Source organism: Natator depressus, chromosome 9 (assembly GCF_965152275.1).
Source record: "Natator depressus isolate rNatDep1 chromosome 9, rNatDep2.hap1, whole genome shotgun sequence".
NCBI lineage: Eukaryota > Metazoa > Chordata > Testudines > Cheloniidae > Natator > Natator depressus.
The window spans coordinates 96602465-96890822 of NC_134242.1; the positions used below are offsets into that span (position 1 = coordinate 96602465).

Below are 288358 nucleotides of genomic sequence, written 5' to 3' on the forward strand. Positions count from 1 at the left end.
GGGGCTGAGAGGCGCTGTGGCCGGGAGGGGGCGGGGCTGAGGGGCTCTGAGGCGGGGCGGGAGCTGGGTGGGCGGGGCCGTGGCGGGAGCTCGCGGGAAGGGGGCTGCGGGGCGGAGAGGCGTTGTGGCGGGGCTGGGGGGGCGGGGCGGAGAGGCGCTGTGGCCGGGAGGGGGCGGGGCGGGGCGGGGCGGGGCGCTGAGGAGCGGAGCGGAGGAGCCGGCTGCGGGCGCTATTCCTTCCCTCGCGGCAGCGCTGCCGGGCGCGAGTGGCCCGGCGCCTGCGCACTGCGCCTCCCGCTCTTCCGAGGCTGTGCCGGCAGCGGCTCCTTCACTAGGCTGAAGATGGCGGAGGGTGGCGGCTCGTCGCTGAAGGGGCTGCGGGAGCAGATGGGTGAGAGCTGGCAGGGCGCCTCGCGACCCGGGGCTCTGGCTGTAGCCGGGGAGAGGGGAGCGGGGCCCCGGGCCCCCTGTGCAGCCGGCGCCGCGGGGAGGAGAGGAAGTCCCCTCTGATGCTGTGGGGCTGCCCTGAGAGCAGGCCAGGGACGCGGCCCTCAGGCGGGCTCCTGGGCCTCGGGGAGATCGTGAGTGCCCCCCCTCTTCCGCTCATTGGCCTGAGCCCTGCGCCCTGTCTCAGCCCAACTCCCTTTCTCCCACCTACCCACACCATGATCCTCTTGTGTCTTCCCCACGCCCCCCTATTTGTCTGTGCTGCCCCCCACCTTGCCTCTGATTTCCCCCTGACCTCCTCCTTACTCTGTGCTGCAGGGCTGGCTTTGCAATGGAAAAGGGGTTCTGCGGAGTCTCTCACAGCTTTAAAATCCCAGGCCTTCCTACGTCTGGGTTTTAACTTAAAAATATTTCCTGAGTGGAATATGAAACACAAGTCTCTTCACCTCCCCTCTTCCCTCCAATGCATAGATGTTGCATTAATATGCAGGGTCTGATTTACATAAAAAAAAACCCCTACATTCACCCTGATTTGCCTATAAAACTGCAGCACGTAATTTTCCTACAAGTCTTGAGCTGCTGATTTGAGATGTCCACAATACATAGACAGGAATGAGTGCCACTTGAGGACTTCATCTTAAAATGAATTGTCTGCCTTTTGTGATCCCTTGAAAGTCCAAACTGTTATATTTCTTTAATGAGTCTTGTCTCAATTTTCTAGATTTTTGCAGACCACTCATCAGTTGTCATGCCCAGTGTCTGCTGCAATATCTTGCAAAGGATGACGTACGTGACAGTCTGAATTCTGAAATGTTGCTTCCTTATCAAACTCTTAATGAGGCTTTAACACTTTTTTGGAATTAAGATACAAGTAAAGGCAAAATATATTTAAATTTAGTTTGTTAGAAACTGCTTTGATTCTTTCCTGTTTGAGACTTTGTTATGTATATTGAGCTCCTTGTTAATCCATTTTGTGTTCTGTGTAGAGTGAGTGTTATGTTTGTCATGGTGCATGTGTGCACACAATAGATTTGTGGGTGAGTCAGTGCAGATGAAAACATTTTGATTATTCCAGACTAAGCGTAATGAACGGACTAAAGGAAAGAAAGAGTTATGATCTCTGGTTTGATGTAAAATTAACTAACCTAGACTGTGTGCAAACTTACTTTGTCAGTGTTTAAAGTTATCAGTCTGTTTCTGTGACTGTGATTTCTTTATGTACCAATGCAATTACTGATGTAAGAGTTCTGGTGACTCTTACAAATTGGTCTTAAGGTCTTGAGTCTTCAGCTCAGATCTGGAAGTCTTTCTTCCTCCTTTGATACAGAAGTCCGATATGGACTCTGTGTGTTGATTCCCCTTTCCAGTTTTTTAAGATTAATTTAGTGATTTGTGAAAGATAATTATTTGACCCAGGACATCAGACTCAAGATCTATTTGTCCACAGACTAGAGAGAGCACAGGTAATAGCAACACAGCTTCACCAGCATAACTCAGTCCTGACCTGAAGGGACCATAACTAAGAGTGAAAGGGTCATTTATTTTATGAGCCCACTTTGTTCTTGTTCTCTCTGCTGAAATTACTAATTTGTATCACGTTTTGTGAGATGGATGCCTATCTGATGGAAACTAGACTGGAGACTATCAAATCCTTCCAGAGACCACCAAGCAGATGGCATCCACTCTTGTTAACAGCTGTCTTGGACTAGATGCAGGTAACCAGAAGGGAAGGGTTCCTAGAGCCATCCAGCCCGACCTCCCTTTCTAAAGTGAAGATCTTCTTTTAAAAAACAAAATTAAAATAAAAAGTGACACTAAAAATGACAGGGCTTGAAAAATCCTCTTCCTTTCTTTCCCCATAGGAAGTGAAAATTGATGGAGCAGAATCTGAACTTTAACGAAAACATATTTTATTACTTTGGCTACAAAGATAGCTAACATGAATTAATGTAGTGCTGTGTTTTTGAGTCTGCAAACAGACAATTCCAATATGGTGTTTTCCAAGTGGCCAGAGAGTGATACTGCCGAGGGTCAGTTCCAGAGCCTATATCCAGGACCCTGTGGGAAGCAGTGAAATTGGCAAGAATCATGACACTTTTTATTTCTGCTGTTTAGCAAAGTTGTGAGTGGCAACCAAGTCACACACACAAGCTATTTGCAGATGAGGACTGAAAAAAAGGAAACTAGGAGGCTGTAGGAGCAACAGAGTAATGAAAACCCTTTTACCCTACCCCCATTGCCAGTGCCAGCATTTGTACAGCAACAAAGAGGACCTCAAGAGGCTTGTCGATTTTTGCGGGGGGTGTGTGTGTGTGTGTGCGCGCGCGTGCAGGAATATAACTTTCTGCCTTCCAACAGACAAAGGGTGAGGGGAGCTACAGACTTATCAAATACCTGGTAGCCAGATGCTAATATGCAGTATGGACAGCAACCTGCCAAGAAACCAAAGACCCTCCTCTTTCCTAGTAGCTGGGATGGAGTCTGGGTTTCTTTGCAGAACATTTACACTGGACCTTTCTGGCTTCCTCTTCCATGCCTCCAGTCTTTCATAGCAACCTCTGGATGTAGGTTTAGTCTTCTGGCTGGGAGAAGTCTGGTCACTGTTTCAAGCTCTGAAAATTGGCATTGTGGGGTTCTGCTCTTCTTATTTCTCAATAGCTTCCTTTTCACATTTGCTAACTTTAAAGTAAAGAGATGGGGTTTTCTGCATTCTCAACCATGCCTACTCAATCTAAGGGAAAGTGTGCTTTTTCTTCATGCATCACCTGTAATAAAGAGGTTATGCAGGCCAAATCATGCCATTAATGGCAGTTCTGCAATTCCATTGTGTTAAGTTCTTTCATCTGTCCAACCTTATTGCCTTCAGCCAGACAGCATGAGAGCAGAATTTGGTTCTGCAAATAGAATTTGGTTAACACTTCCGTGAATGATGCATGCCCAGGAAATGTATTAAACCTAGATCTAAAATATGATAAACAGCTACATATAAAAGGCACCATCTAACTCCATTGAAAATATCCAGAGATCAGATCAAAGTTATATTCTCTTATTATGGGGACAAAAGGGGGTTTACTCATATTTCAATTCTGTAAACACTGTTGAGCCCATACAGATTTGAGAGAGGGTGTTAGACTGTTGCTTTCTGTGGTTTGCTCAGTTAGAAGGCATTTACTTCTTGAGTAATATAATCAGATATTAATATTTGAAATTATTTTAAGTTAGAATAGGCTGCTTTTGCCTTTTTAGTCTATTAGAGTCACGAAATGCTTTATCTTGACTGTTGTGATCTTGTTGGCAACTGGCTGTTACGTTGCAGGAACTTAGCTCCATTCACTTCTGTTTCATTGGGAGATATCGCTCCGTGATGTATATCGGATCATTGTGTGAATGGGTATTAAGTTGTTGTTGTTGTTTAAGTGTCAAATCCTACTTTTTTCAGAGATGTGTATGCTCAAGTTGGAAATCTTTGCAAATTTAAGTTAGGACAGCAGCATGGTGCCTCCTTCCTGTGAATATATTTTGACAGATCTGATGTGGGCATAGTTTCTATCTCCTGGCTAGTCAAGACCTATATGGTCAGAGCTTATATCCATTAAAAAAATTAGTAAATTCATTCAATATCTAACCCATAAATTTGCTCCATGTGGATCTCTAATAAAATGTGATGTTCTAATCAGAAAAGTGACTGAATAAAAATAGCGCATTATTTAACAGATATGCTCCATTTGTGTATTCAGTTATCTCTTTGTTAGTGACACAAAAATAAAGTTTGTTTATTTTTCCCCCTCCAATTACCACTGCAGAATCAGCACAGGTGGAGAATGAACTGGCTTCTGTTGCTTCTCACCTATCAATAGAATTGCTAACCAGGGGCCTGATCCTGCAGGTTGTTCTACATGAATGGATCCTCTATAGAAGTCAGTGGAATTCTATGTGGGCGAAGGAAGAGGTATACCAGCATGGAACAATTTACAGGCTTGGGGCCTGTGTTCAAATTGCAAGGTCAAATTATCTGTCCAGCCCCACTGAAGGGAATTAGTTATACCTTTGCAGCTCCACTTAACTAGCACATTTTTGGTACTATTGCAGATGTGTGAGAAGGAAAGAGACCCCATCTTGACTTTGATCTTAGGTTTAGTTTGCAATATGGCTAGTTTTAAAAAAAATGCTTTGAACAAATTTGCTTAGGAATCACTGACATAAATATTTAGCTTCACAATGTCACTTTCACATAATCCTTTTTCATAGTAGAACTGTACTTCAGAAGCACAGAAGGATGGTTTTGTGTCTACCATGTGCCTGGTTTTGTCTGTCTACATCAGAACAAATATCCTAGTAACTTCTTCAGTAGTTATAGTGCAGATAATTATAACTGTGTTTTGCACTGTCTGAAGGATGTATAACTAGTCTTAAAACTGCAGTGCTCAGATAGGTAGTCCAGAACACACAAGGCTACCAAATTCATTATTTTGACTCCAATTCTCATATCTTATTTATGATTTCCAGTTGGGTTTGAAAAATTTACTGGCGTGGAAACAAGTCAGAGGTATATACAAAAGAGAGAGAGATACTGGTGAATTCCAAGGGCAGTGTTCTGGTGAGCTGTTCAAGTACTGCAAATGAAAAATGGAAGGATGATGGGATTTGTACCTGGGTTCTGTGTTAGGCTCTGGGCTCTATTTTATGGATCAATCTCTGGCTATTAGGTGTGTGATAAATTAATCTCCACATAGTTTGCTGCGACTTGAAGAGGGAAGGAGCTATTTCTGTTTTGTATTGTCCAGAGCCTGCTGGCTTCTGCAAAGCAATAAGGAGCAGTCTCCAAAACTTTCTCTGTGCCCCTCTCCCAGATCTCCTCTAGCACACCCCTCTGTCAGTTTCCTGCTGGTGATACTCAAGCCTCCATTTTTTTGGGGGTGGCCTTCCTCTGACTAACTCCAGTGCCTGTCTCTGCATCTTGTGTCCTCTGAAAGTTACATAAAATGGAAACTATGGGATCAAGATTTGATCCATCTCTGATTAAAAAGGTAACATCTGTAGACCACTGTGTTAGATTTTTAGACCACTAGTCTTGCATGTCATGTGGTAAAAGCACAGGACTGGAAATTACTACCCGTGTGTCCTATTCTTACTTCTCCTACTCTGGTAATGTGACTTTAGGTAGGTCACTTATCCTCTTTCTTAGCGCACCCATCTTTGAAATACAAATTATAATACCTGCAACAGAGTGAGAGCAAATGTTCATGAATGGGATCTGAGAACTTGGATGATAAGTTCTAGGATATATATTGTATAGTAATATCCCTTTGCAGTCAATATTAAAGTGATATCCCTGATTGCTTAATTTTTTTAAATGTGTATTTGATTAACCAGAAAGGCATTTAAAACACATGTGGCACAAATCCTGTTGGGTAAAATACTGAGAATGCAGTTCAAATACAGATTGTTCCATCTAGGTCAAATTTTTTAAAGTATGCCCTCAGAATTAGGTCCAAAAAGACTTGGAAAAGTTTGAGTAAATTTAATCGATTTCAGGTTTTTCTATAATTTAGCACATCTGTCACCACAGTATCTATTGATGGCCAGCTTCTGCCATTGATTTCAGTAGGAGCTGCACGCAGAATTAACTTGTCTAGCTAAATCTGCGCCTTACAGGCCATACTTCACCCACTTTTGTAAGAGTATTAGTAGATTGCTGATTTGGAGATCTGTACTTCTTGGAGGTAGGGAAAACACCAACAGCTTGCAAACTGTGCATGGATTGCTGTAAGCCCATCAATTGCTTAATTGAGTACAAGTTTCAGAAATGCACAGAGTAGAATTTATCAATGTCTACCCAGAGCTTAGATCACTTACCTGTCTTTTAAATAGGGCTTATTTAAATAGCAAATAGAAAGTTTTTCCCTCAATTGCTCCAAATTATGAAAGGCTGTTTATTTTGCCTGACCGAAAAATAGTTTCAAAGTGACAGAATTCATAACATTGTACCACAGCTGACTATAAATAAAAATAAAGGCTTAAAATAGCTCTTCAGTGACAAGTGAAAATATTAACAATGTTTAAATCTTAATTTTGTTTTTCTTTAACTGATCTTCTCAAAACCACTCTGCCTTCACATTAAGGCTTCAGCTGTACTAGAATTTTCAGATCCATAATTTCCAGTGGCTCTCTTGGTGATAGTACTAGATGAAGCAGTAATGTAGAAGAGACTCTGGTCTCATCTTGTCTAAACTATACATTGTGCTGGTGCTGTCATTATTGGATCTCTGCCTCTGTTGGTACTGGGAATTGTGGATCCAAAATAGTCTAGAGTAAATAAGACCTAAATTGATTGTGTGTTCCAGTGTTTTCATCTGCTTCTCATGCCTATCATTTACTATCTAAAAACCTCACAACATTTGGGAGGCATTTTATCCTCCCAGTTTATTGCATTTCTGTTTAAGAATTTAAAAGCTGCTGCAGTTGTGAGGAAAAATACCATAGAAAGCTGTGCTGGATACCATTTAAAAATATCTGGTTTTATTCCAATTGCAAATCTGTTGGGGTGCTACCCTTTACTAAACAAAATCATGGAATTTAACTGCCTGTCTACGTCTAATTTAAAGTTAAGAGGGAAGTGGTAGTGAAGCACTGTTCAAGTTGTCTTTTGAGTCAATAGTTTTACACACTTCAAAACCTCATGTGAAGGTTAGTTGCCAGGTTGTTCTCAGTACGTCCTGGACTCTGATGTGTTCACTTCGTTAATGTTTTTATTGTAAACATTTAATTAGAACTTTATAATTTTTGTAACCAGTTATTTATGATGTTTACATAATGGTCAGAAGATGCCATAGTTATCACACAGCTATTGTTTTTTAACCTGTTTACTTGTAGCATCAATATTTATGCAGTAGCTAATGATACCCATGTAAGTAAACTAGTGTTTGTATTGTACATTGCCAGGCGGTTGGGTTTGTGAAGTGCAATAGTGAGATCTTGTTTTCCTGAAGTAATTACCTAAAATGAGTAAATACTACTACCCTGTCAGACTTTCAGAAACCATAAGTTAAATTGTAAAAAAGTCCCTTTTATGTCTTCATAGTACAGTTCAAATGTGAAGTATAAAAAAAAAAGTTTTTAGAATATGATGGCATGTTTCATTTGGGTTGTTTTTACTACATTCTTCAGGAAGTCTAAACATAAAGTAGATGCATACATTTCAGTTTCCCAGTTTACCACAACTAAAATATAAGGTTCAGTAATACTTCAAACCGGATACCAGAGATAACTTCTTAGTTTGTGATTAGCTTTTGGTGGGTGTACACATGACCATCCAATAACACAGACCTTTGTAGTAATATCAGGTCTATAAGTGAGAGCAGTAGTGTTGAGTCTGAGCACAGGCAGCCAATTATACATAAAGAAAAGGAAAATCATAGTTATCACTTGGTGTATTTTTATTTGAAAGTTGTAGTAATTTAGTTGGCATTGGAAATACAGTACCTGTAATAATGCCCTCGTTATCCACGATAAATGTCAATGTGGTATATATGTGTGTAATTTATGATATACAATACATTTTGTTGTTTTTCTGTTTAAAGCAAGTTAGCCTTCTATTTGCATGGCATCTACTTTTCTACTTAAAGAATATTTGAAAAATAAAATTGAGCTGTTAGTATCCAAGAGAGGGATCCACAGAGAGTTACCTTTGCAAATAGTTTACCACTAGAAGATGCCTCATCTCCAATTTATAGCTCCTCCACCTTTCTTCCTTCATAGTTTGGGGAGAATTTTGAAAATATTTTTCTCCTAGTACTTTTTACTGGGCTTTAATGTGAGCATACCACACTATGCTATTGAAATGAGCTGCCTTGGGAATTCAGGGGGATGGCATAGGTATTGAAGTAGCCATAGAACTACATTCTCTAACTAAGGTGTCTCAGAGGCTCTGCAATCTAAAACAGTGTGAGCCCCTGACTTATTTTGCACTGGAATCACACCCAAGAGTAGGAATCTACAGAGATGTATATCTGTAGATACCAGGAATTAAACAGATTTCCTGTTATAGTTGAAAGTTTTCAGCTTTCATTAGCTTGTTTGAAAGAAATGTAATGCTGTGACTTAAATAACAGATTATTGGTCCGTATTACATTCTAGATATGATAGGCCTTGCTCATCAGTCCTCTGACCAAACTGGCAGACATCACCAATTTTCCTCCTCAAGACTCACCTCTTCCATTTGACAATGGCTAGGCAAGGTAAACTGAGACTTTGATTTATTATGCAAAACATACTCTTTTTAAGTGTTACCTTGACCTCTTCTCCTGCCTTTACTCTGCTTGTTTTCATTTTCCTGTCGTCTTTTCACACATTCAGATTATAAACTCTCTGGGGTGGAGACCATCTCTTTATTACATGTTTGGGGTCTGTAAACTGAACCTTAACAAAGATTTTAGGGTGCAGTGATTTTCAGTTTTAATAAATGTTGGAGTTTAATTCTTTAAATTTCATACCTGCAGAAGGCAATGAAAAGCAAATGTTTTATTCTGGTGTTGTAAAAGGACAATCTAAACTATAAGAAGGTAACAGATCAGCACTGAAGATGTACTGATGCATGACTGGGTTTAAGCCCGTGGGTACTGCATGCATGGAGATCAATGTTGGCATCTGGCCTCTTCCTGTACATCTCTGATGCACTGCTTGTGTAGCACCTCATGCTTACTTGCTGAGAAGCAGAAATAACTTTAACAAGTAGTGTAGTTACTCTAATAAGGAAGGAGAAGAAGGGATAAAGGTTAAAAATGCACTAGCAGTAGTTTTCACTTATATCACATAGTGGAGCCATTATTTTCTCTTTAAAGAGAGCTCAAAGTTGGGCTTTCACAGAATTTGACTTGAATCACTTGTGATTTGCGGTCCTAGGCTCTGTTGTACAGATGGCTGCTTGTTTGAGTTCTGATGTATTAAACAATAGCTAGCATGCAAATGAGGACAAACATTTAGAGGGGATGCTCAGAACAAGAGAGGAGAAACTAGACATGATGGAAAGGGAAAAGGTGGGAAGCTAACCCATTTCCCTGTGCTGAAGATAATGCTATGAGGGAGAAAAATGTAAATGGCTGTTACAAAGGAAAAATAGATATGAAAGGGAGGTTGTCATGGGGGTTGTCTTCACTGCACTGTTAGCTCTGGGTATAACTTGAGTGTTTCCCCAGTCTGACTTGCAGCTGTATGTAAATCTCGTGCATGAGTTAAGTGGTGCTTTAAACTGGAGCTAGCTGACTTTTTGGGGGGTGGGTTGAGTGCTGCTGACACTTGCGCTAGTAATGCAGTTGGGATTCAGGCTACTCTTTGCTGCTAATCCAATCATTCTGTGTGGCTCGGGTGTTGTTTTGCACTGTGACTGCTCTCGCTTGGCTTAACTCAAGTTAATTTGAGTGTAAATAACTTGCGCTAATGCTGCACTGAAGACAAGCTCGTACTGTGAGAAATACGCAAAAGAAATAGTGTTGAAAAGAGAATAGAATTAGGAGCCTGAAACATCTGTGTTGGTAATAAGTGAATCTGAGTGCATACGCAACCCCCAAAAATATTAAAAATTCCACACTCAGAGTTGAGGTTTAAACCTCTGCAGTTTAACTTTCTGCTCCTCCTTCCACTTGTTAAATTGGTGTCCTGTAGTGTCAAAGTATTGAGGGGTCTGATCCGCTTCTGTGGGTACATTGCCCTTAAAGTTATTGTACTGTAAGGTATAACTTTTCATCTTTTATTTTTAAAGCAATTTGAAATAGTGTAATAACATAGTGGATAAACTGTTTTCACACTAATTGATGAACTAGGGCATTTTAGAGTTTGCCTATTTTTGTATGTAAATGACATAAATAGTTGAAATCAAGATGTATCCCAACTGAATTTAACTTTGTTGTGCAAGGATAATACTGTTGGAATCTGATATCTTGTTTTAAAAAGACATGTTTTAAACATCTGTAAGGTGACTATTTGGTTTGTTTATTTTAGAGGGAGGTGGAAGTGGCTTTTGGTGGGAGCTTTCTAGCTGGCAAGAGGCTTCTGTGGTTTTTGGCCCATGGAAACTGTGTGGGACAACATCCTCTTTGGATCAAGTGTTTTTTTGGTATGTTCTAGTGAAGAATCTCATGTAGAGTACAAATGTTTCTTGATGAATCACTCTTTCACAAAGAAGCATAATGAACAATTTCAGCTTCTTTGAGTGCTGTCCCTGTGGGTGCTCCACTCTAGGTGTCGGTGCGTCCCGCCACTGTTGATCAGACATTTTCAGTAGCAGTGCCTGGTCGGGACGCAGGCGCTCAGTTGGTATCTCCCGTCTCGTTGGAATCTTCCTGAGTGCCTGCGTCCCGCACCCCCTCAGTTCCTTCTCAGCTGTCCCCAGCTGAAGACGGGACTCGGGGCAGTGCTGCTTCTCTTCGCTGGTCTCTGTAAGAAAAAAGTAATAAAGACTATAGAAATAGTTATTAGTTACATCCTAGTTGTTTCCGTTCCTTTAGTATAGTTACATAGTTAGTTAGTTAGTTACTTAGTTAAAAAAACAAAAACACAAAACCTTTTCGCTTCAGGCTTGTCTCTCGCTGAGACACTCTCCCCTGCCCTTTCTAATTCACAATGCCAGGGGCTTCAGGATTCAAAAAGTGTGTTTCCTGTCCGGATTCCATGCCACAGTCAGATGGGCACTCACATTGCGTGAAGTGCCTCAGGGAAACCCACATCCCTGCAAAGTGTCTCCACTGTATGAGCCTCAAGTCAAGGGCTTGGTGCGACAGGGACCTGCGGCTTAAAATGCTTCTGATGGAAAAATCCCTGTAGCTGCTTTCGGAGACGGGGAAAGTTAAACCTGCTCCTACACGCTCCCCGGCCAGATCCGAACCAGTTGGGAGCGTTGCTTCACCCTCTCTGGAGCAGAGGCAAGAAGCACAGCAGTCTCACAGGAGAGACTCCGACAAGGGTAAAGGGTCTCCTGCGAGATCCTTACCCTCTGTGCTGACAGCACCACAGGCAGGCGCCTCAGCTCTTTCTAAAGCCTCAGCCGCGGCTCCCGCAGACCGTGGAGACAGGAACCCGACCTCCCGTACAGGGAAGGTTTCCACGGCACCGAGTGCCTCAGCGCTAAAAATAGCCACGGTGCCAGCTGTGCGCTATGCCCCGGTGCCAGGAAGAACGTTGGCACCAAGCCTGCCTCCTGCCCCGGTACCAGCAGCGGACCCCTTCAGGGCACTTCCCACAGACCCTTGGCACCACTGACACTTTCACTTGCTAATGCGCTAGAGCACAGTCCAGGCTCAGCGCAGACCAGGGAGCAGGAGCAACAGTTCCTCACTCAATGTGACCTCTCAGTGCCACATTAGCCTAACTCTCCGCTCCTGGGTACAGAGGGCTCACTCTTCGAACAGCCACTCTCACCAACTGAACTGGCTACCTTCACTGACAGCGAACCCAATATACAGCAGCAGGCGGAGTTCTCCCCACCTGCCTCTCCACTCGAACCTCTTCCATCTCAGGCTACGGTCCACAGCCACCAGCCTCAGTTTCCCAACTTTGCCCCCCCTGTGGACAGCACCTGAGTTCTCCTACCCTATGCCTTGGCCTCAGTGGTACCCTTGGCCACATCCTCCTACCACTCATCCTCGGACCTCTTCCACAAAACCACTACCTGCTTCTGTGCCTCAATCTCCAGCTTCGTCCACTTCTAGAGTACCCTAACCCCCTCCTGAGAACATGAGCTATGAACCATATCCTGACTCGCCGTACCCGAATTCTCCATCTGCTCCAGACGGAGCCCTCTCCCCGCCCCCACAGAACGTGGATGACTGTAAACAATTTCAAGAGCTTTTCAAGAGGGTAGCACTCAGTCAAGACATCCCCCTAGAAGAGGTTCAGGAGACACAACACAAACTCCTCAGAATCCTTCAACCCTCTGCACCCTCAAAGATCGCGCTCCCTATAAATGAAGCACTCTGGAACCAGCTGACACACTCTGGCAAACTCCAGCTTCTTTGTTACCAACCTGCAGAAGGGCTGAAAGTAAATACTATGTTCCTGCTAAGGATGCTGACTTCCTATTTTCTCACCCACAGCCGAATTCTCTTGTCATGGATGCAGTCGCACAAAGGACGAAACAGCCACAATATCAGCCCACCCTGCAAGACAAGGACCTTAAACGCCTTGACGTGTTGGGTCGCAAGGTTTACACGTCCTCCACTCTACAATTCATGATTGCAAACTACTCTGCACTCCTCGCCAGCTACGACTTTGATAACTACAATAAACTTCTTGAATTTGCCTCCAACATTCCAGAGGATAGGAGAGCGGACTTTAAATCAATTCTGAGCGAGGGCCACTTGTTTTCCAGAACAAGCGTCTTTAGACACGGCGGACACAGCAGCCTGTACTACTGCAACTTCCGTGGTTATGCACAGATCTTCGTGGCTTTCTGCATCTGGCATCCTAAAGATCTGCAGACCAAAGTGGAGGACCTCCCCTTTGGAAAACATACAACTGTTTTCAAAAAAAAAACTGATGAACTACTTCACACCATGAAAGATTCTAGAACGACACTGCGCACCCTGGGCATTCACCCATCTCTTCCCAGGAGACGGTACCAACCCTACCAAAGAGTGTGCACACAACAATATTATTGGCCTCAACCCAAACCATACGACATAAATAGGAATCACGCTAAACCCCCTAAGTGCAGACAAAGTCAAGCTCAAGCAACCACCTCCCACCCATCTGGGAATAAACAACAATTTTGAAACGTTGGTCGAGGGTCTGCGCTGCCACCCCTTGATTCCACAGCCTACGTGCCCATTTGGCCACCACCTCCAGAGTTTCCAACATGCCTTGCAGCGTATTACACAGGACCACTGGGTCCTCGAAATAATCCAGTCTGGTTACTCTATCCTATTCATATCTTATCCTTCTACCCTTCCCCCTTCCCCGTCCCTCTTCAGGGACCCCTCTCACAAGCACCTACTTCGCGTAGAAGTGGCTCACCTTCTCCACCTAGGTGCATTGGAACCTGTGCTGACGCAACATCAAGGGAAAGGGTTCTACTCCCATTACTTCCTGACCCAGAAAAAGACCAGGGGATGTAGGCCTATACTAGATCTACGCCGACTGAACAAATTTGTGAGGATACAAAAATTCAAGATGGTCACACTGGGCACAATAAGTCCTGCACTGGATCAAGGGGACTGGTTTATACCCCTCGACCTACAGGACACTTATTTTCATATATCAATTCATCCAGCTCACAATCGGTCACAACCATTTTCAGTTCAGAGTTCTTCCTTTCAGCCTCTCCACAGTGCCGAGAATCTTTTCCAAAACTCTAGCCGTGGTCGTGGCTCACCTCCACAAACATGGGATCGCGCTTTTCCCCTACCTGGACGATTGCCTCATCAAGGGCCACTCTTATGGCGAGACACTTCAAGCTACCCATTTCGCCATCTTCCTCTTTCACAGCCTAGGCCTCCAAATAAACATCCAGAAATCCACCTTGACACCTACACAACAGATCGAGTTGAACAGAGTATTCTTTTGTGGGCAATACTTCAATTATGGCAGAAGGCTGGTGCATAAATAAATATGTTTGTAAACAGAATGCAATAAACAACTTAATAAAAATTGCCAAAGTGGGGGGGGAGGAATTAATGACTTATTTTAAATCTTATAAAGGATTGGGGAATATGTATGTGTGGATTTGGAGAGGAAGACGCCCTCTTCAAAATGCTTTATTGTATATTTTATTTATTATATACATTATCATATCAAAATACCTTAGAAAACCCCAGTGCTTTCTAAATCAAATCTGATTAAGACACTTGGACTAACGTCAGAATATAGAAAAACTGAAATACATTTCAAATGCAGTATTAGAGGCAAAACCTCAGTGTTAAATTTGGGAAATGGGGTAGGGTAGATGAGGCAGCAGTAGAGAAACTGGATGGGCTGAAGCAGAGGCAAGAAGGAAATTGGGAACAACTGGAAAAGCGTCTTCTGCAATTCCACTTCATGCAGATGGTTGCAACAATTTGCCTGAGAACCATAGTTAGTGTAGACAGAGTGCCCTTCAGTGGCTTCATATTCATATTTTGGAGAGTTTCCCCAAATATAGCTTGTTCAATTACCCTTGTGGGTTCTAGCCTGTTGCCTCATTGTTCAGTGTTTATATGGGGTTCCTAAGTGGGTTAGTAAGGAAGCATGGAATTCTGGTAATTGCAGCAGATTTGGTGGCACCTACCCCTCTCTCTGTCTTGGCCCAGCCAGTGCTGGGAAATGGTTTACTTATTGTTTGGTAGAGAGGAAAGTATGCCTGAGGGCTAGCTGATGCGTAATTTGAGTAAAACCGAAGTTCTGCTGGTAGGATGGAGGAGGGAATTAGAAGACTGGGCAAGGATTATATATGCTCCTTTAATTCAGAATGTTTTTCTACCATTTGTAACTAATGTCCAACCTGGAAGTGATGTTGAATCCACAGCTTCTGTTAGACCAGTAGTTCTCAAACTTTTTTGTATTGGTAATCCCTTTCACAAAGCAAGCCTTTGAGTGCAACTCCCCCATTATAAATTAAAGACACTTTTTAAAAAAAAATATTTAACACTATTATAAATGCTGGAGGTGAAGCAAGGTTTGGGCGTGGAGGCTGACAGCTTGTGGCCCCCCACATAATAACATTGCGACCCCCAGTTTGAGAACCCCTGTGTTAGACAATCATAGCAGCATTGACCAGGATGACGTTTTTGCCACGGTTTCGTTCAGATGCAAACCTTGATGCATCGATTCTTGCTGTTATCTCAGATTAAGTTTAGATTATTGCACACTTCCCAATGGGAAAAGCAGCCCTTTTGCAAGAGACTCGCTACCACTCCACTGATACTAAATGGCAACATGGTTGGCAACATGGTTGACAACTTTGCTGAGATGGTTCGAAGCTGAATGGGTATGAAGTGATGGCTCCAGATCATGATTGGGAGACATATTGGTGGGGTAGTGTAAGGAAATTTGTGTGGAATAGAGGGCTTTATTCCCCAGGTACCTTCACCAGCACTAAATTAAAATACATGTTTCTAAAAGCATGTGACTTAAAAAGTTGAAATTTTAGAAATACTTTGGGAGTGTTGATAGAGTTTTGGAGCTACTTGTTTGTTTAGCACTAAGAAAAACTTGTCAAGACTGTCCTTAAGAGGAATTTGTACTTGTGAGAGAGAAGAATTAATCATAGAATAGAATATCAGGGTTGGAAGGAACCTCAGGAGGTCATCTAGTCCAACTCCCTGCTCAAAGCAGGACCAATCCCCAACTAAATCATCCCAGCCAGGGCTTTGTCAATCCTGACCTTAAGGTAACCCATTCCACTATCAATGCATATCATGTAACTGAAGCGGAATCGCATAGTCTCTCTCTCTCTCTCTCTCTCTCAAATTCCCCAAAACATGAATTTTAACTCTCAAAGTGCCTACTTGCCACTAGTATACATAGGTCCATCATCTTATGTTCATGCTCTCCTTCAGACTAATGCATTTGCAATTACAGCCTTAAGAGTGGGACACAGAAGGTGGGAATAGAATGTGACAGTCCTTTGGGTGAAGAGGAGCTAAATTGAGGCTGATTTTAGCCCATTTCTATACCTCAGCAGTGCAGCCACCCACATTAGACATGCTGAAGAAAGGGGCTTCTGGAGAAGACACCAACTGTTTTTCCATGCACTATCTCAGATACATGTCAGCACAAGATAAGGAAGTAAATAGGACAATCCAGTTGAAAAGAGCTGTGTGTGTAACAGAACAGTTGGGAATACCATTGGTGAATCAATTTGTGGAGTCACTGTAAAGGACTTACCTCAGAAATAAACCAGTTCCTTATGGTTCGAGTGTGGTGACTGGTTTATGGAAGCTATTTTCTTGTACAAAGAGAATTAGTCATGTCCACAACACCACAGAGGCAGCTACTGTTCTGACTTTAGGCATCCAAACTATTCCCCAGCCTCACATCACAACTCCAGTCTCACTGCTTCGGTGCCACACTGAGAAAATTGTCTCTAGTTCCTTCATTATTAGGGAGTTTTGTCCTGAAATGCCTTTCATATGTGGGGGGGAGGATAATCTTGGGTAGTAGTTTGCCATGGCTAAAATATGCTTAGAATACTGGTGATAGGTGCCATGGAAAAATAATAGGATAATAAATGTAAAATTAAACAATTAAGTGTTTATTTAAAAATGACCATGTAGGGAATACATTTAATTGGATTTTTATATAAGAATAAAAGTGCTTATCCTATGTTCTGTGTGCCCTAGTCAAACATGCCTAGAAATACATGCCAGGCTGTCTCCCAAATGTAGCAGCCTGGCTCCGGCCACTTAACTAGTGTTAACTAACTAGAAGAAATTAATCTAAAAGAAAATGCACAAAAATACCAGTGATCAATAACCACGTTTCCTCACATCATCCCCCCCACCCCACCCCCGCCCATGCAAATAAATTGGTAAAGTGGATAGGATCTTAAATGTGCACATTGGAAACTTATGAATGTGGTATTACTGTGGCTAGGACCCAAATATTCCTCTTTAAAAGTTAAAACAGTATTTCTTGTGTGTCATGTGGAGAGATACACAAATACCATCTCAAGAGATTTTTGACACAGTTCACGTTAAAAATGCAAATATGTTATAGAAGGTAGAACTAATGACTTTGTGATACTTATGTAGTCCTATTTTTACAAGCTTTTCTCGCATGTTAATTTCAGCTTCATAAAAGTTAAATTGAGTATATGAATAGATTTTATGGAAAATACTTAACATTAAAACATTTAAGATGTATCTTTAATGAGGTTTTGAAACCAGAGGCAACAGTTAAAGTCATGACTTAATTTCATTTGCATAGTAAATCAACAAGTACTAAAAGTACTGCAGTATTTGCATATAGGTAATTCCATCCTAAAAATTTTATTCCAGTTTATATTACAGCTCGCTTAATGCAAGAAGCATTCTGTTACAAAACACAGCAGAATGATTGTTTAAAATATATTTTGGAGTGTTGAGGTAAAAATGTCAGTCTTGGTGTAAGTAATCTGGCGAGAATGAAGTCATAGGATGTTTAACCTGTTTGTTCCAGGGTTGAATTTGGTCTGCAGTGTTCATTTCCCACCTGTACTAGTTTGAATTCTCTTGATCTACCTCTTACAAATCATCATACCCCCTCGTCTTTGTCTCTGTGAGAGATGAGGATATATAGCTTGGTATCATTATCAAAAGGCTTTTCAATTTTATTCTTCAGTTGTGTTGTAAGATTGGTCATATTCTAGTCTTCTATTCATTGAAGGCTTTTTTGATCATTTTCACTGGTGCAGTAAGTGCTGCATCTCTGCCTGTATTCAGATATGCCTGCTGTATCCTGTACTGTGTTATGCCTGTTTCTCATGTTAGCCCTTGTGTGGTTGGAAAAATTGTGGCATTTGTTGTGCAGACAATATTAATCCAACTCAAAGCAGTGAACAGAGAACACAATGTACAAAATGTGCTTTTTGGTTTTTAAATCTTTCGTATACTTAGTAAAATTGCAATGTACCCATTTTTATACTTTGCCAAATGGTCAGAATATCATATTCCAATATGTGATATCGCTTATTTATCTGAAAAAACCCTCAAAGATGTAATAGAATACACCTCTACCTTGATATAACGCAACCCGATATAACACGAATTCAGATATAACACAGTAAAGCAGCTCTCTGAGGGGCGGGGCTGCGCGCTCCGGCAGATCAGCGTGTCTGGCTCTGACATGCCGCTCTGAGTGTCGTGTTAAGGGTGCCAGGCTGGAGCCAAGGGGTTAGATAAGGGGCAGAGAGTCTCAGGGGGCGGTCAGGGGACAGGGAGCGGGGGGGGGTTGGATGGTTCGGAGGTTCTGGGGGTGGGGCGGTCAGGGGATGGGGAACTAGGGCAATGGATAGGGAGTGGGAGTCCCGGGGGGCCTGTCAGGGGGCAGAGGTGTGGATGGGGGCGGGGCAGTCAGGGGACAGGGAGCGGGGCGAGTTGGATGGGTCGGGGATTCTGAGGGGTCAGTCGGGGTGGGAAGTGACTATTAATAACGGAAATGCTTGAGGCCAAAGCAAGTTCGATATAACACAGTTTCACCTATAACGCGGTAAGATTTTTTGGCTCGTGAGGACCACGTTATATCGGGGTAGAGGTGTACATAGGTAGGATTGAAGAAGGCTTTTGTTAGGTGCTGCAGTGAGGTATTCAAGACCTGGCAACAGCTGTGGGTGACAATTTAGAGTTGCTGAATAGGTGGTGTACTTAACATTTATCATTGATATCACATGGGATTACACACTTTGAGGTGAATGTTCCTGGGCACAGCCTTAGGAAGGATTATTATCATGACAGAACTAGTTGTCATGGAGAAGAGAAATGTTCTTCCTTCCTTCGCATTTTATACTACCCAATTAAAGGAAGACCATTGACAATGCTGTTTCTTTCAGGAAAAATACCAAATTTAATAATTATCCATCCTCAACTATAAACTTTAAATCATTTGACTAGGATAACTTTTGCTACAGATAGGTCTAGATTTTTTTAATATTTTAGTAATATAAAGTCTTATGTTTGTGTCTGGTTTCTTGGTGGTGGTTCTTGAGATTGTCTTCTGTTGATTCCTAAAAGAATCCAAATGGTCTTCTAGCTCTATGTTCATTACGTTGGCTACAGGGGTTTACATGGAGGGAAGATTGGGAGTATTGTGCACATCACTCATGAAAGGGGTGTCTCCGTCTTAATTGTGTGCGGAGATATGGGGATAGGTTGTTTTGTTCTTAACCTTGAATATTTCTCCCCTTGCATTTACTTTCCCATTCACAGTTGCTTCATTCTAGCGGGAAGAAGAGGGTGACTAGTTTAAGTGTAAGATGGCACCATAGTTAACAGGAAATCCATGCAAAATGATGAGAAGGGAAACCTGACCAGACATTTCAGGAATAAAATAAATAAATGAGCCCTGTTGATGACAATCTTATTGGTAGTAATTGTCTCTTTAAACTGTTTTTTACAGTTGCTGCAGCCCAAGCAATAGCAGAAGAACGAAGAAACCAAAGTGGTATTAGCCCTGTTCCAGTCCAAACTGCAATAAACATAAAGGCAGCCACAAAACCAGGTGTAATCTCTGACTATTATTGATCTTGAAAGTTTCGCTGATTTGCCAGTGGGAGTTGACAGGGTTGGATAGAACTGTTCTGAAGTGCCTTTGCTTTCTCCCTTTAGAGAACTCAGAGTTGGGTAGCTGGCCTCATAACTTTAGGACATCACTCAGGCTTCCACTCTTGCTCTTCCCAGGATTCAGTTAGTGCAGCTTGCCCACCCTGAATAGGGCAGAACAGTGAAGACAAATGAATTTGTCTGCTCTATACTCTGCTCTTGTTGCCAATTCACTTCCAGGTGCAATTAAGGGTTTTGGTACTGTCTATAAAGACCCAGATGGTCTGGGCTCCACTTAACTGAAATACCATTCTCCCTTTGGCTCTTCACAACATGTGTTTTTATAACTGTAGCACTTCAGCTAATTGTATCTGTGGTAATCTTTGTGGGAGCTAGAGACATGTCATTCTTGGTCACAGCCTCTCACCTCTGGAATTTACACCTGCCAGAAATATGGGCTGTGGTTAGAGCATAATGCAGGGCCCACCTCCTTTGTTTAGGCTTTCTATTAATTTTATGGCTTGAGCCATTTAATCTTATGTCTGGTATTTGCTGGTCCTCTTAAGATTGTTGGATTGGTTATTGGGGGGGAAGGAAGGAGGACTGGAGGACAAGCTTGCTAGTACTCTTCTAACCTGTGTAAAGTACATGATACCATGGTGAATAGGTGCCTTTCTCAGAATGGGTTCAATAATCATTTCAATAATCTATATTTAAAACAGCTTGTTTCTTTTTAAATCTGTGTTCTAAATGACTGACAATGACAATTCCTTTTTTTTGACAGTGATAGATGGCTCCACTCTGAGAACAGAAGAAAGACAAAGACTAGCCCGGGAGCGAAGAGAAGAGCGGGAAAAGCAAAATGGTATATTCACGTTTAACCATATTTAAAATAATATGTATTAATGCTTGTAGTATAAGTTACATACAATGCCACACATTATTTCTTTCCCAAAGTCTTCTTGGCTTTGTGAACCTGGCGCTCTTCTTAAACTTCCACTTCCAGCTTTTGTGGGGTAGATTACATAGTGGTAAAATGTTAGTGGCCAATCTTTGGAAGCATCCAGTCCAGCAATGCTGCAGTATTGGTAAGTGTGAAATTTTGAGAAAAGTATCCGGATAGACAAAAGACCCTTGACAGATTTCTGAGTTTATATTGTGTATAGAATACCATTCAGACAATATTATTAATGATCCAAAAATGTTTGGCCATCTGAACTGCTTGATTGCCTTCAACATTATCTCTTTTTTAAGATTCTAGAAAGAATAAAAGACTCCTGGATTGAGTCCTTATCAAATAAATTTATATTGCACTTCATTTTAGATATGAATCCATGATCTCATCCAGGAAAAACTGTATAAATGTGGGCCATGCATCTACATGTGTGGTAAAGCTCAGAGACGGTCTGCGTACTAGTACAGTGACTTACCCATTTAGTTAACATCTTCCTGCTGGCCTCAGGCTTTTCTGCCATTGTGTTCAATTTCGGGTTCATTTATTTTATTATTTGTGGGCTTGCCCTTAAACTGTTCAGTAATTTCCAGAAGTACGTTGTGGAAGATTCTGAACTTTTGAGAAAGTACTTGTAGTCTGAGCTCTGTGTTAACTTCCATGTTTTCTTATTCAGTGATTTAGGGATTTTTTTATTGCATATAAATGGGTGTTAAATGTGACACAGAAGTCCATGTTAAGTTTTCCTCTCTGATGTCCAGCTTCCTAGTGAGGCTTTAATACTAAGAACAGCCATACTGGGTCAGACCAAAGGTCCATCTAGCCCAGTATCCTGTCTTCCAATAGTGAATAATGCCAGGTGCCCCAGAGGGAATGAACAGAACAGGTGATCCATTCCCTGTTGCTCATTCCCAGCTTCTGGCAAACAGAGGCTAGGGACACCATCCCTGCCCATCCTGGCTAGTAGCCATTGATGAACCTATTCTCCATGAATTTATCTAGTTCTTTTATAAACCCTGTTTATAGTCTTGGCCTTCATAATGTCCTCTGGCAGAGATCCACAGGTTGACTGTGCGTTGTTTGAAGAAATACTTCCTTTTGTTTGTTTTAAACCTGCTGCCTATTAATTTTATCTGGTGACCCCTAGTTCTTGTGTTTTGAGAGAGTAAATAACACTTCCTTATTTACTTTCTCCACACCAGTCATGATTTTATAGACCTCTATAATATCCCCCCTTAGTCGTGCCTTTTCCAATCTGAAAAGTCTCAATGTTATTAATCTCTACTCAGACGGAAGCTGTTCCATACCCGTAATAATTTTTGTTACCCTTTTCTGAACCTTTTCCCATTCCAATATATCTTTTTTTTTTTTTTGAGATGGGGCGACCACATCTACACGCAATACTCAAGATGTGGGCATACCATGGATTTATATAGAGGCAATATAATATTTTCTGTCTTATTATCTATCCCTTTCTTAATGAGTCCCAACATTCTGTTCGCTTTTTTGACTGCCGCTGCACACTGAGTGGATGTTTTCAGAGAACTATTCACAATGACTCAGTGATGTTTTTCTTGAGTGGTAACAGCTAATTTAGACCCCATCATTTTATGTGTGTCGGTGGGATTATGTTTTCCAATGTGCATTATTTTGCATTTATTAACACTGAATTTCATTATGACAGCACCGCAGATGCATACATAGCGTAAGGCACGTTCTCTGTGAACTTACATACAGATCATAAAGTGTAAAACTTCAGAAAAAGTTCCAGTCTGTTCCCAAAGCTGGGGACAAAATGGAATAGAAGGTTAGGTCACATGTAACATTATTTGATTAAGATGTAAGATTAACTATACATCAGAATTAGATCGGCTAGAGTGTTATGTTGTAGAGGTGGACTAGTATGCTTTTCACCTTTGTCAATTGTAGTGTTTGTGAGTACTTTTTAAAGTTTGATTTAAGTTTACTTATTTAAATTTTTTTAACATGTGTAGCTGCCAAAGAAACACAGATATTTGAAAAGGAAAAAAAAGCAAAACTCCAGTATGAAAAACAGATGGAAGAAAAGCAGAGAAAATTGAAAGAACAGAAACAGAAAGAAGAACAAAGAAGAGCTGCAGTAGAAGAAAAAAGAAAACAAAAAATAGAGGCGGAAAAGGTACTGTTCATGGCTATTACCTAACATTGTGAAAAAAGTCTAAATTATATCCTTATTATGAAATAGATTAGTTAAGGATAGTATAAGTACATCGATCAGTTGTTCTTTTAAAAGTAGTTGCAATTCCTACTCTAGTATTCAAAGCACACGTGTTACTTTTTGCAATGGTGGTCCATTATTTAAACTCTCAGTTAATTCCAGTCAGTCCTAGCTGTCCCTGTACCAAAGGGAACGTTAGCTAGTTATCTTAATTTGGTCTTAATAATTTTTAACATAGAGTGTGAAAATATCCCTGACATTTTAACTTTCATTTTGTAGACAAGTTTTGCTGTGTTTCTAGTAAACTAACATGGTTTCCTAACTTGATATGTATTCCACTGGGTTCTGGCTGGCTCCCACTGCCTCAGTTCTCCTATGTTACTACTCATGGTGCCTTTTATGCTGCTGATCACAGACTACTCTTTCTGCCTTATCTAGTTATACTTTGCTACTTTGAACTCTGTTTTGGCCATCCTTTTATGACTGTCACTTTGTTCTCCGTCTGCCCTAATATGGGCATTTTGCACTCTTAGAAGCATCATCCTACACTGGTTGCGCTTACATTTTGTGCCATTTTCAGTTGCCCGATGTTCCTCTTGTGCATGTTTTGTGTGCAACTCTTTCACTTGAATGCTGTTATGCTCATGTTGTTTGAGATAATTAAGTCCCAGGTGTTTCAATTTAGCAGCTAAAGAAATAATCTACGTTGATGAAAAACAAGCAAAAATGTTTGTCCTGTTCTGTTGATGATTCAGGATGGAATTGCAGTCTAATGGAACTACATCTCTTGGAACACAAAAGGGCTGTTTTTAGCTTCAGATTTTCTCCAGAGAAACCATTAAAACCAGTTGAAACCATTTATTTGATTATCAGGGAAACAATCCCTGACAAATCAGTCTCTGACTGATATTAACCTGAGCTTTACCAGATTCTCTCCTTAGAAGAGGATCAGACGCAGACATTTACACACACAGAACCTAGCACCTCAAAGAGTATCTTCTAGTTTTGCCTAATGAGGAGAGTCTAACCCATACAAACTGTGTTCAACCAGGAAGTGAAGGCAGGGGCTGGATAATGAGAGATATGACCAGAAAATACTTTACTTTAAAATAAACTGTTCGATATTTACCTATAAGAACAGCCATACTGGGTCAGACCAAAGATCCATCTAGCCCAGTATTCTGTCTTCCGACAGTGGCCAATGCCAGGTGCCCCAGAGGGAATGGAATGAACAGAACAGGTAATCATCAAATAATCCATCCCCTGTCGCCCATTCCCAGGTTCTGGCAAACAAAGGCGAGGGACACCATCCCTGTCCATCCTGGCTAATATCCTCCATGAACTTATCTAGTTCTTTTTTGAACTCTGTTATAGTCTTGGCCTTCACAACATCGTCTGACAAGGAGTTGCACAGGTTGACTGTGCATTGTGTGACGAAATACTTCCTTTTGTTTGTTTTGAAATCTGCTGCCTATTGATTTCATTTGGTGACCCCTAGTTTTTGTGTTATGAGGAGTAAATAACACTTCCTTATGTACTTTCTCCACACCAGTCATGATTTTATAGACCTCTATCATATCCCCCCTTAGTCGTCTCTTTTCCAATCTGAAAAGTCCCATTTTTATTAATCTCGCCTCACATGGCAGCTGTTCCATACCCGTAATAATTTTTGTTGCACTTTTCTGAACCTTTTCCAATTCCAATATATCTTTTTTGAGATGGGGCGACCACATCTGCAGGCAGTATTCAAGATGTGGGCGTACCATGGATTTATATAGAGGCAATATGATATTTTCTGTCTTATTAGCTATCCCTTTCTTAATGATTCCCAACATTCTGTTCGCTTTTTTGACTGCCGCTGCACATTGAGTGATGTTTTCAGAGAACTGTCCACAATGACTCAGCGATCTTTTTCGTGAGTGGTAACAGCTAATTTAGATCCCATCATTTTATATGTGTTGGTGGGATTATGTTTTCCGATGTGCATTCCTTTGCATTTATCAACACTAAATTTCATCTGCCATTTTGTTGCCCAGTCACCCTGTTTTGAGAAACCCTTTTGTAGCTCTTTGCGGTCTGCCTGGCACTTAGCTATCTTGAGTAGTTTTAGATCATCTGCAAATTTTGCCACCTCACGGTTTACCCCTTTTTCCAGATCGTTTGACAAAAATCATTTAAGACGTCTTCCTTCACGCCAACATTTACCAAGCACAATGGATGGTAAAGGACATAGCAAACCATATTTTTTCATTTTTTGTTTCATGTTTCAGTCAAATCATTTCTGGTTAGTCACCTCCCAAAGGTAACTTAAAAAAGCAATCACCATAGTGAAAACAGGTAGAAGAATTAGTTGCCACCTGCCTGAGACTAATCATGAAAGCCTCATTACTAAGATTAAAAAACATTATTCTGTTTAATGACAATAATTAAGACTCAAGTGCATTGTTACTAGCTATGCAAAATATATAGGTCGTGTGTGCAACAATACTTAGATTGTAATCTTTTTGAGATACTGTCATTATGTTGGTGCAGTAGGGCCCTGATCCCTGATTGGAACCTTTAAATTCTGCTGCAATAAAAATAATTAAAAGAATCCCAGTAGCAGTGTGTTCTATAGATCCTTGTCTAGATACTTTGGTCATTAATACCTTAGAGTTCTGTCCACATGGATGTGCTTACAGGATAAGAGTCCAAGACTGTATCAAAAGTCAGTAAAATAAACCAGATTGGAGTTGGTGTCTTGTCTTTCTTTAGAGATAGATAATCTGCTGTCCAAAGAATATTTTTCTGGGAAGCTTTGCATGGCAAACAATACCTCCTGTTTCTTCAGAGCTTGGGGGATTTTTAGCCTTTCCTTCCAAGTTTTTTGTCACTGAAGAAACCCTAAAGTGATGCAAAGACTTTTTAGTCTGTGTTGTTATGAAATTCATGTTAAGGGAGAATAGAAGCCTTCTGTCCCCAGGAGAGAGAATTGTTTGGATAACTGGTCCCTTGGTATCTTGTAGCGTGTTGGTGATAAATACTGACTAAGGAGTTCTCAATCATTGCTATTCCAGGATATGACCCTGTTGTTTATCTTCATAGCCAGGCAGTGCCATATGCTTTTAAACCTTGAGGATGGTGAAGAGGAGGTCTGTTTAAAAGTGAACTGTGTAACCCTTTTTGTATGATAGGACTAGAGTTCAGTGTTCTGGGGTTTGTTTTCCTTCTCCAGCAATTGATATGAACACCTGAATGGGGGGAGAGCTGTACTCCAGTGCTGTTCCAGATGTTAGTCGTGTCAGCAATTATTGCTGAAGTCCAGAGTTTACAAGTAAAAACAGACTTTCAGCTTGTCATAAAATTTCCTTTTAAGTTTTACCTTCTTTTGGGTCCCATCCTGCTTCCATTGAAGTTGATGTCAAAATTCCTTCATGTTTAGAGAGATGAGCTGATCTTTGTATAGTACTTTGAAAAGGTAGTGTCCTTAATATTTGTTAATATTAGACAGTTTTTTTTAAAGAATGTACTTTATTTAGGTATTTCATTAAGCAATAGTATTTTCTGTCAGCAGCTGTGCTTTGGAGTTCATGAGTTCTCTTCTTACAAGAGAATTATTTTTCTTTTTAAAAAAAAAAATCTTCTAGCCAACATTCTAAGTTTTTTTTAAAGCCCAGTGGGATGTTAATTAAAGGTCTTCTTTCACAGAGAAAGATCTCTACTAGTTTACTTCAAATAGTTTTAAGATTGTTTAATATAGGAACAGTAGAAAAAATTTATAATCTATTTCAGGAGAATTCTGGAGTTTCATATCCTAATGGCTGCTTGGTTAGAAAACTAGAATTGACAGTTTAAACACTTGAGATTTTATTATCCTTCCTCCCACTTTATATTTATTTATAAGTCTCTGATAATCAAGACATCTGTAGATAAGTGTTCTGTATAATATATCTGAACTGATACATAGTCGCTACAGCAGATTCTTGATCAAATGCACTTTGAATGTGTTAACCCTAAAAGTCTAATTTCACTTCAGTGTAGTACATCTCTTTGTGAAATATTAGAGGAATATTTGTGCATTATATTAAAATGATTGGTGTCTTCAGTCTTTTAGCACGTCACATTTGTTTTAGAATTAGTTATGGTCACATGGTGAAGGTAAAACAGATGTTTTTGATTTCACGCTCTTCAGGGAAGAAAGATTGTTTTGTGTTGAACATAGTTGTGCTTAATAATGGTTTATATAGCCTTATATAGAGATATTATTTGGTAATAGGAGCGATATGAAGCAGTTGTGCATCGTACCTTGGAGCGGAGCCAACGTCTGGAAACACGACAGAAGAGGTGGTCATGGGGAGGGTCTGTAACTTCAAATTCAGACAGCAAGACTGGTAAGGGTTGCTAAAATTGAGTGCATTATGTTGATTTATAGTGTTGTTGCATTTATAATTCAGATACCTTGAAGACTAATTCAAAAGTAGTATTTATAATGTTTTAAAGATTTCTGTTTAATACTGTTATTGTTTAATATAATGAATATGCAGCTATGACCTGGAAAATGCATCCTTTAATAGACTTGCTTTGAATACTAATTGATGATGCTCTGTGTTTTAAATAGAGGTTAAATGGGTAAGATGGCACAGGGGCTCAAGCTTTTCAGCTCTGGAGTCCGTGTTGAATCCCATCTGAGGTTACACATTTTAAATGTACTTGGTCTCAAACAGGTTCTTATTAAACCATCATGTATTTTGATGTAATAAGCAATTTTTGCTTATCAGAAGCCCAACATTAGAATAGTAGAACAGGATGACCTGCCTCCTTAATCACTTATCTATAATTTATAGGAAAAAACTGCATGATCGTGGGGGACTTGAGTCTGAATGACATATGCTGAAGGTCTCATGCTGGCAGTACTAAAACATCCTTGGAATTTCTAATCTTTATAGATGAAGATTTCCTAACTCAAAAAGCGTTGTGGCCAACACATTGGGAATTCTTTTAGACCTTGTCCTAGCAGATAGAGATGAACTGATCATAGAACTAAATATTAATGGCAGTTTAGGTACAAGTGTTCATGATTAGATCACATTTATAATGTACAAGCAACATTAAGTCCAGAGCAGTACTATGTATACTTGGTCCCTTATTAGGGCAAGTTTCACAAAGCTTGAAAATAATTATGAGCCAGATCAGCTGGGAGGAAGACTTTGATCTAGAAACTGTGAATGATAACGGGGAATCATTTAAGAACACAAAACCCCACAATCCCATAATTGAGGAAGATGGCTGTGCTGGTTAACCAATCCGCTTTAGAAGGGAAATGAAGACAGCTATTAAAAAAAATTAAAATAATAATATTTAACAAATGGAAGAAAGGTGAGATTGATAGTAGTGCATATAAATCAGAAGCTAGGAATTGTAGAAAATTGATAAGGGGAGCAGAGGGACACAGAGAAATCTATGTCCAGCAGAGTTAAGGATAATAAGGAGTTGTTTAAGTATATTAGGAACAAAAAGAATCCTGACAAAGGAACTGGTAAACTTATCAATAATATTGCAGAAAAGGCAGAAGTGTTCAATAAATATTTCTGTTCTATACTTGGGGGAGTGATAAATAATGAAGAGGACAGGTCACTGATTCAGAGGAATCTGAATTGCTTGGTAAGTTAGATGTAAGCAAACAATACATGTTTTAATATGGTTAAATGTATACATTTAGAAACAAAGAATATAGGCAATTCCCGTGGGATAGGGGAGCTAGCAAACAATGACTCTGAAAAAGATTTGGGGGTCATGGTGGATAATCAGCTGAACAAGAGCTCCTAGTATGATGTGTGCTAAAGAGCTAATGCGATCCTGGGATGCGTAAACAGGAACCTCAAGTAGGTGTAGAGAGGTTATTGTACCTCTGTATTTGACGACTGTTGCTGGAATACTGTGTCCAGTTCTGGTGCCCACAATTCAAGAAGGATATTGATAAATTGAAGAGGGTTCAGAGAGGACGCATGAGAATGATTCAAGGGCTAGAAAACAAGCCTTATAGCGACAGGCTCAAGAAGCTTGGTCTGTTTTGCTCAATAAAGAGAGGCTAAAGGTTGACTTGATTGGTCTAAGTTCTACATGGGAATCAAATATTTAATAATGGGCTCGTCAATCTGACTGAGCAAGGTGTAACACGATTCAATGGCTGGAAGTTAAAACGAGACGAATTCAGACTGAAAATAAGGCATACATTTTACAGTGAGGATGGTTAACCACTGAAATAATTTACCAAAGATTGTGGTCAATTCTCCATCACTGAGTGTTTTTAATTCAGGATTGGATGTTTGTCTGAAAGAGCTGCTCAGGAATTCTTTTGGGGCAGTCCTATGGCCAGTGTTACGGAGGATGTCAGACTAAATGATCACAGTGGTCCCTTCTGGCCTTGGAATCTATGACTGAAATGAATTGAAAATAATGGGAACTGAAAGGAGGGCTTCACAATGCATGGCACTAAACATGATCAGGCCCTCACTTTCCTGAGCAATAAAAATATTTTAAGGGAAAATCAAACTTGGTATAGTGAGCTATTAATAATAACTTCTCAATTTCCAGTTGAAGAGAGGGAGGTTGTAAGGACAGTGATACATGCAAGTCCATGGGAATTTTAAAAGTAACTGCAGAAATAAAAAAACATACCTGAGCTCACTTTTGTTTTCTGCTCTAGTGTTGGAATTGTGTCAAAAATACTCAAGGTGGAATTAATTGTGGTGTTGACTGTCAGGCTGTGTCTAGAGCTTAAGGCCTAAAAAGTGTTTGTTGAAATAATAATTACCGCAATTATAAGTATTATTTCCACTTTCCCCATTTCTCTGTTGTTCTATTAAGTGCTGTCCAGCCTTGTGATTTATCTTACAAATCTTGTTCTTCTACAGAGCCACAGACTGCAGATGAAGGTGGAGCTGGTAGTATTAATTTCTAAAATGGCCGCCTGCTATTACTTTATTCTAACAGCTAACCTTTTGAACTGGAATTCTCACTTTCACTGATTGGAGTTAAGGGGAGTTACTTTTACATAGTTGGATCTGGGCCAGCAGGGCTGAGAGCACTGCAGAAGCAGCACACTTGGTCCTCTGTGTAGAGCATGCACTGTATCTTTAACAATCCCTCCCAGCCAATTTAGGTGGGCCTTTCCATTGGTGAGATCATAAGGGAGTCTGAGACAGGGTATTATCTGCAGTTTAGTGCCTCAAGGATGAGGATATAAAGCATGGGGAACAATGGGAGATCTTTCTGGTTCTGGGTATATGCTGAATGTATATTAATATGGTACTCTGTAAACCAGAATTTTGTAAACAATGATTTGGTACTTTGCAAACTGTTTAAACAATAGCTGGAGAAACTCTCCTGTGCACAAATTTGGTACATTTCACAAATGGTACATTTTCATGATATAGTACAAACAGATATGTAGGGGAGCCTTTTCCTTTAACTATGTTTAATTTCTGTGGAAGGAGATTGCAAAAACAATGAGTGACAGTTATTCCAATGAGTGACAGTGATTCCAAACTTTTAAAATTCATTTTCCATTGACTTTCTAGCACCTTCCATGGAAGAGGTTGAGAGACACTCATAGACTAATTTATAAACAATTCAAATGGTTTCTAAGGCCAAGTCTACACTTGAAGGGCTTTGGTGGTATATTATACTGGCAAAAGCACTTTCAGTGTGGACACCATTTATACCAGCCAAACTTTTTTGCTGGTATAATTTATTCCAGCAAAATAATTGCCTGGTAGAACTGCATCTACACTAGACACTCTTGCCGGCACAGCCACATCCGTCAGGGATTATGCATCTTCACGCCCCTGAGTGACATAGCTACGCTGGCAAAGGCTTGTGGTGTAGATCTGGCCTATGTGTAATCAAGGACATTTAATTTTTGTAACTGAGGGCTAAAATGACAGCCCCCTCATGTGAGACCCAGCTAAGTCTATGAGCACTGAAAAAATCTGTGCATGCTTGTAGCTGCACTAATCTAGTCCAGTTGTCTCATAATACTGACAATATGAGGCTTGAAAACTCAGTGAAAGTGTAACTGAGCATGATTTAACTGCCCCATCTTATTCTGGCAGCCATAGCACATTTTCCCCTTTTCTTCTGCTCCCCTCAGCATGGACTGGCATTTTTCTCCAAAAATTAACCAGTTTGACTGGATCGGTTCGCCTCTATTAAACATGTGATCCTGAGATACATGTATGTATTCCAGTTGTTTTCTACTATCCAGTCTAATTTCTCTTGAAAGCCAAATTAGAGCATCAAGTTTTGTCCTATTTCTGAAAGTCATATTTGTCTCTGCTCTTTTTTGTTTTCCCCTTTTCTAAATGACAGCAAAAACAAAATGTGCTCTTTATTGCTCATCATTAAAGACAGCCACTAAAAATAAGCCTTTACTTTCATCTTGTTCCTGAAGGACATAAGTCTTGAATGTATTTCTCCTCTCGTTCTTGATGTCACTATCCAGGTCCATCAGAAATTACCAGAGTCTTCCAACAAAAATATCAGGCCTCGTATTTCTGTTGTAAAACAACAAGACTTGATGTGTGTTTACATCATCAATTAGCAATAAGGGGCACGTGCCCCCTCTTTGTTTTGCAGTTCACCCTTATGGGTTTTGCATAAGGTCTGTTTTGTCTGTTCATCAGTCTAAACAGTCTTAATCTGAAATCTCTCTAATCTCATTTTTTGGGATTTTTTTGGTTGGTTGCTTTTGTTTTGGTTAAAATGTCTTGTCTTGTCCAAGAAACAGCAAGAGGTAAAGGTAAAGCAGACATTACAGGCACTGGAACATTCAGTTTACACTGAGACGCAGAATCGAGCAGTCACATATCTGCTATCAGAGCCCTGGCTGGGATGATTTAGTTGGTGTTGGTCCTGCTTTGAGCAGAGGATTGGACTAGATGACCTCCTGAGGTCCCTTCCAACCCTGATATTCTATAATTCTATCTAGTTTTAACTCTGTGAAGTTAAAATTCTGTGTTGGATTAATTTTTAAGATCTCTTGAGAAATTGAAACAAATTACTGCACCCTTGTCATGTTCATTACTTTGTGGGTCTTCCTGTGCCTAGTGAGCAAGAAAAGTGCAGGTTTTCCCTGCTTCTACTATGCTGAGATCAGTTAATAGTAACCTTCACATCAGAACTCTACATTTACATGTAGAGAGAAGTAGATAATGAATGCTTATGCAGAATGGTGTGCAATCACACGTTTTTGTATCCATAAACTAATCTTTAGATTGTTTTCAGATGTACAGCCACCTCACCCAAGCAATAGTGTATAAAATCAACCCTTGAATCAATTTCCTCCTTTTTCCCCTATCTCAAAGATTGCCAGTAGCCTCTAACTTCAGGCTCTAATATAGCTAGCTAGTATAAACAATGCCCCCCCTTTACTCTGCTACCTACACTAAATCCAATTGATTTGTATAAAAATCTTTTTGTTCCCCTTTCTCTGACATCTGTGTACCTGGTCAGTCCTTAGAATCCATGGGGATGGGGACCATCCCTTTTCCGGTGTCTGAAAAATGCCTAACATTGTGGTTGCTATAGCATTATCACATTATTGATTAATAATGTTTCAGTTTCTCTAACATCATCATTAGAAGAGAGTTACAGAATATTTGCAATATTGTCTTCTGACTGTCTGTTCATGCGGCATATTCAGAGATAGGTTGGTCAGCTTTTAAATATGCTGGGAGACCAAAGCTATTCCAGATACTGCAGAAAAGTCTTCCATGTTTAGTAATTCATGATCCAAGAAAATGTAGCCCCAACAATCTTCCTTTCCAGGCACATTCTGTCATGATCAGAACCAGTTTCATGTGAATATAAATATTTATAACTCTTGACCAAGCAAGGTAAATATCTGGCTGAGATAGCAGTAGATTCACAAGTGTACTGAAAAGTAAACCATACGTAATCGGACATTTCAAGAACATCCGGAAGATCAAACCCTATATACGGGGAAAATATTGGACATCGATATAATGCGCATGATTCAGGATTACTCCCCATTGATGGTTAGGAATTAATAAAAAATAAAAACCCACAATCGAGCATTTTACAGTTAAAGTTGTTTTATCCGGCATGTTCAGGGAATGGGGGGTGCAGGTAAATGAAAAATGGTGGTTTACTAAGAGGGAGGGAGTTTGGGTGTGGGAGGGGGGGGCGGGGCGGGGTGGGGGTGTATGTGCTCTGGGAGGGAGTTTGGGTGCGGGAGGGGACTCGTGGTGCCGGATCCAGGGGCCCACTCACCTCAGGCAGCTCCTCATAAGAGGCAACCTGTCCCGGCTGCTCCCAGGCAGAGGTGCGGCAGGCAGCTCTGCAAGCTACCCTCACCCTGCCCTGGATGCCGGCTCCGTAGCTCCCGTTGGCCAGGAACCACAGCCAATGGGAGCTGTGGGGGTGGAGCCTGTAGGCAGAGGTGGCACACAGAGCTGCCTGCAGTGCCTCTATCTAGGACTAGCTAGGACAGGTTGCTGCTTGCGGGGAGCCGCCTGAGGTGAGTGGCCCCCAGATCCGGCACCCCATACCCCTTCCCAAACCCCCTCCTGCGTCCCAGCCCCCCACCGGCCTTGTGCCAACCGGACTATAAACAGGAATTACAATGAAGGTCAGAAATGCCGGTTTATAGAGCTTTCCACTTGGTGAAGTGCCGGATAAAACAGCTTTTACTGTACCATGGTATTAAGAGAGAAGTGGTTCATGCTAACAAATGCAGTTAGATTCTGTTAAGAAGCCTGGGAGAAATGGCAACATTGCATAATAAAAATACATAGTCCTTGACAGCAAAATCCCAGCAATTGCGGAAAGTTCCCTATCACAAAACTAGATGATGAAGTGCCTGAGAGACAAAGGTGCATGCCATTAGAGAATATGATGGTCATCAGACATGAAGTTTAACACCACACTCCAGTACCCATGTAGGCAGTGTATGCACATTGAAAAATTACCCTGGCATTATGTTGCATGCTTGCTCCAATTCTTGCAATTTTTTATATATAAATGATTTATAACTTTCTTTTTCCAAAAAAAAATCCTACAAACACAGAACGAAGTCACCAATAATTAAGAAACCATTGATTTGATGCAATGAAAATTTTTGTCAGATAATTCCCTAGGACTTCAGAAACCATTCTTCCTGCTAATGGCCAGACTAAAGGAATAATTGAAGCCATCTTATCAAGTTATTAAAATTGTGTTGGCCAGACAGGTTAGAGTTCATTAAGTTACATCCATCATTTAGGATTCCAAAGCTTTCTTGCAAATGGAAATGCAAATACCATGTACATATCTCTTGTTTCTAATAAGGTTTAGTTTTACAATGTTATATACCACTCATACTTGGAGTCACTTGACTTTTTGATAGCTGAAGTTCATGTGAATAGTCAGGCATTGCTACATGTTTTTGAAAATCCCACCCCTAGCGCATATCCTATATTTAAATAAATAAATTAAATAAATAAGGAAAGGGAAATAGCAAGGAAGTGATGGAAAATAACTAAAAGTGGATGTAATTTCCCTTAGAAAATTCCTGAAGTTCATCTAAAAACTCCAAAATCTGTTGCAGCTATCTCAGTTCTCTTGCATCTTCCCTTATAAAATAACCTTTGTGTTTGCCTTAGAAAAAGTGTCCCAAACTTAAATCTTCTTTTCTGGCATTTACTATTCAGGTGCTGTACAATAGATCTTTCAAATCATGCTGTGGGAGTGGAATGCCCTAAAAAAGGAAGCTTCTCTTCTTTCTCAGTCTGCTCTTACTTGCTGTCCTTTCACACCTCCTTAAAACAGTTTCTTGTGGTATCAGGGAGGGTAGTAATTCCGGGGTTTGTACACTCATTCACATACATACATGCAGGCCAGTCCAGTCAAATTCTCATATTGGCTGCTTCTAGAGGAAACTGCCATAGCATGTTGGGGAGCCTTTTGAAAAGGGAAAAGAAGCTTCTTCCACAGTAACCCTATTTTCCCTTTAGTATGGATTTATTTGCTAATAATTTAACCAGCTTTGCCATTAACATTTGATATGCATGCAACATAATGTGCAGAATTTTAGGGTTTTATCATGCTGGTTTGTGCTACTTTTAGCATGCACTACCAGGAAATACTTACCTACCTCAAAGGGATTTGTGATTTATGAATTGTTTGTAAAGTGCTTTGAGATCCTTGAGTGGGAAGTACTGTGTAAAAGAATCAGAGCAGAACTGGAAATGGCTTTTGGGAAGTAATACTTACACTTCCAAATTTATTCCCAGAGAAATATGTTAAAGGACACTTTCTGACTGAAGATAAATGCTAAAATAAACATTTCTTTCTGCAGCCAACAAACGTTCCACATCCACAGCAAACCTCAAACAAACAGAAGCTGTCATCAACAAACGTTTGTCATCTTCTGCAGCGCTTCTAAATTCTCCTGATCGGAGTAAGTGTTTTGGGTCTTTTGGAGGGAGTTTCTTGGCAAGTAGATGAGTTTACTGTTCCGCCAACCTACTTGTTAATTCATGTCTCATGTGATCTCAAATGCATTTTACCCCATTTCTTAATCCAGCAGACTGCGGGTCTTTGAACCAATCCTTGGTTGTGATCTCTGTGTTAGAGCAGAAGAGTAATGGTAAAGATCACTTTTCATATTTCTAGGATAGTTTTATTAAAGCCAAATCTTGGTGAACAATTTATGAATTAACCATTTCACACCAACTCTAAGGGTTTAAATCACAGACTTAATTTTAGATAATACTAAACATAGTAATTGGGGTTTTGGGGTGTTTGGGTTTTTGTTTTTTTTTTTGGTAAATTGCACAGACGACAACTATTTTCCTGAATGAAATAGATTCAGATCTTTGGTTGCATATTCACAACAGAAATAAATGTTCATCTTGGCATTAAAAATCTGTAGCATGGCCCTGAACTTATGCTCTACATATTGAAGCGCCCTGATTCCTTATAAGATGAAGAATTGTATCATAACATGGGCAAAAAAAGTGAAAATTCTGCTGTTCCCTTTTTCACATTGACCTTGGGCATTGCGGTTTCATGGGATGTATCTTCATATTAGCCATGCAGAATGCCTATACCATTAGTTCCAATGTATTAAACCAGTGGTTTTCACTCTTTTTTTCATTTGGAGACCCCTAAAAATTTTTGAATGAAGGTGTGGACCCCTTTGGAAATCTTAGACATAGTCTGCGGACCGCCAGGGGTCTGCAGACCACAGGTTGAAAACCACTGTATTAAACTATTGCACCTTACGAACTCTATAATGATGTACGTAAGTTTTTTGTTTGTTTTTTTCCCCCAGAATGGAGCATTGTTTGTTTTCTTGGTTATCTCTGTTCTCTCCAAAACACTGGGGTAAACACTGCTGAGTCTACTACTGCTGAAGGACGTAATCAACCTGAAATCCAGTCAGTTTTTAAAAATGAGTTGCTGATATAACACTTACTCCAGTGTCTCCCTGTCAATTTTTGTGGTTTTATGAGTCGTATTTTATATTTTTAGAAGTTTTCTCCTGTTGTGTAATCATACTAATAGGGGAAATACTATCAAATGCATAAAGTAAACAAATTGGGGAAACTGAATTATTTTTCTCCTTTTTTTCATTACAGGGAACATAAGTGTTACATGTAGCATTAAGTATGTTTTCAGACAGAAGTGATTTATTTAAAAAAACAAAAAACTGAACAAGCCCCAGTAAACATTACCAGTAATGCTATAGTTCTATGTCTCACTGCAGTTCCTCTTATGAAGTACATGTCCTAATGCCTTTTCCAGACCGAAAAGTTGATAGTAACACTAGGAAGGTGGCTAATCTGCTTTTAGAGGAGAAACTTAAAAATGAATTCCATCACCACAAATAACTTCCTTTTTCTTTGATGATCTCAAGGCTAAGAGAGATCTCTCTGAACCCTCTGGAATGCTATGCTAACTCGTTTAGAGGGCAGTCATGGTGGACTGCTTCCCTCCTTCCAGAAATTACTATCCCTTATTGTTACAAAAATCATGCATAAATTGAGGAGAAAGGATAACTTTTTTTTCTGAAGCCTAACATGGAGACAGATTAAGGGCCCAATCCTGCAAACAGGTATACATGTGGGTAACTTTACATGTGTGATTATCCCTGTTGAAGTCTGGGTCTACTCATAATTAGAATTATTTATATATATCTGTGTTTGCAGGATTAGGCTCTAGCTACGAACCAGAAACAAAAAGGTTTATAAAATTATGGTTTATATGCACACTAGCGCACACAGGAAAAAATACTTAATAAATTATCAGCCAAAAGGGATTGCTACTAAACCTACTGCTGTTCTATAACAGAAACTGACAGAGCAACTTCCTTCAGTATTTTTGGGAAACCCTATTATATTAAGTGGCTTAAGAGAAATGCAAGAAATCATACAATCCTAGAAATGGGCTGGAAGTCCTCAATTCCAGCTCTGTGGCAGGACCAAGTAAGCCTAGGCCATCTCTGACAGGTGTTTGTCTAACCTGTTCTTAAAAACCTCCAGTGATGGGGACTCCACAACCTCCTTTGGAGGCCTATTCCAGAGCTTAACTACCCTGAGAGTTGGAAAGTTCTTCCTAGTATCTAACCTAAATCTCCCTTGCTGCAGACAAAGCCCATTACTTCTTGTCCTACCTACAGTGCACATGGAGAACAATTGATCACCATCCTCTTTATAACCACCCTTAACATACTGGAAGACTTTTATAAGGTCGCCCCTTGGTCTTCTTTTCTCAAGACTAAACATGCCCAGTTTTTTTCAATCTTTCCTTATAGATCAGGTTTTCTAAACCTTTCATTATTTTTGTTGCTGTTCTCTGAACTCTTTCCAATTTGTACACATCTTTCCTAAACTCTGGTGCTCAGAATTGGACACAGTACTCCAGCTGGGGTAGAGTGCTGAGTAGAGTGGAATGATTACCTCCTCTGTCTGTCTGACAACACTCCTGTTAATACACCCCAGAATCATATTTGCCTTTTTTTGCAGCTGCATCACATTAATGACTCCTATTCAGTTTGTAGTCCACTATAACCCCCAGATACTTTGCAGCAGTACTACCATCTAGACAGTTATTCCCTATTTTGTAGTTGTGCATTTGATTTTTTCCTTCCCAAATGAAGTACCACAGCTGTTCCGGAAAATGAAAACAGTACGGGATAATTATGGCAAATCACTCAGGTTATAACACTTCCAGAGAGGTATCATTTCCTATGGAGGCTTGCATAGTCTGGTTCAGACAGGATTCTCCCAATATCACCAGACAAAGATAGGACTTTTAGATAAATAGCCGGTGCTTGAACTGATTCGGGGCCTTCTTTTTGGTTCTGGATCTAAGATGGATGAACTTGTAACCACAGGGAAAACCCAGTTGTGGGTTTTGAGGGACTAAAACCTACCAAAGCCCTAGGTTGTAGTTGGGGGTGACCTCTGTTAAAGTTTTTTTACATGCATGAAGGTTTTTTATTGTTTTCTCTGTAATGCTTTTACCTTAAGAATAAATGTGCTTTCCTAGAAGGAGCTGTGTGTTACCAATGTATTGCCGGCAATTATAAGATAATAGCCATCTGAGAGAAAAGGAAAGCACAGATGCTGGCCTTTTAGGGAGTCTGGCTTGCTGGGGATGTCACAGTGTAAGGCAAGGAACTGTGTAGCGGGTCTCTGCCCAAAAGAGATGAAGGCTAAGAACTGGAAATCTTAAGTGAGTGTCCTTGGTGGAGCACAGAGTAGGAATAGAGGTTCAATTGCCATGAAACAATGTGAATATTCAGTCTCTTTGGGGAAAATGTCCAGTGCTCACCTTTATTTTCTCTAACAACAAAGATTTAGATCAAGACTCCAAGATTTTGTTCATACCAGCCCAACAGGTCAGAGCAATTATACACTCTTGATCTGGCTTCCAGAGAGCAGCTAGTCTTTAGGTGAATGATGCATGGAATGCGCACAACTCTTCAGGTTCTGCAGCAGCTCTTCTGTGTCCCATCACAGCTTCATAGAGGTGCCCAGCTGGTATGGTTGTAATTTGTGTGCTGGGTCCAGCCTGACACATTGTCATCTGAGGTGCTGTTTTGTTTTGTTTTTTTAAAAAGTTTAATCTGATCAAACATTTTTTCTTTATTAGCCACTTGAACTGTACTTATGTAGGGAGAATATGAAATTTCAAGTTCCTCCCACCACTAGAACCCAGCTATCAAAATATAACAACCATTTTGCACACTGGGATGTGCTTCAAAGCGGTTTTGTTCTATGTAATAGATAATTCAGATTAATCTTGTTTTATGCCTTTAAGACCTATATATCTTTATGTAGAACTTCTGTTTTAAGCACTCTTTGTATTCCTGATAATACTGGCCAGATAGATATTTTTATACTCTTAAACTGAACTGATTTAAAAACAAGTTAATCAAACATATTTTTCTTCAGTTCATCTAGAGCCTTATCATACACTTCTTTATTTAATCTTGATTGATTCGTGTCTCTCTTTTTTTCCCTCTTGTTAACAGAAATTTGTGGTATAGATTAGAAATTTAAGAATTCAGAATGATTTGTACTCTCAAATTATTTGAGGATGCACTTTTTATTTCTTGCCACAAGGTGGTTCTGTAGGGTTCATAAATCAATCAGATTTGATTACACTGCTATGACTTATACTGTATATAGAAAAGAGGGGTAGGTGGTTAAAGGAACGCTTTAGGATTCTATATAAAATGTAATCACGTAATTTGCACTTTCATTTACAGGTACCACAAAGAGAAGTGCTTCATTAAACAGGCTGAGTAACAAAGTTTCTCTGCAGTCTGAGCAGCCACCACCAAAAGGTTCACAGGTGGAACAGAAAGGTGCAGGAAACATCTTTTTTTTTAAATAGGAGATAACAAATTGAATATTTCTTAAATTTAAATTGTGTTTAAACTGAAATGTCCAAACTTTGTTTAGAAATAATTCCACTCTGAACGGTGTAGACTATTGTGCATATAATATGACCATTTGGACTTTGGTATCATTACGCACATTCTAGCAATATCAAACGTTGTATCCAGAATTCTGCTGTTTCTATATGCAAGTGGGTTTTCTCTGAAGCTGTACTTGGGGTGGGTGAGAAGTAAACCAATACGTACAACTTGTGTGACCAAAGCGTTGCATAATGATTAACAATTCTGGTTTATAGGTATTCTTGGCAAAATATTTTTTTTTAAAGAAAGGGAGTGGGCAATTCAGAAAATCAATTATGCAAATCTCTTGTTAAAAATAATATTCCTTTGCACTTGTTCTCTAGGAGGAACAGAAAAGAAGAGGAGCATGTCTTTGAATAGAATAAGTAGTAAACCTCATTCTTCTCCTGAACTAGAGAAAGTGAAAAAGGAAGAAAGACCAGGTGGTTAGCTATTTATAAAACTAAATCCTAATCTTGCTATTTAAAAGCAATGCACAGTAAAATTGGATAGGATTATGTGACTTGAGTAGTTTCTTCTGATTCCTCTATATCTGGAAACTTAGTGAGAATTCTAATTATTTAGTAGTAAAGATTAAACTCTTTTTTTGTCTCTGACAAAAAATCCTGTCAGGGTTTTTGTGAATTATACTTAATCATGCTAGAAGTAGGTGAGCAAAACAATAATATATACAAGGCAAAGAGCTAAGACTTGGAAAGATAATCTTTATAAATTTAAGATAAAGAAATAATTTCACTTTAAACGTTAATATTTTTTCCTGTATCTTATTCTGTTTGGCTTTAAAAGCTCTGTTAGTTTTTCAGTTTACAAGCAACTTCTTTGTTCCTGCGGCTGGACTGTGTGCCCACAAGTTAAGGGGGAAATCTGTTCTCATTTGTGTCTCTGCTTTTCTTTACATCCATCCTTAAAGTACAAGACACCTCCTTATTAAGAACTTCTTTCTAATAACTATTTTCTACTTGAAGCTAATGGATGCAAGCTTCTTTAACAAACATCTCCCTTTCAATTAGCACATTTGAAATTTTCCTTTTTAGCAGCTCTTTCCCTGGTAAAAAACTACGGTAGAATGCTTGGACCCCCTTTTCATATTGAGTTGACAATGATTACTATATATGTGAGCTTGTGTGTGCAAATAAGACTTAACAATAGCTAACAACTGTTGGCAATAATTTGCAAGGTTTTTCTCTGGTTTGTGCCACCAGTCTGTTGTAATATCCTCTGTTGCATCCTAACTTCCAATGAAGATAACCTCTGCAAAGCTGAATCGAAAGCTGTCCATGTTTTGACTTATTTCAGCACTCCATCTGTGTTTTATGTTTGTTTACATATCATTCTCTGCACATAACAATTAGTAGTAAGTCAAGGACAACAAATGCAATCCTATTTGATTGCAATGTTTAATCCTGCTATACTATTACTATGTATTTCCCTCTTCATTACTTTAATAGTTTCTTCTGAAAATGTTATGATTTGCAACAATACTCCCAAAGCTCCTTTTCTCTTTGATGCTTGCTTTCTTCATTATATTACTTCATGTTGAATCCTTTTTGATTTGTTCCCATCATTCAGCTCGTCGCTCCCAGATCAGTCCTCTGGAGAGTAATGTAATCAGTCGCCTCCTCGCCCCCACACAGGCCTCCTTAGCTAGGAGTAAAAGTGCTGCTACATTATCGGCTGATGGACAAGATTCCTCAGGTAACAGGAGTGCAGTAAAAGCCTGAAAGTGATAGCAGTTGCTTTCAAAGCAAGCGTTGATTTGACAGTTGCTAACTATGTTACCTTTCAGCACAATTCAAACATTTAGTTAACGCATCACTATATATAATACTTCACTAACGTTTACTTTGGTAAAATAAATGCAATCCATATTTTATGTTGCATGTTTATTTTGCAGTTTCATAGAATAGTATTAGCTTTTAAGCTACAATACCAGTTCATTCATTCTGCAGAGAATTGTATACTGGTATTTATTTTTGCACTGAGCTGTCTGAGATCTGCATTTGAATTTAAGTGACGGCTTAGGAGGATGAAGTGGAAACCCTAATAACATTTCAAAGGAGGCCTAAGAGACTAATAACCATGGGGCACAAATTGACTTATCTGAGGGGGAGCAAATTTTTCAGCTCAAAAGTTGCTGGAACAAGACGACTAGGTTACCTTTGACTTTTATTGAATCTAAGAAAGTTCCAGTGAAAGTACTATGTTCAATGTAAAGTCAATGTAATGCACACCAAGTTGGAGTTCATTCCCCCTGTTTTTTTTTTAATCTTTCAATGTGCAATCAACATTTTTTTGTCTTTTTTCCCTTTCAAATGCATTCCTCCATCTTTATTTTTTTAGTATAATTTAAACCAATTAACAGTCCTCACTAACAGTGACGAAACTTCTACACTGCTGACCTGACTGTAATCAATCCTTGCCTTTGCTGATCCATAATTTATGTTCCTGTTTTTGCACAGCTATTTGTATGCATTTTATTTTTCCACAAAATGTTTTACTTCACTTCATATGAGGGAAATCTTATCTTGTACTGATAGCTAGGATGTGGCTCTGACTCAGTGTTATTCAAACAAAGGTTCAGGACTTTTGCTTCAACTGTCAGCAAGTTTATGGTACTTTCAATAGTGTTAACACTTAATTTCAGTAATAATTTCTTTGCTCTATTCTAATTCAAATTATTGGTCATAACAGTGCAGTTCTCTCTACAAGAATGCTGTAGATACTAAAATAAAATGTTTTATCCATAAGAGTACAGTGATTAGGAGCTGGCGTCTGTCATTAGATTTTTGTATCCCTAGATATTCTAAAATCTTAGATATGCTAGTTTTTAATCTGTTTGCAAATATCTCAATTTACATTACTATATACACTTCATAGATGAGTTGTATATTATATATGCACTACTGTGTTTAGTGTACGATCCAATACAGTGATCATATTTTCTCATCACATCTTAATATATGTGAAGAGGCTGACAGTTTTGGAGGTGGTAAAGTAATTACAATTGATTATTAACCCTTTACATTTCTAGTTTCTTTACATACTTAAATCTTGTTTTGTTAATGTGGATAAAGTGTGTGGTTTGGGGAGAAAAGTAAAAATATGCAGTACTGTTAAATGGCAGCAGATAGAATAAGGAAATGCATAAAACAAGATTAAAATAATTAATATGGTAACTGCAGTTTGTCACATGTTTTATGAAAAATCATTCCATGTGGGCTGGATGAAACAAAACATTTTATAACTAACACGGCATTATCTACGAATTGTGATACATTTCTGAGATATGCCTCTTTGCCCTATGCAAGGGTTTAGCAGAACTCTGATGGTCAGTCTAGAAGTAATCATGACAAGATACAGTTTGACTAAATTGGAAACTACATTTAGGTATTGAAAGTTTAATGTAGACATTGTTTGGAAAAGCACTTTATTTTTTTATCTACACTTGACTGCTGCTTTTGGAATGGTTTCATTCTTGGTGCTGTGGCTTCCATACTCCTGATCGTGAGGTGATGGTGTCTTGCGTCCATGACCTGTTGCAATGTGCACTTCCAGTGTTGTTTTCTCTGTATGGGTTCTAACACACACAATCTTTCTTTCTTTCTCTTTCTCTCGCTCTCTCTCTCTGTCCTTTTTTCCTGTTCTGATGCTGTGCACTTGGTTCTCTGTTTTGTCTTGTCAAATTCCTAACTTTATAGAATCTCACCTCTGTCCTCGTTCAGCTTCAGCCAGTTCCATCAGTTCTCCAATCCAAACTCCTAAAGTGCCTGTGCGCAGCCGTAGCATTGACAGATTGAAGACCACTGTATCTTCGTCTGACACCAGGTCTCCAGAATCTGCACAGGTCTGTTGAAAAGTTCCTTTTACAAAAGGCTTGGTTTTTCTTTTTTTGGACGGGTCAGGTTAGGGGCGTGTTATAACTGTTTGCAATCCTAGTCAGCTGCGCTCTTTATTGCATCAGAACAATTAAATGTTAGTGAAAATTCTTTATTTTACATTGTAAATAAACATTGTTGGATAATGTCACAAAATACTATTGTAATGAGAAGAACAAGTTGATGATTCTTTTTAAAGTTTTAATAATCTTTGGTTACTAATTACGCAAGTTAGTAAAAATAATTCCAAATGGAAAAATAGGTATACTGAAGAGTCACTTCTTTTCTTAAAAAAGAGAGCTTTATTTTAGAGTGTCTCCAAACCAAAATTTCAAACACACCAGAATTTCAGGGTGTTTAAAGCCAAACCTAAATCAGCCTGGATCTAGACTGTGCATTTCTTTATAATCTATTTATCCAAATCCCCAGATTCAAACATCCTGAGACTTTGGGATGTTTGAAATCTGGATATGAATTTTGTGGAATGAGCTCTTCTTTATTTCCAGGGGATGCTGTTGATTATAAATCCTAAAGCCTCATTAATATAACATAACTAGAGCCATGTTCAGAAAGATAAAGGAAAATCCAAGGGTATCTTAATGTGACTAGTGAATATTGTGATGGCATCACTTCTGCATTTCTCTGGTGTCTTCAACATATTCTGGAAGGTGTATATTACCACTGTTTGTGTATCTGATCAGAAATTGGAGACAGAAAAGCAGTCCCCAAGTCCTGCTGGGAGGCGCCCTCCGTCGCCATCTATATCAGCTCGTAGAAGATCTCCATCCCCTGCTAATTTGGCAAAACGTCCTTCATCTCCCTCTGCAGCTAGGTATGTTTAAACCTGTGTTCATCCTAAACCACGTTCAGAACAAAATGAGCACTACTTCCTGTGCCACAGGTTTGGTGTCCTGATACTGTCCAGTATGAATGTAGAAGGTGCATATTTTTGCTATGTGTATAAAATCAGTTACATTCTCCAGGCTTTCAGTGAAGCCTTCATAGGTGTTCCTTTCTCTGCAGACAAAATCAAAAAGCCCGTCCACCTTCACCTAGTGTATTGAAACAAAGACCATCATCCCCCACTACAGTCTCCAAACCAGCACCTATTCAACGCCTGCCTCTCACACCAAGTGTTATGAATATTACCAAAAAGAAACCTGAAATGGAGTGCAAACCAAAGGACAAGTGTGAAGAAGGAGCAGGACAAGAGCATGGCACTTCTCCAACCTCTGAGAGGGAAACTGTCGCAATTTCTGCAAAGACCAAAGAAGGTAGGAGCCTTTAAGTGATCCACTTGTCTATTCCATTTATCTTTATGGTCCACTACAGTTTGAAGTTTAATGGTGGTAATTACCTATAAATAGTGTTAGAGAGTGAGAGCTTTGTAAGTACGCAAAAAATTTTAAAGCAATCCAGAAGAAACTTAAATCTTTCTTAATGGACACAAATTATGTTCCTGACTGCTCATAGACACGAAAGATGACTTGACAATTCCTGAAAAAGTCCTAGCCAAGTTCTGTCTCCTTCCTAAATTTCCCCTGCATCTCTGGTTTGATACAGTATTTTTTAAAGTGAGGAAGGGATCTCTTTATGGTTGAATAATAGCCCTTGGTGTCAGTATATCTGGTTCTATTTCTGATCTTTCCACCAAATTCTTGTGTGATCTTGCTTTATGCCTTTCTATCTGGAACTTCTCTGTGCCTTGACTTTTACATGTGTAAAATGGAGATTCATGAATATTTGTAAAATATTTAGAACTTCTTGGAGGGAAGGCACTATAGAAGTGAAAAGTATTAATATTCAGTTCCTGTAGTTTCACTGAATACAACTGAATGGTGGTGCATTCTACCCAAGAATTGACAGCATTTCAGTGATGAGTGAAACAATCCCTTTATACTGTAGTTTGTAAAACAATTGTGTTGGGGATTTGGGGATGCTTCAGGTTAAAAGATGTTGTTTGCAAATTGTTAATTATACAGTAGCTTTATAAATTGCTGGATTATACCATATGTAGTAGTCAGTTCGTTTGAATAGAGAGCTAAAGGTATTGACTTTTAGTCTTGTTTACAATGTAACTTCTAAACTAAATCCTATTCCACTTTGAACATTATAAATACTGGATTAGATTCTCAAATCCAAGACACACATGCAAAGTGGTTTCAAATAGCAGGAAATGCATACAAATTAAAGCACACGCCTTTGAAACCTTGTTCTGTAAACTAGATACCTATGAAATTGAGCCAGCTATCACTTTAAAAATTGCATGCATATGCCTTAGCCTGGAGGAAAAATCAACTGCTCATTCATCATAGCATACATGAGACCTAGCTTCCAAATGGTTAGAGGCCTGCCTAAATTTTGATTCCAATGTATGTGGAGTCGCCACAGCATCAAGAGACAATGGGCAACACTGCCACACACAGGAGAATGAAAGAGACATACTTCTCCCAGGTTGGAAATAAATCTCCTGACCCCATTCATTGTGCCACATGAGCACATCCTCTACCCTTCCAACCAGGAAGAACACCCTCTACAATCTCCAGAAAAGAATCTGGGAAAGACTTCTGATGAGGTATCTCATGCACTTCTCTGTGGAGAAGGTCATAGGGGAAACTTAACAGAAAAAGGAGTTTGAACAGGCAACTGGTGGCGATACTGAGGGTGAATATCCTTCAAATACCATGGGTAAGTGGGATCATATGCCTGATGCATGTCACTGCATGTAAAGATACTTATGTGTATTCCTGAATGTGTGTAAGCTTGAGGGAATGTCTGAAAATTTCCCTGTGTTAACACTTTAAACTGGGTGTGAAATATTGCCAAAAATTGTTTGGGGTCTCATGTGTTATACTGTGCTTTGCACACATACATTCTTGTGGAAAGATAGCTAGATGTCGTAGTCTAATTGTCAGTGTCGTATGGAGTTGTACATCAATCTTAAAACAGTGTTCCTTGCTCCTGATTGTAATAAATGTGTCTCTTAGACCTGTCTAGAGCATGAGAAATAGATCAGTAATCCACATCACTGATATTTGATCCCTGCTGTCTGTCCTATTCACAGGTATCTACCAGTTACTTTTTGGCTTCAGTCATGCATGTCTTCCTTTACAGAGTCATCCTTGTCCTTCACAAACCCACCTGCTACATCCTTAGCTACCTCTGGGTCTCTCATCTTCTGAAGCTTTACCTTCTCATTGCCAGGACTTTGACCTGCCTCCACTGCTGCCTCTTCTAAACTGTGTTTGGAACTCAGCCCCGTATCCCATGTTGCCACTTCTGCTCGTTACTTATGCCTCTTCTCTCTCTCTCTTTCCCAGGCTAACTTCTAGACCTGTATTTACATCTCCTTCCATCTTGCTCTGCTGCTAACCAGATGATCACTTTCTTTGTAGTTGACAGTAGGAAGCTGGGAGTAGTTCTCTGCCTAACTCTCTGTGGCATTTATAAGGCAAGGAGGCAGTATGGAAGTGGATCAACACAGAGGTGTTGGTTTAACTTTTCCCTATGAGTATGTGGTGTCCACTCCTGGCCAGATATTCCCCTACATGCCCTACCTGTGAACATGGAGGCAGATCCCTCTGTTCTGGAAAAGTTGTTTCACATTTTCAAAATCATGTGCTGTGGAGTTGACATCAGAGGGCAAAAACTGAGGGCAGTGAGTGGCCATCTAGCCAGGCTACCTCACTGCTTTGGCACCGTACCATACCCCAACCAGCTCCTGAGGCTTCCACCCAAAGACACTGGCTTTTACCACTGAGTCATCCCGTGGCACCTGAGTTTCTATCAAGTCCTGGGCTCAGTCTTAATTTAAGGGTAGCTTTAAGTGTACTTAGTGTCATGGTGTCTGGGCTAGCTGCACCATTGTCCCTTCTTGGGGGGGGGTCTCACTGAGTGTACCTCTCACAAATGTCAGACCTCAAGCCTTTATCTCTGCTGGGGTAGAGTTCTGCAATTCACCCGCTTTTAGACTAGGACCTGGATTACAGCCCCTTAGTTACCAGTTGTGACTACTTCAGCAGATCCAACTGAGGTTTAGACGCTGGTATTGACTTCTCTCCAGCAGCTGTGACTAGCAGTTACACTCAAACAGTATTGTTTAACATAACTGTACAACAGAACATTCAGAGACATGCAATAAAAATAACAAAAAAGGAGACCTCACCAAATGGACCTTATCTAGCCTTTTACCTGCTCCTGGCTCAGATGTTTAGGCCCTGCTTAAGGTGAGACTTCCTACCCTGCAGCTCCTACCTCTCTCCCAGTTTGTGTCAGCCCCGTGGCCTGCTGATCACTTTCTCTCTCCCTTTCTGCCAGTGGAACCTTTTAAAACTTTTGATCTTTATGATCGCCTTGGCAAAACAAGTCCTGTTAACTTTGATGGCACCTGGAAGTGGCATCTCCCAGTAAAAGCCTCCATTGAACACTTAACTTGGCTTGAAGGTGTGTACCTGAGGGGCTGTCTTAGTTCTTAGTCCTTGTTTTGTTTCCTGCCTCAGCCAACTCCCAGCTCCAGTTGGGCTTAAGCTTTGGAGTTCAAGTAAACAGCCATCCAAAAGTGAACAGGGAAACATACAATAGTCATTACAATAATGCAGGTATCTCCCAGTTGGTCACACTTGGATCTTCATGTCGCTTTTCCCCCTATGGTGGACTTGATTGCCTGTCAACACATCTTGTCTTGTTTTCCTTTTGTGTCTACATTGGTAGGTAGTTAAAATATGTTGTTATGCAATAAAACACATCTTATTTTTCAGCGACTTGGAGCAGTCTTACACAGCTTCTCTTCATGAGTTAAAAGGCTTGTTTCAACTTAAAAACATATGTGCTCATTCATATGAGTTGTCAACTTGTGTGTTATGATGGGTAATAAACTTGAATGTGATAATTATATGTCTGGGTTGTTGAGGAGTCAGAGGGTATAAGGATAAAACAAATAGCCCACACTGAGGTATGGGTGATAACTTTCTGTCTAATGCCACACATCACACTGTTTCAACACAGGTATACATTATCTTAGTGGCTAAGTAAAAAACCACATTGCAGTGAGGAGATGGCAGGCTCCTCCTTAGATACCTGTAATGTGGAACATTCTTCAATCCATCATACAGGAAACTGTAGCTTCACTAGACCTAGGGAAGAGGGTAAACCATCATCAATTCTTCAAAAGGCAACAGTTCCACAGGCCTACTTAACACACTCCTTCCACCCCCTTAACCCAGACACGTCAAGTAGTGCTGACAGTGAATCCTCAGAGAAGGAGTTGGTTGAAGGAACTCTACACACATAATGGGGCTAGAAGTGTCACAATTTCTGCTTCCTTTCAAGGAGTGCTTCTCATAATCCACAAGCTGACAGTGCGTGACACCAAACACCAACAACTGAACAGCAGTCCTGTTGGGTTACTTTTAAATCATGAGCAGCTTGTTTTAAAAAGTACAGAAAAGGAATGAGACAATACTGAGAAATGAAAGATCATCAGGAATATCACTGTAATGCACAAAGCTACAATGGGAGAACATTGCTAATGCATGTGTTCGTACTGGGGGGCCTGTTCTGTAACGACTAAATCTGTCTGAAATCCTGGCTTTGGGTAGATGGATTATGTGACATAGGAGCATAAAAAGTGCATCATCTTCCATCTCCACTGATGCAAAGATAGAGGAGGATTATACAGGCCCTCTGAAGAAGCACTTTCCTGAGTTGGAAGATGACCTCTTTTGCTCTACAGATGCAAGGAGCTCCAAGTAGCGCAGATGGAGGAATTGAGCAAGACAAAGATCATGGAAGACTTAAATTTGTGCCCCAAAACTGACCACATACAATTCAGGTACCCACATGTCTGCATACTTTACTTGTGCACCAAATGATGTTGGTACATGCATATCTGAGACTTTGGATATTCCAAAGCTTGTACACTCACTACTACATGTCCAGAAATTTGTGCTCCTAATCTTGAGTGCACAGAGTTAGTCTGTGCTGAAATCCTTATGGAAAACTATGATCCACCTTCAAGAGGGAAAATATGCATCTTCCGCAAATTGCCTCTCTCACCCTGCTGGCTTCCCATCTTCTTCCTATTTCCTCCCCCATCCTGACTGTCCCAGTAATCTGTTATTTCGAACATTACTGTGACTGGTTTTCTTTCTTTTTTATATTGCATACTCAGACTGTATTTTATGTGGTGGCGTACAGCTTGTAATCTTAAAATGGTATTGCCTCAGGTAGAGATTTTACACTGAGGGCCTGCGTTCTTCATGGGAATATATAGTCAGGCTCAGTTTTGCTATAAGTTTGCCCAAGTTTAGTGATTGATTATCGATGGCATCACTGTTTTATTGACTTGGCTTTGGCTATGTGTATAAACAGAGCAGGTGTAAGAATCCTGTTGGCTTAGCAATAGCTGCTGCTATTGTTTATATTATAGTAGTGCCTAGATCAGGGCCAGTTGTGCTCATTGCTGTACGGACTTGTAGTAAGAGACAGTACCTTCCCCAGACAGCTTATAAATTCTACAGATGAGGCAGATCAAGGGTGGCAGGGGAACAGGCACAGAGTTGAAATGACTTGTCTGATGTCACACAGCAAGCTAGTGATAGAGCTGCGATCAGCACCTGTCTTGACTCCCAGTCCAGTGTCCTATACGTTAGCCCACAGTAGCAGCCAGACTTCATGACCAGAAGTGAACAACCCCCTCCCTCTGTATGTTGGCCTTCCCAGGTCCATTTCAAAAACGTCAATGTCTGATGCAAGCAATAGCTTCTCTGAGGTTTAGTAAGCTAACTCTTTGCACATACATGATGTGCTCTGTGTATTATCAACTTAAGTTTTTTCTTTCCCATATTTTCATACAACAAATAGCTTAAGAATGTTTGAAGGAAAAGACAGGTTTCAGAGTAACAGCCGTGTTAGTCTGTATTTGCAAAAAGAAAAGGAGTACTTGTGACACCTTAGAGACTAACCAATTTATTTGAGCATAAGCTTTCGTGAGCTACAGCTCACTTCATCGGATGCATACTGTGGAAACTGCAGAAGACATTATATACACAGAGACCATGAAACAATACCTCCTCCCACCCCACTCTCCTGCTGGTAATAGCTTATCTAAAGTGATCACTCTCCTTACAATGTGTATGATAATCAAGTTGGGCCATTTCCAGCACAAATCCAGGTTTTCTCACCCCCCCCACCTCTTTTTTCCCAAAAACCACACACACAAACTCACTAACTCTCTCTCCTGCTGGTAATAGCTTATTCAAAGTGACCACTCTCCTTACAATGTGTATGAAAATCAAGGTGGGCCATTTCCAGCACAAATCCAGGTTTTCTCACCCCACCCCCCACCCCCAAAAAACACACACACACACAAACTCACTCTCCTGCTGGTAATAGCTTATCCAAAGTGACCACTCTCCCTACAATGGTCACTTGGATAAGCTATTACAGCAGGAGAGTGAGTTTGTGTGTGTGTGTTTTGGGGGGGGGGGGGTGTGTGAGAGAACCTGGATTTGTGCTGGAAATGGCCCACCTTGATTTTCATATACATTGTAAGGAGAGTGGTCACTTTGGATAAGCTATTACCAGCAGGAGAGTGAGTTAGTGAGTTTGTGTGTGTGGTTTTTGGGAAAAAAGGGGTGGGGGGGGGGGAGAAATGGCCCAACTTGATTATCATACACATTGTAAGGAGAGTGATCACTTCAGGTAAGCTATTACCAGCAGGAGAGTGGGGTGGGAGGAGGTATTGTTTCATGGTCTCTGTGTATATAATGTCTTCTGCAGTTTCCACAGTATGCATCCGATGAAGTGAGCTGTAGCTCACGAAAGCTCATGCTCAAATAAATTGGTTAGTCTCTAAGGTGCCACAAGTACTCCTTTTCTTTTCGAAGGAAAAGACTTTCCCTTAGTATTGTTTTTAATGGAGTCAATCTTCCTGCTATGCATACAAAGCTTTTATTTGAGGAGGTAGATGATTGGTACCAGAACCAGTCTTTGCACCTGTCCTGACTGCTCTCCTGTGCAATTTGGGAGGTAGGTATGTGCAGGGGGATGGTCTGTGTGGTTTGGTGTTGCTTGGGGAGGTTGGGTATTTCAGTATTCTTTGGACTGGCTTGTTTCTGGGTTTGGCGATGATACAGTTTTATTCTTGCTTGTACTAGTATGATTGCATTTCTTAAGTCAAAGGTGGTAAAAGCCCTGGAGAGGCGCCGGAGATTGTATAAATCTTAAATACATAGAAAAAAACTCTCCAGCAGTGCTAGTTAGGAAATTGGAATCCTGTGTACACACTTACACCCCCTCAGTTCTGCAAGCACAATTTGTGTGCACAAAACTTTGTCTTGACTCCACAGCTGTATACATGCAGTTGATGCTTTCACTCTACAGTTAGTGGACAATGACTTCACAGTCCATACCCAACTCTTGAGAAATCTTTCCCACTGTGCTGTCTTAAACTTATAAATAGTGTCTGAATTTCACATAAATTAGCATATTATATTGAAGTAATTTTTTTTTCAGGCTAGAAGCAAAATACTTTTGTCAGTGTGTTGATTTTGCTGCTTATTGAAATGTCGAATTTTTTTTGTCATTTGAAGAATTTTCCAAATATTAATCATTTGGACTTGTAGGATTTATCAGTGTTACACCAGCAGTTATCTACCCATCTGTAAGGATGTTAATTTTTTTTTTAAGGGAAGAATCTCAGCTAGTATTAATTGGCATAGGCATATTGCTTTCAGTGGAACTATGCTGATTTACAGCAACTGAAAATCAGGCCCTAAATGTTCTAAAGATCAGGCATCAGTTACATTAAAACCAGTTAAACTTCAAGAAGATGGGGATACTTCCTAAAAACAAGGGGTTTGTTTACAGTATAAATTAGTCAAGTGGCTTTTCAGAATATTTTTATGAACATGTTTCTTGTACTCAGACCCCAGGGCAGTGTGGGTGTGGGGGCGGGGGCGTGTATAAAAGAGAGTTTGGTTGTGCCCTTGTAATATATTATCTTCAGATATTATATAAAAAGGGCAGTTAGAGATGTTGTTTTGATCTCCATGTAAAATAAGAATGTAGCAATGTCACTATGTGGATATGATTTAAGATCGTAGTTTGTTTTCCTCTAGTTGAATTTTACTGATAAAACACAGGCATAGTTGTTGTTGTTCTAAAAATATTGCTAATTTTGGAAAATGGATTTTTAAAATTGATGCTTCCTCTTTTGGTCCAGAATATGTTTGTCCTGTTTATTATAAGGAAGACTAACAAGCTTATTGCTCGTACAATAATATTTCTCCAGATTTTTTAAAAAGCACTAATAGAACAGTCTTTGAAGGTTACACAATTATTTGTTTTTGGAAATATTCTTTTTTCATTGTTATGATTATTACAGTGTTATTTGTAGCAGAGATGCATGTAGTATTTGGGAATGGTTGCTTATGAGGTGTGGCTCCCTTAAGAAACCAGGAGTGAAAGAGAAGACACCGCAGTGGGGATCATGAGGAAGAGAAACCTAGCGGGGTGCCAGTAAGACCCCAGGAATAAAGTTTGTTCTTGTTTGCATTTAAACCTGAGTGGTCTTCAAATTATTGGAATACCACAATGCACTTTCAGTAGTAACATCTGAAAACAACCAAAGGTGTATTGCTGGAATGAGTTAGTGTAGTATGTCTGCAGTGTAAATAAGGTACTGGGATCCTATTGTTGCTTTCTTTCAACTGTTTAGGACTTTCTTCCAGTCTCCCTATGTGTTGAATACAGAGTGCTTTGAATAACTGGTTGAGTACTTACGTTAATAATGGTAGGGCAGTTGGACAAAGCAGTGTTACTTGCCTCTCATATCACAGTGGTGAAGGCATGTTTTGAAGTGGATGATACTATATAACAGCACCTTCTTTCAAATTACAGAATCTAGTAGCAAAACTATTCCAGGAACCACAACAGCCGAAGAAGCCGCTAAAATCTTAGCAGAGAAACGACGTCTTGCCCGGGAGCAAAGAGAGCGTGAAGACCAGGAAAGAATTCAGAGAGAAGAGGAGGAAAGGTAACTTGTAAATACTGGAAAACAATATTTTCTGTGGTGCAAATTTGATTGGCATGTAAACCTGACTGGCATGTATTTTAGCTACACATACGAGAATCTGCAGAGAGGCAGGTACATATGGCAGAGTTTGCTGGAAATACATATCCTTGTGAATGTCAGAAGTCTGTGTGAAATTGGGATGTCACTTTCTAGGCAGACTGCTTCCCTTCCTTTCAAGTCTCCAGTGATTCTACTACTTAAAATATAGGATATACTTCTTATTCCAGTTACATTTAATTTTCTTTATAAGATATTAAAATCCTCTTCAAACTATGGTAGAACCTCCGTTACGAACACCTCAGGAATGGAGGTTGTTCGTAACTCTGAACAAAACGTTATGGTTGTTCTTTCAAAAGTTTATAGCTGAATATTGACTTAATACAGCTTTGAAACTTTACTCTTCAGAAGAAAAATGCTGCTTTTAATCAGCTTAATTTAAATGAAACAAGCACAGTTAGTTTCTTAACTTGTCAAACCTTTTTTAAACTTTCCCTTTATTTTTTTAGTAGTTTACCTTTAACACAGTACTGTCCTGTACAGTATTTGCTTTTTTGGGTCTCTGCTGCTTGATTGTGTACTTCCGCTTTCAAATGAGGATGTGGTTGACCGGTCAGTTCGTAACTCTTGGGGTCTGATGTATTCCTCTTAAACTCTTCTTTGGCAAACTTGGGAGACCTGTTGACTTCTAGGTTCCCAGTTTAAATTCATCCCAGGTTGATGATGACGGAGATGCCACGTGATAGATGGCAGGTAGCGTACGTGCAATGCATTTCTCTTATTAGTCCAATTCTCAGTGGACAAGTGTCCATATCGCCAGAACAACTGGCACCCTTCTTGACAGTATCATAGAAATGTAGGACTGGAAGGGACTTAGGTCATGTCGTCCTGCCTCAGTACAGAGAGCTGGACTACAAGTATTATCTGTTATCGGTAGTGTCCAAAGAATTAACTGTCCAGGAAGGATGAATTACCTTTCTGTACACAGATCCTTTCTGTTCCTCCAGCTCACAGTTGAAAGAGAGACTGATGGAATGGCGGTGTTAGTAAACTTTTACTGTTTGCTGCTTTGTTTATCTGTTCTATGGCTAGACACAGTGGATGCCCTTACTAACAACCCTGATATTAACAACTTCTGGTTAATAGCAACATTTTGCCGGGAACCAATCCTGTCCTGTTGACTTTAATGTTAATGAGATTCAGATATTGGCAACAGCATGCCACTTATTGAAAACTTTTTTTGGAAGAAAGGCCCTGGCTGCCAGCAAGGAAGCACTGGGACGTGCCTTCCCTGCCCGTAGCCCTGAAAACCTGCCTGCAGCTGGACCTCAGCCCCATCCCAGCGCTTCCTTCCTTGGCTACAGTCCCACAAACCTATGTGCAACCCTGGACCACACAGGAGATAAGAGGCTGGGGCCTCTGCATCTCCATCCAACAGGGTAACCTCTGCTAGAGTCCCAGTTCTGTTTGCTGGGAGGGGGCTGTGGCAGGGCAACGTGGGGTGGCTGCAGCCTGGATGCCAGGGCTTTCCATGGGGAGCAGCGATGTTGGGGGTTCATGGAGCTTCATGGTACCTCTCCCGCTGCTGCCCTGCCCACAGCTTCCCCTCCCCATGTAAAGCCATGGCTTTTGGGCTGCAACCCCCCTCCTGGCTGCTGCTCTGCTCACAACCAGGTTGGCAAGATGCGTCCCAGTATTTCCTTCCCTAGCTGCAGCCCCACAAACCTGCCTTCAGCTTATTGGCAACTTTTTTGCTGGCAACTCCTTGGTGGTTGGTAATAAGTGGAATCAACTATAGCTGACTTTGGTCTTCAGAACTGTGAGTTTGGGTATGTGTACACTGCAGCTGGGAGCGTGCCTCCGAACCCAGGTAAACAGACATGCTCTAGCTCCACTCAAAGTAGTGTGCTAAAAATAGCAGCATGGACGTTGTGGCTCTGATAGCTGCCCAAGAGCAAGCCCGCCTGGATCCAAGCTTGTGTGACTAGCCCTGTGGCAACGTCCACGCTGCTATGTATAGCATGCTCCCAGCTGTAGTGTAGACTTACCCTTTGGCATCTTTCACAAGCTTTAAACTTTCTTTCTCACACTTTAAATAATATCCAGTCTGTAATCCATTTCTTGGAAATACTAGGAGCAGAGAAGAAGAAATGGTAAAGAAAATGATTGAAGATAAAGTACAAAGAGAGGAGGCGCTCCAGAGACTGGAGGAAGAAAAAAGACTTGATGATGAAGAACAGCAAAGACAAGCTGAAGAGAGAGTTCGCAAAGAACAGGAGGAGCAGGAAAAACTAGTAGGTTTAACAGGTTTACTTGCTAGATGTAGAACATGACTCTGTTCCTTGGAAAAGCTGTTAAGTCATCCTTTTTAGATCCTGGATCAGTTCATGTTGGAAAATAACCAATCCATAAAGGGACGTAGGATACCATAGATAAAACTATTGAAATCTTCCTAAATTGTGTGGCTTTTGGGTCTGGGAAAGAAGCAGATATTTCATAACCATTTTAATCATGTTCAGTGCCCTGGTGGCCGAAAGCTGTTTGGTAGGTAAATGCAAGGAACTCTGTAAAAGCCAAAGTATAATAGCGCTTCTTCATAATCTTATTGGGGCCACTTACAGAGCTTCCCGTTTTAAAAGATCAGAGAGGAGTCTGGGGCACCTTGTGTGATCTAACTTCTCTATAAAAGGTAATGTTACAGCAGATTTTAAAATACTTATTAGCATATGTGCAACGTGCCTCAGGTGGCACATGACCAGGATTCATCACCGAATTTGGTCCACTGGTTGGATCATTAGTTTGCCCGGGCTGGGTGCTGGCGCACAGTGTGACATGAATGCTGATCCATGGCCCCCCAATTACTATGAATGAAAATATTACTAATCCCTAGATATAGCCTTTCATGGCTAATTGTCTGTATAACCTGGAAAAGGAATCCTTCCGAATGAATGAATGAAATTATATTTTTCAGGCTATATGAACCTTGTTCAATGTATGATGAATTTCTAACAGCCATTTGTATCTCTGGTATATATTGTCTTTATAACTGTCGTATAAACTTTTCATTCTCAGTCTCTATCATACTTTACTGTTCTGAACAATTGTTATATAAATAAGCTAGTGTTAAGAATGCTCTTATCTCCCCATCAAGGCTTGCAATCATAGTGAACAACAGATTCCGTTATAGTGGGAACACTAAGATATTCATTGCCAGTTATCTTAAATACAAATATCTGACTGCAAAGGTTTTAAATTAATGTTGCTGTATTTGCAATTTAACTGCTTTCCTCATGGTTTCTAAAGTATCTTCCTTAAATGGACCTTCATTCTAAAGTACAGGTTTAACTATTCAGATAGCTCTGGGGACATCTAAAGAACTTGGATAATCATTTAACTAAATATTTTTTATGTGAATTTCAGAATCAGGTGGCAAATCTGTAATTCAGATTTTCAGGATTAGGATAATAGGTATTTACATGTACTGCACACCGGATGCTTAAGTGGTGGTATGAACCATTTCTCACATCTACAAAATAACTAATGATAAAATAGCTCTTTTGACACCTTAAAATTGAATTATGTATTGCATTCCATATTCTCTGCCTTAATTTTAGAGAGAGGAAGCTGAAGCAAAAGCCCAAGAAGAAGCTGAAAGACAAAGGCAGGAGCGAGAGAGAATTATGCAGCAAAATATGCAGGAGAGACTTGAAAGGAAAAAGGTGCATAGTTCTTACTTTCAAGCCTTTAAGTGAGCCTTTAACAGAGAGTGTTGAGACTCTTACGTTAAAGCAATTTGGTGAATAAAGTTAAACAAACCCTCTGCGCTGGGAACAGTCATATGTTTGTGAATAAATCAAATTGCATTTTTAAAGGTATATTTTGGTTTCTATTCTAAAAAATGAAGATTTATAATGGTAAATAGAGTAAATAATTTTTAAATTCTTTAAATACAAAAGTTGATAAAAGAAGCCAAATGATCAAAGTTCAGCCTTTTCCATGTTGTGACAAATTCACTGTTGTTTGCTTTAACAGAGAATTGAAGAAATAATGAAAAGAACTCGGAAGTCAGATCAGAATGAAGCCAAGGTACTTGTTTGTTTGTGACATTATATAGATTCAAGGAGTTCTCATGTTTTACTTTCAGAACCTTTCCATTAAATGCTTCACTTTCAGAAGAATAACAAGCATCTTTATGTTCTGTTCGACTGAAATGAAATGGCTTCCAGTCATAGCACAAGGATCCTGTGCAATGACCGATAGTAACTCTCAGTATACTCAAGGCAATTCTTAAATACTCCTGAGGGTCTCTGCAGCATGAAAGCTGGATGTATATCCTTTAAAATGTATTGAATCATGGCCTGTGTGATAATATGTGAATGGTTCGCGATAAATATTGTGTGTTGTTGTGTTACTTAGAACAGTTTAAGTTAGCAGTAATACAGATTTCTGTTACAGAATGAAGAGAAGTCTGCTAATGAGGGGGAAGAGGAAGAGGATGCAGAAGAAGAGGGAGAGTTGGGCCTTGAAAAAACATATCAACCAGGTAAACAGTGTTTGGTAAATGAGGTCCAAAATGGTTAAAATCGCTTATATTCTAAAGTGGGGTAGTCATTGTCTCAATGGGATCTGGACTCCCTAATAAACAAATAATTTTGTTTCTTCACTTATCCTCTGAAAGGCCTTACTCGATTTTCAGCAATTGGCAATATTTACTGTAAGTTAATTTTCATGCTGATGTATGATGATTTAAGTACACCATTTCCACAATTGCCATGGAAGCAGTCTGTATAAAAATGAGAATAGATTATTTATTCCATAGTGTGGAAGACAGGCAAAATTGTTAACTAAAAATGTATGATTTGAGAATGACTGACTGTACAATAATAATGTTTTAGATTTGTTTTGGCACTGTAAAAATACATGTTGTTGTTCAATATCATTATAGCCAATTTCCCATTAGAGATGTTCGTTTTATGAGACTGTATGTTCAGAACATTCCAGCTAGGGGAGAGACCAGTTAGGCATTTATTGGTGTGGTGTTAATTTGGAATCGCAACCCTAATATATTGCAGCTCTCTGTCTTTCAGAAAAGATAAATGGTGTTGATCTGTCTCAAGAAATCAAGGTGCAGACACAATGTAGTTCTGAGTTTGCATGTGGTTTGACTTCTACGGAATCTTCAATGCAAGATATGTCAAAAATGGAGGCTGATGAAGTACTTATGAATGGAGATGAGCAAGACATTTATCAGAAGGAGACTAATGAAAGGTCTTTGCATGTTACGCAGCTAAAGGGTTATAGGTGAGCCTGTGTGATGGTGTCCTAATGTAAAGGTTGCATCTGATTGTAATTTACACAAGAAATCTTTAAATACACTTCATATAGTTTGTTTAGTACTGATCATAGGTTGCCAAAAATTTAGTTTGAGACTGTCGAGGTTTGTTGTAGTTGTCAGGAAACACCTGATTTACTCTAGGTAAAACTTCAAGTTAGTATTTTTAAAATGATATATGCCACTTTAAATATATAAAACAATGTAACATCAAATTATAAAATAAAATATAAATTATTATTCCTTCTTGTATAATTATACATTGTTGTATTTTGGAGCTGATCGTGATTCCTCTCAATCTAACGTGAGTCTGGAGTAACAGTAGTGAAGTCAGTGGAGATATACCTCAGTGTAAATCTGGTGTGAAATTGAACAGGCCCACATCTGATCAGTTGATTTAATGTACAGAAACTAAATCCAGAGATTTTGTTAGTTTGCTTCAGAATTTACTTGGTAAATTCTGAAGGAAAGCATTGGTATCTTGGTAAAGCATTGGTATCTTGATAAAGAAAAATATCAGTTTAAAACTTTCTATTATGAAGCAGTGCCCACTGCCTCAAGTGTATTACATGATCAAACTGTCAGTTTGCTATTTAATACATAAGCTGCTTGTTTTTGATAATGCCATGTCAATAACAGTGGTGGTGGTGGTAAGTGGACTGAGATGTTGCAAAACAAACAGAAACATGTCTAACTTACTTGTAAACAAAGGCAACAACCTGAACAGTTTTCCTTGGGGCTGGATGACAGTTTGTTACTAAATCTCCAAACAAGAGAGTAGAGAGAAAGGAGAGTATCTACAGGATTCTCTAAGACACCTTCAACTTAGCTAAAACAATGTTAAAAACCTCACTTGGTGGGAATTTTAGTATTAGTTTTTAATAATACATTTCTCATTTTCAGAGAGAGAATTTCCATCCAGTCCTTGGAAAAATCTCTAGATTCATGGGCAATTCTGTTTGCTTGTCCAAATCCTAATGATGCTTTAGAATTTGCACTGAAAATTCTCTGATATTAAATTAAAAAATTTGTGTTCTTGTCACATGTGTCTAGTGACGGAATATAAAGTGTAAATGTTTCATACTTCTTCAAAAATTAATTGAAACTGATGGTTTGAATATAACACTTTTACAGAGTAGTTTGTGAATCAGTAAATGCATGTGTTTATCAAAAATGAATCTGAAAACAAAGCAGAAACACAGACTATTAAAGCAGGGACATGGATCCTGTGACTTTCTTTTTATACCAATTCTGTGGAGTTGTGCTCTTATCTGATGGTTATTGGTGCAGAAGTGACTGACTGGATGTTGCTGCAGTTGTTCCTTCTGATCTGACTCCTATAACAATCGCATGGCAGGCAGGGCAGTTTATCCCGAAAAATATTCATTGAGGAGAATATAGGGGTTTTTAATTGGCTGACCCCCTTTTCTGTTGGTAAATAAGGGTCAGGTGTCCAGCACTCTTAACAAATGTGTTTTGTTCTTTCTCCAGTCCTTCAGCAAAAGAAATGGTTATCCAGAATTCAGAAATATTGCACGTTAATGAAACTGATCATACGATTGGACTTATACAGAATCTCAATGGAAAATCTAATGCATGGACTTTTGAAGAAATTATTGATCTTGGAGTACATTCCAAGTCAACCAAACTGAGTTCAGACAGCATCACTGCTGATAACTGTAATGAAAACTTGAATGATGCTGCTACAGTTCCCTCTAGTCCGAAATTAGCATTTGAGGATGATGGCATGGTGAATTCCTTGACCAAACCTATAGAGACTGCATCAGGTAATGTATGCTGACTTCCCTTCTACCGCCTGCTCCCACTAAATTAAGGTAGCTTTGTTAAATATTTACTGTATATTTGTGCTTTCTTTTTTTCTTTCTTTCTTTTTGAGAATCTCTCATATTCTCTAAACTAGCAACAGGCTCTTACTGTTGTGCTTATTATTTTCCTTTTGTCAGAGGAGTAACTAGTTGATGACTTTTGAAGGGACTTAACTATTACAGCTAGATAACACACCCGCTGAGAGCTCTTCCAAAAGAACAGCTCAATCACAATGAAGCTTCTGTACCTCTCCCTAGGACTAAAACTTTTTTTAATTTTTTTTATTTTTTGTTGTTCTTAAATCTCTTACATGGTTACTGTGATTTTTTTAAAATGTTAATTTTTAAAGTGCTGCTGGTTACTATTAAAACCCTTCATGAGCTAGACCTCTCTGACTTAAGCCCTTCCACTTAAGTATATTCTTGCACTTTGCTGGGGCTGAGATGTTTTGAGTCTTAAAATTACCACTTCAAAGTCTGTAGGGCTTTTAGTTACTCGGCACTTGTCAAGAGGAAGATTGTTCTGCAACACCTGTTTTTTTTTTTTGTTTTTTTTTACTGTAAAATATTAATTCTTCATGTTGTGTGAGCTTGACTAGACATGACAACAGGCATACTCTTAGTGCTAGTGCTGAATGAAAGACGTTCCATTAATATGGGGATAAAATGAATAATAGATGTTTGTTTCTAGAGCAAATGATTATTTAATTAATATTGTGCACTTGATGCATTTCATTTAGGAATAGCCTCATACACCTCTGAGGTAGATGTGCTGATTTTACAGATGAGTCGACAGAAGTTGAGACTTGTCCGTGGCCACACTGTGAATTAGTGATAGAGGTGGGAAAAGAACCCAAGAGTCCTGACTACCAGTCCTCCCCTCTAAACACTAGACAATAAGCAGTAGGGAGGAAGTGTTAACTGTGTTACACTTCGCTGGAAAGGAACTGTGATTTCTTTCTGGTAAACTCAGTACAGAATACATTAATTTTTAAAAGCTGTTTGTTAGAGATCTGTAATGCAGAAAACAGTATATCAAACCTGTGTTGCATCCCAAGCAAAACTTCTGAGGTTATGGAAATAAAATCTGAATTGCACAAACAGGTTTATAAAAAGCAAACGAGTCTACAGACCTCAAGCTGATAGGCCTGAGTGTGAAGTGTGGAGGAGAGAAGAATTACCAGTCTAATAGTGGGAATCCTCCAAAAGTTGTTGCCTTATCAAATCATTTGTAGTTATCCATGTCCATGACTGATCATTAGGGTGGTGGGTCAGAGATTTGAGTGAAACTAGCTGGTATAGGACTGGACTTTTTTTTTCTTCTTCTTTTTCTTTTTTTTTCATTGGAAGTTAGGATCTCCAACACACCAGTTCAAAAACATGCTCATAACAAGAGATCTCCACCCACTTGACAAGGACTCATGTGGACAGGTGTCCTAAATGGAAAAGCTATTTAGTGGAAATGGAATGGTTACACCACCCGAGTCATCTCTTCAGACATGACACACCAAAATTAGAGCATTTAACATTTCCAAACTCCTGACAGCTGTCTTCTCTGTCCAGTTTCCAGAGGATAGATGTCCATGTTTGTGTGTTTCATGTACTTGTCACATATATTCCATTGCAGTATGCACCCTTGTTACCACTTAGGTGAGAGGCCAAAGATTGTGACTGGGCCATGGAAATGGAGCGAAGGGCTTGCTCCTGCTGTGGTCCCTCCAGATTGGAGTTCAGATACAGTAGCTAGGTACACAGTGCCAGTGCTATATTGCTTCTGTGGGTACTTGGAGGACTTCAGGTTTGGATGCTTTCACACCTCCTTCCATAAACACCAGTGAGGTTTGAAATGTTCACCCCAGATTCTTACTGCATTTTGAAAGTTAATCTAAATAGAATGACAGTATTTTGAGCCTGCTAATAACTAATGCAGTTAAGCAGAAGACGAGTGTATTTAATTAGAGAAACCATGGTCTCTAGGCTGGGCTTTGGGCCTTGTTCAGCTAGATATGTTTTGAGGTAGTGTGATGTAGCAGGTATGTACATAATTTTACAAACTAATATATTTACACACTTATATCAGGAAAAATTTACTGCATTTGTTATATTTGATTATGCATGTGCAAGTGTGGACTAACCAGCTGTTGTCCCGAGACAGAAACCACTGTTCTGACAGTTAATGAAATAGGTAAGCTGCAGATCTGCTGCTGGTTATGTTAGACGTGGCCCCTGACACAGATAGCAGATGTACTTGTATACAGTCCATACTGCACAGCATGAGAACATTAACCACCTCTTCTTTGCTCTTTGGACAGAACTGTGAACACTAGAGTCCTGGAAATAACCTGATTGCACTTCAGTAATCCAGTGTTTTATCAAGTACCGAAGGCCTTGTTTTGAAAAGCTGCTTGTTAACCTTTACCTGTCTTCAAGCTTGCAAAAAAGACCAGCAGGGAAGGGATAATAAACTTCTAAATTTGCACCTTGAAAACTTTCAGGGAGACTTCCTTGCTGTTGTTCCTTTTCCATTTGTTTAGTGGACTGTTTGACAGGCTTTCCTTGTTAAATATCACTTGTTCTCCTTTTACAAAATCTCCACTAACCTGTCTCCGGGTCCTTTTATTTTCATATTAGTCTGATGTACCATCCCCGTGTGCCATTGGAAATTTACCAGCTGGCCACTGACAAATATTTTTGCATGTTTCTGAAGTGGCAGTTTGCAAATTTAAAATAAAAATTATGCATTCTGTGCATATAAAAACCAAATCCCATTTATTTTATTTTCCATGTAACATCTCTGTACAGTTGGTGATACTAATAGGATATTTAAGAAAAGCTAAATTGGTCAGTTATCTCTTTGATCCAACACTGGGTTAAACTGTTTTGGATTATTTCTAATATGAAAATATTAGTAGCTTCAAAATACAGAACTGTACAATCATTAATACATTTTAATGTTACTGGAATGTCCTAAAATTTTACAATATACACGAGTATATATGCACTAATATACTGCGGAAATGTTGAGTACCTAAACGTGTTTGTTATAGTGCAGTTTAACATTTGTCATGCTTTTTAAAATGTTTTCATTTGAATTACATATTTAAGTTTATCTACACTCATGTAAGTATTATGTTGTGTACATAGCAGTATTAGGCCATTCAAGTCCTGTTTTTTGTTCATGTTAATTATTCTACATGTTCCTGCGCTAGCTTTATAACAGTGACTGCAAATAGCACGTGTATTCCCCTTCCTAAAGGCTGCATTGGCACTTGCTTTCTACAGCATGAAGAGATTAACTGTCTTTTACAAATGGCTGCTACAAAAAGTGTGAGTGCAGTCCCGTTCTTATGCCTTTGTAAGAGATACGGGATAATGATTTCTTTAAAGAATTGCTTTCTCAAACCCTGCTTAAATCTTAGCTGACACTTCAGTACCAATTAATCATCTGAATGGCAGCTGTGTTTTCAGTGTTAAAATGCAAATGTTCTTGCTGGAACTAAATGTGTTCCTTTCTCGACATCACAGTTAAAACAGGAAACCCTCATTCTTCCTACTTTCTCAACCCGTTGCTATTCCAATTATAGTAGAACTGTTTTAGACTTAGAGCAGTGCCTTAGGTAAAAAGAAAAAAATGTATTTTTGTATAATAGCTGTTTCTGGCAGAGACAATCATTCTAACAAACAAGATGCTGATATTTTTTTCTGTGCAGATGTTATTTGTTGAATGCTCTGTTACAGCTGTTTGTAAATATGTGTGCGCTGTTAAATAAACTTTGCAGTTGAACAGTGTGTTGGTTTTTGCAGTACTGAACATTAGGTTACTAGAGCTCTCAAAACGTTTCCCCAGCTGCTTTGCCTGGAGATGCAGTCAAATGTTGACCAAAACAACCACTCTAATATACAATAGACTCCATAAACTAATTTTTGCTATTAAAATAAAATTTGAATGGTTAGACGTATTTGTATTGTGGTAGTCTTAGTGGGCCTCTTGGGCTAAGTGCTGTAAAAGCACATGTACAAAACTATTGATTCTTAAAGAAGAAAATAAGTTCACTGAAGCCAGTGAGTTACGTTCTGACTTCCTTTTTTGCAGCACTTTATACTCAGTACAGGAAAGCCATGACTGCTGGGAGCATTACTGGACAATACATCTTGCTTTTCCAAGTAGCTGTTTCTGGTGGATTTAGGCGCTGTATGTACATAGTGGTTCGAGTAGCCTCAGTTTGTTAAATGTCTTTTGTATTGCATCAAATCCACAGTCCTCATCTTGTTATACTCCCTGATCTAAAATACACTTCTAATCCTGATACCTTTTTAGTATATTAGTTATAGTTGGTATCTACTCCATAAGGCAGAGGTCCCGAAAGTGTGTGGGGTGGGATAAGGCTGGGGCCTAGGCCAGCCCCCATAGGGGCCGGGGAGGGAGCACCACCCAGCTCCACTCCTGGGCCTGGCCTCGGCTCTGCTCCCGGTCCCTCCTGTAGCTGTGGTCCCAGCCTCGATCCCCTGCTCCTGGCCCTGTCTCCGGGGGTGGGTGGAGGTGAAGGGGTTGCCAGGTAAAGTTTGGGGACCACTGCCAGAAGGAAGAAGCAAAGAACTTGCAAAAGGGACTGTTTCAATTAGCATTGTAGTTTCTTCAACAGTCTATAAGAATTTTTAGTTTGTAAGAGGATTGGAAGATGTGAGGCCCTAATGCTAATTATACTTTCACATGCTTCCTGTTAATGCACTCGGCTCAAGCGTGTTTTTTCACATGAATCAATAGGGAAAAGCAGTTATTGGAACTGAATATTTCATGGTTCTTGTGACTTCCAGTACTGGTGGCTGGAGCTATTCTTACGCAATGTAGAATTAAAATATACAAAGGGATAGTCCTGCAATTAAGTTTTTCTGCCATTTTAAGTAGAAACCAACATTGACAGACTAGAAATCTCATAGGTAAGTGATTATCAGCAACTCCCTTGCCCTAAACTATTACTAGTGATGAAGTAGGTTCTAGCCCACGAAAGCTTATGCCCAAATAAATGTTAGTCTCTAAGATGCAACAAGGACTCCTCATTGTTTTTGAGGTCCATTGATCATTAGTGGCATGTTACAAATTAACACCAGTTTAATTACCAAGAGGATAAATTATTTCCTTTTAATGAAGTGCCAAAGGACAGGATTTGGAGAAGATAAGTTAGTACCTTGTTACTGTTAAACTTGACACTCTTTCCTTTCTCCAAATATAAATCCTCTCACAAAAACCAATCTTTAATATTGTTTAGAGTCACTTTGTAGTACAACACAGCTTATATTTTCTTTTTATTAGACTGTTAAATTCTGGCCTCCAAATTAATCTGGTAAATTCTGAGGTTTACTCTATGAAAGACAAAGTTCAGTGAGCATTATCGCTGCTGTGAAATTGAAAAAAGTTTCAAGAAATTGAGTATTTCAGGGCCATAGGTCTTTCATTTTGTTCAAAGATCAAAGGTGCCATAGAACGGCTCTCTAATTTCCATGTTTTTGGAGGTCTGAAGAAACTGTAATTGTGCTCTGGTTTAATACCTTGCCTTTGCTAACATTGATTATGCTGCTCAATAAAGGCAATGGTTTGAGCTTTGAATAAGGTCCTGTAGAAGAGCATAGAGAATAACAAAGTATCCTTTTGGACTCTAGCAGAGCAGGGAATCGTCATACCCCATCCCTGTGTGTCTGAGGTACTGCTCAGCTGCCTCCCATGTCCCCACTATAGCGGTCATCCTCAAAACCTTGTGTGTGTTGTATGACCTCCTTCTATCCCCCTGTCCCTGCCCTGAATCACAAGGGGCACTCAGGGAGTTGAGATGGCTTAATGTTGCTCAGGCTGCGCTGTTATATTTTAAAATAGATTACATCTGGAAGAGGGATTTCAGAGGAACAGACACCAATTTTAGGTTAATTTTCCCATAACTATACAGTATGTTGGCCACAGGCACATTTAAATATGCTCTTGGCAGTGTAGGGGTTGGCACTCAGTGTTAACTGCAATGGGGGAAGGAGGGGTCCTCAAAACAAGTACACTTGTGCAGTGTAAAGGGGGAGGGTCTTAGTGACTTTGACACACCTTGATATTTGTTTCCTACAGAAACTAGTGAAGAGACACAATCGTCCAGACTTCATGAATCCAAACAAGCATTAATCCAATTTTTATTAGATCTTAAAATAATGTGTTGTCATGGTAGGAGAGCTATCCTACAATGTTTTTAAAATGCATATACATTCTTTGTATGTTATGCTTCAAAGAATAACTTCATGAAGGTGGTGAATTAGTAAACCAGGTGTAGACAGCATAATTAAAGTAAAAAAGCTGGTAAGCAAAACCCTCTGACAAGCCAATTTAAAATCAGGATTAAACCTTAAGTTAAAATTGCCATAAATCTGTTTTAGCATTTTCCCTAGCTAAACCACAGTAGCAAAACATAAACAAAGCCATACCATATACTTGCTGTAACTTGCTTTATATGGTAGTATAAGCAAAGGCATTAATGTTTAGTTGCTACTAACTGCATGTCTGTATATAAAGTACTCATGAATGTATAATTGCGAAGCACCATATCTATGATCCTGGGTGTGGTCTTTGCATCTTCTTACCGATGGGTTTTTTTGGGGGGGTTTCAGTGGGTGCAAAGATTTGTATGTTCCTTGTCAAAAACCACTTCATTAAGTGTCAAACTTCAACTTAAGTTACAAAATCAGTGTTTGTTTTACTTTGTGCTAATCATCATGCAGAAGAGGTGATATTTAAGGACCTAAAATTCTGGCACCTCAAGCTTCTGTGTTAATTGTCATGAAAGCAAAGTTAGTTTTGCAGTTGAGTAAGTTTTGTTACTGCAGAACCTTAAAATCTAAAGTCAAACAAGCTGAAATATGCTGGGGCAGGAGGTCTGAACCATTCTGTAAAATGGAAGAAGATAGGGTTTAATGTGCAAGCTCCTTTAGTAGACCCTTCTGAAGCAGCTCAGATACAAGAGCAAGGCTCCAATCCATTTTACAGCAAAGGCTCAGGCTGCTCCTTACAGTCTATGGGGACAGTCAGCGCAGTAAATTTTCTCATTATGATAGACAAAGCGCCTGTTAGCCAAAGGACGGGAACACTTGGTACACTTGAAACAATAATCATGCCAGGATTGGCCTTCATGGCTGACCACAGTGGATCCTTTTCCAAATCCTATTTAGAAAGATAGAAGGAGTTATTACAGAAGGTAATTAATAACATTCCTTTCAACAGAAAGTAACTTGTTCTTTGTTAATGTCTATTGGCTTATAGAAAGGATAGAGTAGTTGGTTGCTTTCCTAGAAAGAACAATGTTCCCGCACCTGTATAAAATCCGCCAGACCTATCAAGAGCTGAACTTGGTCCCAGATGCCCTGCTCTGCTCTGCTCTGTCTACCACACAAACCATTTCAAACTCTGCTGGTAAAGGACTGGTGAAAACCCCAGCAGTTGGAATGCAGCTCTTTTGGTGCAATCAGGCCCCTTTAAGTTTCAGCAGCACCTCTCTGCCCACATTGTCTTGACAACTTCCATTTTTAAACCTGGTTTGTTTCAAAACTAAAAAAAAAAAAAAAAAAATCATTTTCTCCCAGAGGGGTTTCCCAGACCACTTAGAGCCTCCTAGGAATGCCCTTGAAGCAAGATCAGAATCAGACCCTAAGTGGCTTAGTCCTGTCTCCTGTCCACAGTTTTGCCAATCCTGCAGTGAAAAGCCTTTTCTTCTGTGGGTCCTGCCCTCTAAACCCAGCCTTCCTCCAGCTCTTTTCAATCTCCCTGTAAAACAGCTTTTAATACGTGTGCTACTCCTGCAGGAATTCTTCACAAAAAAATAAAAATTCTACACACATTTTTAAATTCTGCATATTTTTTGTCAAAATGTAATATAATCAAGCTCGTTTCAATTATTTTGGTAATTTATTTAAACTATAATATAATGGATAGAGAATGGGAGTGGGGAGCACTGGAGGAAATCACCAAACCCCCTTTGTCTAATAGTAATGTAGCTAGTATTGACCCTCTACTTCTAGTTATTAGTCAACAAATATATGTAGCCATATGCTCAGTGTTACATTATAGGCAACTGAAAAGCAAGTGATGGCTGGGGTCTTAAACTCACAGTTTATAGTGGCTACTGACCATCTCCAAAAAGGTCAGTAGCAAATAGTTCATGGAGAACATTTTCATAGGAAATTTTTTCAGTCCAAAAATTTAGACCAGTTCTAATCACTAAAGCACCAATAAGCATTTATAAGGCCACACTGTCCTTTTACAATAAGGCTCCTTTACACCACTCTGGCAATGTAAAGGAGCCTTAACATTTTTACAACTGTTTTATATGTCTGGGGGAATTCACTAAACAGGCAGGCTGCTACGCTTTGCTCTGCCTGAGGGAACAGAGCCTGCCCCATACCTATGTCTTCAGAAACACCCCAAAGCCCTGCCCCTCCACGCCAAATATGTCTTCAGAAACACCCCAAAGCCCTGCCCCTCCACGCCAAGCGTGCCACGCTAGCAAGCAAGAGGGACAGAGTGTCTGTCTTGCATGCATGACTGCCCAGCCCTGCCCCCGCTGGTAATTTACATTTCTACCGGCTGCTCTGGGTGCTCAAACCAACCTCCCTTTACTGCCAGTGAGTGGGCACATGACTGCTCTTGCGATTTCCCTGTCAGAAGTCATTTTTCTGCGGGGAAGCAAAGAAATCTGTGCAAGTGCAATGACGTGCACAGTGATGCAGAATTCCCCCAGGAGTAATGTGCATACATACTGCCCCTTGCTTAATTTAAACTTAAGGAATTTGGAGACCTTAACTGTGATCCCCCTCAGCTGACTTAGTATTTAACACACCTTCCCAAACTCAGGCTTCAATTATACTGCTAACTGAGGCTGCTGGGAGCTCAGACAATAGAATTGCAGCTTAATTTACACAGTTCTAATACTCTGACTTATGTCCTGCTTATGAACAAGTCTTAAGGCCTCCATCACGCTAGGTGCTGTACAATGTATTCAAGACATTCCCTGCCCCAGAGTTTGCAAGTGGATAAGGCAAACAAGCAGGTGCAGTGAGGGAGATGGTAAAACCATAACAGGATGGGATCATAGCTACTGCCTGGCTAAAAATGTACATGGCTTGCTCCCTGGGTTGCCATTCTCAGGCTGCGGTTTTGTACATGCCCTGTGGGAGAGGGGAGCTGAAGAGGGATTTGGAGGATAAGGTGGTGGCTTTAGGGAAATAGTTATTTTCTACTAAGTTCTATTCCTTTCTATGGATTTTTTTAGATCTATGAACTAGCAAATCCTATGCCTGCTGTAAGAATGCTCCAAAAGCCATTCATGTCTTAGAATCATGAATGGGTTTTAGAATCATGTCTATACAATGTTTCTGTGAGGGTTTTTGGAGTTAATGGAAATCATCCCCTGCTTTCCACTTCATTCCTATATCCAATTAGGCAGAAGGAAGCAAACTAGCATCATGTTCCAGTTCTGCAGGTGTAGGTCACTAGTTGTTACTTAAAACAGGTGTTACAATGTGTGTGATGTAGAACATCAGCAAGAAACCAAACTGTATCCACGTACCTGCCTTCTGTTTTCTTACTATAATTTATTACACCACTTTTAGCCCAAATGAAGGCCACCTCCTTCTGTCTATTTTAAGCCTATTCTTCAGGAGACTGCTCTGGGGGTGGTCAGAGTGAAGGGGTGAGAAAGTGCTAGGACAAATCCGTAAGAGGGAGGAAGGGCTGGATAAAACAACGCTGCCTTTGCTGAGTCTCAGTATGCACTAATTGACCAACTTACCTGTAATGGGGTTCTTGCAGCCAGCACACTTCTTGGCAACTTTTGTCTTGTAGCACTCAACACAGTAGAACTGATCCTCCACAGCAGTGAAGTGTTTCCCACCAATCTGCTTTGAGCAGCCAGTACAGATGAAGCACTCTGAATGCCAAGGCTGCTCCTGGTAAGTGAGTCCTCCAGAAGTGATGGCCTAGGGCAGAAATGAACATAAGGGAAGCGTTATGCTGTAACCATCACTGCAAATCCTTACAGGTAAGATAACTGGGGTGAAGGAGCTTGCTATGGTTAGGTCTCGTGTGGGTTTGGGTTCCCGTCTTCAAACAGCGACAGAAGGATTTCCCTTCTTTTGAGAGGTTTTTGCCTAAAAGACACCAGCACAAAGCTGGCTGAGTTTCTCTGTGCTGAACTCTGATCGGCGAGGAACTTTCAGGAAAATTTCTCAGCCATTAGTGTTACAGATATTGTGCAGCATTGGTTGTTTACAGTACCAGCTTTGCACTAATGATTCCAGTATTATCAGCAAGCAACAGCTGTCAGCTTTTTAGCAGTGGAAGTGAGGATGTTGTTTGCTTTACTTTACTTCGTTATGCAGGGAAGCTTTCCTTTTGATGAAGGAGTAAAGAGACTAAGCCCAAATTCCTTTGGTTAAATACTGGTGTCTGGAAAAACTATGACAACTACAGTGAAATCTTTGCTCAATCTGATGATTTTCTCAATTTAAAAAAAAGGTTAAGATTAGTCCAGCTTGTTCTTCTGCTCCTCTGCTCAACTCAATGCTCCCATAGACAAAGGGCCCCTTCCCAACCCAAGAACTGCATGGTGACTTACATTCTTGCACTTAACACACAGCTTGGCAAACTTATGTTCATGGCAAGAGACACAGTAGATATCCTCTCCTTTGGGGAAGAAGCTGCCTGTTCCTATCACTTGCTTGCACTGGCTGCAGGTGAAGCATTCCTTGTGCCAGAATGACTTCTTGTATTCAACATTTTGGTCTCCTGCAACAGAAAGCAACAGGTTGCTGGTACAGGAATTTGTGCAGCCCACACGGGTCACTATTAATGCTTTCAGGGCCATTGCTGCATGAACACTCACGCAGCTAACAGAATGTTGGGAATCATTAGGAAAGGAATAGATAAGACAGAAAATATCATATTGCCTCTATACATATCCATGGTATGCCCACATCTTGAATACTGCCTGCAGATGTGGTTGCCCCATCTCAAAAAAGATACATTGGAATTGGAAAAGGTTCACCAAAGGAGAACAAAAATTATTAGGGGCATGGAACAGCTTGCATATGAGGGGAGATTAATAAGACTGGGACTTTTCAGCTTGGACAAGAGATGACTAAGGGGCAATACAGTAAAGGTCTATAAAATCATGACTGGTGTGGAGGAAGTAAATAAGGAAGTGGTATTTATTCATAACACAAGAACTAGGGGTCACCAAATGAAATTAATAGGCAGCAGGTTTAAAACAAAGGGAAATATTTCTTCACACAATGCCAGAGGATGTGAAAGCCAAAACTATAACAGTGTTCAAAAAAAGAACTAGATAAACTCATGGAGGATAGATCCATCAGTGGCTATTAGCCAGGATGGGCAGGGATGCAGAACCATGCTTTAAAGCAGGGGTTGGCAACTTTCGTCACGTGGCCCATCAGGGTAATCCGCTGGCGGGCCGTGGGACATTTTGTTTACATTGACTGTCCGCAGGCACGGCTCCCAGTGGCCACAGTTTGCTGTTCCCAGCCAATGGGAGGTGCAGGAAGCGGCGGGGGCGGGCCGCCACAATGCGGATTGGGACACACATGGCCAGCAAAGTTCGGCATCGACCAGGCTGAGCTCTTGAAACTGTGGGCTCTGGTTCTGCTGCCTAAATGGAAGCTGAGCGTGTGCCAAAATCCTGGCTCTCGTGCTCTCCTCCAGGGAGCTGTTTTTGTTTTTCAAGGACCAGGGTTAAAAACCAAGTGCGAGGGTACAGTATAAGCACAAGGCTAAATCACAGACAGAAAAAGGCAAGGGCTTATTTTTAATGAGACCGTGTAAAGCTGGAACTAGCTAGGCAAGTGCCAGTCACCCTGCCCCTTGAGCACTGGCTTGCCTAGCTCCTGACTGTGGGGCAGTGGCGTAGCTGGGGGGGACAGGGGGAGCGATCCGAAAAAAAGGCACCGCCCGCTGGGGCGCTTTTACTCACCCGGTGGCACTTTTTATATCGCTCCCCTGTTCCCTCCACCTGGCTACGCGGCTGCTGTGGGGTTAGGCCACGGCATGGTTCTAGAAGTTTTCAGGAGCAGGTCCATCTTCCTGAGCAGGTCAGCCTGGTGCACGGCCATTAGCTGCTGACTACCATGGTTTGGCAAGACCCTGGTAGTTTGTGCTGGCTAGGACCCCAAGTCAGCAGTCAGAGTTAGATAAGGGAACCAGCTAACAAGTGTCAAAATTGGGATAGGAGGTGGGGGTAATAGGTGCCCGTATAAGACAAAGTCCCAACGATCAGGACTGTCCCTACAAAGATCAGGACATCTGTTTACCCTAGATTTGGACTATCCACCGAGCTGGGTAACCAGCAGCCGTACCTGCAACAATAGCTTTGAAGCAGCCTTTGCATTTGTTTGCACCCTCAGTGGCACTACAGCTGCTGCACCAAACTTTATTGTTTTCCTTTAGCATGAAGGGCTCGTTAACCAGAGACGTGTAGCACTTAAAACAGCGGAAGCAGTTATCGTGCCAGTAACGGTTTTTGAAATGCAGCTCCTAGGAACAACAAGAACAAAAATGCATCGTTGTACAGTGCCATAACCCCCCGCATCTCCGAAAGCACAAATGACAAGATTTCACAATACTGTAGCACCTTTTCTCTCCAAATATGTTCCCGCTTTATCTACCAAGACACACACGTGTCTAGCAGGACTCAATGCAGCCAGCTCGGGTGGAGGACAGCAGCCAAACAGCCACCAAACAGCACATCAGTGGAAGAACAGGAAATATTGGTCATGGACACCAGGATAATATTGGATTCTTTAATGGCAATCATAATATATAGGCACTTGGTTTTTAAGATCTCATTTGAAAGGTCCACAGAGGGTAGACTGCACGGTACTTAATCTATTTCTCTCTGAAGCACTGACTTGGGCCTGGCACACTTTGAAGCTAGGTTCCAGTGAGGGAAGGTGTTTCAAACCCAGTGCAATATACACCCCATTGAGAGTGCGTGGTCTCGGGTTCCTTGGGCCTTTGCCGTCGCCAGGCTCCCTGCAGTCAGAATGCAGTCGGAAGGGAGCTGGACTTCCACTCCCAGTAAAATTCTAAATGAGGCCTAAATCACAAAAAAGCATTTGATTTACTGGTGCTGCCTTAAAAAGGAATGTGGGCTGCTCAGCTTCCTTGCTAACACAAGGTTATTCTGTGCAAACCCCAGAAACAGTTGTTGTTGGGCAAATGGTGACATTTTGCCGGGGCTAAATACGGGGAAAGTGTCTGCTGTGCCGTTTTGCCCTTTTTCACCGCACACACTTGCCGACGAAACAGTTACATTTAGCCCATGCCCATCTTACTAGAACCTTGGAGTTCCCAGAAAGCTTCCCCAAATGGCAGCAGAAGGCCAGAGCTGATTGACACAAGCTGAACACATGGCCCATAACAGCTTTTCAAATAAAAGTTTCAGGAAACTACAGCTGAAAGCTGTGTGTGGGGAATGGACTTTCAGCCTGATGTTAACAGATCTTCTAGCCCTTGGTCATCTATCGCCACCTACGCTGTCCCTCCAGAAGCCTGAGCCTCTTTCTCCAGGTCCACTCACGTTACATGCCTTGTACCTAGCCTCTCTTCCCCACTCTGTCCAAAAGGATGTAACAAGCCTGCTCCACCAACTCGCCTCCCTCCTCCCCATGCTGTGCCCTTTGCCCACTCCCAGGCTGGTCCCTTCATTTCAAATCACCCCTTGCACTGGAAACAGCCTCCCAGGTATTGTTCTCCAAGTACCTTCCATCACTCTAGTACTAATCCTCTGACGGCATTCCTGCGCCACACCGTGATGTCTGCACCGCCAGCCCCGTTCCTCCTGCCAACAGCACTGACCCCCTTCCACGCCTGGGCTGCCAACCCCCCACCCCCACTTTATTTTAAAAGGTCAGAAAGAGTGAAAAGAAGTCAAAGGGGGGCAATCAAACTGCCTACCAGCTGTCCCCAGGACAGTGACCGCCTCATACCACAATCCAGTGGGAAGCCACTGGCCACTACTTTGCGAATGTACTGCCATAGGGATCATGTGGGCAGCAGCCCATTGTACCTTGGAGTCAGCGCCAATGGGCTTCTTGCACTCGATGCAGGTGTTGGCACAGAATTTTTCAAAGCACTTCACACAGCAGTGGCGGCCCTCCTTCTGCACGTACTTCTTCCCGTGCAGCGGGTCGCGGCAGTAGTGGCAATCAAAGCGCTCCGACATGGTGCCCACGGTGTAACTGCTGGGCCCTGCAGGGGGACAGGAGGGTAAATTGTACTCAAAGAGCCATTCCAACACACGGCTGACGCTCCTGCCATAGTGCTGGACTTTGGCTGCCCGCCTCTACGTGACAACCCCTCATGTGACAGCAGGGCTTGTGGTGCCAGGGGCACGCATGCCAGCAAGGCTAAATGTGATATGACAGCAATTTCACCACAAGCAAAGTTCTTCAAGGGCATTTTTATGGCAGGTGGGGCAGAGCTGTACATGTCGGGGGCCAGCTGCTCTGAATGAACAGTGACCTAGACAGCACAAAATAGCCAGGTCTACCCATATTTTGGGAGCGTCTTCAATCAGCAGTGGTTCATGGTTGGGCATCGCCAAGCAGCTGGCTCATGGCAAGCATGGCAGGTCCTCGTGCCTGGCTCTCAGCCTCTTCCCACAACTGCCCTCCTCACCGTTTTACAGGCAATGGGCCGTCAGGATTGCACAGTGCCTAGTGCCTTATACTCAACAGTTACTTAAACCACACCCAAATATTTCTTACGCACCCATCATCACGAGCAAATGCTTCTGTGAGCCGCGCAGCCAGCAGTAACGCAGCGCGCACAGTCAGCCACAGACGTCGTATGTAAAAGAAAATGTTCGTTATGTTCTAAACAGGGTTTCTAACAAACAGCAATGATTGCTGCAAAGGCTGCACACGCCCTTCACAGCGGCAGGACATTGCATACTCCCAGGTGCCTCTAGCTCTTCACTGCTTTTCCCTTGCCTGGCCCTTTGGGCCACAGCCATGACATCAATGGCCTCCCTGGTGATGGCGTGTGGGTGTGTGCACGTGTATTTATGCAGTCATGGTAAGGTCTTGAGCCCCCGGAACATCTGTCTCTTTCACACACCCACACCTCACCTCAGGGCAATCTTTAGTCCTATCACAGCTACAGTGTTCTTGAGGGCACATTGGCACACTTACCCTCTGTTGCCACCAGAGGGCAGCTCATACCATGCCTATGAGAGGCGTGATACCGTCACAAGCAGGCCAGTGTGCCCTACTGTGTCAAGGAGCTACTGAGCCCCCGTATTGTTAATGATGGGCTTGCACATGGGGCGGATTAAGATTTCCTGGGGCACTGGGCCAGAGCAAGTGGGGGCTCCTTCCACCTGCGGTTCCCCCCCCCCGTTCCGCCCCTGCCACCTGTGGCCCCCACCCACAGCTCCACCCTTTTCTGCCTCTTCACCAGGGCCTGGTCCCTGTTCTATGCAGGGTTCTCCCCCATTCTGCCCACCCCACAACCCGTTTGCGCCTTTCTACACTCCGCCCACCCACTGCGGCCCCCACGACTGGAAACGCTCTGTCCCTGCATCACAGCCCCAGGTTGCAGCAGGGAGTGAGAGCTCCTCCAGTCCTAGGACACAGCAGGGGTCCGGGTGCTGGGGCTGCCCCTGCAACCCCCGCACATTTGCAGGGCACCAGGGTCGGGGGGAGGGGTGCTCTGCGGGGGCTTCCCCATCCCCCGGCTTCTGCCGGGGACGGGGTCAGGGGGTATGGGGGCTTCCTCGGCCCGCACCGGCCCAGCAGCAGAAACCAGGCCTCCCCCCACCCCCAGTTGGCCAGGGCCCCTGTGCACTACCCTGTGGCTAATCTGCCAGTGTTTGCATCTGCTCCAAAATTTGAATTTTTGTCAGTGGCAGCAGAATCCCCAAACTGTGTTTAAACTTCAGATTTATATTTGAGCTTTGGGGGGGCGAGGGGGGGGGCAGGGGCTGGACTAAGTTTAAGCCAATAAAAGAAAGGTCAGTGCCAGCTTTGCCTGCCCAGCAGTCCTTGCACACAAGAGTACGTCACTCACAGTAACCTGAATTTACACATATTGAGTCCTACAGATTGTACCTGGTAATTTAAGAATTAAAGGAGTTCTTCACAATTTAACAATGAAAAGTGAGCGAAAAAAACACTTTGATCAGCCCCCTCCTACATTTTAGATCACCCTCCAAGAGTTGGATGGGATGTGTGAGAGGTAGGATGGCCTGGCATTAAGACACAGGAGCGGGCGTCAGGAGAGCTGAGTTAATTCCTGGCTCTGTCATTATTTCAATGAGGACTTGAGCAAGGGGTGCATGTACAGAGACTGGAAATCCTGTAATTGCAATGCAGAGACAGCATCAATATTTGCACTTGCATCAATAATACAAGAGCACAAAACTTGGGCCCACAAATGGGGACAGCAGCCAGGCCTGAGTCCAGACACAAATGGAAACCTTTGTGTCGCTACACCTCAGTTTGTCCATCTGTAAAATGAGATTAATACAGACTGGTAAAAGTCTCCGCACGCCATTTCTCAGGGAAAGCAATTCTTTGATGAGTCCAACATCAGTTTTTCCCTTATCATCATGATAAAAGGAGGGCGAGTAGATTTTTTTTTTTTTCGCATGAGCAAGTATAGTTTCATCTCAAGATGGGGTAATTAGACTTAATCACCTTACCGGCTGAATTAATTTCTGGTTGCAAAGCACCCTTGGATGGAAGGTGACATAGAGGGACCTCCCTCTAGCTAATCAAAATCCAAGCAAAACAGAGAATTTGACGCTTTCATATGATTACGGCCTGCATCTGTGCTGTCAGGGACTTCTGTGCTGGGTACCTGAGTATGTTTCCAACTGCACCCTGCATTGGTCTTAGGTTTAACATGAAGAAAAAATGAGAGAGAAATTGCTCTAAATTAAAGGAAACTTCCTGCCAACATGGCTCTGCTAACATGTGACTGCTTCCTCTCTGTCTTTTCAGGGGTCCAGCAATAGAAATCTGGCTGCTAGCTTACATTTTGAACCTGGCCCCAACCTTTCAGGAGGCAGATGTGATGCTCTCATAACTCTGTAGACTTTTCCACCGGAAGTAATGTTTGCCAGCTGAGCTGCACCTTAGCTGGAAGTCAGGGATCGCCCGCCATGGACATCCAACCCTGCCTGGCAGGGTCCCTGCTCAGTACCCCAAGGACAACTTCTGTTCCCGTTCCCTATACTTATCCACAGATAGGAGCCAGGGAAGGTTCCTGTCACCATGGCATATAAGCATCTGCACTGAGACACAATTCCCTGTAGTCATGTGTCCAGGGTCAGCAGGGGTGTATGTGAAAATTCCTCCCAAAACAATTGGTCTTCTGGCCGTGCGGATGTAAAACGGTCTTTGCTAATTTATCCTGACGGACTGCTTCCCTCAGTTACACTCAGTGCATTTTTCAGTTTACTGTAATGAAAGTAAACAAGAATTTTCCTCCTTGGCAATAGCTGGACAGAGAGATGAGGCTGAGTCCTGTCAACAGAAAACGCCAAGAGGAAATTCAATTATTGGCTCTTGATAGCCCTAAAGCAGGGGACAGCAAGGAAACAGAATTAGATTCGACATGGTAAATGATACTTGCTTCCTGTTTTTGCTGTTGACCGAAGTCTGTTCTCTCTGCCTCTTCAGCTCCCCACAGGCTGGCTTTCCAGGGGCCATGAAGAGCATGTCACAGGGGGGAAATACTCAGAGAGAGAGAAAAACGCTGCACCCAAGCACTTGGCACTAACCCCCCCGCCGCAGAGTTCAGCCACATTACTCGGGATGGGGCTCCAGAAGCCCTTTGGGGGTAAGGGTGGCCCAGGGGCTAGGTCACTAGCCTGGGACTCTGGTGCAATGCCCAGCTCAACCACAGCTTCCCTGCTTGCCCTCGGGGAAGTTCCCGTCTCGCTGTGCTTTGGTTCCCCATCTGTACCACGGGAGGGACAGCACTGCCCCACCTCACAGGACAAACAGACCAAAGGCTGTGAAGTGCTTAGACAGTATGGAAGTGGGGGCCGTACCAGTACCTGAGCGCGTGCACAAGGGACGTTCTAGCCATCACCGGCCAAACAGAGCTGTGCCCCTTGTGGGTGATGACAGCTAGTGAAGAACAGCTGTCAGCGCCTCTGTCAGAGAAACAAACCTTCCAAACTCCAGCAGCCCGCCTCTTCTCGAAGAGCAGCAGCCACGGGGGCAAAGAACCTCTCCGCAAAACACCTGTCTCTAACCTGCCACTGCGGCAGCCTCGCTCCCCCGTGGAACAGGGATGTCTGCAAACATGCACAGCCTGGGGCCGGCCCTAGCGGGACTAAGCAACGCCCTTCTCTGGGCAATGGATGGAGGCATGGGCTGCTCACACTGCTTGAGCTTGCTGCAGAGTTCCACACAGTCGTGGTACTTCTGGCATGGACCAATGGACAGGGCACCGGGCTGGTGCTCAGGAGACCTGTGTTCTGTGCCTGGCTCTGACAATGATTTGCTGTGCGATATCAAGCAAGTCACTTCACCTCTCTGTGCCTGTGTCCCCTCCCGTCATTTGTCTGTTTAGACCGGAAGCTCTTTGGGGTAGGGACTTGCTATTTGTTTATACGGTGCCTAGGACAATGGGGCCCTGACCTCAGTTCGGACCTCTATATAATATAGAGATCAACACCCTCACTGGGGCAGAAGAGGGAGCATCATCCCTCTGCAACACAGCCCAGCAAAGGGCAATGGGTTTCTGTGCCTTTCCCCCAAAGAAAGGCGCCTTCTGCTGAGTCTCAAGGGACCTGTCTTATTCCCACTCTACTATCCACCAGTCCACACAGACAGCCAGCTGCCTGGGCTCCACTGCCAACAATGTGCCAGCTACACCCAGCTCTATCTCGCCCTTCCACAGTTGCCACCGACCATCACAAGGATGTCGTGACGCCTGCCAGAGCCCAGCCTCTGGGTGAAGATCACGCGGCTCAAATGAAACCCAAACAAGCCCCCTGTGATCTAGCTGCAAGAGGGAACACTTCAAAGAACGAGCTGGGACGCGGCATCATTTCCTCCCCCGCTTCCATCAAAGGCAGCTGCCACTCATCGCCCTTGTGGTGCAAAGCCTTGGGGGCCTGCTCAGTTCTTGGCTGGGGACTTGATCCTGCAGCGTGCTGCTCACTCTGGCCACGATTCAGCAAAGCGTTCTGGCACATGCTACACCCGAGGTTAAGGCAAGGGCTCTGCTGGATCAGGGCTACGGTGCTGAGCATCTGCAGGACTGAGCCCTAAACCGTGAAGGCTAGGTAGTGTAAACGGTGCACAAATGGTCTTCCATCTCCAGCTTCCTCGGAAACTGCCCCTTCCTGCCAGGCAAGAACCTGGCCACTGCGGGGCATATGTTCATCACGTCCAGGGCTCACGGCACCTGGGAGCTGAATGTGGATGCAACACCCAGGCTCCAGCTAGTGCAAAATGTGGCTGCTTGCCTCCTCCATGGGAAAAGCCACCAGGAGCATATTACACTTGTACTGCAACCCCTCTGGTGGTGGTTCCCATCCTGTTTGTGTTGTCAGGTCAAGGCACTTTCTCAGGCATCACAGCCAGGACATCCGTCACTGCAGCACCATCCGTGCCCATGGGGACAGTGCCTCTTTCAAAGGTCCCAGGAGACACGTGCGGGCCAGACACAGTGTTCTTGGTGGTGGGAGGACAGAGGAAGTTGGACTGATTCAGAATCTGAGCAGGTTTAGGGCATGTGGCGACATCCCCTTCTTTGAGAAAGCCCTCCCACCATCCCTCAGAAAGACAGCAGAGGGAAAAGGGAAATGATGGATGTATAACCCAAGTGGCGCCTCCTTGTAAATATGCCCTGACATTGGTCAGAGCCTAAATTAAAGACCTAAACTGAGCCCTAACCTGGGAGGCAGAGGCTTCCTCTGAGCACTTGGGCCCTGCTGGAGACAGGAGACTGGATTAGATGGCCCCCAGGTCTGATCCAGCCTGGGTGTTCCTAAGTTCTTACCAGGGAAGAGAGACTCCATGAAGTCCATTAGAGAATGTCTACACTGCAGCTAGGAGCAAGCCTCCCAGGCCGGGTCCTCAGACTGGTGCTAGCAGGACTCACACTCGCACACTAAAAATCGCTCAGCAGATGCTATGGCTTGGGTTGGAGCTTGGGCTCTCAGGTCTGGGTGGGGGGCTTGACAGCCCGAGCTCAGCCCAAGCCACAATGTCAAGGCAACATCTACAGCACACTAGCATGACCTCTGCTAGCACACGTCCCTGAACCTGGGCTGGGAGGCTGGCTCCCATATGCAGTGTAGACAGACCCTTAGGGACCCCACTATGCAGCTCTCCTTTGCCCAGGAAGCCCTTACATAGGATGGTGATGGGCACCCTAGTAACCCTTAAGAGATTCAAGCTTTGATCCTGCTAATTTACCATACTCTGAAATTACCTCTTTGAAGAAAAAGGCACCCGATACTAGAAGTTTACATTCGCGCTCCCAGTGCCAATTCTGCCACAGATCATCTACTGAACCAATTCCAGTAGGATAGGGTTACATAATGTGCATAGGTTTCAGAGTAACAGCCGTGTTAGTCTGTATTCGCAAAAAGAAAAGGAGTACTTGTGGCACCTTAGAGACTAACCAATTTATTTGAGCATGAGCTTTCGTGAGCGTGAGCTGTAGCTCACGAAAGCTCATGCTCAAATAAATTGGTTAGTCTCTAAGGTGCCACAAGTACTCCTTTTCATAATGTGCATAAATTCAAAGAAACGGCAACAGTGCCAGGCAAATGCATTGGCTGCTATTACTGTGGTGAGCTCTGCAGCCTTCTATTCCTGCAGTGTAGTGTCAGACCTTCTTAGCCTGAGTTACCCTTTGAAAAACAGCGATTGGGCTTTTGATTGATGTTTTTGGTTGCCCAGCCTGCCTTAACCCTTTGTCTCATGAAATTCAATGCCATGTGCAGGAACTGGGACAGACTCGGCTTCCCTTATGGCTTCTTTGCTCCTATTCTGGGTCACAGACTGGGCCCACAGGGCTAGGTAGGTGCAGAAGAGGTAGGCAAACTTCTCAGATTGGTGCAAGCCTTCAAGGCTGTGGGGTTTCCATGGCAATCAGGCAGCAGGAGTCCCTTTGACCCTGGCTATTTATTTCTGAAGTGCTCTGATGGCAGCAGACGACAGTGCTTTGACAGCTAGAGGACTTGTTTTCTGCTCCTTTCTCTTTAGCCACTCGCCAGTCCCAAGCAACTGGTAAGTTTCCACTAATAGCACTATCAGAAATTACAAGCTAAGGGCCTGAATCCTGGTCTACTGAGGTCAATGGGGGCATTGCCTTTGGTTTCAGTGGGAGCAGGTGCAGGCCCTAGCCATCAACATCAAGTTAACACCAGCAGGTTGGTTTCATAGAATCATAGAATATCAGGGTTGGAAGGGACCTCAGGAGGTCATCTAGTCCAACCCCCTACTCAAAGCAGGACCAATCCCCAATTTTTGCCCCAGATCCCTAAATGGCCCCCTACAAGGATTGAACTCACAACCCTGGGTTTAGCAGGCCAATGCTCAAACCACTGAGCTACCCCTCCCCCCTCTGTTGTGTCTCATTAACTATGAACCAATGGGCAGCAAAAATTACTTTCCTCACCAAAGGAGACAAAGCAGAGTTGAAAGGAGTTGGCTGCCAAGCTCCGGAGGGGCTCTGTGGAGGTGAACCTGTTGTTTCCTTCATCCTCACCTGATGCTCCCTGCTTGGGCTCAGTGACTTGCCATGAGCCGGACGTTTGTGTAGGTGACCATCGGGTCACCCTGGATTCAGTTTCTTCTGATGTTATTAACATGGAAGGGGAAAGGAGGGGGGACTCGCACCCACTGGTGCTGCCTCGGTTTTCAAGAGGAAGAAACCTCCTTTTTGTCTCCTGTTTGGTTTCTGGGCTCCTCCAGCTTTGGGTAACATGCTGCTCCCAGTCACACCTGCGCAACCCCACTGACCAATCTAGAACACACATGACCCAGGTGCGCGCTCCACGTATTCCCATCAGACAGCCCCTCCTGTGAGAGAGAGAGGGGAGGTGAGCGGGCGCCCAGCGAGAGATGGGCGTGGCACAGTGAGTCAGTGGCAGAGATTAGAAGACAGCGTCCACCGTCTCTGTTCTCTTTCCATTTTAATAAAATAAAGCCCAAGCAGCTGGGCGAACAGATTTCTTTTGGGACCCAGGCCAGTTTTCCTGTCTGGAAACACTGCCTTGCCAAGGTCAGAGGGACAACGCTTTCTTGTTGACAATGCAGCATCGAGCCCATGCACATCCTGGAACTGAGCCAAGAGCCACATGTGTATCATTTCTGAAACATGCAAACTGATGAGAAATATGGGAACTATGTGGACAATGGCCAAATATGTACAGCTTTGTCAGCCGAACAGGATTTATTTGAAAGAAATTGAATTAAGCGCAGTCCAGGGCAGGCAGCATTGGAACATTTCTTCATCTTAGTTTTATGATCCCCTTGAGCAAGACGACATCACTACAAACCTATGGCCCTTCCTTGCAACCGCGTCGCTGCACCTGAATGCATCACATGCAAACAACAGACAACAATGCTACCGTCCCAGCTTTAGTGTCTGCAAAAGATAAATACAGCACCAAAAGCAAAGGAGCCAGCACACAACTCCTGCCAGATTCTAGCTACCAGAGGGTTCAATTTTTTGTAAATAGAGGGACTAATTATGGCCTGGAGCATTCCCAGTCTGCATATGGCGCACATCCCCTGTGCACACACACGCACGCACACACAGAAGCCCAGCCACTTCTGCAGAGCCATCCCTTCCCCTCCCAAACCCCTCACAGACCTCTCCGTGGAGGCCAAGTACACTCCAAGGGGATGGAGTGAAAGCTAGAGGGGTCCAGAGGGGAAAATACACTGTCCACCTGCTATTCCTGCAAAGGGAAGGCGACGGCAGGGTTCAGCAGGAGAGGGGGGTGCTGCCATGGAGCCAGCCATCCCCCCTCTCTGTGTGGAACTGGGCCGATCCTGAGGCCGTATGACCTTTTCCACAGAGTCCCCAGCTCCCTAGGGACCACTGTGGGCCGAGGGAGTCCCCAGCAGCATAGCTCCAAGGCTGTCACGGAGCTGGTGGGCTCAGGGAGGAGGCACAGTGCCACAGCATGGATGACCTGACACCCCGCCTCTACCCCGCCCCTTACTCAACTGGAGACTTGGCAGCAGCCGCAGCAGTTCATTATTTTGGAGAAGAGAGATTTGCAGCCCCTTCGTCACTTGCCCCTATTACAATCCCTACCACTGAACTTGCCCAAACTTCCAGGTACTTCAACCCTGACATGGCCCTGTTGTCTGGAAAGTAATCCCATGTCATCAATGGCAAACCCAGCACTGGATATATGGAAATATCAGGATTCCCCCTCTCTCCTGGGCTCTGTCTTCCTTCACCTGGCTTTATTTCAGCATGCAGCTTTACACAGTTGCATTACACAAGTTGCTCAGCAGCTCTCCAGCGTACAGTATGGACCAGTGCCAGGGCAACCTGCATTCTACAGCAACGCAAAGCACCTCTCCACACGTCGAAGCAAGCACTAACCAAGGGATACAATAACGTGACAGGTGCAGCACGTCCTTCAAGAGCAAGACAGTGTGGTGCACATGTTCGAGCTTGAAATAACCCTGAACGTGTCTTCTTTGGACGTAACTGTTCTACAAGCTAATTTTTTCCTGACCAGGGTGTCTGGACAAAGGGAGTTTGAGCAGCATTGTTTAACTTCAGAAGTATCACACATGCATCATCAGAACATATTGTGATCCATATTTTCCTTCAGCTTTACATATAAACCAGTCACTGAGGGAAGAAACTCTGAAGAAACAGGCACAAGCAACAACCAGACTTGAATGACTTTCCCGCCTGGGCTGATCTCCATGAGGTGCGGGATAAGCTAAGTGTAGGTGTTGGGCGTGTGAACTGCCAGAGGAGGATTTACTGCATTACGTGCCAACTCCTCGAACTCCCTTGAGAGCCTCAAGTAATAACAAGAGTCCAAGATATCCCATGACATTTGTAATCCTCTTTTTGTTACTCTTCCAAGAGCGCAGACTTCACTGGGAGCAGCAGCACCAATTTTCCTAAAGCAGCTCCAGAAACTAACTCCATCTTAAGCAAGGGATTGAGTTCCCAGCAGCTCTGGCAATGCAATGCCTTGACCTCACTCCCTGGTGAGCTGGGCTACCGCTGCAGGGCAGCAGGCCACACCAATGACCTTATCCCATGTCAGCAAACTTATGTGAAAACAAGTTACAATTCAGCTGTAAATCTATCTGACCAAAAAGGTGTCAATTAGCTGATTATGCAAAAAGAGCTTCTGCTCCTTTTCCAAAGCCGTCCCTCAGTTCACACACACCCATCCTTTTCACCCTCTAGAATGTCTTAGGGTATGTCTACACTATGAAATTAGGACGAATTTATAGAAGTCAGTTTTTTAGAAATCGGTTTTATATATTCGAGTGTGTGTGTCCCCACAGAAAATGCTCCAAGTGCATTAACTCAGTGGAGTGCTTCCACAGTACCGAGGCTAGAGTCGACTTCCGGAGTGTTGCACTGTGGGTAGCTATCTCATAGTTCCCGCAGTCTCCGCTGCCCATTGGAATTCTGGGTTGAGATCCCAATGCCTGATGGGGCTAAAACATTGTCGCAGGTGGTTCTGGGTACATGTCGTCAGGCCCCCCTTCCCTCCCTCCCTCCGTGAAAGCAAGGGTAGACAATCGTTTCGCGCCTTTTTTCCTGAGTTACCTGTGCAGACGCCATACCACGGCAAGCATGGAGCCCGCTCAGCTCACTGTCACCGTATGTCTCCTGGGTGCTGGCAGACGTGGTACTGCATTGCTACACAGCAGCAGCAACCCATTGCCTTGTGGCAGCAGACGATGCAATAGGACTGACAGCCGTCATCGTCATGTCCGAGGTGCTCCTGGTCGCCTGTGTGAGGTCGATCAGGAGCGCCTGGGCAGACATGGGCGCAGGGACTAAATTTGGAGTGACCTGATCAAGTCATTCTCTTTAGTCCTGCAGTCAGTCCTATTGAACCATCTTACGGTGAGCAGGCAGGTGATACGGATTGCTAGCAGTCCTATTGCATCATCTTCTGCCGGGCAGGCAAGAGATGAGGATGGCTAGCAGTCCTATTGTACCATCTTCTGCCGAGCAGCCATGAGATGTGGATGGCTTGCAGTCCTTCTGCACCGTCTGCTGCCAGCCAAAGATGTAAAAGATAGATGGAGTGTATCAAAACAAGAAATAGACCAGATTTGTTTTGTACTCATTTGCAAACCCCCCCGCCCCCCGTCTAGGGGACTCATTCCTCTAGGTCACACTGCAGTCACTCACAGAGAAGATGCAGCGAGGTAAATCTAGCCATGTATCAATCAGAGGCCAGACTAACCTCCTTGTTCCAATAAGAACAATAACTTAGGTGCACCATTTCTTATTGGAACCCTCCGTGAAGTCCTGCCTGAAATACTCCTTGATGTAAAGCCACTCCCTTTGTTGATTTTAGCTCCCTGTAAGCCAACCCTGTAAGCCGTGTCGTCAGTCGCCCCTCCCTGCGTCAGAGCAACGGCAAACAATTGTGCATCTGAGTTGAGAGTGCTGTCCAGAGCAGTCCCAATGGAGCACTCTGGGATAGCTCCCGGAGGCCAATACCGTCGAATTGTGTCCACAGTACCCCAAATTCGACCCAGCAAGGCCGATTTAAGCACTAATCCACTTGTCAGGGGTGGAGTAAGGAAATCGATTTTAAGAGCCCTTTAAGTCGAAATAAAGGGCTTCATCGTGTGGACGGGTGCAGGTTTTCATCGATTTAACGCTGCTAAATTCGACCTAAAGTCCTAGTGTAGACCAGGGCTTAGGCACTGTGCTAAGCATGCCACAATTTCCAGGGTGAGCTTTCTGTTTGGCTTTATGGTCAGTAATAATTCTACAATCTGGTAAACAACTCTCTATTTCTTAATATGTTCTCTCCAAAGGACACAAAGCCAAAAAGCACTACTTACAACGTCGCTTGAAATTGGATGCAAGGACGATTTCATTCATGCAAATAAACACTGCTTAGAATGACACGCTTGATCCAGCTCTATCTGCGAGCAATACACAGGGCTGAATAATCAACTTCTCTCTGTGAACATTAATTTCTAAACAAATCTGCGAGGCCGTCCCTCTCCCCCCAAATGTAAGAACACTCGTTTTCTTGACTTTTGTGGCCTCCAGCTTGATTACCTGGAATTCAGTCGGGCTATATAAAGCAACACATCATAGCAATGATTTGCAGAACACATTTAACAAATGAAACTTAAGCATAACCGATAAGCAGAGCACTTCGCATAGGCTGTGTGTTAATGTCTCCAGGGAGCATGTACAAATGCAATAAAGCTTTATACAGGAACTCAAAGGCTGGGCTGTAAAAGTGAATAGGGAAACTGTGCTTAAACTTTATTAACCTGTTTGCCACTTAGGAAGGAAGATGAGACCTTAACCTACTAACCTTCTATTAGTACGTTGATACATTACAGACATAGTTTCAGTTCTTTTACTGCCAACTTCTGTTGATGGAAGAGACAAGCTTTCAAGCTTCACAGAGCTCTTCAGGAACAGCAGCCAAGCTCACCAGGGAGCACTGCCAGAGCTGCTGGGAACTGAATCCCTAGCTCAAGAGGGAGTTCGTTTCTGGAGCTGCTTTAGGAAAATAGGTGCTGCTGCTCCCAGTGAAGACTGAGCTCTTGGAAGAGTAACAAAAAGGGGATTACAGGTGTCACTGGATATCTTGAACTCCTGTTATAACTTGAGGCTCTCAAAGGAGGCTGAAGAAGAGCTCTGTGAAACTCGAAAGCTTCCACCAACAGCAGTTGGTCCAACAAAGGCTATTACCTCACCTGCCTTGTGTCTCTAATATCCTGGGACCAACACAGCTATAACAACACTGTGAACAGTATTCTCAGGTAGATGAGGGTGTTTTCTTTCGATGCTAGTGTAAATCAGTGCAGCTTCAGTGACCGCAATGGAGCGAGGCTGATGTATGGCAGCTGAGGATCTGGCCCCAGGTGTGGGATCTCAGTCACTGTACTCTGAATCCCTTCATGCAATGCCATCTGGTCTGCTCTAAACCGCAAAGGTGCCAAATGACTACACTTAAAAAGAAGGACCCTTCCCTTCATCAGTCATGAGGCATGAAGTTAATAGCACCTCTTGTAAAAGGGGATTGCAGGCTGGTGGTGCGTACCCCTGGCAAACCGGAAAGAGAGAGAAAAGGTTAAGGTTCATTTGTGCAAGGAGATTAGCCAAGAGCAGCGTTCTTCTATTGCAAAGCTTTAGTGTGTGTGCTCTCACCCAGCACAATCTACAAGCTACTATGTTGATATATGAGAAGTGCTTTTATTAAGACATGGGCTACTGCAAGTTCCTGACACATTTTGCAGTATCTATGCAGCCCCATCACCACAGCATCTGAGCACCTCACAGGTATAACAATGGACCCTCACAGCACCTCTCTGGGGTAGAAAGAAAAGGAGTACTTGTGGCACCTTAGAGACTAACCAATTTATCTGAGCATAAGCTTTCGTGAGCTACAGCTCACTTCATCGGATGCATACTGTGGAAAGTGTAGAAGATCTTTTTATACACACAAAGCATGAAAAAATACCTCCCCCCACCCCACTCTCCTGCTGGTAATAGCTTATCTAAAGTGATCACTCTCCTTACAATGTGTATGATAATCAAGTTGGGCCATTTCCAGCACAAATCCAGGTTTTCTCACGCCCCCGCCCCCCCCACACACACACACAAACCCACTCTCCTGCTGGTAATAGCTTATCTAAAGTGACCACTCTCCTTACAATGTGTATGATAATCAAGGTGGGCCATTTCCAGCACAAATCCAGGGTTTAACAAGAACGTCTGAGGAGGAGGGCGGGGGGATTTGTGCTGGAAATGGCCCAACTTGATTATCATACACATTGTAAGGAGAGTGATCACTTTAGATAAGCTATTACCAGCAGGAGAGTGGGGTGGGGGGAGGTATTTTTTCATGCTTTGTGTGTATAAAAAGATCTTCTACACTTTCCACAGTATGCATCCGATGAAGTGAGCTGTAGTTCACGAAAGCTAATGCTCAAATAAATTGGTTAGTCTCTAAGGTGCCACAAGTACTCCTTTTCTTTTTGCGAATACAGACTAACGGCTGTTACTCTGAAACATCTCTGGGGTAGGGAAGTGCTAGTACCCCAGGTTTACAGATGCGGATCTGAGGCAGAGTGATTGAGGCCATAATCCTGCAAACTCTTAACTTTCGACATGTGAGAAGCCCCACTGAAGTTAATGGGGCTCCTGAGATGCACAAGCACTTACAGGATTAGGGTCTAAGCTGCTTGCTCACAGTCACGCAGGGAATCTGTGGCAGAGCAGAAAACTGAAGCCAGATCTCTTGAGTCCCACACCAGTTTCTCTTGTCCACAAGACCAGTAAGAAGAACCTACCGTATGGTAACACGTGGCATTCTTGGAGCCGTATTCACTATTGAGGGTGTGTTTTAATAATAAATTGCTAGTTAACAAAATATGAACGTCTTGATAAGATCTAAATGAAACGTGTGGCTCTATTAACTCAGAGGTGCTTCAAGTGACGCCACCTACATTAATTTTTACTGTAATGAAAAAAGATTAGAAGGACCAATACTCCGTTCTGCAGGAATATTGTACACATATTACACAAAAGACACCTGAGAATCTGGGCATGGATAGGGCTACATTCCATACCTTTCCCCTCTAATTTTGAAAGGATCTTTTATTCTCATTAAATTAACTCTCAAGGGCTGTGAACTCCACTTGTTCCATGTGTGCAGTTCAGATTGGTGTCAGCAGGACCTGGGCTACAAACTGAGAATACAATATATTCTCAGAGCAGAGCAACTTGCGATGAGAGTCAGAATGGTAAAAGCAGTTGTCATCTTTAGTCTGTGGAGGTAACAAGGCATTGGACTGTTAAAAAAAATCAGTTAACTTGAGGAAATTGACCAAATTATTAAAATGTCTAACCATCCATCAAAATCCCAAACAGTCGGTTTATGTAGGGCATTTTCAGTGACCTCCTCACATCAGACCATAAGCCATGAAATAGGTGTATGCTAAGGGGTACACACTAAACATGCTTGCTTAATTCCCATCAATGTACATGGGAGAGAGAACCCTATTCTTTCTTGCTAATGCAGAGGGTCCCTCTGTTTGATCAAGGAGGCTACCACTAACACAGAGAAGAAATGCATAGTAACCACAATCCTTCCCCTAAAGTGTAGCAACCCATCTATGGTTATATTTTCTACCTCCCTCCTTTCTCCGCTGCTGTACATTTCCCCTACTACCAATGATAATGACAAAGCCAGCACATTCCATAGTAAATATCCACAAGCCATTCCCCACCCTCCCGCCCCAAATCTGAGGATCATTTGATAGCTTTACTAAAATCACAGTCGAACCACAGGCTTCCCACTGCACTGTATAACAAAGCATTTACTATTTAAAACCATTTCAAAAGAGCTTAATCAACAATATCTTTGGCTACACCGTGTAATAACTTCTATTGCTGCAATCCCAAATGGTTATCATTAATTACAGCTTGCCAATCGTTCAAACCACTAAGAATGTACTAAATAAAGAATTGCTTCTATGATACAATATCCTGCTACCAAAGCAAGTTGCACAATATAAAGGTATTTTAAACACAAGACTGGCACTTATTAAATAGTCTATGATATTTCCATTTTACCTGAATGTCTGTGGTAAGCCATTATTACGGGAACAAATTCACAGGCAGCCCCTTAGACAACTCAGTTCAGAGTTTCTCGGCTGATAAGAATGTGTCTCGTTTGATAACATACATTTAAGGGGAGGCTATTAATACAGAAAGACCCACCCGCAGTTGTCCCCTCCCCAGAGATCACAGATTAATCCCAGTCAAAAATTCTTACCATTTTAGGTGATCCAAGGGAGAAGAATAGGATCTGGTGAAAGTACCATAAACAACATATAAATACCTGCACAACTACTTCAGCATCCAAATTAGTTTTAAAGGCAGAGAAGCACCATAGGAACTTGACCTCTCTGCTAACGTACAATTTGGCCTTGGCTTGAAAACTAGCTTACAACTGTTACAACACGTTAACCTCATGTATAGACCCAAATGGTTTGGGACAGTGCTGTCTCAGTTATACTAATTCTGAGCTGTTCTTTATTTAAAAAAAAAGGGCTGACTGCAAAATATTTAGGGTCCAGCTAAAAAAACGGAATGAGTTAAAAATGCCATTCTTAGACCCCCATCAGCTCTGCTAGGTCAAGGGGAAAACCACAGTTTGGCATGCCAGAACCCAAGGCCCCTTAACAGTGAGTAGGGCACAAATAGGGGGAATTCACATGCACTGAAGATTTACTTCTGGTATTTAAAATCCTGCATAACTTAATGCAATTAGTTTTCACAATCACAGCTGAGGCTGGCCTCCTACTGTCTTTATAATAAGCCCCGTTTCTCAAGTATTACCCACTAGTTTACAGTGTGAAGTGGCAGGAAGCTATGTTAGCAGCTTCCCTAGCACCACAGGAACAGCTGTTTGTTTCCAGGCATGGCAGACAGACAGGGTGATCGGTGGTCTGAGCTCACGGCTGGAAGCCAGGAACTCCTGAATTCTAATCCTGTTTACGACACTGACTGACTGCGGGGCCGTGGGAAAGTCTGTTAACCTCTCGAGCTCAACTTTCCGCTCTCACCTACTCAGAGGGAGTTGTGAGTATCAGGGAGCTAATGTTGCAATTCTTTTCAACAAGGCCCATCTCTGTGGCCCCTGCACTTTGCACAGCAATTGGAATAGAAAGTTCTAAGTATCAGTGTCGGTATTGATGTCAGGTATGCTGCAAATATCTGGAAAGTCACCTATTTTAACTACAGGAAGGTTGGCCAAGTACCACAACAATGCATATAATAGTCACACCAGTCAGCTCTCCTCTGCCCGGGAGCTTCCACACTGCAAAGATACAGTAATAACCAGCCTCCTTCACAACTGTCATTTACATCTAAAAGTTTCGTAAGATGCCTTGAAACGACCATGTTTGAAAACATTCATTTCCAGAATGGCAAAAAGAGTGAATCCACTTATTGTTGATCCAGCAGATTGTTCAGAAGAAACTAAAATGCTCTGGCTAAGAAAATTCTCCCACGCAAAGTATCAAACTCTAGCAAACTGTTCTCATGGTTCACAAGGCCGCAGGAATCAGAACTGGCATTTTTAACTGAGCCAGTCTCCTTTTATATAAACAGTATACATAGCAGATCGTTTTGGCAAGGTGTGTGGTGTTCACATGGATAACCATTCTTGTTACTGTAACTCTCTGGCATACCACTCCCCCTAGGGTATGTGAGTGCTGATGGTTCTCGCCACATTCCAGCTTGAGTAATTACAGCCTCCCTAAAATATCCTCTGTAATTTCAAACAGATTTGGTATTCTTCACTTCCTGGCCTAAAGAGCTGTGTAACATTCTTGTGCAATGTTTAAACAGCTATCACGTTCCACCCCAGAGATGGCTGCATTTCAATGGGAGTGAAGAGATTCATGAATGGGAAGGGACAAGCATTACGTACACACGGAAGCGTTCTGCGGGTATACTAGAGAGACTGTGAGGGTGTATTTTGCACCCAGACACACAAAATGGAGAGGGAGAAGAGGACAAATAGGGAGAAAGGGACAGGCAGAGGTTCGGAGAACAGAATGGGTGGAATCCTGGCCCCACTGAAGTCGATAGGAGTTTTGCCATTCACTTCAGCAGGCCATAGGATTTCATCCCAGGAGTGTAGTTTTCAACACTGTATAATAGTAAGCCCATAAATTTCAAGTTATCACCATGTGGCACAGAGACGACCCATGCCTACCGATACGGGGGGGGGGGGGGAGCATGCTCAATACAAGCCAAGCAGCAAATCTTGGGGGGGGGGAGGAGATATGTGACCCCACATGACCCCCTCCCACGATATGTCGCCTCTTATGTGGCACAATACAGGATAACATGGTCTGGAGCACAGCTCCCTCACTCCAGAGGTGGTGGCCCAGCTGGTTTCCTGGTTGGTAGTCCTAGCATAACTGGGCAATAGACAACAAAATGAAATTCAACAAAGACAAATGTCAGGTGCTACACTGAGGGAAGAAAAACCAAATACAGAATGGGGGAGAACTGGCTCGGCAGCAGCACGGCTGAGAAGGAGCTGTTGTGTGGGATCACTCAACATGGGTCAGCAATGCGATGCTGTTGCAAAAAAAAGCAAATGCAATTTTAGGTTGCCTTCACAGAGGCAGAGCATGCAAATCACAGGGAGGTGACAGTACTGCTCTATTCGGTGCTGGTCAGGCCTAACCTGGAGTGCTGTGTCTAATTTTGGTCACCAATGTATAGAAAGGATGTGGAGACACGGGCCAGAGGCGACTGACAAAGATGATGAAAGGGATGGACTGCAAGCCATATGAGCAATGGCTGAAGGAACTGGATATGGTTAGCTGGAAAAGAGGAGGTTGAGGGGGAAAATGATTGCGATTTTCAAATACTTGAAAGGCTGCCATTAAAAAAGATGGAGAAAAGTTGTTCTCTCTTACCACAGAGGGCAGGACAAGGGTTCAAATGACAGCAAAGCAGATACAGATTAAATCTCAGGGAAAACTTCCAAACTGTAAGAACAGCAGGACAATGGAACAGACGCCTCGGGAGATTGTGGAAGCTCCTTTACTGGAAGTTTCCAAAAGGAGGCTGGAGAGCCCCCTGTCTTGGGTGGTTTAGACACAGTCAATCCTGCATCTTAGCAGGGGGTTAGAGCAGATGATCCCTGAGGTCTCTTCCAACTCTCTGATTCTATGGCCTTAGGCAGCTTCACACTTCACTCCAGACCAGTGTTTCGCCCCAGTGATCACCGAGACCCCTTTCCACCTCATGTACTGCTATTCGGGTACTTTCTGGTAGTAGCCGCAGTAGTATTGTTATTGTTCTGTATATTATCATCGAGCCCAGAAGGCCACATTGTACTAAGCTCCAGGGAGACACCGGAGTTTACACTGAAAGTGGAGCAGCCAGCCCAACCTGAGTTCCCTATCAATTCTGCCAGGAGAATCAAGTACCAGCAGAATTTCGAAGGGCAGTGGACGCAGGTTTTTACATCCCAAAGCAATCAGGAGCCGGAATTCACAGTACAGGAGTTCTGAGTTCACCTCCAGCCCCAGGCACTTCTTTCTCCTTCTGTGTATTGATCCTGTCTTGCTGAATTCAGGAAGCGTTGAAACCTGTAGCACTAGGCACTGGTCTGCTGGCCAGGATGAGGACTGAGGATGAGGATCTGAGCTGCGCTACCATTTCTAACATTGGTAGTTTAGTCCTAGATTTCTTTATTTTTTCAGCTAATACAGGAATTACACAAAGAGACAGTCCCCCAAAGTGAACGTTTTATCAGCATGGTGGCTGTTGAGCAGGCAGCATGATGAAGGGATCGTGTCATGTACCTGAATAAAGAGTGATTCAACATTGTGTTTTCCAGAGTATTTTCTTGACCTGAATCATCCTGCCAGAAAAGGCCCGAGCAGCTTCAGGCTTCTCACATGTCCATCTGTCACTTGACAAGACAGAAACAGCCACTTAAAGAGGAGATAGCCAGGCATTGATGAACTATTAGTCACCATCATCAGAGACAACTGAGCAGCAATAAATATAGAGAGGTGGCAGGACATCATGCCTACATTTCAGAGTAACATTTTACTTTAAAGCTCCATGTATGTTGACTGCGCTACACACAGTACTGTGAAGTGACTGATAAACAAAGAAGGATACACCGATGACTTGGACTCCTGGACAAATTCAGCCTCCTCCCATCGCATACTACCCCATAATCGTTTCACTTCCCTCCAGCTAGTTTTTGGAATTCTGCCCCCTGATTTGGAATCATCTGTGACAGCAGAGGGCAGGTGCAGTAAAGGTGCCTGAGGGTTGTCATTCCAGGCAGTGAACATTTAAGAGAGAGTTTGCACAGTGCTTGGTGGCTCCCAAAATGTACTCACAGAATTGAAACAAAAAATGTTTCGATTCAATGTTTTTATTCAAATTGCCAATGCCACAAAGGCCAATTTATTCTCGCCCACAAGAGAAAACACACCTTTCAGCCAAAGATCTCATGGGAAACATCCCTTCAGTTTTCAGTCCTCCCCTCACATCCCTTTTACAGCTGCAGTGAAAGATGAATGCTGCAGCATGCCTGGAAGGTGAAGGGACAAGGGTTCCGGAAGAGGGAAGGGTTTTCAGGGTCATGGAGCCCTCATGGGTATCGCCCTGCCAGCAGCTCCCCCTCACTTGAATGGAAGAAGCTCCAGCTAGGGCATCTCTGCTAATCTCAGCTGCATCAGTGGGGTACCTCCAGTCACTGGGCCCCAAACCAGTCTAGGATGTATAAGATAGGCCCCTTGAACTCCACCCAAAAGGTGACGGGAGCAGCACAGTTCTCGCAGCCAGCCCACCCTCGCCCGTTCTGCAAGGCCATCAAACGCTGGGTGATTCCTTCCACGGCCCCAGCCAGTTTGGATGTGATGGAAACACTGACTTGCATCAGTATGTTGAGCTCACTGCTAGCCAGGGGTCCTGACTGACTCTCCCTATGGCCTTGAGCAGGAGGAGAAGGGACAAAACCAACCTCTGCTGTGCCCTGCACGAACTTCCAGAGTGGAGGAAAAATTGCCCCAAACTTCCTTTTGGTCACTCCCAGAAAGGGCTGAACAGAACCACTCAAGAGTAACTTACCCAGCCCTACCAGGAACTGCAAGCATCCCAACAAAACCTCATGGTCAGCAGATTCAAAGGAGGCTGACCAATCCCACAGAATCAGCAGTGACGCCTTCCCTGTTCTTATCCAGTGCTAGGAGATCATCAACCCCAGCAGCCAATGCGGTGCCTACCCCCAACCGCAGTCTGAACCCACATAACCAGGATGACTCGGAAACTGTCAGTGGTGATCTACCACCACCTTCTCAATGACCTTCCCCAAAAACGACATGAGTGAGGCAGCTCAGTAACGGGTAAAACAGACAGTGTCAAGTGGTGGTTCCTTAACCAGAGTCGTACAAGAGCTACTCCACAGCCAGTGGGCACACAGCCCAATCCCAGGAGGAAGCCATGAGCAAACCCACCAGAAGAGAAGCCAGCACCTCCCCGCTGGCCTTCCCCAGCCAGGAGAACATGTACGCAACCTCCCCGCTGGCCTTCCCCAGCCAGGAGAACATGTACCCAACTCTAAAGGGTGTGGCACAAAACACCCCTAGCACTTCTGGAGCCTCAGCGAACAGACTGACAGAGGCTCAAGCACAAGAACTAGCCTTGTCCTGTCGTGGACACACAATGGTGGTGTCTCCAGGGAAGAAGCCAGATCAATCCAGCTCTGAGTGGTGTTAGCCACAAAGCATCATGAAAACTCTTCCCGAGAATGAGGACTGGACTCCGTAACAGACCAGAGGCAGCGCAGACTCACCAGGCAAAAACCACCCAGTCCAAGTCCTGCTGCAGGAGACCTTGTGGATGATACAGCAAAGGCAAACCTGCATTTCTTTGCCTCCTCCACAGCCACAGTGCACTATAAAACTTATATATGCTGCACTCAATCCGATTCAATCCTAGCTATCCACCCCAGGGCACCCCAGCCATCTGCGTTCATCTGTAGAAAGCCATACATAAGCCATGGTGACACATGGGAGCAAAGCCAGTTGCTGTACAGATGTTTGTACAGCTGTAGTAAACCACAAATAGCAGTCTGTGGGTTAGACTACATTCTTCCTCTGAGCCATCTGGAATTCCTCAGGCTCCAGCCAGCTAGGGAGGGCCTCCCTACACTACAGCTCCTTCACATCTGCGGGACAGGTGTGCTCCACCTTCCATCGCAGAAGGCAATGATCAGCCCATGACACTTCCCTGACCTCCAATCCCACCCCGAGCACTAGATCCAGAGTGTGGCCGACTGTGTGAAGAGAGTCAGAAGGCACCCAAGACAGATACATGGGATGCTTTTAGAACCAGATATGGGGGAGGTACAGGAAGACTGGGAATAAGTTCATTAATGTATATATGGCTTGAAGACACTATATGGTCAGATGCCATCTAAGAACCTAGATATGAATGTGGGAGACTCAGTGCTTAAAGGGGATAGTGTGGGAGGGGCTGCAAGGAGCCAGCAAAATAAATAAGTAAGTAAAAGTTGAGCCAGACTGCTGAGGGATGCACTTTAAGAACTGTTTCACCAACAATCTGCTACTTCCAGATTATGGTAGACCTCCTCTCTACTTTTCCAGACCACTTGAAGCACTGGGGTGAGGGGAGAGTAAAAACATAAGAACAAAGAAAAAGGGAGGAAAGCCGAACAGGGATGGGAAGTGACTAGAATTAAGGATGGAATGGGCCAGCGGGACACTGGAAGTAAAGAGGGTGAAAAGTGGAAAAATAGCAGACATGGAAAGAGGGGGACCTGTAAGCGCCTATCCATCTGCCTTACTCCACGGGAATATTGTCAGGACTCTGCCCCCAGCCAGCAGAGATAGTCCCATTTTACTTCCATGCCACCACCTGCTCTGCTCCCAAACCCCTTCCAAGCATGCTTTCACTCCACCTGTTGTGGAGATTGTAAACCTTTGACTGGTTGCTGATAGCCGACTGACACGGAGATTTGAGTGGGGGCTATAAATCAGATGCTGCTTTGTGCATCCAAGTTTTTGTTCAAATCCTCTTTTCTATTTCGGGCTTGGAGAAGAGAACCAAAGCCAGGAAAGCTTCCTGCCAAATAAAGCAGAGCATGTAGATGAAGGGAAAGCAGTGGACGTGTTGTTCCTTGACTTTAACAAAGCTTTTGACACGGTCCCCCACAGTATTCTTGCCAGCAAGTAAAGAAGTATGGGCTGGATGAATGGACTATAAGGTGGATAGAAAGCTGGCTAGATTGTTGGGCTCAATGGGTAGTGATCAATGGCTCCATGTCTAGCTGGCAGCCGGTATCAAGTGGAGTGCCCCAAGGGTCGGTCCTGGGGCCGGTTTTGTTCAATATCTTCATAAATGATCTGGAGGATGGTGTGGATTACACCCTCAGCAAGTTTGCAGATGACACTAAACTGGGAGGAGAGGTAGATACGCTGGAGGGTAGGGATAGGATACAGAGGGACCTAGACAAATTGGAGGATTGGGCCAAAAGAAATCTGATGAGGTTCAACAAGGACAAGTGCAGAGTCCTGCACTTAGGACGGACGAATCCAACGCACCGCTACAGACTAGGGCCCGAATGGCTCGGCAGCAGTTCTGCAGAAAAGGACCTAGGGGTTACAGTGGACGAGAAGCTGGATATGAGTCAACAGTGCACCCTTGTTGCCAAGAAGGCCAATGGCATTTTGGGATGTATAAGTAGGGGCACTGCCAGCAGATCGAGAGACGTGATCGTTCCCCTCTATTCGACACTGGCGAGGCCTCATCTGGAGTTCTGTGTCCTGTTTTGGGCCCCACACTACAAGAAGGATGTGGAAAAATTGGAAAGAGTCCAGCGGAGGGCAACAAAAATGATTAGGGGACTAGAACACATGACTTATGAGGAGAGGCTGAGGGAACTGGGGATGTTTAGTCTGCGGAAGAGAAGAATGAGGGGGGATTTGATAGCTGCTTTCAACTACCTGAAAGGGGGTTCCAAAGAGGATGGCTCGAGACTGTTCTCAGTGGTAGCAGATGACAGAACAAGGAGTAATGGTCTCAAGTTGCAGTGGGGGAGATTTAGGTTGGATATTAGGAAAAACTTTTTCACTGGGAGGGTGGTGAAACACTGGAATGCATTACCTAGGGAGGTGGTGGAATCTCCTTCCTAAGAAGTTTTTAAGGTCAGGCTTGACAAAGCCCTGGCTGGGATGATTTAATTGGGGATCAGTCCTGCCTTGAGCAGGGGGTTAGAATAGATGACCCCCTGCGGTCCCTTCCAACCCTGATATTCTATGATTCTATTCTATGATTCTATGTGTGGGGCAGAGGGAAGCACTACCCTGCAAACCCACCCTAAATCAAGAGATTTCTAGTTACTGAGAACACTCATGTAAGACAGTGCATTTGACACCTGTTAATTTGTATTACAGTTACTTTTCTCCCCTAAGAATTCTCCTCATGGTAGCAGGTGGACTGTCCATCCCTGTGACCACACACAACCCACCCCACTGCTCTAGGCCTACATAAGACAAAGCCCAGAAAGAGCATTAAGATTTTCCTTTTAGTTGATCATCTTGATATTTTTGTCATTGTTTCCTTCCACTCAAGGATCTCGAACTGAACTGCTTGAATTGTGAACATGCTCCCATGATGAAGGGCCATATTTTTACCCTTAGTGTTCAGAGCTGGACACTGAGGCAACAAGAGGCAAGCCTCTGATTTAAGTGACCTACCCAGAGTCAAACTGCAAGACTGGATCCAACACCTATTGATGTAATTCTTTGCATCAGGCCCCAAGTCAGCAGTGGAACCAAGAGAGTCAAGTTCTCTCGATTTCCAGTCCACTATGTCTTTCCAATGGCTCTTTTATAAAGACTGAAAAAGAACAAATAGTAGCGGTCATCTTGCAGCGAGGCCACTTGGTACAGCTCATGGTCTGTGTGGTTAGGATGAGTTTGCTGAAAATATTCTCAGCTCTATATGATACACGCTTTAAAATAGTTTATTTTTATTGCTTAAAGTGCATCGTTAGTTAATGCGCCTCAGTGCACAGTTCTGGAGCACGAGAAGGAACTCTGCGAAGTGCTGGCCTAGATACTGTGTCCAGAACAGATTCAGGAATAGCTGTGCCTCTGGGCAGCCTTTAGACTTCGGGATGTAAGTCTGCAGGATGGTGCATAAGGAGGGTTGACCTCCAGGGCTCGGGTACATCAGACATAGCACTGCCAATCCCAAGCATTGAAAATCACCAAAAACCACCACCCTAAAAAAATCATGAGATTTTAAAATAAATAAATAAACGTGGCGTTCATTCCATTTGCCTTCCGGCTTCTGAGCCTTTAGCTTGAACGCAGGCCCCCGTTTCAAACTTTTCTCTGCAACCGTGAGGCCTGGAAACTTACTTTTTTCAGAAGAAAGCCATGATTCTTGCCTAATCCAATGCTTTCAGGAGACAGGGCTTTTAAGAAAAACATGGAGTGACATGAGAGCGTGTGACAGGGCTCCCCTCTCCGCCTTTGGACGACCACAAACAGGCTGGACACCTTCCATGTTGATAATCACCAGCATGTTATTTATTAGGTCCCCTCCATCAGGACAGCCTTGTACAACAACATACAAGTGGACATAAACTTCCCCCATAGCCCACGCTCCAGGGAGGAAGGAGAAAGTTCTCCTAATCCTGTATCCCCTGCCAGCCTTCTTCTCTTGCACTTCTTTCCTTGCCTTTACCTGTGTCCCGCTGATGGGCAGATCATTCTCATTAGCTCAGCAGCCTCCAGCCTAATTAAGCCATTGAGCACCCATCTCCCAGTGAAGTCCACTCCAAGGGGGATAGCTGGTCCCTTAAGGAGCAGAGTGCTGGGTCAGCTCTCGACTCCTGGCACTCCATCACAGAGTGCAATCAAATCGTGAGCATTGGTAACACTGCGCGCTGCCAGACACGCCAGACAACATGCAGGCCCAGGATGGCCTGCTCCAATGACAACCAGAGCCCAGAATGTGCCCCGGCACCGACCGAGGGATGGGAGGGCAGGGTAAAAGGAGTCCTCCTTTCTCAGGCTTCCTGTTCCACAGTGGCTACAGCCCTAAAGGGCAGGACTACAACTCCACCTCCTTCTGCACTACACCATGGAGCTGGCTGGGCTCACAGGGGACAGCAGGCTGAACCCTTGCCAGGGCTGTAGTTGCATGCTCCCACTGAGCTTTGGGGAGCCGCAGGAGGAGTTGTGCCTCCCCTGACACACATTGCCTTCCAGCACCCCAGACAGGCAGGGTGTCTGCATGCCACCCAAGGGCACCAACAAAACCCTGCAGCAAACAGTAATACGCTCTGGATTCGTTCAAAGCAGCTGAGGGCAGAGGCTGGCCTGCAGAAGGTCTGTTACTGGGGATGATGGGCCAGGCAGAGAAAACCCAGCTTGACTTTCAGATCACAGGGTTCCAAAAGTCATGTTTTCACTAGTAACCTGAGCAAATCTGAACGAGAGTCATTTAGCAACTTGGGATCCCCAATGATGCAATTACTGTACCTAAGTTTCTGTTTGACCAAGACATTGGATGTAACACTTTCTGCTTGAGAGAAGTGCCAGGGGATATTTGATTACCACAATACTCAGGACTGGAGCTTTATATCTCACCCAAAAAAATTCAGCAGCTTTGTAACGACTCAGAGAGAAGAGAGCCAATTTCTGTATCACCCGCACTGTGTCCCTAAGAACTATCCCATTCCGTGACTAAACCAACTCCACTCTGCTTAGATCTGACCACAGCACAGCTAGGTGCCTGCAGGCCGTGCTCTTCATTGTAAGTGTAAGCAGAGTCAGGATGAGCTCCACCCTGACATCTGGTGGTGAGGTGTGGCAAGTTGTGGAAAAGAACTTCAGGGGCTGATCTCATTTGCATAGGCACACCTACCCCGCCTAGAATGAGGCCATAGCTGCCCAAATAGTCACTTTGGCTGCTGTGGGATCCCCAGTGTCTCTGTTATTGGGGCAGGAAGAATAAATTGTTATTACCCTGATTATGGGAATCAAGGACAGTGGAACTGCACTTGGCCTTTTGTTATGATGGAGGGACTCGCCATCAACTAAGTAGCACTCGCTAGGCAAGGGTCATGGGTTCCAAAACTCTGTGAACGGAGAGAGGCTGGGAACAGGTTTTAATACTTAGTGGCACGGGGTCCCTGGTGAGGGCCTTACATGCAAATTGCACTTCCTCCTCTCTCCACTGTGGAATATCAGAGCTAATTTTGACTCCATTAGGAGTCTAGTTACCGGCTGCTGAGCTGAATTCACTTTGGGCTAAGGGTACACCAGCACTGAGGTTCCCCTACTACAAGCTGAACTCACAAAACAGCTGGAATTGCTAAGAGCTGAAATCACTGAGTGTTGTGTTAAGTAGCGGGGGAGCCTGAAGCTGTATGGTAGAGCAGTTTGCGGGACGGCGAGCGGAGCGGAGCCCCATGGAGAGGTGGGGCCATCAGTGTTGGACCATGTAAGGTGCCCCTTGCCCCCCCCCCCCACTCAATCTCCACCCAGGTTGGGAGGTAAAACTCTGCAGATAAACTTTTGAACTCTGGGGCCGCCCGGACTAAGGACAGAGACTTTCGGGTCGTTGGACTTTTGGGACTTTGGGTGATTTTGGGTTGCTGGACTCAAGAACCAAAGGGAAAGGACATGCCCCAATTTGCTTGGGGTGGGTTTTGCTCATGGGTTGTGTTATGAATCCTGTTGGTGGTGTTTCCCCAACATAATGCCACATTGTTTCTCTCTGTTATTAAAAGGCTTTTTGCTACACTCAGACTATGTGCTTGCGAGAGGGGAAGTATTGCCTCTTGGAGGCGCCCAGCGGGGGTGGTATATATTTGTCCCAGGTCACTGGGTGGGGGCTCGAGCCGGTTTTGCATTGTGTTATTGGAATGGAACCCCTAGATACTGAACCCGGCCCTTGTTGGTGCCAACTCTGACAGGCAGAAGGGTTACATATCTTCCTGCAGAGGCAAGTGCACCAGAGCTCCCTGCGGCTTGACCAGGACAAGGCTCCAGTCTGACTCACCTAGCAGAGCTAATGCGGTAGATTACAAGGATCCTTGATTGAGTTTTAGCTGCACTAACAAGTGGAAGGCTCATTAAGCCCAGCTATGGGCTGAGGGACTAATCAGTTACATGTTCCCCCGGGACCTGGCCACCAGCTCCACTTACCTTTGGAAATTAAAACTTCTGGGTTGAGCAAAAGTGGAATGACTCCCTGTCAATCCAGTAACACACAGATCCTGGCAGGACAACCCCTAGGGGAATCTCCTACAGGAGAAGCAGGTTTGATGTGTAGCCACAGAACACTTAGTGACCACTCGTGCGCTCCCACCACACATGTTATTAGTGAAACTGTTACTGAAATAATCTATAATGCCTCCCAATTCACACCCCACACTCTTAACTGCATTCAGTTACTTTTCATAAGCATGTTTGTCTGCTGTATAAGGCTTTCCCTTTGGTGGATTTATACAATTCACTGAAAGGGTCAATGAAGGAAGAAGTTCGGATATGAATTTATATTCAAACAGAAAGCTGGGCAAGTCCATTTCCTTGGAAACAGACACCAGTGCAATAAGATTCAGGAATTAGCATCTTCTCCTAACCTCACAAACCCATGTGTCAGTAAACAATGCTGCTCCTGTACCACACCAGCCGGCCAGAGCGTGACCATATGAAGGTCGCAGCAGTCAAATTGCTGATGTTGGTTATGCCCATATATTTCCTGCATGAGTAGGATAAAACTTTCGCTTAGGGGGTTTCTGGTTAAACTGAGCTCTGAAGACGCACTTACTCTCTCCATAGAAGAATTGCGAACCATCCAAGTTTCCCCCACTCTGCTTCACCTCTGACATGGAGAGACCTGCTCTAGGGATGAGAAGTCTCCGTGCCCATTCAATCCTTGGCCTCTACAAAGTGAAGGACACAACCACTTCTAGGTTTCTAAAATCCGTGATGGTTTTATCAGTCTGGGACCAACAGAGTTCAGCAGAGGGTCGGTTATTGCAGGTGGAGCAGGCTGCGCTACCTATAGTTAAGGTTGCCTGGCATTTCTATTTATAAAACCCTATTTTGAGTTGCTTATGTAATTTTGCCAGATTTTAACAGTTTGAGCTGTAATTTTCCAAGGGTGTCTCCGTCAGGCTGAATAATTTTTGGAAAATGTCAGCAAACACAGTCTAGTCATTTCTCAGATTGAGGACAGTGGAAAATACACTGTTTTTCCCAATGTTAAATTGTTTTCCAACCATTTCACTGAGAAGCTCTAGTATCCCCAGGCTTTGGAGCAGAGGCTTGAAATTTGGCAGCAGATTCCACAGTGTCCGGGATACGCCTCTTGCTGTCCCTGTGAAGAAACGCCCAAATCTCGCCAATTTATGAGCCTCTAAAAATTTCAACAAACACATGCTCAGTAAAAGGTTGTTAGAGCTTTTCAGTTACATTTGCTAAAGATGCCATCTGTCCTAAGCACAGTGCCCCCTGCTGGCACCCAGGCAAGGAGGAATAGAAGGAGGAGGCAGCCACACTGGAGCTTAGAGGGATGAAGATCTCAACCTAGGGGCGGCAGATGACAATGGGGTAAGACACCGAGGGGGGCTGTGGACTGGGCCTGGGATGAGGAGCCAAGGTGGTTTGTGGGGGAGACTGGGATTAGCAGGGCACCTAGAGATAGCAGCCTCATTAACCATACAACCCTGATTCATACCCTGAGCACCATCCATCCTGAATGAGGGTGGGGTCCTGTGGAAAAGACAGCATGTGCTCATGTAATTAAAGATGACTGTGTGAACATGCATATACACAAGAGGTCGAAATTAGGATTGCACAGGTAACCTTAATTCTGGCATTTGCTCATTTTTGAGGGCTTGACATTGCAATCTAAACAGTGTTCTTTTCATGCAGTTTGTTCTCTGCAATTGTAACATAAACTGAGCAAGGGCACTTGTATGCTGTTTTGCTGGTAGCATTTATCTGATGCATGTCACAGATCTATTGCACTGCTCTGAGTCATAGCACTGACCTTAGAGCCCCAAGCTGGAAAAGACACCACAATCTCACGACAGAATTCTCCATCATTCTTGTCTCATATATCTACATTGATTTCAACACCGTATCATATGCCTGGTGCATCTGTTAAGTACAGCATCTGCCTTCCCCTGCTTTTGGCACATCCCCCCCCAGACACACCCCTTTGTACTTCATTATACCTATCACCGTACAGTTACAATTTACAAAATTACTTTATCATGTAAGGGGCCGAATCCTGCTGGCTTATGTGAATAGTCAATAGGCAGGGACCATCTTTATGTTCTGTGTTTATCTAGTGTCTAGCACACTGTGGCTGGTCTATGATCAGGGCTGCTACGACCATACAAATAATAAATCATTGTTATTCAGACCTGGCATAAGTAGGCCCCACTCCGCTGTCTTTAGTGGAGCAGCACTTGAGTATGGCCAGCCTGGAACTGGCCCAATGGAACAAGCAGCAAGACGAAGGCAGCTCGCACTCTGATAACTATATTTTCAGTTGTTAGGTAGCAGAGGTGACTGAAAGTTATGTGTCCACATTAAAAATAACCAGACCCAAAGCCTCACCATATGTATCCCTGGGCCTATCTTTGCTCTGACAGTCAAAAGGGATCAGCCTGCAGGATTGACAGTGTATTTTTGGTTGCCCTAAATAATTGTCAGCATGTATGTCCTGCATTCTTTACAAGGAAAAACATAACTGCAAAGTCCACCTTCGTGGGACCCAGTCGGGTGGATTAGACACAAAGGTCACTCCCTGGATGGGTATGGCTGCTTTTAATTCTAACTTTAGAGAAGTCTGTTTTGAAATGAACTAGGCGGTCTCCTTTTTTCACTATAAAGGACAGGCTAATATTTAGTAACAACTTGAAGAAGGGCACTAATCCCTTTGTCACACAGCCAGCACAGGGGCTTAATTTCCATGGTGTTATGATGGTAACTAGTACACACAAAACAAGATCAAATATCAGTTCCCACCTGACTTGTTGCTGTCCAAACAGAGTAATTAAACAGAAATACCAGAGTTTATTTCTACCCGCGTTACAGCATCCTACTGTGGCGTGTATTTCATTTTCATGAATAACTCTTCATTACTAACTGAAATCATTCTCCAGGCTACACTCGCACTTTAATGCTAATCAAAGGAGCTTGTTAAGTGGCTTAGCTGAGATAATTCACTCTTTTGTTACCGACTTGGAAGTGATAACAACTGTATTATTTAACAGCTGTATGTGAGTGAGCCACAAAAGCTTATCTCCAGTCAACAAAACGTGATTTTCTACAACAGAACTGTGCAACGATTCCTGTACCAGGAAAAATAAGCCATGATGCCTTCAAAAAAACTTGACAACAGGTAGGCCACTGGTGTACTGAGACCACTGTCTATTATGCTGACCAATATTGTCTCCTTGTTTCCCTCATCTGTCTGTATGCATCTCTTGTCTCATCTTATACTGATATCGTACGCTCCTTGAGGCAGGGCCCATCTTCTTGTTCTGGGTTTGTACAGTGCCTAGGACAATGACGGCCTGGCCTATGAGCGGGCTCCTAGGCGTTACAGGAATACAAATCAATAAATCATTCATACAGCCTGGAGACGCTTCCTTTTGGCTGGTATCGTCTGAGCCAGTGCTCCTCAAGCTGTGGTCTGGAGTCACAGAGTACTGATCACCTGCTGTTGGCTCCTTCCAAGTTGCCATTAAGGAAGCTAAATGTACGTGAATATTTCCTTGGCATCACTCCACCACGTGAGCAAGTACTGTAGGTGCCATGGGGGTGTTACTGGACTGCCACCAGGGGAAGAGCTGGTCCGTGTTGTCCTGAGTGGGCAGAGAGGTGGCCTATGAGTCACACACTCCCTTACAAGATGTGGTCCACCCTATGAGAACGCTTGAGAGCCACAGCCTCTGAAAAACGCTACTGATAGCACTGGCTGGCTCCATGGCGGGGGAGGGGGTGTACTCCGGGGAGGCAATGCTGCCGGTAAATTCTCCTTTCCTTAACAGAATTTTTTTTATTTCCTGATCACTCTATTAATACCCGCAGAAAATTACCTAACAAACTAAGTTGCCAGTGCCTTGTCACAGCTCCGTGGGGTTAACAGGAGCACCACACGTTGCCAGGCTGGGTCTGCAGCCCGGGTCTCTCAGGCCAGTCCAACGGCAGCTGGGAGCAGAGGTGCCAACACCGTGAGTACTCCAGGGCTGGGGGAGGGTGGAGAGCAGTGAGCGGTGGGCAACCGGGGGCCTCGGGGAAGGGGTGGAGTGGGAGCGGGAAGAAGCAGAGTACGGGCAGGGCCTTGGGAAGAGCAGGGATGAAGCCCCCCCGGGGAAAAGTAAAAGTTGGCACCTATGCAGAGTTCTGGAGCCAATACAGGAGGACCAAGGGCCTTTCCACACTCCTTACTGATCCATCCAGCAGACTCAGTGATGGCGATGAGAGGCTCTGAAGGGAGCCAGGTCCAGACCCATTTACCAGGAGAACAACTGGCCCAACAGGGATTGAGAATGAGCCAAAATGGGAGGTCACAGGGGTTCAAGAAGAGCTTGAAGGGAAATACAGCCTCACTTCAAGGGGGAGAGGGTGCAGGACAAACAGCGAGCAATTCAGAAAGCATCATTTGTAATTAATTTCTCTATCCTGGACGGGAGTAGCGGGTGGAGTTCCTGTAAGAGTTCCCAATCCTCCAGCTGCTGGAGGGTAATTGCCTATTATTCCCCTTATGGATTATCACTTGGATAAAGGCAGAGATGGCAAGACATCTTGTGGGTTAAAAGCCAAATGCACCGTGATGCAGACTCATTTCCTGGCTCAGATAGTTCAGAAGAGGAACAGATTTTTTAAAATAACCAGCTTTTGTTTGTCTTCTGGTTGCAGGACAATAAGTATGGCTGCTTTGAAAAGTTTTCATGCACAATCACAGAGGAGACCATATTATCGCAAAAGCCTGCCATAAATCACTTCATATTTTATGAAGCATGCTTGCAGTAGCCATGGGCTGCACAGCCGGGCTGCTTGCCAGGGGCTGAGACCTTTAGAAAGGTCTCATAGTCCAGCTACATACCTTTTTTCCTAGTGATGATCATGGCTTCCTATCATCTCATACCAGCTCAGATACCCTCGACAACTTTTCCCTTTTATGGTGGTTTAAGTATATGCTCACCTGCTTTTAGACCCCTGTGCTTATTAGTTAAAAAACAAACATCTAAACATATAACATATGCACATGAGTACTTAGATGAATAGGACACGTAAACTTGAATCAGAAACACAATCTTCACAATTGTGTGACACTTGGCAATTGTTAGCTAGTGATGAAGAGCCCCAGACCTATAGTTGTTCTTTTACATTCAGACCCTTGCTACTGTAACCTTCCCAAAGATTAGGAGTACTTGTGGCACCTTAGAGACTAACCAATTTATTTGAGCATAAGCTTTCGTGAGCTACAGCTCACTTCATCGGATGCATACTGTGGAAACTGCCCAAAGATTGTGTCCCACACTTTACCCAGCTGTATGGTAAGCAGATGTCTCAATTTTATAGGGACAGTCCCCATATTTGGGGCTTTGTCTTATACCTGCCCCTATTACCTCCCACCCCGTCCCAATTTTTCACACTTGCTGTCTGGTCACCCTATCCAGTTGGCATGTGTATTTGTGTTACTATTTCTCTAGCATATAGAAAACATATTTGCCCTTTCCTTACATGTGGTAAAAGCAAATGCAGAAGCAAAATAATAAAGTTAGGTAAGTGAAGCTAAATGTACATGTAAGGTCAGGAAAATATCTTGGCTTGATTCATGTTTTCTGAAGCGATCTAATGAGACATCTTGTGTATGGTTTGCCCAAGGGTACAGGACAATGTCAAGTGAGGGAAATGCTGAAGTTTAAATTTCCAATAATGGTGTTAAAAATGCATGTGAACTTTTAGTAGAAAAAAGGGGTTACACTTTCAAAAGTGTCCAAGTGATTTAGGGGCCATTTTTGAAACAGACTTACATTTTTAGGAGCCCACCTTTCCGTAAGATTTAGGCTCCTAAACACTTAATCACTTTTGAAATGAGGATTTAAACTGCTGCAGCAGTTAAGCGGTTTTGGAAATTGTACCTAGATCTCTGTTAGATAAACCATGGCATAGATGGCAACGGCTCCACAGAGGGCCAGAGTTTTTCACGTTGCTATATTTAATTTGCCCCATAAGATTAAAGCATTACCCTAATCTGGATTACAAAATGAGAGAATTATTTTCCCCTCTTTGTAGCTGAAAATGTTAACACAACAAACCAACGTTTCACACGTTTGACTCCAGGTGTTGAAACGTGCCTTCGCTACACTCTGACCCCCAGTAATAATTTTAGCTCAAATTTTATTTTAGAACATTTCATTCTTCATCTTTCTATTAAAAACCCCTCCAGCGGCCACCCAAAAACTACGGGCCACACCCCTGCCCACCACATTAAAACTGTGAGGCCCAGGAAACCCACTGATGTTCCTACATCCGTAGTGAGACGGTCAGCATTTTCTTGGAAGGAGATGAAGCAAAGTTTGCAACTCCCCTGGCTCCAGCCCTCCCCTCCCAGCCCCCAAAATGCAAATCTCAGCACTCACAGATCACATACATGGGCTTCCGTCAAGTCAGAGGAGAACAACACTTGGGCAAACAGTGAAGAAAAATCTGACCTTTTGTGTGCATTGGGTGAAGCACACCTACCATCCATCCCAGGGACCCAGTGCTTCTGTCTTCACCCCGTGCGTGGGGCTCAGTTTCCAGAGGAGAAGCACATAACAGGACTGTCTCCTTCAAATAGCAAAGCCAGTGCTCAGCTCTGAGATCTCAAGGGCCATGGACTCCTCCATTCAGAAGAGCTAAAATAGCGAACTAGCCAGTCATCCAGAGGCCGCTCTAGGCATAGGCAAGCCAGGCAGCTGTCTCGGTTGGTAAGATTTGTAGAGCATGATGTACCCCGTGGTAGCCTGCCATGGCGCGCGCTATTTGTCCATGTGTACCCTGCGCGCATTAGCCGTTCCTTCATGTGCTTCGAACTAGTTCTCTTTGAAACGGGTCTAGATCAAAGTGCATTAACGAACTCAGTGCGTGTCAGCAAGGTGCGCACAGTGCATACTCTCGTGTGCATTAACACTCCTGCAGAGGCCTCAGCATGGACCATGCAGCTGGAGGTCCCGGCCCAGTGGGAGCCCACAACCTAGCCACTAGTGGCCTCTCCCTGGACAAGCGTGAGGACAAGGGTCCCCTAGGATGGCTGGCGACCACGGAAGTGGCACTCCCTACCCGCCATCTGCCCCTTGCCCTAGTCTTCCTGCTCCTCTTTCTTCCCCAAATCCTACCCCACCCCAGCTGACCCTGCCCCCTGGGTTCCTACCCCCATTTCCCTCCTATGTCCTAGCCCATCTGCCACATGTGGTCCTACCCCCCATCTATCTCCCACCTCACCTGCCCCAGGTCTGTCTCTTCCACAGTCCTCCTACCCGACCATGTCCTGCTCGCTACCCTGTCTGCCCCTGGGGTCCTGCCTCCACCAGTGCCACGGCTTCCCTCTCTAGTGTCCTGCCCCATCTTCCCCCTGCTTTCCTAGCCCCCCCATGTCTTAGTCCTCCCACCCTATTTGTCCCCCACGTGTCTTGAACCCTACCCCATCCGTCCCTTGTGTCTTGGTCTCTCCCCATCCCCACCCGGTGTCCAATTTCCAGTCCTCTATATAATCACCCCATTGTTCCAACCATATACAGTATGCCCCCTTCTCCCAGCCTCATATTAGGGATCTCCCACCCAGCCTCTAAGACTGACACCCAGAGGGGTTTGCTTGGGGTGGGGAGGGCAAAGCCCAACTGGGGGAGCAGATGGAACCCCATGCTGCAAGTCCCAGCACATGCTGCTCAGGGGCGTCCTTCCAGGGAAGCCTGTTAATGGAGGAACACACTGCTATATTTGCCACTCTGTCACCCCAAAGAGGGAACTGACCCGGGGGAGGAGAGAAGGAAGCCACAGGGCATCTCTCTTGTCTACCTGAGGCGTTCCCTTGAAATATGGGTGCTGATTTAAAAGAGTCACTTAGGTCCTATCCATCTTTATACCAGATGCTGAGAGGCGGGAGGGCCCACTTACCCACCCAAACCAGGGCTGTAGCCAGGTTTAGCTCCACAGCTTGAGCCAGTCAGTGGGGATCATACTTTAGGGGCTCCTTTCGTCCTCTGACCCCTCGGCCCCACCAAAAATGTTACAAACCCAGCGCCTACGTGACGGAACTGTTCATATGTGCAGGGCGCACTCTGGAGGTCCTGGCCCAGTGGGAGTCCCAGCCCACAACCTAGCCACCAACGGCCTCTCCCTGGACAAGCCTGAGGACAAGGGTCCCCTGGGGTGGCTGGCGACCACAGAAGTGGCACCCCCTGCCCACCATCTGCCCCTTGCTCTTGTCTTTCTGCTCCTCTTTCTTCCGCAAATCCTACCCCACACCCCAGCTGTCCCTGCCCCCTGGATAGGAGGGGGCGGCCCACCGAGGTTAGGCCTATGGAAGCAGATTGTCTTAAGCAGCCTCTGCCGTCACCAGTCAATATATGTTTTGTACAGAGCATCTCATTCACACACATTATTCTCATTACTCACTGCCAGCAATCCCCCCGGCGCTTTCACAAACCACGCGGAGACAAGACATAGGACAACCACAAGGTGTGGAGAGGCTTCTGGAGAAAAGACCAGGCAGGAATGGTAGCAATTACTACACATGATCCGTGAGCTACCAAAGTACTGGAGCACATACTTGACTTTATGCATGTGTGTAATCCCACTCAGGTCAATGAGACTACCCGTGCTCCAGGGCTGGGTCAGGCCTAAAATGGTAACATGACAAAAAAGTCACTGGAATGGAGAGCAGCAGGGTAGTAAATTCAGGGACAAAGAGCAGGCACAGACCGGAGACGGACATTAGGGAAACAACACAAACTCATTAAACACAACTGCAGCTAGCTCTCGAACTACTGACCAAATCAATCTGTTAAGAGCTGTGTGTGACAAAACAGCCCGGCTACCTCCAGGCAAGAGCCAAAGGAAACAGGCAAAAAGTTAAAACAGACGTGAAATAAATAACCTAACTTAAAACAATAAAAAAGACACTCCAACCCTATTGAAGGAGAGCTCAGAAGATCTAGCTCTGGAAGGCATCCGCAGAACAACAGGAAAGAAGAGTGAGATTTCAGACAATCCCCAATGTGTGTTATTCACCAGGATGCTTCAGGAGCTCATGAAAAGACACAGAACGGGCTGTTATTTTATTATGCCTTTTAAAGAAAATATCTTCCAAAACTTCATCCCAGCTCATCAGATATAAAAGGATGATACACACAGGCTAGCAAACATTTTTGTTTACGATCATATCATTAATTATAATCCTTGCATGAAAATAATTTGCTAACCTAAACATGTTTTATAATACATGATATTGACAGACTTCAAGCTTATGTTCATTTCACATAACTTTTACTGTGCATTGGACGATCACTGTTTAGGTCTTCGGGTACAGAACTCCATCATGGAGTTCGTTAACCGGTGGATTATTGTACCTGATTATGTTGCTCATTTTGCCAAACGGTTCATCGTAGAAGACAGCCAGCTGGAGGAATTCCAAGGTATGAGCATTATGTTTATGAACTGTAATAAAAGACCAGCACTTCCAAAAGCACAGCAGAAACTACACACTTTCTATAGAAACCATCTTTGCCTCCCTGGTATTGCTGAGAGAGTTTGCAGGAGCTAGGCAGTTTATCCAAATAAGTCATTTTATTTATAGACAGAGTGTACATTCCTTGACGTCTGTTTTAAGTGTCCAGATTTTGTCCACAGTTGCACCAATGATCATTGCTGCGTGTTTTATATCACTGGGTAACTCTGTTTCCAGGAGTTCGGTGGAATGCATTAATGAGCCCTCTGACAAATGTCCTGTGGTCTGATTCACTGGGACAACTGCCAGTGAAGTCATGTATTGTGATGCATTGCGGTGCTCTTTACAACAGAGCACATAATAGCAGCACACATGGGAGTGGGGTGCCAAAACCAAGTGGGGAGGGCAACAACGGCACGGACCACTCCTCCAGCATCTTCTCTTTCTCCCCCTCCCCAACATCACCTCTGAGAAAACCTGAGCCCCTTACGTCTTTCTCCCCACATCACCCCAACGGGGAGGGATGAGCAGCACCTCACTCCCTTCCCCGCAGAGGGACCCTCTAAGTCTGTCCGCTTTGCTCTTCTTGAGCTCAGGCTGAGCAAGTGGCACCCCAATGAAAGCAGCTTTCCTGCAGAACTGGGACAGAGTGGGGCTGGCTCTGGGAGGCAGAGCAGAAGGCAGGGCTCTGGGTCTCTCAGCACAAGTGAACTCAAGCAGAGTTTGCTCTTTCCCCTCACTACTGTAGGTGCTAGTGACACCTAGTGTTCCCTGCAGGTCTATTCACTGAATGCATCCGATGAAGTGAGCTGTAGCTCACGAAAGCTCACGCTCAAATAAATTTGTTAGTCTCTAAGGTGCCACAAGTCCTCCTTTTCTATTCACAGGAGCTATCCCTTGTGAACTGGTATCTGCTCTCATCAATGCCCTGCCCTGCAGCCTTTTGCTCGCTTCATGCTGCTTCCTTGCTCTAGGTGGCTGCCAAGGGGCTCAGCTATGCCTGAAGATGACTTTTAAATCTGTTCATATTTTGTGCATTGCTTATTGTGCAAGCAACATGCGAAGGCAATGACTACCTCCTAGGACAACGTATTCCAGTGAGCAGGATGATCGTGACTTTGGAAACCGCAGCTCTAGGTCAGAATTTGAGGCGAGACACTGGCCAGGCCCAGGCCTGACAGGGATGGCAGAACCTCATCCATCCTGTAAGTGATCTCTGACAGTGCAGGAAGGATTCCGTCTGCACATGCACCCAGTTAAGGGCATTTTTGAAACGGCTCCTCGGTCCTTCCCTGTAGCTGCTGGATGGTTCAATGAAGGGCAGATGCCTTCCCCTCCCCACGCCCTGCTGTTGTGCTGCTCCCAACGAAGATGTGTGCTAACCATCTATAGCTATTTAAATTCCCATTTTCCCCTGCTGCTCATTGGTCTGGTCCTGTTTCTACCAGCATGTGCCGGTTCGGATGAGTTTACTGTTCGAGTAAGCCTGCAAACATACTTCTGCCTGAAATCCACCCCTCGCGAGGCGCAGTCTGCCGGCGGGTGCGTCTCAGGGGTAGGCGCTACGCTCTAGCGGGACTGGGGATGGGGGTCAGAGTTCAGAGAGAGGGGCTGGTCTGCACTCACAGTGCTGCAGCAGGGCGGTGGTAGCGCTTAGTGAAGCCGCTCACTCCGCCAACGGGAGAGCTTCTCCCGTGAGCACAGGTCCTCCACCTCCCCGAGAGGCAGAAGCAATGTCAAGGGGAGATGCCCTCCTGCCGACACAGCGCTGTCACCATACTCTATAACTGGGTTGTTCAAGGGTGTGGATTTACACCGGCAAAAGTGTGTAGCATAGACCAAGCCTCAGACTTGAGAGGTCACCTGGGGAGAAAGCAAGAATCACGGGCTAATGCTAGCTTTGAACCAAATATTCCCCTCTGTGTCCCACCCACCAAGGGGTGTGGGAGTGACTAGCAGGAGCTGACAATGCCAGGGGGATGGGAGACCATGTGGAAGCACTCCTCACCCCTTCGCCGTCCCCCACCACCACACACACACAGCCTTCAGACATGCTCACGAACATGGGCTCCATGCAGCCGGCTGTCCCGCTCCCCCCATAATGAACTGTATAAACACCAGGGGGTGGGAAGGGTGGAAAGGGGCAGCACAGGCAAGGCAGTCTGGCACAGGTATGTGGAGAGAGGGGAAGATAGAGAGCTGGCAGGGAAGGGAGCAGGGAAAAAAGCTAGTTGACCGTGACAAGACACGCACCTAACATCAGCTCAAACCCATTTTAGCTGGGCTTTGTCCAGTCAGTGGAAGCAGGGCACCTCCCTCCTTCCCTCCCAGCCTTTGCTTGGATAATTGCTTGTTTCGTGTGAAGCTGCTGGGGGCAGCGCTGGCCCTGACCGAGCAGTACCTGGCCCTGTCCTTGCTCAAGCAGGAGTGGCACTGGCAACAGTAGCAGGGCCAGGCTGGGGACGGTCCCCAGGCGCCAGACTAGGGGAAACAATACTCGGCCGAGTGCGATTCACCACTTTTGCATTTCCATGTGTCAGACTGTGAACTAAGAGGGTCTTCATCCTGTGAATCTCTGGTTTCTCTCAATACTGAAAAAATTCTGAGCCAAGCAAAGTCACTTGCGGAACCACAACTATTCCCATTTGCCACTGATAATGCTAACGCCTTGGGGCAGGCACTGGGCAACAACTCCTGCTCTGTTCTGCAGTTCTAACTGCTACGCCAAAGTGAGGTAGCACCATGGTCTGCATAGCTCTCCGAATGTCTGGTGATCGTAGTGCGTTACTGCTGGCGAGGGACCGGCTTTCTTGTTGTCTGGCCGCACTGTCTCAAGCACACTGTATTGTTAGAGAGATGAGTTCATCGCCTATTTCAGGTTTCAATCAACCCGGTTACCAAAACAAATGACTCCCGGTTTATAATAGATATATTAGTTGTTTGTCTTAACGTGTAGAAAAATACACAGAACGTTTCACCACATTATAGCACTGACCTAGCCTAATAAATTGCACAGCCTAAGACCATGTTTACAGTAATTTCTATGGCGATGGAACATATTGGTATTGCAGATCTAAGGCAACCATGAGTTCAAGGATGTGGCACAACACCATCTGTGATATGCAGCAGCCGAAAAGCAGGTGCAAGACATGGCTTTAGTTCATATACGCCATGAAATCCATACTGCTACGCTGCCTCATCCCAGATAAACAGAACTGGAAGGGATAGAATCCTCCTCTAGTAAGTTTCATGATATTTTAATAAGCACTATTAAGCACTTTCTACTCAGGGATCTCAAAACTCTTTACAGACCCTAATGCCCCACATAGTAGGAAATAAATATCATACCCATTTTACAGGTGGAGAAATTATGGCACAGATAAGTTGCATTACTTCTCCAAAAATACATCAGCAGTAACACCACTGGGGAGTGGGGGAGGGGAATCAATTGACTTACTCCAGTGTATTTAGCATATTATAGTCTCCAACGCGTGGCATTCAAAAAAGAGTCAAAAGAAATGTGTCCATTTTGCCCTGTCCCAGAAGTAGAACTGGATGAATTTCTAATTCAAAATATTTTTTCAACAAAAATGGCTTTTCCATCAAAAGGAAATTTCTGTGGGAAATGTCCATTTTCAATTAAAAAAAAATTCAGGTTTTTCACCACAAAAATAAATAAATCAGTTTTCGGCAAACTGAAAATCTTTGGCTGGTCAGATAAACATCTTCAGTAAAACCAAATCATTTTACCCAACTTGCCCGAGCTTTTAGGCTTTCAGGACCCACAAAAGCATTCAGTTTTCAAACCAAAACCTGAAAAGTTTTATAGAGAATTTCTAATAAAATTATTTTTTCCCATCAAAATATTTGCAGGACAGAAAAATATTTTCTGACCAGCTATATCTGGAAGTCTAAAGTTCTAAAAGATCCTGCCAAATGAATCACTCCAATGTGCATTTTTAAACTGAGAGACCATTCTTTTCTTTTGAAATTGAAGAAAAGGTGTTGTTTCCTTTACCTCCGGCCCCGGGTAAGGTATTAAAAAAAACACTTATTCAGCAAATCACTAAGGCATGTGCTTAAGTGCCACTGATGTGCTTAAATACTTGGCTGAATTGGGGCCAGACCCAAAAGTCAAGAGACCTGAATTCTAATTTCCAGACCTGCCACCTACACTGGTTTTATATTGGTGTAACCCCAGTGACCACTATGGAGTTACTCATTATTTAAACTGGTGCAAAGGTAAGGAGAAGCAGGCTCAAGAGCCTCCCACAGTACTAGGCAAAGCAATAGACAATAGTTGTTCAGTAACCTTGAAACCAGAAGCAAAGGTAAACCAATGCATTGATGTTTTCCTGAATCAGAATCATTATCAATAAGAACCATGAACGGCCTCATTCATCTCAACATGGTGTTAACTCTAAAACCTAAAGATTACAATAGAAATGTCAACACTTAACTTCAGCAGGAATATACAGCTAATGGGAACAACCGCAAACTGCTTCTCATGCCTCCCCAAGTCCCAAAACCTCTAACTGTGTGCTACTGAGCTGCCAAACCTATCACTTCACCCTTGGCAACATCTACACAACACAATCATGCATTGTCAGTACAAAGATCTGCAGACACTGAGCACTGAAAATGTGGGGGAGATTCAAAAACACCCAAATAACTAGCACAAGGGGCTGCTGCACTGACAGCTATTCATTTTCACTGCAACTTTTTCCTTTTTGTTGTTTTAAAGTAAATGAAGCTGCCGCAGGATTTCCATTCTGCTGCTCCAAATGCCACAGAAGTTAGGTCCAACCTTCTCCCAAGGACACAGGGCCTTGGATGTGAGCGAAGGTGGACACAGGAATGTGATGGTGCTGGTTTAGCTCTCTGTGATCTGTTTGGCCACCTACGAGCTTGGCATGATCTCAGTAAGGAGAGTTGAATTATTTCACAGTTTCAGCTTCGATATACAAAACCTCCTAGGAAACGTCCAAGATTGTTACAATTATTTATATGTTTATGTACTTGTTTAAAATATAGATATGAAGGGGGTGGAAAATCTAGCAAACAAAGGAACTGTACTGATATTCCGCAAATATCGCAATATTCGGAACAAATCAGCAGACTTGAAACAGGAGATGATGATTGCGCAGAGGTCTCAATACACTAGGAGTAAAAGACTAGATCTCTGCATATAAAATATTTCACTGGACCCTACCAGTACTGACTGGTGGAATTAGAGGAGGTATCTGCCTGTAGGTGATGAAACACTATATGACAACCTTCAGTGGTGACCATTAAGCTGAGCTGAGGTTTTCCAGGATGACTTGCTCCAAGTTAAATTATTAAATACAAACCTACAAATCAAGACAGACTACTGACTAGCGGGCTCTGCTACACACATGCAGAACCATGAACTCGGGGCCCCACCCACAGCCCCAGCAAAAAGCAAAGAGTAAAATCAGAACATGTAAGGTACCTGAACTGACAGAGCTACTTCTGCTGATGTTTCTTGATACTATAAACAACAGGCTGTTCTTCCTGTTAATAAAGTTGCCGTGTAGTTTCACCTCAAAGGTCCATTGGGGGGGGGCAACATAACCCTGCCATAATCTCGTATATACAGTAGCAAATAACCTATATTCAATTCAATTCATTACATTGCATTCCCTTTATCTGAACAAGATTACAGGGTAACCTTTGTGTCCGACAGCCAAAAGGAAATGTTAAATCCTTCCGAACACAGAAGTTGGTGCAATAAAAGATATTACCTCAACCACCTTGTCTCTCTAAACACACAGAAGGTAGTTGGCCCATGTATATACATAAATAATCTGATCTAGGACTCAAACACAACAAACACCTTATGCTATTGATTTATATCTCATAAGTTACAGTTAACAAGTCTGGATCCAGGCAGTGCTTGAATAGGAGACAACTAAGGGATGTATAAGTGGTATTGGTGAACCAGTAGCTATCATTCTTTCTTCTGAGTCAGTACTGAACTAATGCCCCAACACTGGCTCAGGGATCATATAATAAATAGAAACAATTTTAATTATTTGTATGATGATAGCACCTAGAGGCCAGAGCCCTGTGTTCTAGGCACTGTACAAAAGCAAGAGACAGTTCCTGCCCTCAAGAGATCACTTTGGGATTATTAAAGATCCTAACACTTTTCATGAGTTGAGGGTGATATTACACTGATGACCTGGCAAATTCCAACTCAGGCAATCAGTATTCTGCCTACCAGCTAGACAAGGAATATTTTTCACTTCCTATCCTAAATGGATACACTACTACATAGCAACTGTGTTCCACTCCAGAGGTGGCTGCACTTCAGTGAGGGAAGAAGTGATAGCTGTGTATAATCATATATCAGTGTTGTGTTTGCAAAGCACTCTAGGTACCTTCAGGATGCCATATAAAATGCTAGCTACAGAGAGGACAAACACAAGCAGTGAGCTGAAGTACTGCACAAAGGAGAGAGAGACAGAAACAGAGAGCAAAATGAAACAGATTTAAACAGGAAGATGCAGAAAAGAAGGTACAAAAGAGAAGTCATAGCAAGCTGCCAAAAGGCTAGAAAGATAATGAGTGCTAAGGCTGTCAGGTCAGGCCCAAAAGTGAGTCATGCTTAGTCTTTGCACTAATGGTTACAGAATCACAGAATTGTAGGACTGGAAGGGACCTCAAGAGGTCACCTAGTCCAGTCCCCTGCACTCATGGCAGGACTAAGTATTATCTAGACCAGGGGTGGGCAAACTACGGCCGGACTGTCCTGCCCAGCTCCTGAGCACCTGGCTGGGGAGGCTAGCCCCTGGCCCCTCCCCCGCTGTCCCCCCTCTCCCGCAGCTACGCCGCAGCACGGGTAGCATGGCTTGCGCCCGCCCATCTCCCAGGCTTTCCAATGAGCCAGTCCTGCTGCTCTGAGCAGCCTGGAAAGAGTAAGGGGATGGGGGGGGAGGGCAGGAGGTCCCGGGGGGCAGTCAGAGGTCAGTTGCATGGGGCGGAGGTTCAGGGGGCACGGTCAGGAGACAGGGAGCAGGGGGGGTTGGATGGGGGCGGGGTCCTGGGGGGGGCAGTTAGGGATGGGGGCCCTGGAAGGGGGCAGTCAGGGGAGAAGGAGTGGGGGAGGGATGGATGGGTCGGGAGGTCCCAGGGGGCCTGTCAGGGGGCTGGGGTGTGGATAGGATTCGAGGCAGTCAGGGGACAAGGAGCAGGGGGGGTTGGATAGGATGTGGGGTCCCGGGGGGGGTTAAGGGTGGGGGGTCCCGGGAGAGGGCGGTCAGGGGACAAGGAGCAGGGGGGGTTGGATGGGTCGGGGGTTCTGAGGGGGGCAGTCAGGTGGCGGGAAGTGGGAGGGGGCAGATAGGGGGCGGGACCCAGGATGTTTGGGGAGGCACAGCCTTCCCTACCCGGCCCTCCACACTGTTTCGCAACTCCAATTTGGCCCTCAGGCCAAAAAGTTTGCCCACCCCGATCGAGACAATCTCTGGCAGGTGTTTGTCTAACCTGCTCTTAAAAATCTCCAATGATGGAGATTCCACAACCTCCCTGGGCAATTTATTCCAGCGCTTAACCACCCTGACGGGACGTTTTTCCTAACATTCAACCTAATCCGCCCTTGCTGCAATTTAAGCCCTTGTCCTATGGCTTCTTGTCTTATGCTCAGAAGATAACACGAACATTTCTTTCCCTCCTCCTTGTAAAAGCCTTTTAGGTACTTGAAAACTGTTATCATGTCCCCCCACAGTCTTCTCTTCTCCAGACTAAACAAACCCAATTTTTTCAAACTTCCCCCATAGGGCCTCTTTTCTGGACCTTTAATAATTTTTGTTGCTCTCCTCTGGACTTTCTCCAGTTTGTCCACATCCTTCCTGAAATGTGGCATCCAGAACTGGACACAATACTCCACTTGAGGACTAATCAGTGCAAAGCAGAGAAGAAGAATTATTTCTAGTGTCTTGCTTACAACACTCCAGAATGATGTTTGCTTTTTTTGCAACAGTGTTACACTGCAGTGTTGACTCATATTTAGCTTGTGATTTTCTCTGACCCCCAGATCCCTTTCTGCAGTACTCCTTCCTAGACAGTCATTTCCCATTTTGTATGTGTGCCACTGATTGCTCCTTCCTAAGTGGAGTACTTTGCATTTGTCCTTATCAATTTTTATCTGATTTTTCATGTAAAAAACATAAAGAAAGCGGCTGACAGCGTACTAGTTGACAGGGACAGCCAGTCCCAAGATAAACAAATAGTGACTGCTGATAATCCTGCCAAGTTTGAATGGTTCCCACAACTTTGGGCTTTTCTTTAAAGGAAACTCATTAATTCTTCCCTCCTACTCCAATCTCCCTTCATCCATGGATAAGCTACCCTAAGTGTTGGTGCTTTCTATGGCTACCCCTGGTAGGAAGTGGGGGGTTGGCCTGAGACTGCTGGAAGCACCCAAAGATTGATCATTCCCAAATCAGAGTACTGGGGAAGATTCCAAAGCCAGATCCCAGCTTGGTAGCCAATCAGCAAGCACCATGCCGGGGAGGGAAGGGGCGAACAGGGATGGGTTTCACTGCCCTGCTAGCTACATCTCCCTTCTGGAGGACAGCAAGGCACTGCCAGCACACTGTTTTTGAGGTAGGCGTTGGGGCTCTGTTGAGTGGTTTCTAGCTTCTGCCCAGACAATTGTGCCGCAAAACAAACACTTAACAGCAACTGGCTAGCATTCTCTGCTATTTAAACTCTAGTGTGATGCAAACAAATCCATGCATCAACCAAGCCACTTCTCTTATTTAAGGAAAACAACAAAGCTCCCATGAAAATGGAGTGTACCTAGATTTCTGTGCTGAATGCTCCCCTCCCTCTCTTCCTCCCTCCCACGCCACCCCCAGCTAGACCACGGGAACATTTCAGCACAGACAGAACTTTTACATTCGTTTTTTTTCATTAAATCCCTTTGGTACTTCCTATCCCAGAATGCATCAGTCTAGGTATCAGGGATGCCAGTCACTATATCATTAGAGCCATGGTATTATGTGATGTCACAAAATGATGCACACTGTGATACTTTGAGGTGAACCAGAAGGGTTTTACAAAATGAGAAAAATACTTAAAAAAAAATCAGCTAAAACATGCTCCTATGGGCCCTGCTCTGCCATGTCAGCGGCGAAGGTTGAGTGCAGAAGTCAGGACTGATTTCAGTCGCATTTTAGCTTTGCAGTTCACCCTGTCCACAATTAACCTGTTTGTAAAGTATTTATTGTGCAAATGTGCCATTAAACACCAGCACATGCCTCTCAAGTGCCTCTCTGCTTTGTCCCAAAGTTCTTCACACAACGCACAGTCAACCTGTGGAACTCCTTGCCAGAGGATGTTGTGAAGGCCAAGACTATAAGAGGGTTCAAAAAGGAACGAGATAAATTCATGGAGGGTAGGTCCATCAATGGCTATTGGCCAGGATGGGCAGGGATGGGGTCCCTAGCCTCTGTTTACCAGAAGCTGGGAATGAGCGACAGGGAATGGATCACCTGTTCTGTCCATTCCCTCTGGGCACCTGGCATTATTCACTATCGGAAGACAGGATACTGGGCTAGATAGACCTTTGCTCTGACCCAGGATGGCCATTCTTATGTAAATTTCCTTAGGTTCCATGCCAGTTTGCTGTCTCCTTGCTTCTACTGTTGAAACCATTTACATTAGAAATAAAGACTCATGGACAAGAGAGATCTATACACCCTAAAAAGGGATGAAGCACACAGCATGATAAGTTTCCTGCATGAATATTTTGGTGAGCCTTGTTTTTGATCTTTGTCACATGTTGTGTTCTGCACTGGGCCCGGCAGGCTGAGAGGTATGCATCAATATCTGATTGTCTTTTAATCCCACACTAAATTTGAGCTCACGTTTTGATTTTCTGAACTGGATTTGAGTTCATCAGGACAGGCTGTTTGCCCATCAGCAGATAAATGCTACAGCTCACTTCATCGGATGCATACTGTGGAAAGTATAGAAGATCTTTTTATACACACAAAGCATGAAAAAAATGGGTGTTTACCACTACAAAAGGTTCTCTCTCCCCCCACCCCACTCTCCTGCTGGTAATAGCTTATCTAAAGTGATCACTCTCCTTAAGTGATCACTTTAGATAAGCTATTACCAGCAGGAGAGTGGGGTCGGGGGAGAGAAAACCTTTTGTAGTGGTAAACACCCATTTTTTCATGCTTTGTGTGTATAAAAAGATCTTCTATACTTTCCACAGTATGCATCCGATGAAGTGAGCTGTAGCTCACGAAAGCTTATGCTCAAATAAATTGGTTAGTCTCTAAGGTGCCACAAGTACTCTAAAATAAATAAATAATATATAGAGTTGAGAAATAACAAACCTCAACCCTATTGTCCCTCTGCAAATTTGTGTACACAGAGTCACTCCCTTACCTCTCTCTAAAAGTGCAAAGTTTCAAAAAGTTCAATGAATAGAAGATTGTTGGGGGCGGAATAGATCTGAACAAGGAGAAGAAGTCTGGAGATAAATGTGAGAAGCGAGGGACACATGCTTTTTTGTTAAAATATTATATGTTTGCTGTTGAAGAAAAAATATCCAGAATACTTAACGTTGTTGTTTTAGTTAAATAAAACAATGTAAATGTCTGTCTGGTGATGTTCTCCTAATACAGCATGGCAAGAAAATCCTCCAAATACTAATGAATAACCTGTTGAATTGGAGACAGTTCACCTCCCAATGACTTCATAAATATCTGCTTCAATTACCTTCGGTAAATGAAATAACCAAACAATCATTCATTTTCTGATATAGCTGTAAAACTAATCTGAAGAGTTTTCAAAATAAATCACTGTTTAAAAATGTATAGTGTGTACCTTCTAAAAATGAAACCTACATCTATCTCTGAGTTGTGAAGAATATGTATTAAGTTATAACAACCAACAAGAATGCATTTTTATGTAGAAAACCATGATTAAATTGAGTCTTCCTGACTAGTGATTTAAATCAAATCCACCCTGTCTAGCACACTCCCTTTGGAATCAATGGGTAGCCCTGACCCCAAGAGAATGCATCTAGCTGTGGCTTTTTGCTTTAATAGCGCAGCAGCAATGCAAAGCAAAGTCTTTGAAGATATTTTTAGAAGTGAAACAAACCAAACTTCTGGTGAGAACTGTTAAGCGCTTACAGGATGTGTCTAAGGAAGGTGGCAACATAAATATCACTGATAAGAAACTAAACAAACAGTCCCATCTCTTCCCCCCATCCCCACCACATCCACACCCCCTGCCCTGGTATTGCAGAATTGGCTCTATTGTCTCTGAACACACCCAGCAATGCACACTCACGCATCTCTGATATTGCTTGGGTCTTTTTCTTCGGTGCTTCAAACGGTCATTTGTGACCTACTTCAACGAGACGCATGAAACATCCGTCCTTTGAGCACTTGCCGGCTGATAAAGTTTCCCATGAGAAACGATACACCCAAGACAGGCTTTGAACCGAGGGGCTGAAATTTTCACGCCTTCTATTTTTTAGAGGGCAGCATGAGCAGGGCTACGGTGCTCACAATACCAAAATATATGGGCATGTCTACATTGCGGTTGCGGGGGAGAAGGGGCTTGGACTCGAGCAGCTAGCCTGAGTAGCAATAACCACACTGTGATTTTTAGCACACTAGCTTGCGCAGAGCTAGCCTGAGTCAGTGTGCCCGTGCTGGGAATCACCTCTCCCAGCTGCAATGCAAACATACCCTATGCGGCTTTGCAATGGTGACAGACACCCGCACCAGACTAGCAGAGCACTCCCAACTCTGTGACAAGAGCCAGAGATGAGCCTAGGTCCCTAGGACTGCAACTGCTAGCATTTTTAGGAAGTCCTCTCCCCCAGCTCCCCAATGCACTGTCCCTAATGCAGCTCCACTGTTGGGGGCGTAGTGTAGACAGGACTCAGGTGTTTTTACCACCATGTCTTCTAACCCAGAGGGCTGAACTGGTACTCAGACGGTGGGGGTGGAGGGACTTCCCTAAACATGAGTGGAGATGATGCTTTAGAAAAGTGACTGGTCATCTTAAAAGGCAAATGCTCCATCTAACCCTCTTTCTCTAGTCCTGTTGAATGCCAAGGATTTTCTTTTACCCTTCATTTTGTCTGGCACGCTTTCCCTCACCAGTATGGACAATTATACTCTTTCCATCTCTCCCCTCCCCTGCCCCCAGGGGAGAGTTATGCTATAAAGCTGTGCTAGAGATTCTTTAGGGAGGTTGCATCTCTAGGACCCCAATCAGCTCAAGACAGCCATGTTAAAGCCTTCACTACCAGTTCGGCACCATTTCTAACCAGCTCGTCATAACCTAGCTGAGTGTGGGTGTACCACGTGTAGAGTCAGCCACAACCAGCTGATAAAGGCACTGCCAGGTAGTAGCATAGATGTGCCCTTACACCATTATAGTCTCATGCTGAAGCTATGTTAGCCACACATGCTGTGATTAAACATGGCTCCTACCATCAGTTTCACTTGTAGCCTTTGTTCACTCTCACAGTCTGTCTTTCTTGTTTGTTGGTTTTCTCTGCTCCTTGATTCCTTTTTCCCACCTTTTGATTTTGGATGATTAGGGGGCTGGGGCACATGACTTACGAGGAGAGGCTGAGGGAACTGGGGTTATTTAGTCTGCCGAAGAGAAGAGTGAGGGGGGATTTGATAGCGGCCTTCAACTAGCTGAAGGGGGGTTCCAAAGAGAATGGAGCTAGGCTGTTCTCAGGGGTGGCTGATGACAGAACAAGGAGCAATGGTCTCAAGTTGCAGGGGGGGAGGTCTAGGTTGGATATTAGGAAACACTACTTCACTAGGAGGGTGGTGAAGCACTGGAATGGGTTACCTAGGGAGGTGGTGGAATCTCCATCCTCAGAGGTTTTTAAGGCCCGGCTTGACAAAGCCCTGGCTGGGATGATTTAGTTGGTATTGGTCCTGCTTTGAGCAGGGGGTTGGACTAGGTGACCTCCTGAGGTCTCTTCCAACCCTGATCTTCTATGATTCCATTGTTTCCACCTCACGCTTTGTTTCAAGTCCCTACTATACTCCATACCTTGTTTCTACCAAACCTTGTCACCAGCCCTTATTTACTGCTGCCTTTCACAACCTCCCATGAATGTTACTTGCATGTCTGCTTCTCCGCGTCCAAGCCAATGGCTTGTTTTGCATTTGCAGCATGCTTTCCACTGCAAGGGGAGGGCTGCGGTCAGATCCGTTCAATTTTTGCCACGGCTGAGCCCCAGCACCTCAAGGCAGCTCATAGCCCCGGCACCTCTGGCACTTGGCAGGCCATAGCCCAGCACCTCTGGGCTTGCCACATCAGTTAGAAAGTAAAAAAAAAAAACTGCTTGAGCCCTGGCACTTTTTTCATTACAAATTAAACACTGGGTCAGATATAGGTTCAAAGGCCAATGAGCTAGACAAGTGGAGTCTGCAGAAGGGGAAAAACATTCACTAAGTGGGAAGCAAAAACAAGCTGCAGATGGGGAGCTCTGCAGACAGCCTCTCTTCTCATGTAAACCCTTTTTCACCAGATTAGCAATCCAGCTAGTTAGGGCCAATATTTCTCATAGCTTTATCTTATGGATCTGCAAAAGGCCATTAAAGCGCCAAATCAGCAAGGGGCCGCACACCCCCAAAGTGGTACTGAGCCCCTGCAACTCCTTTTGAAGAAATTGACTGCAATGGGATTTGCAGTGCCCAGGACTGGGCCCTTCATTCTTTATGTTTGCATTGTTCTGATGTCATTTAATGTCTTGCTGTATTGTTTTTTTAATCAATGCCCACTGCCTCAAAACAATCAGCAACCCTACAATAACAAAGCAGCATATACACGACTGGGGGTGTATGTGGAGGACGAAGGAGACTGGGTCAGGAAGTTGATTTTAATGTGAAGCAGTTGGGGGGGCTTGATTTCTCTTTAAGGAATATAGATGGATTGATTTACATTATGGGAAAGTGCAATGTAGCAAAATCATTCAGTGCTTCAAAATAGCCCATGGGAGGAGAAAATAATTGGAAAGCACAATTGTGTCATTCACTTCCCAACTAGGGCCTGATCCCTCAAATGGTTAAATTCAACAGGAGCTCTGAAGCACTTACAATCCTGAAGCACTTACATGAGAGGAAAGTGATCAGGAACAGTCAGCATGGGTTCACCAAGGGAAGGTCATGCCTGACTAATCTAATCGCCTTTTATGATGAGATTACTGGTTCTGTGGATGAAGGGAAAGCAGTGGATGTATTGTTTCTTGACTTTAGCAAAGCTTTTGACACGGTCTCCCACAGTATTCTTGTCAGCAAGTTAAGGAAGTATGGGCTGGATGAATGCACCATAAGGTGGGTAGAAAGCTGGCTAGATTGTCGGGCTCAACGGGTAGTGATCAATGGCTCCATGTCTAGTTGGCAGCCGGTGTCAAGTGGTGTGCCCCAGGGGTCGGTCCTGGGGCCGGTTTTGTTCAATATCTTCATAAATGATCTGGAGGATGGTGTGGATTGCACTCTCAGCAAATTTGCGGATGATACTAAACTGGGAGGAGTGGTAGATACGCTGGAGGGGAGGGATAGGATACAGAAGGATCTAGACAAATTGGAGGATTGGGCCAAAAGAAATCTGATGAGGTTCAATAAGGATAAGTGCAGGGTCCTGCACTTAGGATGGAAGAATCCAATGCACCGCTACAGACTAGGGACCGAATGGCTAGGCAGCAGTTCTGCGGAAAAGGACCTAGGGGTGACAGTGGACGAGAAGCTGGATATGAGTCAACAGTGTGCCCTTGTTGCCAAGAAGGCCAATGGCATTTTGGGATGTATAAGTAGGGGCATAGCGAGCAGATCGAGGGACGTGATCGTTCCCCTCTATTCGACACTGGTGAGGCCTCATCTGGAGTACTGTGTCCAGTTTTGGGCCCCACACTACAAGAAGGATGTGGATAAATTGGAGAGAGTCCAGCGAAGGGCAACAAAAATGATTAGGGGTCTAGAGCACATGACTTATGAAGAGAGGCTGAGGGAGCTGGGATTGTTTAGTCTGCGGAAGAGAAGAATGAGGGGGGATTTGATAGCTGCTTTCAACTACCTGAAAGGGGGTTCCAAAGAGGATGGCTCTAGACTGTTCTCAATGGTAGCAGATGACAGAACGAGGAGTAATGGTCTCAAGTTGCAATGGGGGAGGTTTAGATTGGATATTAGGAAAAACTTTTTCACTAAGAGGGTGGTGAAACACTGGAATGCGTTACCTAGGGAGGTGGTAGAATCTCCTTCCTTAGAGGTTTTTAAGGTCAGGCTTGACAAAGCCCTGGCTGGGATGATTTAACTGGGAATTGGTCCTGCTTCGAGCAGGGGGTTGGACTAGATGACCTTCTGGGGTCCCTTCCAACCCTGATATTCTATGATTCTATGATTCTCTCCACATGCAGGGGTTGCAGAACAGGGCCCTGGATGTGAAAATGAATTTCTATCAGTAGGAAAAGTCCTGTAACTTCAATTAGCTCATGGGATAAACTTCCAAGGTAAAGGAAAGTAAACACTTGGCTGTTCTCAAAAAAGTATCTGACTCGCCAAACATTAGTCCATAAACATTGGCAGCTTCCAGGTTTGCTTTTCACACCGAACCTTATGGGTGAGTGCCAGGAAGTTGGTGAGCTTTGCCAAGTGAGAATCTAGAGGGTCTTTTCCCCCAGAGTTTTCTGGTGAACAGCTTATTCTCACTAGCCTGGCAAGTTTAGGCCCCAATCATGCAAGTCTTAAGCACATGCTTAATGAGACAACACACTGGATGTAAAGTTAAGTACATGCATAAGTCTTTGCAGGCTCAGTGCCTTAGGGAATCTGCAGTCCAAACCTGCCAGGCACCTCTATGTTCCTTCAAAGGCAAGAGCAGTTGGGGGCATTCAAAGCTTTGCAGAACCTACCTATCTTAGGTACTTATCTGGCCCTTATCCCCACAGCACCTGAACACCTCACAATCTTTAATTTATCCTCACCACTACCCTGTGAGGTAGGGAAGTGCTATTATTGGGGGCTGAGGGCCCAGAGAAGATACATGCCTTGCCCAAAGTCTCTCAGAAAGTCTTTGGTGGAACAGGAACTTGTACTCAGGTCTCCCAAGCCCTAGAGCAGCACTCTAACCACTAGGCAATCTTTCCTCCCACAAAATCACACCCCCAATTGCAAGGCGACTTTTGAGAGATCTGACTCCAGGTGAAATCATATCTTGCTTTTATTGGTCCAGAAATGACGTGATTTCGGTATATATGTAGGTAGAGGTGTAACAGCCCTTATTTGTGCAAAGCATCTACTGGCTTCAGATGAAATGCTGTGGAAGCAGGGACAGCTGGATCAAGGCTAAAATATGGCACCACCCTCCAGAAGTATGCGGTGAAAATGGAAACATGCATTTTATCTGAACATTTAATCCTTCAGAATCCTGGTATCTCAAGAGGCATCTGGTTAAAATTCCTTTCCAAATCAAAGTAATCTAAATGAAACATGAGGTGTTTCTTCCTCCCACAGTCACTCTGCCAAAATCAGAACGGGAGCAACTGAACTTAGGCATTTCTGTTGTGGTTTCTCCAGCCCCTTCTTTTATAACTAGACGTAACACATCAATAATATGAACTCAACGGTTTTGTTTGTAAAGCGTAAAATGTCTCCTTTTGCAAAATCACAAGCCCTAATTTGGTAAGGTTTACAATAACAAAAGTACTTCCATTACCTTTGCAAACAAAAATGCTGCCATGTATCCAAAAGTTACATAAATACAGCATAGAGTTACACAAAACATCACTGCTTTTAAGTGCTATACACAAGTACAGTAGCTCTAGAGAAGTCTATGGGCTAGGAGTACGGGGGGATAAGAGGTATGCTTTCAAAGACGCCAACACACTAACTCCAGGTCACCTTAAACAAGGACAGGGGACGATGCTGCAATGTTTGCACCTCCGCAGGATGCCACATGGTAACTTTTCAATATCCTGGCATGATACAAATGCTGTTCCCTAGAACTCCTGTGGCACATAGGGTCCAGAGCCGTGGATCCACCCTGATTCCAGCTACATACTGTCTAGTCAGTTCAGTTAGGCTCAACTTGCTGTAAGGGGCAACATGGTCTCATTTAATGCCAGCTCTGAAATGGACTCACTATGTGGTCTATGCCTCAGTTTCCCCACATATGAAATGTGCATGGTAAAATGCACCTGTCTTGGAAGCTCAGTGTGTGTCCATCACTATGAGTGTGGAAAGTAGAGCCGTTTGCAGGACTATTTTTTTAATTCCACTCCACAATACCCACTCCCACCTGCGCCTGCATTGTTCCTTGCGTTTTTATCTCACTTCCACCTGTAAAAACCTTAGATCCCACAAATCCCACAAGAGAGACAGATTCCCCCATGCTATTTTTTAAAAAAAGTTGGTTTATACACACACACACATTTACAAAATTCAGACACAATTTTTACCACTAAAAGAATAAAACAAATCTTGCTTAAACCATGTAAAAAATACTTTAACTCCTGCTATAATAGACATCAAATCTCTTTGTATTCCTCACTTAAATTTAAGTATTAAAAACTTTATTTAAAAAAGAAGAAAAACTTGATTTACGTTGCTGCAATTCTATTTATGACAAACTGACAAGAGATTTAGTGTTTTCTTGCAAATTGCCAGTCTGTTGGTTTTTTCCCCACTCAATCCCAACCGCAATAAAGTACATTTTATCCTCTTCTGCTATTATGGCAGTGGGTCCTGTGGGACCCGCGGAATCCTAGTTCTGTTGCAGGGCTCTAGTGGAAAGTGCTGAGAGAATAATTTACCACCCAGGATATTAAAACTTCAGCAAAGGAATATAACCCAAGTGATTAAGTCTGGAATTTTCAAAGGAATTTAAGGGGAATGAAGTGCCTAAATCCCCTGGAAACACCTTTGAAAATCCCAGCCTAAAAGTGCATCAGTAGCCTAAGTTATTGCTGATGGGAGGGTACAATCTAGGCTCCAAGACCATATCCAGCCTGCAGCATTAGAGATCTGTATCGCAGTACAGTCTAGAATCCACAGTCCCAGATCAGCACCCCAAGTCAGTCGGCGCAGTACAAACACAGCACATTAGCAGTACCTGTAATGATTGTCTCTGAGTTACTTCAGGGGAAGGGTGTCCACAGCCTTCAGAACCCTTTCTATAGGACACAAGTTTCTCGGCAATTCACATGTAACACAGAAACAGTGATGGGAGCTGTACACCCTAAAATGGAATAAGCCCCTTGTAACGTAAGCATTCGGAGCCTGAAACATTAGTTTCTTGGTGAGAGAGGGAGTTTTTAAAAAGTGTACATTTGTTATAGCTTTGTACAGTCCACAGTGCGATGTGGCTTGGAGGGTCAGCACTACCTCAAAACAGATACATGGCAATTTATAAAGTACTGCCCTAAAATTCAGATCAGCATTAATCCCAGGCAGGTCTATTACTATAGTATCCAGCTGTTCAGTGCTACCCCAATGACATGTCTACTGAGCTTGCTCATGCCATACAGCCGGTTAATATAGGTGGGTATGGTTTAATTAAGATACAGTTTCCAAAAGAAGTGACAGATTTTAGTGTTTTAGAGTAGCAGCCGTGTTAGTCTGTATTCGCAAAAAGAACAGGAGTACCTGTGGCACCTTAGAGACTAACCAATTTATTTGAGCATAAGCTTTCGTGTGTTTATTTTCGAGAGCTTGAAAAACTTACACATTATTTCTTTTCTGGACAATTGCTAATATTTACACACAGAGGGAGACTTGCACCAGCATATACAGAGGATTGCCATAATTCACTGCAAAAGTAGCACTTCTGTTAAGAAACACGTAAAGAGCGCAATCCAATAGTCCTTGTTCAGCCAAATCTCCCAGGGAAGACATTGGTAGTGTGGCTAAGAAATGGACTTCACCGTCAAGCCCAGAATTGGCAAGTAAGCCTAAACAGATTCATGCTAAGAACTGAGCAAGTCATTCTTTGGTTCCACTAGCTTTTTATTTTTGCATGTATGATGTTAGCTATAGAAATGCCTTCCTGTATTTTTCTAGCAGTTATCGCACAAGATTGAATTTTTATTGACCGAAGTTTTTGAGCAGAAATTAGAAATTGGGCTGCATTCAAGAATGCAGCACTTGGGGGGAAAAGGCTGTTGTCTCGCTTCTTTAAAAAAACAAGGTAGAAGTTATAAATTCTGAAGCCATATTTGGTTACATGTATCATCTATTTACTCTGAGGTGGTTTGCACATATTACAGTTTAACAATTTAATCAATTTCCTCTGCTGTAGAGTACAGATCCATCTCTTCGTAAGGACTTTTCAGAATGAAGATAAAAAAGTAGATCGGCGAACAAACCGTTTTAGTCTAATTTGTTAATATTCTTGTTACAGGCTAGAGTTTAATTAATTAAAATTAAGTTGGTTATATATTCACATGATCGCAAGATAAATTTCTAGATGGCAAACAAACTCATACTTGCGCTCCTAAGCAAAACATGATGCTGCAGCCATAAAATGTGAACAAGACAGAAATCATATTCATTAACATACCTTTTGCCTGCTTACTAAAGACTGGAAATAGAGACCCCAATTCTGCAAATACATCTGTGAATAATTTTACTCATGTGAGTAATCCCTTTGAAGTCAAGATGACAAACCTTCTCTCTCTAATATCTGGGGACCAATACAGCTAGGACTACACTGCCTAGGTGTAAAGTTATTCTCAAGTGTGTTTGCAGGATCAAAGCCATGAACATGTTTCGAATTAGCAGGACTGTGTAAGTATCTAACGCCATAATGTGGGGAGCAGAAAGGGGGGTACAACAGACATTGACTGACTTTTTAAAATTATTACCTGCATTAGCATTGCAATTATATAGTCATATATAACCAGGTCTAGTTTTCACAGCTTACTTCCAGGTTTCACTGGGCTGCATTACCCTGTATTTAAAAAAACCTAATAATCATAAAAAGAAGAGGAGGACTTGTGGCACCTTAGAGACTAACACATTTATTTGAGATTAAGCTTTCGTGGGCTACAGCCCACTTCATCGGGTGCATAGAATGGAACATAGAGTAAGAAGATATGTATATACATACAGAGAACATGAAAAGGTAGATGTGTATATAGCTTCTTACTCTATGTTCCATTCTATGCATCCGATGAAGTGGGCTGTATCTCAAATAAATGTGTTAGTCTCTAAGGTGCCACAAGTCCTCCTTTTCTTTTTGCAGATACAGACTAACACGGCTGCTACTCTGAAACCTAATAATCATATGATCCCTGAAAAAACAGTGGGTTTGGGGTTCCCCCCGCACACCTATTATCAGATGTTTCAGGCAAGTCAACCACCCTTTTGCCCCCTTCCTACAGAAACGAAGGAAGCCAGCCCTATATGCCAAGCATTACTGCACAGCAGCAGGGTGAAATACTTGCTAAACACGCAATTTACTGTCAAATAAAGAAAAGGCTCCACCGACACCCGAAAAACCGTGATCTTGGCTCGCAAAGCGGCCGCCTGGCAAGAGGCTGCCCGAGCTATCAGACCAAGAGGAGGCAGAAGAGAAGCAAACGCCTGGACGCTCGGCTGCCGACACCCAGCCGGCACAAAGACCCGCGGCGCCGCTCCCCCGGGCGATTCCCGCCGGAGCGGAGTTGCTCGCCCGGTGCGCTTGACACAAGCCAGCCTGGGCAGAAAAACTCCCCCCGCCCCAGCGAGCCCCCCGCTCGCGACCAGGGCGCCCTTGCCCAGCCCCCAGGACCCGTTCTGCCCAGCAGGGATGCTGCGGGCAGCCCCCTGCCCAGCTCCCGCAGCCCCGGAGCGATGCTGGAGAGCGAGAGACCCGCGCACCTTCTTGCGGGCCGGCGGCGGAGCTCGGGCGCGAGGCGGGCTGCAGGAGGGCGCGGCTGGAGTGAGCGCGAGCCGGGAGTCCGGGGAGAGCGGCGGGGTGGGGCGGGCGCGCGCAGGGGGCGGGCGGGGGCCGCGCGCGCGCGGGGAGCCCCGGGGCTTGCAATGGGCGCGGGGCAGCCCGGGGTGGGGGCGCGCGGGCTGGTGACCCTCCGGGCTAAGGCGGGGGCTGCTCTGAGCAGGCTGCCCCTGGCCGCGGAGGGGAGCCCAGGCTGCCAGCGGGGGCCAGTGCCCCGGGAGCAAGGAGGGCACCCCCTGGAGAGAGGGCCCAGGCTGCGGGGTGGGCGGAGCAGGGGCCTCCTCCCAGGCTTAAACTGTGGGCAGCCAGAGCAGCGTCCAGGAGCGGTGGCACCAGGAAAGCGAGCTAGGTCTTCGTCTGTACAGCACCTGACACAGCGGGGCCCTGCTCCTTGTCTTGGGGTAGCACCTAGGCCCCCTAGGCAAGTAAAGTGGCAGGCGGGCCCGGCCGACCCATCACCCTGCCAGATCAGGGGAGTTAGCCAGCCTTGAAGCCCTTCCCGCTCTCTGGGCGCTGCTGGGTACCTGCTTGCCACAGAATAGGCACGGGCCGGGCTGGTGTTTTAGATTGTGCCAGGTGTCAGGGATGCTGCAACAGGCATTAAATATCATTAAACAGCTTCCATGTATTTAACAGACACCTGTGCCCAGGCTGCGTGATTCTAGGTTGGTTATTCAGCAACGTAGCCCAGGCACATTGTCCATAACGTTGGGGACCATTTAGCTAATTCAGTTACAGTAGGAGTCAAACCCGTCGGTCCCACTAGAACTGGAATACATTAATTTTCTGCTATTCCCGAGTACTTATTTTCCTAGCCCCGTTTTGCAAGAAGATGCAGTGCAAACAAACAGCATATTCCCTCTCTGAGCGGAATTCACCTGACTCAGCCATCAGCCTCCGCTGCCCATCCAAACATACACTAAAGCTTTTACTGATGGTTCAGTTGCATTATGTTTCATCCTTGGATTTGTATTCAGAGTTTCCAGTACAGAGAAATATGCATTGTTTAAATAAGAAGCCTGTAGGGAATGAACAAATCCAGACTAAAGAGAGCACAGCATAAACAAAACTCTGAGAAGAAGGGATATTATTTCAAATGGTATACTTAGCTCATTAAAAGGAACAGTATCAGGTTAGAAAAGATTGTGTCTGTTTAAACAAATCTCCTTACCCATGTTACTGACACCACCTTTGATCATTAAATCTGAAAACATCGACATTTGCTTTTTGCTATTTATTCTGCTTGTTTTCTACTTTCACCCAAGTTGGGCTATAAAAATACATTTTTCACATTCACTTTTCTGAAAGCTTCCCTTTGTGGATCTCATTTTGCTGGGTGGCAGGGTGCAGAGAACTTAGTGTTTCATTTGTCTTTTGAAAAAGCTTTTTCAGTGCCACAGAGTCATGGGCCTTCTGACAATCAAAAGGATGGCAGAGGGGCCTGTTGCTCGGGCTGGGACTCAGGGGACCATTGAAGGATCAGGGCCTACGTTTCCCTGGAGGGATGTTTGTTCATCTAGTAAAAGGAAACTGAAACATTGCCATACTGTCAAAACACACTCCTCAGAGTAGCATTTCCATTTTCCAAGCCCTTTTCATTTTACTGTTATTCTCAATAAAAGCAGGGGACTTTTGCAGAGTCTGCTAACCCACAAGTCCAGATTTAACAGAATTCCTCCTAGCATGTTAGAGAACATGCATTAGTTGTGATGATTGATGGTTCAAGGCCCAAATTAAATGCTTTTCTCAGCAATGATGTCACACACACATAAAATACGAGTGTTTGAAATACCAACGTTTTTCATACCATAGATTAGTTGAAATTTAACATTCTGTAGGGTCAAAAATGTGTATTTTAACTTGTAAAACAGTGGAATAACTCAGCAGGAACAAAAGACATATGTAGTCAGCAATGGGCTTTTCTCAAGGATTACCGGCTGATGAGAGGTCAAAATAAAACAAGAAGATGAACAGAAAACTCCCCTAGCCTGGGGCATGATGCCAGTCTTATAACCAAGGCTGCCTTTGCACAGATACCCTCCATTATCTCTCTGGTAGATGGGGAACGTTTCCTGACAATACAAGAACAAGGGGAAAATTAAATTAAACTAGCAGCTGACACACTCAAAACTACTACAAGGAATTGCTTTTTCACACAATGGACAATTAACCTGTGGAACTCACTGTCACAATATATCACTGCGGCCAAGACCCTTGCTGGATTTTAAAGAAGGATTCGACATCTAAATGGACAACAGGAACATCCAGGGTTATATCTCTTCTGTTTATTCCCTCTGAAGCGCCTGGTATTGGCCACTGTCGGAAGACAGGACACTGGGCTGGATGGACCATTGGTCTGACCCAGTGTGGCTGTTTTTGTGGTCTTCTGTTCTTTCTCCATGGGTGGTTTATCCCATTACTGCCTCCACTGCCAACAGCATTTCTTCCTCTGAACAGGTGGCACCGGCCATCATCAGTGGACAATACTGACCCCTGGTCTGATCCAATACAGCAATCGCTGTGTCTCCCAAGCAGCCAGTTTATAATCCTGCCCCATGGACATCTGCACAAACTGAGCTGAGGTTCACACCTTGTTTCCCGGAGTCCAGCTAGTGCCCCTGCTTGAGTCACAAAGCTATGAAACGTTTCGGAGGTGAAGTGAGCTGTAGCTCACGAAAGCTTATGCTCAAATAAATTGGTTAGTCTCTAAGGTGCCACAAGTACTCCTTTTCTTATTTCGGAGGTGATACTGCATTCCTAGTGCACCCGGAATTCCTTTCGAAGTCACTGAACATTTTGGGTGCAGAAGGCGTGCAGGACCAGACCCTTCATTGAAACGGGAGGCCATGCTTTGTTATCCTTTGGTTAATGGATTTGGAAAGAGATACGATCCCCTTGGAGAAGGCATGTCCCAGCTGGAGAGGTCAATAAGCAGACTAAGACGCAGTTTGGAACTCTTGCAGGGCTTATGTACAGGAAACTCCCCTACTGACTTAGCTTTTTCATACTTACACCAAAAGATTATCTAAACGAGATGCTGCACATGAAAATTACTCAGTAACCAGCAGCATCAGCAAGACAATCCCATTCAGCAGCAATTTTCAAGGTTTCAAAATTTGTTTTGCATTCCAATGTGGAACGAAAACAAAAACCTTTCCAACATTTTCACAAAAATGAAATTGTGACAGAATATCTGTTTTCAGACTGAACCCTGAGTTTTTCGATTCAGGGAGGTTTTCCGGGTTCAGGTCATGTCAGACAAGAGCCCAGCCTCATGGCTAGGGTACTAACCTGATCCAAGTTCATGTTTGAATCAGAGCAGAGTTTTTCCCATCCCAAATCACTCTAGATCAGGCAGGAACTTGAACCTGGGTCTTCCACATCCCAGGGCAGTGCCCTAATCACTGTGCTATGGAGTCACTCACTGGTAGGCTTGCTCTAAATCTTGTCAAAACCAATACATTTAATCAAAACTTCATTGAAGATATTTGAACCTGCTCTACTGATAACATAGAATCCTGACTGTGGGCTTGTCTAGACCCAGTGTTAACATGTGAGGACGCACCCAGTGAGTATTGCTGAGAAACTATACGTCCACAACCAGACTCCTCACTTATGGAATCCGACAAGACTCAATTCTCTCTCGCACCCTTTCCAACATCTATGTACAGCCATTAGCTGAACAGTTCAGACACCACGGACTCCAGGGCCAGCAACATGCCGACGACACAGAACTCTACTTATCCTTCACCACGTATGACTAGATCAATACCACCAAGATGTCCCAGTGCTTGGATGAGATCAGCTTGTGGATGAAGCTCGGGTTCAGCTTCAGATAGTTGAACCCCAGCCAGACAGAAGTGTTGCTGGTGGACAAAGGAAAGCATTTTGAAGAGTCTTGCAGCCATGTTGCAGTCCCCTTTGGTTGAGGATGCACGCACAGTTGGGCAATTTAGTCCACAGTTTAGGAGTGCTCCTGGGTTCTTTACTGACACTAAGCTCTCACATAGCAGCATTCAGTAGTAATACTCCAGTTGGCTAGGAGACACCATTCCATGCTGGCAGATAGTGACCTGGCCTCATTTATTCACGCCTTTGTCACTTCTCAGCTGGACTACAGCAATGCGATATACCTGGGCATGAAGCCTGCATCACTTAGGAAACTCCAACTAGAATAGAACCCTGCAGTACATCTCCTCAGCAACACAGGCTACCATGAGCACATCAAACCTGTCCTCCTCTCTTTATGCTGGCTTCCCATAGAATATCCAGTCAAGGTCTCGGGTCCTTATCTTCAAGTTGCTCAATGACCTGGGCCAAAGCTATCTGAATGATCTCTGGTATGAAAATTCTAGTAAACAATTCCCATCCTCTGGCACCATGGAATTCTCCACTGTAAGGGTAAAGCTTGTCTGTGTGGGAAACAGAACTTTCTCGAGGGCCAGTCCAAGACTATGGAATGAACTCCCCGAGAAATGAAGGACCATCACAAACCTCACCACCTTCCACTCCAAGTTCAAGGCACATTGCTTTGACTTTGTCTTCCCTAACATAAATACGTAGCCGCATGTACATTAAAAAAAAAAAACACCCACAAAAACAAGACACTCCACTTCACACTCTTCTCATCCTGGGGAAAGTATGAGAGAACAAATAATAAGTAACAGATATTAATCATTTTGCTCAGTGCACGACTGGAAATGAGTGTGGTATAAAAACCTATATAAAACAGAACAACGTGTCTCAGTTCATTATGTCCTTCCCTGCTCCCTTGCCTCCATCATCTCTGGATGGTAATCTTAAATTGTAAATGCTAAGCTGTAGACGATTCTATTCATAACACAATGTGTCTGCTCAGCAGATATCTTCAATATGCTTGCAACGTATGTAGAGTTACCTCTGTGAATGTGGGGCGCATAGCTAGCCTGTTGATGGGCTCTTTGCTTTATTCAGAGTATTATATTATACATCAGATTTGTAGCTTTAGGGGAGTAAAATCCTGTCTTTAAATCCGTAATCAGAGCAGAACTGTTTCCTGCACTCACAGCTGTTTAACTTAGAATCATATTTACTGGAGTACTGGGATAACAGATAGCTATTTAGTGGATCTACATAACACACTAGATGTTAATGTCACAGCTTACCGGTGATTACATCCGATTGAAATGTTACTTTTGATTTATTCATTGCTCTTCACAGGTTTATGTTTAAGGCCCCAATCCTGAAATCAGATGCACATGGGTGGACCCTGATGCCCACATCCATTCCCATTTATTTAACTGGACAGCATCACTGGCGTGAGGGCCCACCCACACTGAAGCAATTGCAAGGTCTACGAATCCAGTCCTGGAACCACCTACACCCAGGCATAGTACAACTGCAAGTAGCCCCACTCACTAGTCTGAGTTGGACAATTCGTGATTGTAAGTGAAGGTCTGCAGGATCTGACCCTAAATCTGTACGTTAAAATAGCTAATAGATCTGACAAGAAGAAATATTTAAATACTCATACTATAAATTCATCTATTACTGTGATCTTAATTTGCTTCTTGCAAAGACATGAATTGATTTAGCGAGGGTCAGCAAACAGCTAAAATAAAGAAAAGGCATGTAGGTGAATTATCTTTTAATTTTAAATAGGAAATATTTTCCTATTACAGTTTCACACACACTATGATGCCAGAGAAACCTCTGTAAGTGAATTATACTCGACAGGAATAAACAGTAAAAACTGCACAGTAAATTTCAGATGTACTAAGACAGCTCTGAGTCACTCTGGTGCTATGGCGCTTGCTTGCCGAAAAATAATAATTCGTTGTGTTTACTGATTTTTGGCAAACATAATAAAAATGGAGACAAACGAATCCTTGACTTGTTAGCCAAACAAGAATGAGCTATGGGCATGGTGACTTGACGCCGATTCAATTGTTTGAGTCATTGAGAAGCTAACTGCAGGAGAACACTTTATTTGGAAATCCTGGAGCTTGGAAAGATGGCAAAGAGGGTTGCTTTTCTACAAAGTGCTACACAGAACCCCAAGTAACAGCATGTGTCACCCAGAGGCTCGTTAATGAGGTTTGCGACACTGTCAGGGAGAATATTTCATCCATTCCGGTAAAGGGATTTTAAAGCTGAGGTGTGAAAAATCACAAAGAATAGGGGGAGGAAATATAGCCCAGCCCCATGCATACATACTTCATTAATGACAGGTTTCAGAGTAACAGCCGTGTTAGTCTGTATTCGCAAAAAGAAAAGGAGGACTTGTGGCACCTTAGAGACTAACCAATTTATTTGAGCATAAGCTTTCGTGAGCTACAGCTCACTTCATCGGATGCATACTGTGGAAAGTACAGAAGATCTTTTTATACACACAAACCATGAAAAAATGGGTGTTTACCACTACAAAAGGTTTTCTCTCCCCCCACCCCACTCTCCTGCTGGTAATAGCTTATCTAAAGTGATCACTAAAAAGATCTTCTGTACTTTCCACAGTATGCATCCGATGAAGTGAGCTGTAGCTCACAAAAGCTTATGCTCAAATAAATTGGTTAGTCTCTAAGGTGCCACAAGTACTCCTATACTTCATTAAGGCCCTGTCAGAACTGCCGGGGCAGATGCAGGTTGGGGCAGGGCCTGGCTAGCGAGGAAACAGGCACAGTCTAGAGCAGTCTGTCAGAACTACGGGCAACGGGAATGCTCTCAGGCAAGTAGTGACACTGAGCAGAGCGGAGCAGAATCTCTCCAATTAGGAGCCTATATACCTGCCTTGGGATCCACTGGGTGGGTCCTCACCTGTGGATTGACTGTACCCCGGTTGAATGGTGTGGGGCCTATGACGAGACCTGCAGGTAATTGCCTCTGATGACTCATCACACTCAGGCTCTGGGATGACTCATCACAGCCCCTATTCCTGTAAACATTTACGGTCACGTGCAACTTTACTCACATGGGTAGTTCCACTGACTTCAATAGGATTACTCATATAATTAGGGTTACACCTGCATGTAAGTGGTCGCAAGATCTGGATATAAGTTTCTACAGTTCTTAGCATCAGAGGAGCACCTATCGGAAATGACAAGAAGTCATCACAAGGGTGTCTGATTTAACATGAGAATGATCTTTGATGTATATGACCTCTTTCATTTCAAAAGGACCCCACTGTGCTTTGCAAGTCTGTACATATTATACACAGGGATGTTTTTCTGTCATTGAATTGCAGCCACTTCTTGGGTGAAACACAGGAGCTGTTTCAGTGGTACACAGCAATACTACACAATGTTTTAATGAGGAATGGCTTTTCTAGTTAACACTCAAGGGGATTCAATTACACAAGTTGGGCACCAAGGCTAACGCTCCTACTCTTAGGGAAAAAATACCATGGACTAAGAAGACAGGACCCTAATTTCAAACCTTGTCTGAAACACAGCACTTCCTAATACCATACTAATGCACTGGTTCAGTGCTAACTCAGAGCACCACCTGCTGAATCACCAAAGCACCCTCTTGTAGCATGTAGGGATTTCATAGAAGTCTCCCGTTCCAAGTACTGGCCCAGGCCAATTCTGCTTGGCTTGATGCTGTCATGCTACAAGGTAGCACAGCCCATAAGAATTCTAACATCACTGATAGGAAAGTCTCTTGATTTAATTATTTTAATACGAAGTAGAGCATTATCATATTTATTTGCCATCCGTGAAAACAAGAATCCACCTGCTATCATTGGTCCTCATTCCAGAAAGGCTGGAAGTAGGAGACAAACACATTTGAAGGTTGGTCTCCTGAGATCTCAGAGAAACAGCCTGAACTTCCCTTTGTCTTTGCACTTCTTCAGGAATTTCACCCTTATTTCTCAGACCTCCCATAACTAGTGTGACCAGACGTCCTGATATTATCGGGACCATCCCAATATTAGCGACTTTGTCTTATTATATAGGCACTTAACTCCCTCCCATACCCCTCCCCCAAAAGTGACTCGATTTTTCACACTTGCTGTCTGGTCGCCCTACCTGTAATTCCAAATCTGCACAGGACAAGACCACAGTGCTACCTTCCCTTTGGCGTGGTCGGTATCAAACACCTACCAGGCTCAAGGGACAATCAGAATAAAACTTGTGAACCACTGAAGTACCCTGCCATGTTCATTATTGCAGAAAGTGGAGGGTAGCCAACATGACATTTGCGGACTAAGTCACATTGCCATGGAAATACATATACAAAACTCCTAGGAGACAAACTAATAAGCTTTCAGGTTATTAGCAACATTTACCAAGCAGGCAATTTGCTGGAAAAGCTGAAAGGAAAATTTCAGAGTCATTTCTCACAGGGACCAAGGGTGGGGTTGTTTGTTTTTATGACAATGTGGTTAAAGCATCAGTGATGTTACACTTTTTCCATGGAGCTTAAACACATAAGTACACTGGTTTCCAATTTGTTCTAAGCTAGTGCATCACAGTTTGTAAATCATGTATTACTGGGATGTTTTGATCCTCAAATGAGAGGGGTTAAATTGCCTAAGTGCAAAGAACTACTATCATAAAGATTATATGATGTCATTACCAAGACAATGTTCAGTCACGACTATTCAGCCTATTTTAGAGATATAGATTCACCCTGAGAAATACCCAGATGACCTCTCTATGATTTAATGACATACAGAGCCCTGTAAAACAACGGCAATTCGGTGACATCTTTCCTGGGGATAGTACAAAGCAGAGACTGGAGAGCCATATCCTGCTCTCATTTAAGTCAATGGCTAAACACACATGGATTTCAATGGGAGCTGCTTTGGACCCTGAATTTTAGCATAGGTAAGAGAAGCAAGGTTCCACCCCCGATACACATATAGTCAGCTAAGGAATCATGTCACATTTAAGTTTCTAATAGAAGTTACCATGATACTGGCAGAACCTTACTAGTTTGCAATAATGCGTGCATGATGCACCACAGATTACAACATTTGTGAATTAGACAGAGCCAAAATCATCTCTTGCCCACATTCCATTCAATTCTGTTCTCTTCAGTAGGGTGTAACAGGCTGCAAATGAAAGTAGGATTTAACCTTAAGTGAGCAAACAACAATTATAAAAATAAGGCTATCACATCACCAAAGGTTCCCCCTCCCCGATCATTTTAATCACTGTGGGTCTATTACCTCAGAATTTGACATTCTTGCATGTACCTCAGAACTTGACAGTACTGCAGTCAGCCATTTTGTATGTTTAGCCACTGCCAGCTGAAAACCAAACATAACATAGTGTAAGCAGTGTCAGGGTGAGCTCCACCCTGACATCTGGTGGTGAGGTGTGGCAAGTTGTGGAAAAAAAACTTTAGGGGCTGATCTCATTTGCATAGGCACACCCACCCCGCCTAGACTGAGGCCATAGCTGCCCAAATGGTCACTTCGGCTGCTGTGGGATCCCCAGTGTCTCTGTTATTGGGGCAGGAAGAATAAATTGTTATTACCCTGATTATGGGAACTGTGCTTGGAACTGTACTTGGCCTTTTGCTATGATGGAGGGACTCACCATCAACTAAGTAGCACTCGCTAGGCAAGGGTCATGGGTTCCAAAACTGTGTGAATGGAGAGAGACTTGAGACAGGTATTAGTACCTGGTGGTGTGGGCCCCTTTGTGAGGGCCTGAAGCACCAATTGCACCTCTGTCTCTCTCCACTGTGGAATGTCAGAGCTAATTTTGGGTCTATTAAGAGTCTTGCTACAGGTACTGTGCTGCATTCACTTTGGCCTTAAGGTGCACCAGCACTAAGGCCCCCACTACTATGAGCTGAAATCACTGAGAGCTGAAATCATTAAGAGCTGAAATCACTGAGCACTGTGTCAAGTAGTGGGGAGCCAGAAGATCTAGAGTGCAGCGGTGTGTTCGTGAGACGGCGAGCTGTGCGGAGTGGAGCCGTCTGTGAGACAGCGGTGTGTTCGTGAGACGGCGAGCTGAGCAGAGCTGTTCGTGAGACGGCGAGCTGTGCAGAGCGGAGCCATTCATGAGACAGCGAGCTGAGCAGAGCTGTTCTTGAGACAGCGAGCGGTGCAGAGCAGAGCCGGTCGTGGTGGAGTGGAGCCGTTCGTGAGACAGCGGTGTGTTCGTGAGACGGCGAGCTGAGCAGAGCTGTTCGTGAGACGGCGAGCGGTGCAGAGCGGAGCCGGTCGTGGTGGAGCAGAGCCGTTCGTGAGACAGTGTAGCAGAGCAGAGCCCTGTGGGGCAGTCAGCTTCAGGACACGTAAGGTGCCCCTTACCCCTTTCCCCCACACACAGGCACATTTTAGCCAGACTGGGGAGTAACACTATGCCGATGAACTTTTGAACTCTGAGGCTCGACTTTTTGGACTTTGGGTGATTTGTGGATTGCTGGACTCAAGAGACGTTTGGGTGCTGGGACTCAAGAACCCGAGGGAAAGGGGCATGCCCCAATTTGCTTGGGGTGGTTTTTTTTTTTGCTCATGGGTTGTGTTATGAATCCTGTTGGTGGTGTTTCCCCAACATAATGCCACATTGTTTCTCTCTGTTATTAAAAGGCTTTTTGCTACACTCAGACTATGTGCTTGCGAGAGGGGGAGTATTGCCTCTTGGAGGCGCCCAGCGGGGGTGGTATATATTTGTCCCAGGTCACTGGGTGGGGGCTCGAGCCGGTTTGCATTGTGTTATTGGAATGGATCCCCTAGATATTGAACCCGGCCCTTGTTGCTGCCAACTCTGATGGGCAGAAGGGTTACAATAGCTAGGAATAATCTTAGGCCTTTGTGAGACAAGGTCAGATGGCTGCATACTTGCAGTTTGTTAATCAGAATGGGAGGATGGGGAAGAAAGTTATGGAAGAGAGTGAGTGAATAGCAACCTTGGTTTTAGGTGTCCCTGACATATTGTTGTTATAGCTGGAAATACTAGAAATGTTTTGAGATAATGAGTAGTTTGTTGAAATTAGGAAAATTGGTGACCCGGCGGAGGTTATTATGTTGACCCATTAGGAGCCACTATAGGTTATGTGCTGTGTCAGAGTTAGCTATAAAAGATTAGGTGAAAGTAAATACCTCGAAGCAGTCAGAGGGAGCTTTTCTTCGGGCAAGGAATTGACATCTAAACTCCCCATCAGCAGGACAGAAAGAGCACCCGGTTGGAAGCCCAGCTGGTGGTCACTGGAAACCATCTCAGACTGTGGGTAAATATATCTGGGATGTCCTAAACCTATTGCATATGTGTGTGATTGTGCTTAATATCTAATAAATAGTAGTTTTAGATAAGAGCACACTTGCTCGTATCAATCATTTATCAGACAGAACTGCTGTGTTCCCATTGATTTATTCCTGACACCACCTGGAGAGAAACAGTTAAGTTGGCACTGCTTTGGGTTCTGAAAAACCCTGGGTAAGAGGTCAGGGAAGACCTCACCTGTGAAAGTTCTCTAATATATTCTAGAACAGTAGTGCAGTCTTAGGTCCTAATCCTGCAATAAGCTCCATGCATGTGAACTCCTGAACCCTCACAGAGTCCCAGGCATCTGTCCACATAGAGATCATTGCAGGAATGGGACATTAGTAATTAATATGAAACTTCACTGCAGCGCTCTGCTTTGGAACATCTGGTGAGAAGTGGGGAGCCAAGAAAGGATTCTGCCTAAAGTGTATAATTAGCACAGGATGAACTTCCCCTGTATTTACTGGGCAAAATAAAAAGATACATGGAAAGTAAAGGTATGGTCTGCCCATAAAATAAATCAGCTTCCTACCACATTATGTCAAAATACAAATGTAGTGTAACATTACCTACACAATCCACTGAAGAGAAACCTCAGACTCAGGGCAAATGTTTTCTGAGCACTTGGGAAGTCACCAGCTAAAAGGATTAAAGAGGTTAGTTAATAACACATTGAGGTATTAATCTGATCACATCATTATGGACATCTGTATAGCAAGAGAGGATCTAGTTCACACCTAAAAAGCAACAGGCAGGGATTGCTCAGATTTTAGATTAATGGAAGGAGCAGTATCCTGTGTGTGTCACTTTTTGGCATATGCCATAAATGTTTCTCCAAGTACAAACTGCTCTCCCTGGGCATGGAAAATTACTAAAGTGTCTTCCACTTATAAAGATGATGATGCATCAGATCCCAACAAAGAGTTACTCAGCTGGTACCTTTCTTGCTTCAGCTATCCTACATTTTGAAAGGGCAACACAAACCCAGGTTTCTACCCATGCTCTCCAAGTTAATATAAATCTGCAGGGAATTTTGGCAGTCTCCCCAGCTATTCATCTCCCAAGCCTCCAGGGGGTTATTCAAACTCTACAGATTTTCTGCAAAGGTTTGGCTTTTTGGTTTCTCTTATATGGTCATTAGAATCCCAGCATTTCTATCACAAGTTACTGCTTAGAACAGCAGTTCTCAAACTGTGGGTCGGGACCCCATTTTAATGGGGTTGTCAGGGCTGCCACAGACTTGCTGGGGCCAGGGGTTGAAGCCAAAGCCCAAGCCCCACTGTCTGGGGCCGAAGCCTGAGGGTTTCAGCTTCAGGCAATGGGGCTCAGATTATAGGCCCCCTGCCTGCAGCTGAAGGCCTTGGGCTTTGGCTTTGCCCCCCAACCCAGGGTGGCAGGGATTGGGCAGGCTCAGGCTTCAGTCCCCTCTCCTGGGGTCGTATAGTAATTTTTTTTGTCAGAATGGGGTTGTGGTGCAATGAAGTTTGAGAACCCCTAGCTTAGAAGGAGAGATTAAGATAGGAGATACCCACAGGAGCCAAAGGGTTAACACCAAATGATTAAAGGGTGACAAAATGTATCCAAGTATACTAAACTGAACTGCTTGCTGGAACAAGACAATTTATACAATCCTGTGATGCTTTGAGCAACCCCACAAACTAAACTGGGGGGGAGCAGCCAGTGTAATTAACGTCTTTAATTTAGGACCTGATCCTGCAAACTCTTAAGCGTGTGAGCAGTTTTTACACACACAGGACTACCCCTATGAATAAAGTTGTGCACCTAGGACCTGATCCATTGTCTGTTGAAGTCAGTGGGAGTCTTTCTATTGACTTCAATAAGCGCTGGATCAGACCCATGTTTAAGTATTTGCAGGACTGGGCCCTTGGTTTCAGCAAACATCTCAGTCATCTGAATAATTAAAAAGTTCCATAAAATATTTGAATATGCAAAATAGACAAAGCATGAGACAATCATAAGGAACCATGATTACCCAATCACTTTTTGAACCTCGTCTGCAAAGATATATTATTGGATGGACACCTGTCTGAAAGAGTTAAAGTAAAAAAAGTACTAATGATGATAAGGTAATGAGATTTTTAAAACTAGTTTTTATTAGTCTACGGTTTTACTGTTAACACAGATAAGGGATTTAAAAATCTATTCATAAGTTGCTTTTTAGCCTTACGGTATGATTTTACCCTAACACCATGCCTATAAATTACTATCAATATTTCCACTCAAACTTCATTATCCAGTTTTGAAAAGAGGGCTTCCAGGCATCAAACTAAATTTAAACAAACTATTTTGTTAACTTTTGCTTTAGATTTTGTTTTTGGACAACATTGCTGTAAGGTACTGCCCGGGGCTAATTTATGTATAATAAATATTGGAACAGAGAAGGTTCCAAAGGATGACAAATGTATTTTTGTTTAGTCTTCAGCTAAAGTCAAATCAATTAAAAAGCTGAGGATGGTGAAAAAACAAATACAACTGGGATGAAAACTGAAATGAGCAGCAGGCTGATCCAGCGGTTAGGGTGCTTGAACTCTGCCATGGACTGCCTGGGTTATCACGGGTAAGTCATTTACTTTTGCTGTGCCCCAGTTTCCCAGCTGTACAATGCAGCTCACAGATGTATTGGGAGGATAAATAAAACAAGGTGCTCAGATACCATGGTAATGGACACCACATAACAATCTATACATCCAGATGGATAGCAACAAGTAGGGAAAAGTGTTAGATTTATAGCCTAGATGGCGACACCCAACTCACACAGGCAGATGTTCATCACTGTAGGAAGCTCTTAGGTCCTCATCCTGCAAGGAGCAGGACAGTACCTAAGCAGCAGGTCTGATTTCAAAATCACTTTACTAAGTATTCAAACTTCTTAAAACAACATTTTACTATTAATCGCAATCAGCTATGTGAAGGGACTTGTTCAGGGTCACACGGGAGATCAGTAGCAGAGTCAGGAAACAGCTCAGGCTTCCTGACTCCCACGCCAGCGTCCTATCCACTACACCATACTCCCTTTTGCTAAACTATGGTAACAGCCCCAAAGACTTTGATGTTAGAATGATAATAATGAGGACAACTCTTTTGTCACTCCTCATGGTCCACACTATCTGCCTCAGAATTGCCCTAACCCAAACATAAGGTAACTGCCTGCATTAACTGAGATCACTAATCTCTGAGAGGCAAGGCTGGCTCTGAATGCTAGTTTAAGAGACACATGCATTGAGGAAAAAGGCTCCACTGACATGGTGTCACATTGGCTGCAGCAGCTACACAATTCAAAACATTTTGTAACTCTTCTCAGGTTCTTTTCATCACTGCATGATTGTTATGGGTGACCTGGGAGAAGAGAGACACAGTCAGCGATTGCTAGGTTCTAAAGGGGCATCATCATCATCCTGAAAAATCACATTTCTGTGTGTATCCAATGTAACCCCTAAGAAGTTTACAGCTAAAAGATGTGAGGGAAAATTCTTATTTTTTGTTGTTTACTTCTTGCATTTGACAGCACTTTGTGGCTTGTCCTTTCACTTTCCCACAGAGTCAACATCTCCCTTGCTCAAAAAGCCCTTATTAAAAATATAATTTTACAAAAAAGAATGATTGGATTTAAAAAAAAATCAAAGCTCTGACTGCACCTCCTGTAAATAATCCAAATCACATAACAAAAATTATTTACAGAAGCCCATAATCAGAAACTGGATTTTTAAAAAACCCACACATTAGTTCCAAACAAATCAACTTGATCACGTCTCTTTAAACAGTGTGATTCATTTTAGTTTCATAGTTATGCGGAAACTAAACCTGTCTGTGCTTTTTACAGGCTTTATTTCACATACAAAAAATAAATAGCCATGGGAAAACTACAGATGGTTTGGCACAAAAGAAATTATGAATGCCATTTCCTGGCTAAAGCATTCCTGATGCTGTAATAATGGACTCTGAAGGTACTTGGAGTTCAACCCTCTTTCACCGACAGGATTTTTACCATGATACAGGACCTTGTCTACATGTGAAAGTTGCTCTATTTTAAGTTAAGGCATGAAGTTTTAAATTGATTTAGTTAAACTGGAGCAAAAAGCGAAGTGGACATTCTTACATTGGTTTAAACCAGGCTTATTTTGGGAATAATTAGGAAGGAGTACTGCAGAAGGAGATCTGGGAGTCATAGTGTATCACAAGCTAAATATGAGTCAATAGTGTAACACTGTTGCAAAAAAAAGCAAACACCATTCTGGGATGTATTAGCAGGAGTGTTGTAAGCAAGACACAAGAAGTAATTCTTCTGCTCTACTTCGTGCTGATTAGGCCTCAGATGGAGTATTGTGTACAGTTCTGGGCACCACATTTCAGAAAGGATGTGGACAAACTAGAGAAAGTCCAGAGGAGAGAAACAAAAATGATTAAAGGTCTAGAAAACATGACCTATGAGGGAAGACTGAAAAAACTGAGTTTGTTTAGCCTGGAGAAGAGAAGACTGAGAGATGACAACAGTTTTCAAGTACATACAGGGCTGTTACAAGGAGGAGGGAGGTACATTGTTCTCATTAACCTCTGAGGATAGGACAAGAAGCAATGGCCTTAAATTGCAGCTAGGGCGGTTTCGATTGGACACTAGGAAAAGCTTCCTAACTGTCAGAGTGGTTAAGCACTGGAATAAATTGCCTAGGGAGGTTGTGGAATCTCCATCCTTGGAGATTTTTTAAGAACAGGTTAGACAAACACCTGTCAGGAATGGTCTAGGTCAGGGGTTCTCAAACTGGGGTTCGGGACCCCTCAGGGGGTTGTGAGGTTATTACATGGGGGATTGCGAGCAGTAAGCCTCCACCCCAACCCTGCTTTGCCTCCAGCATTTATAATGGTGTTAAATATATAAAAAAGTATTTTTAATTTATTAGGAGGGTCGTACTCAGAGGCTTGCTATGTGAAAGGGGTCACCAGTACAAAAGTTTGAGAACCACTGGTCTAGATAATACTTAGTCCTGCCATGAATGCAGGGGACTGGACTAGAAGACCTCTCGGGGGACAGTCCTAAACATTCTGTGAGTCTAATAAGATGATTCTGCCTAACTGCAAGAGTAGGGCTTGAAGTGCGGCCTACACGTTTTCTTAACTTCTCCCACCATTACACTGCCAGTGGGCACAGCCCTGGCGGGAGCACCCGCTAGTGTAGCATAGGCTATGCTGAAGTGGAGAGCACGTAGCAGAGGCCTCTCTGTTGAGATGAGAATTGCACTTTGGCTGTGCTTGTCTCCTCAAATGGTCCCCTTCTCTGCCCCTGCCCCCCGCTTTTGCAAATAAGGGAGCAGGTGTGCAGGTCGCTAAGGACTCTGCCAGGCCTTAACCCCTCCTCACACCCACACACAAGCCAGCTGGACTACCAGAGCTGACCACTGGGGCTGGTCTCCATTCCACCCCCCAGCTCCCAGGAGAAGGGAGCCTGGAGGCAGAGAGGGAGGGCAGCAGGGTGGGAGGCTACAACCAAAGACTGACTGACCACTGGTTGAGGAGAAAGTAACTTAAAGGACTTACCGGTACGCCGCAGTCCTGAGCAGGGGGCGTGGCCTCAACTGGAAGAAATACCTGGGCCCTTTAAATCAAGATTTAAAGATTTAAATACCTGGGCCATTTAAATCAAGATTTAAAGGTCCCGGGGCTCTGGCTGTGGTAGCGGTGGCTAGGAGCCCCGGGCCCTTTAAATCACCCCCAGTGGTACCACCTGCAGAGGCAGCTGGGAGCCCCGGGGCTCAAGGGCAATTTAAAGGGCCCAGGGCTCTGTCTGCCACTACCGCAGTGGAGCTCCGGGCCCTTTAAATTGCCAAGGGAGTCCTAGGGGCTCCCGGTTGCTGCCGCTACCCCAGGGCTCAGGTGGAGATTTAAAGGGCCCATGGCTCCGCTGTGGTAGCAGCGGCTGGGAGCCCCTGGCCCTTTAAATCACCACCGGAGCCCTGACGCCGCTATCCCAGGGCTCCTGCAGCAGGGCTCAGGCGGTGATTTAAAGGGCCCGGGGCTTCCTGACTGCAGCTTTGTGGGATCCACCCAGCACTAATTCTGGAAAAACCCAGTTTGTGAACAACTCCGTGTGATACAGCAGGACTGTGATTCAAAGCAGCAGCAAGGTTGTCAGGGAATTAATTCCTCTTCCATAGTGAGCAGTTCAGCCTCAGACATTTCATGGGGTGCTGCAAACGCTGATCTAGTCTCACCGGACTTAAAATGTTTCATCTGTGTGCACCTTGCAAGTTCATAGCTTCTTTGTCATACGGTCTGCACAAATCTCCTGAGCAGCCACACTTCTGTCATGGAGAAATTCTGGCTACACCTCTCACAGCAGAGACCACTGCAAATATGTGTGATGAAACAGTTATTTTAAGCTGCTCAAAGATACAAATAATTTAACTACACAACTTATCTATTCTATGATTCTGTTTGAGTTTTCATGGGTATTTGTTTACACACAAAAATTCTTGCAGGTTTTCCAGAAGTGTCCATAATATCTGGGGAGGAGGGGAAAAATTTCCATTACATCTGGCAACCTTCTGCACAGATTTCCAGTGGCCCATGCCAGCTATTTTTCAACTCTCTCTTACTGCAGATTGCAGAGGGACCTACAAAGTATAGGAAGATTTGCACAAAATGTCCTGAAACTGTCAATGATCCCCCTGCAACTGTCTGGGTGGAAACCCTCTCCCCCGCACGATACATTGCGTTTGAAATGCCCCTCATCTGTTCTAGCTTATCCAGTACTAACTAGAAGTTATAACAAAAAAAAAAATAACTGATCTAGCCATCCATGACCATATTGCATTAAAACACCCCAACATGCTGAACAGAATGAGGGGCCTGCAGGCCAGGAGGGAAGTGCATTTGCAGAGCTGTGTTGGGAGGCCCATAAATGGAGCAGCAAGAAGTTCTCCTAGGCAGACATGAGGTGCCTTGGGACAGCTGGTGTCCCCAAAACGGGAAGAGCAGGGATGCTGCAAAGGAGATGCACATGCAGAACTGGGCTGGGGCTCGTTGGGACAGCAGGTGGGATAGGCCATGACTGAGCTGTGCTAGGGGCCCCAGACTGGAAGAGCACGAGGTGCTGCATGGCAGGGTTGATGTGCACTGACACAATAGGAGGCGAGGACTGGCACAGCACTCAGTTCAACAGGCCTCCAAGGCATGCATCTAAGAGCTGTCAAAAAGTCAGCCTCATACAGTACCGGTGGGGGGAATTCCACAATTATTACTGTCTTCTACTGTCTAAGACTGAGCCCCATTTCTGTGCTACCCAGTTCAGCAGTCAGAGCAGGTTGGTTGTTTCTTCTTCATAACACTGACATTTCATCCTAAGTACTGCTCTCCCCTTCCAGCTGGATGTAATACACAGTAATAGCAAAGAATAAAGAACCTAGTCACAGCCATTAATAAAGCTGACATGATGCACAAAGACGACAACTTTAATTTATACATTTTAATATTCGGAGTTCTACATTCCCGAGTGCTTATGCAGACATAAAGGGAAGAAATATTCACACACAACCTTAAAAGTGGATGTGACCAATGACCATACTATTCTATGAAACACCCAGGGTTAGGGGATTACAACCATATATGGCACTCCAGATTGTTGGCTATATCTCCCTACCTCTCTTGTAACAGAAGAGGCTAGTGGAATTTCTTACAAAAGGGTGATTAAGAAACACAAAATTCCCTGTGTAAACGTCTGTCTAAATATCTGATGATGCATTAAATAGACTGTACTTTCTAAAGGGCCTCATCCTGAGAGATTCTTCCAGAGACATTAATGGGAATTGCAGAAATTTAGCATATCACAGGATCATGCCCTGAATGCCCAAGATTTACTGAAACTCCAGGACAAATTTAAGTATTGAATTGTCCCCGTTCATGAGGATGACCACCTGTCAACTATGTGAGGCATTATGTACCATGGTCCTCAGTTACATTCCTGAACCTCCACTGATTTCCATGGCAGAACTTACCCCACGGTGAAATCACTTCCCCAAACTCTTAGATTAGAAGGTATTCGGAGCAAGATCTGGAAAGAACCAGGGAACAAATTTGATGCTATTCTGGCACTGTTTAAACAGGGACAAGCTCTGATTCTGTCTCCCAGGCTTCAGCTAGTTTTCTCTCAATCCACTGAAGGATCCCATGGTTTAGGCTTACTTGTGGGATTTCACCTCTCCAAAGCAGCCAGGTTGCTGAGAGTCTACCTCATTTCTCATCAGGCTTCTCTGAGACGGGAGGGACTTTCCAGAGGTCAGAAATTCACAGCAGCGCTGCATTGCTTATTTTTTGCCATAAGCAAACCAGAACTGGGGCACTGTAATGGAGAAGGGTTGACGTAATGGGAAAATTTTTCTTGCAGAGTCACTTACGGCTTAGAACAGGAGATGGGGAGTCCAGAACATTCCTAATGTTGCCACCAAGTTGCTCAATGACCTTGAGCAAGTCCCCTGGTCTCCAGGCCATCTGTCCTTATCTACCTGATGTGCATGGAAGCTTAATGCATTTTTTACTTAATGTTTGTCAAGCACTTTGAGATCCTCAGCTGAAAGGTGCTTTGCTAGTGGCCACAGTGCTATTCAGGGCTCACAGAGGATGCTGAAGGAATCCTGTCAAGTAATGGCCAGTCTGCACATCTGGGAAATGTGGTGTTTCTGGGTCTAACCTAATGCAGGCCTGTTACTATGCATTGTTGCTATGTCAGCACTGGACACACAGAATACACAAATATTCCCAGCTTGTCTGCACTATCTCACTCGCTTGACAGATTTCATTACAACACTTTGTGAGAATTCAGTCTCTCTTCATTTTTCTCCCATCATCTCATGGTCCAATTATTTCCTAGTTACAGATAGATGAAGCTAGACATTCCTGCAGTTTATATATACAGATACGCTCAGCACCCTAACTGCTGTGTTAGAGAGACACTCTCAAGATGTTTCCTCCAAAATATTCCTCACCTCTATGACAAACACTGATTTGCTCAAGAGCTGAGGGGAGAGAGGGAAGCAACCTTAAAACAGAACCACCACAGCCCCTCCAACCATGAGAGGGGAGAGGCCATGCTTGATTTAGTCTTAAGTAAAGCACAGGGTCTGGTCCGACTGTAGCTGAACTGCTCAGTAACAGTGACCATAATGGAATTCAATTCAACAGCCTTACAGGAGAGATAATACAAAAAAAACCCCAAAACCCCACCACAGTGAGATTTAACTTTAAAAAGGGGAATTGCACAAAAATGAGGACACTTGTTAGATGGAGATTAAAAGGAGCTGTCACCAGGGTTAGCCTGGGGACTATTACAAACACCATAAGAGATACTCAGGTGAAATGTAAATCAGAAAAGACAATGAGGGGACAATAAGCAGTGGCTGAACAGCAGAATAATGGAGGCCAATAGAGGGGAAAAGGCATCTTTTAACATTTGGAAGTCAGATCCTCATGAGGATAAGAGGAAGGAGCACAACCTCTGGCTGGTTAAGGGTAAATGTATAATAAGGCAGGTCCAGAAAGAATCTGAGAAGCAACTTGCTAAAAAGGCAAAATCCCACAGTAAGAAATGTTTTAAATACATCTGAAGCAGGAAGCCTGCCCAACAAGCAGTGGGGCCACTAGACAACCAAGGTGGTAAAGGACACTCAGGGAACATAAGGCCGTTGCAGAGAAGCTAAATGAATTCTTTACATCAGTCTCCACTGCAGAGGATGTGAGGGCGATACTCACACCTGCACTATTCTTTCTGGGTGACAAATCTAAAGCACTGTCCCACACTGAGGTGTTAATAGAGGAGATTTTAGAACAAATGGATAAATTAAACAGTAATAAGGCACCAGGACCAGATGGTATTCACCCAAGAATCCCGAAGGAACTCAGGTATGAAATTACAGAACTCCTATTGCTAAACTCAGCCTCTATACCACATGACTGGAGAGTAGCTAATACAACGCAAATTTTTAAAAAGGCTCCAGAGGTGATCATGCCAATTACCGGCCAGTAAGCCTGACTTCAGTACCAGACAAATTGTTGTCGATAGAAACTATGGTAAAGAACAGACTCATCAGACACACAGATAAACACCATTTGTTGGGGAAGAGTCTACATGGCTTTTGTAAAGGGAAGTTATAGCTCACCAATCTATTAGAATTCTTTGAGTGTACCAACAAGCATGTGGATAAGGGTGATTCCTGTCAATACAGGGTACTTGGATTTTCAGAAAGCCTTGAACAAGGTCCTTCACCAAAGGCTCTTAAATAAACTAAGCAGTCATGGGATAACAGAGAAGGTCCTCTCATGGATCAGTAATTGGTTAAAAATAGGAAACAAATGGTAGGAATAAATGGTCAGTATTCTCAATGGAGAGAGGTAAACAGTGGGGTCCCCCAGGAATCTGTACTGGGAGCAATGCTGTACAACATATTCAATAATATTCTGGAAAAGGGAGTGACAAGTGAAGTGGAAAAGTCTGCAGATGATACAAAATTATTCAAGATAGTAAATCCAAATCTGACTGTGAAGAGGGGAGCTCACAAAACTAGGTGATGGGCAACAAAATGGCAGATGAAATTCAACATTGATAAGTGCAACGTATTTCACATTGGAAAAAATAATCTCAAGTACACATATATAATGATGTGTTCTAAATTAGCTGTTACCACTCAAAAAAGGGATCTTGGAGTCACCATGGATAGTTCTCTGAAAGCGTCCAAGATAGTCAAAGAGCTAACAATAGCAGGCGCTATTAGGAAAAGGATAGAATGTAAGGCAGAAAATATTATAATGTCACTATATAAATCCATGGTACGCTCTCACCTTGAATACTGTGCCTGGTTCTGGTCGCTCCATCTCAAAAAGGAGATCGTGAAACTGGAAAAGTTTCTCAGAAGAGCAACAAAGACGATCAAGGGTATGGACGGCTTCCACAGGAGGAGAGACTAAAAAGATGAGGGCTTTTCATCTTAGAAAAGAGACAACTGAGGGGGGGATATGAAAGAGGTCTGTAAAATCATGAATAGCATTGAAAAAGTGAATAGAGAAGTGTTTGGCACCCGTTCTCACAATACAAATACCAGTGGTCACCCAATGAAATTAATAGGCTTCAGATTTAATATAAACAAAAGGAGTACCTTTTTCCACGATGCACAGTTAACCTGTGGAACTTATTGCGATGGGATGTTGTGAAGGCCAAAAGTATAACAGAGTTCAGAAAAGAACTAGGAGGATCTCTCCTTCAGTGGCTTAGCCAAGATGGTCAGGGATGCAACCCCATGCTCAGGGCAATCCTAAACCTCTGAGTGCCAGAAGTCAGAAGGGGAAAACAGGGGAGTTGCTCTTCAAAATTTCCCAGTTCTGTACACTCTCCCTGAAGCTCTGGTACTGGCCACTGCCAAAGACAGGATACTGGGCTAGATGGACCATTGGTCTGACCTCGTATGGCAGCTCTTATGATCTTATGCTCTAAAAACAGCCAGCAAAGACTCATCCCATGCCTCAAATCCCATAATCCTTTGCAGTCACAAGTGGATGGGAGGTGCAGGATGATTTCTTTGGCCACACTGTGGACCGCTGAGCAAAAGACTCTGAGACCTGCTACCTTACAGTATTAAGGCTGAATATTTTTAAATAGTTTATCATTTGTACCAACCCCTTCCTTCTCACAAGGGCCGTTTGTTTGGGATGCTGCAAGGCAAGATTGCTAGTGAGTGTTACGTGCTTTGAAATCTTCGCTCTTTTCTGGGGGACAGGGGAAATGTGGGTTAAAGCAGAGAAGTTGCTTCCTAAGTGCTGCGATTGTTTCAAGCCTGAATGATGCCACAAAGGGAAGAGTGGAAGAGCTTAGGAAGGGGCCTGAGGCACAGAAACTTGTTACTAAGGGTGGGAAATTCAACAGCACTGAGTGTTGGTCAGCAGCACCAATGGGAGCGGAGTTTGGCGAATACTGAGTGCTGCTGAAAATCCCACTGTAAGTGGCCAAAATTGGTGACACCATCAGCTCGTCTTGCCCATTCACAAACTGCTGGTTTCTTTCTTTTTAAATCTATTGTCTACAAGAAAAAGCCAGCCCCAGTGAGAAAAGCAGCAGGATGAGGGACAGGAAAGGTGCCATTCACCAAACAGGGGCAGAATGCTGAGAAATAAATCAGCCTCCATAAACTCACTCTCTCCCTCACACAGGCACCCAGCTCAGAAATAACCAGATCCAGGCTGCACTTAGGCCTTGGCCTCTGTTCCTTAGTTATCTGTAGAAAAATGCCCACATACTCAATGTAACTACAGCCCCAAAAAGCAAAGAAGTCAGTCACCGTGGAAATGTCTCACTCACAATATAGCAGATTTCAATGCAGGCTTCTCCACAGAGGCAAACTGTACAGGCAGATGGCGTGGCAGTCAGGGGGTGGTGCATAGCACTTCCCATAAACGTAAAGGCCAGGAGCAACGAGCACCTGCTAATTGATGTAAAAGTAATAAATACCTTAGCTGGACAGGGAATAAGGCCTTGTGAATGCTGCTGCCGTAATCATTGTGACAGGGATGCCAATGGAATTGAGCTTCGGGGACAAAAGCAGGGACATACATTTTTGTCCGTGCTGTTAGAAATAAGACCTCTCACTCCCACAGCTTCCTTCTCATGCAGGACATGACCAGGAGCCGGAGGGGATGACTGAGGTCTGTGCAGTTGGTCTCTGCTGCAAGAGCACCATCTAGTGTACCCAGGAAGGATGCCAGACAGAGAAATGGCAAGAAGTGCAAGATGATTAAGTAGACTAGGACTTTTCAGCTTGGAAAAGAGGTGACTAAGGGGGGATATGATGGAGGTCTATAAAATCATGACCAGTGTGGAGAAAGTAAATAAGGAAGTGTTATTTACTCCTTCACCAAATGAAATTAATAGGCAGCAGGTTTAAAACAAACAAAAGGAAGTATTTCTACACACAATACACAGTGAACCTGTGGAACTCTTTGCCAGAGGATGTTCTGAAGGCCAAGACTATAAACAGGGTTTATAAAAGAACTAGATAAATTCATGGAGGATAGGTCCATCAATGGCTATTAGCCAGGATGGGCAGGGATGGTGTCCCTAGCCTCTGTTTACCAGAAGCTGGGAATGGATGACAAGGAATGGATCACTTGATGATTACCTGTTCTGTTCATTCCCTCTGGGGCACCTGCCACTGGCCACTGTCGGAAGACAAGATACTGGGCTAGATAGAGCTTTGGTCTGACCCAGTCTTATGGGCCGTTCTTATGGCAGTTCCTTTATTACTGTTTCCAGTTGGTACAACTGAGGGTCACTTACCCCTTCCTGCTTGGCTTTCTCTATATATCATTCAGGAATCTTCTCTGCAGCTCCTGCCTCCCATGGTACTTACAAATATCCTCACAGCCCAGCTCGGAGGTAGGTGTGGGAGGATCCCTTTGAACCCAGCGGTTGAAGTACTCGGGAGGTGGGAAACCGAGGTTCAACTCCACCCCCTCTACCTGAGGGGCGGATGGGATTTTGAACAAGGGTCTTCCACCTGTCAGGAGAGTGCACTAACCACAGAACGAGGGGATAGTCTGAACTGAATTGAACAAGGTATTGGAGTGGTAGCTGGAACAATACACTCTGATGATGGTTACTCCTCTCTTAACTCCCAGCTCCTGAACGGGGCCTTTATTCTACCAGAGCACTCTGGTGCCATAAACCACAAGTGCAAAGCAACGTGATCTATGTCGCCCTGGGAGATTGCAGTCTCACAGCCATAATTCTGACCCAGTGGTTATTACCATGCATTGCTTACTCCTCTTTCCCTCCTTGTGTCTCCTTGTTTGTACCTGGTAACTCTCTCGAATACTGCGCTGCCCGTATCTCCAGCCATCAAATCAGATTGTTTTTGTTGCCCTTTTCTATACCTTTTCCAATTCCACTATATCTTTTTTGAGATGGGCTGACCATATCTGTACACAGTATTCAAGATGTAAGCATACCGTGGATTTATATACGGGCAATATGATATTTTCTGCCAGACTGAATCAGCACTGTGGTCACTCTAGCCTCCAGCAGCGGTCAGCACCAGATGCTTCAGAGAAAGGTGCAAGAACCCTGCAGCAGACAGATATGGAATAATCTGCCTCCATCTTTACATCTCCTCCTAAACTCTAAAATGATCTAAGAGATTTAAGATCTCTTCCTGAATGTGTTATCATAACTCAATATTCTTGCTATCAGTATAAATGATCAATCCCTTTTTGAATCTTGTTACATTTTTGGCCTCAATGACATCCTGTGGCAGTGAGTTCCACAGGTAATTCTTCATTGTGTTAAAAATTCTTTTATCGGTTTTGAATTTGTGACCATTTACATTTCATTACAAGTTTCCTCTTGTTTGCATTATGAGACAAGTAGAACAGGAGTTCCTGATCTATCTTCTCTAGACCATTCATTATTTTATATGCTCTTTTCATGTCTACTTTCTAAGGCAAGCAACACCAGTCTTTACAGTGAGTCAGAGTCCTGGATTAAAATTTATTTTCTTATGGTTTACACTTAAACATTTGAATTCTCAAAATGTGACTGCACACTTTGAAAGCCAGAGTATCTTGTTTTCTATTATGAACGCATTATTAACAACCATAGCAGATCAGTGGGAGGATGCATATGGTTATTTCCTTGTAACTGTCCCACTCTGTACTTGTTATACCCTGACACATAGTTATTTTTTGTGCATTATAAAACTCTTAACAAGCCAGTCCCTTATATAATGCCACCAGATACTGTGAGCACCGATATGCTATATAAAGGTTATGGGCATGAAGTAAATCTGCAAGTATCTTTCTCTTTGAATACAGGCTTTTGTTTTTTTCATCCGAGTTTAATGCCCCTCTAAATAACTTGAATAAATGTACATGTAATAGTGACGTTAACATTTGTAACCTGTTTTCCTTGTTAGGTTTGTGCAAATCAAACTGAGCAGCTGAGTGTATGGTCACTATTCAGCTGTACACATTTCTGCAGAAAAAAGGAACTTGCTTGAAGATTTCCAGGCTGCTCCAAAGGCAAAATGTGACTTTGGGCAAGCAGTTCTGGTCTCTGGGGCCTGTGAGAAGCATTCTAGGCTGCTTGCAGGCTCCAGTCAGTGCTTTGGCAGTCAGCTGCAGTGGCTGGTGACTCACCACCACAGAGGAGAATCAACAAGCCTTCAAAAAATACAAATTAGATGTCTCCTTTGCTGAGTGCAGGGCTCTAGCCACGAACGGGGTAAGGATGAAAGCTACATAGTTTCCATCACCTCTTCACCGTTAGAATATTGTACAGCCACAGTTTAAAAAGAAGACGTTGCCTGACTAAGTCATACATTTTTACACATGAACAACGATACACTGATTCATTTACCTTCCTCAGTCCTGTGGGTTAGAGTTTTACAGAAGAGTCGATTTATTTAAGAAAAGAACAGGTCCGTTGTTTTGCCTACACAACAGAACAACTGCTTTAATATCTTCACAGGAAGTGAGATAGCATGCCGCCAGGTTGAATTAATCAGCCCTGTAGCTCTCCAACAGAGAGTGCTTCATATACACCTGTAGAGAGGGGGTTCATGAAGTGCTTTTCCAGGACATGTGCCTTACATGCTGCAACGAAGTACTGGGTCATGACCCACGGATTGAAAAACACTGCTGTAGCTAGTGGCCAGGGCCTCAAGCCTGCAAGTCCCAGCAGCTAGCCAGGAGTGCTCTCTAGCTCCCATGGTCCCTGCTAGCAGCTGCCCTATCTGAGGTGCTACCCTCCTGCAGCCCTCTAGGAACCCAGTCCTCTCCCTTGAGCTCCCTGCAGTAACTGAAATACTCTGCCTTGAAGCTCCCTTTTATATGGACCTGCTAGGCCTTGATTGGCGGTTCTTCACAGCCACTCTCCTATTGGCTGTTCCCTGCACAGCCTGTCCAGGCTGCTTTTAACCCCTTCTCTGCCAGTGTGGGGTGGAAGACGTTGCCTGACTAAGTCATACATTTTTACACATGAACAATGATACACTGATTCATTTACCTTCCTCAGTCCCTGTGGGTTAGAGTTTTACAGAAGAGTCGATTTATTTAAGAAGAGAACAGGTCCGTTGTTTTGCCTATGCAACAGAATAACTGCTTTTAACCCCTTCTCTGCCAGTGTGGGGTGGACACCTCATCACACTGCATACAAATTTAGGCAATAGGCAGTCCATGAAGATTTATGAATGGCACAGGACTACAGAGAATAAGGGATTTTCAGCCACTAAAAACTCCAGAGTTAGGTGCTCATCTTGCTTTGGGAATGAGAACAACCCCCAAATTACATCTCTGAAGTTTCCATAACATCTTTCATGATGAAGGACCTCTGAGGCCTTAAACAGCAAACAGGAACCACTTCACCCAACACCAAGCCACCTCAGCTGGGGAACACGATGGCTGCTCCAACGGCACACGGCTCCACAAAACTGGGTTGGAGACGAAGCGGAGAGGAGAGTGGTCTCAAAATGCAGCTGCAAGGGGGAAATCTGGGCGAGCAGAATGTAATTAGAATTAAACCAGGATCCAGGGGCTAACACCTGAATGGGGTCTTCAGAAGCCACAGGTGGTCAGCCCCTTTGTTTTATGTTGTCTCTTACAGCAACACCTCCGGCAGCACCGTGACCCCTAACTATACGGTAGGACCCTGATTGAGTCAGTGCAGTCTACAGAGGTACTATTGAATGACAACAACACTGCGACTTCCAAATGTTTCTGAGTACTGCGACGGCCACTTACCATATGACCAGTATTGTCCCATTGTTTCCTTGTGCTGTCTGTGGTATTCACCTGCTGCCTCTGAGCTTATACAAAGATTGTCAACTCTACCAGGCAAAGATATTTTTTTTTTTGTTCTGGGTTTGTGCAGCACCAGCCATTCCCCACCCTAGTTACCTTCCACATTCCAAAGTTGTATTGATGTTGGGACAGTCAAGTTGTGAACATCTTTGAACATTCCAACCTACTGCTCCAAATAGATTAGCTCTAATTGGAAGAAACCACGTTATGCAATGCCAGTGGTTTGCAGCAGTGGCTGATCATTTATCACGTGGCTGTGAAAATTTCTTTTAACAATGCAAAAATGTCATGTCTTTGTTACAGGTTTTTATTTCCCTGTGAATTAAAGAAACACTACAGACTTATTCAAGGGAAAAAAAAAAACAAAACTTTTTATAGGCCTAGGATCCTTCTTTCACAGTACAATGCAACAGTAAAAGATTTAGTCAGCGTAAACAGAAGGTGCAATAATGATCATCAACTATCACAAGCAAATTGCACAAAACACCACAACTACTGAAGTTAATGCCATTACTGGACAATTCAACAATACTAGCAGAAATCAAAACTTGATCAACAGTGCTTTTCCATGTGCAAAACCCAGGTCAATTCAATTTACAGATGAGAGGATTCGCAAGGGGTGACATCTCTAAATCTTTATAAAAGCATTGTAAAATTGTGCATCCGGGGCTGTTTTACATATTTGGCAAAAGATCTACAGGCCTGAATGCCGGGTGCTAAGCGACAGGTGTCAGAGTTGCAGCCGTATTAGTCTGTATTTGCAAACAGAACAGGAGGACTTGTGGCACCTTAGAGACTAACAAATTTATTTGAGCATAAGCTTTCGTGAGCTACAGCTCATCCGATGAAGTGGGCTGTAGCCCATGAAAGCTCATGCTCAAATAAATTTGTTAGTCTCTAAGGTGCTACAAGTCCTCCTTTTCTTTCTGGGTGCTAAGCATTCACCACTTCCTTTGAAGTAAGTGGAAACTGTAGGTTCTCAACACCACTGAAGATCAAGCCCTCTGAATTCCCCACTACAACAGAATAAAGGAAATAGTTTACTATTAAGTTTGAGCTGTTTCTATAAAGTCACTCTTGAATCTCAGCTTTGATTGATTCACTCATTCCATTTTTATTTTTAAAGCAGTCCTTATATTATGTTTAAGGCACAATATAATTCCTGACTACACAAAAATATACACACTAGAATATTTATCTAAAGTACTTCAATCATCAATTAAAATGTTAATTGACACCAAAAGTCTAGGACTGAAGTAATGTGTTGGCAATTCAAATACTGTAGCTAACGTATTAAAGTTGGAGAGAGAAACACATTAACACTGAATGCATCCGATGAAGTGAGCTGTAGCTCACGAAAGCTTATGCTCAAATAAATTGGTTAGTCTCTAAGGTGCCACTAGTCCTCCTTTTCTTTTTGCGAATACAGACTAACACGGCTGCTCCTCTGAAACCTGACATCAACAACAGTTAATTAATAGGAGTTAATTCCGGCCTTGTGATGATACTTGGCATTGCCAGGTGAGTCTTGATTTCTCACAGGTTTTAGGCTATAGAGGCAACACATGCAGGCCCTAACTCCAAATCAAAGGCCTGGTCTAGGGAAGGATTTAAGGTGTGACAGTAGCATATATTAGCTAACGCCTTCTAACTAACATGTTTTAAAAGTTGAGCATTGCCTAGTTTTGAACTTGACCAGTTCCAAACAGAACGGCTGCGTGCGAACACATTCTAACACCGCACCTTTCGTCCTAGGCTACACAAGACCAGTGAGGCTTTTGTCACTGCTTCCAATAAGTACTGGATGAGGCCCTCGCTGCTAGCACACTCAGTGCAAAGTAGGTGAGGTAGTATCTTTTATTGGACCAGCTTCTGTTAGTGAAAAAAAAAAGCTTTTGAGCTTACACAGAGCTCTTCTTGAGACCTGTGTAACCTCAAAAGCTTGTCTCTTTCACCAAGAGAAGTTGGTCCACTCTTTGATTACCTAACCCACCGTGTCTCTCTCTCTCTCTCATAAGATGGGACCAACATAGCTACAACAACACTGCAAACAATTTTCAGGAATGGTCCCTTAGGAATGTCTATGCAGCATCTGGGAGGGTGCTTCCCAATGCAGGTAGACAGACGCATGCTAGCTCGCCAAAAAGAGCAGCGTGGCCGCAGCGGCACAAACTGGTAGTACTGAAGGAGTCGGGCAGACTTGGACTGGGATCGCTAGCTGGAGCCATCCTGGCCACACTGCCAACGCGTCTGTCTACTTGCATTGGGAAGCACCCTCGAAGCCGCAGTGTAGACTTCCCCTTATAGGAATTCTATGCAGTAGGATTCTGACTGGGATTGGAGTGATTGGGTATTTCTCTGCTGAAACTATTAAGTGGGCAAAGCTGGGGGTTTACAGTGCTCTGACAGCAGTAGATCCTTCACCGGGAGAGATTAGGAAGCAATCTCAAATTGCTTTGAATACCTAGTAACTGAAGAAATCAGATGATGCGCTCTTATCAGAGGCATATCTGAACAATAGCTGTGTTTTCCACATTCTATGGTATCAGCATGGATCTTTGTAAATTGAATTCACAGTCACCCAGCTTACAGAGGAAAAAACAGGAGGTAGTTATTGAACCTACCTCTTTTTAAAAAGGCAAAATAAAAAAAAAAAATTTGATGTATAATAGTGCAGCAAACAAAAATCAACACTAACTTTTTTTTTTTAAACTTTTTTTCTTTTTTTTAAACACATGAAGTTAAGATACAGACATAATATAAAATTCACACTGCATGGAAACCCTGCATAGCAGGGAACAAACTGGCTAGCACTAAACAACAAATGGGTATGTTAACAGCTAAAACTGCCATTTACTGGGTGCAATGAAGATTCTTATTTCCTAAAATATAAATGCAGAATGTACACAGTTCTGGAGGAGTCCTATAGAAAAAACCTATACATTTTGCTTGAAAAGGGGGGGGGGGGATTCTTGGGGATAGTTTAACTGCAAAAATTAGTTCCACTTCGGTAATTTTAAGGCAATGTTATTTAGACCTGAGAAAATGAGAAAAGGTAATTTTATTTTCTGAACTATAAATATACACTCAGTCAAAGTCTAAGTATTTCCTTATTTCTCCTCCCCCTTGCACGAATGTCCCACTCCACAACAGTGGTGGGTAAACATCCAAAGAAAACCGCAGTGGGGTCTCAGGTCCTGATCTCAATTCCAAGCAAAGTCAATGGGACTTGTGAGTGCTCAGATAACTCTTAGGATCAGGTCCCGTGCTATCTTGAGGAAGTGCGCTCTTGTTTTAACAGAGCGAATGCTAACTCGGAAATCAGCCTAGTGTGTGTATTCGTGACTGTGAAAGGACTGGTTGATTGTGTGACTAAAAATAAATTAAAATTATACACAGTTAAGTTCTAGGCTGGAACTTTTTTCTTGGGGAAAGCAAGAAATAAGAGTTCTCAGCTTCTTAAATTTTCACTGCACCTTTGGCCATTCCCATCATTGAAGAATAAATCCTAGTACACTAATGTGAAATAGCAAATTGTTCTGTGCTCTTCCTTGGAAAAATGTAAAAACATGGCAGCTCACAAACATTTATTATAAACCGTAAGAGACATGAAAATGAATCAGGGAGGAGAGTATAATAACTCCTTAGCATGCAGTGTATCAAACAAAGTGCAACAATTTCAACTAGACAGGAGGACAGATGACTCCCTTCCAGTACCACCTCATTTTCTAAATACCTCTTAAGAAATCTACATGTACAGTTTCAATTTACAACCTTTACACTTCCTGTTTGGATAGGTGTGACTCCGTGGTATAGCATGGAACTGCAGTACACTTGTAAGTTTATTTAGTTTCCTCAATGACTAACTAGTAAAAGGGCTTCAATCACTTGAGACATGGCCCCTTCCCAAAATTCAGAACTCAATCACCTCTTAAAAATGTGTTTGTTATCTCTAGAAAAGCTGTTTAAGACACACCTGAAATGCAAACTCACCAACTACAAAGCCTGTGCAATAAGCCTGATGCAGCTTGCGTGTGATCAATTCTTTCCCTCAAATATAACTGCAAAACACAAACTGTGAAGCTCTGGGCCCCCATCTGAAAAATCATACATCATGGTGACCCACCCTGGACCAGAGGACGGCTGAGAATAGCTTCTGCTGATGCCCCATTATCTAAACAGTGGCTTAGTAGAGTGGGTGAGTCACTTCAGAGCAAAATGCTCCCTTTCCTCCCCAGGAGCAAAGGATTCTGAGTCAATAATGCCTTACACTGCCTCCTGGCCTGGATAAATGGGGACCCCAGCTCAGATCCAAATACAGCAGTGCAGAGTACGGCTGGCTACTAGACCATCAGGCCAATCTTTGCACAGAGATTTTGCCAATTTTATAATGTGTGTATTTGACAATCAGAGATATGAGAGACCAAAACAGTCGTCATGTGACTAATAAGCAATTTACATCTTTAGCTGACACCTCCCTAACAACTCTAGGTAGGGGAAAGCAAAGGAAACATTTCATTTGTCATTCCGGACTGTGTCAAGCTGAATTCTGAATGCTAACAACAGAGAAATCAGCCACTTTCCCTACCTAGCTGGGACCTAAGGCCATACATCACACCACCTGAAAAGAAGTCCACCATGTGCAAAAGATTATTATGCTAAAAACCAGTTTCTTTCTACACAGTGCAGTCAACATGGCTTTCAGCTTAAGAAACTGCAGCTTGCTCTTCACAAGCCAACTTGTAGAGAATATTTATATTCTTCTGGCACCATATAAATAATATTTATACAGCTTAGACATTCTGAGACATGCATTAGATTTTAGGTAGTACATATTTCTTCGTGATCACATATGCAGATATTATTGTCAATTAAATCGAGCAACATAAATCTTACGCTGGGCCATGTCTTGCACTATCTACCAAACTTGACGGAGGCTCGGAATCATCCATGGGAAGGACCAGGCGTGTTCCCCGTATTACAAGTTCATGGTCTCCAAATGCCAGCTCCCGATCCAGTGCATCTTCTGAACTGTTTCCCACAATCCTCCTCGACGTGCCACCAGATGTGATAGAATCAGCATTCACAGTAGAATCCCCATATGTCAAACTGATGTCTCCATCATTCAAAATAAGGTCGGAATCATCGTCCTTCAGTTGCTCTTGATTCTGAATAATAAACAGAATCAAGAGTTTATTTGCTTATCGGTTTCTTATACATACAGCTAGAATTCGTCCCGAAGTCTGAGAACAACCAACAACAGACGAGAGGCAGTATCCAGTGATGGATTCTCCTTCACATCTCTGACCACAAAGTCGTGCCCTCAAAGACTTCCTCAATCCAAACACACAAGCATAAGACATTAGCTTAACTGAGTGAGGACAACAAGGGCTTTCAGCTCAATGTTTCTTCTGAGCTGTCACTTCTCACTAAACCCTTGGAACGGACAGAGTCCATCATAAGAGGCTATCACGTACAACAGTTCACAAGTGACCAGATGCATTATGGGTACTAAGAACTGCTGGTGTCATGATTCTATAAACAGTTTGACCCTGACTGGCAATTTTCTGGTTTCTAATTCAATCCACCCACTGTGGGAAATGTCACGATCACCACATGGTATGAAAGACACAACCACCTCCGAGGCCACAGTCACTTTGTGACCAATTATTTTCAGCTGTGAAGGCAAAATGCACAAGGGAGGTGCCTCATCTGCCAGACTAAGCGTCTGACTTTTCATAAAGCTCCCAGCGTCAGCTGTTTCATGGAGCAGGAGTCCCAAGATAGTTCCCAACAGTGACCCATGCGTTGGCAACACACTGTTCAAGTGAAAAAGCTGATGAATAAATACTTTTACTATATTCTATAACTTCAGATAACAGATGAAAAACCCCAAAACATTGGACTTAAGGAATCAGTGTACATACTCCAGAAAGTAGACAGAAAGATAAATACATCCGATTCAGACAACACGGGGGCAGACTAGTACTAGACTTACTTCATAAGCCTGAGGACTCGTCAAGCATCTGGCAACAGGTCCGCAGCAACTAGGCAGTGTCGTTGTGAGAGGAGGGCCACTGTGCGTCAACAGAGGCTTCAGATAGCTGTGGGGTGTGTTAAGGCAGAGACAGAGCATGGCTGTATTTATAAATCAAAGTGCACAATGCCGTGGGGCAGAAATACGAAGCTGAGACAGGGCACAAGATTTAAACATGTCTGTTGATTATGGAACCAAGAAAGAGAACACAGCATCAAGCAGCCCTGCTGAGAACACAGCATCAAGCAACAGAGGCAAGAAGTCAGTCAAGTCTATGTCAGACCCTTTGCGTTGCTGCTGATTCTGCTATTTGCTGTGCGTATCCCTTCTCACATGCTATAGCTGTTCTCTGGCAAGCGTCTCCGGCAGACTGTCTCAGGACAAAATGTCACTTCATCTTCTATTTTCTGGGTGTGTTTAAGAGCAAACAGCAAAGGTTTTGGGCGGGATTTTCAAGAGTGCCTAAGGCATTGTCTTCTCTAGGAAAGGAGGGGCATTCTTCACTCATGTTAGCTACTGCATGGAACTAACAAGAGGTAAAATAGTGACAAGACAAGGCAGTTAGTTTGCACACAAGTTAGCAGGCCAAGGCAATCCCTAGGCTCTCCAAGTCTTTACCTTAGCTTCCTAACTCACGTGCAAACTACGAACCGCTCTGTCTTCACTAGGATTTCATCTTCAGTCAGTTACTGCCCATTAGCAGTAATTATTAGCTACTAAAAGATTAGCTAACGTGAGGTAAGAACACATTTTTTTCCCGCTAATGAAGATGCACCCTGTGTGACGAAAGGAACACAAGTTCCAATGATTTTAAGTCCCATTGTGCTTCTAAGTTACTTTGGAAAATCCCATCATTGGGTTAACAAAAGCGTTGGAGACTAAAACCATGACCGGATTCCAAATCTAGTTCCGCATGCACATGCTGGAGCTTGGGCCCAGCTGTTCGTTCCTGCATGGTGCATTCACTTCCTTCCTACATGCTAGTCAGTAGCTTTCCCCCGCACAAAAAGCTGCAGCTGCTATTGGCACAGGCAACACAGAGACCTGCTAATGCTCAGCAGAACAAGCTCAATGTTGGAACCATTTAGTTTCCGAGAGGCTTATGTTTCCTCTTTATTTAAAAAAAAAGCCTTCTTCCCACTTCCTGCATTAAAGAATACAGAGCATTTTACAAGGACTATTCAACTTTTCAACTAAAAGTATTCAACTAAAATACAGCAACCAGTTCCAAACATAATTTGTAAAGGAAATCTAGATATTTGGGACGATGCAAATCAAAGAAACGAGGAAACACGATTGCAACCAAATGAATGGGGAAACGAGCGTAATGAACATACCAGAACACAGTCCCAGTTGAACACCCTTTTCTAAAAAGGGCAACACCACCACTTTTCCAGAAGATAGCACCTTTCGTAAGAGCCTGGCAAATCACTTCACTATTAATTCACTGCGATGCATTAGGACAAGCAAGACAGCACAGCACAAATTCAGAATGTTGTAACAGGATAGGAAAGGGCTGAGAAGAGCTTCTGAACTTATTACTGGACTCTTGCCACAAGAACCATACACACACACGGAACTTAAATAATTCCATATCGTGATCCTTGTCGTGAGCCTGGCTTTGAGACGAGCCATTCTTCTAAAACTGTGGGTGGTAAGAGTTGGATAAATTCTCACAGGTGCAGACATTATAAGAAGCAAAGAAGAACAATGGATCAGTTAATGCTGGCTACTCCCCTCCCAGGGGACAAAGCATGCTCTGAGTTAACAGGGTTACTCAGATGAGCCAGATTCTGGCTCTTACATGTTCTTATTTCCAGTAAGGATACTTGTGATCAAAGTTGTACCACAGCCTGAACAGCCAGGCACTTTCCGCTTTCGTACTCCTCCTTTCACTGTCCGGGGCACCCTGCAAAAGAGTCACAAGTTAAACGATGACTGCACAGTGCAATTCTCTTTCTCTAGGAACCGGATCGGCATGAAAACCCACTGTTCTGATTATATGTGTATGGCGAGGAAGAGGGGTTCGCCAGCTTTTTCACAGCTCCTTAATTCATTATTCTCTAACACACACATCTTCTTTTGACGGTCATGTAACATCCTTGTGGAGCCTTCAGCAATTGCTTACATGGCAATAGAATACTAATGAGGTATTTCATCGGAAGCTTCTTTTAACACAGTTTAGCAAGCAGAAATAAGAAGGTGCAGCCTCTACCATGTGACCAGCCAAAAAGTCTCTGAATTAGAGGTGTTAGTACTGCTCAGCCTCAGAGCCCACTTCCTTCTACCACCTTTCCAGCACAAACCTCAGTCCTGCGACAGTTTGAAGTGGAATTACACATTGTGCCCAATGGAAGTGAAGACTTCCCTCCCATTCCCTTCCCCTTTGTCTAATGTTATTTGTCCCTATAACAGAGCCAACTTGTTGGGGCAGAGGCCATGTTTTTTAATGCCCACCAGTGCAGTGTGCTACTTTTGAAAAACCAAGAAGCTGAACACAGGAAACGTCTAATCCATTGCAGTATTTGCTACTCAAATGACATCATTTCTTAAAGAAGAGATTTTTATATGCAGATGCTTCACATGGATTCACTGTTTTTGCTATTTGAACAACAATATCTCGAACTCCTTCAGTTTAGAAATGGGTGGCTTATGGCATTCAGATTTTTTTCCTTCAATCAAATATTTCATAAAAGTTTGGCTTGCAGACTGATGGGTCTGGGCTCCTCCTAACAGTATCTTAGTAATCACAGAGAGCAGAGTACCCCCCTACAGATCTTATTATGCATGGGATCCTCACAAGCAGAACCCCAGTGATTTCAGTGAGAACTCCAAACACAGAGCAGCTCAGGCCTTAACGGTGCAGGTGTCACACCCACAAGGAGAACAGTTGCATGCTATTTTATCAGAGCACACTTTAATAACTCTGATTGGGCACTGCATGAGTCTTCGTCTTAGAGCTGTAAGTACTTCCTGTTTTACAAAATAAACAAATGCAGCAAGGCAACAGAGGTGCGAACAAACAGTAGTGCGTGACAACCCAAGGATTAAGAATAGCACAGCAGGCACAGAAAAGAAGATAGCATCAAAGGAAACTGCTGGAAAGTGTTACATGCTGGGATAAAGAAGAGGAAGGGTTTAAGTATTATTAAAGATCAAACACCTCAGAAGCAGGAAAATTAGGGTTCTGGTCTTAAAACCCAGTCACACTCCAACTTTAGGGCACCCTATATATAGCATGTCTTGAAAATCAAATTAAAATGTGTAGAGGCTTTTTGGCTCCCATGCTTAAGTTTAGAAAAGGGTTTTTTTCAGCACGGGGAGAGAGGGACTGTACCAGGGAACAGATGGAAGTGATAATATACAGAGTGTTGTGATGCTTTTCCCACTACCTTCTTTCAGGTTTAGTCACCTTAGACATGTCCCTTCTTTCACATCTTCACCGAATGGCACTAAAAACCTCCACCTACCCCAGGGCTGGAGTGGAAGAAAAAAAGAGCACTTGGATATACATGTAAACCATTCATATGGTTCTATGTAACCTTCTGCCACCCGACATGTGGTGCACGTCCCTAGATAAAGGTTCATGTGAAAGCAGTTAAGGAACAATATTTACCAAGTGTTCTTGGTCTGAATCTACACCGACCCTGTGGAGGAGAACAAAAGGAAATGGTTAGCGTGAACACAAACAATCCCACAGACATGTGTGACGGTCTTTGGAGGCGCTCTCTTTTAGGTTTGGATCCATAGTAGGTTAAGTTCTTTCATCAGCTTTTCCTATCAGAGGGGTAGGGTCAGATTTGGCTCCAGTCATATGAGAGAGACTGCCCATAATGGACAAACGTTTATCCGCATCACAAGCCTATCTCAGAATTTCCAGCTTCCACACACTGTTCAGCCCCCTCGCCCCCAGGACTGGATTAGCGCCAATCATAGCAGCTCAGGGCTGATGTCCATCGATGCCCCTATTCAGAATGGCACTTAAAGCACCTGCTTAATTTTAAGCACATGCTTAAGTCCCACTGAAGACTACATAGCTGTGCCATGTGTTTAAATGTTTTCCTGAACTGGCGCCAGAGCTGTGCGAGGAAACGGGTCTGATGTGCACGTACTGAGCACGGTTCCAGAGCATGCTAACACACCTCACTCGCAATATTCAAAGTTCAGCCCTCTCTCCCCACAAGCGTGCTAACAGCGCTGTCTGAGTACAAGTAAATGCATTCGGGGCCACGGTTACAACACACAGAACTATGTGGGGGTGTCAATAATCATGAATATGATCCTAGAAGAAGCTGTCCAATGTACCACGCCTGTTTTTTGCTCTCACAAGGGGTGGGACTCAGCAGAGGAGCACTGGAAGGGGAGGGTGAAGCGTGCTCTCCCCAGAGCGTTGCTGACACTGGCCGGCCATCCCCCACAGGAACACTAGCTGCAGAATCTCTCTGCCTTTTGCAAGTGTATCTCTGGCTCCTTTGAAAACCTCTGGCGGTGTAGTACTCCTAGTATTTCATCCAGTGGTGGGTGGGGGAGGAAACATGGCAGATGCCCAAGATAAAGTGACTGAGGTGTTTTGATAACTCCATCTGGACTGGCCTTAGTTGTGGGCAGGGTTTACGAAAATGAACCTGCGCACTAATGCCCAAGGGTAACCACCATCAGGAACATCTTATTTCAGAACCCAGGTTACCTACTGTTCCACTTTGCTACTGAATATTTGCCTGTTACCACAGTATCCATCTACGGCAACACCCAGTGGTGAAGAGGATTCATTTCACCTGTATAACAAAGCAGTCTTCCATACAAGCATAAGAGAACATGCAAAGATTGAACTGCTTTTTTTTGCCTGGAAGTAAAAAAAACAGGATTCCAGGCTTTATTCAGTTTTTTGTATTCTCATTTGAAAGGGCTGGAACATTTTCAGACTCTCAGTAAAATGAATGGCAGTTCTCCAAAGGTTGGCTCCTCTGCACACCCATGCCTTTTGGTTTGGTGGCTCTGCTGGAAAGCACCCAGCGTGTATATTCAACGCACCCAAACATTTCTGGTGTCATCACTTGATGCAGAAGCCATCGGACACAAGAGGGTGTGTGTGCATATACAGGGCATCACAAAAGGAAGCATCTACCCTCCTTAAAAATCCTAAATTCTGCATGTTTGGGAGAACAGTGGTAGAGAGGAAAAAAAGGAGGTGGGTTTCTTTGATCTCCCCATCCTCCACACCTGTGAAAAACTCTTACAGGCTATAGGATCCCGATGCTTAAGCAGCACTTACTGCTGAGTCTCAGCCAGCAGACAGCTTAAAGTCCACAGCTGAAGGTGGTTGCCTCCATGGAAACAGATGTCAGATTGCCATAATGGGATAAGGGGATTAGAAGTGACGATTGTTTCAGCTCTAAGGCCCAACCATGAGATTCCAGAGTGGGGAAATCACAGAGACTTGCACCTTGGAAGGAACCAAATAATACTGAGTCCTGCTATAATACTGCACAGGATTCCAGGGGGATCACTGCATTCTAGGAAAAGAGAGGATGGGGGACAAAGGTCTCACTCACCTGATATGCAGGCAAGATAACATGGCTGTAGTGCCACCGCCAAAAACCCAGACGGTGAAAAACACAATGAGGAGTGTTGTGCTGAACATCATCTGTCTAGCATAGGTGGCAGTGTCTCGAATGGCCAAGGCAAAAGCCATGGCGCCTCGCAATCCTGAGAGGAAAGGCAAAGAGGTGAACTCCAGTAGCCTCATGAAATCTGCAGCCCATGATGGTTCCCACTGTCCACCTCCAGGTTTCTACAATTCCTAAACAGGGGCTTATTTAATCTAAGATGCGTACCATTGGCATCCTACAATCCTCTCCCTAGACTAACCATGCCCACTCTGCCTGCCAGGTTACTCTTGGCTGCAATCAAGTTCTCATCATCTTTTGCATTCTAGAGTACCAGCCACTGGAGGATCTCAAAGTGCCCTGATGAGTTGAGTGAAGCTGGCATTACAATCCCCATTCTAAAGATGAGGAAAACAAGCAGTGAGAGGTTAAGTATTTTGCCCGAGGTCACAGCTGGTCCATGGCAGAGCTAAGAATGTATCCTGACCCCTTAAGCGCTACACCATTTTGTATGTCACAGAGAAGAACTGCACTCAAAACTGATACATTTATACTAACTAGCTAGGATGTGGATATCTGAGGTGAGGCCCTGGTTTCACATGTAGCCCAGATGAGTTTAAAGTTGGAGGAAGAATGTTTCAGGCTGTTCAACAGGGTGGTTACTCGTGCATTCATGAGAGGGAGTGGCAGGGAAGAGACACAGGGACAGAGGTAACATACCGGCAAACATCATCATGTGCTGGAGATTTGTTCCAATCTTGTTTCTTCTCCCCAAATTAAGTAAAAAGGACAGGGGATATATATTAGCAGCTCTTCCCAGGAAGATGGCAAGCTACATTCGTACACACATTAAGGATATTTTTTCTTCAGTTCATTTCCCACTATACCCTACATCTGCATTCAAAGTCAATTTCTATTGTACACAAGGATTCTTAAGAAACTTGAAAAGTGTCCCATCCATTGCAATTAATGGATAGTAACCCAGCTTCAGGTGCACTGATATCCTGGTGAGGGGCAAACTACAATCTTATCTAAGCAGAATCCAGGACTGCAGTTCAAGATCATCATAAAAAGAGACAAGTATAAACAGAAGAAACAAGACAAAGAATACAGGGCAAATTACGTAGCAGGGAAGAGGGGGGGAAAAATAATCACAAGTTCTCCATTCCACTCCCTCCTCTCCAGCTCATGTTCAACCTCAAAAACTATTAGCTGCATGTGTGTCAACTAGCAACTTTATCATCCTCAGGGACCTTTCTGGAGTTCAAGGTATCCCAGCTACGTCCATCCCTCTGCTCAAGTCACACTCCCAAGGGTACCAGATTTCCAAGCTTTGCTCGAGTTTGAAGGACACATGCTCTACGGAAGACACAGTCCCTACAGATCATCCTGTGAAATAAAAGCTGTAAGTCCAGTTAGCAGGGAATACTCTCACACAATTTCCACAGCCTTGGAGATCCAACCCCTTCACATTTTTGCCTTTGCCTTTTAAACTGTATCTTTTAATACGGGTGTCCCCCACGGTAACAATAACCTTGAAGCCAGGTTCCAATTCTGCCTACAATAACATGCAAAAATCCTTCCAGCCTTTATTTTCTTTCCCGAATGTCATGAATTGCATGAGACACATTTTCATCATATTGCTCATGAAAGTCCCCGTTCCCTAAGCCAGTTTCCACTGCAGGGGCACAATATACTACTCTTGTCTATTTCCCCAGACAGGATTTCTTTGCTCTCCATCCCCTTGGCACATTAGCACAGCCTTGCAAAAAATCATGACCATTTACCACATCTGCCACAGTATCTATTCTCCAACCCTGACAAAGAAAAAGCTAACGATATTTTACTCATCCATCAAAAATAAGTGACTCAACCCAGGCAAACGGGAGAACACAATTTTACAAGGCTGTACTGGTTTCCCTACATTCCCATACTGAACTCCTCACAACCCTCACTCTTTGTTCTGAGACACCCAGATTCCCTTTTATTTGTCTGAGCACAAGCCCCCGGTCTGCATTAGCACTAGCCCATGCAGAACAGCAAAGCCTTTATCGCATTACTTGTAGGCACCAGCTCACACTTTCATGCTGCTGATTTGAGAGGAGTTTTTCAGATATTAGCCAAGTTTAACAGTCGATCCTGATCAGCAGAGAAAGTCGGATGTAAATGGTTTGTTCTATCTGGAAGTGTTCCACCTTGCAAAACCACTAGTTTTGCTTAGTACCACAGGAACACGTGATCACCCTTAGTTCCTCAGTAGCACATTTACAATTCAATGCAGAGTTTCAGGCTGAGGTGGTCATAATATCCACTGACATGGAATAAAGTAACGGACATAAAAGTCTGGCAAAAGCAGATACTGACATCTTTAAAAATCATCAGAGACATCAGAGACAATGCATACGGGCTTGTCTATGCAGACAGGTAGTGTGCAGTAAGCTGGGGTGCATATCTACAGCACACTCACATGCTATGCACTAACTGGCTGTGTGAACCATGCTACTATGCACCAAATGCTCCCTACTACACCCTGACCTACTCCTGCCTGAAACGCTCACTAAATTGGGTTGCTCCAAAGGATACAAAGGCTCCCACTATAAAAGTAGGGTTGAAGTCGTGATTCTGGAAGGTGAACAACGTGAGTCCCATATAGGAGAAGATGAAATTTTCTGCCAAGAAATTCAGAAGCTCAAACAGCTAAAGAAAAAATAAACGTAGTTAGTTATCTTGCAATAAGACAAAGGTGCTCTCCTGCCTATAAAATACGTCCATAAAAGTGATTTTTTAGTAAAAGCCAGGCACATTCACAAAACCCAACTAGTTCTTGCAAAGGAGAGAGAAAAGTGAATTTGGTATTCACAGAGGTTGAACAGTTCTTACCTGTTTAGTTCTATGCTGAGATTCTGTAGACAAGTTGTTGTATGTATAATGGGCCTGGGTGATTCCACAGAACAACACTGCTACCACACCTGGGGAGCGCAACGCCACATTAAAACTTTTGTACGTAAAATGGGAAACAGAGCTACTTATTTATATTTTATTGATTTTTATGCAACACTAAAATATTGAAATAATTATAACTTTTGCATTCCTTTCTTCTAGTCTTCTCTCCCAAGAGAGTTTCATGAAATTTACACCATTTAAATTTGAAAAAAACAACAAAAAACACTAGATTTTTTTTCCCCTAGGCTACATGATAAGTTTTGTGGTGGAGTGTAAGTTACTTGATGCTGAGTGAGATTATTGGCTGCAATAAATACATTTGAGCATAGGGAAGCCATTTAGTAGTTCAACACATATGTGCTATTGTGTGTCTCAGCTATATGAATCCCTAATTCTCCTATCCATTCGTAGCAGCTAACACGCTGTATCCTACCTGTGAAACCACATGCTTCAGCCAGCAAGAACGTGCTCCAAGACATCAAGAAAAACAAACCGGTTTCCAGCAAGGGGAACTCACGGAGTTTGGTGAACTTGGTGACGTTGAAGACTGTTAAGGACAATATATTAACACAGCAGATTGTAGCTACACTACATGCAACAAATAAACAGGAAGACTCTGAGTATCAGACATTTATATTATTGTAGAGCCCAAACCTATCAGAACACATTTCCAAAAGCAAGGTGAGAAGCAGAGAGAGCCCATACTAACAGCAGGGCAGTGGCAGAGTAAGGACATGGTGATAACCCCCCTCCGTCTCCCCCCCCCCCTTTTTTTTACACTGAGTTATAGTGGGGCATATTCAATGACTTTAATAGCTGTTAGATCAGTCCTATGACAATTAACTTCTCAATTCTTGGATTGAAGATTATGTGATGTAATGTAAACTTGATTTAAAGAATTACAGAAAGCTTTCTTGATGACTTACTGTCCAACTTGGTAATATACATGGGAATTCATATTTCAGGTGTACCTAAAATCACTACAGAAGTATTTATCTTCCCTTTAAAATGTTGATTGTGCCAGGTATATACATCAGGCCAGATCCTGCTTGCCTGACTCACAGAAGAAGTCACACTGAATTTAACTCCCAATATATCTTTTGTAAAGCTATATAACAAGTGCAGGACTTAGATCAACTAAGCTGCAAGTTATGAACAATGGGTAGTATCTGAAATCTCCTTCAAATAAAATTAAGTGGTCTATATTAACTGTCCCAATGATATAATGTTTGTGATGTAGAAAGAAACTGCGCATTGTAAGGAAATCAGACCATGTTCTATACAATTGGTAACATTACATGGCTTCCCTCTAATCACACAGCTTTAGTAGCTTTCGTTAAAGTAGAACAGAAAATCATAAAGGCTTATGCTTATATGAAACACATTCTAATAGCATGGAATACACTTTCTGAAATACCAGTGAAAAGGATATTAAAGCAGTGACTACTCCTGTAGCAGCTCCCATTGCAAAAGAGCCACTGAATATCCCAAGGAAGATGCCAATGGACTTAAACATTGCTGTGACATCAAACGTGTGGCTGTTGTCGCCCGCCGGCTGGTATGCTACGATTGAACTGAAAGAAATGAACTCTTCTTAGTTTGGAAGGAAAAGAAAGCTGTGTGGATTTGCATGTTAATCTAATGGCTGTTGCCATGGCTTCTACTGATGACGATCTTGAAAAGATGGAGAAACATGGGCTAAAAGGCAAAAAGGGGACTTCAAGTAGTGTGCTGAAGCCATGCTGTGACTGCACCTGACTTCTCGGCACACATCGCACCAACTTGAGGAATCAAATCAAGCTCTCAGTGTAACAGGTACTTTTGGACCCACCTATTCTATTGGGTTTTGAGGAGGTTTATTCTACTGTTTGTAACCCGCAGGTAGCCAGGAGGCAGGAGCCATTCCATGAGGATACTGACCCCTCACCACAGTCATCCATGCTTTTGCCATTTCCATGCCACTCTGCTAAAATATGCTCTACTTGGGGCTACCCTTAAAGCCCATGCTGGCATTTCAGCATAGTCCAGAATGTAGCAGCCCACCTGTTTCCTGGAGTGGGTAGTGAGAGCATATTACACCTGTGCTCTGTGAACTATTGATGGTTTCCCATCTGTTCTGGGTACAATTCAAGGTACTGATTCTAAACTATAGTGCCCCTTATGACCCACCTTCTCTTGGACCCTATCTCCCTAAAGAGCACCATGACACCTGGGAACAGCCAAGGCACATTTACCAACAAGCCCAAATGTTCACTTTTGGGGACTGGCCATGAGACGTTTCCAGGGAGGCTCTCAACTGTGAAACTTGCTCCTTCTGATGATATGCAATATCCCAAATTTAGTGACTCTCTCCTCATCCTGGTGCAAGCCACCTTTTTGGACACTAAACTGTGAATGATTATTAGTTCATTTAAAATTGTTTGGTGGCATGGGAGGGGTACATGAAGGAGGGCTGTTTGTGATGCCCACTGTGTGAAGTTTAACTTAACAGGATGCTGCATCTATCTACGATGCCCAGACAACATGGAGATGGGCACATACAAGTCAAACATACTATCCCTACTGTCATTTGCTGTCCCTGAAGGCATAGATTTTAAGGCCAGATTGTATCTTGTCTGACCTCATGCATAACATTGGCCATAGGACTTTCCTGCATTAATTCCTGCTTCAAGTCCAATAGCTGTGGTTGGACTAAAGCAGCGCTTTTTGAAAAACATCCAGTCTTGATTTTAAAACGTCCGGAGTTGGAGAATCCATCACCACTCCTGCTACGTTGGGCCAGTGATTAATTACTTTCACTGTTAAAAATTTGCTCATTTCTAGTGTGAATTTGTCTAGTTTCAGCTTCCAGCCATTGGATCTTGTTTCTCTGCTAGACCGAAGAGCCCTCTATTACCAAAATTTTGTTCCCCTTGTAGTTACTTATAGACTGATCAAGTCATGCCTTAACCTTCTCTTTTACGAGCTAAGCAGGCTGAGCTCTTTAAGTCTCGCTATAAAGTGTTCTCCAATCCTTTAATCATTCTTGTGGATCTTCTCTGAGCCCTCTCCAATTTTTCAACATCCCTCTTGATTTGGGAACACCATAACTGGACACAGTATTCGAGCAGTGATTACACCAGTGACAAACAAAGAGATAATATAACTTCTCTCCTCCTACTCAGTGTCCCCTGTTTATGCATCCAAGGACTGCATTAGCCCCTTTGGGCACAGCATCACACTGGGAGCTCATGTTCAGCTGATTATCCCCTATGACACCTAAATCGTTTTCAGAGCCACTGCTTCCCAGGACAGTCTCTCATTCTGTAAGCATGGGCTGCCTTCTTTGTTCCTAGATATATGACCTTACATTTGGGTATACTGAAACATGTATTGTTTGCTTGTGCCCAGCTCGCTCTGTATCAGCGACCTGCCCTCTTCATTATTTACCACCTCCCGATCTTTGTGTTATCTGCAAACTTTACCAGTAGTGATTTTATGTCTTCTTCCAGGTCATTGGAATGCTAAATGGAGTATGGCCAAGAACTGATCCCTGCGGGACTGCACTACAGACACAACTGCTCAGTATGATTTTCCCTTTACAATTACATTTTGAGCCCTATCAGATAGCCAGTTTTTAATCCATTAATGGGTGATGTGTTGATGTGTTCTAGTTCCTGAATCAAAATGTTGTGCAGTACCAAGTCAAATGCCATGCAGAAGTCTCTCTTACATCAACACTATTACCTTTAGCCACCAAACTTACACTCCCATCAAAAAAAAGATAAAACCCATAAACCTATGCTGACTGGCATTCAATATTACCCTCCCCTTTAATTCTTGATTAATCAAGTCCCATAGCAGCCATTCCATTATTTTGCCTGGGATTGATATCAGGTTGACAGGCCTGTAATTACCCAGGTCATCCTGTTTACCCCTTTTAAATATTGGCACAACATTAGCTGTCTTCTAGTCCTTTGGAACTTCCTCGTGCTCCAAGACTTATTGAAAATGAGTATTAATGGTCTGAGAGCTTCTTCATCGGCTCTTTCAAAACACTTGGATGCAAGGTATGCAGACTGGATGATTTTAAAACATCTAACTTCAGTGGCTGCTGCTAATAGGAAAGTGAGAGCAGAACAGAATTTGCTTTTACAAAGCACCTTTCATGCAAGAAATGACTGAAATCGAAGTAGATAATGCAAACGCACCACGACACAGCTAACTATTCAACTCATTCCCCGAGGGGAGACTGGAAATGGTTCTACTACACTTCAACTTTGGTCGACCGAGCTACATCACTCAGGGGTCTGGAAAAGTCACACTCCTGAGTGAGAAACTTAAGCCAACCAAACCCCCAGTGTAGAAGCTGCTAAGTCGACTAAAGAATTCTTCCGTCCACAGATAGCTAGTGCCTCTCGGAGAGCTGGATTGATTACAGCAATGGGACAACCCCTTCCATCGCTGTAGGAAGCACCCACACTATGCTACAGCAGCACAACTGCACCACTGTAGCGGTACCACGGCAGCACTTGTAGCATAGACAAACCCCAGAGGGGGAAAGCTGTCCTGGAGATGCTGGGGCAGGCGGGATCTAACCCTACGTGCAAATCCCAAATTTCACCTAAGCAGTCTCCAAAGTCTTGCCTCTTTTTTTTTTTTGGTTAAATATTCAGAAACTACCCCAGTAAAAGGGAGACGACAAATCAGCGCTTTGGACTCCTAGCACAGTAATTATCTCCAACAACAAGCAAGACTGAGAGTTGACTCTCCTGTTGCACTTAAAAATTAGTTCATTTTTCTGTGTCAAGGAAGAGATTTCTGTAGCTAACTTAATAAAGGGAGGTAACCCTGGTCAGTATGCTCTGAGCAACTGGTATGAATCAAATCCACATAAAGAGAAATCCTTGTAGATTATATATTTAGGTCTTCAATGTAATCAACTAGTTACAGTAATGCACTCTATACTTACAACCCTACAGTATATTTTTAAAAGTGTGTTTCTATCTGTTAAGCGTGGTTACAGGACTATTGCTAAGGGGATGTGTATTAGGTCACTTAAAACACTCCTACCTTTGTCACTCCTCCCCATTTCAAGGGGAGGGCTACACACAAACTTGCACCAAAATAACGCAATGGGTTGTAGCTCACACCATTTTTATTCTGGTGCAAGTTGTACAAGTGAATGCTCTGATTTCTGAATAAGACTGTTTTATTTCAATTTAATTTAATCAGAAGAGGATGCTCATAATCGGAGATATGAGCCTTCACACACAGAACTTGCAACAAAAGGGATGAATTACAATTGATTTAGTTATTTAGGTTCACATGGGCAAGTGGGTGTGTAGACCAGCCCTGAATTTCATCATTGTGATGTGCAACATATCCACCTACTCTCACCCAGAACCTTGCAACACACACCCTTCATGTTCAGTTTTATGCTGGGACACATCTTACACATGGCTGGATCATGCAACACTTACATACTCTGGTGATGGACCCAATATAAAAACAAAAAGAGATTAATACAAATAGTCGTAGAGATGTCAATAGGCTATTCAAATTAGTAAGTACTGCTCAGATATGAGGTTCAGGGTTGGTCCACAAACTGTAATTAAAATGTGAACAATTATCAAATCTGGGTTCTCAAATATTTCAGAAGATCTAAATTATTTTCTGCATTAATCTTAACCATAAAAGAATCTGCCATGATCACAAATACTGTATATTTCAAAACAAAACTTCCATGACAACAAACACAACGAATATGCAGGAAAACTATGTTACAGATGCAGAAAAGTTTGAAAGCATCCACTTGATTTAGGGAGACACTGAATTTCTGGCACTGGTGCTCTCGGTCCAGATATTAACTACAGTTGCAATGACTGTCTTCTTCTCAATGCAATCGCAGGTGGAAGGTGAAAGGAAGCAGCTGCTTTCCCAAATATTTCCACTAGAAAAAAAGCAAGTGTGTGTGGGTGGAGAATTATTTGAGAGTGATCTCACCAGTAAGTAGCATTAGCAGGATCCCGCGGCAAAAGACCAGACGTGTTGTTCCTTTTTCACATTACAGGTGGGTGTTAAGATTTCCTATTGACTCACTCAATAGGCAAAAAAAAACCCCCAAAACATGCACTGTAATAGCTGTAATTACGGCCTCAATGTTGCTTTCAATTCCCAGCAGCAGTCTTTCATTGTGAGGCTAATTAGAGGGTGATTAATACAGAGGATTGTATTAGGAGGATTAGTAATGAATTCTGATTATTATAAATATTGATATTTCTATTTTCTCTGATGCAAGACCAGGTGATTTTTAAAGTCTCACATGTGACATACATAACAATTAAAAAAACAGAACACACTTACGAAGACAGCACTATGGCAACGGCATCATTGAGGACGCTTTCGCCAAAGAGAAGGGCATACAGCTCAACATCAACCTGAAGCTCATGGAATATGGCAAGAACAGTCACTGACAAATAGAAAAATAGAGAGACATTTAAAAGGTGCCATTACTTCCTTTATGTAGATATATATTAAAGCAAACTTGGCCTTTCTAGAATTCTGCCTTCCTTCATATTTTACTAGTCTGCTTTTCAGTATAGCAATGCTTCATGCAGTCTTTGCTACTCTGCCCTGTGCCTCCTCAGCTTTGTGTTTTTTACAGTTTATGTTATTTTTTACATACAGAACAAGGATCTGTTTCTCCCCTATATAACGCAGAGTTATCCCCCATTGGAGGCCTTTTTTAATTCGACCTTAACCTCGGAGTAGTCCTGATTTTATCAAAAGATCCTAGAAGTGCTGGTTAATATCAATATGAACCAACATCAAGGAAAGTGCCAGTACGTGTTAGAATTTTGGAAACAACAAAACAATGGGCCAAATTCTGCCTTCAGTTACTCTGGTTTTCCAGCAGTGTAATAGAGATTGGAATTTGATCTATTGTTTCTGCAACTGTTTGACTCCAAGTTGGTAATGAAAATGCATCAAGTTTTACGGTCAGTTTTATGGGAACCATAAGAATGTCTAGAATAAGCAAGATGTAATACACAGCAATCCTTGCTCTTGTGTCACACAAAGTCACACGGAGGCATTTTTCACATGGGCTTGGACTAATGCAATGTGATTGCCCTAAAAGCCCTTTTAAAACAATTACCATATGAAAGGCAAGGAACTCAGATATGCATATTTAAGGGGCTTTAACCCACTTACACATAAACAAAGGCATTCATTGATTGACATGAGATTAAAATCCACGTAATACTTTATGCAGGCTGAAGCAGCAGAAGACCCAAAGACCAAAAGCAGGTCGGTTCAAGAAAACATGCCCATTCCAGAAAGCCGCTAATGCAGATACTTCATTTTAAACATGTGTTTAAGTCCCACTGAAGTCCGTTGGAAATAAGCACGTGCTTAATTGCTTTCCTGAATGGGGGCCATAAAGAGAATCATTTGTTAAGCACTAACGGTGTGCTTGGCGCTGCAGAAGACACAGAACAGACAATTCCTGGCCAGAAGAGTTAACAGTCTCAACAAATGGACAACACAAAACACACTGGGAGAAGCTGGGAAAGGATTTGAGTTCCTATTTTAAAGTGTTCTATTAAGGGGTAACTGTCAGTGTCACTTGACTCTATTAAGTGTACAGGCACAACTTTTACAGTAAACTGAAAAATACTATGCTACTGTACAGTAACGATCCAAAACAATGCAGTTACTCTATACTAAAAGGTTATGTTTTGGACTATTATTTTAGGACGCTGCGGTGGTTTTTTTATTTTATTTTTTTTTAAAAGGAAAGTAATTAATGTGTGAGATGCAGAGGTAGGAATCAAACGCCATCTGGCAAGAATAACCACTGGCATTCATTTTATTGTGCAGATTGAGAAAAAGACACAGGCATTGCACACGCACAAAATCTGCCCAGTCTGTACAACACAGGATGTCAATATCAGCTTTTAAACAGGTCTACGCAGGTATGTCTACATGACATCTTGGAGGGTGCTTCTCAGCACAGGTAGACACGAGCTCCAGCTGGCTTGCTAAAAAGAGCAGCATGGCCAGAACAGCACAGGCTACATACCTGAATGCAATCCCGCCTGCCCCCCGAATAAGCCCACCTGTGCCGCAGTGGCCACATTGCTATGTTTAGTGTCGAGCACTAAAGCACAGCCAATGAATGTCTGTCTACCCGCACTGAGGGCTTGTCTACACCACGCAGCTTTTAGCGACAAGGCTGCGTTGACACAGCTTTGTCGCTAAAAGTCAGCATGTGTAAACACTCTGTCGGTACTTTGTCAGCACTTTTGCTGACAAAATACTGCCAGCCCTGTGAGCGGTGTTAGCGCTCTCCTGCCGACAAAGCTGCGTTCACACTGCCACTTGTGTCTTTTGCAAAACTTTTGTCTTTCGTGGGGGGGCCTTATTAAGTATCCGTGAAAGACAAAAGCTTTGTCGACAACTTTGCAGTGTAGACATACCCTGAGAGGCGCCCTCCCAGATGCTATGTAGACACATAAGAACGGCTATAACTTAGGAGGCAGAGCTAGGCTGCAGTGTCTCAGACCCCTGAAGGATTTACTCAAATTTGCAGAGATGTAAGGCACCAATGGAAGAAATTCAAGTTCTACTACTTTAAAAAAAAAAAAAAGGCACATTTTTGCTCTTTGTTCTTAGATTAGATTATACTGATGAGTACAAATGTGATGAAGACAGTTAACAAGCAAAAAAAACCTTGTTGCATTCAAATATAACAACATTTAGCATTTGTATAGCACTTTGTACATCTAAAGAGCTCAGCAGGCTGGAATACGTTTTTGTTTTTAAATAATCGCCATTGTTCTTGTTATGGTTAGATAGAGTCAGTTCATATTTTAGATTAAGACCAAAAAATCTATCCATGCAAAACTTTGAGGATAGAGATTGTCTAGCACATACCAAGAAAACACCCTGAATTCACACACTTTGAGCAGCACCGATTGCTTGCATAGGGTGCTAGGGGCTTACATCTGCCACATTCACTGTGGGCCTGAACGAAAACCCCAGTAAAATCGACAGAAAGCCTCCCAATGATGTCAATGTGAGGACAAGGCTTTGGAGGGGGGGCAGCTTTTATATATAATTCAAATATTATTTTTCTTGATGGAGATCAATTTTACCGCTAAAAATGAGTCAATTTGCTTAAACTCCAAAACTCACGGAAAGATGCCATAAGCCACACATCTCTCTTCCCCCAACCCAAAACAGAACAATACTTTGGTAACATGAGAGAAGAAACAATGATCACAATATACCTGGGTCAGTAGCAGATACTATGGCACCAAACAACAGACAGTCCGTAAAGTAAAAATCTCCTCCAAGTTGCCCGGTTACTTTCATCAATGCTACACATCCGTACATGAGCGACCTGTTGAATAAGCAGAGACATAGCTGGATATTTGAAAAGCATGTGAATATTGTTTTAACAATGCAATTCGCTTGAATTTGCAAGTTTAACCCGTAAAGTTACCTCAATACACAATATTTTATTTATATTAAACAACAACGGCAGAGTTTGACAGGTTGGGCTGTGTTCATCGACGGTGGCAAGTCTGCAAAGTGCTAAGGGCCCTCAACTCCCATTTAATCAATACACAGTGCTGTATATGTGGTTAGCAGCACATGGATTTAACATCTGAACTACTCCGTGCATAAAGCTACTTAATACAGCACAGCTTGACAGGATAAATATGTCAGCAGCTTGTGGAATGTGTAACACAGACGATCGCACCTGCTCCATCTCACAAGTGGTTTAATTTCTACAATGTTTTATATGACTGGTCAATGTAATGATCTTTCACTGACTTTGTATCAAGCCTCTTTCTTTTTCTCTCTCTCTTTTTTTAAGACAAGTCTAGATGGAGGCTGAGGTTGCTTTGATCTTCCACAATCTCCTCTTGAAAGCATCCTATGTAATTCTCACCTTTTTACTACTTAGAATAAGAATTAGTTCCCTCTGTCTATATAAATGAATAATACTAAACAGAATCATAGCATGGCATAACCAACAATATCCGGGAGCAAACCCAAGCCCCATTAACTTGCCAATTTAACACATCACAGTAATTCTCCTGCTCTCTTGCAATATTCTAAGGGACATTTTCAAACACAAATTTGTTTCAGCTATTGCTACACATGCACATATTGTATCCTACTAGCTAAAGGGCATCACATCACTAATCACAGGTTAGATCAAACACAGCATGTGTGGGGGAAAGGGAAGGTATTCCTGGAAAGAAGAAAAAAAATCTACTGATTACTTCAATAGCCTAATCCTGTGTTACTTAGAGTAACTCCTTCTACCCCAGAGGTACTTCCCTATCTTTCAGGCAAAGAAAATTAAAATATGTAATTTCATTTTTTAAAAGTTGATATTATCTTGTAGGTTTCTGCTACATTTCTCCAGTCTAGTAGCATTGTGCCCTACCACGGACCAGAAGAATGAATCACAGCACAGCAGCGTTCCGTACTGCTCCTGAAGCAACTCCCGAAGCCCTTAATCCCTCGGGGAGGTTTTTTTACTGCTAACACTAAAATGACGCTTGTAGAAACCTCTTACTCTTAGGCCAAGTTTTCAGTTTAGACACTGTTACAGTTCAGGTGTTTGGGGGGGTGTTGTTTTTTTAAATACCGCTATGCAGTTTGTGTGGCCCTCTATATTTCATACCAGTGCCTCACTTGATACTTATATCTACCAAGTCTTTCACTGATCCAGTCTCATAAGTAATATCTGGTATTTAAAGACCTGTGAAAATCTCTGGAAACCTTTTAAACCCAATTTAATATTTTTATATCAATATTCCATTTATTACAGTAGTAACTAGAAACCAAGAACTACAGTATAATATTTGTCAGACCCTAATTGATCTTCAACAGCTCTGAAAGGTAGGCAAATAGTATTAATTCCTCCTTTAAAGAAACTGAGACAGGGAGGTTGAGTATCTTGTCAGAGCTGGGATTAGAACACGGGAGTTCTGGCTCTAAGTTCTGTGCTCAAATCATATCACTCCCTCTTACTCCACATCAACGATAGGTCTACCCTGCAAGCGAAGATGTGATTATAGAATGGGTAGGCATCTCCATACTACCTTTAATCTACCCAGCATAGGTAACAGCACCATAGAAGCGTTGGCACAAGCTAGCAACCAGAGCACAAGCCCTCTATATTGCCAAAACCTGTTGATGGACTTCAAATACTCACCCTATCACAAAACAGGAGATAGCCGTTCCAAGAAAAGCATACGCTAGGATTGACCCCAAGTTTCTGAAGAAATGCCTCTAGAAGAGAAAAAACACACTGCATTACATTACTGATGCTTTGCATTCAAACGATTTGTATGTTCCTCAGACCATACACATTAAGGAAGGGTTGTCAATATCTCATCTTATACTTTGATTGTAAATTCTTTGGGGCAATCAAAGTGTGTTTGTACAGCACCTTGATCCATGATCTGGCCCCTAGGTGCTACCACAATACTACTACTAAAAAATAAATCATAATGAACTAATTGTTTGCTTTTAGCAGCTTGTTTAGCAGATTGCTGATGCTGAGGACTGGGGAATTTCCAAGCCTGGAAGGATTATTTCCTTTTACATGAGCCAAACAGGCTCATGTTTCCTTCCTTACATATTAGCACTTCAGAGATTTGGCTAGGACAAGGAACCTGTCACTTATTTCAAACCTGCAAAAAAAGCTTCACCGTGACCTAATTTGATTTAAGTGCTTATAAATGGTTTGTAACTGCTGCCTCTTGGGGAACTCCTGAGGAAGCTTATGTTCTCCTCAGTGACCCAGGCCAAAATGCTGAGTTCCCCTACCTCTGCTTTTTGTAAGCCTTGGTAACAATTGCCTCAATAACTTCTGGATCCCATGAGAAAGCTCTGACCCATACACAATATTCTAACATGGCTATAGTTTCCATTTCCCCAGTCTTCGTTGCTTTTTTACGAGAACTCCCATACCTGATCCTTTATACTTGTGTATTTTGGGGAGGGATATAGACAGAAATTTTACAAGGGATCAAGCAAACAAGCACCCTCACATCTGAGTGCAAATTTGAACAAAAACTGGAGATTTCAGATAAAGATTATACAAGCAACAATTATATTTTTTAAGCTTTTCTCCTTTTTCTGTATATATACACCACAGTATAAGACAGCATGAGAACCTTTGCTTAGTCACTCTGGCAATGACCACTCTAGAAATAACTAAGACAGAACGTAGGACTGTGCACAGCAAATGAGGCCTGCTGACGTTTGTTCAGTATTACCGTACTTCCAGAGCTACAAGAATTTTAAATACCTACGACCTTCAAATAAAATGAAATGCAATGACACATACCCTTTTTAAGCTGTATCCTGCATAAAATATAATTGGAGGGAGTAAGATATTGAAAAACACTTCAGGATCAAAAGTCACCTGTTTAAAAAGAATAAAATCTGTTGAAATTAAGATTTCAAGAGACAAAAGAAATCATAGTAATCAGAATATGTTGCATATTTTATATATAATCAGACAAGACAGTTTGGCATGAAAGCTACAAGACTAACAAGAGTAATATGAAGTGCAATCCTTTAATTTGTAGCTTTTACAATATAATTAGCTACTGTAGTAAGATTAAACGTTCTGGTTTACAGTTTGCGCCAAATCCTGCCCCTGCTGCAGCTGAGAACAAAACTCCTATCAACTGCGAAGGGGACAGGATTGGGCCCATTTAACAATCCTGTCTTGGACATTTGCCAAGAGCTATGCCATGCAAAGTTTCCAAACGCTAAGCAGCTCACCTTTCTCAGCATTTCATTATCTTGAACGTTATTAAGTTCATGAGGGCCGATTTCCCCCTTCAGGGTATACTCATAATATTTCCCACTAACATTTACTAACAAAGTAGCTGGACTGGTTTGCACTTGGCAATTTAAGGTCACATTATTAACGTCGCTGGGAACGTGAATTCCATATCGAAGGATGACGCCCATCAGCACACCTGGAAATAAAGACAACATCAGCCATGCAACATCTGTAAATATTAACCAACTAAATTCCACCAGGAGATGTGGAAGATAAACTCTGTATTTTGCTAGCTCCTTGCCAGCTTCTCAGAGCTGTAAAACCACACACCTCTTTTAAAAAAGAAAATTCATCAGAACTTCTTCCTAGCATACTGACCTGCAGAATGCACATATTGGTAGCACACTGCCTCTCGAGGGTGGACAGAATTAGCATTTCTTAGGATGCAACTACTACATCCAGGAAACACACCTCAGATGTGGGCAGACAAATCATATACATCCCACTGACTGGAAACTCCCATGTATAAACAGTTCATACACAGAAACTGCCCCATTTCCCATGACCTTCCCAAACTATAAAGATTTATATAAAAGAAAAGAATAAAATACTTATACTGCTGAGGGGAAATACACAGAGATCGTTGTGCATTCTTTTTAGAATGTGAGGAACACATATGTATTACAATGTTAGAGCACCATAAAAGCTTTAGAGGATTGAAAGATATCTAACCAGGATAAAAGGTCTCTTCTAGGTTGATAAAAAAAGGGCAGTATCACTACTAGAATTCTAGGTGGAAATCAGTCCTGCCAACATATTAGGAAGGTGTTTAGTGCAGTGTAGCACCTGGAAATGAGGAAGAGGAAAGCTGTGGAGTTGAGTTTAAGACTCCCTTCGCCTGGCCAGTCAACTGTATTGCAAATAAAGGGCACTATACAAATCGCAGGCCCGTGCACTAAAACCAAAATACTGCAAACCAGCTGATCAGAAAGCACCTAGCATACTGCTGCTGCCAGTTCAGGAGTTGTTAGTGACTCAGCTGGTTCATAGGGGATGGGGGGGGGGGGTATATTTGCCATAGAGTAAGAACAGGGCCCTGCATTCCTTTCATAGAGAAAACACTCATCGTTTACGTAACACTCAAAGAACACAAGAGTCTTCAAATTTTTCATTGGCATAAGGACGATCTTAAAGAGCTACTTATTGCACAAACTCACCAGTATTAAAGTTATACTGAAAGGCCCAGCTTAACACACAAAATCAAAGTGACTGAGAATTAATAAGAGGGGCTCCCAGAATAAAGAAGTTCTTGTTAGGTTTTTGCCCTGCTCCAGATTTTTCAAGTGTACACGACAGCTAGTACCCAAAGAGAAATCTGACTGGACTGATGTATGGGATGTTAAGCCCCTCTTGGTATGCACAATGGATGTATTTTCTTGGAAAGAGATGACTTTAGGACTGTCATGAATATTTGAAACTGTAAGAATAACCGTCAACCTTGTCTCAGTCTCCTTAATACAACCCAGGAGGTTCATTCAGGGATTATTTTTAACATTTCGAAGCTGGTAGGACTTAATAATACCCTCCACAGGACACCTTGCTTTGTGAATTTCTAAGGGATCTTGTCTTTCTTCATCTGCTTCTCCACGTCTTTTAATCTTTGCAAAGCAGTGCTTCTTTTGATCAAGCTGGTTTCCTAGCAGGTGCCTTTCTGCACTTTGCAGTCCAGCTTTCAGTCCAACTCGAACAGATCTGTACATGACGCTGTGCACATATGAACAATTTAGGGGCATCTTAACAAGACTGGCTTCTAAGTTAAAATTCCTCAACACCTGTTGCTCCTTGCATTTTCCTGCCAAATAAATTTCTGGTTCCATGGAAAGCAGGAGACGGAAAGCGCTGGATAAACCTATAATGTTTGCTAAGACGACCATCCGAGCCCTAAAGATACTGTATACTGTGTGTGTTAACAAAGCAAAGAGTCTGAAAGACAGTATGTTAAAGAGCAAAAATAAGTCCCCTTACTATAAACGGAATCACTAAATAGTATGTAAAAAAATATACACATACACATCAACACCAGAATGAGAGCTCAGGCACCCTGGGTCTGAACCACTGGGTGACACAGCCTCACTTCTAAATGCAGATTTGTCATTCAGATTTACCTATTAGGGAGGAACAATGTGGCTATGCCCAAAATAGATCTGTTTTGACAATGGTCCAGTGTTACATTGGAGATGAATACTGAAACATGGGACACACCTTTCCGTTTGCCTTGCATTGGTTTTAGGTGTAACTGACCCTCTCAAAAGAAATCTTGTGGCTACAAGACAGCATTAGTTTGAAGTGCTAGGCATAAATCCCTAGATGGCAATAAATTTCAGAGATACATAGTGGGTGAAGAAATATCTTTTACTGGACCAACTTCTGCTGGTGAAAGAGACAAGCTTTCGAGCCACACAGTCAGCTCTCACTCTCTGTACCATGTATATGTGTTACTACTTCTTACCATTGCTGGGAATAGTATAAAATCTCAGGCAAAGATTGCTGGCTTGGAGCTCCATTCTGGTGACGCCACAATCAGAGAGGGTTTAATGTTTTAGTTTGGTAACACTTATAAAAACCTCTCCCTAAATCTGGCCTGGAGATTGATGGTGGGGAGCCTGCTGACACAGAGAAGAAAGGGCATGGAAAGTTTAATGGCAAGGATGGTAGATTAAGTGGATCATTTTGAAACAAGATGCTAAAGCTAACTGTTTTCATCACATTTACCTTTCAGCAAACAGTGGAAGCCCATAGGCTTTTTAGGTGTTTCTGAATATTTCTGAGCTAGGGTTTAAAATTAAGATCATGTGCTGTCTATGAACACAGCTGTAATGATCTTAGATTTTTGATGCCTGGGTTGTGATAGCTTCGTTTTAAGCATCTGTGTGAAGCACAAAGACCATCAAAATGCTGTTTTCCAATGTGCTGAAATAATTCACTGCTGTGCCTACGTCTTTTATTGCAGGCAGACTTTAGCCTACAGCACAATTTATGAGAGAGATACAAACGCATAGAGAGAGAGAGAGAGAGAGAGAGATTATAATTTACAGTGAAAATATGAACAAGCTGAACCCTAACATTGTGTTTTACTGGCAAGAGATGCAGCCGAAAGATATCAAACATCAGTGCTTTCTAATGGAATTAGCAGATAGGTTTTCAGCCCCAACATATGTTACACCTGTGCTGGCATCCTCTGTGCTTAGTTAGCAGCTTCACAGTACCCAAACTCAAATTCTGATGGGTCAGAAATACTGAGCCCAATTTACTTGAGAGTCTGAGGACTTACAGGCAAAGATGAAGCTTAAGTAGTTTACTTCGTGCAGATTTTAGCTAGCCGCTGTTGACCAACCGGGGTCCGAACAGCCTCTACAGCACTTGAAGAGATTAGCCTTCATTTTTCCTAATTCCACACTTGTGATCAGTCTTCAAAGGAGGCAAATCTCCAAAATTTCCCCCAAAGCCATAGAGACAGAGAATGGTCCAGGTTTTCCTACGCAACCACTGAAATAGTATGTATTTGGTGTTATTCGTTCTGCTATTGATTCTCTAAATTCAGTTTAGGAAAGTGCAGATGGGAAAAAAAGCACATTACAGATTAGTTTAGAATCCAAATTACTCTAGAAATGAAGGGAGAGCAACCCTGGGATGGGATAAGGGGTAATGGCAGAACAAAGATGACAACCTCAAGACACAAGTGGAGTCAAAATGAAGTCTGAAAAAACGGTGCAATTGCCATCTTGGCTGACAGACCAGGGATTTCCAGAAATAAAAGCATGAGATACTACCACTTGAGCTAAAGAACTAAGTTTCTCTAGCTGCAGCTGTACCAACTCATATCCTCTGTGAATATGGGGTCTTGTAACATACTCATCAGTGGGTTACACCGTTTTTTGCACATCAATGGAAACAACCTTCTTCCCTTTGTTTTAAAATTAATGAGAAAATAGGGCACAACACTCAAGAAGCTGAATGCATAAAAATCACAACTTTTGGACAGTGTTTTCCACTTGTTTTGTTGAGGACATTTGCCATACGATAGCTACCAGCTTGATGAGCTCAATCACAAGCACCTAATCCTGCAATGCCAATTAGAACTAACAACTGACAGGAAAACTGAAATAAGAGACATTTAATACTAGCTACAATATTAAATACTGGAGGCTACTTTTCAATCCTAAACATATACTTAGTAAGGACTTGTTTAGAGTAGGATTTGTCATCAAGTTACAACCTGACTGTTCCTTCTAGCTCAACTCTAACTCTCTCTCTGCCCATACTCCTAAGCCCCTCAATGTGTTGGTTTCAGTCATGTCATCTCAATCATGTTAATGCCCATGAAGCTTCACTGGTAAGGCAAGATTCCAATGCTGATCCAAATCAGTCCTCAGTGCTACTACACAATGTAAGACAAAGTCACCTATCTGCCCATCTCCCCTCTCTCCACTGCATCAGTCAGCTCCTAGGTCCTGAAATACCTGCAACTACACAGTGCACCCTCCTCAGATAACTCACCTCCTACCGCTAATTCTCAGTATATCACCTTTCACTGCAGCTTAACCCAGGAATCTAGGCTCACAAACAGCTAAGCAACACACAGGGAAGGAAACTAACAAGCAGACAACAGAGAGATGGAGTGCTGCCTTCTGGCCCCATGGATTTCTGGAACTGGTGAACGGATGGACTGTGGGAATTTTCATTCAAGTGACTTTCCCCTGCACAATCCCCACATAAACAGACAAGCTTTATCACAAAGCCCTGCAAAATCAGCTGATCCAGGAATTCAGGGAGGCTTGTCACAAATCACTGCGACTAACATGGTTGAATGCTGTGACAATGTAGACACAAGGAGGCTGAACAAATCCTAGATACATGCGTATCAACAGAGCATGGATGCAATCCATCAGATTAGTTTTAATGGGAATACAGAACTCGAGTTAAGAACAAATGAGTTAACTCTAATCTAGACAAGGCTTGGAATGGCACAGTTTAAATCACTCAGCTAAGTCCTATAGCCCATTGGCCTTACCCTACCTATCCATTACAACCCCAAAATACAGTTAATACTTTGCAGAGATCACAGACACAGTCTAATCGGTTATTGATTAGAAATGTTCAATTTTGAGTCACACTCCATTAAAAAACAACAACATGATTCGAGAGAGCATGTTATACATCCTTGCAGAAATTACCCTTTTTGGAATCCATCCCACTATATTATAAAGGGCTGCAAAGGATATTTTCCTCCACAGAGCTGCTTCTATACAGGCCACTTCACATCTCAAATAATTATGCCTTTTCCCCACTTGATCGCTTCGTTGTAGAGAAGTATTCAGAGGTGGAACTACAACCTGGATGGTGAGTGCTCTTAACAAGTGAACTGGAACAGTCCCATCTGCTCAAAGACAAACACTATGCAGCAGATTTACAAAATGACCCAAGAGATTTAGGAGCATGTCCCTCAAACTGCCAAGCACCCATCCTTAAATCAATGGGATTTGCGCTCCTGAATTCCTGAGGTGCTTTTGAAAGCACTACTTCAAGTGTTTGTCCACATTTGGGCTTTCTGAACCCCCAGTGTAGGTACACTGTACTGGTGCAAGCCCCACTTTACAGAACTGCAGCACAGATGCACTGGTGCAAAAATCCCTAATAGACAAGCCCTAAGGTCAATTCCTACATCACCTCACACACAGAACAGGGCCTCCCTTCTCTTATTTACGTTCCGGATACTTACAAGGGATCAACTGTATCTTCTTGACAGTCCGTTTGTTATGAGGTAATTATTCTGCAATGCTCCTCGTTAACTGGTTTAACTGGTTTCCTTTCAATGGCATTTATTACAACAAATTGAACAGCTTTCAATGTAGGTGTTTGCACAGAGTATTGAAAGTAAAATGGATTTAAAAAAATAAGTAATGAAGAGGTCCTAGCACGGCAAAACTACCTACAACAATACAAGCAGGACAAAAGAAGAGAGAGCCATATTTGGGACATATTTTAAGAAGGCCCGGTAACAGCCTACCTAAACAAGCATTTCTTTGGCAACCCCAGGGCAAGAGATGGAGTGGCCAACCTACAGGCACACTCCATATCTGACAACAGTGGAAACAGCATTATTACACTGGAATATAAAAGACACGTAAAAATGAGCCTAGGATAGGGATGACTGGTGCTGTGTGGCTTCTGCCTCATGCACCTGATAGTGTGGGAAGAAAGATGAGGACAATAATGGTTTAACAACACTATTTAACAAACGGAGTACTTTACGTCTTCTGGGTGCAGTGCAAACACTCCCCCTACCACGGTAAGTATTATCTCCATAGTACAAATGGGGAAACTGACAAAGGCTGTGATTGGACTACAGTCTGAGTATAAACCAGCCACAGAACCCAGGATTGGAACCCTGGAATTTCATTGCCTGATGAGACATTCTTATGTTGTAACAAATCCACTGCCACCTAGGACTTCCCTGGTCTCAACAAGCTGCATCACAGAATGTAGTAAAGGCAATGGTAAAGCACTCCGGTCCTCCTGCCCTTTATACAGTTTAGTTCTGTGTTAGAAATAGCACTAATTCTCCAGGCCAAGATTTTAAAATGTGACTAGTTATTCTGAGTGCCCAACTTAAGACACCTTAAAGGAAGCTGATTTTCAGCGGGAGGGTGCTCACCACTTTCTGACAGTCAGGACCCACTCTGGTGCCCCAAGCTGGGCACCCAGAAACACTAATCATTTTGTAAAATCTTGGCTCCACAGACTCACACTTTCACTGATGACAAGCTCTATGACCTCTGAGATTCATATAGGCATAGCTCTGCACAGGGCCACATTGATGTCCACCTCCACAAGACAAGTTGCAGGATTAGGGCCTCTACAGGGCCTCTACATGCAACCTCTTTGTACAAGTGTCAGTTGGTCAGGAATTATATAAACTCTTCAGCATGATCCCTTTTGGACATTAGATGTAAGATCTCCATTCTTGACATGATGCAATATAGAATTTATTTATTTTTAAAAAAGCTTAACACCCAGTAAGTAAGCAAAGAACATGGCCTAGGATCTGAGCAAGTCTCTGTCATCCTCTTAGCCTACTGCACCTTCCTTACTCAGTTGTCAGAACCATGTGAAATCAGTTGTCACAGAGTGACACCTGCACTCAGGAACATTTTTAACAGGCTGCCCCCATCTGAAAAGACCACTTTCAATATTCCCAAGATCTCTTAGCTAAAATACATTTTCTTGCAAACTTTAAAGACACACCTCGGCTACTATATAGGCCTTTCAAGAAGCCCGGGGTTAGAGTTAGTTCAACCCCTCATGCCCAGACCTTTCTTATGCAGGAATTGTGCCCAGCAGTGAGTGCTGAGGCTCAGCACCAGTGGGTGCTAAGCTGGTGGCTCAGAGAGGGAGACCCCAGATGGGCATTTTCCTGCTCAGTCTCACCATAGATCATGGTCCCGTCTCACACAGAAAGTATATCACTGTAGATAACGGCAAGCGCTGTGATGGGGTTGCAGGGTGAGCGCTAGATGGGGGGTGCTGGGTGCAGAGTGCATGGAGGGGTTCATGTCCTGGCTGGTCTCATGCAGGCAGTGTGCACAGGGATGGGTCTGACTCAGTGGGTGGGAGATGGGGTTGTTTGCTGGGTGACTCAGAGGACGGTTGGGTCCTGGGAGGGTGTCTCGCTATAGATTGTTGCCAGGCAGATCTTGTGCAGTCAACATGCGCCAGAGCGGGTGCCATATGGGTGGGTAAGTGTGGGGTGTTGTGTAGCAGTTCAGTGGGCGGGTCTGGATGGCTGGGGGAGGGAGGAGGGGCGCCTCACTGTAGACATGGCCAGGCTGGCCTCATGCAGGAAGTGTGACTGGAGGGTGGCTGCTATCAACTGGTTGCTGGGTGGCAGCTGAGAGTCGTGTGACAGCTCGGGGATGGGTGCTGGGGGTTGGTTGCTGGGTGGGTGCTGGGTGAGGGGTGCTGGGGGTTGGTGCTAGATGAGGGTGCTGAGGGCTGGATGCTAGATGGCAGCTGAGGGGGTGGGGGCTGGTTGCTAGGCAGCAGCCAGGGGGTGGGGGCTGGGGGTTTGGCTGCTGGGTGGTAGATGAGGGGGGCTGGATGGCCGCTCAGGGGATGGGGGCTGGTTATTGGGTGGGTGCTAGATGGCTGCTCAGGGGGTGGGGGCTGGTTATTGGGTGGGGGCCGGGCGGCAGCTCGGGGCCGAGTGTCGGTTGCTAGGCAGCAGCCAGGGGGTGGGGGCTGGTTGCCGGGCGGCAGCTCGCGGCGCCCCTCACCGTAGATCATGGCCAGGCCGGTCTCGTGCAGGAAGCGCGCCCGGCGGTGCTTGAAGAGCCAGATGGTGAGGATGGTGAGGGTGAGCAGCAGGATGAAGATGAGGAGGTTGGCGCTGTCCTGCCGGTGACTCTCCTCCGCCGCCTTCTCGGACACGATCTCCTCCTCCAGGGCCACGGGCCGGGCCGCGGCCTCCCCCCGCGCCGCCGCCCCGGCCCGCGCGCCCAGCCCCGCCGCCAGCAGCAGCAGCAGCCGCAGCCCCCGCAGGGGCCGGCGTTCGGCCCCGCCGCGCAGCGCCATGGCTCCGGCTCCCGCTCCGGCTCCGTCCGCAGGGCCCGGCTGGCGAGCGGAGCTCGGCGCAGGCGCCGGGGCGGGGCCAGCGGGGGGCGGGGGCGCGGGGCTGCAGGGCCTGGCTGCGCACCGGGGACCGCTCCGGGGCGGCCGCTCCCCCGCCGCCCTCTGCGGAGAGCCCGGGGTTAGCGCAAATGCCGGCGCCCCTCCGTCTGCACTGGGGTGAGGGGCCCCCCGAAGCGTGGGGCGACAGTCAGGGGCCCAGGGGAGGGGGGTCACCGCCGGGGCAAGCGTCCTCTGTGTTGTGTGCACGGCGCAGGGGAAATCGCCCAGCCTCAGCCGCCGGATCACCCCAGAGGAGGTGTGCCCAGGGCTCGCGGGAGGCCACCTGATGACTGGGACTTTCTCTAGCTGAGTCAATGCCAGGAAGAAAGCACACACACCCCCTCCCCGTTTCATAGCTAGCCACCTCAGTGCCCTCGAAAGCCCACTTTCCTAGACTTGCCCAAGAGTTTGGGCCCGTGCCTCACATCGGATGGCATCACATCAGCCTGCCACGGGGTAAAAGGGGACGACAGTAAGTTACAAACACCTTGGGAAAGGAGGTTGTTCCTAACTCTGAACTGTTTGTAGCTCTGAACAAAACATGGCTCTTTTCAAAAGTTTACAATTGAACATTTCCTTAATACGACTTTGAAACTTTACTATGCAGAAGAATAATGACGTTTTCCCTATTTTTTTTTTTAGTAGTTTATGTTTAACACACTACTATACTATATAGGTAAAAAGAAAAGGAGTACTTGTGGCACCTTAGAGACTAACCAGTTTATTTGAGCATGAGCTTTCGTGAGCTACAGTTCACTTCATCGGATGCATAGCATATCGTGGAAACTGCAGAAGACATTATATACACACAGAGACCATGAAACAAAACTTCCTCCCACCCCACTGTCCTGCTGCTAACAGCTTATCTAAAGTGATCATCAAGGAAGGCCATTTCCAGCACAAATCCAGGTTTTCTCACCCTTCCCCCCCACCCCCCCAGACACACATACAAACTCACTCTCCTGCTGGTAATAGCCCATCCCTCTTTGAAACCTCTCTTTATAATGCGCATGATAATCAAGGTGGGTCATTTCCAGCACTAATCCAGGTTTTCTCACCCCCCCCCCCACACACACCCCTCCAAAAACCACACACACAAACTCACTCTCCTGCTGGCAATAGCTCATCTTACAATGTGCACAGCAATAATCTCTACTGCTGCCTGATTGTGTATTTCCGGTTCCGCATGAGGTGCATGGTTGACTGGTCAGTTCTTTACTCTGGTGTTCGTAACTCTGAGGTTCTACTGTACACCAAAACATCACAATATTTCATAAGCGCTGCAGCTTCAAAACTCAAGATGATGCCACAAGCAACACAATGGTAGTCAGTCAGTGGGATCTAAAACACTTCTGTGTACAGTGACATTAATGCAGTGCAGTTAGTGTAATTCCCCCCTCCCCCATAAGGGTAGTTTTGTGTGAGCTGTGTACCTGGAGAATAGGATATATGCTGATATAACCCTCACAACAGCACTGGCCGAATAGGAGGGACAGACAAAGGTGGCAAAAAGCAGGCTGTCCATTTCTCCCTATTTGGGAGGGACAGGTGTTTTTCAGAAAGGTACGTTCTAGCATCTTAACTGAAGCGGTTGGAGTACTGAATCCTTAACAAAGCCATCCTTTTTCTGAAATATTCATTAGAAACTGAAGTTAAACAGGTACAGTATTAACTAAAAATGAACCAATAAAAAAAACTGCAAATGGTGTGAAAAAACTTTCTCCTTTCAATTGCTCAATACACAGACACATCCATGCATACATACATCTCATATGAAGTTATAATACAATAAATTATAACGGTGATTAATATATTTTCTTACATTTCTGCCTGCCTTACATGCTCTCTGACTGCTAAACTATTTCCTTATTCCATCATTCCAAACTCTGTCCTCAGCAGCTCTCTTTTAATTAATCTGCCAGATAAATGTTTCCTCCTTCTTCCCCAAATGTGTATTTCCCAAAAATTACCACATCCCAGAGGCCCAATGTAAATGAGATCGTTATGGACTAGTAACTGCTTAAAAATTAGCCCTGCGGGGCTAGAAACAGGAACCTTAAATTGTTGTCCCACCCAAGTTCCACAAAGCACAGGAATGGAGAGGGAGGCAAAAGTGGCTCCCCTTATTCTGGCACTCTCTGTTCTCAGAAACAACAAGGAGTCCTGTGGCACCCTGATACTCTGTTCTTAGAGTACATTAGAGCAGCCCCAGGGCAGCTCTAATTTATGTTCAACTGCAACATCCCCTAGATTCCATTTAATCAAGTAAGAACAGAAATAATTCTATCTGGCTACACACTATCCCCAGGACTGTCCACTGAACCAGAGCAATGGATAGCTACCCCGACTGCTGAAATGGTTCTATTTCCTAGTGCAGACAAAACCTGAGGCGGTATAGATGGAGGGATACAAGAAAGTCCCATTCAAATGATTAATAACTCTAAAACAATCCATAAGCAGTTTTTAGAACATACATGGCAGGTAGAGCATGATGTAGTGTAGAATAATTTTATCAGCTCTCATTTTTTATGTTCTGCATAATTTGCTCATAGCTTCACCCCTTGTAATGCACTCATCCCAAACTCATGCTGACAAAACCTTTCTCCCACGCCATCATGTATTCCGCATAGATTACATATAAAATATATTCCTATTTGTTTAAATATTTTTGTTGTCAATATTCATCTAATTGACCTTTAAGGTATTAAAAGCAATCATTGCATTTTACTATAGGGCACATCTTGTTAGACCATTAGAATCAACAAAATTCTATCTACTTCCTAGCTCCAATATGAAAAGGAGTACTTGTGGCACCTTAGAGACTAACCAATTTATTTGAGCATGAGCTTTCGTGAGCTACAGCTCACTTCATCGGATGCAATATGTTGTTTTTTAAACAAGAGGGAGAAAAAATGTAATGATCTTCTATCCTCACCCCCTCAGTGACAAGCTACTCTAATTAGAGTTTCTTGAGAAAAGACTACAAATTTAATCCTACACTCTGCACAGCTAGAACTCCCATTGATTTAATGGGCCTACGTATGCAGAGACAACAAATCAGACATGTACCTACAATGATACATTTATCCAAGTGGGAGATAAAAGATAGCCCCAAGAAGTTCTCATAACTAATTTCAAATTTGATGAGGATGAAATTATAATTCTGAAAAGTGTGGGTTTTTTTAAAAAAAAGATTTGCTCAGAATTATTTATTAAGATAGTCTGAATTATGAGAGAAGTCAGGGAAACTGGAGATGGCATTTTTAGTGCCAGGCTATTTCTTAACACAAACACACCACTCTCATAGCCATCTTCTTAAACCTCTGGTTCACAAAATCTCCATAGTCCTTTACCAGTCCCCATAACTGTCTGGTTTTTGTTTAATATAAGAACAAAAATCATGAGGGAGGGCAAAGTGCTACCATCTCCCCTGAGTAAACAGTAGAGAGAAGCTGTCAAATAATCATTGGTTTGTGCATAGAAAGTGGGAGAAACCCAGAGGCTCAAAAATGAATACACATTAACATGTTTACCTTAGAGGCCAACAAATTTATTTGATCATAAGCTACAGCTCACTTCATCGGATGCATCGTTGTGTTCAAATAAACACAAAAAGCTTATGTTCAAATAAATTTGTTATTTAAAGGTGCCACAAGTACTCCTGGTTTTTTTGCGAATACAGACTAACACGGCTGCTACTCTGAAACCTGTCATTATCATGTTGTGTCTGTGATTAAACTGGGATAAAGGTGTGGGGATGGCTTACTGTAGGGGTGGCCAGCCTGTGGCTTTGGAGCCACATGCAGCTCTTCAGAAGTTCATATGCGGCTCCTTGTATAGGAACTGACTCTGGGGCTAGAGCTGCAGGAGCCAACTTTCCAATATCCTGTGGGGGTGGGGTGGGGTTGGGTTGCTCACTGTTCAATCCCTGGCTCTGCCACAGACCTTGCCCCCTTCCCACCCCCTCCCCTGAGCCTGCCGTGCCCTCATTCCTCCCCCTCACCCCCAGAGCCTCCTGCATGCCAGGGAACAGCTGATGGGGAGGCACTGATTGGCAGGGCTGCTGGTGGGTGGGAAGCGCTGGGAGCAGGGTGGGAGCTAATGGGGGGTTGCTGACATATGACTGAGGCTCTTTAGAAATGTACATTGGTAAATTCTGGCTCCTTCTCAGGCTCAGGTTGGCCATTCCTGGCGTAGTGGGATGACCATGCATTGGGAGTAGAAGATGAATGCTTGTGGGACAACAATCCTTTAGGGTTCGGGTAAAAGCCTATTGTCCCTGCCTGGGGCATTACCTACCCTATGGCTGCTTCCATGCCTTTCAGGCAAACAGCAGCTTACAAAACAACCGGACATCAGGTTGCCAGCCCCGGTAAGTAGCAACGTCAGTCTGGCACCTGGAGAAGCGGTTCAGGGGTCTGAGCCCTAGCGCCTGTATCACAACCCCCCTGCCCAGCACACGGTTCTGCAGCGGCGCCAAGGACTTGGGGACCCAGCTCCCTTCTCGCCCCCAGCCCCGCAGCGATCAGGGGACACGCTGCGGGGGAGGCCGCTCTGGGGCTGCTGCCTCGCCCCAGCCTGCGGGCTGACAGCCGGGCCCCGCCGGTTGGGAGACCGGGGAGAAGCGGCTCCCGGGGCGGGGTCAGGCGGGCGGGGTCAGGCGGCCAGGGGCCCCGGACCAGGTCCCCCCAAATGCCCCCACTTTAAGGGGATGCTGCGCCCTTGAAGGCGCCACAGCCAGGACCAGCCTCCTCCGCAGGCGCCACCAGCCCCGGGAGAGGAAGGCGCATGCGCACCAGCACCAACCCGCCCCACCACCACGCCTGCGCTCCACCCTTCGACCTATGACCCTCCGCCCCCCCTTGGCTCTCTTGGCCCCGCCCCTCGACCTATGGCCCTGCCCGTCCCTCCTATCACTGTCGGCCTTCTGGGCCCTCTCCGTGGTGACGCCATCTCGGTGCGCCGGTCGCGTTGCGGGCGCCCCTGGCGGTGGCCGGCCGGGCTGAGGAGCGGAGGGTGTCAGTGGCCCGTCGGGGGACAATGGCGGCCGCCTCGCTGTGGAAGGGGCTGGTGGGGATCGGACTCTTCGCCTTGGCCCACGCGGCTTTCTCCGCTGCGCAGCGTGAGTGAGCGGGGCCCCGCGCGGACGCCCCGTCCCCGGGCCGGGCATGCCGCGGGCAAGGATCCGGGGTGGGTGAGGGGGGCAGCTGGCGGGAGCAGGGAGCAGGACTGAAATGGGGGGGGGTCTTATCCCCCATAGCCCCGCTCCCCACACTCACTGCGCGGGCAGCAGGGAAAGGGGGCGGCTTGGGGGAGAGGAGGGGATGTGAGGGGGGAGAGAAGGGGGGGATGTGAGGGGACTAGGGGATGTGGGGCTTGGGGGAGGATGGAATCTGGGTGCATACGTGTAGCCGGCATGGAGCTGATGGCGTGAGGTGATAGTGGCATGCAGGAGCTGGACCAGGGTGATAGTGGGAGCCAGGATGGCAGGCGGGGGATGGGCTAGAGTTAAAAGATGGGAGAGAGGTTCAGGAGGGCAATCGAGGGCCAGGTTGTTATTGAGGAGTCACTGGACCTTAAGCCATTTGCTCAACGGGAGATTTGGGAAAGCATTTCTAGCAGTGGGCGAGCGCACGGGAAGGAGAAAGCTGGCGGGGAGGGAAATACAGCACAGAGCTGAGATTGCAGCTCAGAGTCCATTTTTAATATATTCTGTGTAGGAAAAGAATTTGTAGAATGTAGCTAATCTGTTTTTAGTGCATAAATGAATTTTACATGTTTGTTTAATAGATGTCATTAATATGTTTAAAGCTGAACAGTATCATTTCTTAAAAATGCTTACTTATGCGGTCAGAGATCCAATTATTTTTTCTGATCATTAATCCAGGGCTCTTGCTTGGAGAAATTACTGTTTCCTGAAAACATTTATTCTAGTCCATCAAAATGGTTCTAGCTGTGGTAATGGCAAATCTGAATATTACATATTTCTGATTACTATCTATGATTATCTTTATAATTCCAAGTTTTCAATTTGTTTAAAATACTGTTTTTCAATGCTAGTGGGTTTTTGGGACACCAGATGCTAAAACCATCTCAGAATTGAGGTGGGGAGATAGGGGAACATGCCAACAACTAGTATTATATGATTTCAAGGTTGAGTATCTTTCCAGTTGCCCATGCTAGAAGCAAATGCTATTTAACCTTGATTGTTTGCGAGGTATTAAAGCTTGAAGCTACCATTTGTCAGTGCTGCATTAGTTCCTTGGTGCAGCAATGCATTTGGAGTACTAGTCAGTGTCTGACCACAGCAACTGCTACAGTGCAGTTTCCAATCTGTGGCAAGAGAACCATTTTGCCAAGAGTATTTGAAGATGCTAGAGAGGATGGTCACATTATTTCAACTCCTAGTGCACAGTGGATCAAATTCATCCCTGGTGTAAGTGGGTGCATCTCCCAGTGACCAAGATGGAGTAAACCATTTAGGATAATGTTTATAATTCAGAAAAAGGTGATATCCTTTAGAACCTAAAGTTATCTGAATCTTATGACAGATTAAGTTAAGGCAAAATGTGCTTTTAAAATTCCACACTATCACATAAGTATGTGTAAGTAAGTATAGCATTTACAAATAAGTCCTCAATGATTCTTCTTTACACACAGTGCTAGTACCTTAATGGGTTATAGCCAACCCATCTGGAAAGTGTACCCATTTTTGAAGAATTCTGGAAGAGATTTGTGCTTCATGTGCAATAGTATTCCATATACATATTATATACAATGTCCTAAGAGTGTACAAGAAGAAATCGTTTATTAAACGTAGTAGTCTGCTGCTGAAGTAGTAAAGCAATAGCATATTGTCTTGTGCAGAAACATGCTCTTCAGTTTACTAGTAATGATGAACAATTTAGATCAGTTCAATAGGGAACAGTGGCTATATATATTGCAATAAAATAGAACATCTAATGCCTTCTGCTGAAGTAGCTTTGTGATAATGCTGGCTGCACTACAGTTTAAGTAGCAATATCTGGCATTCATAGAGAATTCTTCCTGCATCTGTGTGCTCCATCATCAGCCCTCTTCCACCCTCTTCTCTCTTATGCAGAAAAGAGACTAAATTATTGGTGAAATTTATTTATCAGAGCAGGTTTGGAAGATCAGATATGCTGTGTGAGGAAGCAAATGTGGAAACAAGATTAAATATGGCAGAGTTACTGGGAGTTAATAATCCATGGCATAATACATAGAAACCCAAACACTCCTGGAATTTATATTGATTTGCCTTATTACAAAAAAAAATAATTTACCAGTATACTTTACTTTATAGATCGTTCCTATATGAGATTAACAGAAAAGGAAGATGAAACATTGCCGATAGATGTAAGTTACACATTTTCATGGTGTTTGGAAGATTTAAGACTAATAATATAGTTTGGGCTCTTGCTTTTGTTCCTGTTCATGTTTTTTTATTTGAATAATTGTATTTTAATCGTACAATCTTTCAAGTTCTCATTCTGCATGAGAATGTTTCACCTACCAGTCCTAATGTCCAGTAATGCATTACAGCTCTTACAAAGAGGGTTTGCAAATCACAATAAGTCCTGACTTCCTTCTCCTTCTTTAGAACTGTTAGTGAAACGTCACCTCCAGAAATTCCGTGGCGTCTGAAGTTAGAACTTGGAAAGTCCTTGCATAAGTTTCTTATACTCTGCAGCATAAACATCTGCGTCCCTCTGGCATTTGTTGGCTGACATTTGTTTATTCAATACTATAGTGTGCGGCTGTTATCCCAGCACAACCTGTTTCATTTACTTCAGTTTTCTTATTTTAGTATCTTTCTTTCTTGGTTGACCAATAAGAAAATGACATGAAGAAGCAGACTTCAAAGGTCGCGCCCAGTTGTCATCCTTGTTGACAGTGTTACGGAGGTTACATAATTTGTCTGAGTACCAGATTCTTCCTGTTAAAGCAGTAATTTGAGTGCACAGAACAGTGATTCTGACTACTGTGAGGAATACAGAATCTGCCTGAAGAACTCTGCTAGGCAGCTTGATCTAATTCAGAGGGTATAGGTAGGGTGCCAGGAAATCCCCCTTCTGTTCCTGCTTCTGCTATTAACTTGCAGTGCTACCTTGAGCAAGCTACTTAATCCTTGTGCCTCGATTTCCTCCCCCCACTAAAATGGGTCTAAAATTTACCCAGTTTCCTAGATCACTGGTTGAAAAATGTGTATGTGCTTATTGTGAGCAAAACAGAATAAAAGATGAGAATTTTGTACAAGGGTTCTCTTATATTGTTTAGCAACCTCTGTGTGGTGTATTATATCTCTCTCTGTTGCAGATAGTTCTTCAAACGCTGTTGGCCTTTGCAGTTACGTGTTATGGAATAGTACATATTGCAGGAGAATTTAAAGACATGGATGCCACTTCAGAACTAAAAAATAAGTACGTTGGGGTTCTTTCTGTTCGTTAACACACGTTTTTGTATAAATAAACTCAGCATGTCCTGTCAAATAGCAGCCCCAGAAAGGTTATCCTTTTTAGCTCACCGCTTCTTGACAACATGCTGTAGATGTGATGCTGGGAAGGACAGGCAGAGCCAGGAAGCCACCACACAGTGTCTGGCTGTGGGATGTAGTGTTCTAGATAGGATGAGGCTACAGCAGTGACTGGGATACTTTCTGCCCTTCCTTGCCTCCTTCCTTGAGCCTCCTAAAAACCCACCTCAGAGTTGGAGTCAGGTGAGGAACAGGGAAATAAGAGGTTACAGAACTACTCCTGTCCTGTGGTCTCAGCAGGGGACTGGGACAGAAGCTCTTCCCACCAACTATCTCTGCCTCAGTTTTCACATCAGTAAATAGGGATGACACAAACCCCCTCCTAAGAGTGTTGATGATGAATTAGTTAAATGCTATAGAAGTGCTGAATTGTGATAGATAGAATTGTGTAAACCTGTGAAGGGTTTTGAATTGAATTTTGAGGTGGATAGGAAGTCAGATGGGCAGAAAACCTGCTCCTATAGAGAATAGTCTGAATAATACGGGTCTTAAGTAAATCTATGAAAGATGGCAGTACAAGGGGGCCTGAACGTGAAGTGCTAAGAAGTGTGTGAGAATTAAGGGCGCTCAGCATTATTAGCACTGAGGCATGAATATGGATTTTGGCTTAGGCAAGGTCAAAGGAGGGAGGAATTTGGGTGATATTTTGTAGATAGTTATTGACACTTGTACATAAGGAAGCTGTAGAAGGGAGAATAAAGTTTATTAATGATATGGGTGTGTTCAGTATACTGAACAATCGGCATATCTATATCTCCATAACACTAGCATCTTGTCTTTAAAATTCTTAACATTTATGTTATGGCATAGGAAATTTGGGTAAGATCTAGAGGCTTAGCACCCCTGCCATTTGGTAACAGCACTTACTACTTATTCTATCTGTTTGTAAAAATCTGGTATTTCCAAGAGTTACTTTTGTGAAATGATCATTCCAAATCCACATTAATTTATTTTTCATGTTTATTTTAAGGACATTTGACACATTAAGGAACCATCCATCTTTTTACGTATTTAATCATCGTGGTAGAGTACTGTTCCAGTCTCCAGATATAGTGAATTCTTCTTCAAACCAAGATGCTTTGTCATCCAGTGCATCACTGAAGTTACGAAAACTTGAACCTCTGCGCCGTTAAGATTTTTACAGATTATAATAGAACAGGACACTGAGATGTAATATTGGAGTTGGGGATGTAAACACTTTTTAATTTCTGGAGCAGTATTTATATTGATCTTCCAGACTTTATAAAATATATATATATATATAAAACTAAGGACCTTCTTTGTACACTGTTAATGAAAATGACTGAATTGTGACTTGGCAATGGAGTGTAAGTTATTGCTACAATTATGCTGTGAAACATCTTTGAACTTTCATATATTAAACAATGTTGCGGTTGATTTTTTTCATTTAAAACTATTCCTATCCTTAAGAAAAGGCAAATAAGTTTTTATTGCAATGAATATCCTTTGAAAAGAGGGAATGCTTTAGTGCTATTTATTTTCTTGGTTTGCTTGCATTACCCTTTTATGGAACGCTTTCAGAAACAGTAAGTGCACTGCAGCATTTAGCAGCATGAAAAGATAGCTTTCTATCTGTCTCCTGTTCCTAGAAAGTCTAAGATGCACCTTTTGGTGTATGTTTGAAACCCAAACGAATGCTTTCATTCTTACAATGCTAGAAAAAAGTGGTTATGTTTGTCAGGTTTTCTAACTCTTCGTTATCAAGTTATTGTTTTCTAGTTATCCTCCTGTTTAAAAGTAGATTCTCTCCTTCTCCTCCCAAAATTATCTGGGACTCTACATCTGGTATGTGTATGGGGGAGACAGCTTGCTTCTTTTTGGATAATCTAATATGCTCAGCTTGTTTATTCACTGTATTTGTATTGCTCTCTTTGCTTGTGTATACAGGAACGATCATGAAATGGCTGAGTAGTGTTTCAGTACCATAAGTGGCACCAGAAACTAGTTTATCTTTCATGCATTCTGAGAAGCAGTTTTCACAAGTATTAAGACAAATATCCATTCTAACAAATTGTATGTGTTTTTTCCAATACTAAGGTGCTATAGGGATTAGCACAGGAAGGGGGGTTAAGTGGGCATGGTGTAACTAGCCCTGAAGCATCAAATTAAGCTAACAAAAGTGTTACCTCTGAGCCATTAGCTGACTTAAGATAACTGTTTTGAGGGCACATGTTCTTAAAACATGACATAGCCTTTAACAGTTACTGTTTTATAATTTTTTTTTTTAAAGGTTGGTTTTACTGTTAAACTTTGTCCAGCTCTGGCATTTTCCATTGGTAACTGAAAGCTTCTCTTCTGCTTCCATGACATAGCTAAGACCCTGTGCATTGCATAAGATGCTTTACAGGTCCACCTAGATTTCTGTTTATTCCCCCTTAAAGCTCTCTCACCTCATCCTGCAATATTTTTATTTTTAAAAATCTATTTTATTCAACCCAGCAATCTGAAAGTTTAAAGGCAAAACGTGTAGGAAAACTAAGCACCTTCTGCTGGTCCATCCTATTGCCCGGGCTGCCATGGTGAGAGCAGCAGTATGGACGGTTGCTCTGAGTAGTTTATGATTTTTCACTTGAAGGTTCTTTGGGTTGGTTAAATATTCAGAAGGGTTATTCTGATCATTTAAACGTTACTCTCCAATCCGCTGCACTATTTCCCAAAGTGCATTTGGCTCTCTTTTCTGGGGAGTCACAAATAAGCTAGATTAATTGATGGCTGCTACAACTAAAGGCCTCATGCTGCCCTTTTTAACTTAAAACAGTGCTGGTGTACAAGGAGAGGATTGCTTTTTGCCTTGGCAGGGTATGTGGAGGAAATGGATGCAGACTTAGGCCTAAGCCATCGTGACTTGCTAGCTAGGGAGGAGCAAAAGTGGTATGGGAGATGGAATGAGATTCTCATGCCATTAGATTAATGGCAGAAGAGGTGAAGAAAGAAGGCAAGCAGACTGATATTTCAGTTGTTTGGCAGTGTACTGTTTGCATAATGTCTTGTAGAGCAGGGTTGCTCACCTTTTAATATCTAGGGAGGCCATGTTCATGCTACTGTAAGGCCCACGCAGTGCAAAATGCGCTACAGCGTGAAGTCTGGAGTCCTGCTCAGAGCAAATGTTTGTTTCTCAAGCCCTCAATGTTGCATAGTTTGAGAGCTGCAAAGCACCTTGGTGGCTACATGTGGCCTCTTAACCACATGAGGAGTAGCCTTACTCTTCAGCAACAATGGTTATATCACAAAGCTGTACAAATTATTTTTTTCTTATCTTGCAATGTCCAATAAATAACATATCCTTACAAAGCTTTTGGTGGTGATTTTTCTCCCAACTATCCTGCACCTTGTCACAGCAAGGTGAGTGAGGGTTATCAAGAAATTGTCCAGCTAGTAGTTCTAAAGAAATAACTTTACTTTGCCTGTAGCATCTTTGCAGTGAAGTTCTTGCATGCCACTTCTCCATTACTGTGTCAGATACATAAAAAGGGAATCAGAGCAACACCATGTCCTGGGGCTAAACAAGCTTTTAGGATCGCTAAATCATTGGCCTGCATTATCTGGCTGCCTTCACCATTCCTAGTCTATATCTCAACAGCCTGAGTCATATATATTTATTCTTCACATGTGAATTAATACTATATTTAATGACAAGCAAGCTCCTTGGAAGGCATGTGCACTCAAGATCTTGTCTCCTTGGTGTCTGAGTTGTTGAGGAAAGTTCCACCCCTGCTTCCTAAGGCCAGAGATAAACGCTGGTCATAACTGCGTAGCCACATCTAACTCATCCCATTCAATAGGTATTTGAAGGCTGTAAAATTAGCAAAGAAAAATATTTCAATTTGCTTAACTACACCTTTAAATGTGGTTGTAATAGAGAGATCACTGTTCATCTTTGTTTACTATACTCCCTTCACTCTATTAAATCCCCTGTCTCCATTCAGCACCTTAGGTACAAACACAGTCCTCAGTACAGTATTCAGTGGGGGGGCACTGTATTGCTATGGATTTACTCTGGGAACCAGCTACGCCGCACTTATCCCTTGGGTATTCACACTTATGTTGCTGTAGACCATTTTCTGTTCTCAAAAAGTGGCAAGGAAACAAAAATATGTTGCACCATCAACAGCTTTGAGTGGGCCCAATGGAAATATCCAAATATTTCCAGTGCCTTTACTCTTGGTATCTACTTGGCTAGTGTACATGGCATATTTCTGCTCAAGCAGCATGCTTTATTAAATACTGCAAAGATTAATCCTTTCAAGATGGGCCACTAATTAGCATTTCTATTCTTTTGGTTGCAATTTGAATCCAGATGAACTTCTGTGCTGCTGCATTATCTTTTCCGCTCCTCACTATTTAATGTAGGTCCACCGGTGATTTTGGATCAAAAAAAGTGGTGCTGTCAATCAACTGTTCGATCGAATGGCGATGGGACAGGGGCAATAGCTTCTGTGAGGAAACATTCACAGTTCCTACCCCCCCCTCCTCTGGTACAGGTTGTTAGGGTGTCTGTTTTTCTGTGGATCTCAGCTGGTAGAAGTGTCTTTTCTCAAAGATTGGTCAAATAGGCCTCAGCGGTTACATGTCTCTAAAATAGCCACTAATTACACTCTTCTTTTGCTTCCAGCTCTGGTAGTCATAACGGAGACTGATTACAGTCTCTGGAGAAGTTTGTAGTGTAACAGAGCTGCAAACATCTCTTTAGTGCAGGAAAACAAGAGACAATCTGAGATTAATTGATGTGGCTTTATTTTTAGTACTTGGTATGTGGTTTCACCCCCCTCCAGCTGCAATCTGTTTTCCTAGAGCAGTGTTTAGATCTCTGTGAGATGGGTGTTAGACTCTTACCAAAGATTTGACACTGAATAAGTGACTATTTACATGTAAGCAGGTGACACAAATGACTTCTCAATCTGAAGTGCTCCTGCACCATTTAATTCTTACCTCCTTGTGCCTGGTGGAATAGCCATTCAAATTCAACCCATTCCAGCATTCATTTCACTGCCTCTTCATCTCTATGAAGGAAGAACCCTACAACCCATGTCTCTGAACTAGTACTTTAGCCATAGGCCTCTCAAGCACCTTCGGCTGTGACTCAGCAACTCCAAAATTATCCTAGGGTTTAGTGTCTCTCAGAGCTTCCACCCTGCAGAGAACTTGTTTGCCCCTTTTGGTGGTTGGAATCCATTCAGGGCAGTTCAACCTCAGAAAACAGCAGCTAAGAATGTCTGAGCCCTGCCAATCATAGTGCAGCTTCACCATTGCTGGAATACAGGTACGTTTTTCTACTGTACATGCACCCTAGGAGTCGGCATCCTCCCCTGCTTCAAAGGGGCAGGGAGACCTGCAGCTTGGGTTACAGCTGCCTTGTCATCACTAGTTAGTGCCTCTCGTGATCCCAGGGGATGGGTAGGGAAAGTGGGGGTCAGATATTTAGAATGCTAAAACAAGCAGAAAACCTGTACCTGCTCCCTGCCTTATGACGCAGCCCTGAGGGCACACATTACTTTACTTTGCCTTGCAGTTCACACTGAAGCCTCTCAAGTCACCCAGGTTTCAGAGTAGCAGCCATGTTAGTCTGTATCTGCAAAAAGAACAGGAGGACTTGTGGCACCTTAGAGACTAACCAATTTATTTGAGCGTAAGCTTTCGTGAGCTACAGCTCACTTCATCGGATAGGAGACTATCAGGACAACTTTAAAAGCATGGGGAAAGGACAACTCCCCACATCTCAGCATCGTCTGAGATGTCCATCCCCAGACTTTAAACAGGACAAGAGGGTTTATTTTATATAATTACCACATATACTTGTTCATTAGCCTGTTCATTTATAAGCTGACCCCCCAAGATTGATAGGTAAAAAACAGTAAAAACTTTATGACCCTTTCATAAGCCAACCCTATATTTTAGGGGTTGGCAAACTTTGGCTCCCGGCCCATCAGGGTAAGCCGCTAACGGGTCGGGACGTTTTGTTTACTTGTAGCGTTCACAGGCACGGAGCCCCTCAGCTCCCTGGGGCCGCGGTTTTCCGCTCCCATTGGCTGGGAACGGCAAACCGCAGCCACAGGGAACTGAGGGGCTCAATGCCTGCAGACGCTCCAGGTAAACAAAATGACAATGTATTAGATATTCAATTCAATGATTTCATAGAGTTTAAAATCATCAAATTTTGGTGTAGACCCGTTTATAAGCCGACCCCTACTCTTCGATGCGTCACTTTTTAACCAAAAATATTCAGCTTATGAAAGAGTATATACGGTACTCACTTTTTAAACACAGCAGCATAATCGTAGCTACAGTTCACACCATGGTGCCAGCAATCTCCATATAGCTCACCCGGCTTGACAGCTCTGATTCAAAGATAGGTCTGAAATGGAGTTGGAAATGTCCACTACAAACCCGCGTAGTAAAGACTCAGCGTTTGGGTATTTTACATGGGGCCAGGTTGAAACACATTATTAGTCCCAGCCAGGCTTTTTGACCTACTATATCAAAATTGGCCACATAGGGCCAACTTCTGGGGTTTGCTAGCTGACCCCAAGCCACAGAACCGTCCCTTTTAATCTGTGCAGACAGACAATGAAAGGGGCGTTACTGGAATTTTGAAATAGCCACAGAAACTCTGTTAACTACCAGGCTTACACAACAACCGATGAAGCAATGTGAAGAGCAAATTCCAGCCAAGAACAACTCCCAGTGCCTCTGCCAAAGGCAGACTCCCTTTCAGCTCACATGACAGAGCTGCTGCCCAGTCTGAGTCTCTGCTGAGGTGGGTGCTGGACTTATTATTGGGAGTTCCTTAACTCAGAGAGACTCAAGAGTGAGGGACAGAGATAAGAACTTTGCTACTTGTGTGCCTTGCATGCTAGCCCTATGGCTCTAATGCCCTGCGGCCTGACTGGTCCTTGCCATTTAGACGGTTTAGTTACAGTACAGAGTACTATCAGATCAGACTAGTAACTGTTCCCCCACCTTGTGCTGGTGTACATGACCACACATGGGAAAATCCAGCCCCCAGAGCCTTGGTCCAGTTTGCACTTGGTCTGGGATGGATCTTGTGAGGAAAGGCTTTTCTTGTGTGGTTCGCATGCGCTGGTCGGAAAGCTAGAGGGGATCTTCCAGAGACAACAGCAGGGCGTCTGCTCACCCTACCTCCAAACTGTTACTTGGTTTGGATTGTGCTCGCAGCACTGGCTTTGTGCTTATCACCATAGAACTCTGCATTCTAATACGTATAACAACAGTAGTAAGGGTTAGGCAGAAATCAGCTGCTTAGCAGAGGGCTGGGTTTCTAATAAAAAGTCAAACAAGACTGTACTGGAAACCTTGGCGATACTTTAAGGTGGTTGCTTAACACATGGAGTTTTCTAGGTGTCCCTAAAGCCAGCTTCACATGTGGTGTAAATTGGCAATTGTCTAGAGTGCAGAGGTGGGCAAACTACGGCCCGTGGGACCACCCTGCTCGGCCTTTGAGCTCCAGACCTGTGAGGCTAGCCCCCAGCCCCTCCCCTGCAGCCTCAGCTCGCCATGCTGCCAGTGCTCTGGGCCGTGGGGCTGCGAGCTCTTGCCGGGTAGTGTGGCTGGCTCCGGGCGGGCAGCGCGGCTCCCAGTCCTGGTGCTCTGAGCAGCATGGTAAGGGGTCAGGGAGTGGAGGTTGGATAAGGGGCAGGAGGTTACGGGGGGCAGTCAGGGGACAGGGAGTGGCTGGATAGGCATGGGAGCCTGTCAGAGGGTGGGGGTGTGGATAGGGAGCAGGGCAATCAGGGAGCACGGTGGGGGTTGGATAGGGAGTGGGGTCTCCAGGGGGCGGTTAGGGGAAGGGGAGTCCCTGGAGGTGGCAGTCACGGGACAAGGAGCAGGGGGTTTGGTTAGGTCAGAGGTTCTGAGGGGGGCAGGACGTGGGAGAGGGAGGGGGCAGGCTGTTTGGGGAGGCACAGCCTTCCCTACCCAGCCCTCCATACCGTTTCGGAACCCTGATGTGGCCCTCAGGCCAAAAAGTTTGCCCACCCCTGGTCTAGTGGCTGGAAGTGACATAAGAGGGGGGTAGTTTCAATGTGATTATCTCCAAGTAAGTTATTGATTCACAGAACGACCCTTCCTGGGAGCAGGGCCATTCTCCCTTTTGTAGAGGCTGGTGGGCATTATGGAGACCTGCACTCCCAGTAGGACCAGCTGCAGCCTTTCATTAATCCAGATCTCCCATTGCTAAAAACGCGGCACTGCGAGAGCGTGCACAGGCAGCCAGCAGGCACACAGCACACTGCTGGCCAACCTTCTCTATCACTGCAGCCATCCCTGGTGGACCAGGGCACAGAAATACCTTCAGGTCTGGCAGCTTGAGCAATCTTCCCCAGACAGCACCAGGTAAGTCTTACCTCCACGGCAAGTCTGGTCCGGGGGCTGATGGTCTGGAGTTTCCTAACTGCCTTTTTCAGTCGATCTGAACCCCAGCAGTGAGAGCATAGCCGGGGGGCGCAGAAGGGCAACTGCAGCTTTCAGAGGGTTAGAAACAGGAGGGTCCTTCAGCAGGGAAAACTGCTGGCAAAGTCCAGTTCCATGGAGACCCTATAACTGGAGGAAACAGTCAGAGGGAGAGTTAACGAGGATGCTTAACTATGGTGTTGGAGATTAAAAATCACTTGTGGTACAAATCTCCAGGCCCACTGGTGACTTCAGTAGGTCTCATCTTTAGAAAGAGCAGCAGTGTAGTATGTATGTTAATCAGCCCATCACAACAAATGTCTGAGCCCCTCTTCAACAAGCTCAGCATTCGACGAGGCTCCTCTCTCTAAAAAGAGGGCTTGATTCACACCTTTTAGATTGCCTGGCGGTTCTAGCGATCACCGCCGATCCAGGCAGGCAAAAGGCGAGTCGAATGGGGTCTATATGGGAAGGACAAATACCAATAGGTCATGAACTTCAAATAGTTTTCTGAAGTTACAGGAATTCTCCTTTCACGCCTATCGTACAGAATCCCAACATCTGAATGCCTAACCCTCCCCTCCACAGCTCAGACATGCTAAACAAGAGGGCACACAAGCTGGAGCCTGATGGTGTTCATCCATTAGGACATTCCCCGAGAGAGGGTCCACCAATCACCTCCCTTTGATTCCTGCCCAGATTCCAAAAGGGCATGAAAGCATCTGGCCATTTATTGGTAGACCAAGTAATATTGGCATGAGCTCCTGACCTCTCTCCATTGCCCTGTGGAGGTCACTAACCAGACCAACACTGGCATATCCAAGGGCCTCGAAAGGAGAGGGATCCAATCCTCCTGAAGTGAGGTTAGAGACCGGGCAGTAATTGGTTAGCTCAGACAAGAACAGCCAGGCCACACAGTGTTTATGGGTCACCAGCCACTTGCATTTCCTCCTTGGCAACGGACCAGGCACTCCTCACCAGCGGTCATCCAGCGGGATGTCAAACAAATACCTCCCAAACATTGCTGCTAGTGTGGTGGATCAAAGTACCCTGACTGTTGCTTTTAGGGCAGCAGACAGGGTGCAGAGAACCCAGTGAGCGTTTAGTCTGAGGGTACGATGAGCACTGCTGCCACTATGTCAAAGAACAAACCGGAAATAGAATTGGCGTGCTACAAAATCCCAGTCGATTTAAAACCACCATCCCCCTGCAAGAGCTTTTTGCATTGAAACAAAAGGTTAAGGCAGATTGATTTCAGCTTCTCAAGGATTTCCATTTGCATGTTTTAATGCCAGACCGAAAAGCCCCTGAACTAGCAAAATATAATTCACGTGGTTTTTAAAATGGATTTGCCAGGGCTGAGAAATGTCAAGTGTGCTTAGGAAGTGACTTGGGTTAGTGACCAGAAGTGGATTTAAAATCAAGATGCATCTAAAGTGCCCAGGTTTTTAAAATTCCTTTATGGCTCCCTGCTTCTCTCTGAACCCTCCCCACCTTTCCGTAGCTAATGACTGCCATTCTGCATCCCAGACCTGGTCTATGCGAGGTGTAACTAACTACATTACTGCAAACCCCGAGTGTAGACATGGTGCTCTGGTGTAAAAAGTGACTTGCACAGATGCAGCTAAAACCCAGTTTGAAACCTGCACTGGGGTAAGCACAATGTGAAGCCAGGGTTAGCGGCAAGATTATTAGTGTGAGCTACAACTGTGCAAAACCCCCAAAACAGCAGAGAGAAGGTGTCAGTCTACTGGCTGAGACACCCGTTGCCACCAGTCAGTTGGATAAAGGGGAAACAAATGTTCTCCGGGATTGTGAATGCTGCTCCACTCTGCTCCCAATGAACAAGGAAATAGGTGCTACAATGGTATCAATTTTCCTGTCTGGCAGCACTGAGGGCTTCTTAAGGCCAGCTCCAAGACTACTGGGCAAGAAGTGAAAAACCACCCAGTCCAGACAGATTTTCATTACTGCTCACCAGACCAGCTTAACTTAAGGGTAAGTTTCCTGGGTGCATCAGCCGAACAGCAGCATGTCTGCTGTGAGGCCGGCGCTGACCTGCCACCTCCTTTTGGAAGCGTCATGCAACAGTAGAACTGGACAACTTGCCTGCCCAGCTCCCCACGTTGCTGTTTTATCCTCTTGGTTGCATTGTACTCAGCTGAGGGTCCTTGATATTGCAATAATGGGAAAGCACACGTGGCTAGTCATGGATGTACTCTTGCCAAAGTGCATCACAGTGCACAACTGACTGTCCCCGTGCCTTTGAAAGACACCACCACAGAACACGTAGGGAGAGAACAGTGGCTAGAGAAGAGGCTGGAGTCCTGGCTTCTGCATTCTATGATAAGTTCTGCCACTGGCATGGGGCATGACCATGGGCAAGTCCTTTCCCATCTCACAGGGTGTCATGAGACTCGGTGTCTATAAAGCACTATTTTCAAAAAGAATCGACTGCAGAAAAATGAGAACTGCCTTTTTTTTCCCTCTCCCCCCTCCTTATTCCACCAGCAACTGGAGAGCCAGGCTGCAGTTAAACAAGTCACTTAAAAATAAAAAAGTAAGGGGGCCAGCTGTGCATTGAGGAATTTAATACGTTGCAAAGCTTGGAAAATAGCTAGTGAAGAACCAGTTTGATTTTCCGTGGCTAGGATCTTGCTATGGTGCAGCTGCATGGTAATATTCACACGCAGCAGAATTTTTTCATCACTTTTAATCTTCGTGTTTTTTTTGTTTGTTTTTTTTTTAAAAAAACACTTCCCTGTTTCTGAAGCATCTCCTCATCCTGACGCACTCCCCTGTACAGACTAACAGCCTGGCACAGGTCAGCCAGCAATCAGACAATGTAATGAATACTGATCAACATAATCACACTCAGCATAGCCTGAAATCAATGTAAAAACAAACAAAACCACACTACTTCTGAGGGGAAAGATATTTTCACAAATCTAACCAAAAGCCAGCTCCAGCCTCCAACAGGCAGCTCTCCGTAGCCATACCCGCTCTCAGCGTAAAGTCAATTGGACAGCTCCCCGACAGAATCCCTCTGCATGGAAAATCTGAGCCCACCAGCCTGGTCCATACAGCGTTTAATGACCACCAAGGCTGCCGTGATGAAGCAAATGGGTCACAGCTAGCGGGGAAAGCTTTTCCAACTCAGTCAGTCTCACAACAGTGGACCTATTTCCAAGAAAGCTGGGAGAAAACAGCAAAAGACACCCGAGACTAACAAAACACAAGTGAAAGTTTTAGCACTTGACAATCAAGGTTCAATACCCCTGTGAGCTAGGCAAATATTTTACAGATGGGGACAGACAATGTGCTTCTCTGCACGCAGAGGTTTTCGCTTGGCAGTAAACGTATTGCTTGCATACTGGTTTTATAGAAATTATTTTAATGCAGCATAGCAAGTTAAGGCCTTCACATGATTTTAAGTAGTTTTTTTTTTTTTTTTTTTTTAAAGGAATGTATTTAATTTGGGAAGCATAAAGGTGTATCTCCACCTATAGATGAAAAGTTCAGAATCTGGGCCACTGTCTTTAGTTCGGCTGCAACCTGTATTGGCTTCATAAGAAAGCTAGTGCTCACCTCAGCAGGGGGAAAAGCTTTTGATGCACACCATGTGTGATTTATTTATTTAACAAAAAGGAACTCTTCAAGGGGCAATAACCACTAAAAACCTAGTCTGAAGCCTGACTAGCAAACAGCTACATTGCATTTCAGTGAATATATGTTCCTGCGGTGGGAAACTTCCGATTCACATTTGCAACACTACCTATGGTGCTGTTGTGATTCTGGGTTTCCTGAGTGACCTAGTTGCGTAAGTTTGACTACACAGCCCTGGAAGTGGATGGTGAAATCACAGAAATGGTTTCAATAACCTCTAAAATAAGCTGCTGCTCTGAAACACCCCCGTGTTAAAACTGTAACCTTGTATGAGTGATCTCAGGTGCATAAACATACAAATAACAGGTATGTTTGTGTGCCACACGGCTTAAGGAGAAGAGGGAGGCTTTACACCGCCTCTGTGCCCTTCAATTCTGGAGGCCAGTGCAGTCCCTGATCCAACCATCACGTGCCTATGCCTCTGAGCTCACCCTAGCACACCCCTTATACCAAAACCTGCAACGTTCTGCATAAGGCTGGTACTGCAGTGCCTGTGCCAGGAAACTCCTCCCCTGGCTAAGTGGCTTTTCCAGTAAGTTTATGCAGCTGGACCTGTATAAAGGGGTTAGGCCTGAAGTTGAAAGAGGAAGTCCTTACTCATGTTTGTCAATGTCAGTCAAACTGGGACCTTCAACACCAAAGCCACTGGCTTCTCTTGCTTGCATTCATGGAAAGAAAAACTTTGAGAGAGATAATACGGTGCATAGTCACTGGGACCAGCTGCTCGAGGAGACAAGATTACATGCACTAGGCCAGTACGTGTTTTTCGTTTTGTTTTGACTGCTTAGTGTCAAAGTTAAGTTGCTCTCACTAAACTTATCTTGCCCACAGGGGATGTATGGAGTACTATGGGTTATTTATGCTTGTACATTTAACATTGTAAGTGAGCTAGGGAAATGTGGTCTATATAAAATTACCGTAAGGCAGTTGCACAACTGATTGAAAGACTGTACCCAAAGAGTAATCAAGGTTCACTGTCAAGGTTCACTGGGAGGATATATCAAGTGCGGTCTCATAGGGGTCTGTGTTGGGTCCAATACTATTCCATTTCATTAACAGCTTGGATGATGGAATGGAGAGTATGCTTATAAAAGCTGCATACAACCACCACGCTGGGAGTGGTCACAAGCACTTTGGAAGACAGGATTAGAATTCAGAGTGATCTTGATAAACTGGAGCATTGGTCTGAAATCAACAAGATGAAATTCAATAAAGACAAGTGCTAAGTAATGCACTTACGAAGGAAAAATCAAATGCACAACTACAAAATGGGGAATAATTATCCAGGCAGAGGTACTGCAGAAGAGGATCTGGAGGTTATTGTTGGCTTATATTTGTGATTGACTATGTGATGTGCAAAACACAAATGGCACATCTATTAACAGGAGCGTTAGATGTAAGACACGGAAGACAATCTTTCTGCTCCACTCGGCACTGGAGAGGCCTGAGCTGGAGTAGTGTGCCCAATTTTGGGCAGCACACATTAAGATGTGAACAAATTGGAGCGAGAGTCTAGATGAGAGCAATGAAAATAAGAGGTTTGGAAAACGTGATTTATAAAGATTGAAAGAATTAGGCATGTTTAGTCTAAAGAGAAGAGAAGACTGAGGGAGACATTATAAGTCTTCAAATCTTATTATCTATGTCTGCTCAGTGTAGGACAAATAGCGATTGGCTCCGTTTGCAGCACAAGATTGAGATTAGACATAAGAGAGGGTCAAACATGCGATTGCTAAATTTTCCATGCTCTCCCCACTTCCTTCTCAGATCATCCCTAGACCAAGCTGCTCTCGATTAGGCTTAGCCGTATATTTATGGAGAAAACAGCACCAGCAGCAATGTTAAAAACTAAACATGATTTGGACAGAGTTGTGCTTCACAACAGTCTGCTTGTATGGTTTCCTAATCCATTGTAGACAGATTTAAAAAAAAAAAAAAAATAGTGCTCTAAGTCACTCATCCTGGTAAGTCTGCAGCATGGTCTCAACAATCATCTTGTGCCTTAGCCATGTGTGAAAATGGTCTCAAAACAAGGTTATATACTAGGTAGCATTAACAGGGCCATGAAAACTCTGTCCTGAACACATTCCTTTTCCAAACTACCCACTGCTGCAAGCATCATATTCATACATTTAGGTCCAAGAATTAGCTGGTATGTTTTATTTTTAAAGAACATTCTAAATATGCTAGAGCACTTTCAGCTGAAAAAGCTTTAGCACAGCTGCTTTTCCTGATGGTTTTACCCAAAGACCTAAACAAGAGTTGCAGCACTGTTGTACCTACTACAAAGGGGAAGTAAGATCAGTACAAAGGCTGTCAGTAGAAGGTTTCATGGTAAAAATAAAACAAGTGATCTCATCTGAGTGGGAAAAAGGAAAAGCGAGAGAAAAGAAAGAGTAGTTTCTATTACCAGTTGCATTTGCCGTTTATCAAGGCTGCATTATTGCTAGTCTGAAAATGTTTGGAATATCACATCCTTCCTTCCTTCCTTGCAATGGAGGACAGGGGTAATGAAATTGTACAAGGCAGTAACGTGGATCCAGGTTTGAAACTACCCCGGCCCAATGTCGTAGGACAAGAATGCTGCCTTTCTCCATTTCAGTTAGAATGAAGTCCTTTCCTACAGGCACTGAATTAGCATTGTTCTAGATCAGTGTGCTGAACATTTCCATCTCTTTTTACAAAGCCCGCCTACACTGCTCTTTCCTGTCTCCATCTGCAGGCCTTCCTTTGGCATGGTCTCTGGTATGTCATCTTCAGTCAAGTTGGCTGGCAGGCTCTTCACGACAAGGGCTTTCTACTTGCAAAACACATTTTCCTAAGGTGCTGCCACTGTGTTGGCTGGTAGAAAACACTACAGTGAAATTTACCAATTGGTTTCCATGCATTTTCACTTGTTCCTAACTTTGAAAGGAGTCCTCTTCAGAACTGAAGCTTTCCAGGGAATTATTTAAGTATGGAGGCAGTCCCCATCAGCCATTTTTGAATCAAGACTTGAGGACGGTGGGCGGAAGAGAGGATGGATGCACTGTTACCACCCAACTGCTTCAAGATGCAGATAGCTCACCGATGCTGGACTTTTGATAGTTCAAGCTTAACATGCAGGTGGGTCCCTCAGGTGAGGAGCAAGATCTTTGCTCAGTTTAATACCGACAGTTATGGGCATTTGAAAATGCCATTTGGGCCCAGGCAAGAGCAACGTCTAATTGTACAAATGTATAATGTGCTTGTTAGGTTTGTCTGTAAGGGCTCAGATGACGACCAACAGTGACAGGGGAGTGTCAGCAGGTGCCTGGTCCCCGTGAGCAGATCTGAAGACATTTTTGCTTGTTTCCTTGGGTAGGGGAAAAAAAATGGTATGAGCTAAAGGATGAAAAAAGTTAATGTCCCACTGAGAGTGCATGTTAAAGCAAAAAGTCAGGGAATGTAAAAAGATACATGAAGAAAAGTAGGCTCCAAAACACTGAACAGCACATTAGTATACACACTTAGCAACAGTAAGCTAGACACTTAAACAATCTGGCTAAATTGTATCATGTTTCAAGGTGTGTGTATTTAACAATGTGGGGAAGTTAGCAGACCTTTCACATTTCACTTTAACAGTGCAACCTTAGTATTCATCAACCTAGCAAAGGCCTCAAACAAAAAAACAAACTGCCAACAAGGAAGCACTTGTGGATTTCAGAAGCCCATTTCCTTACTACATATAGGTTAGCAGTCCCGGGCAATGATGTGATCCCTTCTTTGGGGACTATCATAATGTAGCACAGAGACATTGCCTATATAGGCAGAAAAATTACTGGTTTCTCTAGGATGCAGCTGCTGCTTTTGGAGTCATGTACTCTGCTTGTAATGAATGGCAGAACCTAGAATGACCTTTCTAGTGGTCCCAATTGCATTCAGCAGTCAAATACAGTGTGAAGCTTGGGGGTATATTTGTCTTGTGGATCTACTTTCTGTGCTCTGCAACATTATTTATTCTTCTTACGGAGTCTTAAGTTGTCCCACTAATATTTTCCCCACACGCTGTGGGATTTTCATGGCTGACATCAAGCAGACTGGGCTTTTAGGTAAGCACTGCCTTTTATTTCTCTAAACACTCCGGCATTCATCTAGCTTGTTGTCCTAGAGTTACACTCAGTCCATGACATAGCTGAGGCCATGTGTATTTTGGATGCCTGGTTGAACTGGATTTCTCCTACTTTACCAATGAGTCTACAAGACTCATTAGCAGGGTTTATTTTTTGAAGGTATGTCATTTCTTTCTTGGATAAGTTCAAACCTGATTTTAACAACAAGAACTCTTCTCCTTTAACCTTTCCATCCATATCAACTTGTACTTTTTGTTTTTTTAAATTCCCCTCCCCCTGCCATTTACAACTCACTAAGCTAGTCGGAAATAACAAAAGATATTGTTCACTTAGTCGGGCAGGAGATTCCAAATCAGTCTGAACAAGTTAAAAGGCAAAGAGATCAGCTTAATGTGGCTATCTCGTGTCATGGTAAACACCATATTCTGAATACAAACTATGCAATATGAATCAGTATTCTGGATTCCTTTCCCTTTGTCTTATTAAAAATATGGGTTGCGGTCTTTTGAAATAGGGAGATCAATTAAAGAGCCATAGAGGGAGGGTCACAGCTCTTAATGACTAGCCCTATGGGTATTTTGCTTGACTCAGATATTTTAAATTCAGGATCTTGACTGTATTTCTGACCATGGTAAGATACTAGGAACAAAAGTCTTATAATGAAAACAGACAACCTTCCTTAAAGATCCTCAAGAGATGCACTGCATGATTTTGAGAGACATGAGGCAGCATTTAAGTGTACATCCAGTTACTGTTATCACAAGGTGTATGTAAAGATAAGCCCTTTATTATCTTATACCACAGTGAAGGTTTGCTGCTGGTGGATTTGTCTCGTTGATATTTTTCTGGCAGGGTCTGATAGCAAACTTGTATCTTTCAGAGTGGGGAGGCAGATGAGGGACAACGATTTCTGTGAAGGGCGGGAGGAAGGGAATTCTTTGCTTGTAGCCAAGTATAGCCTTGCCAGCTGAAATCCATTTTCCTTCACATTCTGCCTGGATGGCCAGATTCCAAAGTATACTTCTATTGCGAGATAGAAGCTTGTGGATACTTAAGATCTCTTCTTCAGTCCCTTCTTCAAAACACAACCATTGTAGATGCAATTGCTTGAAGTTGGTTTGGGTCCTACTTTAAAATATTAACCAAATATTTACCAGGTCCTTTGCCATACAAGCCACCTACTATTGGCATATAATTGGTACTTTATCTCCATTTTTTTTTTAAGCCTACTTGACTGTAGGTGTTGCAGTCATCTTGATCCATCTGCTTTGTGTTCATGAAAAAAGTGATGTGCTTTGTCCAAAATTGTTTTTTAAAGCTTGATAGTCAACTTTTTACAGCACAGCCATTTATGAATGAAATGGGGGAAGATATTAATTTTGATAAGTGAGGTTTTGGATAAGCAGGGGACTTCCTAATGCATTTAATACACGTCCAAAGACACGACCTTACATTAGAAATGTTGGGAAGTACACAAATTCAGCAGCTATTTCCACGATCTGTGACTGAAGGGGAAAAGAATTTATGGTTAATGTTGCTGTGCTATTTGCACTCAGTTCTTACCGGCTCAATCACAATGATCTACTGAAACATTAGTATTTTTCTGTTTGTACCAGTCAATCAGAGGAACCAACACTTCTTGCTAAAGACTCCTCAGTCAGATTATGCACTTATTAAAAATTAATAAATGGTTTATTTTATATATATACACGTGTTCCAAAAATTCTTTTTGTACAATTAAAATATCAAATTAGTGATCTGGTAACAATACTGTTCAAAATAATCTCTTTTGTATGAACATTAAAATACACGTTTTAAAAGCGTTTCCTTTTAGTGCTTCCAAAGCACAGCGTGTGCCAAGGCCACCTGAAGAATCTCCGTCCTCCTCACAGGATGAAAGAGAACTGAAGTCGGGGACCTGGGAAGCCTCAGGTGCACTTTCATAATGTCTGTAGACAAAACAGAAGAGAGTCTGAGGTAGATTGTTTAGTGACCATCAGGTGGTAACAGTCACAGGGCTGTCTTTAGCTTTCATTAACACAGAATAGCAGTTTCTTTACTCTGATTCAATCTACACTGAAACTCAAGTTTATAGGCATGGCTATCAGTTCCTGGGAACACGACCCTTGTCTCTGTGGTGGCAACATGCAATATTACCACGTGGGTGTTTTTGGGAGGTTTTTGAACACACAGGATCTTTCCAAAGAGTGCAGACAGTGTGCGTGTTTGACAGGCCCCATTTTTAATGCAACCTGCTGCCTACAGCACGTAAAATGTCTATAATGACAATGTTCAAATGAGTAAATTCTCATCACCTGCAGGAGGGGCAGCAATGGTTATTTTCTTCAGCCTGTTGAGCGAATAGCACCCTCCACAGGAAAAAAGCCACACCTTTCATAGCAAACCCTTAAGGTTATAGCCCAGCTTCTGCCGACAGAGGTTCTTAAAGTTAAAGCTCCACTGCTTCCTCTCAGACTCTGACAGTAAAATCACTTGACTGCCAAGATGGCGAGGGCAGCCGCCACGTCTTCCTTCATTCTTCTGTGGCACAGCAAACTCATCCCTGATCCGCGTGTCTTTTGCCGGTACACTGTTATCTACTGTTGACATGATTAACTCTGTTGGGTAGACTGCTGAACTCTATTTCCTCTAGTATTCTCTCTAAGTGTTGTATTAAGACCCGTTTTTTAAACCTAAGAAAGAGAGGGGGAGTAATTTAATTTTGGTTCAGCTCATATTAATTTTTTCCTTCCAAAATACAGTGACTTTCACATTAGTCACCCATTCAACATACAAATCACATTTCCAGAGCATCTCTGCATCTTCAGTCAGAGATCTATTGTATATTTCTGACCTCATTATAGTACTTTAAATTAGAGATGGGCTCAAACTCGAACCCTGTTTCTTCAAGGACCCATTTCTACATTTTAAAAATCTACAACACTACAGAGCTATGGTAAAATCAAGACAATCTATCGATATTTTTTATGGAGTTACTTATTTTCTAAAAACAAAGTTCATTAAATGACCAATATTTTGGAATAGAAAAAAAACCAAGGTAATATTCTTGGAAAAGTTTTGATTTTACTGCCATGTTCAATAAAAAAAAATTCATCTGGGTTTTATATTCTATACAAACCTTGCTGCTTCCTTGATAGCAAATTCAATGAAATATTTCTGAACTTCCATAGGTCCTTGCACTTCCTCAAGAAGAGTGAAGATTTTTTCATAATCTAAAATAATCCAAACAGTTGTGTCAGTCAAGAGTGCAGATTTAAGAAACTAATCTTTCAAATGTGACTTCAATAAAGATCATCATCCAAGAGAAGAAATGAGACTCATAATTTCACACTTTTGCTATGTCTGAAAATATATGCAAGACTAAAGACAGAACAGTATTTTGTGTGCAGAAAGTGTTTGATACCAAAAATTTAAAAGCTACTGAAGTACTGGTTGACTTCTAGTGCTGCACCTGAGAAGCTGACTTCCACTGGCTGTCACTGGGAAAAGTAGGATCCTGCAGTTAACTGGCCTGTTCTCACTTTATACACCACAAACTGTGCACATATGCCCAACTGCCAATGAGCGTCAACGCTAAATTGGAAAGGCCATCTCTGGGAGCACGTTTAAGATTAGACTTGTGCAGGCGAGTTAAGATTCCTCCTTCAGAAGGTTCTCCACTTATGAAGCATTTGCCCATGTAACCAAAATTTATGAAAGCTATTTTAGCCATTGCATGAAGATCACATTGCAGAATTGTGTAGCAGCTAGATTAGATCAGAAGTGAAACCAAAGACCTCTTCCCTACTATTTAGCCATATTACAAAGCTACGTATTTTGGCATGATTAACAGATCCACAACTAGAATAGCAGAGGATTTACAAGTTGGGACCAGGGTGCATTGGCAGAGTCACAAGTAAACAGACTTCTACAGCCCACCAACCTGACCATGATTGGTTTAAGCCATTGCTACTGGTCTTTTCACTTTCATGAGTACTTCATGAGCTCTAAAGTAAGAAGTTTTGGCAGAAGATTCATCATATATTAATATATGGTTTTAATCTAAGTCACCATTTACCATATGTAGCTTTGGTAACAGTATGATTAGACTGGCATCCTCTACCAAACAGGAAGCAAAGAAAACCCTGACTCAGCTACTCAGGTTCAATTTATTTTATATGTTAAAGATGGACTGAAATGCTTTTAAAAGCAAAAGGTTGCTTAAGATTTTACATCATTAACAGAATAAACGTGTGTAACTTTTTGTGTGGCAGAAACCTCAATTTGCATAAGTGACAAAAAGACCCATTGAAAAATCCTCAGTTTGAGGAATTAGTAAGCAAACAATTACCAGAACCCAAGAATACTGCATTAAAGAGTCCTCTGTTATTTTAAATTACTGTATTTATCATAATTCACAACATATTAGTAAAAGGTTCTGCCGCATAATTCATTCTTAGTCAACTACAGCAGCATGCTGCTATTCAATCTTTGAAAAGTGGGAAGAGTACAAGTGTGTGAGAATCATAAGATATGCAGATCAGTGAAGTTCTACTGTTAACTTCAAATATACTATTCAAGTGTTTTTACCTCCAAGACATAAGCTCTGGAGCTGTTTTTGTCCTGCAAGGACGGCATAACCACAATCATCAAAAGAGGAGAGAGTTGCTTTTCCTCATAGGATTTTGGAGTTGGGGATAACACTAAATTTTTCATGGAAGCAGAACTATGAAGTCAGCTCCTAGTAGATTTGTAAGATTCAAATCACTTCTTTTTAAGTCTATCCTTGTACTCCATTAATGATCTTAAAAAGTCTTTTCATGTTTAATTAAAAAAAAAAAAAAAAAAAAAAAAAAAAAGCATTTCACTTCACCATCAACTGTAGGGTTCCAATTATGGAACATTCCAAAACATGTGCTAGTTACATATGCCTTTCCCTTCAGGACAGAAGATTGAAGGATATGGGACATATTGCAGCAAAAGTGCATCGTGCATACACAAATGTAGCACAGCACAACAAAATGTCAGACTTCATATGTTCAAATAACTCAGTCCATTTTTCTTGAAGTATGTCTTAGATGTGGAATTACGTAGTTTCAAAAACATAATTAGTGCTAGATAAATTGGCGTGCTTTAAAGGTGCTGCACCTTAAGTGTTCTGCTCTCACTAAATTCCATTCAACGTCCAACAATGTTAGGAAGTGTTTTCTCCACCACTACCACCCTTACGCCCCAATTCATTTATTCAACAGTCCAAGAAAGCCCCCCCAAAAATCACCGTTTATGCAGCAATTCCAAATCTAAGGGTATAAAACTGTATGTCCTCTAAAGTAATGAATTCTATTTTTTAAGTAGGCCATACCAAGATAGACATTTGAAACTTACTTCTTCCAGGCTTGCGAACCTCCTTCATCACTTTTATTTTGACATCAGCATTGTTTCCTTCCAACATAGTATGTGTTATTTGCAATGAGTTTGGCACAGTCCCAGAAGTGGACTCCACTACCATTTTTTGGTCATCAACAGGCATGCTGTAATTTAGAGGTCCTCTAACAAGTGCATTGGTGGCAGATTTATGATCCAGTCCATCTTCACTTAAGCAATTGAATTCATCAGGCAAAGAGTCCAAGTCATTCGGTAGCAGATCATCTACCATAGCAGCAGGGATTGATGGAACCATTTGTGTAGACAATCCGTCAATTTGTTTGTCTAGTGACTGACAATTTTCGGCCTTCTTCCCTCCATTAGCATCTTGAACTACACTGCTGTTGGCATCTGTAAGTTAAATTATGCATCATAATCAGTTCATAATTAGCATTTAAAACAAGAAATGGAAAGGATCTCTTTGGTCATCTAGTCTTATTTCCTTCACAGTGCACCATTGTCCCAACACTGTCCTTTAAAAGGCTAGGAGTTTGTCTACATGTTAGGGTGAGGAAAACAGGGTGAGAATGTACAGCACACTGGCCAGCTGTGTGGACCCTGTGACTTATTCAGTAAAAGTTCTGTAGTGCACTTTGATGTACTCCCGTAAGTAGCTGTGTAGACAAGCCCTAACTCAAAAGCAGTGGTTCCTAAACTGTGGGAAGTGGCCCCCGGGTGGGGGTGTTGGGGGGGGGGGGGCACGCGCAAAGGAATATGGGGGGGGGGGGACATGGTGCACCCCGGGCCAGCCCCCACAGGGGCGGGGAGGGAGCACCACGCAGCCCCACTCTGCCACCAGCTTTGCTCTGGCCCCAGATCCCAGCTCCGCTCCCAGCTGCGGCTCGGGGCACAAGGAGGGGGTGGAGGCACGTGGACGGGGTGGGGGGAGTAAGGTAAAAAGCTTGGGGACCACTGCTCTGAAGTGATGGAATTTCCAGCACTCCCCTTGGGAGACTATTTTACCATTTTACTCATCTCATGGGTTCAGAGATTCCAAGGCCAGAAGGCCATGTGATCATCTAGTCCAGGGGTGCTCCACAAATTTTTTGGTGGCCTCAGAATGTGGTCACCAACTCTTGCTAGGTGGCACCAACTCTTGCGGGGGGGCGGGGGCGGGGCGGGGCGGTTAGGTTGGATATTAGGAAAAACTTTTTCATTAGGAGGGTGGTGAAATACTGGAATGCGTTACCTAGGGAGGTGGTGGAATCTCCTTCCTTAGGAATTTTTAAGGTCAGGCTTGACAAAACCCTGGCTGGGATGATTTAGTTGGGGATTGGTCCTGATTTGAGTAGGGGGCTGGACTAGATGACCTCCTGAGGTCCCTTCCAACCCTGATATTCTATGATTCTATGACCTTTGATAAATGGTTAATTACTCTCACCATTAAAAACGTACATCTTATTTCCAGTCTGAATTTGTCTAGCTTCAACTTCCAGCGACTGGATTGTGTTAGACCTTTCTCTGCTAGATTGAAGTGCCCATTGTTAAATACTGAAGTGCCAATCTATACAGACTGAAATCAAGTCACCCCTTAATTGGGTTAAGCAAAATAGATTGAGCTCTTTGAGTCAATCTAAAGGCAGGTTTTCTCATCCTTTAAATCACTCATGGCTCTTCTCTGAGCCCCTCTCCAATTTATCAACATCCTCCTTGAATTGTGGGTACCAGAATTGGACACAATATTCCAGCAATGGTTGTACCAGTGCCAACTAGAGAAAATAATCTCTATTCCTTGCTCTCAAGAAGTGCCTCCGCCACTCCTTCAAGACTGTAAGCTCTTTGGGGCAGGGACCATTTTTGGTTTTGTGTTTGTACAGCACCTAGCACAAGGGTGGGCAAACTACGGCCCACAGGCCGTGTCCGGCCTGTCAGGCCTTTTAATCCGGCCCTTGAGCTCCAGCTGGGGAGCGGAGTCAGGGGTTTGTCCTGCTCCGGTGCTCCAGCCAGGGAGCGGGGTCAGGGGCTTGCCGTGTGGCTGCCGGAAGCAGTGGCATGTCCCCCTTCCAGCTCCTACGGGTAGGGGCAGCCAGGGGTTCTCCGCACATTGCCCCCGCCCCAAGCGCTGCCCCCCGCAGTTCCCATTGGCTGGGAACTGTGGCCAATGGAAGCTATATGGGTGGCACCTGCGTACGGGGCAGCGCGCAGAGCTGCACGGCTCGCGCAGTGCCTCCACGTAGGAGCCGTAGGGGGGCATGCCACTGCTTCTGGGAACTTGGCAGAGGGGGGACATGCTGCTGCTTCTGGGAGCTGCTTGAGGTAAGTGCCGCCAGGAGCCTGAGCCCCTTGCATGCCCCCAACCCCCTGCCCCAGCCCTGATCCCCCTCCCGCCCTCTGAACCCCTCAGTCCCAGCCCAGAGCACCCTCCTACACCCCAAACCCTTCATATCTCCAGCCTCACCCCAGAGCCCATCCCGCGAGCCAGAGCCCTCCCCCTTACCCCTCCCACCCCTTGAACTCCTCATTTCTGGCCTGCACTCCCAGCCAGAGCCCCCATCCCGCCCACACTCCAATCCTCAATTTTGTGAGTATTCATGGCCTGCCATACAATTGTTATACCCAGATGTGGCCTTCAGGCCAAAAAGTTTGCCCACCCCTGATCTAGCACCATGGGGCTCTTAGGTGCCATAATAATACATACATACATACTTCGCCCTAAATTTCCCAATTTTATCTCCATAAAAGTATTCCTCCCCCTATTTGCTGTTTACACTCTCCTTGGTGATTTGTTCCTCCTTCCCTTTAAGAGTCACTTAGCCACGCATGCACATATAATTTTAGTCTTTCCTCAAATCAATTCCTCAGAATAAATCTTCTCTACAGAGTAATGATCTGCAAGTTAATACATCACAATAGCATCTTGGGACCATTACAAAGGTATCAAACTTTAAATTGTACTTTCTATCCTCAGATCTTAGATGTCAGGAAAGAAGAAACACCGAATAAACAAATTAGTAGCCATATGATGTCAAAAGAACAGACCTGGCCATTCTGAGGTTCCCCAATCTAAGTATACTTTGAATGTCACCAACATTCATACATTTTAAGGCCAGAAGGGACTATTATAAACTAGTCTGCCCTCCTATACAATGTAGGCCATATAATTTCACTCAGTAATTCCTGTATCAAGCTCATAACTTCTGGCTAAACTAGAGCACGTCTTTTAGAAAGACAGCAAGCAGTTTTCTTCTGTCTCAGCATGCTCAGCAGGAACGATAAAGTTGGAAGAAAAATATCATTTTTCATTAGGAAATTAATGCTCATTTTCACTGGTTTAGTTTTCATCCAAGTTTCCTACGAATTTTGTTTTGTTTCTTTTCCAAATGAAAAAAAGTTAAACCACAAATTTAACTGAAGAAAGGCTGTTTGATTTTCCATTAGAAATTTTTCTGCACCAAAATTTGTTTCATTAAAAACTACTTTTCATCAAAACTGCTTTAACAAAAAGATTTTGACCAGCTCTAATGATAACCCACTTATTTACACCAACAGAGGAGAAACTAAAATCTTCTCACTGAAATTAATTAAAACACTTGTAAAAAAATGATGACATAACCCTTTCTCCCCCTTTTACAAACTCATTTAGGTAGCCAATGGTTTCTTGCACTGGTACTTTCATCTGTAACCCAGGCAGGGTTCTGAACTGCAGTTCAGCATACCTTTGTGACCTGGGATGGCTCTGAGATTAGGATAAGACGGTGATCCTGAAGGAGAGGGTGATCCTTTCCCGCCAACATGATTAGTTATAACAGGCGGTGACTGTGGTCTTCTCAACAGTGGCGACATACTGCGTCTTCTCTTTAGCGATGCTGGAGTGTTGGGGTCTCCTGGACGCTTAATTTTGTTCTGAGGCCCAGTGACAAATTCATCTGCTTCATCAATCATCATACCCTGAAAAGAGACCAGAAAGTTCTATTTGAAACAGAGATTTTCCACTGATATAACTAGAGTAAGTCTCCTAAACTCAGCTGGCTTTTAGCTGTCTGAAAACACAATGACGACATGTCTAATATGAGGTGCAGTGTTTCAAATGCACACCAGCTTAGAACGGAAAGCACTTACAACAAATGCAACATAAGCCTTTGTATCTAATTCTCTCAGACAACATACTTAGAGAATGAGAATGGTTCTGAAGTTGGAGGAATGACTCCACTCTCCACTGAACTGTCTGAAAATGTTATGGAGCCTTCCATATCATGTACTGGTGAAAAATAGCTACATATAAAGCAGGAATGTTGCTCCTCCCTACCTTCTTATCCTGTTTGAAAGGATTGCCAAATGTATGAAGCCTTTTCGGTTGGTCTGGATCAATCTCCCGAAGGGGAGAAGGCATCATCTTCAGGTATTCCTGGTAATTTCCCATTTGAGCAACAGGAACGCTGTGAAGGCAGTCTACAGTGGAACAGCATAGCATTACTTAGTCTATTTTAAAACCAAGATGATGTAAAGAACATACACATTTTAAATTGCTAGCGTTAACTCTTATGTATTCTTATCGGGCACTACGGGGCTGATGATTGATGTGGAGCACTAGGAATGATATGGCTGTCAAAGAGCTACATTTATTACTTGATTTGGACAGAAGGGATGAAGAGAAATAATTCAAATAAACTTTTATCCCAACCTCATCCTTTCCAGCCCCCACTGTGAAGTGCCCCTGAGCACCAGCTTTAAGGAGGGCCGCGGTAGGCAAATTGGAAATAGCATGCCCATCCCAGCCTCAGGCACTGACACACAAAAAAAACCCAAAAGAAAAACAACACACTTTGCCACAGAGCTCTCCCTGAAGCCTGTGTTTAAAATTTAAAGCAAGCATTGAATTCTCCTCCAGGGTAAAAGCTGAAGTATTCCTTTTGAATCCACTCCCCAGCAAGAAGACAGGTGTTCTGAACAGCATCCGAGTGACCCAGCACACCATGCACAGACAGACACGTCTGGAGCACAAGAACTCACTTCAGCATAACACCAGTGTAGTTGTTCACTGTTAGCAAGAGAAAGGTAACTATTTACCTTCATCCTGTCCAAGGATAAGCTTGTGTGTTTTCAGCAGGTTGGTTCTCATTCTAGTTAGCTGATCTAAAAGACTGCGACGAGGAATATCATAAGCATTTCTGAATGCCTGTGGCTTCAAATCCTAGTTTTAAACAAAGCATATACATGTCAATTAAGCCAACCATTTTTATCTACAGAGATAACATACAGTGGAGAATTTTAACTATGTATAAAAATTATGAAGTATGACTTCTTCATAGATGGATAGAATGTACTCTCATACGTTGCTCGCTTTAGAGATCTCTACAGGACACATTTCAGTACTAACGCTCTCAGCTCCACTGAACTAACCACTATGAAAACTCCGGAACCACCAGATGTATCTTTCTGCAAAGACTGTCACTTTAAGATGATTAGTCTTTGTTCATTTATACTTTCAAAACAGACCCACAAAGCATCTGCAGAAAAACATTATCTATTTTTCTATCCACATGTATGCCTAAACTGTAATATCAGTAACTTCTTAATTCCTTTTACTATAAACAGAAGTTTTTAAGAGCAATTACTTTATGTGAGAGACAAGCACAAGGAGACAACTGACATGCACACCCACAGTATAATGTTTACCTTGTTTAAGAGTCCTATATGGAAGCCAGCAAATTCTTTAACATTCATTTCAGCCAGTCTCAATGGAGAGTCACCAGTGATCCCTTGTAGCAGCTGCTTAAAATCCCTGCTATGAACCAGGGAGAGGCTACTGGAGTGATTTTTCACTTTAATTCCAGTCTCTTGTGGAACTTTCTTACCCACCGAACCTATTATCCTCTCCGACTCAATTTTTGTCTAAAACGGAATTACATGGTGTTAGAGAAAATCAGTAAGTATAAGTATAAAATTCTCAATTACTTTAAGAGGTCAGAGTTATAGTTTGACTCCCAACTGCTCGAGGAATTGAGAATTACATGTCCAGGGAGAGTCAGTTTCTAGGCAACCATGCCCCACTATGCCAACACAGAAAATTTCTGCTTTTAGCTAGTGCTACGGGAGTAGCGGGGTTACAAAACACTACTAGTTTTGCTGAAAGTCCAGCAGCAACAAAAAGGAAGGAAATAACTGAGGCATTTTTCTTTAAGGGAAAAATCTAAGTTGATGTCAGAACACATTGTGATACTAGTATTTAAGATAGCAGAATTATCCCGCCTCAAAAACTATATGGTTTCAGACTTTTGGGGTTGCTTGACAACTTATTTTAAGTAAAGTTCACTATACAGGGACAAGAAGACTGAAAAAAAATCATAATTCCATCATAATTCATTAAGAGTTCTTCCCTAATTTTAAAGGGCAAAGCAAGTACACAGCATTTCAGACATTAGCTGCCTTTATTCCAATGTCAATATAATGCACATTTTTATCTGAGTCATCTGTTGTGATTTCTGTGAACATTACAATAATATCCTCAAGCCATTCTGATCCTATATACCAAGTACATAATAAGAATTTGTATAAACCCTCATAAAAAATCCACCAGATGATTGAACATTCGCTAGATGTAAATACATGTGAGAAGCCTGCTTGTAACTGTTCATTTTTTGAGGTGGAGGGGTTTTTGTTATATTTAAAACTGCATTACTTCCCCAACACTGACCATAGGTTTTTAAATTACCTATTGCTAAATAATCTGATACTATTAGAATAATACCAAAAGATGCTGAGTGCTCACTCTATTGGACAATGAGAAGATAAAGGGCCTCTCAGAGAAGGGGACTGGGAAGCAAGACATCACAGGGAAAGTGTTTTCTCCATGCTGAACTTTCAAGAAAGAACTGAAGATACAGATTTGCTTTGCTTAGTGTTCTGTCTCTCTCTCTCTCTCTCTCTCTCTCTCTCTCTCTCTCTCTCTCTCACACACACACACACACACACACGATGGGAAAGGGGCTGAATGGGGGGGGGGGGGGGCGCGGAGGAAGCCAGATGACCCTGCTTCTTGTAAAATTCTTCTTTTAATATCAACTTTCAGACAAGAGCGCTATTCCGTATGGCCAAACTTTAAACATTTTGGTAACGCACATCCAGAATAGACACTTATTGCCTCAGTCTCCAATGGAGGCACAGTTTAAAGTGGCTAAGAACAAGCAACTTATTTTAGCCCGAGTGAATATTAGTAGTAGAAATACCAAGTCTAGTTGGCAACAGTCTTTAGAGTAGAAATCAAACATGTGCTTTAAAAAGGTAGCTGGAAAAAAAAACAAAACAAAAACCTCTCCTTCCCATCCCACTCTACTACATATAGAAGCCACAGTGACTGGCTCCAAAATGGTTCAGGGGTTCATCCATATAGCTATAGAGAAAGTACGATACAACACCGGAAAACCCCATAGAGATTAATTGATTTATAATCTGACCACAAACTAAATAATAAATCAATGCACTTCTAATTGCAAAGGTTTTATCAATACTACCTGTTGGCTGAGTTTTTTAAGGTAAGAGATAACACTGTAACTAAGTCCACAATCTAAATTATCTGATATCAGATTTGGAGCTCCCATCATCCTTAGGGCTTTCTTTAATGGCTATAAGGAAAACAAAATACACAACATTAAGAGAATAAATCTTAAAAAAAAAAAGTTTTAAAAAATAAAGTATAGGAAACTAGGGCACTTGGTTTAGTGCTCTAGCTTTTTGCTTTTCGAAACTAGAATTCAAGTCTATTCAAGTAACATGTGTGATGAGTTTGGTGGTCTAGCTAGCTTCCAGTGGGCTTTATGCCACATTACCAGCATACCATGCAATATGGCACCACGGGCACTTTTCACTCAAAGGTTCAGTACTAGAATAGCCGGGATGATGCAAGTCCACATAGAGGTGCATTGCCCAAGCTACGTACAAAAGCGTATGTTGTGCACACCCTCATCTGTCTGGTCAGGCCAGTTCTGTTGGTATCACTTTCTTGAGGACTAGGAATTCACACACATTAATAACTGTAAACAGTAATCTGCACACTCTAACTACAAAGGTAAAGTCTAATATTCACTTTTGACAAAGCAATTTAATCTAAAGTACATTTTCAGATTGGCACAATTTTGCAATAGAGATTTAAAATTAATCTTAAAATGTTTACTGTTGCTAGTAGCACAGAACAAGTTTGGGAATTTAAAAAAAAAAAAGTTCTATCCTTGACACACACACAAAGCAAACACAAAAGGTTTACTAACTAAAGGTTCATAGTTAGTGCTCAAAATTTAGGAAAAATGGGACAAAGAGTCCAGTTACCAGCCACCAATACTTCTACAAATGAAATATGAAAAAATACATACCAATAAGTAGTAAGGAGGCATTGTTTTTAAATAGCTGTCAAAAGCCTGTCGCCACTTCAGATTTGGCTTAAGTTTGTGAACCTTAAACAAGTCATCTGTAACAGAGAAAACAAGATTTGATTACACAGCCCCAACACTAACTTTTTGAACAACACTGTAATAAGTCAGTTTTCCTGGGGGGGCTTTCCAGGGGGCTTCCCCACAACAATTGCCCTTAATCTTAGATTCAAACGGTTTGCATCCCCCATACTAGCTACAGTTTTGACACCGGAAACCATGCCTGATATTATTACAGCAACCTTACAGTGGATATGATCTCACAAGCAAACTAAACAGGACTGTTTAAATACTGCACACAACTATCAACTGGAGGAAGGGAGAAAATATATGCATCACAGCAGTTTTATCTTCCTCAGGCTCTTTATCAGAATTCCTCAATAAAAGTAAGGATTCCCCATAACAGATCAAACCAATCCACATTAACCATGGCTGTTTCTCATATTTCAAGAAGCTTTCATGCATCTGATCTATACTAAAAGTTCAATCTTGACTTGTGATAAACTGAAAGATATGGAATTGTGGCTACATATCAGAGCAGGAGCAAGCCCTACAACATATTTATTTGCTGTACTGCTGGACAGGTTATAATTTGTAATTACTATCTCCAAACATTTGCTATTGAAGGGTATGTAGAGTTCAAAATTCTTGTGCTGTTCTGGATTAGTCCATATACTACATCATCATTTCCTGTCCTTCCACTTTATCAATTTGTGATTTCATAATCTCTGCTCAGCAGGGCTGCAGAACACTGGCAGAAAGGAAGCTAGAGAGTTTGGAGGAGATGGGGAACGGACATCCAGTAGGAGGCTGGGCAGGGCTACAGGGACATGTACAGGAGAAGGTTGTAAGAAGAAAAGACATGGCAGGGAAAGAGTTTTCTCCTTGCTGAACTTTCAGGAAGATCTATCTGAAGAGGCAGATTTTACTTGCTCAGTGCTCTACATAAATGGAACAGATGTTTCAATATTTTCTATCTTAACTACAGGTATTTTCCAATCTAAATGAATTCTGTATCAAACAAAAAAAATACCCCACTACAGCTGCTTTAGTTACTCTATTTTCTGGCCTGAAGCAAATGGGGTGAGTGTTTCAGAGGCGTTAAAGCTCCCTTTTAATCTGAACACATTTAATAATTGCCAGTATTATCTAATTAGATCTGTGAGAACTTCTTATGCTTGGATAGCTGTGATTTATTACAAATACAAAACAATCCTTTTTTGTTATATTGTAAAGAAGCCTGTTAATGTTTATATGTACTTAATTATTTCATAGTGATATTCTGATGTTTCAAATAAACTTAACCATACCGTTCATTTATATGAACTCAATGTCCTGGTGGTATGCAAGTTATGAAAACAAGAGATTCTTTCAGGAGTTGCTGTCTGCAGTACAAATATCACTATATATTTTATTGCATATGCACACACACAGCTAAATCAATGAAGAGACAAAAAAAACTGAAAAAGCGTTCAGTGTTGTGACAAAGTTGTAGTGTGAAACATAGGCCACAATAAGCCAATGATATATTTTATTACTGGTTTAGTTCCTTTCTATAAAGGAGGCTATTTTAGAATATAAAGTACATGTAGCTTAATGGTGTAACCGTTCATAAATAGTGTGATTAATATTTACAATATGCATTGGCTCAACTAGTTATGAGTACCCATACTAGCGCATGTTTGCAATCTGAGAATTTCGATGTTTGGATACCAGAGTTGCAAAATGCTGTTTCAACAAGATCGTGTGAAATGTAAACAGAGTTTTGACACAGACATTTAAGAGTGGCTGCAGAACCTTCATTCTGTTTACACTCAGGGCCTCGCAGACGGGGTTGCCAACAACAGTGCAGAATGGACAGCCAGTGTAACAATTCCTACCCTCCAAATGAGAAAGAAAATGACTACAAGTTTCAGGCAGGACATAAGAGTTGGTCTCTATCCCTCCCTTCCCCTTAGATTTCAAAGAAGGACAGGGCAGGGTAAATCAGTTACAAGAGAAAGTTCCAACATCTGGGTTAAATTAATTGTTTTGGCCTTTATCTTAGACCAATTTAAGGCAAGAAGAGTTCCAATATAATTAGTTTGTTCATAATTGTGATAAGCGGAGGAGTAAGCTCTGGGCTACTAAAAATTCATGACAATTTTGCTGGTGTGAAATTATCTGAATTTCTACATGCTCATATTTCAAGCCAGTAGTTATAACTTTTAAGCCTCTGAAATGTATTCTGCCATGGTGCTCAGTCAGGGCAGTATGCCAGCCTCTATGTAAAGAAACTTCACATCAATTTAGTTATACCATTCCTTTCATAAAAGGATACTGTCAAGCACTTAAGGGTCACAATTTAAGATTTATTATCAACAAAAAGATTAAGCCAACCCTATTCATCATATTTGTTTTAAAGATATGTCACGTTTGTCTTCAGCTATTCTCCTGCAGACAGTGGGCCAGAGCCTGCAGAATGCTGAATACCCTCTGTTTTCTGAAGTCAGTGGGATCTGAGGGCACTGAATATTTTACAAGAGGGGCTTAGAACCTTAGGATGGGTTCACATGTTTGCAAGCTAATACTATAATAATTCGAGAGACCCAAGTGTGACTAGGGACTGACTGCAAACATAGATGAAACTGACCAGTCTGTTTTCTTTACCAGGTTTAGACAAGGTTTAAAAAACAAAACACCCAACCCAGCAAATGGTGAATAGCAAATTAGAAAATTTTAAAATTCTGTGTTAGTAACAGATCAGGAAGCTGGTTTACTTTTAACTCAAGAACGTGGCAAAAAAAAGTCAACACAGTTTTAATTATACAGTAGGATCCCAATTATCTGGGCAGCCTGTGTGACAGCAAGTTTGTTCAGATAACAAGTTTGCATAATCTGAAGTTAATATAAAAATGTTTTAACAGATTAATTAAGGTAAAAAGGAAAAAAAAACACTGCATCCATTATTAGTCTGTTACATTCTGTTCAATTACACCTGTGAAAGCGTGACTTTGTTCCCCTCTAGCAACTAATCTATGTGTAGACATTTATGCGCCTTCTACTGCCTTTGAGCTAATGGACATAGTCCTTTAGTTTATGCAGTAGAGGCTCATGATTTTACATCCAAAGATCATGGCATGCTCATCCCCACAGACGGTCCAGTCAAGGGCACTGTTATATAAGTATGGAATAATCCATCACAGAGGTGCTCCCTATTAGTGTAAAAAGCAGTATCTGGCTCTGTGATACTATGCAAGAACAGTTCATTTAGCTTGCAGGGGGAGAAAAGGGCAAGTTTTGGATTTTCAAATATAAAAATCACCTCTTGAAATTTCTCAAAGTCTGTGGGAGCATCATCTGAGCTGGTCCAAGTCACAGGCTCTCCACAGAAAACCTACATTTTCTAAACCACTCAGTTTCGAGTGCGTGTAAGCACCAACGTGGGGGTTGAATTGATTTCCTTCTGGCAAATTTTCTTATCTCTTATTTCCCCATCACCTCCAATGACTCTTCAGAAGAATATCCATGACCCTGTTCTCTCATCAAAGCTAGCCCTCCACATTAGTGCCTCAGTGACTAGGATCAGTCAGGAAAGAGTTGTTTAAATTGCTCAGCCAAGATAGCACCCTAGATTTCATCAATATCCTTGATCTTTGCTGTGTTCCAATTTTAAATCCCTGGCTTCATTTATGCTTTATGGCTTTGGCCTTTCAATTAGCCTGCTCTTCTGCAGACATGGGACGAGATCTGTAAGTGCAATGGCCTTAACGATTCCATTTAAGAGATGGTGTTTCTTTGTTAGGAGAAGACATTTGGAAACTGGTGTAAGAAATTACCAAGAGAAACAGTTGCTAAGCATAGGTCAGTCATAGGATTAAAGTTCTGATGTATCAGAAAACATGACAATTCCATCCCCGGGCCCAATACATGTAATATCATGGTACATCAGAGACCTATTCAGCAGCAGAAATACCTTCAGAGGCAGATTTTTTATTTTATTGTCAGGTGAAACTTAGAGAAGCAACAGACGAGGATTGTGCTAGCTATTCTGGTGTTCTTCTGGTGTTCAGAGTGGACAGCCTGCCAAGTTAGAACACTATGATTGTCTGGCATTCAGTACAAGTAGGAGGTAGAGTATGCATGTGCCAGATGCACTAGTACATCCCACATGGTCACTCTTTGGCTTTGTAAAAGCAAGGGTTTCCTTTTCTGAACCACAGACCAGAGTTTTGTCAGCCAGACACCAATACTATTAACTTGCTCAGATCAAACCATCACACTGGACTGTTTGGCTCCACTCTCCCATAAATGGCCACACCTTTCAGTTGCACCCACTGGTTCCCTGCAAAGCTTCAGAGTCCTGAGTCCATGTCTTAAAATTGAGAAACATCCCTTGCCATGAATAAGCCCCTATATATTGCCTATCGTCAGGTGCAACTGAAGCATGCACGCTCTTTAAGCTGGGGGCCAGATATAGAATCCACACTTCGGCTCCTGAGAAGCAAAAAAAAGATAAGCTGTCAAGTCTCTAACTGTGGTACGATTTTACATCTTCTAGTCATTGGTCCCAGCAATTCACTTCACCAACTTGGCAAAATCTTCCATTTTCTTTAGTGTTCTTAACACTGGTATTCACAGGTTTCCTCATGCCATACTTGCTCTGCCTCGTTTTCAGGCCTGTCTGCTGTGTTCCAGGATGTCAAATTAAAACCTTCCCTTACCCACCAATGGAAGAGTGGGAATAAACGAATGCAAGAAAGAATAGTCTTGTAAGCAACTAACAACACTTAAAACACACAAGTTCTTGAAAACTTCTTGACAGACCAGGGGGCCAATAAATTATATAGGGTGGTTATCTTCTTGTACGGTACAATTTCCTCCCCTCCCCGCAATCATGGAAAAAAGGGGAGGGGGAAAATTTATCTGCATTCCACCGTGAGCATCAATGTTTCTCTCATTCCCCAGATGCAGAGCTCTTCCAATAGAAAGGTGGACACAGGAAACATTAAAATAGCTCTTAGAGCAACAAGAGAAGTCGTGGGTGACTAGAGCAAGTTACTCTTCCTTCTCCCCTGTAGAACATCAAAACCCTGCTGATCAGAAAAAGGAAAGACTGGTTTATGTAATCAAACCAATCTTCTTGCTGTTTTTTTAAATACAAAAACCCCACATATCAAAGATGTCAAGTATCTTTACAAGTGTCTTTGAAAAGATTTACGAGTGTACTGTCAGTTGGTAAGCATTTGGCAATTTCTCCCATTGATCTGAGGATATAAATTCCGCAAAAAAGGCTTCGTTTTAGGTTCATGCAGAATGGTCACGGAACCTAATTTCACCAAGCCTCCCATTCCATGGATGGAAGTGTTCAAAACAGCTCAAGATACATACACTGGATATGTCATCACCGTACCTCCATGGTAAACATCCTGTTTACGACTCATGCATTTGAAAAGCCCCACCCTGTCATTTAAACAGCACCATGCAGTTTAAATTTTACAGATAAGGTACACCATGTGCTTGAGGTAGTGAGCAGCAGAAGAGCACTGCACATGTTGCAGAGGCGCCTCTCGCACATTCCTGTTTTCCACACATAATGGGAAGACTTTTCACCTCTCAAAATAGGGTGGGGGAAGAAGTGGCAGATCAAAATGACTACACCAAGTTTATTTGTATCCACTGATGGCCTCAGCTGGACTAGCAGATCTGCAATAGAAGTGGCAGTTCATCTGATTTGGTAGCAACCAGCTCTCAGAAAGCAAGCATTTTTAGACTGAACTGCAAGTCCTAGGTGTTGGAATCAATATCAGGCTGACATACAAGCCATGAGTTAACGTTTTCAACTAAGAGAAGTGCTGATTTGCTGGTGGATTATGATGAGGTGATAAGGTGTATTAGGAATATAAACAAACATTCTTGCACCTTTTTCTTGCCAGAATAATGTATGTGACTGTTCCATATAATACGAGAAATAATGTTTTAAAGTTTAATATTTCTTATCCTAAATCTTCACTGTTATTTTGTATAATTTTTAAAACACACTGGCTCTATAAATAAAAGAAACAATAGCACCTGGGAAGCAATTCCCTCTGCCGTTAGCATTTTGCCATGGGAACCAAAGTCTTTACACTATAGCTATTACAGGACCTATTCATGCACCACTTCTCTCGTACCATCTTGCCTGTGGAAAGCAAGCTCATCATGAAAATGAAACATTTCGTCCTCAAGGGGAAATGCTGGCTGCTTCGTTGCTCTAGACCTGCTTGCTGGTTGCTACTCTAAATTGCAGTAGTTGACTTCTCTCTCCCTAACACCCCTAAAAAGTCCTGCATCTGACCTTCCAGCCAAAAGTAGGATGCCACAAGAGCAACTGCAAAAAAATGGAGATACCACAGCCTACATGAGGGAAAAGAATGGAGGTTGAAGCTTACTCCAGGTTAAGGAAGAGGCTACGTGTCTAGGAGGTGAACAGCATCAAACATGCACTGGAAGCAGGTAGCTCTCCTCCTCTGCTGGAGAGAAAAAAAAAAGGGAGAGGGGGTATGAAAATCCTCTCCTCCCAAATTATATTTAAGAGTTTGCAACATTCTATACTCTCTGATCTCCATTATTTTAACCAATAAATTTAGGCAGCACATTAGCCAACCTTATTTTTATGCTGTTAAACTGTCCGATGTACTGTATTACCTACCTAGCAGAGGAAGTAAAGCAGGATAGTTGTAAGGCATCACAAAGAGGTTTACACAGGTTAAAGTAGTGCTTGCTTTTAAATACCCAAATGGATGGCCAAGTTCACTGTATTTTCCACTGTTACTCACAAATACCTGATAAAGAACATAAGAAACACTGTTATATTTAAAACAAAACATTCTAAAAAGTTGCACATTTATCAGAATAAGTGCAATCTGATTTTTGACTCTTTTTAAAGGGGAGAAGGGGAAAACGCTAGAAAATTGCCGAGTTTGATTTTACCTGTGTACATATAATTGGACATGCACTTAGACTTGTAAATTACATACATTAGAGATGCAAAGATACTTAGTCATTTAGTCTATCCCGGCAGGGTGGGATTGCTCTCCAGAGCATATTTTCTAGTGATTTGTCGACACTATATTTAATTACTCAAGGGAAGTAATGGACGCTCCATTGCTTGACACCATTTAACAGGCTATACCTGATCTCTGTTGCAGGTAGATTTTTTAATAATTTGATTTATAAAGTTATCTCCCTAAAACACATGCACAATTGATAAAAAGCCTGATTTTTCATTCTTCGATACATTGACACAAACTCTCAAACTAAGGAGATATTGCTAATTTGTAAACATGAGAGTTAATCAGAGCATTAATCCTCAGAAGACTGATTATTAAGATACGAACTTCTCTTAAATTTGGAGGATGCCAATATTCTAGAGGTTGTAACCATGACGTGGAGTACTAAGTTTGAGAAACAGACACTCTCTATTAGTGGCAATATACAGAAGTACAAGAAAGTCCCATTTAGAATGTACTATTTACTCTTACAGGGACACAGTCAACAAAAATCACTTTTTTCTGCAGATTTGTCTACTAATGTTACAAGAAAACTTAAGGTTGTTGTAAATGAAAAAAAAAATCCACTATTTTTCCAGGTTTTTTAACTTTTGTGCATTCAACAGCACTTGGAGTATAGCTTGTCAAATAGTTCCCACTGTAATTAGTCATTTTCCCTTGTCTGAGCGGGTCTTTCACACAACTTGGGAAAGAAAAGCCGTTTAAATAAACTAGAGAGATTCATTCACAAAATTTGTCAGGGGAACTGAGGGGCAGATGAGATAGCCAAGCATGCTTTAAAGCCATTATTTGGAATTCACTGGATTGACTGCATTCCCTCAGTTTTTTTCTAGGCAACACTGTGATTTATTTTATTGTTGGTTACACTTACAAATAAATGGTAAAAGTAATTTGGAAGTTAGAGATTTTAACATCTCTCTGCACTTCCATGTGGTTTCCAAATTCTTTCTAGGTAATGAAATGGTCCCAAATTACCACAGTACCTCACGTATATTAAATGAATTCATCTTCACAACAGATCCCTGTGAGGGAGGAGAATCCCATTTACAGAGAGGGAACTAAAGCACACATAAATTAAGGACTTGTCTACACTACAGGGACTATAGCGGCATAGCTACAGCACCGCAGCTATGCCAGAATAACCCTGTAGCATAGATGCAGCCTACGCTGACACACAGGTTTTCCCTGCGCAACAGTAGCTAGGTCAACAAAAGGCATTCATCTGTGGATCTAGCTGCATCAAACACTGAAGGTGAAGTTGGCATAGCTACAATACTCAAGGTGCACCACAGCTATATCGTCCTAAATTCTAAGACATGGTGTACACCAGTGTCTCTCAACCTTTTTATACCAGGGACTGGCTTTGCTGCCTTCCTGAACTGTGTCAGGCATCTCAGGGACCAGTGACGGTCCAATCACCCAAGCACTTGCGCCACTGCAGCACTGTAAGTGTAGACAAGCCCTAAATGTAGACTGGGTCTAAGTGACTTGCCACAGGCCACGCAGAAGAAGCCTCCACAGGACCAATCCAGTGCATTAAGCATGAGGTATGAATTGGATGGGAGAAGTTAAAGCCACTGCTTACCACACAGTACATTAGAATTTGTGTCACTTAAATAACATCTAAGAGTTCTAATAGAAATCAATAATCTCTTTCTTTTCCAACACGCAAATGACAAGTTGCATTTCATCTGAGTGTGGAACCTGGGGGACACATTTGCCACTGAAATGCTAGGACTTCAAAACAGAACTAAATGAATTGATGAAGCCTGTAGTGGCATCACCTCTTCAAAGGCTTGAAAAATCTAGTCAGAACGGAAAGGCAATTGCCATCTTTACATATTTCCTCAACTCAACTCAGCAGAACAGTGTAACAGACATACCTCTTGCCTTCTTGCAGGTTTACACAAATTAACGTAGCACTGCCTAGGGATTCCTATTGACTTTATAATAATCAAATAAAGGCAAATACCTGCCAGCAGGCATGGGGAGACTTTCGTTCCAAGATGTACTGCGTTAAGGGCGAAGGTTCAAGTTCATATTTGTCAAAAGGAAGCTTGTCTATTACCATTGGCTCACAATCTACACAGGAGAACCTCACAACAGGATGAGCTGTGCGTGGCGGCTAAGAGAAGGAAGAAAAAAGATTCATGACGTAGAGTCCACCAACTGCCTGATGTTAAAGATAATCAGGTTAATTCTTTAATGCTAGTAACTGCCACCCAGAAATTTGCTTTTTTCTTTTATTTAATATAGCTCCAATCTAAGGTACTATTTTAAAGTATTCCACTTTTGATACTACGTTCTTTTTAATAAATCAAATCAAGCTGTATTACTAAACACAGATGAATAAAATCATTTAGTAAACGAACAGCTGACATGCAGTAATGCACCTCCTCCCATACACACCCTTTATTTCTCACTAGCCTTCAACACTTAAAAAAACAAACAAGTTAATCATCAAGTTTTGACAATAGCAGAAGGTGAAATTCCTACCATGTGATCCAGATGAATCAAGATAATGGACTATTAACTAAATCATTCACAAGTTATTGAACAACATTGGCACACTATTCCCTCCTAACCCACAAGGGGGGGGGAAATGTAGTTAATATTAAAAAATTTTAAATATTTCAAGTCCTAAATCCCAGTCAATCTACAAAGTGCACAAATACATGATTTAAAGAAAACCTGAACTCTTTCTCTCAGCCTGCTGTTCACAGAAATCCGTGTCTGAGAGCGTATCCACTTGGCCAATACAATTGCTCAAAATGTTCCCTAGTGATTGATTCTCCCCCCCCCCCCCCCCCGCAAGGAAAAACTAGCACCTTGAGCAAATCGCACAAGTGCAGAAACAGAACATGCCCACTTCGAAGGGATAGATCTATGAAAAAAAGGCTGCTAGGTCAAGCCAATAACCAACAAAATGACTGAATGTTTCAGAAAAGAGCAAGCACATGCTGCATGTTCCCATGATTATCTAGAGGATGCAATTATTTGCTTCCTTCACTGCCACAACTTGGCCTGCTAGGAAGAGAAGAATCATATACATGGAGTCCTGCTACGTACCAGGAAGAGTGATTCCACAAAAAGGAACATCAAAAATGCACTACATCTTCTAACCCCCTTTGCTGAGATAGTTTAAGACTCCATGGCTCTACTTTCTACTCCCATTTTTAAAAAACACTTTAAATAATTTAGTTCAAAGTATAATTTTGACTCAATATTTTGAAAACTTCATTTCCACAGTCGCAAAATGCAAAGATACTGAATTAAAACTTGATTGATGCAATATTTAAACTATTAAAAGAACTAGTTTACTGAATGGAAAATTTATTGCAATAAACTTTCCGGATCCAGAAGTGATGTGGGATGCAATTTCTAGACTTGTCTTCACCAATCAGCATCATGGAGAGTCAATTCATTTTTTTAGTGAAAGCCAGACCATAAGCAAGCCTGGGGTAATTTACTGTTCATTTAAGAGCTCTCTATCCGATCAGGAGATGTGGAATCCTTTTCTTTAGTTGGTTTTACTTACCAGAGTTGGTGAATTCTGATCAGGCCAAAATGACTCTGGAATTGGCCAATGCCCAACAGGAACACCAGTTTTAGGGTTAGGTCGTACATAAATGAGTTTATGACAACTATGCCACGGTTGAGAAGCAAATGAATTGATGGGCCTGGGTGAATCAACAAGTCCATCTAAAATTTAAACAAAGCAAAAAAAAATAAAATGAAAAATAAAAAGCTACATGGCATGCATTTGTTTCCCAGGAAGTTCTCTTATTAAACAACCAATGTCCCATTTAATTTGTTTCAAAGATGCCAATGTGTGTCTTAACATCAAGGCTGAACATCTACATCAGCATGTAAAATGGCATAATTTAAAGTCACTTTAAGAACATGTTTGCCCACACTCTACAGTCCTGCTCCAGCTACACAGCAATTCAACTAAGTGCAGCACTGCTTGCTCAGCGTATTACACAAAATGAAGTTGGTTTAGACTCAGTATTACGTACGTGCTTTAAAAATGGTACAGTATACAAGTCTAGAATCTCTGACACTGCCCTGGCTACAAAAACAGGTCACTGACATTTTATAGTCTCACTGAAGGTGATACAGTATACAGGGAATAATGTTAGTATTAGCTGAAATTAAATGGGAAAACTTCTCCAGGGAAAGACAAAATTTTTAGAGGTGCAAAATGTACCCTATGGCAATAGATTCAGTCTTAATTTTCAGCAGTCTGTTGAAGTTCCTAATGCCTTATTAGTAAGTCATTTCACTCCTCTCCTCCTCCACAGAAATGCAAGTTTAAGGGTTTTGTATCAGTTAGCGTATTATGTCCTATTACCTCACGTACATTCCCCCATTTTATATTAAAACTGAAACAGTTAAAATAAGTTCAGATTTCACAAAACCTAGATGTGGGTTTGGAACATGGCTCGACAAGGTACAGGTGCATAGCTAAGCTTGCCAGCCTAGTTTCCAGCATTTGTCACAGGTATATGCTTTTGATTTGATTTGTTTCAGGAATAGTTGACTGGTATTACAGAACATGCCCTTCTGTTACAGAACAATTCATTTCTCCATTTTTTGTAGCGTGCACTACAATAATTTGAAGAGCACTAACACTGCTACGTTTCCCCATACCAGAAACTTCTGCTGCTCTTGGTTTAGACTGAACATATTTGCTTCCTTGACGCACACCAAGTCTGAGCTCTCTTGACACTTTTGTGCTACGTTGATACTTACACTCTACTGTTTTATAGCTTCGGATAAAAGAGAAAAAAAAAAAAAAAAAAAAAAACACCACCACCACTAAATCAAGTTCATCCAGTTACTTTCCCATACAAGAGCAAACTTGTGACTCCAGTGTCCAGATCAGCAGATGTCAGGGACTTTGCTTAGTGCCAACTTGGACTGCACAGGATGCCGGGGGCTAGTCTAAAATATTCTCCCAAGTAGATGAAAAGGCATTATGAGGAAAAACAGGCAGGCAGGCAAACAGGAGAGAAAGGCAGGGGGGAAAAAACGTGGCTCAGAATGAAAGTAAGGGTGATAGATGATCACAGTAGAATGCCTAAAGGACCCCCCAAAAGCAATAGATACTCTTGAAGACACGTAGAGTATGCAAGTAGAACAAAAAAATCAAGTTTACTTTTAAGTGTATGATTTTCTATGCATGTAAGTTGTAGGGAAAGAGTCTTCCTAAACATGCCAAAGGATCAGTTTCTTTCCTCAATTTTAGATGTCGAGTTCTGCAAGTCTGAACAAATTGCCCCATGATCAACAAATGTATTTTCCCCCCCCCACACTCTCCCTTCCTGTCCGGGCACATAAATTTTCACTTGCAGTTAGGAAAGAAAAGTTTCGATCCATCACAGGGTGATCAGTTTCAAGCAGCACAATGCCAAAAACATTAAAAAACAGACACCTTTACAGTGTATCCATTTAAAACCGAGTCTGAAGTATTTTTTTTAAAAAGTCCACTATAGCACCTAAACAAAAAAAATCAATAGAATTACATTTTCTTTTTCCCTATTCATTCTGTGGATTTGACAGCACATATATATAGTTAGTTTCCTCTGTTTCTGAGGTTCACCGTACCGAACGTAGGGAGAGAGAAGCCATTAAGGGGGGAAAAATGTGAATGGTAAAGCCACAGAAGTTGGCAGGTGCAGTACCTGAAAGCCCTCTCTACACCCCCCAAATGACTAGATTTCAAATAGGCAGTATCTTCAAGACTGATTAAATTCTGTTGCTTGTAACATACTGAAGAATCCTTAATGATGATACACGGTGGTATTCTTCAAGAACTGAAAATCTAGCAGGTGTCTTTTGCAGTTGCTTTCAAAGGCCTTGTCTACAGTGGGTAAAACAAAGGTGTATTTTTCACATATGCAACATATGTTAAAATGCACCTTCCTTCAGCGTAGAGACAGCCTGAGAGCACCAAGGGTTTGTCAACACCAGACATTTTGACCTCAAGTTCACTGACTGGCAATTAACTCTAACTAGTTCATGTGTTTCAAAAGGCTAGCATGTACACTCCCAAACATTTGTTTCAGGATACGTGTTGCTCTTTACCCTAGGCTGACCCCAAGTAAATCAACATTAGCTTTTACGAACATACTGAAGACCTCAAGTTACTAGAGGGTGAGTTAACTCTGGTAAAGTCTAGTGAAGCCCAAATAAAATTCACACACAGCTCAAATTTATTTAAAAAAAAAAAAAAAAAAAAAAAAAAAGAAGTTCTTACGATAGATTTTGAGGTATTTAAAAAAATAAACAGCTTTATATATTGTCAGCCCTATACCGCTTTGAAAATCTACATAGCATTCACAAGACTGGTGTGCATAATGCATGCAGGATGCTTTCCAATTATTTCAACACAGTACAGTTATTAATGCCTCTACTACTTCTGTTGATGAGAGACAAAAGCTTTCAACTTTGTTGTATATGGTACCAAGCTCTTCTTCAGCTCTGTGTGACTCAAAAGCTTGTCTCTCTCCCCAACAGATGTTGGTCAAGTACAAGATATTACCTCACCCACTTTGTCTCTCTAGTAACTGTCAGTCCCAGGATACAACTACACTGCATCCACTATTTACAACAGGAATAAGTAGCAATGCTGGATATTTCTGTCTTTTGAGCTGTGGTTCCTCAGTCAACAAGATAGCAAGCAATAATGGCATTTCATTCCTAAGACAAGATCGTTTAAGGAAAAAGCTCAGATACCATACACATTAAGGATCTACACTGAGCTTACAAAGCAACAAAAAACAAAACACTTGTACATAGATTACAGCTACAGAGATGGAAGTGAATAGTTACTGTACCTTCTCCAATGGGAGCTGGGTCTGGTCCTGATTTTTCGAAGTTAATAACAACACCACTCTGAACTTTTTGAACTAGAGATTCTAAACACTGATTCAACATTCTCTGTGTCCGCACACAATAGGAGCGACCTATAAGTAAGAGAAGAGCAATGCAGCGAAAGTCTGAAAATAAGTCTCAGCAAACCTTAATTGTGTAAGTAAGGAAGGATACTGTTTATTCTAAAAATAAAAATTATATTATATGTCAAGGCTCTTTCAACTTTATGTGGAATCACCACCGCAGTGTTGCTGCTTTAGTGACAAACTCAAATCATCAACAGACATGGCACAATACTTCCACAGTGCAAACAATACAGACTGTGAAAGCCAAGTTGGTCTTTTCCATCCTGTGCATTATCACCAACAACACAGGCTTTGCAGGCCAAAAAAGCCTTCAGTGACAATGGTGTAGACCCACTGGAGCCAGTGGGTTCGCACAGCTCAGTGCTGTTGATGATGCTTCTGTTCATTCGTGTGTAATTCATTCCTTTTAGCTGTGTTAGCACCAGAAGGTTAATGAAGTAAACATTAGTTATTAAAGGAAGCAGGTTTTACTGAATACATAAGGAATAGATCTGATGAGTGAGATTGTTTCATTTTTAATCACTTTTCAAAGAAGACGACCAGCCTTTTATAAAGAAAGGGGAAGGGATTACAAAGCTTAACATGAAAAAAGTGAAAAGCTGTCAGATTTAAAAGAGCCAGTATTTTTTAATTTTAAAATACTCTTGCAAGGTAGAAACCCAGACGCAACAGTGCTATATTAACATGTTGAACTGGCCAGGGTAGAGTCAGTGTCCAAGGTGAGAAAAATTAGATGTAAAATTATTCTCTCCCTCTGTCCCTCAAGAGCATCCCATTAAGACAGCTTAGAGAGTAAGACATTCCACATTGAAACCAAAGCAAAACAACATCCAACTACCTCCTGTCACTTCACACATCTGTGTGATTGCAGATTCATCAGTGGGTACGCTCCCTAGTTGCTCTGGTTCAACAGAAGAAGCTCCTGGCAAACGCAGCACTAGGGCAAACAGCCTTTGATCCCAACGAAATGGTTCTTTGGTTAGTTCACTTCCAGGTAAAGGAGAATTCAAAGGAAGATGAAGCTAGTAAAGAAAGATTTGAAAGCTTTAAGGGATCAGATGCTCATTTGAAGATATGTACCCAAACAAATCATCAAAATAATGGATAAACTGAAGGACCACTTTTCTGCTCTATTAATCAGTGCTATCAAACCATAGTCTGTGAACTCCTAGTGCCTATGGAACTCAGCAGTGGGGCACTGGGAGAGAAGCTGGTCCACCTTTCTTAAAAAGTGGTCTGCAGAATGAAGCTGAATTACCACCAATATAAATCTAATTCATAATTCTTTTAGCACACTGTCAAGATGCAAATTCACAGATTTTAAAACTGAAATTCTTTTGGGAGTCTTGTTAACAGTTAAAAGTAAGTTAGTGTTCCCCGTAGCCATTTTAAAAAGTAAAACAAATATGAAAGTCTTACCTCCTCTTGAACACCAGCAGTATGTGTCAATTTGTTTCCATCCGTGATGGTAATTAAAATAGATGGCTCTAAAAAGAACGGGTTTCTCCCCTAGAGAAAGAATAAAAACATGTAAAATAGTAACAAATAATATTTAATTCCATACTTCAGTTAAACTTGTGTTGGTCTGTAAACGTACTCATCAATTTACAGCACATAAAACACAGTATCTGCCTTTAAGAACTTAAAATGCCAAACAATCCTTATAAAAGCATGACATGGTGTTAAATCTGTGGACATGTAGAACTTCACAACCGAAACGATACTGCACATCAAAGCCACACAGAACTTCAGACTGACCACAAGTATAGAACTCAGACCCCCTCCCGGCCCATAAAGTCACAGGTTCCGATCACTTAAGCAAAAAGTGAGCGTTAGGAGTAGACCCTCTATGACACTAAATAGCAACAATATATCTATATTCCAGCTGGCTCTCCTTGCAGGAGAAAATAAAAAGATCAGTATACTGTAAAATACATTCAGGAGAATTAACAGTGGGAAAATTAATCATCTTTAAAACTGGGCCTTTTTTTTTTTTTTTTTTTTTTAAAAACAGATAACATAGTTCATTAAAATACCATACTGAGAAGGCAAACATACGACATAGCAAAGTTTGAAATAGTTATTTGATAAATGTCTACAATTTTAAGATTCCAGGTGTACGTGCATGCACACACAATATGCACCAAACACAAATATACACAACACGTTTCGATGTGGCTTAGTATGTGACACAAGAACTCGAGTTTTAAAAATGGAATCTATTTGTAGTTTATGAATATTGATAGTACATAACACAAGAACTAGGGGTCATCCTATGAAATTAATAGGCAACAGGTTTAAAACAAACAAAAGGAAGTACTTCTTCACACAACGCAGTCAACCGGTGGAATTCGTTGACAATGGATGTTGTGAAGGCCAAAACTATAACAGGGTTCAAAAAATAACTACATTAGTTCATGGAGAATAGGCCCATCGATCGCTATCAGCTAGGATGGTGAAGGATGCAATCCCATGCTCTGAGTGGCCCTAGCTTCTGTTTGCCAGAAGCTGGGAGTGGATGACAGGGGATAGATCACTCAATGACTGGCTGTTCTGTTCATTCCTTCTGAAGCACCTGGCATTGACCACTGTCGGAAGACAGGATACTGGGCTTGATGGACCACTGTTTTACTATAACCAGTTCAAAGCAGCCCCCTCATTTTACTCATACTCCATCACCCCCCCGACCCCGCTCCAGATATTTAACAATATCCACAAAGCAGCAATGGTTACAAAGAGCGTTTGATAAAATGTGAAGAACAAACATTTGTTACCTGTCCATAATTGTCTATTCCAGATACTAATCTATTGAGATTTAACAAGTCAAACGAGGATCTGAGAGCCTGCCCGAGGGTAGTTAATCCTGAAGCTTGGAGGTTTTTCAGTTCATTCATGAATGTTGCATGATTTTCCTTCCATCCAGCCTGTTATGTAGTAAGAGAGAGAGAGACAAAAAAGACAGTTTATTGGTCACTTTACTAGTGATCTGGCAAACATCAACTGCAGGGTCTGATCATCACTTTTCCTCTCAGAGGCAGATTACATTTCTCATTAGCAAGTAGATCCTATTGTGCTTGTATGATGCATAGATTTAATAAATAAATAAAATAAAATCAGAGGAGCCACACAAGTATCTTCCCACATAACTGCAATGTGTACAGAACATGAAGTACACAGTAGAAAACAAACTACAAACAGTATTAAGTTTTTGAAACAATGACTCTGTCTATTTAGCTCTTTTTATGAAAGCTGCAGCAAAGCAGAAGTGACTAATGGAACTATTTGGGTACTTCCATGAGAATGAGAACATTTGATTTAAAAAGTGTGTCAAATGAATGGCATTTAAAAATCAAACATGAATACCTAAGGCATTGTGGTGAATGAAGGAGCTGCAGGGAGAGCACAAGGAGCTGCTCTTGCGGTGCTCTGCAACTCCTCCCCAACCAGCCTTACCCAGGGCTAGAAAAACATGCAACACGTGCTCAAGGACTAAGCCTAGTAGCCCGTGAGAGATACCAGTGCCGCCACATTCTTGCTGCCCGCTCAGTGCCCACCCCAGAACTAGAAAGATGTTAGACAGCTGTGTATCATTAACTGGGGACTTTTAATACTGTATAATCAGCCAACTTAGAGAAGTTTTACAAAAGTGACTCACTATACTTCTCACTTTTCTTGTATTTCCTTTCCCTCCTGGCTTTACTCCATTTACGTTCATATACAGATCGTGCCTCTTTTATGCTTTCCTCTACACTTTTCCTCCACATCCATATTATATATTGTAAAAACACACTTTTCTCCTACCCCAGTTTCTCTACGTCCTACCTTATAATTCTAACTCTACTTTCTTCCGTCACTTCTTCCTTGCTGCTGGAAACTGGCTCAGATTCCTTCCAGGTTGTTTCCCGGAACCCTTCTATCTCTTTAGCAGACAGACACTTTCTAGTTGAAGACTGATAGTTGCAAGGTCCCAATCCCTCCCCCAGTGTTGGAAGGGAGAAGGGACATTGTGTCTTGTCCTCTGCATCCCAGAGACTCCTGACTGCTGCAATGGGGAGTACAGAACATCTCTCCAATATTTATAGTTCACTCCCTCAGCTACCTGGCTGCTGCAAGGAGGCAGGTGTGTACATGTGCAAGTGTCATTCCACCCCTTACCCCAAGCCTCAGTTTTGAGTCCTCTACACTGAATAGTGCCAATCCCTTCCTTTGATGCTGCTCAGAACTTACCTGAGCAGCAGCAGAGGTAAACTAACTCAATTCTTGTTAGTTTTGCTAATGCCCACCTAACAGAGTACTGGGCCTTGGAAGGCATGCTTGTGTCCCATGCACCTGTTACTGCCCTTTGAAATACCAAACTGTGGTTGTAAGCCATATGTCTGCTCCTAGTCATGTGTTCTACAGGAATTTACATAGAAAGTTTCCTGTCTCTTTAGGCAACTGGGGGGGGGGGGGGGGGGGGGAAGAGAACCTCTGCAGCTATCAGTTAGAAGGCCAGAGTGGGAGATAGCTGCCAGTGCTGACTGTGGCAGAAAGACTCAGCTGAAGCAGACTGTTAAGCTCTGGGAGAAGAGCTGTAAGGACCAGGAAATCTTGGTGATAAGGACTAAGGCAAAAAATAATTAAAATCTTAAATGCAACTTAACACTCAAGCCTTGTCCTAAGTCAGTCCTTACTGCAGGTTCAATGAAATATTCTTCACTTCCTGCTGCTTTCAATGACGTATGTGTAATTTGGGTATCTGTTTGTAGAGCACTTTGGAGAAAACAAAAAATATCTTTATAAGCAGTAACCATGTTCTCAGATCCTTATCTGCTCTATCTCCAGCCACAACAGGAAGAGTAAAAAATTAAGTTTCATCCTTAACTTTAAATGCAAGATCTATTTAGATGAAAGATGCTATAATAAAAAAAAAAAAAGTCACTAATTTCTTTAGAGCAGTGGCTCTGAACCAGGGGTATGCGTACCACTGGGGGACAGAGATCTTCTAGGGGGTATATCAACTCCTCTAGATATTAGCCTAGTTTTACAACAGGCAACATGAAAAGCACTAGCAAAGTCAGTACAAACTAAAATTTCATAGAGTTATAACTTGTTTATACTGCTCTATATACTATATTAGTGTTTCTCAACCTGTGGGGGGGGTCGTGATTTATTTTACAATTATAGAGAAAGTAATTAAAAATGAGAAAAAGTAAGTAATTTTCCAGTAATATTGTGATAAAACACCTTTGTATTTTTTTGGCTGATTTTGTAAGCAAGTTTGCAAGTGAAGTGAAACTTGTTGTATGCAAGACAAATCAGCCTCCTGAAAGGGGTACAGTAGTGTGAAAAGTTTGAGAACTACTGCTTTAGAGTAATTCTATGTTGCATCGAAGTGAGTGAGTTATATTACACAACATGCAGGACAGTTTGTAAAAAGTTATTTTTAAAGAGGTGACAGTGTACGTGGCCCTAAATGAATGGACATAACATTCTCCTTGCCCTAAATATATCTTGAATAATATTTTTATTTGGATTTCAAGACCCCTATTGGGAAAATGGGGTGAATGAAATGGAAGGAATCTAGATTACTCAGAAGATTATACTGAGGGCAATTTTTTATTTCTATTTAGTTAGCAATTTGAATCCAGGTCAGCTCGGTAGTATCCAAGAATTGATATCATAAAATGGCTATTTGGTTGGCCAGCATGAAATGAGTTAGACTTCCATCCAGTTGTCCACATCACAGCTAAAGCCCCGAGTCTCAAAAAGGGTTAGAATTGAACAGAGAAAGAGCCTTAGCTACTGTGGCATGGTTAACAGTAGTTCTCCAGAACAGAAACTGCGGCACATTAGCAGGCCAACACAGGGAAGTGTACCAACTTGTGATGTACCAGTTCTGCAGAGAAAAGTTATCTGCAGGAGTCAGTCTCACACCGTGCACAAGTGCCAGCTTTCATTTTAAAACCAAATTTAAAACCACTACATGTAGTGGAAGGTTTTTGGTCTTGCATTCATATGGCTTCTTTTCTAAAACAAACAGAAGCCATGTGAAGTTGAGACATACGAAAGTCTGATTAGTTTGGGTTGGTTTTTTTGTTTGTAAAAAGAGGAGAGAAGCCAAAACTCACTTGTTTTGCCCCTTAACTATATTTAAAAAATTGTTTTTAAAAAAAAATGAAGTTTGGGACTTTCCCCCTCCCCGAAAACAAACTTGCATCAGTGGTTTTGGTAACAAACTTCCCTGCTCCTCAACTCTACCCAGCCACCCTCCAAATTACATGTTCAGTGGTCTATTATTGTACAGATGCATTGACAAACTTGTAGATTTGTGGGGTGTCTTAAAAAAGCAGCCAGAGCTTTTGAAAGAAGCAGTTTTTGGTACAGAGCTAACTGCAACTGAAGATTTCATCCTTTGAAACTGAAGACACTCATTTCCAGACTTCAGGGCCTCCCAAAAGGTATTTCTGTTCTGATGCAAGATAAGTGTTGCAAATGATCTTAAAGTGTCAGGCAACTCCCAACAGATGCTATTACCCCACCTGCTGTTCTCTGAAACAGAAATCTCCAATGGCAGGACACCTGATTGTGTACTTTAAAGTGCTACATTAGAAGCCCTATGAGTAAGGGCAGGGTGTATGCATAGTCTCTAATCTCTTCAAACTAAGTTTGTTTTTTGAGGGGTAGGACAGCAAAAAGCTCAGAGAAAGACCAAGGCTAAGAGCTTTCAGACCTAGTCTGAACTCCTTGATATCTTGAGAGCCATCATTCAGTGCCCCAGAAGCGGAGGAAGAGTATGGACTGGGTACAGATTCCCAACCTCAGCAATGCAGACAGCCCTCCTGCATTCCAAGATCTGCCCCACAGATATTTCAAGATAGTCTAATAACCACGTAGAAGAATCTCCACCTTTCAAAAGCCCTCATTTTGTTGCCTCTAAACAAGTTCTTTCACCCTGAATCTTGGCAGTGGGGATTTTTGGGCCAGCTCCAATTCTTTTGACTTAACTGAACAATTACAAAGGACCTCCGAATCCTCCTAACTCTTCAGTACAACTGCTAAACGTCATTTGGTAGGAACGCCTGCCAAATGAGTTAAATTTCTTGGTTGTAAACCAGGTCCCAGGCCCAGCTCAAGATGTGTTTTCTGAAGAATGGTGTTATACATGGTTCCTGATCTCCTTTAACATATGGATTGGGAAAGTGACAGAATACACGCTTATGGAAGCATAATTCTTTCATGTCATAACTTTTGAATGATCTTGAGAGCATACCTGGATTTCCTCCAGTATATTAACAGGATGTCTTGTATATTTCTTTTTTGTAATGAGCGATTCTATAGGGCTATTCCATGTGAGTGCAGGGAATACAGGATTTCCCTAACTCCACACCTTGTTTAAATAAATGCCTGTGGAAGCGAAAGTAGTGTTTTCTGTCAATTAGTGCAAGGCTTGCTTGGAGGACATTAAAAAAATATCCAAGTGAACAGTACAAAAATCACTTCTGTAATATGGTTCTCTTGGTGACTCTGACCTAAGAATGTAACACTGAAAAATGACAGTGGTATTCAGAGTACTCCAGGAGTTGAAACTGGACCTGGGATTGAGGATTTCTGTGTTCTTGCTCCTCCTCCCCGTCAATACACTGTTAAAAGTATCCTGCAGAATTATTCAGAGTAATCATTTCTGTGCTCGTGTCAGCAGCAGCCTTTCAAAAGTGGTTAGGATTATAAATTGCTGCCTTGGAAAATGCTACTGTGAGGGAATAGTTATTTTCATCTGCAGGTAGGAATACTATAAAAATGAAAGGGAGCTGGAGATGCACGCATTGAAACAAGGAGAGTTAAAGAGGCCATGTATGCAAATAGACAAGAATAAAGTCAAAGCCCTAGAACAGTTATATTTTTGATTCCTTATACATAATTCCAGTTGTGAGACTTCAGTTTTTTCAGGTCTTCAAGTACCCAATTCCTACTGGATCATTTTTATGCACAGAATTTAACACTGAGTAGAGTACATCTTGGCATATAAAATGAAGTGTTAATTTACCATTACTTGAAAATTTAGAGGAAAAACTGAACAGAATTGAATTTTAATGGAATGACCTTCTGGTGAATATGAAGGTCTAATGAGGTACTTATACTGTACTTGCTTTACTGGGCATTTGTGAGAATCACACACCTGCTGCCCCAAGCCATGATTGGGCAAAAAGGGATGTCAATCAGCCCTCTGTGGCACTAAACAGAACTTTCAAATATCATCCTCTGGAATCCTGAAGCTTGTCTTGTGAAATACAATTCTTCAATCAAAGACATCTGGTAGCACTGCACAACTATCCTGTCTCCTTCCAGACAAAAGCTGGAGAGACCTGCCAAGGGAAGAGAGAGGGTCCACCAGCTAAGTGAATAAAAATAAAGTAGCAGAACTAAGCAGTACAGGAAAGATAAGAAATTAAAGAGTCAGTTAAGTTTAAATAAATAGTTTTACTAGCTGGGAAAATTAAGGTAACTGGTGTAGGATTCAGTTGAGAGGCCTGGGGGAATCTTCAAAACAAATGTTTGAATTAAAAAAAAAAAAAACAGTAGGTTTTCCTAGTTGTTCACTTTAAGTTTGGACAAAACGCACCATCCTCATGAGAGTATCAAAATGCAAGAGAATAATAAGCAGACAAAGTCCCTGGATTTTAGATATGTACAGAGCAGGACGGATTGATTTAATCAAAGCGATTTAAATCACAAGGTGGAGGAACCTGATTTAAATAACTGATTTTAATCAATTTTCCCACCATTTGTACACTTCAGTTATTTTCTAACAAAAGGTGCACTTTCATTGGTTGATATAACCATTAAAACATGTTGATTTACAACTAAATAGAGCCTTTACACTAGATTTGGTACATCTTTTTGCTACCTAGCAGGGTACACTGTAACTATATACGTTTATTTAAACAATTATGTAACTCAATATTTTCAGATTCTTGTTAATTTTACATTTTAGTAGGTTAGAAAATTGTGAATGACATGCTTTTTTAGTAGAGTACTAACTTTTTGCTCATGATTTGTGTCAAGCTGCATTAAAGGATGGTAACTGGAATTTAAATACATGAAATAGCATATACATTTATCTTTAAAGAAAGATAACCTTGCATGTTCAACTACATCTCTTTTTCACACCCCTGAGCAGGACTGGATCCTCTAAGCAATCCAGTGGAAGGTAGAACATACAGTGTAGTTTTATCATGCAATTCTGTGATCCAGTGTTTGTCCTCTCTCATGTCTTTGGGCTAGTCTAGACTAACTTAAGTTTTAGGTCAAGATAAAACTACATTGTATATTCTACCTTCCACTGGATTGCTTAGAGGATCCAGTCCTGCTCTCTCAATCTAGAGCCTATTTCTAAAGTCATTCTTTGATACTACATAAAGACCTCCTTCAAGTTAGCAGGCAATTTAATTTTGGGGTGCCAAACATCCTGTCATTTTTCTTACTCTGCCTGTGTGCTTCAGACAGGCCAGCACTTGAAAAACTCAGCCAGGGAGAGCGGCACTCACCAAGCTGACAGTGCTAATGGTGAACAAGCAATTTTGAGCCCTAAACACTGAAACCTAAACCCACCCCACCATTCCTTAGAACAAAACAGTTTAGACAGCGATCTAGTGTCTTTGAATTAACCCTTAAAATTGACTTTCAAAAGCAGCAAAAGATAATAAGAGCTCCTTTTCAGTTTAAGCACATTAAGTAAGTTATACACCTGGCCAAAGAGAAATGGCTAAGGGCTTCCCAAAAATATTGGCAGGCTTGTAGTGATCTTCATTATTAAACTAGTCTTGGAGAAGCACCTCTCTAGACACGTGCTTATACTCCCTCTCTGAGACCATATACCATCTGGAAGCACTGCACTGTGTTTAAATTTTCATGCATCAAAAGTGAAGTAAATTCACAGATTGAAATAATTTGCTCTAAACTCCACAAAGTATTCACACACATATAAAAAGGTCTGCAGAAGTGTCATTTGCTCTAAAAATTGCTTTAGAAAATCAAGATAAACAAATAGTTTGCCTATGCTACTTACAGCCTTGTAGATACAGGAATTATTTCAGTTTTAACATTCTACTTTTCACTATTCATGAGGTCTTGTTTTTTGTTAGGCATTCCACTTGGGTTAGTGAAATTAAATCAGTCCATTTCAGCTTTGGATTCCCTTCCAATAGCACAACGTTATTTCTTTTAATTCCAACACAGTAGAGGATTTAAATAAAAATTAGGGCTGTCGATCAACTGCAGTTAACTCACGCGATTAACTCAAAAAAAAATTAATTGCGATTTTAATCGCACTGTTAAACAATAGACTACTAATCGAAATGTATTAAATATTTTGGATGTTTTTCTACATTTTCATATATATTATATTCTGTGTTGTAACTGAAATAAAAGTGCATATTATTTTTTATTACAAATATTTGCACGGTAAAAAATGATAAAAGAAATAGTATTTTTCAGTTCACCTCAGACAAGTACGGAAGTGTAATCTCTGTCATGAAAGTGCAACTTACAAATGTAGATTTTGTTGTTGTTACATAACTGCACTCAAAAACAAAACAATGTAAAACTTCAAAGCCTACAAGTCCAATCAGTCCTCCTTGTTCAGGCAATTGCTAAGACAAACAAGTTTGTTTGCATATACAGGAGAATATGTCACCAGAAAGTGAGAACAGACATTCACAAGGCACTTTTGTAGCCAGCATGGCAAGGTATCTACATGCCAGATATGCTAAACATTTGTATGCCCCTTCTTGCTTCAGCCACCATTCCAGAGGACATGCTTCCATGCTGAGGACGCTTGTTAAAAAAAAAAAAACCACCACTGTATTAATTAAATTTGTGACTGAACTCCTTGGGGGAGAACTGTATGTCCCCTGCTCTGTTTTACTCACATTCTGCCATATATTTCATGTTATAGCAGTCTCGGATGATGACCCAGCACATGTTGTTCATTTTATGAACACTTTCATTGCAGATCTGACAAAATGCAAAGAAGGTACCAATGTGAGATTTTTAAAGATAGCTACAGCACTCGACCCAAGGTTTAAGAATCTAAAGTGCCTTCTAAAATCTGAGAGGGACGGGGTGTAGAGCATGCTTTCAGAAGTTTTAAAAGAGCAACACTCTGATGCGGAAACTACAGAATTCAAACCACCAAAAAAGAAAATCTACCTTCTGTTGGTGGCATCTGACTCAAATAATGAAAATGAACATGTGTCGGTCCACACTGCTTTGGAATGTTATCAAGCAGAACCCGTCATCAGCATAGACGCATGTCCCCCTGGAATGGTGGTTGAAGCCTGAAGGGACACATGAATTTTTAGCGCATCTAGCACATAAATATCTTGTGATGCTGGCTACAACGGTGCCATGAAAACGCCTGTTGTCACTTTCAGGTGACATTGTAAACAAGAAGCGGGCAGCATTATCTCCTGTAAATGTGAACAAAACTTCTTGTTCAACCATTTGCTCAGACAAAGAAGTAGGACTGGGTGGACTTGCACGCTCTAAAATTTTAAGATTGTTTTATTTTTGAATGCAGGTTTGTTTTGTTTTTTAAACACAATTCTACATTTATAAATTCAACTTTCATGATAAAGAGATTTCACCTAATACAAGTACTGCAGTGCACTGAAAAATATTATTTCTTCTGTTTTTTCACAGTGCAAATACTTGTAAAAAATATAAAGTGAGCACTGTAGACTTTGTATTATGTGTTGTCATTGAAATCAATATATTTGAAAATGTAGAAAACATCCAAAAATATTTAAATGGTATTCTAATAATTTTTTTAATTGTGTGATTAATTTTTTTAATCGCTTGACAGCCCTAATAAAAATATTTAATAATCGTTGCATTCCTATAGTGCTTTCAATAACTGAAAGCAACTATTTCATTGAGAACATTTCTATTAGTATTAAGAATAGCAAGATCTCTTCTTCCTTCTGTTCCAAAAACAGACCAGAGAAGCATTAACCACTTGAATAGGTCTTTAAAAATTTCTCAGCACATTGCCCTTTCAACCCATCCAAATTTGAGAGCATTCTCAAAGAGAGGCAGCCATCCAGTTCGACACATCGGGGATGGTACCAAAGAGGAGGTCCCAGACACTTGTCCTTCCCTTCCCTCTCAGCAGCAACTCCCTTCATTTTCAAACTCCTTCCATACCATCTTTATATTCTTTGACTCACGTGATACAGAACCCAAGAACTTAGCTTGAATTTTACCACTGTGGAGAAAACTGCCTCACCACCACCACTCCTTCCTCCAAAAATGGAGACGGAAACTCTTTAAATAATTTCAATTTTTAAAAAAGTGCACTGTCTGAGGAAAGACCGATTCGGTTTCCCATCTACAAAATGATGGTTATAAGAAAAAGGCCAAGCTTGCTTTGCTTTTTCAAGACATTCTTTCTTGAATAGGTGAAGAGAACAAGATCAAAAGCAGTGCTTAACACTGAGTGCATAAATACTGATTACTGTGACTGACAGCCTGTCAATAAGCTCTTTTTTCATGCTGATTCTTTCTTAATTCTGTTTCATGGTTTTTCATGACATTTCAAAAGTCACACAACATACAACCACATCAGGCTACTACAGCCACCAAAACCCTGCTCTTGTGTGTAGAGACAGCAGTACACATAGTCCTTTTCAGAGGGATCTATGGCACTGAGCTACAGGTACAAGACACGTAAAATTTTAATTTCCATTAGGAGGAGTTCAATCATAGAATATCAGGGTTGGAAGGGACCTCAGGAGGTCATCTAGTCCAACCCCCTGCTCAAAGCAGGACCGATCCCCAATTAAATCATCCCAGCCAGGGCTTCCTCAAGCCTGACCTTAAAAACGTCTAAGGAAGGAGATTCCACCACCTCCCTAGGTAACGCATTCCAGTGCTTCACTACCCTCCTAGTGAAAAAGTTTTTCCTAATATCCAACCTAAATCTCCCCCGCTGCAACTTGAGACCATTACTCCTCGTTCTGTCATCTGCTACCACTGAGAACAGTCTAGAGCCAGCCCAGGTAGTTGAAAGCAGCTATCAAATCCCCCCTCATTCTTCTCTTCCACAGACTAAACAATCCCAGTTCCCTGAGCCTCTCCTCATAACTCATGTGTTCCAGTCCCCTAATCATTTTTGTTGCCCTCCGCTGGATGCTTTCCAATTTTTCCACATTTCTTGTAGTGTGGGGCCCAAAACTGGACACAGTACTCCAGATGAGGCCTCACCAGTGTCAAATAGAGGGGAACGATCACGTCCCTCGATCTGCTGGCAATGCCCCTACTTATACATCCCAAAATGCCATTGGCCTTCTTGGCAACAACGGCGCATTGTTGACTCATATCCAGCTTCTCGTCCACTGTAACCCCTAGGTCCTTTTCTGCAGAACTGCTGCCAAGCCATTCGGTCCCTAGTCTGTAGCAGTGCATTGGATTCTTCCGTCCTAAGTGCAGGACTCTGCATTTGTCCTTGTTGAACCTCATCAGATTTCTTTTGGCCCAATCCTCCAATCTGTCTAGGTCCCTCTGTATCCTATCCCTACCTTCCAGTGTATCTACCTCTCCTCCCAGTTTAGTGTCATCTGCAAATTTGCTGAGGGTGCAATCCACACCATCCTCCAGATCATTTATGAAGATATTGAACAAAACCGGCCCCAGGACCGACCCTTGGGGCACTCCACTTGATACCGGCTGCCAACTAGACATGGAGCCATTGATCACTACCCGTTGAGCCCGACAATCTAGCCAGCTTTCTATCCGCCTTATAGTCCATTCATCCAGCCCATACTTCTTTAACTTGCTGGCAAGAATACTGTGGGAGACCGTGTCAAAAGCTTTGCTAAAGTCAAGGAACAACATGTCCACTGCTTTTCCTTCATCCACAGAACCAGTTATCTCGTCATAGAAGGCAATTAGATTAGTCAGGCATGACTTGCCCTTGATGAATCCATGCTGACTGTTCCTGATCACTTTCCTCTCCTCTAAGTGCTTCAGAATTGATTCCTTGAGGACCTGCTCCATTATTTTTCCAGGGACTGAGGTGAGGCTGACTGGCCTGTAGTTCCCAGGATGTGTTGATCTATTTGTAAAAGTGACCTCTTACGCAATACTGAAATACAAAGTTGAGTAGCCAAATCCTAATTCATCTAAACATTTGTGTTTCCCTGCATTAAAGTTAATCCTCAAAAAGTACTGACTGACACCCATAAATCTGCTAGTAAAAAGCTTCTGATCATCAAATCAAACTGTAAAATGCAAGTTTGAATCACAGCTTAATGTAAACTGCAGGCATTCAGAGTAGAACAATGCTGTCTGCACCAAGGAAAACAGAACAGAGATACCATACGACCGCCCAGGGGATTTTTGTTTGTTTTTTATAATATATGTTTGTATAAAAATATTATATTCAAATGTAGCTCTGAGGCAAGTAAAATAATCAATACCATCAAAGAGCAAACTGCCAGCAAGACAGGTCTTGTTACCCATTTAATATCTGTATTTTTAAATAACTGATATCCAGGGTTTAATCTGCAATATTTTAGACGTTTAGATGGCTATGATCAAAAGCCCCATTTTTTTTGCTGCAACAACATCAAGGCTATCACATATGCTTAAGTAAATGAAAAGATACAAAACACAAAGAGGTCATCATAACCCACCATTTCAAAATATATCAGTATTTAGACAAGGAACACAAAACTATCCAGAATTAGTTGCACTCAGTAAACAAGTCGCCATATCAGTATGGTTTTGAAGTAGTATGAGATTTTACAATATCGACTTTAATTCTGTATTTAAACCAGCTATGTGTTTCATGTAGTAATTTATGAAGATGGATTATAGGGACACCATCGTTTAGAAACAGTAGGTACTTCTGGATTATAAACTTTGATAAGTAAAGTACACTCCCAACAGTGCAAATAACATTCACAGACCAAAATCTTTAGCTCTAAGTCAAGGTTAACCAAAAGTGCTTTGTACACTTCCAGAATGTCAAGTGCACGGAGTTTTTGGGCAGTGAATTCCCCCGCTCCCTTTTTCTTTTTTTGAGAAAGCGGGGGCAGTGAGGGTGACATGATTGAGACACACCAGGAAACTTCCTGGGACTACCTCATTGCCACTCAGGATGCAGCTCTACGCTTCTCCTGGCCTCTCCATTCCTCAAGCAGGACTGGAGGGACGAAGGACGGTAGGTGGTAACTGATGGGCTGCAAGAAGCATATCTACCAGCTGGAGGCATCAAGAGGAAATGGAGTAGAGCCCCATACTCCACTTCAGGGTCTGGTGTAGGGGAAGGTGCTTTGCACAACCCTCTATAGCATAAGGCTGCAGATGTGTGAACTCAGTAGGTATTCTCCTCCCCTTCTCTTTCAAAGTCCACCTCAGCCCATTATGGAAAACCAATTTTCTAAATAATCTCCCTATGCACATGGACTTTACAGAATTTTGAAAATTAAAAGCTGTTCATAATGTGACAGACCATAACTGAGAATCTCTTGCCCAAATGACCCCAACTTGTACCATTAACTTTACCCCTGTGCAAAAACACGTTATAAGAAACAATTTTGAAGATTTTGGGGGGTTTGGGGGAAAGAGATGGCTGTATCTCAGGAACCGCTTGCTCAAATATGGACCACTAACCTACTCCAGATCCTCATGAAGCACAGAAATTGTCAGGTTAATCCAAGCAAGCATGTGGACTTCACAGCACTTAGAGAAGTCAGCTGTTAAACAGTAAGAGTCTCACCTTAACTACACAGGTGCTACTACCTCACTATAATACCGAGATAAATGTTGGTCAGTTCCACTGACAACTAACAATAATATTGTTAAACTGTAGGCCTTTGCTTATACTAAAAATCTAACATTAGCCAACACAATTTTTTAACACACACACACTATGGTTTTGTTTCAAGCTTAATAGAACTAAAATTAACTTCAAGTCCCTTTATCTTTAACAGCAAGCATAAGGAAGATATTTGCTTACACCCTATACATGAATAGAATTGTTCATATCACTTCTTGTAAAAAGTTCACATGAGAGAGCTAAGCCTACCTCAATACTCTCTGGTCAGTATTTTTTTAGCTGAACGTACAACATTTTAATACCTTGTTTTGTGGCCAGTTCAAAAACAAATTTAAAAAAAATCAGTAGTTGAAAGAAAAATGTAGATGTCAGTTTGAAATTCAAACTAAAACAACTGATCCCAGAGACATATCTTCTTAATACCCACGCACTACACAGAAAATGCAAGTACCTCAATCTCTACAGGGAATTAGGGACAAATGGATAGATCAATACAAGTATCAGGGCAGTTACAGATTCTAAATTGAACACAGAATGTGATTACAAGGACACCACTTAAAATGCATATTCTAGACACGAACCAAGTGCTTCACTAAAACCTTGTCCCTAGCTTCACTTGTTGCTTGTGTTTAGAACAGCTCCTCATATGATCCTTTTCATCTTTATGTTTAGAGTCTCCAGCAAATATTAAGTGGAATCCATGAAAACTGAATTTGATAGAGTGTAGTTTTAAGTATTCAAAGTCTACTCAAGGTTTTCAGTGTAACAATAACAGAGATTATATATTAAGATGACAGTTGGCATATAGTTAAGTGGTAGTGTTAATAGTTGCTCTGTACATAGCACTATACAGTGATGTTATAGATTCTGGAAATAGCTGCACTCTGTGGTGGATATATTACAATATTTGACTAAAGAACACATTAATAAGAGAGAAATTAGGGGGTGGGGAGAAAGAACAGTAGCAAGTTCCTAAACCCACAGTCCACATTAGTAATCAAATGGTTAGTTTTAAATTTAAGTTAAAATAAAGTTGGTTTACAATGGTGGTATTCCTCCCCCTTGTTTTCCTAATGCAAGTTACTCAAGAAGTTGATCAAGTTGTACAGTATTGCTAGGGCCCTACCAAATTAATAGCCATGAAAAACACATCAGGGATGGTGAAATCTGGTCTCCCCCAATGAAATCTGGTCTTTTGTGTGCTTCTACCCTATACTATACAGATTTCACGGGGGCAATCCAATCTGAGAAACACTGGAGGTCCTGACCCAAAAGGGAATGGGGCGGGGGTGTCATCGCAAGATTATTTACTTCTGTGCTGCCCTCAGAGCTGGGCAGCCAGTGAGTGGTGGCTGTTGGCTGGGCATCTATCACTGAAAGCAGCGCCCCACCAGCAGCAGCGCAGAAGTAAGGGTGGCAATACCATGCCATTCTTAGTTCTGCACTGCTGCTGGTGGCGGCTCTGCCTTCAAAGTTGGGCATCCAGCCTGCAGTCGCCACTCTCCAGCTGCCCAGCTCTGAAGACGACAAACACCACCACCTGCAGCAGCGCAGAAGAAAGAACAGTAGCGCAATCCCCCTTATCATAACCTTGCAACCCTCCTTCCCCCCCGCCCCAAACAACTTCTTTTTGGGTCAGGACCCCTACAATTACAACACCATGAAATTTCAGATTTAAATAGCTGAAATAATGAAATTTACGATTTTTAAAATCCTATGACTATGAAACTGACCAAAATGGACTGCGAATTTGGTAGGGCTGTAAGTATTGCATGAAGACAATGAATCTTTGGATAGTGGAGCTCCCTCTAACTAATCTGTAAATCAGACTCTTACAACTGAACAGCCATTTTTGTGTATGTATTATGGCTCCATAGCTAAAGCTGAAACCAGAATATTCCAGACAATTAAGTCACTAGATATGCATTACTTTTACCCAGGAATACAGATCCACGCAAGTCATGAAACTGAAGTTTATCAGAGAAGCAGCTTTTCACATTAATGGTATTTTCATATTATGCAAACACAGGCAGCCTTAAATTCTGTGTATTCTTGTTACAGTAAGTTCAAAATATCATTTTTGTACCCTTGGATTTAAAGTAAGTCGACTATTCTCCTAAGGGAGAAACATTTTCAAAACCCCAAATGAGAATGAACACATTATAAGCAATTAAGAATAAAGGAAGAGTATTTACAATCTTATAGTATTCATTATTGCAAAAGCTAATAAACACACATTCACAATTTTGAAAATCAACAGAATGGTACATCATATAGTTTAAAAAGAGAGTTCCTGCCCCAAGGAGTTTACAATCTAAGTTATTATGTACATTTTTATTACAGATTATAAAGCCACGCTAAGAAGCCTAGATCATAATTTAGTCATTCTTGTGGATTCTGCCTTGGTATTTTGATGAAAAAACAGCATGTAGTACACAAGAAACAAAGAGCATTTGGCAAAGAAACGTGGAGACAACTCCCTACTCACTACAGAGAAGCTTTTCCACTTATTTGCAGGCAGTCTTAGGTAGAAATACGTATTATGATTTTACAATTTAAACTTGTTATAAAAAGTGACTTTAGCATTTGAAATTAATTAAGCCTCTTAGTGTAAACATTTCTGCTTTTATCTAGTAAGCCCTTAAAGCCATCGGATGTGTCTATGGAGCTGTCCATGATAAAATAGGGAGCCAAGTAAAAAGACAAAAAATAAATGGCCATAGTGGCTATTAGTGGTAGGGGTTAGTGTCAATCTAACTTTTCCAAGGAATCCTATCATTTTATACCATCAGTGTCTCAAGTAAGCATATGCAGGATCAGGGCCTTAATTTGCAAATTCCAGTAGACACAGAGCTGCTTAGATGCTTTACATAAGATCAGTGTAGCAATCCACACTGCCTCTCCTTTTCATTGGTTATAAGCAGCCAGTGAAAACAAGCCATCTAACTGGTCTCCAGTTAGATGAATAATAAGACTTTTGACAGCTGACTGGATACAGAGCACATAACTACATCAAGGAACCAGTGTCATTTCTACACTGCTTTCTCCATTTAGAATTCAATTCCTTATCAGAATGCAGTGCTTCTTCATATTTTTTCTGAATAAACGGGAATTTAGAGAGCTCCATCAATTAAAAAAAAAAAAAAAAATCTCATATTTCCATCTGAAAGTGGTCTAAAAATATTGCTAGAAACAACTCTTATCCTTACTGTAAACTAAAGAAAAAAAATCCTCTGCTTTTTCAGTTTTTTTGTGCATTTGTCAGCACTGTGTATCACTAATTTGCCATTGCTGACATTTGCACCCCCTTCCCCAGGTTCTACAAGAGGAAGTTTACTAGAAACCACAGCTGAAAGTGGAGATAGCAGGAAGGAATGTGCATCGAAAATAGGGAGGGAGAAGAGCCTGAGCATGTTTGCTATTGACCGTAGGCCTATCCAACAAGAGGTATACACTTTTTAAAAGAGTGCTCTACCAAAAAAATGAAATTTAAATGATCAATCAAAAAATCAATCAAGTAGTATCCCTTTAAATTGAAAGCTACCAGTATTCCATGGTATTTCCACTAGAGGACAAATTTCATAATTCGCCCCCCCCCCCCCCCCCCAAAATTTCAAGTGAAATTACTACTCCGTTTTAGATTTTAAAATGCATCCATTGGGGGCCTCCGCATGCAGAAGTATGCCTCGCACCCAACAAAAATACCCACCATTTTATTTTGCTTTAATCTTACTTGCTAAATCCAAAGATTGTCCAACTAAAAATAGAATCAAGTAGTGTGTCCTCTGGTCACCTTTCTTTAGGACTACTGAATCAAGCTACCAAAAAAAATACTGAATATTACACTTGGAGACAGAACAGCTAACTGTGGGGGAATTATTACAGCTAATAGACAATTATTCCCAAGCAAGCAACAGTAAGTGGATTCCAAACCTGTTTTGTTCTCAGGGGGTAATAGTCATTAGGGATTTGCCCCAATCTCCCTTCAAGCTAAATTACTTCTGTTAAGCAAATGAATTTAAGAGAACAAACAGAATAAGAACATTTGTTAGTTTTAAACTACCTACTGTAATTTATTTGTTCATGCTCAAAGTCACCACTCAAGGGGGAAAAAAAGACTATGTAGAAGAATACCAGGGTAATGGAAGCCACATTAAATCGGTTAGAACAAGATTCTTCACCCAACTTAGGACTTGTTTTTGGGGGTTGGCTGAAGACTACACATGATGGAAGATAATTTTTTTACAGCATTTAAGTAGCGTGCACAAGGCAACTTTTGGCAAAATGGAACAAATCAGAAATCATGTCTCTGCACTGTCCCTTTTATACGACCTTATAACAAATACTTAAAATGTATGTATTAATATTTAAGTGATTCCTTCTGCCCACCAATCTGACTTGCCTCTTGACTAGATAATTTTGAAGACATCTCACGTTACTTCAGCTACAAGTGAAGAGAAAAATGTTCCTCTTGCCCAAGAGGAACAGAAATTCCTCTTCTTCTCATCCCCAACTCAGAACTCCATTTCCTTCAACTCACCCTCGCTTCAGAGTCATCTTTGACCCAGAACTCTCCTCTTCCAATACCTTGTGACTGGTGACCTGCCTAAAACCACCTCCACAATACTGCCCATTTACACCACTGCCTCAACTTCCACTCTGCTGAAATCACCATCCTTCATCTCCTCTTACTTTAGACTACTGGAATTTCTTTCTCCATGGCTCTAAATCAGAGCTCCAGGTGCCCATATGAGCAGAATGCTTCTGCCAGATTTCTTACATACACAGAAAAGCATAACTACTTCACTTCCAGCCTCACACAACCCCATTCAGTGCAAGATACTGTTCAAGTTACCTCAAATTAAAAGTCTATGGATTTGCTACAGCCTATCCAAATGGATTCTCTGTTGCCCTCCGCACAAGCCTCTTTCGACTCTCCATGAGTTGGCCATTGCCAACATGAGAGCCTTTATAATATGCAGCACCTGCCATCTGGAACAGCTTTCTTACTACTGTCCACCTCAAGACCTAACAGTTTTCATACCAGAGGCAGAGCAAGTTCTCTGACCCAATGACTCTGAATTCTCTACCTCCAAAGTTATACAAAGAGACCCCAGATCTCTGCCTGCACCAGAGTACACTGAGTTACTCTCCGTCACAGAGCCACGTAGGCCATGGTAGTGCCCACTGCCTTCACGCAGCAACCATTTCATGATGAACAAAGAGAAAATCTGATTTGTTTAACATCATTAAGTATACAGACTTCATATCAAAAGACAGACTACTGACAATAGAGAAACTAATCCCAAGCCTCACCAGCTTCCCTAAAAAGTAACCAAGCTGGTAGGTATTATTTTAGTACCCTTCAGTGGACACTTACATAGGAGCCTTCCAGAAATTTCTACCACCTTCAGCCAACAAACGCAGCCAACCTTGACAAAGGTACAGACCCTCACGTAATGGTTTCAGAAAGTCAGAAGAGGTTACCAGTGAGACACCCAAAAAGTCTCATAGAAGTCACCATCCTCCAAGACTGGAGAGATCATCTAAAGGTTACAAGGCCCGCAGTCAGAGCAGGAGAGGAAGAGGAGCAACAAGCGCTAGTTAGAGCTCTGGGCTAGCAAGTCTTGTCAATTCTTCCGATACATTTCCAAGATCCTTCCTTTTCTGTCTATCAAGATGGCTCAAATTCTTGTCTATGCACCGATCTCTAGTCATGACTACTGCACACTACTCTTTTCCCGACTCCAAGACCCACAATTCCTCATCTAGTTCATTCAAAACACAGTTGAAGTAATCTTCCTTCCCTCTCATTCTGTTCCCTACCCTTCAACTATCAACACATATAGATCCCCATTTTTTAGTACATCAGATTCATGCTCCATGCAGATACCTACAGGGCACTTCACAAATCTTCCCCCACTATTTATCCAATTTTCTGTACGTTCCCATGCCTTCCCAAAAATTCTCACTTTGACCCCCATTTCTCTGTTTCTCCTACAAATTTTGGCACTTTCTTCCATAACTCCCCTATATTTCATGTGTTTATACAGTAGGCGTTGATACAGAAATGTTAACTGAATACATTGTGTAGAAGAGTTTTGTGGGGCGGTAAACTTCATTAATATGTACTGTAGTTAGAACTCTGAGTTAGTTTAGCAACAGCTCCGAAATCACATTTACATATTACTGCACTCGGTCTCAGGAAACCAACTACTGGCCCAACTCGTTGGATCACCAACTGAAGTCAATACACTATGTGACAATACAAACAGGAATACAGAACTCCTAATCCTAGTCCCTGAAATAAATTAATTGTAAATAGTTCCAATACTCGGATTTGTGAGCAGATCATTTATGGAGCAGTTCATGTTAAAACAAAGTCTCATGACCTAAAACAAAAATCACCATTTCTGGGGAAAATGCCATATAGAACACCGCCAAGAACCAAGGGAAGGCCATCTCACTGTCACCGGCCCCACTGAAATCATATCAGTCACAAGTGTGTAAGAGAGTTCATGAAACCAGTTAGTCTGGATAAGACTGTATTAGTACTTCATCATGAGATTGAATAGTTACCTACAGCACAGGCCGCAAAAGTAATTTGGGACTGTTTCACAAACTGTAGAATAAGTGATTGACAAAATGAGATTTTATATTATTAGTGAAAAAGCAGCAAATAAATTAAGAGTTGACCAGTCTTCCTAAAAAAGGAAACAAAACAAGTCTATACATATGCCCAAGGATTGCAAGACTGAATAACTTGGAGATCTCAGCATCCCGCAGAACCTACATCTGTTGCCATATATGGTTATCTTTACACCAATATTCAGCTCGGTTCTCTATGCCATCAGGGAAAATGGCAAGAGTAACAGTTGCTGGGGATGCAGGAGGAAAATTTCTCTCCTCATCCCCTTCCAGAAGAAATTTTTGGTGCTCTACATAGCACCGCCAGATCAGTAACAGCCAGGCAAAACCGATTAAAATGACAGCTTCGATCAGTTGTGCCTGCTTAAGACAGTGGGGAGATCTACAAGTAGGAACCAAAACCAAACATGCCATTCTCTCAAACGGGAATTAAGAGTGTGACAGGAGTGAGAGATTCCTGCAATACCTCAAATTAAGTGTAAGCAACTCCTGGACATGACACAGTAAATCAGAATCAAAGTAACTTGCACTATTGTCTCTGCATAGCTACCAGCCTCTGTCTAGTAGCATATCAGCAAACTCACTTAACATTTCATTAAAGTCTTTTAATCTGGAAATTAGTGCTTTTCTTAAAAAAAAAAAACTTGTAATTTTTGAAGTACTACAAATAAAACTTCCTAGATCGTTCTCAAAATAAATAACTTGCCATCTACCAAGAGAAAACCTAACAAAGGACCTGATCCAAAGCCCAAGTCAGGGGCGTTTTTCCATAGACTCCAGTGGGTTCTGCATAAAGTCCATTGACAAAAGATATTTTAGGTGCAGTTTTATGCATCTCTAGATACCAAAAAAAATTGATTTAAAAAAAATGTAATATGTTGGTCTTTATTTAACCCTACAGATTTTAGATCATATTTAATCATCTTTACTATGCATTGCTTTCCGTACAACACATGGGGTATGGAAAAGAGAGTAAGTTCCACTGATTTCAGCAGGTGACCTCTTCTGCCTACCAGCAAGCCTTCGCTAGTATAAACATTATAGACTGTGGCAGCATTGTTTTATATAGGGCACCCTCCGTTAGCAGGGGTCAAGTAAGGCAGTGGATTTAAAGTACTTTTAAGTAAAATAATTATAGGGCTATAAGTTACACTGAAGTCACAGCCCCCCCTGCAACCAAAGGAATTCTGCCGTCTTCTGGTAAGGTCAACTCAGCTAGAGTTGATGGCAAGGGCTAAACAACTACACCGGACCCTCGCTAGAATGTGCATCTATATAGCACGAATTCGCATATAATGCGGTCACAGCCATGGATCCCAAATTTAATTACTTTAATTGCATATCATTTTAATGCGGTCCTCATGTTAACGCGGTACTGGGCATGGATCCCAAATCCCACATTCTAGCGAGGGTCCAGTGTATTTCCTAAAGTTACCAATGAAACAAGGTTGTGATTCCCTCTCAATAAATGATACAAACAAGAGAGCAAAGCAGTTGACAAGGGAGATTAGCTGCTGCTGCACAGATATTGGAATATATTTTGTAATCTTACATTTTCATTCTTAAATTTACTTTCTCCTTCCCCAACCCAGAAAAAAGGTCTTGGCGTATCCACCATTATTGTTGTTGTTTGATATTAGTATTTCCTTTGCAAAGTTTTTATTTGGTAACATATACAAATCTGCTTGGCTACTTTTGAACTAGAGATAGAGGAAAACAGACTTGATTTAAGTCCTTAGATATTTCCCATTTAAATACTATGTTCATATTTACAATACAGGATACAATCATGTTCCACGTGCTTTTGATGATATGCAAACTACTGAATTATGAAAAAATATTTGCAGGCTAAGCCTGCTTATTCTTAAGAGAGAAGAAAAGGAATATCTTACCAAGCTTCAGAAAGTAACTATTGTTCACATGAAGTACCCAATTCATGTTATTTTTGTTTTAAATGATGCACTGTGTGCCACACAACACTATGGACAAAACACATCAGTTCCCATGTATTTCAATTGCTATGTACCAACATTAGTAGTACGTAGAAAAGCACTACTCATTGGCACAATACTCCAAACATAGGAATTTTCTTTAGTGAGCCTTGCATGGCATGTGATAATAGCCTATATAGTATTCCTATTACACAGAGTTACAAGCAGATGCACTGACGCTGGAAAACCATAAATGTTTTCCTTACATCATGTCGTGTGCAATATAACAAGAACAGGAAAGTGTGTTCTCACAGCTAAGACTGCCATGACAAAGACTAGGCTCGCTGTATTTAGTCCTGAGTGGAGAAGAGGAGGGAAATATATTTCAAACCATGCTGCAGAAAACCTTCCAGTGTTGTCAGATTAGAATGCCAGCTAACATTTCTTTGCCAGAAATTAGGAGATTTTAACCCAGAGCTCAAGATAGATCTTCATGAATGCAGAGACAACAAAATGACCCCTTTTGAGAGGGGGGAGGAAAGGTGTGGAGTAGCAAACACAAAATAAATGCTGACCTATGAAAGTGTTATCAGCATTTCAGAGAGCAGACTGCATTTCAAGTGTGTGAATTTAGTGCTGGTTAAAGGCGGAAGATTCATGGCTCCAGAAATAAATTTCTCTTCCTACAGAAGCACTGCAACGTACACAGCATCAACACAAGCACACCCATGTCCCACCTACATTCTTTGGCCATCACCTGCAGAGACCATCCATTCTCAGCTTCTCTGCTGGGACTGCCAACAATGGTGGCGTTTGTTATGTGGACATCAGCCTACTTTATGCTGGGCTAATGCCAATCAGATGGTAACTAATGGTAATTACTGACATGTTAAAACAGAAAAGAACGCTAATGGAATACCTATGCCCAGAGCCATTCAATGGATCCATTTTACGAGTGTTCAAAACCTCTCTAACACTGAAGAGTTTTGTGGTGTGCTTTAATGAGACATTTAAAATTACATTCATGTGGACATCTCAGCTGCTTGGAAGTCATGGTCTGAGAAGCAAACAGAACTATCACTAAGGTGGCCTATTTTTTTGACATGTTCTTGAGGTGCAGCAGCCATGGACTACCTGTCTCAATCCTGAGAAACAGCAAAAATGGGGGAAGAGAAAGACACACACAGTGGGTCAAATTCAGCACTTCCGTGTGTAATCACAAACACCTGTGCAGAGTGACACTATCAAATCAGAATGATAATGTTTTACACCCATGTTAAACAGCTGTAAGTCACAACACATGGCAATGCAGCACCACATTGTCTCTCTTCAATTCCTGAGCTGCACCTTTAGCAGTAGGTGTGGGAGGAGGAGGAAGAGACAGGCCCAGTCTGTTGCTTCAGTCACTAATGAGGGAGACACACCAAGGTGAGGCATAGAAAGGCAGCAGCAAGTGTGGGGAAGAGATAGTCAGTTGCCTCAATCTTTGTGCTGCAATATAAGCCGCATGTGTACAGGGAAACGGATTGCTTCCAGGATGCTGCTCCAATACATACATTCCTGCTGCTGCAGAGAGTGGGGGGGAAGTCTTTTGCCCTAATCCTTGTGCACGAAGCACGGCAATGGGGTAGAGATGCACACTCTCGTCTAGGCTTCCCTAGCAACAGCAGCAGAACTGGAGGCAGAAGCAAACTCTGCTAAAGGAGGGGAAAGCGGGGGCAGCAAAGGAAGGAGATAGGGATCATGGGGGGAGAGGAGAGGAGAAAAAGCTTCAGAAGCCCCTTCCTCCAATCCTTGTGTAGCAGCAGCCAAGGTGTAGTGAGAGAACTCTCACTGCCCTAGATCCCAGTGCCTGGGGCAAGGGGGACCATGACCCACACTAGCCTGGTCTCTGGGGTCCCAGTGCTTAGGGAGGAGCAGTGGCACCACGGGGATGGGGAGGCGGGAGACACACTGTCCTGGTCTATCGGGCTGTGTGTGTGGAAAAGGACCTACACGGTCCTGTTCCACGGGATCCTGGTGCAGAGGCGGGGTCCAGGTGTCCCCATCTATTGGGTCCCAGGAGGAGGGACAGACAAGAACCACACTGTCCTGGTCTATAGGGCCCTGGCGCATGAGGGGGGAAGGACTGACGAGACCCGCCCCGCCCCGGTCGCCCCGGCGAGAGAGGGCGGGGCGGGACCCCCTGGGATCGCTCCTCAGGGGGCGAGACCCCCACCGCCCCGGGGTCCAGCCTGGCTGGCGAGGGGTCGGGCCGAGGAGAGGCGCTGGGCGGCGGCGGCGAGGCAGGGGCGGAGCCGCGCGGCGCAGAGGCCCGGCCCCGCCCCACGCTGGGGTGGCGAATCACGCTCCTCCCCCTCCTCCATCTCAGCAGCGCCCTCCGCCAGCCTCGCTCCTCCATACAAAAGCAAAATGTCCGCCATCTTCACGGGCTGCTGCTGTCGCCGCCGCCGGCGGCTGCGCCCCGCGGGCCGGGCGCGCGGAGGCGGGCGTTACCTTGATGCAGTAGGGCGGCTCGTCGAAGGTGACCAGCATGTACCTGTCCCCGCGGCTGGCCGGGTCCCGGGCCCGCAGCTGCGGAGAGAGCAGAGAGGCGGCGTTAACGGGCGGGCGCGGGGCGCGGGGCAGGCGGCCCGCCCGGCCCGCACTCACCTTCATGAAGAGCTCCACGGCGCCCTTGGCGATGTCCAGGTAGCTGGTGCCCAGGTGCGCCCGCTGGTTCATGGAGGCCGACGTGTCTATGAGGAAGAGGAGGATCGGCATGATCCCGGCAGCGCCCCGGCCGGCCGGGCGCCCCGCGGGGGGAGCGGCTCAGCCTCCCCCGCCGCCTGCAGCCCGAGCGCTCGCAGCCCGTGGCCGCCGCCTGAGCTGCCTGGCTTCACTGAGACCCAACTTCTCTCCCCTCAGCCTCCGGCGGCACCATGTGACCAGCCCGCACGCCATTGGCTGGCCATTATACCGTCGTTTGCATATTCATGAGCAGGGGGAGCTGCTGGGGCGAGGGCCCCCCCCTCCCTGCCAGGGGCGGGCTTGGTTGCAGGGGGCGGCGCCGGGCCGGGCCGAGGAAGGGGCCATAGCCGGCGCGCGGCCGGGCGGGGCTGCGCTGGGAACTTCCCTGCAGATCTGGCCCGGCGAGCGGCCGCAAACCGGGGAGCTGCGCCGTGGGCCATGCCGGACTCCCAGGCCAAGGCGCGCCTCTCCCGGCGCCTGACCGGGGCCAGCCACAGGCAGTAGGAGTCCTACCTGCCGTCGCTGGCAAAGCCAGTGCCTTGCCCAGGCCCCCACGATGAGTGGGGTCTCACACACAGGCTGCTTCCAGCATTTCCCGTGGTGGCAGAATTACAGCCATTCCCAGCAGCAGTTTAGATTCACGGAGCTTAAGGCCAGAAAGGACCATTAGATCACCTAGTCTGACAGGCAGAGCCCAGGCCGTAACATTTCACCAGATCCCAATAACTTGTGTGTTCGCTGGAGCATAGGTCGTGTTTGCCTAAAGCATGCCTTTCCGGAAAGGCATGAGTCTTCAGATGAAGACGGCAAGAGATGGAGAATCTATCGCTTCCCTTAATAGTTTGTCCCAATGGTTAATTATCCTCAATGTTAAAAATATGATATCTAATTTGGATGTCTGGCTTCAGCTTTCAGATATTGCTTCTTGTTATGTGTCTTTCTCTGCTAGAGTAAAGAGCCCTTAATATCTGGTATTTTCTCCCTGTGAAGGTACTTAAGAGACTCTAATCTAGTGACTTGTCAATCTTCTTTTCGATAAACTAAACAGATCAAGCTCTTTAAGGCTCTCACTCTAAGGCATTTTCTCTAGCCCTCCAATCATTTTTGTGACACTTTCTGTACCTTCTCCAACTTTAGAACATCCTTTTAAAAACAGACACCAGAACTGAACAGTGTTCCAGTATTGATCTCACCAATGCCCTAGAGAGGCAAAATCACCTCTCAACTTTAGATCTACTGCTGCTGTGATGACTAGATATTGGATAGAACTGCACAGAGCACTTTACAAGAACACATTAACAGCACCTTCGAAGAAAAACACAACTTCCCGGCCTCTTACAATTAAAAACTTAATTCCATTTAAAGTCCTCCAAGATAAAGGAAATTATTGTTAATTTGGAAAATTGTTCAATTTACGTGTAAGAAAATAGAAATAATATATGGTGTCAGAGTGTCATCTCAAACTTTTAAAAGACAATATACAAAGTCTGGCCCCAATTCTGAGCTGAGGGTCTTTAAACAACCTTTACACATCTCTGATTCTGGACCTGGCTGCCGGTGTTACTTATGCTACCTACAAACTTCTCCCTATCAAGCCACCAGAGAGTCCAGAAGAGCAAGGATGCAAATGCTCTGGCCCACCCCTGCATTGCATGAGAGTGGTTATAGAAGGCTATTATGCCAACCTTCCAATAACCCAGTGAACCCTTCTGCCCTGGTAGAATTCATCTTGGTTTCAATCACTCTCTGCTGTTGGTGTAGTAAAGAAGCCAGACCCTGGCTCCAAATTAAGGTCATTAACTGTGTGCTGGCCCATTAACATGACCACAGCAGTTGAACTAAGCACTGGATTTCAGGGCCACTGGATTTCTGGACTCTAAAAACTTTAAAGAGTCCTGAATCCCTTACCCCTTCCGTTTGTTACTGTTTGTTATTTGTAGTATAATGTTCATCTAGGCTACCAAAAGTTGCCACCGTTACTGCATGTACTGAATTTATGCATGCAAGTGGCAACTAATGATACCAAAAAGCAAGGAGATGCAATTAAAAGGAAGGAAAAAACCTCCATCTGCAGGAGAAAGGGAAAAATGCTACTGAGGCCTCAATTCTGCAATAAGCTCTGCACAGGTGGACCCCTGTGCATGCAGTCCCCTGATTTGAACTTATCAGTAGTTCAAACGCTGATGCTGCCATATACCTACTACCAGTGTAGTGCTAACTAGCATGCATAGCTTCCACAATGAAGCCAAAGAAGCTATGTAGCACTATGCCCACTAGTAAGTGTTTAGTATTTTTTTGCAAAGAGGTACTGTCAACAATCGCCTTTTAAAGAGATAATTCAGTTATTAATAACACTTTCCACTGAATGGAAACAATTTTTAGAGATAAATATTAATGTCACAATATACGTCCCCTTACTATTTGCACATTAAGAAAAGGAGTACTAGTGGCACCTTAGAGACTATCCAATTTATTTGAGCATAAGCTTTCGTGAGCTACAGCTACGGATGCATCCGATGAAGTGAGCTGTAGCTCACGAAAGCTTATGCTCAAATAAATTGGTTAGTCTCTAAGGTGCCACTAGTACTCCTTTTCTTTTTGCGAATACAGACTAACACGGCTGCTACTCTGAAACCTATTTGCATACTATGCAGCCTGAACAATTAAAATAGAGCAGTCAGTTTCTCTGTTTCTAGTCCATTTCAGTTGACTTTTCTGATGTATTTGATCAATAATGTTCCCTTTCACCAACACTGACAGCATGGGAGAGGGGAGTTAAAATCCCTTCCAAAACGTTTTTAATTGAAAGTAAAGACAAAAATTGTTCATGAATATACTTCTCCTACTGATCAGAATCATCTCTGGTGTAACTCCATTGAATTCAGGGATGAATTTGGCCTGCTAGGTATTGTAAATACTCTCTTCATCCCTTCACACACACAAGATCTACATTTTGAACCTAAAACTGGTAAATGTTATTCCTGTCTCTATACTGATTTTATAGAAATCTACCTTTTTAATAGCTAGCTTAACTTCTGTATTTATATTTTACACATAATTTAGCAAATTATTTAACAGTCATGGACTATAAAGGGAGAGAACCATTTAAAAAGCTTTATGATGAAAACAAAAAAAAAAAGTTACATTCAAACGTGTGACTTGGCTGCTCCATTTTCAAGAGCCTGACCCAATAGTTACATCTGTGCAATAGAAGTACATCTGTCATTAGGGCTTCTGAATTTTAGCAATTATGAAGCAAACACTGAAGGGGGTGAAATATTTTAAAGCAAATTTAGTGCACATGAATGGAGTCAGATTGATAGAATTTGAATCCCAAATTATCCAGGCAAGATACAACACAAGTAGTGCATACTTTTCCACAGTTCCCTGCTAACATGTCTCAGCCTTGACCCTACAAGGACAAATTCTAGGCATGAAAAGGGCACTTTAGTCTTGATTCAGTCCTTCTCTAGAAGATGTCAGCTAACACCAACTGCGATGTACACATTCATCCACCAAAAATGTGTCTGTGACCCCATAGTAATTGCTCACACCAATGAATAGCGATCAGATCAGAACAGATGGTAACCTTTGATCACAGATGAGCTGGAGCAATTCAAACTAACAACCTAGTGGTCAAAGGTTCTGTATCTGCAATGATCCATTAGGCCATGTGAGAGGCTAAAAAAATACTACAAAACCATAACACTCCCATGATTCCTTTGACTTTGAGTGGACAGGAACCCAGTTATCTCAGAGTCCTTTCCTACCCTTCCTCATCACAGCAGTTAAAGGTCGAGACAGAAGCATCTTGCTTTCAGTTTCTGAGGTTGATATTTCCAGGAATGGTGGCAGGCAATGCGCTCTCAGATGAGAGCTATGGCTTTTGGAATTTGTTCCAGCTGGAGTCCACCAGAGCTGAAGTCTAGCAATACTCAGGGCAAAATGCAAGACTTATTTTAGTTTAGATTGATGTGACTTTGATAATGGTTGAAAATAATGGACGCCATGGTTGCTAATATGCACAGAGACAACAGCAGTATATGGATACTCTATTCCAGAATAATTTAGTGTGCTTTAATCTGATCCATTTTACCATGCAGACAAGCTCTTCTTTTTCTATTCCCTGTCCTGACCTAACTTCACATCTAACAAGATTTTAGCTCTAACAACCTTTGCATTGCTTCATAGGATACTTTGTTCTCAGCTAGTTTCTATCTGACAGCAACACCAACAAGATCAAAAGATCTGAAAGGCACTAGCCATGCACCCTTGAGCATTAAAGGAGCCCAACTTTGGCACCTGATGAGCAATTAAGAGTTTGAAAAGCATTTGATGGATCACTCAGGAAGAAATATTCTAATTTAAATCTCCTTTTGCTGCCAGTTCCTGGACAGGTAAATCCTTCAGTCCACGTTCTATGCTCCCAATCTTGGCCTTGCAATCCAGCCACCCTGACCACTTGTTTCATCCAGCAGCCCTAAATAATTAACACTTAGATCATTTATGTAGAATTTTTAATCTTTAAATCACTGTAAAAATATTAATTAATCCTCACAATGCCTCCCTGAGGTAGGTATTATTCCTTTCATGTGGATGGGGAAACCAACATAAAGGCTAAATGACTTGCTCAAGGCACTGGTGTCAGTGCCAGAATTAGAATTCAGAAGTGTCTCGCTCCCAGTACTATTTTCATACTAGACCTGCCTCCCACTCTATTTCCTCTCTAGGAGGATGAAATATATTTACAGGAAGTGAACTAAAAGATTTGTTTTTGGCTGAACAAGCTTATCCAATTTGAGGAGCAAGAAAAAGTTAGCTAGTACCTCTTTCCTCAGTTCCAGCAACCAGGGGAACCAACATGGCAGGAGCAGATTCTGGAATGTTTAAAGACTGCGAGGAAGCTACTGGTGATGTTAAGCAAACCAAAGAGGAAGGATGCTCTTTTATGACACTAAACTGTGTCTCAGCACATCAACATTCAATTCCTGGGTCTGCCACAGATTTCCTGTGTGACTTGGGGAAGTCACTTAATTTCTCTGTGCTTCTGTTCCCCCATCTGCAAAATGGGGAAAATATTTTCTCATTCTTTGTCTGTTTTGTGCATTTAAACTATCAGCTCTCTGGGGCATGAACTCTGCATGAACAGCACTAAGCACAATGGGACCTTGCATAAATTGTGTGCATGTCTAATCATCTTCTTGCATGTGCCATCAGCAGGACTTGACCCCAGAGCCTATAGCATTAAAATCACAGAGCCTTGCCATTTGAAATTTTAATAGTGTTTTTGTGTGGATAGAGCACTGGACTGTGACTCAGGGGACCTGGGTTATAGTTCCAGCTCTGCCACTGGCTTGCTGAATGATCTTGGGCAAGTCACTTCACCTCTCTGGGCTTCAGTTTCCCTATCTGCATAATGGAGATAATGGATACTGGCCTCCTTTGTAAAGTGCTTTGAGACTGACGGATGAAAAGTGCTATCTCCTATTATCTAGTAGCAGTAGTAGGCAGTTAGCCACTTGTAGACCAGACAGTTGAAGGGGACATGACACGTTATGCGAGTGTATTCCACAGATCCTATTAAAAAATCAAGCCCTTAGTTTTGCTGTGTGTTGCTGGACTGTGACCCAGGTCATGCTGACTGCACTCATTTTTACTGGCTTTGTAATTACATTATAGACCTCCACACAGTTATTGTTCTGCTGCTAATTTGGAAATACACTTATCCTTTTAAAGATTTTCACTCTCCGTTACTTGCTTCATATCTTTGCCTCATCCACAATCTGTACAGTGGTTAAGAACTCAGGGCCTGATCCAAAGCCCATTAAAGTCAATGGGAGTCTTTCCATTGACTCCAATAGATTTTGGATCACCTTACATGGCAGTAACTGACGGCTGGAGATAAATCCCATATTAACTTGATCCTGAAGACTTTTCACATGCAAGTCTCCCATAGACTTCCATGGGAGTTATGCATACACTGCTGAGTTTGTTCTCAGAAGCTCGAGTAAATTCATTTTCAGCTCTGAATTATGATGGAGATTATACTACAGGTTTAAATATATCCTGAATTCAGCACATTTCACACTGATTTATAGGCAGTTCATAAATTTGATGCCTACAGTTGGTAACTGTCATATTTATCTATAAATAATGGAAGCAATATATAACAAGTATAAATAATTCAATATAAATAATTCAAAGAAAGACTGGGATTTTCATATTGGCTATCATCCTTTCCACACACTAGTGAAAATGAAGCCTAAAACGGTCATAAGTACAGGAGTAGGGGGATCAGAGTGCACACAGCATTATCCCCTCTTCCTGTCCCAGGCATACTGGAAGCCATTTGTGTCGTGTGGTGTGATGTCAGGTGCATGTCCAGCTGATGCGGGGCTGGAGTTAAGAGGATCTGGCAAATTAGCAAGGGGAATGGGCAATATGCAGCTGTAACCACTCTGCTAATGACAGCACAGTCCCTGGAGAGCTACTAGAGACCAGAGGAAAATATGGATTAACACTGCCCAAATAGAGATCCATATGTTTGAGAATAGATTTGACCTAAGTTTCCTGCATTCCACAGAGTTAGGAGAGGAGTCATGACTGACCTTGTTGTATAGCTGCCAACCCCTTCTTCCACATGAGATACCGCAGTAGAGAGTTTTCCTATGGCCCATTCCCACATATTTTTCACATGAAAGGGGCTGACATTGCCCATGGCCCAAAGACAAAAGTCAGATCACTTCAGCCTGCATAACAGCAAACAGTCTAATTTCCAGTTGGCTTTAAAGACCTGAATCAAGGGGATGGGGAAGAGATTGGCTGTCCATATGCTGAGATCATTGTGCTATAATGGCAGACAAGCAAAGTCTCAACCAAATATCCCAGAAGAGATAAAAAATTAATCAAAAAAGCAGGATGTCAAAACACGCAGCAGTTGTCCAGACATGGAAAACTTTGTGTGAAGAGTTAGTCTCAACGTTCAAGAGAACATCCCCTCAGGAGGAAAAATAGCATTTAAAAACATTGCTGGGAGTTGATGAGAATGGAACAACTGAAAAGTTCAGTGGTTTCTTGACAAAAAGAAATTGAAACCCTCCTTAGTAATTATATTTAACCAGGTTGCCAGGTGTAAGAAGATAAAAGACGAGACACAGGAACATACAAAATTAAACCAGAAGGTGTTTGTTCCAGTTGTACTATATCTTCGTTATCTGATTGCACATAATGCCAGATAAATGTGTCGCTTCTACTTCCGCTCAGCCACTAACTCTATATGTCTCACTCCGTGTCCTTGTGTAAAAATGGGGGTGTAATTCCTACTTATCTCCCAGGGACATTGGGAGACAATGGACCCAATTCTTGGGTCCACAGTGGTCCTTTTACACCACTTTACCAACACAAAGGGGCTGCAAAGCCAGCAGATCTGGACAGTTGGGAATTCCTTCCTGCTCGGTGTAGCAGATCTGTGCCACCTCCCTTGCAGCCCTCAGGGTAGGGAGCACAGAACAGTCAGGGAAAGGGAGCATGGCCAGAGTGTGTCTATGCTCCAGCTATTCTCAGCTGTTGGAATGGTCCTTTGGAACCACAGGAAGCAAGGCACACCTTATAGTAGTCTTTAGGCTGCCAGGGTATGAACTGACCCCCAGCCGCATTCAGAATTGTGTGAAGCCACTTTTACTTCCTACTCTCTGGTCCTATGCCAAGCACAGCTCAGCCAGTCTTGAGATTCAGACCCAATGAGCTTTGGCGTACTTGGATGAAAGGCGTAGTAGAAGCATGAAGTATTGTTACCCACTGGAAAGCAACCACTTAAATCAAATGAATTTACAGAGTAGTTTTTGGTGACATTATTCAAGCTATGATGTAAGAGATGACTCAATATATCCTATGGTGATAAAAGCTACATACTTCTCTCCATATTCTTGAGTGGGAGACACACAACCTGTAGTACATCTCCTGAAACTAGGAAAGGATCTTTAAAGGGCCTACAGTCAACAGAGCTCTGTTGTCTAGAGTTGGAAGAGGCATTTCCCTTAACCAGAGCTCCAAAATTCAAGGCATAGAGTGACATCATCATCATTATTCAACATTTATATCACAGCAGTGCCTAGCAGTCTCAACCAGGTCAGGGCCCCATTGTACTAGGAACTGAAAAGGCATGTAGCAAAGGACAATCCTACCCTACTTTGACTGGATTGTGTTTCCACACGACTGAGCAATGTTGTGCTGTAGACAAGCCTTATGAATAGTACAAATGCTCCTTCATGGAGTCTGAAATTCACTCCAGGGGAAAAAAAAACGTATGTTACACATCCCCTTCTGTAGCTGATTGACAGAGGATATGGGTTTATTTGGGTACATCTACACTGCAGCTGGGAGCTAGTCTCCCTGTCCAGGTAAAGAGACTCACACTTTGAGCAGGGGATTGAACTAGATGACCTCCTGAGGTCCCTTCCAACCCTGATATTCTATGATTCTAAAGGGACTCGAGTTAGCTAAAAATAGCAATAGCAATGTGGACATTCCAGCTTGGGAGAAAGCTCAGGCTCCCAAGGCCACCAGAAACCCTAGACTGGAAAGCCTGAGCTCCAGCCTGAGACAGATCATCACATTGCTATATTTAGTGTACAAGCTCAAGCCCTGCTAGTGCGAATCTGTCTACCTGGGCCAGGAGGCTTCCTCCAGCAGTAATGTAAGCATACCCTTACAGCTCCCAGATAGAGAGCTTAGCTCTTTAGCACAAGCTGTTGAGACTCATATTTCAGCTCTGGACATTGCAGAGATTCCAGATTGAAGAATTGCAGCCAGAGAGAATATGTAAATATCTAACCGTATTTTAGTATATCAGTCTCACAAAACAAGATATAGACAGACACAAAACTCACACCAAAAACCTGAAGGCAAGCCATAGGGGTAGGTGTTATCTGAACATATTCGGGTGGTTCTCAAATTGAAAGATTCCTAGTCTGATATCAGAAAACTGTTGCATGAGTTAAATTAGGGATGAATACTCCAGATTCTCCAATACCATATCAACAGGCAATGTCGGGATTCAATGAAATTAAATCCTTGTGACCACAGCAATAGATATATTTCATCACCACTATGGTGGCAAGAAAAATACCCACCATAAAAACCAACGTTCAATAGAACTGTGATTTATCATAAGCATTTATTACAAAAGGTCTCTTGGATTAAAATGAGATTATTTTGGAAAAAGAACATTCTTAGAGGATAACAACAGCTGAGAGAATTAATTAATGGTTAGAGCACAAGTCTAGGAGTCAAGCAATCCGAGTTCTAGCTCTGACTCTGCTACAGACTTGCCACGTGACCTCAGCCTAGTTACATACCCTCTGTGCCTCAGTTTCCCCATCTGCATAATGTTATTTATCATTTTAACAACACTGTGTTGGGCATCTCCCAATAAAGACAAAAGCATGAGACCTGCCCTAAAGAGTTTATAAGCTAATTTCAGACATGATAGAATGGATAGGTGCAGGGAGGGACAGGAGAAAAAGGCCTATGCAACATTAATAGGATAAAGTGGAAACTCAGCAAAGGCTAGTGCACAGGATAAAAAAAATGGTTTTGCTCCATTAATTTATTTTTAAAATATTAATAGATAAAGAAGAAGCAGTTTCTTGAAGCATTGTAGAAGAAATGGGTCTCCAGGAAGAATTTAAATGAGGAGAGGGTGTTGTCTGATTGGAACAAGTTCAGGGTCTGCGTTCCACGTGTGGGTTGAAATGTCAGAAAGGTTGCAGAAGAAGGAATTAAACAGGGTGATGAAGCTGGCATCATTAGAAACAGAGCAGGTAGGGAGGATCAAACTGGTAAGGGACTAAGGTAAGCAAGGAGGGAACGAGTTATGTAGGGCCCTAAAGACAACTTGAACCTGGTATCATATAAAAAACAGAGCAGCAGAGGTGCGGAGGTAGGTATCATGAAAGGGAAGCAAGATGATCTTACCAGATACTTTTTGCATAGATTTGAGAAGAGATACAATAATACTCTCCTACCCCACAGAAGCACTGTAAGGAGGCCTAGTGTTTATAATAATCCTTTGAGATGGTTAAAGGAAACAGCTATATAAAAGCAAATTGTGTTTAACCTAATCAAATACACATTGTAATTGGGTCTGGTACCAAGACAGTGCTTTGGAGTTGGGGTCATTACAAATATTTTATGAATTCTTTAAGGGACCATGACAATTGCCTCTACATTTGGAAGGATGATTCAGCAAGAAGTTATCTTGGTTGCAAAAGCCTTTTACGGTGCCCCATACCCCAGAGGGGGCAGAAATGCTCTTTTTCCTGCAGTCCGTACCACACCGCTAAACAAACCTTCTCTCCAACATCCAATTCAAAAGACACGTGCAGATTCTTTTCAGCCTCAGTATTTACTCTAGCCCGTCTGGAGTATCTCACTTGAGGTGACACATAGGGGAAAAACAGCAGACTTCACAGCCTGTCTTCAAAGCATACTTTTAACTGTTGGAAGTCTGAAAAGGTCTTTTCTGGCTCATTGACCCATCCCTTCCCGATGTCAGCTAGGGAGAACTGTGTGTGTAACTAAGAACTCATGGGCCTGCAGTCGCCTGTGCTGAGTCCTGACTGGCATCCCACCTATCACTTCCATACATGCCTTGGTACTGTATATTATTTGTATTATTGTAATGCCTAGGAGCTCTACTCATGAACCACGGCCCACTGTGCTAGATGCTGTACAAACACTGAACAACAAGATGGTCCCTGCCCCAGAGAATTTACTAGGTGCATCAGCCCTGAACCAGCTTACCTCTCACCAGAGCTACACAAGCTCTCTCTTCAGTTCTCATTTTGGCACAAGAATGTGTCCTCCTGAGGAGAGCGAGAATTTAATATACAACCTAACGGCACATCACCATGGTGAGATCACACCCATCCCTGTAGGAGAACACACTGGCTCGTTTTCTCTGCTCTCACTTTCTCCCTGATCCTGCTGGTTCCCTCTCTCTCTTACCCCCTTGGCCCCTATGCTGTTCTCCTCACACACTCTATCCAGCTTCCTAGTGCCTTCCATCAGCCTTTCTATCTCCTCTGACCCCCTGGGTGTCTTGCTGCTTTCTTCTTCCAGACACTAGCTCCTACCTGTCACGGAAACA

The 288358-nt window shown here is 42.9% G+C and overlaps 5 protein-coding genes across 14 annotated transcripts; 2 read left to right on the forward strand and 3 right to left on the reverse strand.

Annotated features, from left to right (window-relative positions):
• Positions 1-213: 213 nt before the first annotated feature.
• On the forward strand, positions 214-63593 carry MAP7D3 (MAP7 domain containing 3). Of its 8 annotated transcripts, XM_074962717.1 has the most exons (22): positions 297-391; positions 8584-8684; positions 19507-19608; positions 20434-20514; positions 22596-22759; positions 27054-27168; positions 29692-29721; positions 35136-35237; positions 39558-39656; positions 40094-40192; positions 41340-41465; positions 43469-43614; positions 44347-44477; positions 44669-44919; positions 53546-53681; positions 55852-56011; positions 57332-57436; positions 57750-57803; positions 58173-58260; positions 58805-59018; positions 60541-60836; positions 63188-63593. In XM_074962717.1, exons 2-22 carry the CDS (start codon positions 8672-8674, stop codon positions 63193-63195), a joined length of 2520 nt encoding a protein of 839 aa, XP_074818818.1. In that variant the 5' UTR covers positions 297-391; positions 8584-8671; the 3' UTR covers positions 63196-63593. The 8 variants fall into 8 exon arrangements, with proteins under 8 accessions (XP_074818814.1, XP_074818815.1, XP_074818816.1 ...); XM_074962713.1 differs by lacking the exon at positions 8584-8684 and having other exon boundaries at positions 214-391; positions 63188-63508; XM_074962714.1 differs by lacking the exon at positions 8584-8684 and having other exon boundaries at positions 214-391; positions 29692-29712; positions 63188-63507.
• A 3896-nt stretch (positions 63594-67489) lies between these two features.
• On the reverse strand, positions 67490-133398 carry FHL1 (four and a half LIM domains 1). 3 transcript variants are annotated; one of them, XM_074962723.1, is made up of 6 exons: positions 133311-133398; positions 74978-75159; positions 73266-73443; positions 71513-71682; positions 70688-70874; positions 67490-68064 (listed from the first exon to the last, which is right to left on the reverse strand). In XM_074962723.1, exons 2-6 carry the CDS (start codon positions 75131-75133, stop codon positions 67910-67912), a joined length of 846 nt encoding a protein of 281 aa, XP_074818824.1. In that variant the 5' UTR covers positions 75134-75159; positions 133311-133398; the 3' UTR covers positions 67490-67909. The 3 variants fall into 3 exon arrangements, with proteins under 3 accessions (XP_074818824.1, XP_074818825.1, XP_074818823.1); XM_074962724.1 differs by lacking the exon at positions 133311-133398 and adding an exon at positions 90932-91082; XM_074962722.1 differs by lacking the exon at positions 133311-133398 and adding an exon at positions 90730-90834.
• A 28364-nt stretch (positions 133399-161762) lies between these two features.
• SLC9A6 (solute carrier family 9 member A6) lies at positions 161763-197460 on the reverse strand. The gene is made up of 16 exons (XM_074962725.1): positions 197163-197460; positions 188826-189025; positions 188383-188460; positions 187243-187319; positions 185297-185409; positions 182367-182472; positions 177454-177595; positions 176455-176560; positions 175959-176047; positions 175662-175775; positions 173799-173910; positions 173025-173178; positions 171089-171119; positions 169302-169381; positions 167434-167539; positions 161763-166603 (listed from the first exon to the last, which is right to left on the reverse strand). Exons 1-16 carry the CDS (start codon positions 197458-197460, stop codon positions 166328-166330), a joined length of 2082 nt encoding a protein of 693 aa, XP_074818826.1. The 3' UTR covers positions 161763-166327.
• A 5031-nt stretch (positions 197461-202491) lies between these two features.
• On the forward strand, positions 202492-209405 carry MMGT1 (membrane magnesium transporter 1). The gene is made up of 4 exons (XM_074962726.1): positions 202492-202678; positions 204881-204933; positions 205894-205997; positions 207081-209405. Exons 1-4 carry the CDS (start codon positions 202597-202599, stop codon positions 207241-207243), a joined length of 402 nt encoding a protein of 133 aa, XP_074818827.1. The 5' UTR covers positions 202492-202596; the 3' UTR covers positions 207244-209405.
• Positions 209406-223997: 14592 nt separating this feature from the next.
• LOC141993263 (integrator complex subunit 6-like) lies at positions 223998-277242 on the reverse strand. Its single transcript, XM_074962727.1, has 19 exons — positions 277132-277242; positions 276976-277053; positions 252852-253001; positions 251497-251586; positions 250916-251099; positions 249955-250083; positions 246651-246814; positions 245085-245237; positions 242752-242884; positions 236025-236119; positions 235170-235280; positions 233335-233550; positions 232726-232849; positions 231965-232107; positions 231375-231606; positions 227680-228069; positions 225434-225527; positions 224610-224987; positions 223998-224243 (listed from the first exon to the last, which is right to left on the reverse strand). Exons 1-18 carry the CDS (start codon positions 277240-277242, stop codon positions 224888-224890), a joined length of 2697 nt encoding a protein of 898 aa, XP_074818828.1. The 3' UTR covers positions 223998-224243; positions 224610-224887.
• Positions 277243-288358: the final 11116 nt, after the last annotated feature.

Coding starts and splice junctions, on each gene's coding strand:
- MAP7D3 (XM_074962713.1), top strand. CDS start 343: ATGGCGGAGGGTGGCGGCTCGTCGCTGAAGGGGCTGCGGGAGCAGATG. Junction 22,760..27,053: donor AAAAAATAGAGGCGGAAAAG/GTACTGTTCATG, acceptor ATTTGGTAATAG/GAGCGATATGAAGCAGTTGT. Junction 39,657..40,093: donor TTCACAGGTGGAACAGAAAG/GTGCAGGAAACA, acceptor CTTGTTCTCTAG/GAGGAACAGAAAAGAAGAGG.
- FHL1 (XM_074962722.1), bottom strand. CDS start 90,751: ATGGCTTACCACAGACATTCAG. Junction 73,444..74,977: donor CCATTGGCGCTGACTCCAAG/GTACAATGGGCT, acceptor TGTTGTTCCTAG/GAGCTGCATTTCAAAAACCG. Junction 68,065..70,687: donor CTGCAAGAACCCCATTACAG/GTAAGTTGGTCA, acceptor CTTTCTAAATAG/GATTTGGAAAAGGATCCACT.
- SLC9A6 (XM_074962725.1), bottom strand. CDS start 197,460: ATGGCGCTGCGCGGCGGGGCCGAACGCCGGCCCCTGCGGGGGCTGCGG. Junction 185,410..187,242: donor ATCTCCTGTTTTGTGATAGG/GTGAGTATTTGA, acceptor CTTATTCAACAG/GTCGCTCATGTACGGATGTG. Junction 176,561..177,453: donor CAGGAGTAGTCACTGCTTTA/ATATCCTTTTCA, acceptor ACAGTCTTCAAC/GTCACCAAGTTCACCAAACT.
- MMGT1 (XM_074962726.1), top strand. CDS start 202,597: ATGGCGGCCGCCTCGCTGTGGAAGGGGCTGGTGGGGATCGGACTCTTC. Junction 202,679..204,880: donor GGCTTTCTCCGCTGCGCAGC/GTGAGTGAGCGG, acceptor TTTACTTTATAG/ATCGTTCCTATATGAGATTA. Junction 205,998..207,080: donor ACTTCAGAACTAAAAAATAA/GTACGTTGGGGT, acceptor GTTTATTTTAAG/GACATTTGACACATTAAGGA.
- LOC141993263 (XM_074962727.1), bottom strand. CDS start 277,242: ATGCCGATCCTCCTCTTCCTCATAGACACGTCGGCCTCCATGAACCAG. Junction 251,587..252,851: donor GAATAGACAATTATGGACAG/GTAACAAATGTT, acceptor TTCTTTCTCTAG/GGGAGAAACCCGTTCTTTTT. Junction 246,815..249,954: donor CCCAGCTCCCATTGGAGAAG/GTACAGTAACTA, acceptor TTTAAATTTTAG/ATGGACTTGTTGATTCACCC.